The sequence below is a fragment of the Hemicordylus capensis genome, chromosome 3 (assembly GCF_027244095.1).
Source record: "Hemicordylus capensis ecotype Gifberg chromosome 3, rHemCap1.1.pri, whole genome shotgun sequence".
NCBI classification, from domain to species: Eukaryota; Metazoa; Chordata; class Lepidosauria; order Squamata; family Cordylidae; genus Hemicordylus; species Hemicordylus capensis.
In genome coordinates this window covers 21,993,574-22,281,931 of record NC_069659.1, presented here as the reverse complement: position 1 = coordinate 22,281,931, position 288,358 = coordinate 21,993,574, and the positions used below count along the sequence as shown (strand labels likewise).

Genomic DNA, 288,358 nt, shown 5'->3' with positions numbered 1-288,358 from the left:
AAAACTACATCAAGTCCAAGCAAATAAATCCTCAGAAGTGGCAATTTAACAGCAATATTGCAGACAAGTGTTAATTTCATTAGTGAAGACTGTGGAGAGTAGCAGGGGTCTGTGGGAAGCGTTTTTGGCAGGAAGAGAAGAAATGGGTACACTTGATCAGCGTCCAGGTTGTAGAAGAACTTACTCAGGGGTGTCAAACTCAAATGGGAGATGGGCCAAATTTTATTCCAATGCACCTCTAGGGGGCTGCACCCACTTTGCACCACCTTCTCGCACCCACCTCATATCCTCCTCATCCCTCTTTCTCTCTCTCACCCACCCACCCACCCCCTTCCCCTTCACTCACTCATGGGGGAAAGACAGGATGATTGCCGCTTCTTGGCTGTGGAGGTGATCGGTTTGACCTGCTCAGGGGCTGGATAGTGGTGCTCTGTTGGCCGGGAATTTGACACCCCAGACCTAGACGATTCGCGACTTATCTCCTTGTTGTCACTTTTTACATCATCTAACAATGCAACTTTTACAGGATTTGAATCGTTGAACTGCACAAATGTTCTTTTAGAGCGCACTTAAAAAAAAAGAAGAACTGCACATTTTGTGTCTGGCTACACATTTAAAAAAAAAAACAACTCTGACAACTTGTAATTTTTTTCGCCTGTTTTAATAATTATAGTTATGTTATCCACACAATGTCACTCTTTAAAATAAAAGGATTTGTGCTTTTGACATGCACACGCAGTACATGGCTGCATGTCACTATGTATTAAAATATTTAATATATGCAACTTATCAAAGGACACCTGAGAATGATGTAGTCTAACAGGAGGTACTTGAGCTTGTCTACATTACAGATGTGCAGCCCAATAGAATATACATCTACATGCATATTTACATGGATCCATTACATGCATCCATTCAGGTAAGTGTGCATAAGAACAGCCCTGCTGGATCAGGCCCAAGGCCCATCTAGTCCAGCATCCTGTTTCTCACAGTGGCCCACCAGATGCCTCTGGAAGCCACAGGCAGGAGCTGAGGGCATGCCCTCTCTCCTGCTGTTACTCCCCTGCAAATGGTATTCAGAGGCATCCTGTCCTTGAGGCTGGAGGTGGCCTATAGCCCTCCGACTAGTAGACATTGATAGACCTCTCCTCCATGAAGTTATCTAAACCCCTCTTAAAGCCATGCAGGTTGTTGGCTGTCACCACATCTTGTGGCAGAAAATCCCACAAGGTGATTATGCATTGTGTGAAAAGGTACTTCCGTTTGTTGGTCCTAGATTTCTCAGCAATCATTTTCATGGGATGACCCCTGGTTCTAGTGTTATGGGAGAGGGAGAAAAATTTCTCTCTATCCACTTTCTCCAAACCATGAATGATTTTATAGCCTCTATTATGTCTCCCCACAGTCGTCTTTTTTCTAAACTAAATAGCCCCAGGTGTTGCAGCCTTGCCTCATAAGAAAAGTGCTCTAGGCCCCTGATCATCTTGGTTGCCCTCTTCTGCACCTTTTCCAGTTCAACAATGTCCTTTTTAAGATGTGGTGACCAGAATTGTACTCAGTACTCCAAGTGTGGTCACACCATAGTTTTGTATAAGGGCATTATAACATTAGCAGTTTTATTTTCAATCGCCTTCCTAATGATCCCTAGCATGGAATTGGCCTTTTTCACAGCTGCCGTACATTGACACTTTCAAAGAGCTGTCCACCACAACCCCAAGATCCCTCTCCTGGTCAGTCACCGACAGCTCAGATCCCATCAGTGTATACTTGAAGTTGGGGTTTTTCGTCCCAATGTGCATCACTTTACACTTGCCAACATTGAACCGCATTTGCCACTTTGTCGCCCACTCCCCCAGTTTGGAGAGATCCTTTTGGAGCTCCTCACAATCCGTTTTGGATTTCACTGCCCGAAAGAGTTTGGTATCATCTGCAGATCTGGGCACCTCACTGCTTACCCCTACTGCTAGATCATTGCTGAATCAATTAATAAGCACCGGTTCCAGTACAGCTCCCTGGGAGACCCCACTTCTTACTTCCCTCCATTGTGAAAACTCTCCATTTATACCCATCCTCTGTTTCCTGTCCTTCAACCAGTTAGCAATCCACACAACCTTATGCATGTTTACCCAGATGTAAGTTTCTTGGGGTTTATTCACTTTGAGTTTACTTCACTAGTGATTATGGAATTTATTCTACTAGTATGTAAGTTTACTAGTATAATAAACATACTTGGGGTTTATTCACTAGCAAGTGTGTTTAGGATTTTGCAGCCGTAAACTTGTTTAAGTAACATTCTCTCTCCCAGGGGACCTGTAGTTCTCTGAGGGGAGAAGAGGCAAAGGATCTCCCACAGAAGATTCTCAGCACCCTCCAAGACTTGGAGACGCTTCTCACGACCAGCCTGACCCAGCCTGGGGCAGCCCAGCCTGGGTTAGGCTGGTCGTGAGACGTGGCGGGATTGTCACGGATCCCCACCTGCCTAACCCTTTAAAGAAACCTGGCTGTTAGTCAAGGCTTAGGGTGCACTCACAGCCTCAACCCAGCTGACGGGTATCGTGTGTCTCCTCAAGCTGAGTTGAGCACAAGGAGATGAAGAGATGGACGCATATATAGTACCCATCTAATGGGGGAATCCCCCAATGCAAGATGTGTGTTGCACGTTGCGTTGTGAGATGCCTGGAGGCTGGTGCACCAAATTCTGGCCCCGGATCCCTCTTCATGGAACTGCACGGAGCAGGGCTGCCTACGCCGTGTGGGAGTGCAGAACATGCTCCCACCACCTTAAGCTTGCTTGTCTGTGGAGAAGGTCAAGTTTACCCTGCCTTCCCCACGCCCACCCGCCCATGCACAATGGTGATTGTTAGAATTGCCCCTTCGATTCCTCAGATTCCTTGGAGCATAGGAAGCTGCCTGTTTTATAGCTGCTTCCATCATACACACAAGAAAATCTTATGTAGATGTAACTATTCAGCAACAACTCCTTTTTTTTCTCCTTCTCCTTTCCCTCCCTTTTCCTTTCTGACTCCTCCCCCACACTCTGTACAGGATCCCCCTTGGGACAAATGTCCAAACAAACTGAAAAGATTACTGGATAGGGTACAACACTGCCTTATACCGAGTCAGACTATACAGGCAGTGGCTCTCCAAGGTTTCAGACAGGAATCTTTCCCAGCCCTAACTGGGCACTTTCCAGATTACACACTAAAATTTCTTCACTTTGTATTGGCTAAGTATGCTTCCGTATGAACTGTGTTTTGACACCATCATACTTGCGATGACAGCAAGGTGTCATTCAACTTCTGAAGCCTTCTACTGGGTTTTATCTTTACATTTTAGTGTTATAACATTGCATGTGCGTTCCAAAAAAATAGCTGCATTTTTCCATTTTAGGAGGGCTGTTCCGCTGCTTCTGCGGTGTAATGTGGTGTGGTGCAGACGGTTCATTCAGCAACTTGATGATTTGTTAATATCTTAATCTCTCAGCTTTTGCAATGATCTTTTTTTTTAAAAAATTGTTCGCTGGGGTTTATGCACAATGGTGCAGCAATGCAAGCTTATTTTTATTTGCTTTTCCCCTATTGTTAATTAGCTGTGTTCTTCCGTCCCTCCTTCGGCCTCTGCCAGTGGCTTAAAAAAAATTTAATACGCATTAACATGTGTCAAATTAGTTGCTTCTTATTTTGTTTCTCAATTCCCGTTTTATTTTGCTCAGCTCCGTAAACATGAATTCTTAGCTTTGTGTTTATTTGCTCCCCCTACAGGTGGCTTTGCACAAAGCCACCAAGAATATATATTTTAAAGGCTTCTTTGCATCATCGCCCCACCTCCACCCATCTACAACTCCATTGGCCCAAAATGGGGGCAGTGGGAGGGCACAGAGAACGCACCTCACAAACAGTATGAACAGGAGAGGAGAGCTGATCTTGTGGTAGCAAGCATGACTTGTCGCCATAGCTAAGCAGGCTCTGCCCTGGTTGCATATGAATGGGAGACTTGATGTGTGAGCACTGCAAGATATTCCCCTCAGGGGATGGAGCCGCTCTGGGAAGAGCAGAAGGTTCCAAGTTCCCTCCCTGGCTTCTCCAAGATAGGGCTGAGAGAGACTCCTGTCTGCAACCTTGGAGAAGCCGCTGCCAGGCTGTGAAGACAATACTGAGCTAGATAGACCAATGGTCTGACTCAGTATATGGCAGTTTCCTATGTTCCTAGTCCCTGCTTGGAAAATGCGTCATTATGGAGGTCAATACAAATGGCTGCAGCTTTACCACGCACTATGCAGCAAATGGCTTCTAGCCTTTGTTTACGTTTTGAGTATGATCCTACCAAGCCAAAGCTCTTCCAACCACTATAGAGCTTGCTTGCAGTCTGCCAACCACCCTGGAGATGCTGGGCATTGAACCTGGGACCTTCTACAGGCAAAGCTGATTCTCTACCACTGAGCTACAGCCCTTCCCTGCCAGGCTAGTCAAACGTGTATAAACCAATGTAGTTAGTACAACTTAGAATCTGTGAGCCAAGCAAAACTGAGATATAATCATGTGGTCGGAGATACCAGGCATGGGGGACTGCTCCCCCACTCTTTCTAAATGGTGCCCTGGACAGCAGATCTACTAGGCAGGCCAAAATGGGGAGAATCTACATGGATGAATTAATAGGAGTTGCAATAAGATGTGATGTAGCCCAAGTTTGTTCTTTGACTATCTCATCAGCCAGGCCATTATCACTTTTGCTAAACTGTCTTGCACGGCAAATGAAAGCATTTCACAATTACTTTAGAAGGCTACGCGAACAAGTCACGGCTCGCCTGCCATGTAACATCTTTTCAGAACATGCTTCTCCTACGGAGATGCCACAGGGACACAGATCATACTTTGAGGCATTCTAAGTAGAAGGAGTGTCTAGCTTTCGCTAAAAGGTTGTCACCTTTCTTGGAGATGGAAGTTCTGTGCCTTTAATGGTGATGTAACAGGCAGGTTTTTAGCGGGTGACATTTTTCTAACGCGTTGTATTCAGGAAGAGTAAATTAGCTGTGCGCTGTCCCTTTACAATGTAGTATAGCCGGGGGGGGGTGCGAGCCAGCTCAATTTTGGGTCACACCCAGGTCACACAAATGCCCAATGCGTGTGCATGGCATCACCCCCCAAAAGGCTACCATGCATGCGCAGAGGGCAAAAATGGCCCCGAAACAGGCTAAACTGGCCCAGGGAGACTCGGGGGGAGGCCAGTGGGGAGATGACAGTGGGGGGAAGTGGAGACACCAGAGACAGCCCCCCCCCCCTGCCATCATAGCACCCCCAAGGCCACTGCAGCCCTTGGCAGTGTTAAGTCATTACTTTTTAAATTTGCTTTTATCACCCACCAGCACCCTCGAACTAGGCCCAAACCAGCTGGAATTCAAACCAAACTTGGCCCAGCTCAAGGGGGTGCCAAAACCAAACATTCCCAGTCTGGTTCAAATCCACGTTGGGTTTGAACCAAACCAGACAAAGCAGTTTTGTGCACATCCCTATAACCCTGTGCCTCTTTCCTTGGCTTTATAGAACCCCATCCTCAGGTCTGTGTCGAGGCCTACCAGGCAGCTGTATATAGCCCTGTTAATAAGCGTTATCAACAGCTGTGTGGGACCTGAATCAGTTCAGCCAAAAACATACTTAGCTCTGAGCTGCAGTGATGGGGCGGTGGGGGTGGGTTAGGGTTAGGGTTAGGAGGTGGGGGAGGCCTGAAAGAAGACAGTTTCCAGACTTGGTATTGGATTTTGCCATGCCATCTAGCAATAATGCAGTAATGCCCAGTAAAGAAGCTGCTCCAATACCCATAGGATCAGCATGTTCAGAATAGCATAGTACTAAAACCACAGCGTGATGCACAATTATCTGGGGGTTAGGTTGCACTGAATTCTGGGGGACTTCTGATTAAACAGGCACAGCTTAGTGTCCGCCTAGAAGAATCCTGCATATAGGGAACATTGCCCTCTGGAGTTCAGCCGTAGCCATTACACTTTGGATGACTAGCCTCCGGATTTTTCCTGATAGATAATTTTTGAAACTTCTTTCAACCAAGGTCAAATGTATCATTTATGTCAGCAACTGGAAAAACAGAATGATTGCCATAATCACCCACTGGATTAATGCTATGTTTTGTGGCAGCAGTAATCTCCAGAAAAAGCACATGAGTTGACCTTAAAAAATTACCAAGAAATCATACGTTTGTCGTGTGGCGTTCTCACCCCAGCACTGACATCCGCAAATCATTTTCATAAAGCATAAATCGTCTCCCTCTCACCGCTGCCAATAGAGGTATATGTTGCATCAGAGCCGATACAATTTGCAATTCAAATTTCGTCTTATTGATTATAGTCATATCCAGGAGGAGAAAAGGTGGGCAGGGAACAGCTCTTAGCAGCTTTCTGACTTCTAGCATTTCATACATGATTATACATTTTATTCATCAAGGTCATCATGACCTAATTTTGCCGCAGCTGATGAAAACGTAAGTGAGATGTGTTAATTAATAATCACACCAGTTAGGAAAAAGCAAGAAATGTTGTATAGAAGTTTGTTTCTTTTCCCCAGTGTGTAGGTTTCAGATGCCATCTACCGGGCAAAGCACCGCAGGGTCTTTTCTTCTTGACAATTAAATAAATTGTCATTGTATTCTTAGCACTGTCTGAGTTATTTTTATAATGGTTGTGTTTCTGCACACCACTGTGGGAATTTTCAAGGGAATGGCAATCTGGAAGCAATCAAACTAAAGCAAATTAAGCTGGAAGCAGAATCAGAGAATGAGCAAACAACATTAACAGTACATCACAGTGTCCAAATCACAAGACGTGATTGCTCCACTCTGTTCTGCACTGGCCAGAGCACACTTGGAAGCAACAATGGCTGACATACAGAGCAAGGATACACTGATGCAGTGAGACAGCAGTCCAACAGAAGAACTTCCCAGCTAGTTCTACTGGTACAGTGAGGAAACGGCATTTTTTTATGCCCTCCTCTTCCCCAGGAACAGACCCAGTGTAGCAGACTCCCCCCCCCCCCGCCCGCCCGCCCACTTTTCTGTGAGGTTTTCTTAATCTGTGTAGCTGGGCATGCTCAAATGCAGTGCAGCATGCTCAGTTTTTAGCCTACTTTCCAGTAGGCTTATGAGATCTTTCGGCATTCCGTGTGTGTGCCCATCCATGTATCCATACGTGTGTGGGTGTCTCCTATCAACTTCACAGTGCCTGGAGCAATATGAACCGAATCGGGTACAGCTGTAGGGGCACATAGGGACACCTCAATGGCGTAGTTTGTCATGCTGTCATCCACCCCGATCCAAGGTGGTGGATATGTAAACATTTGAGGCACAAGTGGGCTAATGTGTGAACCGCCTAACTGATCTGAACCAAATTTGCTACAGCTGTAGGCACACATAGGGATGCCTCACTGGCATAGTTTGTGATAATGTCATCCACCCCAGTTCAAGATGGCAGAAATGTGGACGTTTGAGGCACAAGTGGGCTGATTTGTGGACTTTCTAACTGATTTGAACCACATTTGGTACAGTTGTAGTGAGTGACACACAGGGACACCTCAACTACATGGTTTCTGATGATGTCAGCCATGCCAATTCAAGATGGTGGATGCATAAATGTTTGAGGCACAAATGGGCTAACTTGTGGACTGCGTAACTGATCTGAACCAAATTTTGTACAGTTGTAGTGAGTGACACATAGGGACACCTCAACAGCATGGTTTGTGATTATGTCATCCACCCCAATTCAAGAATTGCACATTTTGAGGTGCAATTGGGCTAACTTGCGAACCACCTGATTTGAATCAAATTTGCTACAGTTGTAGGAATACATAGGGATGGCTCAAGGGCAGAGTTTTTAATGATGTCATCCACCCTGACTCAAGTTGGCGGACACATGAACATTTGAGGTGCAAGTGGGAACCGATTTGGACCAAATTTGGTCCAGTTTAGGGACACATAGGGACACCTCAAACACATAGTCTGTGGTGATGTCATCCACCCCAGTTCAAGATGGAAGATGCATGAACATTTGAGGCACAAGTGGGCTAAATTTCTGAACTACCTAACCGATTTGGACCAAATTTAGTCCAGTTGTAGGGATAGCTAAAGGAAAGTAGGCAGATTAGTTCTTACTAGAACACCTTGTTTCCTTAACTGTGAGATTTTATTTAATCTGTGCAGCTAAGCATGCTTCAGTGCATTGGAGCATACTCAGTATGATCAGAGGAAGCTACTTTCATTTTTTTGTCCACAACTTCTGTAAGATGTGTTCTTAACGTCTTCAAAAGGGGAAGAAAATAAATCCAAATTTTGCAGACCCAAGTTCAAATCCCCATTCAGCCATGAAACTGGATGACTCTGGGTCAGTCACTTATCTCTCAGTCTAACCTATCCCACAGGGCTGTATATTCAGCAGTAAATTCTACCAAATTCAAAGGCATTTACTCCCAGCTTACTGTGTATAGGTCTGCAGCCTATCACACAGGCAATTGAAATGACCCAAAACAAAGAAGTTCGAGAAGATAAAGCAAGCTGAAGCAGATATGGTATCCTTAAAGCTGTGTGAAGATATGAAGTATTAACAGGAACAAATGCCACTCTCAAAAGCTTCTACTCAAGTTGTGTTTTAAAAGTGTAGGGCCAAGCCAGCCAAGTTAGGTTCCCGGGAGAAAAAGCTAAGTAAGGGAAAGGAAGAACTTCTCATCATGTTTCGCAAGATATTCCTCCTGTGCAATGCCAATCCTATCAGCAGAATCTCACAGGATCATAAATTATCCTATCCTACTCTTATCCAGCCATTGTGTGGCCTATGCATGCAGTTGTTTTCAAATTTCCTGGAAGCATCTGGCCAGCTGCTATTGGAAACTGGATGCTTTTTGTGTGAGTTGTTTTTGTGTGAGTGAAGGCACTTCATTTTTAAAGTGAACTAGGCTACAGATCCTCTCCAATCTAGGGAACAGATGGGAAGTATTGTACCTGCATTGAAAGAAAGCTGTGAATATTAGGCCAGTGCCAGATTGAATCACATGGTCCAATTTTACCAAGATAGCAGGGGTTGGGGAAGACTATGAACTTGAAGTTGCCCAGCCAAGTCTGGATTAGATTTCTCCGATCTCCTTTATAAAAAAATCAGAGCTTTCCAGAGTTCCAAACGTGCCTGTGCATCTTTTTTTAAATCCCATTTTTCATTCACAAACAGCTGATTTCCAGGTTTCTCCTCCACTTCTCTGGTTACATAACTTCCCCTTAGATTATCTGATGTTACATCACTTCCCCTGCGACTCTCTGGTGTTAGATAACTTTTCTTCTAAGTTCACAGTGAGGATCTGCAATTACCTTTAAATAATGTGTAAGGTCTGTCTGACCCCAATCCCATTTTATTTATTTATTGTTATTTATTGTTAAATTTATACCCCGCCTTTCATTAAGAAAATCCCAAGGCGGGATTCCAATCCCAACCCCAATCCCAACCCTAGTCCCAACCCCAATTCTAATCCCAACCCCAATCCCGATTCCAATCCTGACCCCGACATACAGAAGAATCCAAAGGACCTCAAACTGATATTTGCAGAGTCGGACCCAATCATTAGACCACTTCTGAAGAAGCCTACTAGGATCCCTCAGAGTTAAACAACTACAGGCCTGTGTCCTCCTACGGCTTGGCAAGGTGATTGAGAAGGTGGTGGCCCCCCAGCTCCAGGCAGTCTTGGAGGCAACTGGTTATATAGACCCATTTCAAACTGGCTTTTGGGTAGGCTGTGGAGTGGAGACTTCCTTGGTCGGCCTGATGGATGATCTCCAATTGGGAAGAGGGAATACAGAGAAACTGACAGAGAGAATATGACTCTATTAGTCCACTTGGATCTCTTGGTGGCCTTTGATACTATCAGGAGGTTTGGTGCTGGGTGTTATCAGGATGCTGATGACACCCAAATCTACTTCTCCTTTTCATCTGCATCATCAGAAAATGGCATTCATTCCCTAAATGTCTGCCTACAGGCAGTAATGGGCTGGATGAGGGATAACAAACTAAGGCTGAATCCAGATAAGACAGAGTTACTTATTGTGTGGGGTCGGAACTCTGGAGATGATTTTGATCTGCCTGTTCTGGATGGGGGTCATGCTCCCCCAGAAGGAACAGGTACACAGTCTGGGGATGCTTCTGGATCTGAACCTCTCCCTGGTGTCCCAGGTTGAGGTGGTGGCCAGGGGTCCTTTTTATCAGCTTTGGCTGTTACACCAGCTGCATCTGTTTCTTGAGATGAATGACCTCAAAATGGTGATACATATACTGGTAACTTCCAGGCTGGATTACTGCAATGTGCTCTATGTGGGGTTGCCTTTGTACGTAGTCTGGAAACTGCAGTTGGTCCAGAATGCGGCAGCCAGGTTGGTCTCTGGGTCATCTAGGAAAGACTATATTACTCCTGTGTTGAAAGAACTACACTGGCTGCCGATACGTTTCCGGGCAAAATACAAGGTGCTGGTTATAACCTATAAAGCCCTAATCAGCTTAAGCCCTGGGAATTTAAGAAAATGTCTTCTTCACCATGAGCCCCATCACCTGTTAAGATCATCTGGAGAGGTTCATCTGCAGTTGCCACCAACTTGTCTGTCAACCACTCGGGAACAGGCCTTCTCCGTTGCTGCCCCTGGACTTTGGAATGTGCTCCCTGTTGAAATGAGAGCCTCCCCATTTCTGGCAACTTTTAAAAGGGCACTGAAGACATATTTATTCAGCCAGGCTTTTAATTAGATTTATAGTTTTAATACTTTTAATGTTGGTTTTAAATGATTTTAATGTTAATGATTTTAATGTTTAAATGATTTTAATTGTTTAATTGATTTAATGTTTAAATGATTTTAATTGTAAACCGCCCAGACACGCAAGTTTCGGGCAGTATAGAAATATGATTGATTGAATGATAGATAGATAGATAGATAGACAGATCGAACCTGACTTTTGCATTTGTGCACAGGCCTAGTGAATATCAACACAGGCATACACTGTATGCAGACTGTACTTGCACTGACTATGACCATGTGATAAAGGCTCCCTGATATCTGAGGGTCTGCATATGCTCACTAATAGGGGTTGGGAATTGTAGCAGAGAGTGGACTTCTGCCTGACTGCCTGGAGTTGAGGGTTGCTGCAATGAATGCTGCATGAACAGTGGTTAGTGGTTGTGGTACTGGTGTGTGTTTTCTAGAATTCCTTGTCCATTGATGTTTGCTGTTGCTAGGGATGTGCACGGAACCGTGGTGTGGAGGTTCGAAGGCGGCGGGGGGTGCTGCTTTAAGAGCAGGGGAGGGTGCACTTACCCCTCCTGCTGCTTTCCCCCGCCAGCATCAGTTTTATTCCAAGCCCCTCGGGGCAGCAGCATACCTCCCGGCTGCCCCATTGCCCCTAGTTGTCCAGATATGACCAGAAGTCTCTGACACACCTCCACATGCTGGCATGCTGTTGTCCCAATGGGCTTGAAATAAAACTGTCACTGGCAGGGGTGTCAGGGATGCTGCAGCAGTTTCCTGCCCTGATCAGGAGGTTGGAGTAGAAGATCTCCAAGGACCCTTCCCATTCTAAGATGCTACGGTTCTGTGAAGGAAGGAAGGAAGCCCTGGCAGCCAGTTACCCCTTCTCTCTGCAGTCTTGCTGACTGCTGAGAGGGAGAAGAAGAAGAAAGCGGGATGCATGCCAAATCAACAGAAAAAACAAAAAAAGAACTGTGCAAAATGTAGAAACAGAGGGGCCATGAAAAAGTTGCCAATAATTGCAAAAGCACAAACTGTGCTACATCTAAAGATCTAAGGATCTAAGTGGAGGGAAGAAACAAAACACATATATCCATTTTGTCTGTAACTGAAGATGCTATATTAATAGTCTAGAATGAATGGATAACAATAACAATTATCTTGCAAATAGTATCTGCACATACATGTGACAAAGGTATTGCATCTCAACAAATTGGACAAAAGTCATTGTTAAAGATAAATACAAATTCAACCCAAACATATATGTATTAGAAAAAGCAACATGAGTATGTGACAAAATGTTGTTCTTATCCATGTAGAGAAAAAATCTGTAACAGAAATGGTTGGAAAAAAGTCTTGCAATGGTAAAGAATCCTTAAATGAGTAACAGTGACCATGATCTTGTAGGTAGTATCCACACATGCATATGTAAAGAATACAGCATCTCAGTGAATTGGACAGAAACTTCTTCTGTGTATAAGAGTAAAGTCTTGCCAAGATGAAAAGCGTCCTTCTAGGCTAGCCTGGGATTCTTGAGTCCATTCAGGATAGTCCTTCCTCAGAGAACTGAAATAATCTGTAAAAATAAAACAAACGCTAACAAATCTCCTGCCCGACAGCTTACATAGATAACCGTAATAATATGAATAACATCCTCCCCCTTATGCACAAACCAATACATACCACCTTTCCTCCTCCCTGAGCTCAAACAGCAATTGCTCAACCACCAAATCTTTATGGAGGCAGCCTTTCCTCCTATAACTTGTTGAGGGGGGGAAAGCTTACTAACTATCCAGCTCCAAGGGCTTGAAGATATATAGCCCAGCACCAGTAAAGATGCTCCATACCAAGTGAGGCCACCTCTAATTAGATCTACAAAAAATGAGTGTGAGCATTTAAGCACCAGCTGTACAATATCACCACATTCCAAAGGAATGCAGCTTATTCCAGCTCCGCAAACCTGGTTTAAGGGCAGGGGTAGTTTAGCGGGTTACCCGCTTAAGAACCACTGGGCTTGCAGCCAAGCCTGGTGGTTCTCACGATGGGAGAAAATCGGGCTAGCCTCTGCTAGCCCGATTTTCTCCCATCGTGTGAATAGCCTCAATGCCTTTCAGCATTTTCCTATATCACTGCTGCCCAATATAGGTGTTTCCCATAAACATACCTGTGGGGATTTGAATCAGCAACCTCTGGCTTGCTAGTCAAGTCATTTCCCGCTGCACCATTAGGTGACTATTACAATACACACAATAAAATAAAACACAACAATAAACAGAGCAGCAGCACATACTGATTGTTTCTGGAGTGATCTGTTCTATGATCCATTTGTTTGTTTTCCTGGCTGTCCGTGGTATCCTCAAAAGTCTTCTCCAGCACCAAAGTTCAAAAGTGTCAATATTTTTTCTATCTTGCTTCTTCAAAGTCCAGCTTTTGCACTAATGGGGTGTGAAGGGGAAAACTATGGTCCAAACTATTCTAATCTTTGTAGGTGTAGACACATCACAGCATATAAATATCCTTTCCAAGGCCTTCATTGCAACCCTATCAAGTGCTTGTCTGCAGCATATTTCTTGACTGCTGGATCCTTTACTGTTGATGGTCAATCCTAAAAGGCAGAAGCTATCCACCACTTCAATGTCTTCATTGTCAATTCTGAGGCTGGTTGCTGTACCCATTTCCATTAGTTTACTCTTCTTTATATCTAGTCATATACCCATTTTTTCACTGTTTTCATTTTTTCATTTTTTCACTCATTGACTTTCATTCCTAGAGCTTGCAGATCATCCGCATTCTCAACTATCGGGGTGGTGTCATCAGCGTAGCGCAGGTTATTGATGTTTCTTCCTCCAGCTTAAAAATCCAGCTCCTCTCAGTATATGTTCAGCATATAAGTTGAATAAATAAGGAGAAAGTATACAGCCTTGTCTTAAACAACAAAGGAAACAATGGAGGGGTGTGAGGGAAGCAGAGACAAGAGGAGAAATGGAAGCATTCGAGAAAATGCAGTCAAATTTTGTACACCATCTAGAGATGTACATATCAGATGGTATAAAAATATAATTAATTAATTAATTAATTAATTAAATTTCTACTCAGAGGTGGTCTTACCCCTGGACTTCCAGGCCAAAGTCCAGTGCCTCCACAGCCCCTGGGGGGCCCCATATCTTTTTTAGTCTGTCTTGGGTGGTGTGGTTGCCGCAAGGCAAGGCCAGCTTGTGCATGACTGTGACCTGCTCTGTTTCTACTGCCTGCATTGTGCTAGGGTTTCTATTTTATTTTATTTTACTTTACTTTACAGCAGAGTTTCTGTGCATTTGTTGCATTTAACAAATGCAAGAAAGACAAACATAGGAAGCTGCCATATACTGAGTCAGACCATAGGCCCATCTAGCTTAGTATTGTCATCACAGACTGGCAGCGGCTTCTCCACGGTTGCAGGCAGGAATCTCTCTCAGCCCTATAATCAGGTTAGTAAACCTATATGTCATTTATGCAATGCTCCTGCATAGGAATAGGGAGGGAAGATGCGACCAAGAGGTTCACATGGATGAGACAGTAAATCTCTTCTGGAAAAGTTTGTATGGTTATGTGCAAAAAGACAAGTGTATCTCTTCTAAACAGCAATGGGACAAACTGTGGAAATGGACGTTGGACCTAACACCCCCCCCCCAATTACCTGATGTGCCTTGTAATCCCCCATCCCCGAGTTACAGTACTGCCTGCATACACTTTATAACCCTTTGGGTCTCCAAATCCTTGTGTGTAAACCTTTGTAGATATATGATGTACAAACAACTATTTTGTATATAATTATGCTTTGGCAACATACTGTATGCTTTGGTAGTTTGTTGGTTCAATTAAAAAATCTTGTCCTATTTAAAAAAAAAAATCTTGTCCTATCTTGGAGATGCTGCCAGGGAAGGAACTTGGAACCTAGAAGCGCTTCCTAGAGCAGCTCCATTGATGATCTTGCAATGCTCACACATCAAGTCTCCCATTCATATGCAACCAGGGCAGGACCCTGCTTAGCTAAGGGGACAAGTCATGCTTGCTACCACAAGACCAACTCTCTTTTCTAAGACATTTTTCCAGATGGAGCATTTATTGGCAAAGGAAAAGTCTACTAGATTTATACGATCGTTTCATCTTTTTGACAGGAAACATGCTACTTTTTCTTTTCGTTTCCTCCTCTCCTCCCCACCCCCCCACCCCTTATGTTGCTAAAGCTGTTTGGAGATGTGGCCGCTGATACGATCTGCAAATCCATAAACCGCTGGCTCCAGCCTCTATTCCAGATGGGAAAGCAGCGTTTGCAGCATCGCATTCTTATTGCGGTGCGGATTTAGCGCTACTTCCCTTCTGACAGATTGCTGTTGGAATAGCTGGCCAACAGTGCCACCGTGCGGCTGACAAGTGAAAAGCGGCCCAAAGGCAATCCCCTCCAAGCCATGTTTTAAGGACATGCGCAGTAGCTGAGCAGGTCGCAGAAGGGGCTGAAGCAGCATGGGGGTGGGGAAAGCCAGGGGAGATCACGTGACACGTAGAGCCTCTCGCTCCGCGGCTTTTCGTCAACAAGCAAAAGCATGATGAAAAGAAGGCGGTGCGTAGAGCGGCGCGTATGAATAGCGGAAACGTAAGAGTGGCGGGAATGTGCAGCCAATCGCAAGATGCGATAGAGAGGCGGGCAAAAAAAAAATCTTCCGCTTTGTTTATTTGTCCCATTTTGGCTCCGCCTCCTTGAGGACCCGCGCGGAGTAGTGACCCCAGTCGGAGCCAGAGGTAGGGGGGAAAGAGAGGGGCGCCTGCGCAGCCTCCGCTGCCTCAGAGCGCGGGAATTTCTCGGGGCGCGGGGGTGGGGATTGGCAGGCAGAGAATGTTGACCGAAGGGTCTAACCTGAGCCGATGGAACGCTCAGCCACGGGATAGATTTTTTAAAAATGTATCCCGCCTTTTCACCATAAAAGCTCTCTCTGGAAGCATCGACAGTATAGAGCGTTTCTGAGCATGCTCTAGAGGTGTTTGTTTTATAATTGATTATGTATTTATTGGTTAGATTTATATCCAGCTCCATCTCATTATTGGCTCAAAGCGACTTAGAGCACTTTTTGTTGATTAACAAAATACCGTTAGCTCGCCCAAAAGAAAAAGCAGACCCACCCACTTCCTCCTATCTCGCTTCTCCACTCGCAGATGGAGTTAGGGGTTTCCCAGGCGGGGGTCTGGTTTTATCTTTGCTCTCTGGTGTATGCTGATTCTGAACTGCTTGGGAGTGGGGCTATGTCCTGAAATGTTGAAAACCTGTAGCAAAAAGGTTTTAAGAAATATACTGTATGCATGAATAAACTGCTAGACTAACAGCCGTGGAATATCTCATTCCTAACCACCACTCCCTCATATTTATAAATTTTTATTTAGAAACTATAAAACAGCTTAGACAGCTCTAGCTTTATTACATTTTAACCTCTAACGGTATGCAAAATTGGTTCCCTCTCATGCCAAAGGCATGTGTTTTTGTTATTATACTATATAGAGATTTTCATTATTATAGAAAGAGCCTCAAGATCCAAGTGAATGCCTTGAAATGTTTGAGCATGAAATCCACTCTTTTAAGAAATTTGCAAAGGCCATTGTGGCTAAGGATGATGGGAGTGTTAGCCCAGCAGTAGGTGCAGATTCAAATTTGAGAATCCCTAAATATCGGGCAGCAGCAATATAGGAAAGATGTTGATCTCCTGGCATCTCCATATGCCAGATTTGTATATGACACTCAACTATTTCGGATAGTGAAATCCAAAACAGATTGTGAGGAGCTCCAAAAGACTCTTTACATGATCACGCAAGTCAGACGATCCAGCAAGTCATGGTGATGGATTGTAGAAATGACTCAAATGAGCACGAAGCCTGTACACTCCCTCCACTCCCCTGCTTTTTCATCCCTGGTGCAGAGTCATGACACAAAAACCTGGGCTTGCTGAATCACAACTCTGTTGTTTGAACCTGAGTGTTGTGACTTGCAAACTGGGATATGAAACCAGGATTTGTTCTTAGAAATGTTCTTTAAAATCCTTACAGCAATCATGGAAAGCAGTCAAGAATCTTATGCCTTTGATGTGGGGCTTATGAACTGAGAAACCCATTGGCGTAGCTCAGGGGTTCCCAATGGGGTGCTAGTATACAGACCCCAAGGGTATGTGAAGGGCTCCCAGGGGGATACTCAGAGCCCTCCTGTCTCCCTATCCTTAACTGCACTGTTGCATTCTATTTAGCAATCTTGTATGTTTTGTTAATTAGAAGTTTGTCCCTGTGGGGATCCTGTACAGAATGTCTGGGGTGGAGACAAAAGAAAAATGGTGGGAAAGGAGAAAAATGGAGTGGTTTCTGAATACAGCTTAGTTAAACAAACGTAAGATTGCTTTGTATCTGCAAGGGAAGCAGCTATAAAACATTTGGCTACGGGATTTTGAACCAGCAATGCGTGTGAGCCTACAAAACTTGTGGAGGTTCCTGCATCTTCCTTTCACTGTGTTACTGGGCCTACATTCCTGAACTGCTTCATTCTATGATTGCTGCTGCTGATTGTTTCTCCACTTCCTGACCTGCATAACTCCTGAAGGTATTTTTTTCCTTCTCAACCCTGGACTCTGTTGTTCACTGGATGCCCACCACAGCATGGTTCAGATCACACCACCACCATTTTTCTTGTCCACCACAGGAGAACCTGCTCTTCCCTGGAAACAATGGAGATGCTATTTCTGCAATTACCTCCTCACTATACAGACTCCTGACTTTACTCCAGCAAAGCAGGAGGCCATATTGCTTCACAGCTTGGGCCCTGAAGACCAAATAATATATAACCATTTGCCCTTTCCTACCAACTTGGTAGTGGGTGCCAACCCTTATGAAGCTGCTCTTCAAGCTTCAGATGATCATTCAACCCTACTTTGAATGTGATTGCTGAACGTTACAAGTTCTATCCCAGATTCAGTCAATAAATATGTCACAGCATTGCATGCCCTTAACTAACCTGGAACTTTGCCAGCTTTACTGATGAAATGATTAGGGATGAGACTGTTAGAAAAACAAACTGCTCCAAACTGTGTGGGGAAAACTGCTTATTGGAGAGGAAACGTTCCTTGGATAAAGTTGTAGAAATGGCTAGGAGGGTGGGAAATGCTCTTCACTGTGCCAAATCTCTCTCTTTGGTGCCCCAAAACCAACCTCTAGAAATCCAGACGCTTCAGTCTCAATCCTTTCGATTCCAGTCTTCTCATATGTCACTGCCCCAGAAAGTGGCAGCACAAAAGAGGAGGAGCTACCAATGAGGATTCTCTGGCCACCAGTGATCATCTGTGTGCAGAATGAATTTTGTTCTGAGCGGCAGTATCAAGACAGTTTGTGCGTACGTGCATTCAGAATGGGGCCTTCCTGATTCAACCTGAGCGGGATCTAAAATTAACTGAGCGGACATCCAAAAACTTGTGAGTGTGCGCACACAGGCTCAGACTGGCAAACAGGGTATATTCCCAGTACGCCCCACCTGCGGGGCGCCCCAGTGCCCCACCGCACTCGGCAGCAATGAATACTCCCACCCTTAAGTACCCATTCTGCTCAAAACCCGGCGCCCTCCCCACATACATTCCACCGCCCTCTCAGTGCCCTCAGTCCGGCCCTGTGCACACATGTGCACGCCTTAGAGGGAACACTGCAGGCCCCCAAGCCAGTCTTGCTCACTGTCCTGTACGAAAGGTCACTTGCAACAGGTACAAGAAAAGGGGACACTTTGCTAAGGTTTGCAAATCTCCTGTCCACTGCATTACTGATTCACCATATGATAAGGATAAGGCAGATGAACCACTTCCTGCAGCGTTTTACTTGTGAAAGACTCAGAGCCTGCTTCTCCACATGGTCAAGTTAAACTTAATGGCCATGGATATGATGACAACCAATATTTATATACTGGTTTTCAACAAAAATTCCCAAAGTGGATGAATTGCGGGTGCTGGCTGATTCTGGTTCTCCAAACACTATTATTTCCCATCTTGTAATGTCCCTTGCATTGGGGTGTGTAGTAAGGGCAGTCTGTAGTGCTTTAGGTAAGGGCCAGCCCAGCCTCAGAGGTTCCTCAGCCCGGTTCTCTCACTTCTGGCCTGTTATCAGCACAGAGCCTTCAACTGGCTTCAGTCTGGGGCTGGGCCTTGGAAATCAACAGGCTCATGCCACAATGAGCCCTCCTCATCTGCTGGCCTCTCATCATCGGCTGGCTGTCTTGTTTACAGCCCCTGGCAATCGGGGCAACTTTCACGAGATCTTGGCTCTCACTCCAAAGTCTTGCAAGATTCTCCTGAAGTCTTGTGAGACACTCCTGAGTTCCCACAAGCTCACCTGAGCCACAGGGAGAGCCTCAGAAGATTCCTCCCCTGGCTGGCCTTTCTCGCCTCTATTGGCAGAGGTTGTGGCAGCGCCTCCCATTGAGGTAAGAGACACTACCGTGAGCCCTACACTGTGTTTTTGCTCCTGTCCATTTCCCGGCCCTGTTTGTGGGGTTTCCCCACACACCTGCTTTACAAGAAACTCCTTACTACAACAGATATGCACCTGCAGCCTTCATAAATCCACCCATGGGGGTTTCCCTATTGCCATAAATGGATATTTCAGTACTGTCCTGGAATACAAAGGACGTACTGCAGAAAGGAAAATGTATTTGTCACAAAAAGGAGTCTCAGTATTGGGCTGGAAACATCAGAAAGATCTACGGATCGTGTAAGGCACAAATAGCATGGAACCCGTATTGCAAATGATGGAGCATCTACATGCTGATATGATTGCTGATTTCTCAAGATATTTTTGCTGATACTCCGGGCACTCCCAGACATTTCAAACATAAATTTCAGATGAAAGCAAATGCAATAGCTGTACTACACAAAGTGAGGAATGTACCCAATGAATTGCGCCAACCACTTATATGAGAGAGGAGTTCTTAAGACTATTTATTTTATTTTTATTATTATTATTTTTATCAGATTTGTATACCGCCCCAAACTTTTGTCTCTGGGCGGTTTACAATAACATAGACTACAGCATGCTGACATCATAGAGGCTGTTGATTCATCAGTATGGGTCTCTCCCATTGTTCTTGTGTGGAAATCAGACAGTGCACTTCGAATGTGTGTAAATTTAAGTAATGTGAACTCCATCATGGTAGTGGATTGTTATCCATTACCCAGTTTCAGTGAAATGCTGCTTACTCTGAAAGAGGCCTCAGTGTTCACAACTTTGCACTGGTCTTAGGCCTGTCATCAAATTCCTCTGCTCAAACATTCTCACAAATACACAGCCTTTGTTACCCCAGAGGGTCTTTTTCAATACAAAAGACTGCCCTTTGGATTAGCCTCTGCAGCTTTGGTATTTCAGTGAATGATGTATGCAATTTTTGGGACTACGAATGGCATCACTTACTTTCAGGATGACATTTTAGTATAGGGCAAAACTATTGAGGATCATGATGCCAAACTGACAGAAGCCTTAAGAAAACTCCGACAACACAGACTTGCCATCTCTGCAGAGAAATGTCAGTTTTGCACTCTCCGCAATGGACTTGGGACTTGGCGTACATCCCAAAACAGACTTGGTGAAAGCTATTCAGCAAGCAGAGCCACACAGCAAAGATGCACTTCACTCATTTTTAGGACTCTGTGAGTATTACTCTAAATTTGTTACACAATTTGCCCAAAACTTGCTCCATTGCGTCTCTTAAAAAAAGAAGAAGAATATAGGATTTAACGGATGCATCGTACAAGACTAGTTTTCAGCATTGCTGAAATCCCTACTCTCACTTCTTTTGACACCAACAGGCACACTGTTCTAACCACTGATGCTTCTGAATATGGTTGGGTGCTGCCTTGACTCAGCAAAAAAGGGACAGGAAAGTTACAGTTGCCTTTGATTCCAGAGTGCTTACTGCATCAGAGAAGATGTATTCTATTATTGAAAAAGAAGCTCTGGCATGTTTCTGGACAGTGAGGCACTTCAAGACTGACTTGTGGGGCAGAAAATTCACTTTACAGTCAGACCAAAAAACCCCTATCTGCTTTATTTACTACTGAGGGATCAAGTTGAGTGACCCCAAGAATAGCCAAATGGATTGCCAGACTTACGGATTTTGATTTCCAGGTGAAATATCTACCAGGTATTCAGAATACAACTGCAGATTGTTTATCTTGCCTTCCACTTCCAGGCCAAGTGAAGATCCCAGAAGAAGAGGATGAAAGTGTAGCAATTGTGCAAATATCACATCACATTTTCCGAATGGAAAGTGGCCTTCAGGACTGATTAAATGCTTACTGAACTTAAACCTTGCGGAACTAATGGATGGGAGAAGAAAGAAGAAAGCAAAGTAATGTATAAAGAAGATCAAGAATATATTCATAACAGTGTCAGAATCTGTAACCATATACCGAATAATCCAATACTAGCTGGGCCGAGCTCAGAGTATCTGCGCCTCCAGCCGGCCCACCCACTGCCGCTGTTCCCCACCACTACCATGCCGGCATGCCCAGCTTTCTGGCTGGCCAGCTGCTTCTCAAGCCCCCATGCTTTCTGGCGGGCTGCCTGACCGGCCCGCCACCTCTTCCCACCCCCTCCTCCCGTCAGCCGGGCCAGGCCGGACTGCCACCTCCTCCCGCCTCCTCCTGGCGGATGGGCCAGGCCCGCCCACCGCTGCCACCTCCTCCGGCTGACCAGGCCAGGGCCAGGCTGGCCCGCTGCCGCCATTGTCTCTCGTCCCCGTCGCTATCCTCAGGCAGCTTCTCTTGCAATAGCTGCTACGCATGGTATTAGCGACGGGTACGTTTAGGAGAATTAAATATAGAGAAGATTAAATAGAAACCAAAACAGAAACCGTATTATAGATAGTCATACAATGAGTAATACAGTGTTAAGTAGGGGCCATAAAGTAAGAACCACAAGTAGAAACCATCATAATACAATGTTAAATGAAAACCAAAATAAGCACCATATTATAGATAGTCATACAATAAGTTATACAATGTTGAATAGAAACCATAAACGCATAGCGCTAAACATCATTTTCGAGTTCTTCAACAGAGTGGCAATATACATCAAGTGGAAACACTCAGCGCGGACAAATCTCAAGGTAAATCTTAAGAAGAACAATCGCCTTCATCCACAACTATAGATACTTCATGGAGACCAAAACAGGTCTTACGGAAGAACAGCTCTAGTAATTTCTGCCAAATTTTGCATGGATGAAGCACATCTCTCAACCTTCAATTTTTCAAATTTGCTCACCTCATACAGCCTTAAATTTTAATGTTTTTTATTCATTGAGATTGGTTTTTACCTGTTTTATGAATTGTAACTATTTTATATTGTTTTTATAGTATGTCTTAACTTGAACATCACTTGGAGATTTCTATATCAGGCTGTATAGAAATATGATAAATAAATAAAGGTATGTAAACTTGCTCACCTCTTATGGTCATACATGCAAGTAGAGAGTGAGCTGTCCCTTCTTAATAGGTTGGTGCTGAAGACTGATCATTTGGTGGTGGCAACCTAATGACAAGCAAAAGTGATCAAGATTGCCCATGAAGGTCACCTGGGCATGAGCTTGACTACAAGGCGAATCAGAAAAAGTTTATGGTGGCCATGGGATAAAACACAGTACTATTTCCATGTACCATCCTTGAGGGAATGGCTTAGTAGAAAGAATGAACAGATAAGTGAAATAAAGCTGAAAGAGGCAATCCATGAAACTCTATTTGCTTATTGAACTACACTTTTTGAACTACTGAGACACAAAGTTTCTACCAAACTGACCCAATGGCAACAATTGATAGATCTCTCCATGCCAGCCTACCCTGAGGTTGCAGAGATTCGTGATTGGGTAAGGGAGAAGCAACAAATATACAAATTGTATGTGGATCAGAAACCAGGTGCGAAACAGCAATTTCAGATGGGGGAATTTGTTTGAATATGGCTGCCTTATAAAGTGAGAAAGGGATGTTCCCGATATTTCTGGACCTGAGCAAATAATCAAAATCCGAGGGGATTCTGTCATATTGGATGATGGAAAGAAATGGAACCGTTTGAGACTTTCAAGCATGCATGCTATGAGAACAGAGGAAAGGGAGTCTGATCTCAGGAGCATAACTGGAGAGGAATTTGATCTTGCCTCCAGTTTGGACCTCACTGATGAGGCTGTTTAAAGTGATGGACAATTCTCTGTTCCAGAAAACAAATCACTAACAGCTCCTGTGCCAGAGACCCCCCCAAATTAGGAGGAAAGTGTGTGTGACAGGAGATCACCTAAAAGACTTTAAGACTTTGCCACCAAATTTTAAATGAACTCAATTCTGGTTGTTATAACAGGGAGGGAAGAGTTGTATTCTATTTAGCAGTCTTTTATGTTTTGTTAATTGAAGTTTGTCCCTGTGGGGATCCTGTAGGGCGTGCGGGGGGAAGGGAGGAGTCAGAAAGGAAAAGGGAGGGAAAGGAGAAGTTTCTGAATAAAGCCTAGTTAAACAAACATAAGATTGCTTTCTGTTTCCAAGGGAAGCAGCTATAATACACACACTATCGTTCCTCAATTGCCAGCTTTATTTATTTTTATTTTATTTAAAATATTTCTGTACCACCCAAAACATGCATCTCTGGGTGGTTTACAATTAAAATCATTTAAAACATCAAATCAACTAACAATTAGAATCATTAAAATCATTTAAAACCCAATATTAAAAATGTTAAAACTATAAATCTAATTAAAAGCCTGGGTGAATAGATGTGTCTTCAGTGCCTTTTTAAAAGTTGCCAGAGATGGGGAAGCTCTTATTTCAATAGGGAGTGCATTCAAAAGTCCAGGGGCAGCAACGTTAAAGCTAATATGTCCGCAGTGATATGTCAGCTGCAGAAAGGGAGGGTGAAGACCCTCCTTCTCTGCTCCTGAGTGGCTGGCTATGCGCCGAGGCTCAACATACACACACACCCCAGCCTGACTGACAAGCTTCAGAAAATTAGCACTGACCATTGGAATTAATCAGTAAGACTACTACTGTGTGAATGTGTGCCAGTGACTGGACTAGCTTGTCTCACAACTGTAATATCTGCATCTGTGTGCACACGTGTGTGTGTGCGCACAATTTCTGTGGGGTACTTGAGCTGAAGTTTGCAACAGAAGGGGTATACTTTTAAAAATGTTGGGAATCCCTGGACCTAGGTTCTTCCCTCTACTGCCCAGAGACATGAGTTTGGGGCAGTGTACAAATATACTAAACAAATAAATAAATCCAGTATGTTGCTCTGTATCTCAACAGCAGGCTCTTTGTTCTAATTGCATAGCTATACAACTATAAAAATTATTTTTGAAGTTTTGTTTTCTCTCACTGCATTTTACCACAGTTGCAAATGTAATAGAGATCAAGAAATTCTGGAAATTTCTAAGTCTGAGGGGAAAGGAAATTTTTGTATAGTGTTTTTCTTTTTAAAAAATTGAGGAAATTTGAACCATATCTCATTGAAAACGTTCCTATCAAATATAATACTGTTTGGTACTTCATTTAAGAACATGGGCTCAGCATAAAAGGTGTGCAGTTTAGAAATATAAAAGTAGAAATCTCTTGATTTTATCCTAACAATAATTACAAATATACACCTGTGTAAGTTGTTATGAATATACAGTTTTAAAGATGGAGTTGCAAGTTCAGTCCCTGGCATCTCCAGGTAGGGCTGGGAAATAACCCTGCCTGGAACCTTGAAGAGCTGCTTATGGTCAGACAATACTGAGCTTGATGGACCAGTAATCTGACTCGGTATAAGGCAACTTCATATGTTCCACACACAGAACAGTTTGGTATAGATCATTCACACAATCAAAAACTGTGTTCTTTCTGGGTTTGGGAGCTGTGTTGTGCTCCTAATTTTCGGTTGAGTGGAAGCAAAGTAAGAGGAAAACCTGGGTAGAAGTGTGGAAGCAAGGTGGGAGGAAAACCTGGGTAGCTTTTCCTCCTACCTTGCTTCCACACAACCGAAAACCGGGAGTACGCACAGCTCTTGAACCTGGGTAGAACACAGTTTTTGAGTCTGTGAATGACCTCATTTACTCAAATGCAGACTTTATTGCTCCAAAATAGTTGCATAAAATTGCTTTGTAAGTACCCAGCAGCCTGATCCTGAGAAGGTTTTTTTCTGAGAAGTCATGGTCCTCATGGGATGCAAAAATGGTAGTAAATAAAATAAACATTGAAAATAAACACCATCAACATTTTATTAAACTAAAAGAAGGTTTTGTTATTTGGACTTAAGTAGTACACTTTAGCATTATCATGCAGAAACAGAGGAAGCTTGTACTTTTAGAAGAAAATGCTAGGGTTAAAAACCAGAGCTGTGATGTAATTCAGGAGAGGGAATATATCTGGGTATTCAGTTAAACTTCGTAACAATATTGATGTTTTCAGTAGTATAGCATCATCATAATACAGGCTGCAATTTTATGCACACTTACCTAGGAGTAAGCTCCACTGAGCTCACTGGGATTTGCTTTTGAGTAAGCATGGGCTGAAGAGGTTACAAGTGTTACAGCTAATTTTGTTCAGTTACTATATAGACACATTTATTTTGCTAAATCCCACTCTGCTCCTTAGAACATATCATTGAAAATGCTAGCAGAACTTTGGTTTCTTTCTAATCAGTTTGTTTCTGAAAAATCCATAGCTTCTTATCTACATATTTATTTCTCCTAGGCGTACCTGTCACTAATCCCATGCGTGGCAGTTCTCGCGAGAAGCTGCCGGATTAGTGATGGGACGTGGAAAAAACGGCCACTGGGATGAGGAGGTGGCAGTCCAGCCCTGCCACCTGGATGAGGCAGTGGCCGGCCCACCAGGAGGCGGTGGCAGGCCCAGTTGCTGGGAGGAGAAGGCCAAAATGAGGTAGCGGCAGGAGGGGATGGGCCAGCTTGAAAGCTGGCCAGAAACCGCAGGCGGGGGGAGCGGGCTGAGTGGGCTGTCAGAGGCGCAGATGCTCTGTGCCAGACCCAGCTAGTTCTACAAATTTCTCTTTAGACCTCTTGGCCCTCAGAAGATGGAAGGGAAATGCATAAATTCAAACACGTTTCTCAGTTCATCTGCATGTTAATTTGTTCCTTAATTGTGTGTGTGCGTTTATGTTGTCATGCATTCGTCTGTTTATTTAACTTGATGCAGAATACCAAGGAATATGCTACTAGTTGGAAACCAGAAGAGTAGGTATTATATGTGTTGTATAAAGGCCATCCCAGCGTGTTTCCAGAGCATATGCTCCATAGACTCCTAGATTACACTTCTGAGTCAAATACCTAAAGATACTCCTGTATTTTGTAAAACCTTTGGATGTATTTTTGCAACATCAAGTTCTAAGAGTGTTTAGTAATCCAGCCCAATGGTAACATCAGTTCTAAGATATTTTCAGTAGTGTGGATTGGCTGTAACAGTATTGTTACAGCCGATCCACAGTAACAGTATTGTAACAATGATGTAACAATAAACATTTCCTTTAAAGGTTAGATTCATTGTTCCCCTGCTAACTGGGGCAAAGAGTTAACCCCTGCTAACTGAGCAAAGAGGCACCTTTTAACGTGGTGATTCTCTTTATTTAGCAGGGGGAGAGTAACTGGCCATATCCACCCCCAGCATGGTACCTCCAGTGACTGTTGCTGGTGTCTGTCTTATATTTCCTTTTAGATTGTGAGCCCTTTGGGGACAGGGATCCATCTTATTTATGTATTTATTATTTCTCTATGTAAACCGCTTTAGAAACCTTTTTGTTTAAAAGTGGTATATAGATATTTGTTGTTGATGATGATGTTCCAAGAGATAAAATATTTCATAAGAGGTTTTTCCATTTCCCCCAGAATCTCCCATTTTTAGTTAGGTCTGCAGAGGTGAAAAAGCCCCTCCCAGTTTTTTACATATATACATAGGAAGATTTAAATGCAAGCAGATGTAGGCAATTCATAGTTCAATTCTTTTTCTTTTCTTTTTTAATAGCAAGTCCATATGGAAACAAATTCTGTAAGCAGAAGATATGAAACAAGGAGAAATGCAAAAGCAGAGGAGCCAGTAACCAAATCACGGGTTGACTGGAGGCGGACGAAGAGAAGAAGTAGATTGCTTGATAGCGAGGAAGAGGGTGATGGTGATGACCTTACGTCATCATCAGAAAAGAATCCTGAAACCAGTTCAGGAAGTGAAGTGGATGAAGAAGAAAAAGAGGAATCCGTATTAAGTAGGAGTAAAGATGAAATTGTGGTTAATGTGGATAGCCCTCCCGTTACTGAGTCAGGCGGTCCTGCTGGTGCAGCAGAGGACACGGAGGAAGAAAACATCAATGTGGGGAAGCACAAGAGGTCTCGGTCATCTGTGATGTATGACAGCGAAGAGAGTGATGACAGTGATATTGTTAGGAAAGTCTATGCTAAACGCAGTTGCATAATTGACGAGGAAGATGTACCTGCTGTACAGGAGCAACACGGATCGCCTGCCGAAGCAGCAGCAAGTAGAAAAAAGGAAAGACTTGTGAAACTGCAGGAACTGTCCAAACGGCGATCTACGCATAATGTCAGTGATGGTCAGGAGGTGCATTTTGAGTTCACTTGCTTGCAGAATCTATCCCTGCACTTGCTGTTCACATGCAGAACTTGTGCTCAAGGGGTGACTGGGAAAGGTTGAAAGGGATGTGCAGCACTCTCTTCATTGGGACTTGTGTACTGCTCCTGTTCCTTTAGGTGGAAGTCCCGTCTTCTTCATCCCTGTATTATTATGGCAACACGTCTCCTGAAAACAGGCTGGCGGCTGGCCCATCCCTATTAGTGCAAGTGGGAGTCGTTCTGCTAGCCTAAGTGTGTGTGTGTTAGGAGAGATATTAATGGTTTTCTAATTATCTGTTTTTCAAATAAACTTTGAAATAGAGGGTTGTGTCCTAACATGGATTTGCATGAGTGGAAGACACGTCTGTTCATGCAAGAGGGGAGAAAGGTAATTTTCATCAGTCCCGCTGATCGGCAGTCCCCGTGCCTGCTCCAGAGGGTTTCCTGACTCTCATGAGTTGATTTTCAGGAGCTGCTGTAGGGAGGAGAGGTTGGGGGAGCTCCGATGTGGAACTTCTGTGTGGGTAGAATTAGGATGCAACTCAGTGGTTTTTGAAGCTGTGTATCTGTGATATATGCGGTATATCTGTGATACAGGTGAAACTCGGAAAATTAGAATATTGTGCAAAAGTCCATTAATTTCAGTAATGCAAATTAAAAGGTGAAACTGATATATGAGACAGACGCATTACATGCAAAGCGAGATAAGTCAAGCCTTAATTTGTTATAATTGTGATGATCATGGCGTACAGCTCATGAAAACCCCAAATCCACAATCCCAGAAAATTAGAATATTACATGGAACCAAGAAGACAAGGATTGAAGAAAAGAACAATATCGGACCTCTGAAAAGTATAAGCATGCATATGTATTCAGTACTTGGTTTGGGCCCCTTTTGCAGCAATTACTGCCTCAATGCGGCGTGCCATGGATGCTATCAGCCTGTGGCACTGATGAAGTATTATGGAAGACCAGGATGCTTCATTAGCGGCCTTCAGCAATTCTGCATTGTTTGGTCTCATGTCTCTCATCCTTCTCTTGGCAATGCCCCATAGATTCTCTATGGGGTCAGGTCAGGCGAGTTTGCTGGCCAATCAAGCACAGTACACTGTATACTTTTCAGAGGTCCGATATTGTTCTATTCTACAATCCTTGTCTTCTTGGTTCCATGTAATATTCTAATTTTCTGAGATTGTGGATTTGGGGTTTTCATGAGCTGTACGCCATGATCATCACAATTATAACAAATTAAGGCTTGACTTATCTCGCTTTGCATGTAATGTGTCTGTCTCATATATCAGTTTCACTTTTTAATTTGCATTACTGAAATTAATGGACTTTTGCACGATATTCTAATTTTCTGAGTTTCACCTGTATATGTGGTAGTGATATATGCTGGTGGTTTCAGGGGAAGTATTGGAATAAGACTCTTCATTTTTAATGCCATTAGGATACTGAAGATGATGTGATATTAGAAGATTCCTGCCAGTCACCCTCCACACCAGTTGTAATCAGTGATTCATCTGAAGATGATAGTATGAAAGATTTCATAGTTGATGAAGAGGAAGAAGAGGCAGAGCTGGAAAAATCTGATGAGGCTGAAAACCAGCGACAAGCTGTGTCAAGCCATCTGTTGGACCACTACATTCCATCCTGTAAGGTTCAAATCACATAAGTTAGGAATCGCTGTCAATGTGCATGGAACTGGGGGTAGGGCTGGAAAGACCTCCAAGGTCCCTTCCATCTCCTAACATTCTATAACTATATGATCATATTTATAGTGTTGCAGTATAGCATTTGTCAGGGCACATTCCCATGCTGGAAATTGTGTGAAATTCTCATGTAGTCAGTCACAGACGTGGCAGTTGTACCAAATATTTTATTGTGGGTTGTTGTTTTTTTCCTTTGCAGGGCGTCGTGTTGACCATTTTGTCCATTTCCAAAGAGTTGTAAAGGCTTTTCTCATTAATGCAATGGATGAAACATTTTTGATCTCCCTGTATGGTAAGTTGAGGGCTTTTTACCAAATGGCTTTTCATGTCACACTTTATACATATTAAGTATTGAAGAAAATATTCAATAATTTTTTTTAAAAAAGTATTCATAGTTAGGTAAGCTTAATATGGTTGATTCCTCTCCCCGCCCCGCCACAGATGGGGAAAGGCAAAAGAAGTATGCACAGGAAATGCTGATGGCACTCCGTTACTTGGATGACCGTTTTATTCGACCTCGTCTTGAAAATTTACACTCTCGAAGTCGCTGGAAAGAAAGATATAAGGTATTGAATTCTAGTTTTGGTTCATTGTTTCTGTGTTGGACTGGCTTTGGGTATTTTTTGGATGGCAATGGTCAACCCCTCTTGTATTCTACCAAAGAAAACCACAGGGCTCTGTGGTCGCCAGGAGTCGACACCGACTCGACAGAACAACTTCACCTTTACACTACTTGTAGCCATTTTTCTAGATTTGGACTGCTGGCACTGCAAGGTGCAACTCTTTGTGTCCAGCCAGAATTCACACCTGAATCACAGGCACCTGATAAAATATTTACGCAGAAATCGCACCTGAAATTGCAGGTACTATAACTTATGCAAAATTTAAACAAAAATTGCAGTTCTGCACACACATTCTTTTTCATGTGTGGCTCTCCCCTTACATGGAAATCAATGGGAACACCTGTGCATGGAAGAGTTCCTTCATCCAAATCCTGAGATTTGGATCAGATTTCACAAAGCCTAAATAAAACTATTGATATCACCTTTTAGATTTTTTTGTACCCAGAGAATGCTCTCAAGTTAGTTTCTGCAATTGGTTTCTAATTCCCCATAAAACAAGTGACCAGTCGAATTCCTAACAAATGCTCTTTTTCCAGAAGCGAGTGGATAGCTATCCTGATGTCCGCATAATTCTGGGACACCCAGTGACACGTTCCTGTCAGGCCTGTGAGCTGCAGAGATACTGTAAGTTTACAGTGATTCTCTCAGGAAAATCGTACAACGGTGAAACCTTGGAAATGGATGACTTTATGTCACATGACAAGCAGGTAAATGTTGTATATTTCCTTGGCTCAGAAGTGGCTAAGAACCAAAAAGTGAAAATGCACTCTCTTTGTTGGTATTGCTATTGTTTATGTCTTGTGATTTTTATTATTGATTATTTGTTTATTTGTTCGATTTCTAGACCACCCTTACAGAATAGCTCAGGTTCACAAATATCATAAAACAGTTAAAATCAATCAATGATGATTTTTAAGCCTCTTTTGATTCTTAGATCTTTGAATGTGGTTTTTAAACATTCCGGATAAACATGTATCAGAGGATACATCTACAACACAAAAGCGATACGCACAGTGCTCTGCAAGCAAATAACTAAATACACAAATAGATTGCAAACCTTTAGTTTGTGATAGGTTTCCTTTATAGTTCTTATTCATCAGCCAGCTGATTTTTGAGATGTCTAAAATTAAGAATGCCACTGGCTATGTGGTGAATACCTAAGATTAGTTTATGCAAGAATGCTAATTAGTTTTGTTTTGTTTTATGTAAACTGCCTGGAGAGGGTTTCAAATCAAATACATGTAAAACTGTATATAAAGTGGTTGGCATTCTGTCTGAGCACACCTGTAAAGAGGGACTGCGGAGACACAACTGGGGTCCGTCCCTTTACACACTCACTGCAGCACAAGGGGACGAGATGTTTCTGCTCTGCCCGCACTCCAGAATCATTCTGGAAGCCTGTCACTGTGCATTTCCTCTTTTCCAGATAGCTTCCAGAGTGTAGGCGGAGCAGGGACTTCTCACCTGCTTAAGCTGCAAGGCACATGTAGAAGATCTGTCCGAGCTGCGCGCCAGCCCCAATTGCCGCCCCGCAGCCCCTCTTTACAAGTGTGCATCGGAAGTCAAGGTGTCAACCAGTGTCTCCAGAAAGAATAAGTGTACCCTGTTGGTTCAGATATATTCAGCACTTGAAATTTCTCAGTTGGAAAGACCAAGCATGACCTGTGTCTTAACAGTACCGTAAGGTTAAGTGTGCCGTTGAGTCTGGTGTCGACTCCTGGCGACCACAGAGCCCTGTGGTTGTTTTTTTGGTAGAATACAGGAGGGATTTACCATTGCCTTCTGCTCAGTATGAGATTATGCCTTTCAGCATCTTCCTCCATCACTGCTGCTTGATATAGGAGTTTCCCATATTCTTGGAAACATACCAGCGGGGATTCGAACCAGCAACTTCTGGCTTGCTATTAAAGTAATTAACCCGCTGCAGCATTAGATGGCTTGTGGATGTTTTCCATATTAGATAGAAAGCTCTCTGGTTAAGAGATGGATGCATATCTCTGGAATAACCTTCATGAGCTGCATTCAGAACCCCTATCCATTATTAGTGCTAGGATTTGAGGAAAAATTGGCCAGATGAAATATGACAAGTTTTTAATATCTTTATAACTGACTTATCTTTTATTAGCCTCTGTGTATAAATAAATTCAGTAGTCATAGGTGAGCAAATGGGTAATATGTTAACTGATGCACTCTAGAGACTTTACGTTGTGTAAAGTGAGAATTAAATACATAGAAGCAACATTTTGTCATACTCCATTTGTGTATGGACAACATCTGCTGTACATATGTGCAGTTTTAACTAGGTTGGTGTACCTGTGGGGCTCCTAATTTTGCATTCCTAACTCTCTAAAGTGAAGTGACTCCTTAGATTTACACTGATGTGACTGTTCTACTGTATGAACCTAGGATTTGCAGTGTTTATGTTCAATAACTAGGCTTTTTTATTTCATTCCCTTGCTGTTCAGTTAGTGTTGAACAGAGTATGCTTTGTGACTTGCAGGTAATAAGTGCATACCAACAAAGATGTAATCCTTTAAATTTATTATTTTAAGCTTGCCCCAGCCCCAATGGCACCGGTATTTTAACTCAATAAAGCAGGTGATTATTTGGTGGCTTCTTGAACTGCCATTTTTAGAGCAGCAGAGAGAGAAAGCTTGAGTCCATTGCCATCAGTGTTGCCTTTTCAAAAGTAAGGAGTCAAAAATTGCTTCCAATTGGGTATCGATATTCCTCCATGTAAATGATATCATTTAATGTGTGACGTCCATTGATTTAGTTCAAGGATTCCCAGCCTTGAGTCTACAGCCATGGTGGCTTAGGGTGATGGGAGTCACCGTTCAGCATCTGGGGACAAGGTTAGGAACTCCTGGTTTAGTTGATGAGATAATTTTAGTTCCCATTCATTGTCCAGGACCTGCCCAATAAGTGAGCTTGCCTTTTGATACAGGCATTGAAGGTTGGTATTGTGTGCGGAGACCGAACCCGAGTTTATCACAATCTGAAGCATTTTAAATACAAGTTGTATCAGAATTGCTGCTTGGTTATGAAGAATGAAATATTTCCGGATGAGCCAGTCAAAGATGCAGTGGAAAGAGTTTTCAGCCAGCTGGATGAAGATGACTGGATTCGTAAGGTAACCTGAAATTGATTGCTGGGTGAATTCCATTGCATTGAAAGCAAGTAAATTTAATCACTGACGCAGCAGTGGAAGCCTTTGTTGAGACAAGTAGGTCATTCAGGGGGAGAAGGTGAAAAGATGGAGTGGGTTTCCATGAACTTGACTTTTTCCTAGAAAAGTTCTAGGAAATGTTGACTGAGAGCACCTTCTTTGAAATTGGGCCAGCTCCAAAAAAAAAAAAAAAATCTGTTTCAATGACTAAAAGGACAAGTCTATCAGTAACTACTAGTTTTGATGGCTATAGGCTACCTCCAGGTTCAGAGGCAGGATCCCTCTGAATCCCAGTTGCAGAGAAGCAACGGCAGGATAGAGGGCATGCCTTCATCTCCTGCTTGTGGACCTTCCAGAGGGATCTGGTGGGCTACTGTGAGAAACAGGGTGCTGGACTAGATAGCCCTTGGTCCCAACCTAGCAGGGATGTTCTTATGACCATATTTTTCCCCAAGAATGCAAGACAGAGGGGACGTGTTTTTGCCTAAAAGGATTATTTCAGAGCGTCCTAATCCTAAATGCATTGCTTGGAAGTATTTTCCTTCTTAAATGAATGGAATTTACTATAGTAAATACTTTTGATTTGTTTCTGGTACTGTTCTGGTTTCTCTCTTTGAAATCCAGAAGGAGAAAGACAGAGGAGTGACATTGTAGAACAGCTACCACTGTCACCTTGATCCTGAACACTTTTTCTCTTGTTCCTAGACTTCATGAGCCCCTGGTGGCCCATCAATGAGCCCCTGGTAGCGCAGTGGTAAAACTGCCGCCCTGTAACCAGAAGGTTACAAGTTCGATCCTGACCAGGGGCTCAAGGTTGACTCAGCCTTCCATCCTTCCGAGGTCGGTAAAATGAGTACCCAGAATGTTGGGGGCAATATGCTAAATCATTGTAAACCTCTTAGAGAGCTCCGGCTATAGAGCGGTATATAAAATGTAAGTGCTAAGTGCTATTCATAGCTTCAGCAAATTAAAGGCCAGTCTGGGACAGTTTATTTCCAACTAGTCCCTAACAAGTGCTGTTTCTATCTAACTGCTTTGCACTATGAAAGAAAACTCCAAGGGGTCAGGGTTACTTGTTTGTGGATCATTTTGGGACTAGCAATCACAGGTGTTGAAGAAGGTACTTTTAAAACTGATGGAGTTACAGAAATAGAATTTGTCTTTCACGAGCTTTGCAAGTAGAGTTGCTGGATTTCTGAAGAGCAGAGACTTCTTTCCTTTTAATTTTTTGTGTAAATTTTTTTTCTTTGAGAGTCAAACTCCACAGATGTGGGGTGGAAGATTTTGCAGCAATTTCCCCCATACTTGATTTTTCCAAAAAGTAATTGGCTGACAGCCAGACTAGCACTGCATATATGTATTAGTGTGAGCTCCAGACTACCACTGCACTGACACGTGTGGGGGAAGGGAAGATTTCTGCCAATTTCCCCTTCCCTTTGGAGTCCATCATGCATCACCAAAATATGTCCCCGAGGGTTGTGCACAGTGGGCTTCACTGTGGGAAGGAGAGATCAGCTAACTTCATCCCTTCCACAGCACAAGCGTCAGCACAGCGGTAGTTTGGCAGGCGCAATGCTGCACATGCATAGTGCTCGTCGGGAAGCCTGTCATTGTTTCATAAACTTTATTGGTATAACAATAAATGGATGCCAATGCAATATTAGGCATGTTCAGCCATTTCAAAGTTGTATGTATGTATTTATTTATTTATGTATTTATTTGTTTTAATTTAGCTATTTTTATACTGCCCAAAACTTGTGTCTCTGGGCGGTATTATTTATTTTATTATTATTTATTCAATTGATATACCGCCCTTTCAAAATGGCTCAGGGCAGTTTACAACAGAATTTTAAAAAATTAAACCAGTTAACAAAATCAAAACTATAAAAACAGAATAAAACCAATTAAACATTCAAACAGAAAAAGAAAAAAAAAACCCTAGAAAACCATAGCAAACATTTAAAACAGTTTATAGCAGTTTAAAAACCCTGGAAGGCCAGGCTAAACAGGTAGGTTTTAAGGGCTCTCCTGAAAGACAGTAATGAATTCAAATTATGGATGTCTGTTGGGAGTACATTCCATAGCCCAGGAGCAGCTACAGAGAAGGCCTGCCTCTGAGTCGCCATCAGATGAACCGGTGGTAACTGGAGACAGACCTCCTCAGATGACCTTAACGTGCGGTGAGGATCATGCAGAAGAAGGCATTCTGTAAGATAACTTGGACCTAAGCCATTCAGGGCTTTAAAGGTAATGACCAGCACTTTGTATTTTGCCTGGAAACATATCGGCAGCCAGTATAACTGTTTCAAGACAGGTATAATATGATGTTTCCGGTTGCTCCAGAGACCAATCTGGCTGCCACATTTTGAACTGAAGTTTCTGGACTATGTACAAAGGCAGCCCCACGTAGAGCGCCTTGCAATAGTCAAGCCGGGAGGTTACCAGCTGATGCACTACTGTTTTGAGGTCATCCTCTTCAAGGAATGTGCACAGCTGTCGAATCAGCCGAAGCTGATAGATAGCAGTCCTGGCCACAGCCTCCACCTGAGATACCAGGGTGAGGCCTGGATCCAGGAGTACTCCCAAGCTGCGCACCTGCTCTTTCTGGGGAAGTGTAACCCCATCCAGCACAGGAAGATCTAACTCACTCCTCAGATTCTGAGCCCCCACAATGAGCACCTCCATCTTGCTTGGATTCAGCTTCAATTTGTTATCCCTCATCCAGCCCATTACTGCCTGTTGGCAGGCATTTAGAGAATGAGTGCCATTCCCTGAAGATGAAAAGGAGAAGTAGATTTGGGTTTCTTCAGCATACTGATAACATCCAGCACCAAACCTCCTGAGGACCTCACCCAGCGGTTTCAAGTAGATATTGAAAAGCATTGGTGACAGAATGGAGCCCTGGGGGACTCCATATACCAGCTCCCATTTTTAGGAGCAAACTGTCACCAAGCTCCACCACCTGGAATCTACCCAAGAGATAGGAGCGGAACCACTGCAAAGCAGTCCACAACTCCCTCAGGCTATCCAGAAGGATACCATGGTCGATGGTAGTGAACGCCACCAAGAGATACAGAAGAACCAGCAGAGTCACACTCCCTCTGTCGGTTCCCCAGTAAAGGTCATCCATCAGGCCGACCAAGGCTGTCTCAACCTCATAGCCAGCTCTAAAGCCAGTTTGGAATTGGTCTAAATCAGGGTTTCTCAATTTGTGGGTCCCCAGATGTTATTGGACTTCAACTCCCATAATCCCCGGCCGCCTTTGGTTGGGAATTATGGGAGTTGAAGTCCAATTACATCTGGGGACCCACACGTTGAGAATCCCTGGTCTAGATAATCAGTTTCATCCAGAACTGCCTGGAGCTGGTTGGCCACCACCCTCTCAATCACCTTGCCTAATCAAGGGAGATTGGAGATTGGCCTGTAACTATCCATCGCTAAGGGGTCCAGGGAAGGCTTCTTAAGGAACAGACTAACTATTGCCTCCTTCAGACAAGGAGGCACCTGACCCTCTCTCAGCGATGCATTTAAGATATTAACTAGGCCACCGCCAACAATCTCCATGCTAGATAGAAGCAGCCAAATCAGGCAAGGATCCAGAGAACAGGTGGTAGGCCGCCCCGCCCCAAGCAGCTTGTCCACATCCTCAGGAGTCACAGATTGAACTGATCCAACGTAATACTGCAAGGATTGCTGGACATCTCCTCCATAGACCTTGCAGAAATAGTGGAGTCCAAGTCGGCCCAAATACAGGAGATCTTGTTTGCAAAGAACCCATTAAAAGCATCACAGCCGAATGACCCCGGGGACTGATTTAAAGTAGGAGGAGCAGAGACTAAACTCCTCACAACACAGGATAGCTCTGCTGAGCGCGAACCTCCAGTCGCAATGTGCATAGACCAAAATCTCTTTTCCGCTGCATGCACCGCTATCGCATAAGTCTTCAAATGGGTCACATGCTGCATCCTGTCAGATTCGAACTGAGTTCTCCTCCACTTGCATTCTAGTCGCCTACCCAACCGCTTCAGCCCCTGCAACTCTTCTAAAAAAATTAATGTTTTTCAGGTGATTATCCCTAGGAAGTGTATACATGTGTGTTCTATTGAGTATTCCAGGAAAAGTAATTTATTTTGACCTAAACCTTTGAATTTATTTCAGTGTAACACTTAACCTGCATTAAGTATGTTTATTGATTTTACCCCTCCAATATAATATTTCAGTTCAACTGCTTTACTTGGCTACTTGAAAAGCCTTTAAGATACAGCATGAGAAATTAATATGGTGGGGGATTATTTTAGTAAAAGAATAGGCCAATTGATATGACAAATCAGATCACAGTGTATTTAGGGCATCAGGGAAATTTGCAAAGTAAAATTTTCTGAGGAAAAATTGCAAATCTTATGCAAAGGAACAATTTGCATGGTAAAATTCTTCAGAAGAATTTCCAGCTGAACATTTTCCAGAAAGCCCCCTTCTCTGGCAAAACCTTTCCGAATGTGATAGAAGAATGAAGCAACACCCATCACACTTGTCTCTTCTGAACTGCTGCTAAACTTCAGGGTTTGGTGTTCACAGATGATTCCGCTTCAGTGCTGCCAAAGCACAGGCCTAGTGTTTACCAGTAATCTGGAGCCACTGGTTGCTGATGTTAGTTATGATGGCCCAATGGAGCTTCCATGTTCAGAGGCAGCATGCCACTGAATACCTGTTTCTGAGAAGGAACAGCGGCGGGGGGGGGGGGTGGGGCTGGGCTGTTGCTCCAGACCCTGCTTGTGAGTTTTCATTGCCCACTGTGGGAAGCAGAATGATTGGCCAGATGGGTTTTTGGTCTGTTTCAGGAGGACTCTCCTTTATGTTCTTACAGTAGTTCCCGTCTGTAATTATTTGAATATTTCAATGACTGTCAGGTGGTCTGTGTTTAAGTTATAGAATGTCTCGTTGAGACTTTCTACTACATATATCTTGTTATTTCATTCACCACTGAATTACAATATTGGGCCTTAATTGTGCAAATATGTCAACAAATGATGAAAGTTTCACTTAGGATTTAAGGCTGCTAAAACGAGGTGTATTTGTATTTTATTTGAAGCAATATGCTGAACTTCAAGGCTACATGGAAGATGCAGATAACTTCCAGGAAGAAAAAATGGACTGAGTGTGGACGTTCACCTTTTGGAGACGGAGCTCTGAAATGTTTACGAATTCAGACTGGTGACAGTATTTGAGGGTCTTGCCGCATTCCAGCTATTTTTCTTTTACTTCAAGATTTAAATTATGTACCTGTAAATTTTTATGGACACGAAGGAGTCAATGTGTGTTTCTTATATGTCTGCCATTTTAATTATCAATATAATCCTCTTAAAGCTATTTTGCAGTGGGAGTCCATTCTTCTGTGCTCTTCAGTAGCAGACAGCTGAGCTTAATGATCTGAACAGCCTCTGAATATGGGTGTCCAGCAAATGGAATGCTCTGTGCAGCAGTGCCTAGGTGGATTGTGCCAGTGAAATGCTTGGCTCTGGTTCTTTTTCTCTTTTTTTGCAAGAAGAAAGGTCTGCATGGTGAGAAGATCGCATAATGTACGATGCATGCCGTTGTCTCAGCAGGGTTCTGAAAAGCTTTTAGAACCATCAAGCTTTTTTCTTTCTTTGGGGGCAGTAGCAGATCATCTTTCTAAAAACAGCAGGCCATCATTATTTATGCATCCTGGAGACCCAGAATTCATGGGCTTGCATGGAGCCAGCACAGTTGGATGAGAGGTGAAAAACCTGTAGCAGTGCTGGCATCCGTTGAAACAAAGTAGAAATAGCAATGTATCGATTCAGACCGAGTGTACTGAATTGTGCTAAAATGTGATTTAATCATTTTTTGTGCCATTTGAAGGGGAGAGTACTTTACAGTAATAAGCTGATTGGTGCAGAACCCACTGTTAATTATATACAATTTTATTCATGGACTGTGGCCATTATGACTGGGGACAGTGGGAGTTGTAGTCCAACAACCTTTGGGGATCCAAGCTGGAGAAACCCTGATATACATGATAACAATTGGACATGTTGCCTTTTGGGACTGAGTCAGAGATTTCTGTGGCTGCTCACTCTGTGTGCTTGAAATTGAGAATTAATCATGAATTCAGAGCAAATACAGATGGCCCTACTAGCTTGAAAAATTGAATTCTCATATGTACTTCAGGAAGCCACCTAATGGCACAGCGGGAAATGACTTGACTAGCAAGCCAGAGGTTGCTGGTTCGAATCCCTGCTGGTATGTTTCCCAGACTATGGGAAACACCTATATCAGGCAGCAGTGATATAGGAAGATGCTAAAAGGCATCATCTCATACGGTGTGGGAGGAGGCAATGGTAAACCCCTCCTGTATTCTACCAAAGAAAACCACAGGGCTCTGTGGTCGCCAAAGGTCGACACCGACTCGATGGCACACTTCATGCATTTCATAGGATTTTCGGGTTATTACGCAGGAAAGGTGCCCTGAATTCCTAAGGATAGGCAAATCAGGCTGTTTTGCTGGACATGATTTACAGATTAAAAGCATACAATGGACCAGGGCACCTTTCCCTGAGGGGTGGTCCTTCCAACACACCCACACCCACATGTATTACAAAACTTAGTTTAAACATATGTAGAGGGGCAGTTCGAATAAACCCATCCCTCTGCTCCCCACCCTGCCCCCATTAGGAAGAGATGCCCTGCTCCACAAGGAGGAAGGAAGCACCTGCACACTTATGATGCATGCATGTCCTCATCATGCGTGCTAGTGCCAGTGGACAAGGTATCATCTGACCTGGCCCATGTTCTAAGAATACAGTCAAGAAAGAGGTCCAGCAAACTTCTAATTGAGCATTACAGTAAACTGGGGAAACCAACCATCATGCATGCTTCCCCCTCTCCCAAATAATGAAATGGATGTTGCTTCTTCTTTATGTTCCACTGTGCGTGGGGCTTGATTTATTACATTTATATACCACCACTTAATGACTTTTGAGGAGTTTACAACAAATATGCTCTCTCACTCTTTTTTTTTTTGTTGTATAAGATTTAAGCTCTTCCCAGACTCCAAATACTTAAATGGTTTCCCGCCTGTGTTAATGTTCTGTTGTGCTGAAGCCCTTTCCACACTCAAAACATTGAAATGGTTTCTCTCAGGCATCATTTCTTTGATGGGTAGACAGTCAGGGCAGAGTTCCAGCTGAAGCTCCTTCCACATTCCACACTTGTATACAGTGTCTCTCCTGTGTGAATTCTTTCAATAGTAAGGGCTGAACTCTGAAAGCTCTTCCTACAGTCCAAACATGTATATGGTATCTCTCCTGTGTATTACTATTTGATATTTTATAGCGAGAACACAATATGACAAGCATGGGTCTTCAATGAGAATGGAACCTCCATGTTCAGAGGCAGTATAACTTGTGATTGCCAGATTCTGGGGTGGCTATCACTGTCAGAGCATACTAGTGAGCTTCCCAGAGGCACCTCTCTGTCTATTACTGGAGGAAGAAGATTGGACAAGACAGATCTTTTGGCCTGATCTAGCAAAGTAATTGTTATATTTTGAAGCTAGTCATAGTTGCTCCCTGCCACCATACTTAAATGCTATCGCTGGCACTACTGGCTTCTGCTATTAGCTATTTTAGATTAAAAATAAAATTAAAAAGTTGCTATTCTAGATTGCTAGAATTAAAATGGCAATGAGTGCTGATAGAGTAGAGCAGCCATTAAGGAGGTCCAAGAAGCAAGGCTAATCCTTTGCATGTTTACTGAGAAGTACATCCCACTGTGTTCAGCGGTACTTTCTTTCAAGTAAACATATTTAGGATTGTAGCCTAAAGGGAATGGTAGGGACAGAAGTACAGTAACAAGGGTGAGCGCACACACTTCCTAATTTTCACTGACAATTGAGGATTTAATATGTTCAGATTTATTGTCACTGATGAAATAAAGATACAAATTAAAAAGATTAAAGTGTCCGTGTAATTTAGTTCTTTTGGCAAGTCTCTGATGAGATTTTCAACTCAGCTGTGTGGCTGCTGTGTTAAAAGAAGGTGAGTTTTGGTGTACAGAAACCACACCCTTGTTTACACCAAGTAAACAGAGGCATATTATGTACAAGGAAATGGAATGAATCAAATTCCCCTCGGACATATTAGCGTGGGAGTTTTTGCGCTTTGAGAGCAAGCTGTGTCTGAAGAGTTTGAGTTCTCCCAGGGACACCAAGGCCGTGTCTGTCCTGCAAGTTAACTTGCTTCTGTTTCAATATGAGCCCTATTCAGACATGTTGGCTTTACAGGTATCTGCACGTTTGTCCACTCCCTGAGCATGGTCTAAGAGCACATGATACAGCTGCCTTGCTGAAGCTAAGCAGGTCTTGGTGCAGTCAGTGCCTGGATGTGAGAACCAAGTATGCCACCTTTGGGGATGGGGCCATGGCTCACTGATAGTGCATCTGCTTTGCATGCAGAAGGTCCCAGGTTCAATCCCTGGTATCTCCAGGTAGGACTGGGAAGGGCCCATACCTGAAATCTTGGAAAACTGGTGCTGATCAGTGTAGACAATACTGAGCACAATTGGCCGATGGTTTGACTCAGCAGCTTCCTATGTCTCTTATTTATTTATTTATTTGATTTCTATACCACCCTTCCAAAAATGGCTCAGGGCAGTTTACATTAAAACAAAACAATTTAAAATCAATTAACAGTTCAAAAACAAATTATAAAACACCATAAAACAATTAACAGTTAAAACATTCAAAACAGTTTAAAAACCCTGGAAAACCAGGTTAGAACAGATTGAAAACATTTACAACAGTTTAAAAACCCTGGAAGGCCAAGCCAAACAGAAGGCCAATAATGAATAGCAGCTATAGAGAAAGCCCGCCTCTGAGTCACCACCAGTTGTATTGGTGGTAGCTGGAGACGGACCTCCTCAGATGACCTTAACGTGTAGTGGGGATCATACAGAAGAAGGCACTCTTTAAGGCCGTTCAAGGCTTTAATGGTAATAACCAGCACTTTGTATTTTGCCTGGAAACATATCGGTAGCCAGTGCAACTGTTTCAAAACAGAGACTGTTGTCCCAGAAACCGATCAGGCTGCTGCATTTTGAACTAACCGGAGTTTCCGAACTATATACAAAGGCAATCCCACATAGAGCACATTACAATAGTCAAGCCTGGAGGTTGCCAGCTGATGCACCACTGTTTAGAGGTTTTCCTTTTCAATGAATGGTGCAGCTGTCGAAGCACTCCTGGACATAGCCTCCACCTGAGATACCTGGGTGAGGCATGGGTCCAAGAGTACTCCCAAGCTCCGTACCTGCTCCTTCTGGGGGAGTGTAACCCCATCTAGCTCAGAAAGATCTAAATCATTTCTCAGATTCTGAACCCCTACAATGAGCATCTCCATCTTGCTTGGATTCAGCTTCAATTTGTTATCCCATATCCAGCCCATTACTGCCTGTTGGCAGGCATTTAGGGAATGAACACCATTTCCTGATGATGCAGATGAAAAGGAGTGGTAGATTTGGGTGTCAGCATGCTGATAACACCCAGCACCAATCCTCCTGATGACCTCCCCCAGCAGTTTCATGTAGATATTAAAAAGCATTGGTGACAGAATGGAGCCTATGGGACTCCATATAACAGCTCCTGTTTTGAGGAGCAACTGTCACCAAGCTCCACCATCTGGAATCTACCCAAGAGATTGCAGCGGAACCACTGCAAACCAATGTCCCCTATCCCCAACTCTCCCAGGCAATCCAGAAGGATACCATGGCCGATGGTACTGAATGCCACAAGAGATCCAAGAGAACCAACAAAGTCACACTCCTTCTGTCAATTCCCCAGTATAGGTCATCCATCAGGCTGACCTAGGCTATCTCAACCCCATAACCAGCTCTAAGGCCAGTTTGAAACGGGTCTATTTAATCAGTTTCCTCCAGAACTGCCTGGAGCTGGTTGGCCACCACCCTCTCAATCACCTTGCCTAATCAAGAGAGATTGGAGATTGGCCTGTAATTATTCATCACTAGGGGGTCCAGGGAAGGCTTCTTGAGGAGCAGTGTAAACCGCCCTGAGCCATTTTTGGAAGGGCAATATAGAAATCAAATTAATAATAATAATAATATTTATTTATTTATTTATTTATTTATTTATTTATTTATTTATTTATTCGGTTAAGCGACGTTTCTTCCAGTAACCTTGCAGTCTCCAGCCCTGGTTGCTCAACTGAAGATCCTGAGTCCTGTTGCCCACTTGCCACCAGATGTCCAGGGACTCCAGCACCTGGCGCGGTCCTTGTTGACCCGGGTGATGACCGATCCGGTATAGGTTTATAAAGTTACGTCTCACCATATTGATGATGGGAGAGGCACTCTTTGTCTGGCTCCTCTGGTGAGACCTGTCCAATATGGTTGGACCTCTGGCATAGCTCTCACCTTCCTCAGAGCACGCAAGCCCCACAACCACGCCAAGGTAATGCCTCAGAAATCACCACCAGACAATTACAAAAAGCAACTTTACTGGGAACAGCCTTTATTCTGCGACGATATCTATAACAGCAACAACATTGACAATAAAATTCAGCCATCCCAGCTCTTTGGGAAGGACTTGATGTCTGGAGAAAACAAACCAGTCAATAACACCTGTCTGACTGTGTGAAATAATAATAATAATAATAATAATAATAATAATAATAATAATAATAATAATAATAATAATAATACTGGCTGCGCAAGAACAGGCACTAAGAACAAATGCAATAAGAGCAAAAATTGAAAAATCAACCACAAACAGCAAGTGCCGCCTTTGTAAAGAAGCAGATGAAACAGTGGACCACCTGATCAGCTGTTGTAAAAAGATCGCACAGATTGACTACAAACAAAGGCATGACAAGGTAGCAGGGATGATACACTGGAACATCTGCAAAAAATACAAGCTACCTGTAGCCAAAAATTGGTGGGACCATAAAATTGAAAAAGTGGTAGAAAATGAAGATGCAAAAATATTATGGGACTTCCGACTACAAACAGACAAACATCTGCCACACAATACACCAGATATAACTGTAGTCGAGAAGAAAGAAAAACAAGTCAAAATAATCGACATAGCAATACCAGGGGATAGCAGAATAGAAGAAAAAGAAATAGAAAAAATCACAAAATACAAAGATCTACCAATTGAAACGGAAAGACTGTGGCAGAAAAAGACCCAAATAATCCCAGTGGTAATTGGCGCCCTGGGTGCAGTTCCAAAAGACCTTGAAGAGCACCTCAACACCATAGGGGCCACAGAAATCACCATCAGCCAATTACAAAAAGCAGCTTTACTGGGAACAGCCTATATTCTGCGACGATATCTATAACAATTGACAATATAATTCAGCCATCCCAGGTCCTTGGGAAGGACTCGATGTCTGGATAAAACAAACCAGTCAATAACACCTGTCTGACTGTGTAAACAAGCAATAATAATATAATAACAACCATTGCCTCCTTCAAACATGGAGGCACCCTCCCCTCCCTCAGTGATGCACTTATGATATTAACCGGGCCATCTCCAAGAATCTCCCTGCTAGATAGAAGCAGCCAAGTCGGGCAAGGATCCAGAGAACAAGTGGTAGGTCGAACAGCCCCAAGCAGCTTGTCCACATCCTCAGGAGTAACAGATTGAAGCTGATCCAACCTAATACTCCAAGAGGGATTGCTGGACACTTCCTTCATAGACCCTGCAGAAATAGTGGCGTTCAAGTCAGCCTGAATACAGGAGATTTTGTCCGCAAAGAACCCTTAAAAGCGTCACAACTGAACGTTTCCGGGAATTGACTTGAAGGGTGCAGAAATTAAACTCACAACCCCAGATAGCTCTGCTGAACGCGAACCCGCAGACGCAATGCGAATGACTGTGCCAGCATTCATTTTAAAAGTGAGCCTGGATCCAGACTGCCTCAAATGCAGGGTACAGATCGGAATTTACTGTTGTGCCCATGACCAACATGGCACATGCATCACAGTACGGCAAACCAACTGGTCTGGGAAGATCAGAGGTGCACATTCCTTTTACACAAGCCTTTTTATTTCCTTTCTAGGGAAATCATTGGCTTCTGAATAGATGGCTTCTGAACCCACCAAGGTGAACAAAAACAACTGTGTAATGGGGTCTGCTTGGTGCTTTTGCAGTCCCAGGCAGGCAGCAAAAATTGACAGCAGATAGCTGGTGGGCTAGTTCGGTAGATCACAAATGTGCAAGTCTGTTTGGAGAAGACCTGCCTCGTAGTTGGAGGCCGCCTCCTGCTAGTGTAAAGGAGTGGCTTTCTGCCCTGCTTCAGAGTTCGAAGCCTGATCGTGAATGTACATAGGGAGCTGTCATATACTGAGTCAGACCATTGGTCTATCTAGCTCAGTATTGTCTACACAGACTGGCAGCGGCTTCTCCAAGGTTGCAGGCAGGAATCTCTCTCAGCCCTATCTTGGAAATGCCAGCCAGTGGACTTAGAACCTTCTGCTCTTCCCAGAGCGGCTCCATCCCATGAGGGGAATGTCTTACAGTGCTCACACCAGGTGCAGAGTCAGCCAAGCAGTGGCCTGGGTCTAGCCCCACCTAGTGGCCCCTCTGAATTAATTCTATGGTTCCATGTTTCAATAATGGCTTCATTTGTGCCTTGCATGACAGAGAGTAATTTTCTTTGGGGAGGAACATAGCTCAATGATCAACCATATATTTGGCATGCAGAAGATTCCAGGTTTACTACTCCTAAAAGTAAAGTGTGTCGTCGAGTCAGTGTTGACTCCTGGCAACCCCAGAGCCCTGTAGTTGACTTTGGCAGAATACAGGAGGGGTTTACCATTGCCTCCTCCCATGCAGTGTGAGATGATGCCTTTCAGCATCTTCCTATATCGCTGCTGCCCGATAGAGGTGTTTCCCCTAGTCTGGGAAACACACTAGCGGGGATTCACACTGGCAATCTCTGGTTTCATAATCAAGTCATTTCCCACTGCGCCATTAGGTGGTTTTACTACTCCTACTACTCCTATTTATATACTGATTTTCTACAGAAATTCTGAAAGCAATTTACATAGAAAAAGTACATAAAATAAGATGTCCATCAGGTCCCACATGCTGCTTTAGCTGGGCTGTTCTGTGTACGGGGCCATCTAGGACCAACTGCCCTGAGTGAAGGACGTTACAGTTGCCTTTGCTTCCAGAGTGCTTACTACATCAGAGAAGATGTAGTCTGTCATTGAAAAAGAAGCTCTAGCATGTTTCTGGGTGGTGAGGCACTTCAAGACTGACATGGGGCAGAAAATTCACTTTATGGTCAGACCATAAATCCCTATCTACTTTATTTACTACTTGGGGATCAATTTGAGCGACCCCAAGAACAGCCAAATGGATAATGGGTATATTGTAAGCCCTTTGTGGACAGGGATCCATCTTCCTTATTTGTTCACTATGTAAATCGCTTTGGAAACTTTTGTTGAAAAGTGGTATATACATTGTTGTTGTTTGTTTGTTTGTTTGTTTGTTTGTTTTTGATCACCAGACTTATGGACTTTGATTTCCAGGTGGAATATCTGCCGGGTATTTGGAATACAACTGCAGATTGTTTATCTTGCCTTCTACTTTCAGGCCAAGAGGAGATCCCATAAGAAGAGGATGAAAGTGTAGTAATTGCACAAATAAATGTATCCACCCATGAAGTGATCATGTCTTTTGAGTCAAAATTGGCCTTCAGTGCTGATCAAGTGCTTACTGATCTTAAGTCTTACATAACTAATGGATGGCCATGCAAAAACAGGGTATCTGAACATCTTCAACCATACATGCATATGGCATGTGCTGTATGTGACAAATCACAGAAGACATTTACCACCCCCTTGACTCCAGTAGAGTATCCCAGTGGTCCCTGGGAAAAGCTTGTTCTGGACATAATGGGGCCTCTTGATAACCAACCATCAAAACAAAAATTTGTTATAGTGATAGTGGATTACTGTTTCAGGTGGGCAGAAGTTTCATTTGCTGACAACATTGCTACAAACAAGATGATCTAATTCATGGCTGCAATTTTTGTGAGAGAGGGACTTCCTAATGATCTAGTGACTGACAATGGGACACAGCTTACCACATTTGAAATGGAGCAATATTTGCATAACAATGGGATAACACACAAAACTATTTCCTTTACCATCCTCGATGGAATGGTTTAGTGGAAAAAATGAACAGATTGGTGAAAGAAAGCTTACAACTGGCTACCAGACAACAACAACCCTGGAAGGAGGCAATCCGTGAAATTCTATTTGCTTCTTGAACTACTCCTCATTCTACTAAGGAAAATAATGTTTTGAACTACTGAAAGGATGCAAAGCTACCACCAAACTTACCCAATGGCAACAACTGATTAGGCTTTCTGTGCCATCCCATGTTGAGGATGCAGAGATTCATGATTGGGTAAGGGAGAAGCAACAAATATACAGATTGTGGATCAGAAGCCACCTTAAGTGGCACAGCAGATAAATCCTTGACTCACAAGCAGAAGGTTGCCAGTTTGAATCCCCGCTGGTACGATATCGGGCAGCAGTGAAATAGGAAGCTGCTGAAAGGCATCATATCATACTGCGCAGGAGGAGGCAATGGTAACCCCCTCCTGTATTCTACCAAAGAAACGCCAGGAGTTGACACTGACTCAACGGCACAGTCTTTCTTTCCTTTAGTATGCTGCATGTATTATGTTGTATTTGTTACTGTGTTTTGTTTAGTGCCAAGTGGGAAACTGAAGTACCATATTTATTTTATCAGTCTTACAAGCCACTGTGGAATTTCATTCCACAGCTTTCTAGCCTGCTTTCCCAAAGCAGGCTAGAAAGCTGCGGAATGAAATTCAAAGAAATAAATAAAACAATCCCCACACCTGACTTCCTACTGCCTTCCCTGACACTTCAGTTTTTAAAGGGCCACTCACTTCCTGGTACTTTATAGTGGCACAGCTACAACCGCCTTATGAAATGCAAATATTTCCCACAGGCCTCTTTTGAAAGTGAGAGGCCCAGGGGCTGCATGTTGATTTAAAGTGCCCCCTGCCACTACACAGTGTCAACATCTCTCTTTTTCTCTCAGTTGGAGCATAGTGTTAGCCAAGGTGGATAAAGCCAAGGTAAATTGCCCCCATAGCTACTGATTCTCTCCACAAAAAAAGGGTCTGGTCTACATACCTGAGTGTGATTGTGAATCGGCAACTGCAAGAATATAACAGGAGAGACAGCATAGTGTGGTGGTTAATGTGTTGGACTAGGGCCAAGGAGACCCATGTTCAAATCCCCATTCAGCCATGAAATACACTGGGTGACTCTGGGCCCACTGGCGTATCTACAACTGGGCAACCATGTAGAGAGAACATGGGCCACGCAGTGGGAGGCAAGCAGGGTAAGCTCTGCTCCACCTGCCTCCACAGCTGCCCACCCATCTCCCTCTTTATAAAGACTCATCACCACCACCGACTTGCCTCCCTCTACTGACAGTGACGCAGTCTAATGACATCACCGCCCAGTGCCACACCCTGGCCACGATGTCATTAGAGGACTCCAGGCAGGGAGTCCGCAGCTGAGCGAGGGCCAGAGAGGCTGGAAGGAAGAGGGTCCACCTAGTGGCAGTGGTAATGGAAGCTGCCAAAAAATCTAGCTATGGGCTGTTGCCAACATCTGTCAGGGTGGTGTCTGGGCCCATCACTCATCTCTTGGCCTAAATGACCTCACAGACTTGTGTATGTCCATCACTCTGGGCTCCTTGGAAGAAGAACAGGATACAACAGTAGTACACATGCTGGTAACTAGTTGCTTAACTACGGTAACTCAACTACAGCAATGTGCTTTATGTAGTGCTGCCTTTGTACATAGTCTGGAAACTCCAGCTGGGGCAACATATGCTATCAGGTTGGTCTCCAGGTCACCTTAAATTGACCATATATCACACCTATGTTAAAATAACTACACTGGCTGCCAATAAGTTTCCAGGCAAAATACAAAGTGCTGGTTACAACCTATAAAGCCCTAAACAGCTTAGGCCCAGGATATTTAAGAGAGCACCTTCTTCGTCATGAGCCCCAGCACCTACTGAGATTACCCAGAGAGGTTCACCTTGCCTTTCAGGGTTTTTAATTTGTTTTGTTTTAATGTTTGCTGTTTGAATGTTTAATTATTTTAGCTGTTTGAATGTTTAATTATTATTTTAAAATTTTTAAATTGTTGTAATGTGTGTGTGTGTCCCCCATTTTTGTCTTAATGAATGTTTTACTTTGTTTTTATTCTGTTGTAAACCGCCCAGAGACATAAGTTTTGGGTGGTATTAAAATGTTTTAATAAAAACAACAACCATAGGTTTTATTCTCTTTTTATAGTTCTGATTTTAATTGTTAACTGGTTTTGTTTTTATTCTGTTGTAAACTGCCCTGAGCCATTTTGGAAGGGCGGTATATAAATCGAATGAATGAATGAATGAATGAATGAAGTTCCTCTGATAGCTGCTCAAGGACGGGCCTTCTCCACTGCCTCCCTGAGGTTTTGGAATGTGCTCCAGGTTGAAGTAAGAGCTTCTCCATCTCTGGCAGTTTTTAAGAAGTTGCTTAAAGCAGGGTTTCTTAACCTTGGGCCCCCAGATGTTTTTGGACTACAACTCCCATCATTCTCAGCCACAAAGGCCATATCTGGTGATGATGGAAGTTGCAGTCCAACAACATCTGGGGGCGCATAAGAACAGCCCTGCTGGATCAGGCCCAAGGCCCATCTAGTCCAGCATCCTGTTTTGCACAGTGGCCCACCAGATGCCGCTGGAAGCCACAGACAGGAGTTGAGGGCGTGCCCTCTCTCCTGCCATTACTCCCCTGCAACTGGTACTCAGAGGCATCCTGCCTTTGAGGCTGGAGGTGGCCTACAGCCCTCTGACTAGTAGCCTATGGTTACTAGCCAGACTAGTAACCATAGTAGGCCCAAGGTTAAGAAACCCTGGCTTAAACCCCTGCTAACTGGGCAAAGAGGCACCTTTTACCGTGGTGATTCTCTTTATTTAGCAGGGGGAGAGTAATTGGCCCTATCCACCCCCAGCGCAGTACTTCCAGTGACTGTTGCTGGTGTGTGTCTTATGTTTCTTTTTAGAATGTGAGCCCTTTGGGGACAGGGAGCCATCTTATTTGTTATTTCTCTTTGTAAACCGCCCTGAGCCATTTTTGGAAAGGCGGTATAGAAATTGAATAATAATAATAATAATAATTATTATTATTATTATTATTATTATTATTATTATTTTATAAAGCACATCCATTCTCCCAAACTAATTTGAATTGATTTTTAGATTGTGTTTATGTGTAATTGTTGTTTTAGTATGCTGTATTTATTATGCTGTATTTATTGTAAAATGCCTAGCGATGCCAGTTTGGGGTGGCATAGAAATACACTTAACTAAATATGTGCGTAACTTAAAACACACACACACACAGGTGGGAACCCAACTCATCCGGAGCTCCCTGCTCCAACGGCGTTCTGCCACTGGGGGGCTCCGTGCCCCTCCTTTTTCCAAAGGTGCCTCTTTGCGCGCACCGATGCCAGCCTTCCGCTAGGGCTCCCCTCGCGACGCGTCTCACGTCTGCTGCTGATCTCCCCGAGTTCCTAACGCGAGCACAATAAAATCTGTGTATCTGCAAGCAAGTCCCGCGCCGTGGAGTCCTAACAGGCTGGCGGCTTCAACAGGAGACCAGCGAGCGAGCGGGTAGGGCCAGCGACTTTCCAGTTCGCCAGAGTAAAGGCCGGCCTCGACCTCAGCCTCGGGAGTCCTGCTCTGCAAAAACTCGCCGGTCGGAGCCTGGGAGGGATGGCACACACAAGCACGCAGCGGGATCTCACTGGCTCGGACTGGTCTGGAGGCAGACGGCTGGAAGTTTGCAAGTTTCACGCTCGCTCGTAATTTGCGTCCGGCGGTGGGCGATTTCTGCATTTTCTCTTCCCCTCCTTCGTTCCTCGATGCTGTCCTGAGCTTCTGGAAGTCCAAGCCCCCCCAGGATGTTGAGAGAGTATATTGCATCGAGAAGGAAGCTTGCTGCTTGTTTTTGCCCGGGGTGGGAGAGCTCCTTAAGACGGATTGCTTCCTTTCTTTTAACCTTTGTTTTCTGTCTCTCTTAACCAAGCCGGATTCATGATGACCAGAAAGCCAACTTTCTGACACTGTGAAGCAGCAAGGAGAGGTCTGCTTAAGTGTGTGTGTGTCTGTGTTTTAAGGAGCTACTATTGAATCGCACGCAGTTCGCGAGAAGCCGGATTAAAACAAGGGCGAGAGGAAAGAGAAAACACCGAATATTTCCACTCTTCCGAATTTCCCTTTTCACCCCCTTCCTGCGTTGCGCGCTGCAAACTTGCAAACAACTTTTTCCAAGTCCCACCCCACCCCCCCAGCCTCGTGCCACCCCGTCTCTGCGGATTCCGTCTCCATGCAAATGGTTTAGCTTGCAAAATGTCCCTTTTCTGCCCCTCGCCGCGGAATTGCAAGCCCGCTCCTCCAGATCGCCCTCCTCGGCGAGGAAGCCTGGGATTCTCGAGTCACTCCTGGCTCTCTTTGGAGAAGTCTCTCTTGGCTTCCTCCCTTCCCTTCGTTGCTTGAACCATTACCGCAGCAGCCAGCCACCGGAACTCGTGGGTGGTGGGGATATTATTTATTATTATTATTATTATTTTATTTTTCCAACCCCCCCTTTCCATCCCTTGCTCCGCCGCGTTTTGAAATGCCCACTGCAACTGGCTAATGGCCCCTGGGCAGTTTCGTTTCTCTGCCGTCGGTGGCCTGCACGGGCTAGCTCGCCCCCTCTGCTAACGCCGCCCAACTCTCTCTCCGGGTCGCCAGAGAGGCTCATAAGTCATCGCGGGGGAGGGGGCTGCGTCCTGGTGGCCCTGCACGACCTCGGAGCCGGATCGTCCCCGCGAGCAGGGAGACGAGCCCCCTCGATCGTTCTCCAGAGAGCGGGGGGCGAGAGGCAGGAAGCGGACGACGAGGAGAAGGAGCGGCACAGTAGCCCCAGCTCGGCCCACCGAGATGGGGGACACGGCTGCCCCGCAAGCCGCGGGTCTCCTGGGAGGAGGAGGCTCGGTGGCGGCAGCAGCGCCGCGGGTGCACAGCGCGATCGTGGAGCGGCTGCGGGCGCGCATCGCCATCTGCCGCCAGCACCACCTGAGCTGCGAGGGGCGCTACGAGCGCGGCCGGGCGGAGACCTCGGACCGCGAGCGGGAGAGCACCTTGCAGCTGCTCAGCCTCGTGCAGCACGGCCAGGCGGCCAGGAAGGGCAGCAAGCACAGCAAGGCGGCGGCAGCGGCTGCGAACGGCGGCTCCGCGGCTCCCTCCGCCGGCGCCGCAGCGCCCCCGCCGGCGGACTTCTATCCCTCGCAGCTGCTCAGCAATGGGGCTGCTGGCGGGAGGCCTGCCATCAATGGCGAGCAGCAGCAGAGCGCGGCGGCGGCTGGAGGGGAGCCCAGGAACCCGGCCCTCATTGCGGTGAGTCGCCGGCGTGGTGGCCGCCTGTGGCCCAGAAGTCGTGCGGGGGCGAAAGGTCTCCGGGGTCACCTACCGTACCTTGGGAGGTTGGGGATGTGGTGCTTCTCTCTGTGTGTCTTGACGGATGGAGCCCAGGGTGAGGCGACCTTGGCTCCCCAGCTGTTGCTGACTACAACTCCCATCACCCCCAGCCACAACTTAGTTTTATTTATTTATTTTTCGTGCCCGTTCGTTGCATTTCTATGCCACGCATCCCATTTAAAACCCACACAAATTATTAAAAGCCAGGCTGAAAAGATGGGCCTTTAGGGGCTTCTCTTGAAAGCACCCAAAGCCTTTTTTTTTTTGTGGCTGGGGATGATGGGAGTTGTAGTTCAACAACAGCTGGAGATGTATTCCGTCTAGGATTAAGTCCTATTCCTCTGCCTTTAACGGGATAATGCAATTGCGCCAACAGTGGGTGGCGTGCTTTCGAACTTCACGAGGCCAGGTCCCTGCCCCAAGGAGGTTGCAGTCTAAGTTTTGACTGAGGAGAGATGCCAAAGGAAGGAGTAGAGCATGTTGGCAGGGTGGGACAATGGTGGGCATATAAAGCAAGGATGCCCCAGTGCCACAAGAGAGCAGCTGAACAGAACTGCCCAACTCACTGCACTACTGCAGCAGGGAAGCAGCATTTTTTGACATCCTCTCCTTTTCTCTGGAAGCCCTTTGTGCCGCCCAAAAACATGTCCCTGAAGGCTGAGGGACATATTTTCACATGACACAGAGGGCTTCCTAGGAATGAGGAGGGTGTCAGAAACCTCTTCCCTGCTTCACCAGTGTAGTGAGTTGGGAAGTTCTGTTAGGCTGCTCTCTTGCTGCCATTGTCCCTGCTGACATGCTTCCTTTGGCATCTCTCCTCGGTCAAAATTTGGACTGCAACCTCCTTGGGGCAGGGACCTGGCCTCTTGAAGTTCGAAAGCACGCTGCCCACTGTTGGTGCAGTTGCATTATTGACAGTCTGCTGTTAAAAGGCAGAGGAATAGGGCTTATTTTTAAACTGTCAGCCAGCAGTAATAAAATAATAACCTTGTCAGCCAGCAGTAAGAAGATTGTGCCAGCAATGGGCACACCAGCTTCAAAATACATCAGGTCCTTGCCCCAAGGAGTTGCAAACTAAATTCTGATGGAGGAGAGATGCCAAAAGAAGGGGCCAGACATGTCATGTCGGCAGGAGCATCAACCCTTACTGCCATCCCATAAAGTAGGTTACTCACTCTTATCATCCATATGGGCTACATAGGAAGGCTGTCTTCGGTGGAGGTCCATCTAGGTTAGTATTGTTTACACTGACTGGCAGCAGCTCTCCAGGGCGTCAAGCTGGTATTTCCCAGCACTACCTGGAGATGTCAGGGACTGAACTTTGGACCTTCCCTATGCAAAGCAGAGGCTCTTCCTCCAAGCTACGGCCCTTCTCCAGTTGCAGGTGCCATGCCTTGCAGCTGAGGCTCAGAGGATGGCACCTTGCCTAAAACAACCTAGTGAGACTTTACTTCTTCACTTTACACCCATGCCAGGAAAAAAGTCGCCTCTTTATATATCTTCAGGTTACCCTTCTATGAAAGACACGGGGTGGGTGGGTGGGTGGGTGGAGCTAATATCAGGTCGGCCACCCTAATTCTGCCTTATCTCAAGAGTCAAATTCGAGTCTGTGGTCTTTCAGAGTATGTGGCAGTCAAACTAAAGCAGACAAGTGGGTCCAGGGAAGGGAAAAGAATTTAGAACCAGCTTCCTAAAGTTATCTTTTTTTCCCCGGCAAAGCCTCTGGACCGAACAATTATATGGCAGGAAGGAATTAAACAGGTGGGGCTTAGCTGATTGATTGATTGAGTGATTGATTGATTTGATTTTTATACCGCCCTTCCAAAATGGCTCAGGTTATTAGAGAAACACATGCAGAAGAAGTCTATTAGTGTATATTTGCCATCAGTTGCTCCAGCAGGGCTTTGTCTACATAATACTTTCTTGCTGCATCCCCATGCTGAGGAAAACTATACCTGTTGGATTTCTGGGTGGGCATATGTTAAAAGCACACAGCCTGCAGGGGAGGAGAATGGGAGTCTAGAAAGGAAGGAATTGGGAATGGGAATCTAGAAAAGTTGGGAAGTGGGAATGGGAATCTAGAAGGAAATGGGAATGGGAATCTAGAAGCGAAGAGATCAATAAAGCAATCCTTTGCATGTGTACTCAGACGTAAGTCTCAGTGAACTCAATGGGACTTTCTCCCAGGTAAGTGTGTGTAGGACCAGCCTGAATGTATAAATAAAATGTTGAGAGAGTTCCGTATCTGAGCTCTCCAAGCTAGATAAATTCCACTGGAGAGGTAGGTACTGTGTAATGAATTGAAGAGAAGTTGATCTGTTTTCCAAGTTGTGTGGGCATTTTGTGCCTTTGGACTAGGATATGAGTAAGCACTTGTATTGTGAGAGTGGTCAAAAGCCTTGTCACCAAAGAAAGTTGAGGTACTGGTGACTGAAATGCTGTACGTTATTCCTCAAGGGCTACCTGTCTCTTTTTAAAAAGTTCTTAAATAGTGCTACATTATTTTTCCATTTAAAAAAAAACACTTGGGGCGGAACTAATTATCTTGGTTATTCATGGAGGATGCAAGTACCAGGTGCAAGGTGATGTATGCAGCAGGGATGGGCAAGGATACAGCTCCAGTACCTTTTCCCCCCAGGATCTCAGCAGAGACGCAAAGCCCACTGTTTTCTAGCTGGATTTTATGACCATTTGACCTGTCTTCTGTTGAGTATCCTCCACCTTTGTGGTTGACTGCTCTTCTGGGTGAATAATCCAGAAGATTATTAATAATAGCATTATTAATTTATAATCTTCTGGAATAATCCAGAAGATTATTAATAATAGTGAATAATAATAATTCTGAGGATTACCTGTAGGGTTAGGGAATTAGCCTTGACTCCTTGGAACAGAACCCCCCAAATTATTGCATTATCTAAGTGGGAGGGGTGGTGGTGGCCTATGGATATGGCTGTTGGGTGGCTATGGAAGCTGTGATGGACAGCACATGCTCTTCTGGATTTGTGACACAACCGAATCGATTTCTGACACTGCCGAGTCGATGTCTCATGAACACAGATACTGGAACGCAAGCAGTTTATGCCTTGATTTGTGGGACTGTGTGTTAAATGTACAGCAGCATCCGATGCCTCTGAGAAGGTGGGAGGTGCTTTCTAGCATACTGGTGTCAAGGGTGTTTATGTAGCATGATCGTGATTAACGTGTGTAGATCATTACTGAATATACAAGGACAGGTCTCTGACCCAAGAAGTTTGTCATCTGAAATTCAGCACAAGGGAGTAAACAGAGGGAAATATAAACAGAGGAGTAATAAATGGTTATTTCGGTTATGTGTACTAATGCTGATTGTAGAGCAGTTCTACCACCAATATTCCCCATAACTGCATGCAGACGGTCCCATGTTCAATTCTGTAGCATTTCCAGGTGGGGCTGGGAAAGACTGAAGTCTTGGAGAAGCCTCTGCCAGTCAGTGTAGACAATACTGAGCTAGATGGACCAACGGTCTGACTCTCGGTAAGTGTGCTCCTAATGTGTGAATAGGGCTAGTATAAGGCTGCTTCCCACGTAACCTGTGTTTACTCAGAAGTATGTCCCATTAATTTCAGTGGGAGTTACTCCCGAGTAATTGTGCATAGGATCATGGCCTTAGTGGTGGTGCTAAATCAGCTCCATGTAACTGGGCAGAAGCTACATTTTTTCCAGCTTGCAAAACTAGCATGGCAAAGTGGTGATGTTGCTTCATATGACTGAGCCAAACAGATGTTTCTTAGAAGGAAGTGAGGGGGAAGATGCTTGAGGTTTCCAGTTTTGAAACTGACCTTACATTTGTTTTCCTATCACCATAGAATATATTTCGTGAACTTTCAAGAACTTTGCAAGCCAGGATACATTGCAAATCAGTGACAGCTAAGAAGACGGGTTGGTTAGTTTTTTTAAATGAAAAACAAAAAAATCTTGCCAGGCAACAATAACACCACCACAACAAAACTGGGCAAAAATGGTACCATCCTCTGATCACAGACCACAAGCTTTTCCTGAAAGCAGACTCCGTTGAAATAAACAGTGCAAGAACTGTGCAAGAGAGCTGGTGCATGAGAGTGGTTAAGGGAGGGCTGCACAATGTTGGCCTTCCAGCTGTTGGACTACAACTCCCATAATCCCTGACTCTTGACCACTGTGGCTGGAGATGCTGGGAGTTGTAGTCTAACAACAGCTGGCAGACCGAGGTTGTGCAGCAATAGGTTAAGGGATTCAACAGTAAACCGTGAAATGCTCAGTTCATGAATTTAGAAAGCTGCCTTCAACCGAATCAGGCTATTAGTCCATCAAGCTCAGTATTGTCTATAACCAAGGCTCTCAAACGTGGGTGCCCAGATGTTGGAATACAACTCCCATCATCCCCAGCTACATTGTAGCAAGGGGTGGTGGGCAGTGTTCCCTAGTCTAAGGCATGCACTCACAATGCCTGCGCTCACAAGCTTTTTGATGTCCACTCAATAAATTTTAGATCCTGCTAAGGTTGAATCAGGAGGGCCCCACTCTGAATGCATGTGCACACACATTGCCTTGATACTGTCGCCCAGACCAAAACTCATTCTGCACACAGATGAAAAAAAAGTTGGAGAGAACACTGATGGTGGGAGTTGTAGTCCAACATCGGGGCAAACCAAGTGTGAGAACCTTGGTAGAGACAATACTGAGCTTGATGGACTAATGTTGGGCTACAACTCCCATCGTTCCTTGCTACAATGGTCACTGTAGCAGGGGGATGATGGGAGTTGTAGTCCAAAATTGGGGCACCCAAGTGTGAGAACCTTTGTAGAGACAATACTGAGCTTGATAGACTAATGTTGGGCTACAACTTCCACTGTCCCTTGCTACTATTGTCATCATAGCATGGAATGATAGGAGTTGTAGTCCAACATCAGGGGACCCAAGTTTGAGAACCTCTGGTCCACACAGATAGGCAAAGTCTCTTCAGGGTTTCAGGCAGGGTACGTCTAAGAGATTGATTGATTGATTGATTGATTGATTGATTGATTTATGCAGCTTTCCCACAAGAGTCTGAACTCAGAATTGCAAAATGTATGAATCGGAAACAATAATGGCAATGCACAACAAACATGCCACCCAATGAGAATTTTTGCAACACTGTAACAATTCCATTTCAGTGTCTATGAGCTTCAAGACACAATGCCAACATTTCAATAATATTTTGACAACCTTTCCTAGGGAAACATAATATCACCTTTCAGACACTATTGGAGGCTCTGCTCTGCATTTGGCTGTCTTCGGAAATCCAACTGGTGGAGACACAAAACGGCCTTTACAGTAGCGACACCCAGGTTAGGAATGGAAGTTCCATAATCTTGGCGCTGCAACTGACAAGGCCCTCTCTTGTGAGCTGCGCTTGATGCCTTCATTAGTGGCATTTCAACATTTAGTTAAAACCTTTTTCTTCTCTATGCTCTTATTTTGCTCTAATTTCTCTCTCGCCCTGTATTTTTAGGCAGCGGAGGGAGGGGTGCGATTCACTATTGTTTCAGTCATTGAGGATGTTTTGCTTTCGTTGGATCATGTTGTGTTTTTAATTGATGTATCTCTATCTCATCCCTCCTGCCCAGGGATGTGTTGTGTTCAAATGATAGGATACAAATATAAATAAATGCCTCAATAAACTACAATTCAAGCCCCAAACTGCATAATGAGAATGCTCCAACAGCTCACTGGGAAATCTTACACACCCTTCCACCACCCACTACAGGGGCATTTGCAGAATCTTAACCAATTATCCTCCACTCCCCAGGACTAAATGGAGTGTAACCAGGATCCTTTTTATTTAATGATACCTATAGTGTCTCATCCTTCACAACAGTTGCTTCCAATAGAAGCTTCCTTTTGAAGGTTCCGTAGAGTGGGGAAGGCAGGCATTGCGAGTGAAACAGCTAAGCCCTTGATTTCAAACAGAGCTTCCCTCTCTCCCTCTCCCTCTCTCTCTCTGTTATGTAATTGCTAATTATTATTTTATTACCATCTGCTCATATGGAGATTACACTAGGATAGTTAAAGAGTGATTCATGGTATGTGATAATGGATTGCAACCCTTAATGCCACATGGGGAGGAGACCAGCGAGCTGCTCTTGTGGTTGCGAGTGTGAATTGTCCCCTTTGCTAAGCAGAGTCTGTCCTGGTTTGCATTTGGGTGGGTGGCTACAGGTGAGTGCTGTCTGCTGTAAGCCATTCCCCTTTTGGGGGTGGGTCCGTGGCTCAGTGGTAGAGCGTCTGCTTGCATGGAGAAGGTCCCAGGTTCACTCCCTGGCAGCATCTCCAGGTAGGGCTGGGAAAGACTCCTTGCCTGAAACCTTGGAGAGCCGCTGCCAGTCAGTGAGTGTAGACGCACTGAGCTAGGTGGACCAGTGGTCTGACTCTGTATAAAGCAGCTTCCAATGTTCCTGTGGTTCAGGAAAGCAAGATCAAACCACTCTCTGCCCAACAAATGTTTAGTGTTGGGCGAAAGGGGACTTCATCTGCTTCTAGCATTGAGAAAGCCAAGAGGGGAGGGAGGGATGGAGAAGCTGCGTGTCGGGCATCAAAGGATGGGACCTTCAGGGCCAGGATCAAAGGCAGGAATATCTTCTCACACATCACAAATTTCATAATTTTCAAGTCTCATTCAACAGTTTACACAGGTGCAGCCTTCTTGCTCTCAGGGTTTTGCTCTCGTGCCAGCACATGTAAATGGCTTCATCTAAGTGCCAAAATCTTCAAGGTCCAAGCGGCACAGAATTCCACTGGCAGGTTTCAGTCAGAATATCATGTGTAGTGTTCCAGCTGCAGGTGTCGGGATCAAGTTCCTTTCAGTATCTCTCCTAAAAGGCCTGTCTTCCCTCGCTCCCTCCCTCCCTCTCATCAACTCTAAAGGTGAGCCTCCCCCCCCTCCAATTAGAGATGAAAGAAAAATGTGCAAATATGAATACTTTGCAGAAAAGTCCAGTATCACTGCTCAGAGCTCGCTTGTGTAATTTGAGTGTGATATCCTAACTCAGAATTTGACATTTTGAGTGCTTCACAGCACAAGCCTAGGCATGTTAACTCTGAAGTAAGCACCATGTGTTCAAAGGGACTTATTTCCACGAAAATGTGCAAAGAACTTCAGCAAAGAAATGTGCAAAGAATTACAGGTTTGTTGGCATCTCGTGTTCATTTTGGCAGGCATGGAATGTAAAACCTTATCAGACGTGCTTCCAAGGAGCATCAGAAGAGCCTTGCTGAATCAGGCCCAAGGTCTATCTAACCAGCATCCTCTTGCCCCAGTAGCCCACCAGATGCCTCTAGGAGGCCCACAACCAGGGTGCTTTCCGGATTACACCCTGCAACAGGTTCAGGGCAAATCTCTGAAGTGTGCTTCCACACTTCTTGTGTTGTGACACTGCAGTCCCTACGCTGACAGCAGGGTGCAGTCCACATTTCCGATGCCTTGTTTTGAATTGAATCACTGCGACATAGTGCTATGATGTCGTGTATCCAGTGTAAAAAGGTTGCTGGTTTGGGGGGTTGTTAGTTTCCGCGAGACTGCTCCCACTGCTGTTTACATTTCAAATGTGATTTGCCTGAATGGGAGCGTTTTGCTGCTGTTGAGCAGCTAACCTGGAAAGCGCCCAGGAGATGAAGGCCTGCCCCCTCTCCTGCCATTGCTCCCCCTGCAACTGGTATTCAGACACACCCTGCCTCTGAACCTGGAGGCAGTCTATATGGCCATCAGGACTAGTAGCTATTGTGATAGACCTGTCCTCCATGAATTTGTCTAAGGTATCATTACCTCCCATGGCAGAGAATTCCACAGATGAATTTTGTGCTGTGTAAAAATGTACTTCCTGTTCAGGTCTAAATTTCCTGACAATCAGTTCCATGGGATGGCTGTTGCCAAAACCTAAGGGGTATACTCGTGGGTCAAATGGGCCGTAACCCATAATTTGGCTTTTAAAAAACCAAATCTGGCAACAGAACTAGGGTCCCTAGTTCTAGTGTTCTGGGAGAAAGAGAAGAACTCCTCTCTACCCACTCTCTCCACATCATCATGCATAATATAATTTTATAAATCTTCCACCTTATCAATTTTCTCTGGAACGAACATCATTTGTTGACTCAGGTATTGTAAGGAATCTGGACAGTGTCACTGCCAATTCTTGCATTCCAGTGCTGCCTGGCTTTTTCTCCTCACTTTTTTTTTTTTGAAAACGTGATGATTTTTCTGACTTCAGCAACAATTGTGGCACTTGTGTAATACCGGTGCTGTTGAGGCTTCTTCCTGAGGCAGGGTGAGGCGGTCGACTCAGGTGCAGGAGCACAGGGGAGGGGCAGGCTTAGTGGCACCGTAGGTAACACCCCATTGTTTACTGCTGCCATCTCTTGGAACATTGGAGCAAAGGGAGCTGCTTTGTACCGAGTCAGATCATTGCTCCGTCTAGCTCAGTGTTGTCTAAACCAGGTCTGCTCAGCTTTGGCCCTCCAGCAGGTGTTGGCCTACAACTCCCATAATCCCTGGCTATTGGCCACGGTGGCAGGGGATCATGGGAGTTGTAGTCCAAAACCAGCTGGGGGGTGGGGCTAGGTTGAGCCAGTCTGGTCTACACTGACTGGCAGCGGCTTCTCCAAGGTTACAGGGAGGAGTCTCTGCCAGTCCTACCTGCAGATGCCAGGGACTGGCATCTCCAATTGGACCCAGGGATAAAGCAGATGCTCTGCCCCTGAGCTGTGACCCCATCCCCTAAAGCAAGCCTACTTAGCTTAGGCCCCCAACTCCAGCCACAGTGGCCAATAGCCAGGGATTATGGGAGTTGTAGGCCAACATCTGCAGGAGGGCTGAAGTTGAGCAGCCCTGAGGAAATATCTTACAGCAGACAGTGCTCACATATAGTCACCCATCCCAATGCCAACCAGGGCAAATCCTGCTTAGCAAAAGGAACAACTCATGTTTGCTACTGCAAGACTGGCTCTCCACCCCTTCCTCACTTCACTGGGGCACACTGCGTGACCCCCCTTCCTCGCCCTGCTGGGCCACATCTCTTCCTCTTCCCTCCCTGACCCTGACTTGAGCTAGGAACGCCGCTCCTACTGCTGCACGGGTTGCCGGTGTAGTCTGAGAGCTGGCCTTGCGGTAGTGTGCACGGATTGTGCCCTTTGTTAAGCAGGGTCTGCTTTGGTTTGCATTTGGATGGGAGGCAGCATGTGCGCACCGTAAAAGGTTCCCCTTAGGGGATGGGGCCATAGCTCAGTGGAAGAGCATGTGCTTTGCATGCAGAAGGTTCCAAGTTCCCTCCCTGGCAGCATCTCCAAGATAGGACAAGATTTTTTTTTTATTGAACCAACAAACTACCAAAGCATACAGTATGTTGCCAAAGCACAATTATATACAAAGTGGTTGTTTGTACATGATATATCTACAAAGATTTACACACAAGGATTTGGAAACCCACAAGGTTATGAAGTATATGCAGGTAGTACTGTAACTCGGGGGTGGGGGATTACAAGGCACATCAGGTAATCGGGGTGGGGGGGGTAGTCCGACGTCCATTTCCACAATTTGTCCCATTGCTGTTTAGAAGAGATACTCTTGTCTTAGGGCTTGGAGAGACTCCTGCCTGTTACCTTGGAGAGCCACTGCCAGCCAGTGCAGACAACACTGAGCTAGAGGGACCAAGGGTCTGACTCCGCATAAGGCAGCTTCTATGTAGGGGTGTGCACGGAACCGCGGAGCTGCGGTCCGGCACTGGGGTGGGGGGTTCCAAAAAGGACGGGTGGGCTTTACTTACCCCTCCCAACAAAGGCGCCGTGTTTCGTTGAGCTATCGGGCGGCAGGATACCTCCCTGCCGCCCGCTTCAATCCCTGCTTGGCTCCTTAAGAATTAAGAATCGGGCGGCAGGATACCTCCCTGCCGCCCCCTTCAAAACCCCGCTTGGCTGGCGGCCACCCCCTTCAAGCCCCCTGCCACCCCCTTCTTGCCAGGTCTCCATTGAAGCCATTTGCAGCCAAGCCGGCAAAGGGGCGGCAGGGAGTTATCCTGCCGCCCATTTTCAATGGAGACCTGGCAAGAAGGGGGCAGCAGGGGGATTGGGGGCGTCAGGGGGCTTGAAGGGGGTGGCTGCCAGCCAAGCGGGGTTTTGAAGGGGGCGGCAGGGAGGTATCCTGCTGCCCGATTCTTAATTCTTAAGGAGCCAAGCGGGGATTGAAGCGGGCGGCAGGGAGGTATCCTGCCGCCCGATAGCTCAACGAAATACAGCGCCTTTGTTGGGAGGGGTAAGTAAAGCCCCCCCCCCGTCCTTATTGGAACCCCCCACCTGAATCTTGTCGGACCAGACCGCCCCGTGTCCGGACCGGTCCAGAGGCCTATAGAATGGCCTCCGAACCGGTCCGTGCACATCCCTACTTCTATGAGAGCGCTTGTGTGTTACCTGCATGCCTCAGCAGCATGGCCCGAGAATCCTGAGCAGGCCACTTTCCCACAGATGTGGGATGGGCGTCGTCTTCTGCCTCGGGCAGCAAAACATTTGCTCCTCTCAGCGACGACCAGCTCTTCGACTAGTTATGTTCTGCTCGCTCCAGCCCTGACATACTAAACTGGCCTCTTAATTTCTCATTTCCTGTTCCCCGCCAGTAGATCCTTTCATCGCTCCTTTTCTTTTCCGCAGCCAGCGTCATTTGCTCATTCATTTTTTAATGTTTTACTTTTGTATTATCGCAAGTGTGGTAATATGATGGAAAGCGGATTAAAGGGCCAATTCGAATGTGCAGCGGCCAGAGTGAGCAGGAAGCGACTAATTAAAGGGCGGGGAGCCAAGAAGCAGAAGCCACTTTAGAAAGGCATTGAAAGAGATGTTAAAGCTGCATTTTAAAGCAACTTTCTATGGCCGGGGTAGGCAAAGTGTGGTTGTCCAGATGTTGCTGAACTACAGCTCCCATCACCCCCAGCTACAGTTTATTACAGCTGGGGATGATGGGAGTTGTAGGTCATCAACATCTGGACAACCACACTTTGCCTATCCTTGTTCTAGGGAATATGTCCCGTTGAACAAGGAGACACTTAATTTTAGGAAGCTGCTGTCTACTGAGTCAGACTATTGGTCCATCTAGCTGAGTATTGTCTACTCTGACTCTTTAGGGCTTCAAGGAATGATTTTTTTCAGACCCACCTGAAAATGCCAAGGATTGATCCTGGGTCCTTCTGCATGCTAAACGGGTGCTCTGCCACTGAACTCCAGCCCTGTCGCCAAGATCTGAAGTATGTTTCTGAGTAAACATACTTTAGATCTCGCCCATGGCTCTTTCATAATATGTTTGCTTTGGACTGAGTGTGGGCTGCTGTATATTTTTGTTTGCTTCACATATGGTGGTTTTAATTTTCTGCAGTGCTGTGTTTTATGTAAAGTTAGCTAAGATTGTAAGCCGCTTTGGGCCACAGGGTGTGGGAATAGCAGGTCACAATTTTTTTTTGGTGAAAAGATGTCAGATAATACTGGAATAAAATGTCATTAGATGTGAAATGCAAATATTCAGTGACCAGTTTTCACATTTTGAAAAAGGAACAAATTCATTTCCACTCCAGATGAGGCTCAATATTGTTCCTGGTTCCTTACCTGCAGTTTCTACTTCCACATCTGGATCAGAGGTGGAGATGCAGCCTTGAATAAGAAACACCGGTTTGAACAGACTTGCATGCCAAAATAAGTTTGGCATATATCCATGTATATGTCAGACTGTTTCAAAATCCCAGAGCTGGTGTCCAAAAAAAAAAAAGCCCCAAACAGCAGCATGCTCCTAGTTCTCATTGAACTGCTAAAACTGTACCTGGGTTATACCATTTCACACTGTAGACCAGTGTTCCCTCTATGAGGGATTCCCAGATGTTGTGGACTACAACTCCCATAATCCCCAGCCAAACGCCACTGCAGCTGGGGATGCTGGGAGTTGTAGTCAACAACATCTGGGAATCCCTCTTAGAGGGAACACTGCTGTAGACCCGCCCTTTTTCTCCCATAAGTGCTAGCTTTCTATATGTGGTGAGGCTTTTTTGTTTTAGAACATAGCAATAGCAATAGCACTTACATTTATATACCGCTCTATAGCCGGAGCTCTCTAAGCGGTTTACAATGATTTAGCATATTGCCCCCAACATTCTGAGTACTCATGACCCTGCAGTTCTGTTGAATCTGTCAAGAAGTCCTTAGGCATGGTTGATTATACATCAGTTATTTCCTAGGTTGTTTATATGTTGTGTGAAAAAAGTACTTCCTTTTGTCAGTCCTAAATTTCTTGGCAGTCAGTTTCAGGAGTCATCCCATGAAACAGATTGCCAAGAAATTTAGGACCGACAAATAAGTTGATTATACAAAGTATAATCAACCTATGGAATTCTCTGCCACAAGAGAATTACATTAATGGAGAATGGGTCTATCAATGGCTACTAGTCTGAAGGCTATAGGACACCTCCAGCCTCAGAGGCAAGATGCCTCTAAATACCAGTTACAGGGGAGTAGCAGTAGGAGAGAGGGCATGCCCTCACCTCTTGTCTGTGGGCTTCCCAGAAGCATCTGGTGGGCCACTGTGTGAATCAGGATGCTGGACTAGATGGGCCTTGGGCCTGATCCAGCAGGACTGTTTTTAAGTTACAAAGGAACATAGGAAGCTGCCATATACCGAGTCAGAGCATTGGTCTATCTAGCTCAGTATTGTCTACACAGACTGGCAGTGGCTTCTCCAAGCAGGCAGGAATCTCTCTCAGCCCTATCTTAGAGAAGCCAGGGAGGGAACTTGAAACCTTCTGCTCTTCCCAGAGCGGCTCCATCCCCTGGGGGGAATATCTTATAGTGTTCACACTTCTAGTCTCCCATTCATATGCAACCAGGGCAGACCCTGCTTAGCTAAGGGAACAAGTCATGCTTGCTACCACGAGACCAGCTTTCCCATGTCCATGATGTACAGTATTTGCTTCAGCCTTCTCAGTCATATTTCCCTATTTGATTGGCAGCTTCTCAGAGCTGTCGGTCACATGTAAATGTTGTATCCATCCCCCTGTAGAATGCTCCCAAATGCAAACCATAAATCTATATGGATCTAATTGCTATTGACAGAAAGGTTTGCAAGTTCCATCTCATCCTGTGGAGAGTGAGAACAGAGGTTGACTCTTCAGGGAAATATTGGCTGTGCACAGATAATATGAAAAGCATATTTATCAGAGAGAGGAATTCATCGTTCAAACAGATCTCAGACCTAGTTCATACTGAGGTTATAGATGAGTGTCTGGGCTGTACAACTTCACGTAAAGTGTGCCGTCGAGTCGGTGTTGACTCCTAGTAACCACAGAGCCCCATGGTTTTATTTTGGTAGAATACAGGAGGGTTTTACCATTGCCATCTCCTGTGCAGTATGAGATGATGCCTTTCAGCATCTTCCTATATTGCTGCTGCCCGATATAGTTGTTTCCCATAGTCTGGCAAACACACCAGCGGGGATTCGAACCAGCAACCTCTGGCTTGCTAGTCAAGTCATTTCCCCGCTGCACCATTAGGTGGCTATAGCAACTTCACGTAGGGTTGCCATAGCCTGGCTTTCCAAATCCGGGTGCCTAATTTGCATATTATGTAAATTGGCTTGAAAATAACTTTTGAGCAGAATAGTGACTGCACGTTTTGCTCCATAACTCTGCTTCTACAAGAGCTAAAGCTTAGTTGCTGCTGCTGCTGCTGCTTCTTCTTCTTCTTCTTCTTCTTCTTCTTCTTCTTCTTCTTCTTCTTCTTCTTCTTCTTGAAAGCTGAAATCTTGCTGGGCTAAGCACTCTGGGTGAGATGATTAAAATCTGGGTAAAACCCAGAATTTCGGGTGGCATGACAACTCTAACTCCACAGTGCAGGGGGGAGGTCACATGACATGTACAGACAAATTCTGAGCTAGATGGACCACTGGTCTGACTCAGTTGATGGCAGCTTCCTATGACCCCTCTCTTGTTCCTGACCATCAGCTTCTCCTTCTGCCTTCTCATCTGTTGGATCCATCTCACATCACTTGACTTGCAGCCTTGCATTCACTTACTGTTTTCTTTAGCCTACTTTCCTTAAGGAAAGTAACCTTATGAGATCACCCAGGGGTGTGTGTGTGTGTGTGTGTGTGTGTGTGTGTGTGTGTACTTCCCAATGCCTGAACTTATTTGAACCAAATTTGATACAGTTATGGGGACACCTCAGTTGCATAGTTTGTGATGATATCATGTACCCCAATTCAAGATGGCGGACCTGTGAACATTTGAGGCACAAGTGGGTTAACATGAGAACTTCCTATCCAATTTGAACCACATTTGGTACAGTTGTAGGGACCAGTGTTCTCTCTAATTTTTTTCATCGGTGTGTGGAATGAGTTTTGTTCTGGGTGGCTGTATCAAGGCAGTATGTGCGCACGTGCATTCAGAGTGGGACCTTCCTGATTCAACTTGAATAGGATCTAAAATTAACGGAGCGGACATCAAAATTGTGGGGGCACACACGTGCACAAGCCTTAGAGGGAACACTAGTAGGGACACAGAGGGATTCCTCAACAGCGTATGTTGTGATGATGTCACCCACCCCAATTCAAGATGGCGGACGCGTGAACATTTGAGGTGGAAGTAGGCTATCTTGTGAAGGCGGCAATTATTAATTAAGATTATAATGAAAGAAAAGTAGGCAGATTAGTTCTTACCAGAACTTCCTCTTATTTTCGTGTTCTGGTACATCAGGATCTGCAAGAAGTATTTTCTTTCACTGCATGTTCAGGGTGATTGTTTTTTATGTATCAGAACACTGAGATTGTTAGAAAATTGGGATTTGATCTTGATCTTGATAGAATTTACATCCTACAACATGGATGGCCAGACCATAATAAGAGTGTCCCATGAATATGGGCAGCAGGAGTTTGTCACATATCTGGACAGGAAGAAGAGGACCGGGTTGCCTGGTAGTGGCATAAAAACCAACCCACCAGCCTGTGCATCTAGACCCAGGTCTAGCAAGGCAGTAGCTAGGGGAAGAGCTTGAAGAAGCAGCTGCTGGACCAGCAGACGCTGGGTGCAGATGGAGAGGTTATATAGGAGGCAGGAGCCCCGATCTTTCTGGAGCGCAGGTTGGCCATGATTCAGTGCAGGTGTCTGAGCTGGCCTCCCATCCACTGGTGGAGAAGACCGAAGCAGCCAGGATTTGCTTTTCAGCTCCAATCCTGGAGTTAGGAACACAGGAAGCTGCCTTATACTGAGTCAGACCATTGGTCCATTCAGCTCAGTATTGTCTGCACTGATTGGCAGCAGCTCTCCAAGATTTCAGGCAGAGGCCTTTGCTAGTCCTACCTGGAAATGACAGGGAGTGAACCTGGGACATTCTGCTTGCAAAGCGGATGCTGTACTAGCAATTTGGCCTTGGTGCAACATTTCTCTGCTCCTAGGAGTGATGGAAGAGGGGTTCTGAGGACAGGACCGGAGCCTCACTGGGGGAACACAGGTCTCCAGAGTTCCAGGGCTCTCCCAGTGGGGTGGCTGCAGGAAAGATGATAAGTTCTAACTGCTCAGGATCTGTCGGACCCAGAGGGCTTTCATCAGGGCCGGAGGTCTTGGCTGGGATGTGTTCATCCTCCTCTGAGAGGGTCTTGGGTCAGCATCTGAGTGGATCTTGATGCTTATTTTATTCTTTGAAATCACAAGTGACTTTATTTGAGCCCTGCAATGTGTCCCTTGCATATACAGAGTGGCTGCTTTTCATAAGGGCATTTAATACACATATTTGTGGGGTAGCTCAAAATAGTTCAGGAGGAAATCAAACTAGTTTACTGGGTAAATATTATGCACAATGAAAGGTTTCTGAGATAGGGGGACAAACACATAAATGCTCCAAAATGCTCATTTGTCACAAGTGCCAGCAAGCATTTTGTGTGTGGAGTCAGTAACAGCATAAACATTTCAGGCGGAATATTTAACAAGAATATTATAATTTTCCAGACCAGAAAGAGTAGTTTCTGCCTACAGATCTGCTATCCTGGGTCAGAATAATGTCTGTTTTCAGCCAGTATTGATCAAGGCTGTGCATAGTCTGTGCTACTGTGACATTTCTATTTTATATTTGACAGCTGCCTCATGAATCCCTGCACTTAAGGGGCAGTGGTATAAATATTTTAAAAACATAAAAATAAAAAAGATGAACATTATTATTATTAATGTTTCCTTTATTTATATGCTACTTTTAAATACATTATCAAAATGCCTTACCACCAATAGAAAAAGTTACACAAGTTTAAAAACAATGTATCATATATTAAAAATAAATAGCACCCAGCCATTTAGAATGGCAGACATATAAACATAGCACAATATCACATCAGAGATTGCAACCAATTTAAGCAGTAAATTTAAGCAGGATATGAAGAACTAAAAGCAGTTGTCTGAAAATGGGAAGAAAAAGAACCTGCTTAATTTCTCTGGGAAGAGAATTCCACAGCTGGAGTGCCAATGCTGAAAAGACCCTGTCCTGATACCTGTCAAACAAATTAGTAGCAGGCCACAAATTTCTTTATTTCTTTCTTTATTAATTGATGTATTTATTTATTTGAAATATTTATACCCCACCCCTCCAGCGCTCTACTGCTCAGGCCTCCAGCGCACTGCTGCTCAGGGTGGCTTACAACAATAAAATAGACACAAGGCACAATAAAAGTAATGAAATTAACCAAGTTGAACAAACAAGTTAAAAGGTTAAAAACCACAATCATTATTAGATTCAAATTAAAAATTTATTTTTCAAAGCTAAAAACTGAAAGTTTTAAACCCAGATATAACAGAAAATGGAGCATTAAAAAGCTTCCTTTAAAAGGTGTGTTTTAAGTTGTTTTTTTAAAAAGCACAGAGGGAGGGCGCATGGTGAAGCTGTTCAGGGAGGGTGTTCTAAAGCCAAGGGGCCTTGCGTGCTAAGATAACCCCAATCCAGTGAAATCTGATCATCTGGAGTTAGAGTTGCCAGGTCCCCTGAGGCTTAGACTCTAAGGCTCAAATGATGGAGCCTGGGAGGTGGAGGATCCCACATTGGTCAGTGGGTGGAGCCTCATGGAATGGGGTGGAGCCTAGCAGAACAGAGAATGGGTCAGGAGACCTGAATGTGCTTGGTGTCTCAGGGTGGAGGCTGATGAACACAAATAACAAAACCAAGTAGAACATAGACTGTCTCCTTTGTTCTGTCCACCCATCTTGAGATTTTAGTGCTTTCTTTAAAAGGGAGGCAAAACACCCTCAGAAACTTCAGGCCCCACCCCAAGACCTGGCAACCCTGTCTGGGGTGCATACTGGGTTGCAATCAGGAAAAGGATATAGCAGCGAGGGGCACAAAACAGCAAACCCCTAGATACAGGTTAACTAATATGTGTAATTAAAAGCTATTTAATTATTAAATTAAATCCCGGGTCCTTGTCCACTATGGACACTGTTCCCCACCATCACCCAGTAAGCCTCACCGTTGCACCCTGGCTTCCTGGGCAATGATAGGGAGGAGTGGCAACATCAGATCCTCTTCCTGCTCCCATGGGTGCCATTTTACGTTTCCTTGGTACAGCATTGAGGAGAGGACATCTTGGAATTGTAATCTGGCATCCATGGGTGGAAGAGGGTGGTCTCCTGCTCCTTCCCATCATCTCCCAGTCAGTGTCCCCATGTAACACATTATTGGACAGCAATGAGGACCAGTGATGGTGGCAGGAGTCCTCCGGGACTAGGTTATTTACGAACCTGCCTTATCCCAAGTCAGGCCATTGGTCCATCTAGCTCAGTATCGTCTTCACTGACTGGCAGAAGTTCTGCAGGCGTTCAGATGATTTTTTTCTCGGCCCTCCCTAGAGATGCCAGAGATTGAATCTGAGGCCTTCTGCATGTGAAGCAGATGCTCTTCCACTAAGCTACCGTCCTTCCCCAAAGAGCTGCAGGGGTTGGCTGAGCAAGTGTGGGCCTCTTTATGGCCTTGATGCAGCGCCCATGTAACATTTTGTCACATTTGGGGGACAGATTAATACACAAAGAGTCACCAATGAGTAGAAAGCATGAACGCCCCTAGAAAAGGGATTACCTCCCATCTTGGTGCTTCTTCTGCCTTAGAAAGCGACTTCCCTTAATCTCCTCCTTCAGTAGCTGACTCACCCTCCAGAGTCCCATTTCCCTCTCATTTCTCCCTCCTGTTTTTCCAAAACATGCAGTTCTGTTTTTCCCCTTCCTCCGGGTTTGTGTCACGGACTGGTCGTGCGTTTTTGTCCCCGGAACTAACGTGAGGCTTTCGCAGACCTGTTGAACACATGGTTTCCACATGTTCTCCACATCTTCCCAAACGGCTCTTCTTTTATCATGTGTTCTCATGCTGACCTTTCTGACATTCCGCGCTCTTTTTTTGGCCTGCAATTTATTTTCTTTTGCTCTCTCTCCCTCCTCAAAGTGCCTTCCCCCTAAGTATGCTTCTCTCTTGCTAAAATGTTTACCCAGGACTGGTTTACAGGGGTGCTTTTCCCACCAGAAAGGTAGGGCAAACAACTTTACTACTACTAAATCACCAGTGTAATAAAGATCTGGGGATTTAGCAAGGTAACCATCGAAACAGACAAGGCTGTGATTGATTGGGCATGCTGAGGCCACAATTCAAAGGAACGTCTAAAGAAGTGTTTAACGTTTAACATGAGATTATCTGAACAAGGATCCAGTTCCTGAAAATCAGGTTCTGTGGTCTCCACTGTGTGCCTCAGCGTATTCTTAACAAGCCTGTTAATAAACAAAGACCCATGCAATGGCGGAGCAGGGTCTGAAGGGGGCCCATGTTCCATAATTGAATGTTGAGGCATCACTTTTTTTTTGGTGACACCATACATTTTTGGCAGCCACCACCACCAGCTGCCCATCTACATGCCCATCTGCCTCCCCCTCTCCTTGGCACCGGCAAAGAGCTGGCATGCATGCCAGGCCTGGGGGAGCCACCCGCCTGCCCGCCCATGTTGGTGCTGGAAAAGCTGGCAAGAGCTTATGATATCATTACTTGTCGACTTTCCCAAAGCCACCAAGGGTGGTCAGACGGCTCCCCTGGCCTTGGACCCATGCCTCGGGCTCTTTGCCAGTGCTGGAGAGGGGTGGGTGTGCTGGTGGCCGTGGGAGCTGCCAAAAAGATAAGCCGAGATCCCTCAGGAGCCCCAGCCTGAGGATAAGCCCCGGCTCCTTGAGGTGGCCTGTGTTCTCTGAACATGCTTGCCTAGTGGTACTTTTGCTCCTGGACCCACAGCAACAAAGTGATTTGGGGAGGGGGGGAGAGATTAAGGAAAGCTGGGTGCATCCATGTGGCACAAGGGGTGTGTGTCCCAATTGTTTGGCCAGCTGCCCCAGACTTCTTGCCCCCCCCCCCCCCACCAGCTCCCTCTACTGACCATCTCTGGATGGAGCTGGAGGCAGAGATGAGGCAGGTACACTCTGGAATACTTGGTTCCAGCTCAGCAGGTGCTGCTCATCAATGCCTCCTCCGCTGCTGAACCTCCATCCTCCCAGCAGTTGTAATGGGAAGGGAGGCAGAGCCATCTCTCCATCTCCTCGTCCACTTTCTGTCTTGCACTTGCATGCAGAGATGCCCGTGAGAATCCACTTGTGGAACTCTCTGCCACAGGACGTGGTGACAGCCAACAACTTGGATGGCTTTAAGAGGGGTTTGGATAACTTCATGAAGGAGAAGTCTATCAACGGCTACTAGTCCGAGGGCTCTAGGCCACCTCCAGCATCAGAGGCAGGATGCCTCTGAGTAACAGTTGCAGGGGACTAAGAGCAGGAGAGAGGGCATGCCCTCAAATCCTGCCTGTGGCTTCCAGCGGCATCTGGTGGGCCACTGTGCGAAACAGGATGCTGGACTAGGTGGGCCTTGGGCCTGATCCAGCAGGGCTGTTCTTATGTTCTTATGATGAAGAGAAGGCAGTTGCGCCAGTGGCTGGCTCTTTTGACCCGTGGGACCCTCGGCCTCATGCCCAGCAGCAACCCAGGTGCTAGGTTCAATGGTGGGAGCAAACGGGAGTCCCTTGCGCACAGCAGTAATCCAGTGGCTAGACTCAGTGGTGGGAGTTGTGGTGGCAGCCCTGGAGAAGGAGGTGGGTAGCCCTCAAAAAAGTACTGTTAACCCCCCACAAACTCTGTTGTTGTTTTTTAATGGGGTGGTAGCAAAGCTGGTGCAAAAAGGGGGGCGGAGTTGAAGGGTGAGCTACTAATGCACAGTAAATCTTCCCCCCGTTTCATGTAGTCACTACAAGAAGTGATTGCATAGGGGAGGGGAATTTGAAATAAAGCAGGCACTGTATACCAGGGACCCAATCCTAATAAGACCCAAGTAACAGCCCTGGGCAAAACATGCCAGATATAACAAGTATGTGCCAGTAATATATGGTTTCAAAAATTGGAAGTGTTGGATTCCTTATGAGAGCATGAACAGTTTCCATTATCAAAATTGGGGCTGGGGGGAGCTGTGGGTAGGGATGTGCAAAAAATTTGTTTGGCCTGTTTGGTTCGAATTCAAACCAGGGTGGGTTTTGGTTTTGCTTGAACCCCACACCTTGGTTTGGTTCAAATTTTAACCCAACTCAAACTGGTTCTAAAAGGTTCTATATAGGTTATAATGGGGACTCAGACAAGCCCATTCTTCCCTGTGCAGAGCACAGAAACAGGCTAAAATCTTTTCTTGATTTTCTTTTTTAAAAAACATGAACCCCACTGGCTTGGGGCTCCCGAGGGAGTTGTGGCCATGCCCGCCTTGCACCCAAACCCACTTTGGTGCCCAGGAACTTCCCAGGAGGCAGGGGCAGTTGGGACATCCTCAAATCCACATTATTCCCTATGGGGAAAATGCAAAAAATTAAGACATCTTCAAAAAAAATCATTAAAAATCACAGGAGTGTCCAATTGTTTTGGGATTTGGGTGGTAGTTGGCACCCATGGGTGGCTATCACCCCAACTCAGTTTTGAAGGCTCCAACCTTTGAACTGGTTTAACTAGAACCAGGCTCTGTTTGGTTCAAATGCAGACCTGCATTGCCAATTCAATGCCCAGTTTGGTTCAAGTTCGAACTTTTAAACGGAAGCGGTTCAAATTCACACATGTTTGCACATCCCTAGCTGTGGGATGTAGCCCTACATATTTTAAGTGTTCCTGGGTGTGTGGGTGGGTGTTTATTAAGCGCTCCTGGGTGTGTTTGTGTGTTTGTTAAGTACTCCTGGGTGGGTGTGGGTGTATTTCCCCCCTCTCCTTGACATACTGTAAAATCTAAGCACTTTTATCTAAGTTGGGCTCAAGAGCTGGTCTTGTGGTAGCAAGCAAGAATTGTCCCCTTTGCTAAGCCTGCTCTGATTTTCACTTGAATGGGAGACTACATGTATGAGCATTGTAAGATATTTCTTTTGGGGATGGGGCCGCTCTGGGAAGTACACCTGAATGCTTGCATGCAGAAGGTTCCAGGTTCACTCCCTGGCATCTCCAAGATAGGACTGAGACAGATTCCTTCCTGCAACCTTGGAGAAGCTGCGGCTAGTCTGTGAAGACAATACTGAGCTCGATAGACCAATGGTCTGACCTAGTATATGGCAGCTTCCTGTGTTCCTAATACTGTTTTCTGCCTTAGGCAGGTTGCCTAAATGTCCTGGAATTTAGTATGTATGTTCAGGGCACACTTCCTGTTTAACTGAATTTATCTACCATCTTTCTTCCCAAGCACCCCAGGCACTTTCCAATTTAAAATAGTAAAAATAAAAAAACCAAACACATTACAAAAGATATTTAAGAAGCCGAACTTTTTCGGGCCATTCATGTTCTCTTCAGAAGTCAATGGCATGTGCTATCTGCCCTGGACTTCTCTCCTTCTACTTTTCAGACTCAAATGCCAGCTCAACTTCTGTGCCTGTTTACCAGGAGAAGGCAAAAAAAACCCCAAAAACAACTCCAGACAGTTCTGCAATACAGTATCTTAATTGGGCAGTGAAAGATTGAAATGAAACTTGACTAGGAAAATCTAGATTATTTTATCTATTTATTTGTAGCATCACCTATGTACATGGCGTTTTACAAAGAATGGGAGGAAAGATCCCTGCCCTAAGGGGCTTACAATATAGGAAACTTAAGGGAGACAACAGAAGGAGAGAAACAGAGGTGAGGTAAAGGTGGGTGGGGGGCGGTCATTCATTTCAGTAACTGAGAAGCCCTTTTAGGTGCTATCTAAATGGGAGATGCTGTGATTTCATACAGCATCCCTGAAAGCACACTTGAAAGTTGCAGCCCTGCACTGACATAATCTGAAATAACAACAACAACTAACTGATCCGGCACAGAGCATCTGCGCCTCTAGTTCTCCCTGTCACTCCCCCATCTTCATTTCGTCTTCAGCCCCAGTCCGTTATCCCCCTCCCAGTCTGATTTCTCTCACCACCCTCCAGCAGTGCTTTCTCTCACCACCCGCTAGCTGGCCTGGCCGCCTCTTTCCCTCCCTGCCCACCACTATCCGGCAGCTGCTTGCAAACTCTCGTGAGAGCTGCCGCACAAGGAATTAGCAATGGGTAAATTTAAGATATATAATATATGTATATTTATGCATCTGTGTGTGTGTATGTATATGTGTGTGTGTGTATACACACGCGCGCGCACACACACACACACACACAATTATCATATTGTTAATAATAATAATAATAATAATAATAATAATAATAATAATAATAATATTACTATTACTATTACTATTACTATTACTATTACTCTGCCCCCCCCACCACCACTTTCCACACTTATAGTGTCTGTCCACAGAGACAACTGCTGTACTCTCTGGTAAGATTCTTCCCATGCCTGGAACCCCGGGCACCCCAGAATGCCTCATTATGGGGAGAATCTGTCCACAAATACACCATTTCCTTCTGCAGACAAATGATGTTACATGGAGATTGAGGTTTTCAGTTAAAAAGAGACACACACTTTTAACTTTCAGTTTTCAAATCTGATTTTTAAGTGGGTGCTGATTTTAATTATTTTATATTTTTAGTCATTTACATTTTACTAATTGAAATATAAAGTAACAAAATTTGGCCGTAATTAATTAATTAGTTAAATGTAATTAAATTTTTAAAAATTATGCTTGGTGATGTTGACTGTTACCGCAAGCATATTGTGCGGGCGGGGGGAGAGAACATAAATATTTAAAATACATAAATAAAATGGGGGGCCCAGGTGTTGTTGGACTACAATTCCCATTGTCCTCAGCCAGTGGCCGTTGAATAGGAGTTGTAGTCCAACAACATCTGGGGACCCAAGCCTGGGCAGCCCTGCTTTCTAGGATGGATCCCAAGTTCTGCCGCCTCAGGGCAGGGCCAACTTGGACCCTGGGCAAAAGAATCCATTGGCCATGTCCTGGGTGACCTGTGCAAATCCGTTCGACCTACGTCCTCAGCACGCCTGCTAGGTCCTGCAAAATTGTCACAAATGATTTCTAGTCTTTGCAGTTGTGCAGAAAACTGAGAAAATATGACAGCCGCATTTCCCACAGACTTTTGAGAGACCATAACTCTGACTTCTTCTTAAGTTGTCTAGCAAAAATGTGAGCAAATTCCCTGAAGCAAAGATCCAGCCCAACTAATTTACAAATAGGAATTTTTTATTTTTTATTTGAAAGAGAGAGAGAGAGAGAGATCCAGCCTAGGGAGGATTATCCTGAAACTATCCGCAGAACAGGTTTGTGGTCACAGAAGGGAATCTATCAAGCTTTTAGCTTCTGCCTCTGTAATGATTCTTTGAATGGCTTTGAAAGAATTCCACCTTGTTCGGCTTACTCTACCACTAATCCATAAATCAGGCATGGGCTGTGCAATGCCACTCCTTCCTTCTTAAAGTAAAAGTGTTTTTTTTAAAAAAGTATTTAATGTTTCTGTGTCTCCCTCTCTTCTTTCCTTTGATCTCATTTGGAGCTCCGAGCTGACGGTAACTTAATCCCCGTCCGTCGCTGTCTCTTTTCACGAAGATCTTTAGTACAAGTCTACAACCCGGGTTCAATGATATCCTTCTCCCCCCCCCGCCCGCGCTAAAAAGGGGAACCGTAAGAAAGGAACAGAGCGATTGTTTGCTGTGCAAATGACTGTGATGTTGCCATGGAAAAATGCTGGAGACTTCAAGGGGGTTTGTGTTTTGCTGGGCCCCCAGCCAAGCCGCTTTGACTTCTTACAAATGTGCGAGTGAGGGAGCCATGCAGAACTGTATCCATGTGAAAACGACTGATCGGCAAAGTTAGGCTGCTGTTGAGGTTGTGCAGGGAGAGGATGGCTTTCATGTGGCGAGTTTATATTAACATGGAGCTGTATTGAGGATGAGGGGTGGCACTGTCTCTATTTAGTCTAAGGAAGCACTTGTGCAACCAGCGAAGCTGCACTAGCACAAAAAGATCATATTGGTGTGCTAAAAAGAAGCTGCCATATACAGAGTCAGACCCTGGATCCCTCTAGCTCAGCATTGTCTGCACAGACTGGCAGCAGCTTCTCCAAGGTTACAGGCAGGAATCCCTCCCAGCCCTTTCTGGAGTAGCAATGTGCAGAACCGGTTTGATTGCGAACCGGGCCAGTTCGAGGAGTTTGATCGCAAACTGGACCGCCCCTCAGGAAAGGGGGCTGGTTCAAGAGAGAAACGAACCCGGTTTGAAGAGCAAACTGGTTCGGCATTTCGAAGCGAACCGGTTCCAGCCAGATGTTCGGTGAGGAGGGGGCAGCAAGACAAACCTTTAAAAGTAAATGAGAAGGTGCTTAACGACAGTACCGAAGCTGCTTGGATCAGTGGCATGGAGGCAGTGTTCTCTCTAATTTTTTTCATCTGTGTAGGGAATGAGTTTTGTTATGAGCCGCAGTATCAAGGTAGTGTGCGCACATGTGCATTTGGAATGGGGCCTTCTTGATATAGCCTGAGCAGGATCTAAAATTAACTGAGCGTGCATCAAAAAAACTTGTGAGCACATGCACATGCGCACGCCTTAGAGGGAACACTGCATGGAGGGCCAGGTCAGTGCCAGAGCGCTGCCACTACCGCGTGGGCTGCTGGGGGGAGTGCCACTGCTCTAGGCAGCTTCCAGGCAGTTCTGGTGCCGCCGATAAGCACCTCCTCATTTACTTTTTAAGGTGCCTATTGCTGCTCCCGTGGCAATGCCCTCACCACCCACCCAAAGTGGATCACCTACTACATCAAGTGGGGCCTGACGGGCACTGGTTTGAGGATACAGTGGGAGGGACTTCCCAGTCTGTTCTGAGGGCAAAACTCTTTAACACTTCAGAGATGAAAAGGTGCTGCTGTTAATTTGGAAATCCAGTCTGAGGCCTGGTTGTAAACCGCCCAGAGACATAAGTTTTGGGCGGTATAGAAATACGTTAAATAAATCAATAAATCTTTTTGGAAATGAATGCTGAGGCGGGCCATTCATATTCAAGAGAGAGAATGTGGCTTATAAGACTAGCTATTTATTGGGGGCTGAGGTACAGTGAACAAAGAAAACAGTGTACTTGGGGCAGGGGCGTAACTATCATAGGGCAAGGGGAGACAGTTGTCTGGGGGCCCACTGCCTTGCGGGGCCCCCTAGAGGCAAGTCACATGACTGACTCCCCCAGCCACGCACCCGCCCGGGCTTCCTTCAGTTGTATTCATCCTCCGAAACTGATGTGAGTGTTAAGACCTGGAGGTACCAGAACAGCATGTCTTACTCTAGTACCATTAAATGAGTGGCATCATCCACAATTTACAAAACCTACTATGCTTTTTGTTACCACTATTCAGCCTCATTTAAGATTTCTTTACTTCATGAGCTGAGCTTCATTGGGGTGGGGGCCCCCATTTTAAAATCTTGTCTCTGGGCCCACTCCAGCCTTGCTACACCCCTGACTTGGGTTGCACAATGTACAGGCCCTTTGAGGAGCAGGGTGTAATATTACATATTGCGGCTGTTCTCACGAACAGGGCGAGGCGGCCTGTGTGGAGTGCTGCGATCCATACAGATCCCGGTGCTGCTTTCCAGCCAAATTTTACTTTTAAGCCCAGCTTGTGGCTGAGGTGAAGCAAGCGAGGGCTCCCTAAACCTGGCTGCCAGGATCATGTGTCTCGAGCTGCATGCACAGAGACAGGCGCCTAGAGTGCCCATCTGACGGGGGGGGGGATTCCCCAATGTACCGTGCTCAGCGAGATACCCAGATCTCGCCCTCCAGAGCCCCAGCTGCCTGGCGTAGTGCTGCTCGTCTGAGAGCATGGTCCATGCTCCCAGCAACATTTGACGGATCATTGGGGGTGTGGGGGGATGAGGTTTCACAGTCTTCCTCCCCCCACCTCCCACCCTCTTAAATGTCGTGTGAGTAGCTCCATTACATTCTTACTGTACTGTGCAGTACTGCAGAGTACAATGCAAAGAGCGAGAGAAAGAATAATTAGCAGTGGTGTATTCTGACACTGTTTATGCGCCCCCTCTCCCACAAGAACTGGCACCCTAGGCGACCTCCTACATCTGCCTAGTGGACAGGCTGGACCTGATGACCCAACTTCTAGTATTATAGGAGAGGAAGATGGCGGGGGGGAACCTCAGAGAAGCTATCATAATTTTGTCATCCTTCCCAGCTTGGAGTGTACCCCACCTATAGTCGTCCCAACATGTTCTGGTTAATGAATCCATTTGTTTCAGAGGTGGTTGGCTTCAGCTTCAGAGTACATAGTTCCCTTGCAGGTGCAAGAGGCTCACATATAAGAGCGGGATTCAGATTTACAGCTACTACAGCTTATCGCAGACCTCTGTCCCAGCAAATCGTTTTCCTAGGCAAAGAGCATCTGTAGTTGACTGAGCAAAACTGCAGCCAGAAATCTAAAACCTGGCTTTGAGCAAATTCTGGAACATAGGAAGCTGCCTTATACTGAGTCAGACCATTGGTCCAACTAGCTTAGTATTGTCTACACAGACCGACAGCAGCTTCTCCAAGGTTACAGGCAGGAATCTCAGTCCTATCTTGGAGATGCCAGGGAGGGAACTTGGAACTTACTGTATGCAGATTAAATAAATACATAAATAAATACATACATACATACATGCTTTTAGATGTAGGCCCATTCTTGACACTGGTTTTCAGAGAGGACTGAATGCTGTTTTCTATCTTCCAGGTGACATAACCATATCAAGTTTGTCCCTTCCAGAGGGTAGCTGTTTCTCAGCTCACTAAACTGAACTGCTGAGTTCTTGCAAAATGTAGGCTGCTTTGGGTGCCTAATGTAATTTAATCTAAATATAAATTCATTTTCTCCCAGCCTTTACTTGTGAGAGCTGAAGTGTTGGAGTTAGTGACTGACCAGTGTCTGTCACATCATCTATGACATGCTCCCCCTCTCCATACCGCATTGCCGCACCATTGTTTTTAAAAAAAGAACTTCTGTAGAGTGCATTGCTATGTAGTCGGGAGGGATCAATTTGCAATATTTACAATTGGGGGGTGGGAGGAGAGCAAGGCACCAGAACTGAGCACAGTAGTCCATCTGTTTTCAGCAAATCTGGTTTGTCTTTATTCTTTTATTTTTTTTAAATGCAAACTTGTGTATTCCTCCTCTCAGTCACTGATCTACAAGCTCCCCAGCTCAAATGTCGCCTCTGCCAGCGACTCACTAAGTGGCCTTAGGCGAGCCACTCTTCTGCAGTCTTAGCACTTTTGTTGAAATGCATTATATAAATTTTCTAAATAAATGAAGAGAAGAAAATTAAACCATTACATGACACCCCAGGATGACCTGCATCACTGTTGTAATTAAAAACTTGTCAGTGGCAGGGAATTAATGGATACTTCTGGGCTTAGTACAATAAAGAGCAATTATTGGGTCCGTGTGAGGACTCCCACGGCCGGCCCATCTATTAGGCAGACCTAGGAGGTTGCCTAAGGCACCAGTTATCGGAGGGTGGTGGGGACATAGGAAGCTGCCATATCCTGAGTCAGACCATGGGTCCATCTTGCTCAGTATTGTCTACACAGACTGGCAGCAGCTTCTCCAAGGTTGCAGGCAGGGCACCAAAGTCAAGCTTTGCCTAGAGTGCCAACAGTTCTAGGCCCGGTCCTGAGGACTCCAGCTTGATGTCTTTCATTGCAGGCAGTGGGAACTCTGCCACCATTTTTCACACCGAACACAACTGAACTCAGACTGTATTCATAGCTCCTACAGCTGGCAGATGTGAGATTCAGGTGTTTGTGTTTGTGTGTTTCCCCCTTTTCCCAGAAAGCCTGGCACACCTGTTATTTTTGCACTGCATTCAAGATTGTTACTAGCTAGCTAAAGTGTCATTTGCCTTCCGTGGGATCCGTAAACCCCAAAGAAAAGAACCTTCTGAAAGATTCAACTGGAGCTAAGCAGTAAACAAAGCACAGGATCCAAATGTATTCCCCACCCCGCTCCCTCCACCTCCTTCCTCCCCATCTAATCATCTCTATAGTGTTTACTACTATTACTACAAATATCTATATACCGCTCTTCAACCAAAGTTCTCAAAGCGGTTTACACAGAAAAATAAATAATACATAAATAAGATGTATAACAGCGATATACTATTTGAGTTTGGTGAAGCAACTAAGAACATAGGAAGAACCTCTCACTAGCTCAAAGTAAAGGTTGGGGATGGGGCTGCAGCTCTGTGGTAGAAAACACTAAGGTCATTCACACAATCAAAAACATTCACATGACTTATCGGGCAGGCGGGTGGGGGGAGGGCGTTGCAAACCTTGCCTTCCCCCCAGGTGATTATCCTGTCCTTGGTGGGAGCGTGGAACGTGATCCCACAGGATCTGCGCTGCTCTGTGCAGTGCAGAGCAGGGCAGATCCCCCTGAGGTCAGGACTGGATCGCTATGTATCATTATCAATGTATCGTTATCCCGGCCTCTGGGTATTCCATAATGTGCCGAGCGTGGTGCACTGGAGGATACTCCCAGGGGACAGCTGTTCTACTCCCCTGTCTCGGTGTCAGCACGAGCTGCAAGTAACCTGCACTGACACACGATCCTGGCAGCTGGGTTAAGGGCATGTTTGCACCCTTAACCTCAGCTGAGAGCCGGGCTTCGGCCAAGGCTGCTCATGAGAACAGCCTCACTGTATTCTACTATGGTTTGGGGTAGAATATGTGCTCCCAATTTTCGGTTGTGTGGAAGCAAGGTAAGAGTAAAACCTGGGCAGAAGTGATTATGTGGAAGCAAGGTAGATCAGTTCAGTTCACAGTTTATTACGGTCTATGACCAACACAAGGAAGCAAGGTAGGAGGATCCCAGTTTTCCTCTACCTTGCTTCCAAACAATCTTCTCCAAGATAGGGCTTCTCCAAGATAGGGCTGAGAGATTCCTGCCTGCAACCTTGGAGAAGCCACTGCCAGTCTGTGAAGACAATACTGAGCTAGATAGACCAATGGTCTGACTCAGTATATGGCAGTTTCCTATGTTCCTATGTTCCTAATCACTTCTACCCAAGTTTTCCTCTTACCTTGCTTCCACACAAATGAAAATTGGGAGCACACACAGCTCCCAAACCTGGGTAAAACAATTTTTTTAAATTGTGAGAATGACCTCATTATGGTCAGTGTATCATTTTTCATGTATCATGTTGTATATGCAATAGTGCACTTCCTATCGCATTTGAGGGGGCCTGTAGCTAGAGTCACTTTTAAAATGACCACACATGCATTCATTCACACAGAACCATGTACATACAGACATCTTTATGCAAGTGCAACATAATGAGTCCATTCTCACATCCAAAAATCAGAGGGTAGGCAGCAGTAAAGCTAGCTATTGCTGATTGTGAGAACCTATAGGAAGCCCTCCTACCCAGCCCATTCAAAACAGGGTAGCCCGGCTTTTTAACCTTGACTTTTACTGAGATAGTTCAAACATAGCAGCTGTCCAATCTCAGAGTTTGATTGTGTGCTGAAATCATTGCTTGAAGCAATTCCCAGCAGCCGGGAACCATGTTTGTCTATGAGTGCTGGGGCTAGAGGGGCCAAACAAAGGAGAACAGTTGCTGTACTGAGGGCTTCCTCTCTACTATGTGCACAATGCCTTATGGGATACCTCCCTTTATCCTGGAAGACCCAGCTTTCTCTTCCAGGAATGGAGACCATGGCTACTGCAATAATCTGTGGTTTCTGCTCATCTGTGGGGATCAGGGTAGGGGCTCTCTCCTTCCCCAGACACCCCCAGATGATTGTGAGAAAGACCTTTATGTTTGCATAAAGCTAATATTAGATAGCTTCACATTTTCACAAAGTTCATCATCCTTTTTCCTGCAGGGTCCAGCCAGTTCCTTCTAGAATGCCTTCAAGATGGGGTTGCAGTCTAGGAGCTTTCCCGTGCTGTCGCTCCCAGGAATTGGTATTTAGTGGTAAACTGCCTCTGAACCTGGAGGCTCCACTTAGCCATATTATTTATTTAGCTGTCAAGTATTAGCAGGCGCAGAGCCAGCCGAATGGCAGCCTGTGTCCAGCCCAGCGGCCCCTCTAGTGACATCCCATGCACATGATGTCACACGCATGGGAACGTGGCTCAGGCTCCGAGGAGCCCCAAGTGAGTTTTCCCTTGTCCATTTCAGGCAGCTATCCTGAGCCCAGGCCACGCCCGAGTGAGCTCTCTCCCATCCATTTCAGGTAGCACTTGCTGCCTGACAGCATTTATTTCTCTTTCTCTCCCCCACTGGAGGGAGAGAAAGGGAAATAAAGGCTGTCAGGCAGCAAACGCTGCCTGAAATGGATGGAGGGGAGCTCGCTTGCAGCTCTCCGGAGCCCAGGTGTGGGTGGGGGAGAGTTCACTTGGGGCTCTTCCAGAGCACAATCCACACACCCCTGCGGTCTTCGGCGGCCTTTTTCATTGGCAGCCCACGTTGTTTGAACCTGTTCGCACAGTGGTGGCTTCGCCCCTGAGTATTAGTGGATAACTGTTTATAGATTTATCCTCCGCAAAGTTCACAAATTCCTCTTTTAAAAGCCACCATATCCAGCAGTTGCCCACCACATTGCAACAACAACAACAACAACAACAAATATTTATATACCGCTTTTCAACAAAAGTTTCCAAAGTGGTTTACATGGAGAAATGATAAATAAATACACTGGCTCCCTGTCCCCAAAGGGCTCACAATCTAAAAAGAAACATAAGACAGACACCAGCAACAGTCACTGGAGGTACTGTGCTGGGGGTGGATAGAGCCAGTTACTCTCCCCCTGCTAAATAAAGAGAATCACCAAGTTAAAAAGTTGCCTCTTTGCCCAGTTAGCAGGGGAGCGTAACAAACAGGGCAAAGTTAGGAGAATTTCACAGCCGTAAACTCCATACATGATAAACTCCATCAACTATCAGGCAAAATTCTGTGGCCTGTTCTGCAGGAAGTCCGGTTCGGAGTAACCTCTGCATCTTGGAAACCAAGATGTTTCTTCTGTGAGGGAAGAAAATGGTTCCCAGAGTAAACTGAACGAGCCGCATTCATCCACAATTTCAAGCTTCAGAGGCGGGTTTGAGCAAATATGCTTCATTTTATTTTTTAACATCCCCTTTCAGTGCATTGCTTTGTTAACTTTGGCTACATCCATGTGGCCACAGGCCTATCCGGCATAATTTCTCACCATGTGTATTATTTAAACAGGTGACTAGCACATTTTCATCCTGCCCTTCCTGCAAGGAGTTCGGGGGCTGGCATACACACTCCCTCTGTCCTCCATCCTGTCTTCACAACAACCCTGTTAGCAAGGTAGTTGGCAATATCCACTGACCGGGACTTTTTAAAATGTGCAACCAGACACAAAACATGCATCCTTTCCCCTGCAAAAAGAGTGCAGTTCCAGAAGAACCTTTGTGCATCCCAGCAAGTGGACGAGAGACTCCTCCAGAACCCAGGCCCTGATCAAGCAGACCCATTTTTTCTTCCCCTGCCAAAGACACTTCCCCCCAACTCCACTGCTACTCCTCACCAAGATCAAGTCTTCACCAATGAATATGGCATGGGTCTTCAGTACTGCTGTCAATTTCTCAGTTTTGAGGGTGTTCTCCCACTCTGTTTAGGCTTCTAAACCTCATAGAATGTGACCCTAGGCAACAACAGACCAGGAAAATGCACAGCTTTGTGTTGTCGCGGTGCATACGATGTGCATGAATTACACTCATGAACTATGTGTGCAGTTCTGAATCTTCCTTAAAAGAAGCCCTGTGACTGACACAAGATTACCCTGAGCACTTCACTCTTCACAGCTGCCCACATGAGTCTGCCATACAGATTCAGGCTTCAGGTTCTTTGTTTCCCTGGAAAATGCACATCTCTTCCACCCACCCACCCCCATTCCAGTCTCGAACATGTTCAGACTGGGGGAATTGTTGCTTTTTTCGTCCTTCTTTCATCCTCCTCTGCCACTTTCATATGACCCAGGCTTTCACTGGTTTACACTCACTGACAGGCTTTCCCTGTAACATTGCTTCAGCCAGGCTCGACATTCAATATTCTATCTATTTATTTAATTCTCTAAGGCATACCTGTGGCTAATCCCATGTGTGGCAGCTCTCGGGAGAGTTCGCAAGCAGAAGCACCATGGTGATTGGGCAGTGGAGATTCCATATACAGATAGGGAGGAAGAGCCTGTGGCACCATGGTGATTGGGCAGTGAGGATTCCATATGCAGATAGTGGGGAGGAGCCTGTGAGAGCAGAAGCACCATGGTGATTGGGCAGTGGGGATTCCGTATGCAGATAGGGAGGAGGAGCCTGTGATGGTTAAGATCAGTTGGAATGCAACTGTTACTGGTTAGAAGATGTTCTTGATTGGAGAGGAGAGGAATCTTCTCTCTCTCTCTCTCTCTCTCTCTCTCTCTCTATATATATATACACACACGTGTGTGTGCGCACACACACACGTGGGCAGGGGTCTGCGAAGAGAGGGGCCATGAGGGAAGAAAGAGCCCCTTCAGGAGAAGGAGGCTGCCGTTGAGTGAATGAGATGTTAGATGAGGAAACAAGATGAACAAGATCTGTTAACTCAGAAAGGAGAGAGAGAGAAGGGAGGGGAAGAGAGAAAGAAGGAAGGGCAAGGGACAGGCCTGAGCCTGTCAGCAGCCTGAGGGGAACGAGCAGCCATGGCAGCAAGAAAGGGCCCACTCAACCACTGCTGCTGTTTGGGGCTACTGAGGCCATTGGCGGAGGGAGGCAGGCAGGCAGGCAAGGGATGGGCCCCGGGCCTGTCAGCGGCCTGAGGGGAATGAGCAGCCATGGCAGTGGCAGCAATGATGTAGGGCCTGGTCAACGTTGCTGCTCCTGTGGGGAGGAGCAGGAGCAGGGCTCAGGTCAGGGTGGGGAGGTCTCTGGGGTTAGGGGGCTGCGGCTTGGCCAATCAGCGCCACAATGCTGCAGCCGCGACCAAGAGGGGTGAGTGGGATGGAGGAGGAGGAGGAGCAGGAGTGCAGCTCAGGTGAGGGTGGAGAGGTCTCTGAGGTGAGCGGGGCTGTGGCAGCAGGTGAGGGGAGCAATCAAGTACTAGCATGCAGATGCTCTGCGCGGATTAAGCTAGTTTAATTTAATTTTCCTCCAAGGAGCCCAGAGCAGTGTACATGGTTATGTTTGTCCTCACAACAACCCTGTGAGGTAGGTCAGGCTGGTCCAGAGTCGCCCAGTGAATTTCATGGCGGAACGGGGATTTGAACTCGGCATTTGAACAGACGTCACCCACAGGCTGGTTTTCAGGGCGAGCTCCAGGTTCCAGGCGGCCCTTGGCAAACTGCCCTCCATGGACCCCCTCCTGGGCCTCAGGGCCCCCTCCTGAGATGGGCCCCGGGTCGCTCTCCCACCACATGCTAAGACCATGAGCCCAGAGGTAGTCTCGGGAGGATTCGCAGTGGGCCTTTCTGGGGACCTTAGAGGTGGGCAAACTTGGCCTTCCAGCTGCTGTTGAACTATAACTCCCATCACCCCGAGCCACTACGGATGATGGGAGTTGTAGTTCAACAACAGCTGCTGAACCAAGCTTGCCCACTCCTGCTCTGTATATGCCTTGGGCATCTTTATTCACTAAGTTTGTTTGTGGGAACCATAACATGGATATGACCTTTTTTTCAGCTCCGTCTTCCAAAAGCATATGTTTGATTTGGCTGAACTGAGCTGCTGCATTGGAGGATTTCCTGCCTTTTGTCAATCTGTCACTGCCTTCATCTTGTTTAAATACACGGAATCAGGGCAGTATGTGTCGTACAAGAATCCCTATACATTTTTCGCACATCACATACATGGCAGTATTTACAGAAAGCATTTTCAGTAAGCCCAGATCCCAAGATACTGAAACCCTCTGGCACCATCCTATGGATGAAGTAAACATTTCCATCGCTTGTTCCTCGTGACATTCTTTACAGGAATTTCCCAGGGTGGTCAGAAAAGTCGCTCTTCCATGAAGGGAAAGGTACAGAAACATTTTCAATTGAAATTTCTAGAAAGTCTGAAATTTGTTTGCATCTGAACTTCTGGGGTTCTGCTCAGATGGGAACCCCCCTGCAGACCAGGTATCATTTTCTTATTATCTTATTTCCTGCTGGTTGGAGGAGGGAAGTACAAGCATTTCAATTCTAGCTATGAAGCCATAGACTTGCAGTGGCAGCATGGTGTAGTGGTTAGAGTGCTGGACTAGGACAGGGGGGACCCGAGTTCAAATCCCCATTCAGCCATGCTACTTGCTGGGTGACTCTGGGCCAGCCACTTCTCTCTCAGCCTAACCTACTTCACAGGGTTGTTGTGAGGAGAAACCTAACTGTGTACACCGCTCTGGGCTCCTTGGAGGAAGAGCGGAATACAAATGTTAAAAGAAAAGAAAACAGTTGGGGAGGGTCACAGAAGGGGCTCCTTGGAGGAAGAGCGGGATATAAATGTAAATAATAAATAAATAAATAAAATTTCTGGGAGGATGAACTGTGTCCCGTATTAGATTTCTTAAGTGGAAATGGGGGACAGGTGGTGGGGCAAACCACATCTGGGGGGTGCTTGCCCGCCCACCCCCGAGCCACACTTGTGGATATGTACAGTAGGCCTGAACTTCGGACACCCCAAATCCGAATAAAGTTCACTGTTGTGCTGGTGATGTTTAGAGGCATTACTCACAACATGGCTATCTCCATGCAGTACTCCAGGCTTCCCACATGAAGCCCCATATTGAACCAGCATGTGTAGTGGTTAGAGTGCTGGACTAGGACCAGGGAGACTCAAGTTCAAATCCCCATTCAGCCATGAGACTTGCTGGGTGACTCTGGGCCAGTCCCTTCTCTCTCAGCCTAGCCTACTTCACAGGGTTTTTGTGAGGAGAAACTTAAGTATGTAGTACACCTCCTTGGAGGAAGAGCGGAATATAAAATATATTTAGATAGATAGACAGATAGATAGATAATATTGTCCCGTCAAGAGCTGGGACATTATATGGGGCACACTGACAGGATGTACGTGGGAAGTGGTGGGAGGGATAGTTCCTCCAAGCATTTTGCCCATAGAATCCTTAGAGATAACACTCGGAGGAACTACCCCTCCCGTTAAACCCTGCACGTGCCTCTGGCCTGGGGAGGAGAGCTAGTCTTGTGATAGCAAACGTGAATTGCCCTCTTTGCTAAGCAGGGCCTGCCTTGGTTTGCCTTTGGATGAGAGACTGCATGTGAGTGCCGTAAGATATTCCCCTGAAGAGATGGGGCTGTCGCTCAGTGGAGGAGCATCTGCATGCTTGCATGCAGGAGGCCCCAGGTTTACTCTCTGCCATCTTGAGGTAGGGCTGGAAAAGACTCCGGCCTAAAACCCTGGAGAGCTTCCACCAGTCAGTGTAGACAGTCCTGAGCTAGATGGTGCAATGGTCTGACTTGGTATAAGGCAGCTTCCTATGTTCCTGTGCCTCCCACTGGAGTGTTATGGTGCACGGCTCCCCACAAAGGCACCCCCTACATCATTAGCACACTGTACTCCACGGATACAGTCACATGGCAAGAGGCCACCTTTGTGCGGTGCCAGAGCGACAGTGTACTTCTTTTGGATTTGGAGCAGCCAAAGCTCAGGCCCTTTGGGTAATCCTGGCCTCTGTATCATAAAATCATATGGCCACTGCATGGTAGAGCTGAAAGAGATCAGCAAGGGGAGACCAGAGCCAGTTTGTTGTAACAGGCATGAATTGTCCCCTTTGCTAAGCAGGGTCCAAGGGAGACGTGTGAGCCCTGTCAGATATTCCCCTTAGGGGATGGGGCCGCTCTGGGCAGAGCACCTGCCTGCTTGCATACAGAAGGTTCCAAGTTCCCTCCCTGGCATCTCCAACATAGGGCTGAGAGAGATTCCTGCCTGTAACCTTGGAGAAGCCGCTGCCAGTCTGTGTAGACAATACTGAGCTAGATGGACCAAAGGTCTGACTCAGTATAAGGCAGCTTCCTATGTTTCTATGCAGTTCAGTTCTTATTTTGGAGGGTATTTTGTTCACTCTAGGTTGTGAAGACCATGCCATTCTAGTAAACTCTCATTTGCGTTTATGAGACACCGCCTAAGAACTGATGCAGTTTTCAGTGTTTCATGGCATGGGGAAATGATGGCATGGGAAAAATTAGAAATGGAACCCACTGAGCCTGGCCCAAGTGATAGTACACATTTTTAAGGAGAAAAGGCCATGTTTTACAAACATGTGCAAGAAATTACCCTGGAAGATTATGGAAACCAGAAGCAAGAATCAGCCAACCCTTGCTTACTTAAAATTGATGAGTATGTTGAAGAAGAACGGATATTGAGATAAGACAAAACTGGAGCCTTAGAGAGGTGGTGGGGGTGTGTGCACAAAAGAAAAATAGTTTTGTACAATACAGTGAAGCTAAATAGTAAGAAAATGCTAAAGATGCAGTGTGTGATCCAGTCAGAATTGGATGGGACTGGGATCATAACTTAGTTAGTTTTTCAGAAACCATGGGACTCTTTGCTATTTTCCCTCCCGTTAAGGTAGACTGCTTTCTGCTTTCCCATATGATCTCCATTAATAGTCTAGGAAATCTGTGTGCAATGTTTCAAAACACTTCTTGGCATCCTGGATGTAAGAGCATATAAAAGGCTCAGATTTCAGCCTGCAGATAATTTATGGGTAGCACCACAAGAAGTGTGAGAGGCAGTTATAGTCCTGCAAGTTGGAACATACGTTTTCAGACTTGGGTGGATAGCGGGGTGCGTTCTTAGCACTAAGAATCTGGATGGGAAAGTAGGTTGGGGAGCAGGGCGTGGCCTCTCAGTTCTTTCTCGGTTTTTAAAACGGACATTTAAATTAGATCTAAATCTAGGCTTGAAATCTGCAAAGATGGGCTTGGAAGTGTGAGGGAAGACTAGATTAAATTGCAGGTTAGGATGGGGGAGCAAAGCTAGGTTTTCAGTGGTCAATGGGTGGAGCTTCATTGCCCTCTTGAACATTATCCCCACTCACCTTCCCATCCTGCCTACCATCCTCCACATTGCTCCATCCGCATGTATTTTGTGTCCTGTCCAAGCTATCATTTCCTTTCCCTCAAATTTGTCATCGTTCTGGCAATTGCCCTTTCCATCTCAGTAACTAGAATGTCCATGAGCATTCTGTGACATCACAGCAGCTCAGCCAATGCATGCAAGCAAAAGGCAACATGATGCTGCTGCTCAGTTTAAATACAATATACAGATAACAATTCTTGCTGAACTGCTGTTGGAACCAGATGTTTGAGTCTTGCAAGGCTGTGTTAATATTCCAGGTTTGAACTCGAGGACTGTGGTTCAAAGTCTCTCTTTTTTCCCATCAGTTCCCAGATTATTTTGCTAAGACAAAAGTGATTTGCCTGTTGTTAAATGTGACTTCATAGAAGTGCAGCAAAAAGGCCAAGATGACTTAGACCTGTAAATGTTTCCAGATGGGGGGCCTTTTCTGGCAAACGTTTTACACTTGCTTCTAAAAGGAGGCCCTGTTTACATTCTGAACCACTGCAGGGATTTTACAATCAGGACGAAGTGTGTGAGCCTCAGTTCTCACAGGCTCATTTTGGCTGGAGCTACTTCACAGTAGGCAGCAGGAGGAAATAGTGATTTTAATATATATACTCCCCCCCCCCCCACACACACACGACATCTCTTAGAATCAGAACAGGAGGGAGAGCAAGAAAGAGCCTGGAACATCTGATAATAATAGGAATAAAACATTCAGTGGAATATCTTTGAAACAGCTGGCCTTGTCTTAGGAAATGGAAATGATATTTAGGTAACAATTAAGAGGCCCGAGAAATATAATGTTGTGGTACTTGTGTAGAACTTCTATTTGTTTGTTTGTTTGTTTGTTTGTTTGTTTGTTTGTTGGGCTGCATCCCTTTCTTTTTCATCTGGCCTTTGGGATTTCCCCTTAAAGGGCTGTTTTAAACTGGACGATGTCTCTATCTTTCTACTCATATTAGTTGGCTGAGATCCAAACTAACTGCGTCAACCCATCCTAGGCAGATGTAGGAGGTCACCTAGGGCACCAGTTCTTGGGAGTTACATAACCAGTGTCATAATATAGCACTGTCCATTATTCTTTCTCTCCCTTTTTTATTGAGTCCCTGCACAGTGTTATAAGACTGTAATATGTAATATAAGGATGTGCGAACCGGCTCAATCTCGAACCGGTTTACCATCAAGCCAGCCCGGTCTGAGGGCTCACCCTCAAACTGGGCCTGGTTTAGCTCGAGGTTGAGCCAACCCTGCCCAGGCCGGAGCTGGTTCGGGGTTTGTTTGTTTTTTAATGGTGAACTTACCACCTCCAAGGCAGAATCTTTTCACCTCAAGTGTTAGAGTTTTGCCCCCATAATAGACTGGGAACTCTCTCCCACTGATCCTCAAACCAGGGCAAGTTAGTCATTTGCTGGTCATCCGCGCAGGCTGATTATTCAGCCTTGCGAATGAGCAGCTTCTGTGGCTCAAGTTAAAGGCGGGGCTCAGCATTTCTCCAAAATCAAACTTTGCCTGGGGCACCAAAAACCCCAGGGCCAGCCCTGCAAGTGAAGGAAGTGCCAGTGCTGTGTTAGAAGCGACGGTGCTGCTTCGGAGTTCCCAACTTACGCAAGTCGCACAGGTGGGTGTGTGCATGTGGGCAAACCTTGATGACCTCTCCTTCCCCTGGAAGTACTCTGTGCCACAAGAAAATATGTCTCTGTGTGCTGCCCTTTCTGGTGACTCACTGGTAAGGGCATTGCTAGGTAGTTAAAAGATCTGGGTCCCAGACCCTCACACACCCTTTGGATAATAGAGATCGATATAGAAATCGAATGAATGAATGAAATAATAGAGATTGATATAGAAATTGAATGAATGAATAAAATAAAACAAAACTCAATCATCCCCCCCCCCAATATCTATTATTATAATATGCACCAATGAAGGTGGAAGCAGCAGAGAACTAGGTGAGGCTAGAAGGTCTCTCCTGTGCTCTGTGCAGGTGCTTCCACTGCTGTGATTCCTTGCTGGAAGAGGTCCTGGAGGAGGGAGGCCAAGGGAGGCAGCTGATGAGATTCGCGGCTCTGAGCCATTCATTTGGGACCCGTGCCCCATGGGCCACCCCTGCTGACTTTGGTGCTGCCCTTCCGGGTGACTTCCTGCCCACAGTACCTTTTAGGAAATACTCCACCCCTAGAATTGAGGAGAGCTGGTCTTGTGGTAGCAAGCATGACTTGTCCCCATAGCTAAGCAGGGTCTGCCCTGGTTGCATCTGAATGGGAGACTTGATGTGTGAGCACTGCAAGATATTCCCCTTAGGGGATGAAGCCGCTCTGGGAAGAGCAGAAGGTATCAAGTTCCCTCCCTGGCTTCTCCAAGATAGGGCTGAGAGAGACTCCTGCCTGCAACCTTGGAGAAGCCACTGCCAGTCTGTGAAGACAATACTGAGCTAGATAGACCAATGGTCTGACTCAGTATATGGCAGTTTCCTAATTCTGCCATGCTCCTGCACAGCAGCATCTGTCTGTCCACAGCTTTTGTGCCACATATTCTTCTCCCTAGCCAAAATTGGGTAACGAGCTCCCAGGCTGCTCTGTCTAGCCAGCTGTAGAAAAGGAGCTATGCAGGGGAACAGAGATAGAAAGCATCCTCTCTCCAGCCTCAGCTGTCCTGGCTGCATGGTTATTGGTGCTGGATCCCTCAGAGTCTGCCAACTTAGATGGGGCCATAGAGACAGAGCATCTGCTTTGCTTGCAGAAGGTCCCAGATGCAATGCCTGGCGGCATCTCCAGGTAGGTCTGGGAAAGACTCCTGCCAGAAACCTTGGAGAGCTGCTGCCAGTCAGTATAGATCAAGCTTGCTCAACTTGGGCCCTCCTGCTGATGTTGGTCTACAACTCCCATAATCCCTGGCCATGGGCCACTGTGGCTGGGGATTAAGGGAGTTGTAGTCCAAAAACAGCTGGAGGGCCAAAGTTGAGCAGCCCTGGTGTAGACAGTAGTACTGAGCTAGCTGGACCAATGCTTCAAGTCAATATAAGGCAGTTACCTATGTACTAAAAAGTGTGTTTCCACAGCTCTCTTAAACACTTTTAAAGATGTCAAGCCTATTTCTGCAGGGCATGCGTGCCACAACCTAGGAGTGGTTGCCGAGAAAGTCTGACTCCAAACTGCCACCAGACAAACTGGTGGCAATGAGAAGATGACCTCTCCTGGTGGTCTAATAAGCAGTGGAATCTTGCAGAAGAAGGCACTCTCTTCAGAAACAGGGTCCTGAGCTGTTCAGGGCTTTCAAGCACTTGCCAAGTGATTACCAGCACTTTGTAATTCAACCCGAAACATACCAGCAGCCGACAACAATTTAAGAACAGGCATTGGAACATAGGAAGCTGCTTCATGCTGAGTTGGACCATTAGTCCATGTAGCTCAGTATTCTCCGCGCAGACGGGCAGTGGCTCTCCAAAGCTTCAGGAAGGAGTCTTTCCCAGCCCTACCTGGAGATGCCAGGAATTTAACCTGAGACCTTCATTGAGTTACAGCCCCATTCTCAAAGGTGGCATACATGGGTCTCCCATCCCGCATTGACCACACTGAGTCCTGCCTAGCTTCAACAAAGTGGCGTATGCCCTTAGACCATGCTCTGGGACCTTAATAATGTGATCTCTCTGAGTTACCCCAGAAACCAATCTGGCTGTTGCATTTTGAACTAACTGGACTAAGTTTGGCCCTGAGGTCTGCAAAACTGGGGTTCTTTAACATATGTGTCCCAAGCAAGACCCTAACAAATTAGCAGTATCTCGCGGGAACTCATTCTGATCATGAAACTCAGCGTCCTCCCATAATTATTCCAACGTTTTATGAACAGAAGCTGCATCTGCAGCAGTGCTTAGCTACAAATGAGGATCCTTTAGGAGGATGCTGTGCTTCTAGGAATAATTGGACCTCAGCAGGTAGTTAATTATTTTGGGCTGCTTGGTTGCAGCTCCACACAGGGGCAAAGGAGGGGATGAGAAATACAGGCAGAGAGCTTTGTGCTGATGTGGTCTCCGTTTACAAAGATGCTCCAAGGCGCATCATCTGGTCTGCCTTTCTGTTTGGTGCCTTTGGGGGGCTAATTTCAAGAAATGCATGGAAAGTTGATTTGCCCACAAGATTATTTCCCAATGACTCTTGTAGATGCTATAACACGTCACATTTGAAAATAGGCATTGAGGCTGTTCTCACAAGCAGCCTAGCCCATGTGGGCGTGTGGCTCATGTGCTGAAGAAACAAAAATCGATCGTCTGGGGGAAGGTAGGTTGAATCTTGCCTTCCCCAACCACCATCCTCCCCCCGCCACTCCACCCTACCCCCCCAACACATGCACACGCACAAACACACACACCTCACCCTGCTATTGGTCATGAGGACAACCTTACAGTCTTGCATACTTTCAACTCCTCACCTGTTTGGCTTTTTAAGGTCAGGCTTTGTAGTTTTGAGGTCTTGGTTAAATTTTTGCATTTCAACAAATGAAACACTTTATTATTACTAGGGGTGGAGAGACCAAGCCTGGTGTATGGTGCATTGACTCTGCAGAGTTAGCATCTTTTAATGTTGCACTCTATTTTTTTTTTAACCTCCCTATAAGTAGAAAACAAGCTCAGAAAAAGCTGGAGCAGAGCCTTTTCTGTGGACAACCAAGATAATCAGTGGGCTAGAGCTCATTCCTTACAAGTTTAGAAAAAGGAGACTAAAAGGAGACCTGATAAAGGTTTATAAATGCTCTCCCTCTCTCACAATACTGGAACCAGGCGTTATCTGATAAAAGTGATGGCTAAGAAATTTAAGTTAATTTAAATTTGTTTAATTGTAAACCACCCTGAGCCATTTTGGAAGGGCGGTATACAAATCAAATCAAATAAATAAATAAATAAATAAATGGATCTGCTTTTTCATACAGCATGTAATTAATCTATGGAATTTCTGCCATGGGGTGAGGCTATAGGTTACCTTGATGTTTGGAAGCAGATGCCTCTGAATACCAGTTCCAGGGGAGCAGGAGAGGAGAGGTGTAAATCTTCATCTCACGATACTGGACTTCTCAGAGGCATCTGGAGGGCCACTGTGAGAAACAGGATGCTTGACTAGATGGGCCTTGGGCCTGATCCAGCAGGGCTCTTATTATGTTCTTTTATGTAACCTTTCTCTCTGCTATTTTTTCTTCTGGAAGGAAGTTTTTTCATGGGAACTAATTGCAAATCATATCCCTCACCTGCACCATGAAAGGATGCAATTGACTTTTCCTCCTCATGATCCCACCACCACACTCTGCTGCTTGTGTTTAGATCATGGGTAGGCACCGTGTGGCTCCCCAGATATTGCTGAACTACAGCTCCCATCACCCCCAGCTCTGATAAATTGTGACTGATGGTGATGGGAGTTGTAGTTCAGCAACACCCAGAGAGCCAGATGTTGCTTACCCCTGGTTTAGACCATGACACATGCAGTGCATAGGAGGAAGTGTGGTGCAGTGGTTTGAGTGCCAGACGAGGACTTGGGAGATCTAAGATCAAATCCTCATTTAAGCATGATACGCAGGGGGACATTAAGCCAGTTATGGAGGTCATTCACACAATCAAAAACAGTGTTCTGCCCGAGTTTGGGAGCTGTGTTTGCTCCCAATTTTTGGTAGTGTGGAAGCAAGGTAGGAGGAAAAGATGGGTAGAAGTGATTGAAGCTATTCTCACGATCACTAGAAACCAGGCTAAGGGAGCCCAGTTTCTAGTGATAGTCAGAACGGCCAGGCTCGCAGGCAAGCCCAGTGGTTCCACAGTGGCTAGCCCACCTAAGTAACCCTCCCACTAAGTGAGCTCTCCGTTAACCTCATTCTTTTGATTAGGGATATGCTTTCAGCCATGGCTGACACACTTGGGGTGGGGGGAGAGGGGAGGGGGAACCCCAGGATGGCACTGTGCACTCACCTCACCATCACTCCCCTTCCCCCAGCGAGCCGCAGCTGGGCACGGGAGTGCCCGACCGAAGCTGCTGCTTGTCTGGGCTGCCAATCTGGCCATCCAGCAACAAGCGACTGCTCATGTGCGGGGAGAACGGACTAAGCCCGCTCTCCCTGGCAGACGCCTTGAGGCTCTACACCTTGATCGTGTGTAGAGCCTCGTTGGGGCTATTCTGACGATCTGCCAAAATCGGGCTAGGAGAGCCTAGCTTGATTTTTGCAGATCGTCAGAATCACCAGGCTCGGCTGAGAGCCCGGTGGTTCTAGAGTGGGTAACCCGCTCAAGAACCCCTGCCACCAAACCAGGTTTGCGGGGCGTGTGAGTAGCCGTGGCGCAGCTTCGCACCGCGCCTACTCATGAGTAGACCCCCAGAGGGGAGGCAAAAAACTGCTCGCGCAGGGCATACTGGGGCTTCCGGGGGCCTCATGGCCCCCGAGCTCCCCAGCCCCCGCCAGCTCCATCTCAGAGCCAGCAATCATGTGGGCGGCCGATTCGGTCGCCCAGGGCTCCCTCTCCACTCATGAGCAGGGAGAGCGGGCTTAGCCTACTCTCCCCACTCACCCGAAGAAACCGCGTCTCACAGATCGTGAGACCAGGCTCAATGTGTGGAAGCAAGGTAAGAGGAAACCCCAGGTAGCTTTTCCTCCTACCTTGCTTCCACATAATCACTTCTACCCAGGTTTTCCTCCTACCTTGCAACTACACAAACAAAAATTGGGAGCACACACAACTCCCAAACCTGGGTAAGAATTTTCACTCGTGTGAATGACCTCAACGCAGTTTCCCTCCATCATGAGAACCTAGCCTGCCTAAAAACCCCTCCCCTAATACACAGTTAGTGTAGCGCTCCTTCTACTAACCCCATTTTACTGATTGTGTGCTGCTTAAATGCAGCTCTGCGCCATGGCGACACACGAGTAGACCCCTGACAGGGAGGCTGCACGCTTCCCGGCCTCCAGAGTCTCCCCAGAATGCCCTGCACACTCACGCGGGGCATCCTGGGACTTCCAGGGGCCAGGCGGCCCGATCCCCCGCCACCCTTACCTGCTCCATGATGGAGCCGGTAGTCATGTGGACCGCTGATCCAGCCACCCTGGGACTGGATCTGCTCATGTGCAGGGAGAGCGGGCTAAGCCTATACTCCCTGCTGAGCCCAGTTAGGCTCCACCCATTGATCATGTGTAGAGCCTCACTGTCTCTCAGCCTAACCTAACCGGGTCATTGTGAAGGTGAAAGGGGAGGGAAGGAGAAGCACGTGCTCCACCCTGAGCTCCCTGGAGGAAGGGGAGGACATGTATGCACCAAATAAATAAATAGACTAAGGCTCGCCTTCGCACTAGCCACTGGGTGACCTTTTGCATAGTTTCGCAGATATAAATCAATATATATTTCATGGAAGGAAGACACGGTGGGGTGGTAGAAAACCACTTCTGTGCTTGGGAAGCCAACGTGGGAGCCATTTCCCCCCATTATTTAATTTTAAAAAACAAAACAAAACTTTGCACTGAACTTTCAGAGTGAAATGCAAAAGCAAAATGTGTTGTGAAAAAAAAAATGCAGCAGCATTCCTTTCACACTCCCACATGCCTCTGAGGTTCGTCCACTTCCTTCCTATGTCTTTTTATAGAAGCTGGTGTGTTTCTCTCACGTCCGGCAATAAAGGATGTTTTGTGCCTCGGCTGCTGTGGTTGTGTATATATGTGTGTGCACTTCTCCTTTTCTTAAACTTACAACCTGCAACGATCATGCTTAGAAGTGTAATTCTGGTTTGCGTGGGAGAAATGAAACTATACAGCATCTTGAGAAAGATCAAAGACAGAGGGCTTTGGGGTTTGTTTTGTGTTTTTTAAAAGCTTCCTCGAACAGAGTTTATGCTTGCTTTTTCTTGTAAGAGACTCGTTTTATGAATCAGCTATTTAGTTTTCATTCACAAATGTGAAAGTCTGCCTTTTTTTTTTTTTTTTTTTAAGCAAGCTTCTAGTCCAGGTCTTCACAACTTTGGCCTTATTTCATTGTTGGACTACAACTCTCACTATCCCTGACTATTGGTCACTGCAGCTGAGGATAATAGCAGCTGTAGTTCAACAACAGCTGGAGGACCACATCTGCCCACCCACTAGAAAACTCGCTGGGTGTCTCTAGGCCAGTCACACTGATCTCTTAGCCTAACCCACCTCACAGGGTTGTTGTGAGGACAAACATAACCATGTACATCGCTCTGGACTCGTTGGAGGAAAAGCAGGATATAAATATAGTAAATAAATAAAATGAAGGTAGGCTTGATTTTCTCTGGGCAATGTTTAGTGAAATTTCAGAAACTAAGACTCGGAGACAGTGGTGGTGGGAGCTGAGCAAGATTTCCAATGGACCAGGGAGGGGGGAGGGGTCTAACTCTCTGCATAGCTCTCTGTCTCCTCTTACAATTAGCACAACTTGAATATCTTACAGAAAACAAGCAAATATTTGCTAAGTTGCATAATGCATACGGGGCACGGAATTCAGCTTTTTTGGGACAGGCTCTTGTAAGAAATGGCATTTTTTTAAAAAAAGAACCCAAATATAAGATATGGATATTCTAATATAATAGTGATAACACTGTATGGTTTAAAAACTCTGTCCAACTATAGTTATATATTTATAGTTATATTTTTATTGATCCAGTTCTCTAATCTTTTGTATGGTTGGACACTGTCTCTGACCATGGAGAGTCCATTTAGCAATAATAGGTAACTAGCTGGGCCAGGCACAGAACATCTGTGCCTCTGCCGGTCGGCCTGGCCCATGTCTCCCCAGCGCCCCCCGGCCACGGTTTCTGGTCGGCTTTCAAGCTGGCCCATTCTCTCCTCCTGCCTGCCGCCTACTCCCGGCGGCCGGCCTGGCCCACCACTGCCTCCTCATCCCGGCGGCCAGGCCAGCCTGCCACCACCTGCTCCTCCCGGCAGCTGGGCCGGCCCGCCACCTGCTCATCCCAGCAGCCGGCTCGCCTTCTCATCCCAGCGGCCATTTTCTCCCGTCCCCTTCACTAGTCCAGCTGCTGCTTGAGAACTCTCGCGAGAGCTGCCACACATGGCATTAGCAACAGGTATGCCTAGGAGAAATAAATATATAGATCGATAGCTTTAGGATAGGTAAATATCCTCCGGGAATTTGTCCAATCCCTTTTTAAAGCCATCTAGAGTCACCTTAAGTGGCACAGTGGGGAGATGCTTGACTAATAAGCAGAACGTTGCTGGTTCGAAGGCCCACTGGTATGTCTCCCAGACTATGGAAAACACCTATATTGGGCAGTAGCGATATAGGAAGATGCTGAAAGGTGTCATCTCAGACTGCGCGGGAGGAGGCAATGGTAAACCCCTTCTGTATTCTACCAAAAGAAAACCACAGGGCTCTGTGGGCGCCAGGAGTCGAAATCGACTTGACCACACACTTTACCTTTAAACCAGGGATGGCCAGCGGGCACAGGGACTGGATGCGGCCCCAAATTTTGAATAAATGTACAGTAGTTATTTATTTATTCATTCATTCATTCATTAGAAACATTTAATATACCGCCCACTCCGAATACTCTGGGTGGTTTTTTTGGAGGGGGGGGTTACTGATAAGAATTAAGAGAACTAGTTTCTTCCAAGACCCTCTCAAGCTGGGCATATACAACCCTCTCTGACACCTTTGCTAAAAAAGGGAGGTTGGAGACTGGTCTATAGTTGCCAAGGACCTCAGGGTCCAGGGAGGGTTTCTGGACCTCAGGGTCCAGGGAGGGCGAACTATCTCCTCTTTAAGGGCTGCTGGCACAAAACCCTCGAGAAGAATCGAGGAGGAAAAGCCACCTTGGCTAGCCTCCTACCTTGCTTCCACACAATCCCTTCTACGCAGGCTTTCCTCCTACCTTGCTTTCCACACAGCCAGAAACTGGGGACACCCGGGTAGAACACAGTTTTTGATTGTGTGAATGACCTCAGCGGGGTCTTTCACACGGCCTCCGGTGGCCGCCGCAAAGGGCTGCGGGGAAGGCAAGGCCTCGCTTGCCCTCCCCGGCGGACAAGCAGCAGCCGCCCTCACTCCGCCCCACACCCAGATGAGTGGCGGCGCAGGAACGGTGGGAGCTGGGAGCAGGAGGATTTTCCCCTCCTGCTTCCCGGGGTGCCCCACACTTTGCGCAGCTGCTCCTCCCCCCCGGCTCACTGTCAGAAATGATGGCAGGCTGGGGCCCAGGGGGAAACAATTTAACTCCTGGTAACTTGGCAAAGAGGCACCTTTTAACGTAGTGATTCTCTTTATTGAGCAGGGGGAGAGTAACTGGCCCCATCCCCCACCCCCAGCACAGTACCTCCAGTGACAGTTGCTGGTGTCTATCTTGTGTTACTTTTTAGATTGTGAGCCCTTTGGGGACAGGGGTCCATCTTATTTATTTATTATTTCTCTGTGTAAACCGCCCTGAGCCATTTTTGGAAGGGCGGTATAGAAATCAAATAAATACGAATAATACTAATACTAATAAGAAGAAGAAGAAAGAAAGAAAGACAAGTTAAAATAATCGACATAGCAATACCAAGGGATGGCAGAATAGAAGAAAAAGAAATAGAAAAAAATCACAAAATACAAAGATATACAAATTGAAATTGAAAGGCTCTGGCAGAAGAAGACCAAAATAATCCCAGTAGTAATTGGCGCCCTGGGTGCAGTTCCAAAAGACCTTGAAGAGCACCTCAACACCATAGGGGCCACAGAAATCACCATCAGCCCGTTACAAAAAGCAACTTTACTGGGAATAGCCTATATTCTGCGACGATATCTATAATAACAGCAAGAACATTGATCATAAAATCCATCCATCCATCCAAGGTCCTTGGGAAGGACTCGATGTCTGGATAAAACAAACCAGTCAATCGGGGGAGAGGGGGCCTATGTTCATCCCTCTCTCGGACACCCCCCCAGAGTGAGGGAGACAATGAAGAAAACAGGGAGGGATGGAACTGGAGGGCCCTCAGGAGCTGGGGGCCCGTGTTCTTTGAACACTTTCGTTCTAGCTACGCCCCTGCAGTCAATAACACCCATCTGACTGTGTGTGTAAATAAATAAATAAACAAATAAACAAATAACTAACTACTCAGATGCCATCACCCAGACAATTGCCAACCAAGTTTAAGCAAACCATCGGTTCACTGAACCGGGTTTAAAACTCAAGCTTTGCATGGGGGCAGCACCAGAATCAGGCTCAATTCTGGCTGTTCACACGTGCAGCCTAGTCCAGGCTGGGCTAGGCTACACATGTGAACTGCCTCAGTGTCACTATGACAAAATCTACCCTGGCTCCCAGATTGATATCTCATGCCCCACAAACATGGAGAATTTTGCAATCTTTGATCTAAGCTAGTGGCATCAACATATCACTGCATGTAGAAAGCTTCAACTTCAGAGAGCAAGCTTGCCTGGCTTTCCTCATGTTGGCTATGTTGAGCCTATCGACATAGGCCTGTTCGGAGGCTGGATACTACTGAATCCTAATTGGTGCAGAGTAGCAGCAGGAGAAGAATATTGTTTTCAAATCTTCTTCATGAGCTTACTAGAAGCCTCTGATTGGCCAATGTGGGAGGCAGGATTCTGGGTAGGATTGGCCTTTCATCTGATTCAGTAAGGCTCTTCTTATGTTCTTAGAGTTCTCCACCTTGATCTGCTAACTTTCCAGAGGTAGGGATTTTTTCTTTACATGCGGGAGCGTCCAAGCATGCAGGCCACCCCCATCCCACCCCCCATCTTGAAATCTAAAATAGCAGAATTCCCAAGTTGAACTGTTCCCAGTAATTTTTTTTAATGGATTTGTAGATTTACCTTAACTTTAACATCTCACTCTTACTCCCAGATGTTTAAGGATTGGCTGTGTTTACTCACTCTCCACATGCTTAGAATCAGTCTTCTATTTTTGTTTCACTCTTTCTAGGACTAAACTTCACCGGTCAAAAGAGGTTCCTAGTAATTAATCCAGCCCAGTTTGGTTTAAATTTATTAAAGTTTCCAGCCCAGTTTTGTGGTATTCAGCTGAATCTTCAGAACTGTTTCTCACAATCCTCCTCATTTTTCTACTAAATTGTTCATTGGTTTTGATGTGCCAAGAGTTAATTTTGTTGGTCTCATGCCTTATATAAATGCTATCAGGCTTCTGGGCTTAGAATTGGAATTTTAACATCCACCTCCACCTGTGTGTCTTATTAATAGAAGCAACCTACCTCATCAAAAGTGGCATGCAGAGAAGAATATGAGAAATTAGCAATAGGTGATAACAGCCTGCCTCTGAGGCCTCTGCATGGTTTCCATGAAGAGTCACCCTGGCGATACAGCTCTGACTCAGTAGCTGGCTTAATGAAGGGACAAAATGAATATGTAATGGGTCCCATCTGAAAAGGTAATTAGGGCAGAGAGGAAGTCCAGTGTGAGATAGGTGGAGTTTTCACGGCTGGCACTACCATGGAGTAAAGAGAGGAGGGCTGCTTTAGGTGGCAAATTTTGACCAGTTCTCAAGGGCAGCCCACCAAGAATGACACCATGTTGTTTTTCTATCATTATTGGCTAACATGAGGAACATTACTCAAAGTAGACCCATTGCAAGTAAAAGGATGAGTTCGACAATGCCTAATTTGCCCTTCTAATTTAAATGAGATTACTGTGAGTAATTTTCCTCATCAATTGTCAGTCAACATTTTGTTTTATGGCCTGATTCACACATTCATTCAAGTCTTAGGTTTAATATGGGTTGCTGACATTCGTGTGATTGTGTGAAACCATGCCAAGGGAGGAATCTCAGATTCTTCTCAGGCCATAAACCATCTTGGCATGTGTTCACATAATCAATTTGATGTTGGTAACTCACATTGAAACAAACGAATGCGTGAACCAGGCTCATTTATATAGCACTCCTGATAGGAAAGGAAGGAAGCAGGAGAGGTTTGAAAAAACCTGGAGTGTTTTTAATAGGAAAAAGAGACAGAGGAGGAGGCACGTTTTTGTGCCCTGCTTCAGGTAGAAAAACTGTATGAGTCAGCAGTGGGAATTTTTTCTGAAGGCGACAGGTAAGATGCAACCTCCAAACAAGGGTCCTCTCTGCCTCTCCTGACCCCCTCTTGACCTCTTTCCATTCCCCAATCTCTGTAGTTGTTCCAGTCTCTCCTCGTCCTCCTCCTCCTTCTTGGTATTTCTATAGCTCTTTTTAAGCAACCCTCACAAAACTGTTTACAAGAACCACTAAACATCTATCATCTGTAAAAGCAATAGAATCATATAACACACCGCAGCAGAAAACAAGGCCAGATAAAAACCATCACTGACACCTAAGACCCATTAAAAAGCTTGGGCAAAGATCTGCGCCTGATGCCAAACAGATCGTATCATTTATTTATTTCTGCTATCTTTAAAATGTCATACTCTGCTCTTTTGCCACATAAGACCCAGAGCAGCTTACCAGTTCCAAAGCAAAAATGCAAGGGGGGGAAGACAGTAAAATGAACAGACAGAGCCGGTGGCAAGTTAAAAATGATCCAAACTGTAATCAAGAACACCTCAAAGCAGGAATAAAGCAACACAGTAGAAGCAAAACCATGCAAACAGTTGGTCGAGGAAGGCTGACATGAGGCGAACCCCTCTGAGGAGATGGAGCACCACAGCAAAGAAGACCTGATCACGGGTTGCTACCCACCTTGCCTCAGATGATGTAGGGACCCATAGAAGGGCTTTTGAAGAGGAACACCTAGGCAGTTTCATGTGGGAGGAGATTGTTCCTGAGGTCTTCAGTCCCTCTGTTAATTCCTTGGTGAGCTTATCAAAATGAACCCTGCAGAACCTGAGGTCCTTTTACTTTGCTGGACTGCTAGTCTTTATTGTGAGGTAAACTTCATTCGTGATGCATGACCACTGGATATCAAAATTAACCGATCAGCTTTCTAGCTCGTTTGGGCTACACATCATCCACGGTTTCAAGGGAGAAACATCAAGTCCCTCACTTCAAGAGGAACAAACCAATGTTTTCAAGCATTTGTGATAACTAGGGAATTTTAGACTGTGATGGTAGGTTCAGACACCACACAGAACTATGGTTTATTCCAGGGATTCTCGACGTTGGATCCCCAAATGTTATTGGACTTCAGCTCCCATAATTCCTAACCAAAGGCCACTGCGGCTGGGAATTATGGGAGCTGAAGTCCAATAACATCTAGGGACCCAACATTGAGAATCCCTGGTTTATTCTAGCTGTGTTCACACATTATGCTGTACAAGATTACAGTTCCTTGTAATAGGGAAACACAGATGTTGTTGACTTCAACTCCCAGCATCCCCAGGCAAAGGCCACTACAGCTGCAGATTCTAGGAGTTGTAGTCAACAACATCTGGGGAACAGATCTCTACAGTTGTACATCTTTTTGTGTGAATGACTGTACAGGTGCTGACTTTAAAAGTGAACCTGGGCACAGGTCCCTCAAATGCATAGCACAGATGGGAAGTGTAATGCTTTACATGTGTTGAGCATAATGTATGGGTAACTGTATGTGTGTATAGATCTGTACATGCGTACACTGTACACAAATTGTACATGTGTGGAACATAACTTGTGAAAAAGGCTTTTAACTGCCGTTTATTTGACAAACCTGAATTGGAGCTACAGATAGAGGCTATTCACACAATGGAGCGAAATCGCTAGCCCGATTTTACCCCATCATGTGAACCACTGGGCTAAGATGCGAGCCCGGTGGTTCTTAGGCAGGTAAGCCGCCTAAGTACCCCTGCCCTAAAACCTGGTACCTCTGCCCTAAAACCATTGTGTGAACCGCCAGGCTCGGCTGCGAGCCCAGTGATTCCTAGGCGGGTAACCCGCCTAAGTACCCCTGCCCTAAACCTGGTTTTAATAATCGTGAATAACCGCAGCTCCACACCACAGCTACTCACGAGGAGACCCCCGGAGGGGAGGCGAAAGCTGCCTCCCAGCTCCAGGAGTCTTGCCAGCATGCCCTGCGCACACGCGCAGGGCATGCTGGAGCTTCCAGGGGCCGATTGGTCCCCCCAGCCCCCACCGACTCCGTGACGGAGCTGGCAATTGTTTGGGTGGCCGATCCAGCCACCCAGGGCTCCCTCCCGGATCATCTGCGGGGAGAGCGGGCTTAGCCCGCTCTGCCTGCTCAGCTCACTGAACCAGGTCTCACCGATCGTGAGACTCGGCTCACTATCATCAAATCATGGAGGTGCTTCACATGATTGGTGTGAAGCGCCGTTTGGGGTAATGCAGGGAGCTGTCCCTGGGCAGCCGGATCAGCCACCCACACAACTGCCGGCTCCATCATGGAGCCCTCAGGGATGGTGGGGATCAGGGGCCAGCCAGCCCCTGGAAGTTCCAGGATGCACTTGCACGGGGCATTCTGGAGAGACCCCTGGGGCCAGGAGGCTTGTTTCAACCTCCCGGTGGTGGTCTCCTCGTGGGTTGCTGCAGTATGGAGCCGCACTGCGGCAGCACACGATCAAGAAAATGGGGTTAGCGGAGCGCTCACTCCGCTAACCTCGTTTAGGAGGAGGGGTAGTATTTGAAGTTTGCTGCCAGGAGCTGCACGGCTTCCATGGCAGCAGGTGACCACGGGAAATCGGGCTTGGCTCCCTTAGCCCGATTTCCCCTAGTCTGTTTCACCATATTGGGGCTATTCTCACGATCAGCAAAAATCGGGCTAGGAGAGTGGCTCAAGTGGCTAGCCCACTTTTGTAGCCCTCCCCAAAGCCCGGGTTTGCGGAGCAAGCACTCCGCAAACTCAAGGTTCCCAATCGTGAGTAGCTGCGGTGTGGCTACGCGGCACTACTACTTATGAATAGACCCCCGGAGGGGAGGGGAAAAGCGACCTCCCAGCTCCGGGGTCTCCCCAGTATGCCCTGCATGCACACGCAGGGCATACTGGGGCTTCCGGGGCCCGTGCAGCCCCCGAGCTCCCCAGCCCCTGCCGGCTCCGTCACGGAGTCGGCAGTCATGTGGGCAGCCAATCTGGCCGCCCAGGGCTCCCTCCCCGCACACTCTCAAGAACCAGGTCTCACTGATCGTGAGACCCGGCTCATTTTGGTTTATTTGAGTCCCACCCCTTCTCCTCCCCTCCCATGAACCTATGTGAGAACCTTTGAGGGCAGAGCTACTGAAACAAACCAAGATTAAACCACAATGGCATGTTCAGACTTCATGTAAGACCATGGTTATGACAAAGAAACCAACTTCAGACCTTGGGTACAGATCATCGTTTGCTTGAAATAAACCGTGTTTTCTTGACTGGTGCAGGTTAACACATAGAAGCTCTTCTCATGATCGGTGAGAAGAGCTACTTCCGGGTATGCGGGGAGAGCAGGCTTAGTCCGCTCTCCCCACAGAAAATAAAAAAGCAGCCCTGGGCGGCCGGATCAGGCACCCACACGACTGCTGGCTCCGTCACGGCTGTGGGGATTGGGGCCCGCGCTGCGCCCAGAAGTTCCAGGATGCCGTGTGCGAGTGCACGGGGCATCCTGGAGAGACCCCCAAGCCCAGGAGGCTGCTTGCAACCTCCCGGTCAGGGGTGTACTCGTGTGTGGCCGCATGCCACGGCAACACACAAGTGAAAAAATGAGGTTAACAGAGCGTTCACTCCGTTAACCTTGGGAATTAGGTGGGCTAGCTGCCTTGGGTGGTTCCCACGATTTCTGGAAAGCGGGCTAAACTCCCTTAGCCCGCTTTCCAGGGATCTTGGTAATAGTCTCAAAGAGATGTAGTTCACACACTCAAAGGGGCCATTTACATGACCGAGGGGAAGGGAGGGATGGCTGGTCTAACTCACCTTCCCCCGGAAGCTTCTTCCCCACAGATGAACAGTGAAATGTTGCTGGGAGTACAGATCACGCTCCTAGACAATCCACACTGTGTGGTGCAACGTGGAGACCCGGAGGCCAGGATGATGTCTCCCGGCCCCCAGATATCCCACAATACACCATGCGAGATGCACGATGCATTGGGGGATTCCGATCCCAGAGCCCGGGTTAAGGGCTTGCTTTAAAAGCTGGGCTAGGCGGTGCCGCCTTGCTGGAATCGGGCCTGATCCTGGCAGTTCTCATGCACAGCCTGACCCAGGCTGGGCTTCCCTAGCCTAGATTAGGATGGGTGTGAGAACAGCCTCAAAAACTCTCTCTGTTCCCAATTTGACCTCAATGTCTTGTATAGACCAAATGTTGGATGCAAGATTTAGACTGGCACAAAACTGATAACTAGGCTGAGTGTTCACTACAGATGTGCATGACAGTCGATGAGATGACAGTCTAGAGATGACACGCACTCTAGATGAGTCCAAAGTTTGCATTTCTGAGTGTTTGCTAGGTCTAAATAACACTGCACTGTGTTTCTTGCTTCAGTAATTGCTTGATTACGAGTTCTAACTACAAAACTTGCGTTCAACTTGCTCAGATGAAGAATGTTCTCCCATCTCCTCTGTGTTTCTGATCAGATTTTATCTTCTGTTGCTGCATTAAGATATGTGTTCATGAAAAGATGAAATGAATTCAGTTGTGGGACCATGTGACCAGAAGCGTGTAAGAAGAGGAAAACGAGACGTTCCCTTGATGTAACCTGGGGCTGCCTGTCTGCAGGGTTTGGAAAGACACAGGGAGCTCTTTATGTTGGGGAGGATCACACACAAGTTTACGTCTGTGCTGAAATTCCACTCTGTATAATTATTCCTTTGATTATGCTAAATATAAAAAGAGAGGCGACAGCTTGTGTGTGAACCATCGCCTTGTTTCAGATGGAATTTAACTGTTTGGACAAGGGAATGGAGGCAATGAGAATCGCTAGCTCAGAGGATGGACCTCCTCTTTCTGTTTCCTTGTGTTTTGAAACGTTAACACCAAACAATGCTACTCTCAGAACAAGCAGATGGTCGTTCCAGGAAGTGCTGTCGAAATGATGGTTCGCAAAAATACGCCCTTTTGACAGACACAGCGACACCAAACCTTCTTCAGCATCTCCCCAGTTTGCCAACACAAAGAGGTCATTCACACAAGCGAAAACTGTTTTCTGCCCCGATTTGCGAGCTGTGTGTGCTCCCAATTTTCAGTTGTGTGGAAGCAAGGTAGGAGGAAAAGCTTCCCAGGTTTCCTTCCTACCTTGCTTCCACACAACCGAAAATTGGGAGTACACACAGCTCCCAGACCTGGGTAGAACACAGTGAACACAGGCAGTGAGACTCACCTTGAGAGGGTTAGCCCCCTCTCTCCGCAGATGAGCAGGGAGGCAGCCCACACGATCCGGCTGCCCACACGACTGTGGCCTCCGTTACAGAGCCAGCGGGGGCTGGGAAGATCAGGGACCACGTAGCCCCCGAAAGCTCCAGCATGCCCTGCGAGAGTGCACAGAGATACCCCTGCTTTTAAGCCTTCCGGTCAGGGGTCTACTCATGAGTTGCCGTGGCACAAACCCATGCCACAGCAACACACGACCGAAAAGCCCGGGTTAGCGGAACCTTCGCTCCGCTAACCTCGGCTAAGGGGAGGGGCATTTCAGCCGGCTACCCGCTTTGGTGAGACCGGGCTCGGCTGCGAGCCCCATGGTTCTCACGGTCATACAAAATAGGGCTAGGCTCCCTTAGCCCAGTTTTGTATGGCCGTGAGAATAGCCTGAGTGTTTGATTGGGTGAATGACCTCTAAGCCAATGAAAATAGGCCCTCAGCCTGTGTCAACACGCTGTCAGTTTGTATTGGACATTCCCAAACTCTGTTATGCTGTAATGGAAGTGTTAGATAATCAACTGCTGTGTTAATTTGCCGGTTTAGAGACAGTTGTTTGAGGCTGTTTAGAAATGCAGTGATAAATAAATAAAGATTAGTCAATTACATAATTATAGGCTCTTGTGGACACCCCCTCCCCCACAGGTATCCACTCACAGAAGAAAGGTGCGAAATGTGTCTCTCTATGGGGCGCTTCTCACGATCAGCAAAAATCGGGCTAGCAGAGGCAAGCCCGATTTTTGGTGACCGTAAGAACCACCAGCCTCACAGCCAAGCCCGGTGGTTCTTGAGCGGGTAACCCGCTCGAGAACCCCTGCTAAAAAGCAGGTTTGCGGAGCGAGCACTCCTGCAAACCTGCTTTTTGCAATCGTGAGTAGCCACGGCGTGCCTTCGCGCCACGCCTACTCATGAGTAGACCCCCGGCCGGGAGGTGAAAAGCCGCCTCCCGGCTCCGGGGGTCTCCCCAGTATGTCCTGCATGCTCGCACAGGGCATACTGGGGCTTGCAAGGGCCGCGCGGCCCCCGCTCCCCCCACCTCCCGCCGGCTCCGTCACAGCTTAGCCCACTCTTCCCGCTCACCAGGAAAAACCGGGTCTCACTGATCGTGAGACCCGGTCCTATGATTCACTGCTTCGACTTTCCCTCTTTCCAGTCACCTTCTACTGTGAGCACAAGTCATATCTCTTTATAAACCAAAAATGGATTGTTCTGTTACTCCTGATCTGGCAGAAAGTTAATCACAACTTGTACTCAGACCTAAATGGTGCTTCTGGGAGAGAGTTTGGCCCTCTTTCAGACATTGAGGCTACTCTGACAATCACCAGAAAGCGGACTAAGGGAGCCTAGCCCGCTTTCTGGTGTTCATCGGAACCACCGAGCTTGCAAGCGAGCCCAGTGGTTCCAAGGCGGCTAGCCTGCCTAAATCCCCCTCCCCTTAAACGAGGTTAACAGAGCTCTGTTAACCTCTTTTTTTTTTTTTTTTTTGCTCCTGTGCTGCTGCAACACATGAGTAGACTCCTGGCCAGGAGGCTACAAGCAGCCTCCCAGTTCTGCCCCCCCCCCGAATCCTGGGACTTCCAGGGGCCAAGTGGCTCCTGATCCCTGCAGCCCCCACCGGATCCCTGATGGAACCAGTAGTCATGTGGGCAGTGATCTGGCCACCCAGGGCTACATGTTTGGTCATCTGCAAGGAGAGCAGTCTAAGCCCGCTCTCCCTGCAAACCACCGCGAGGTGCTTCGCACCACTCGTATGAAGCGCCTCATTATTTAAAAACAGTGTACTCTTGTACACCACCGAGAGTGGGTCTGGGGATCTCCCAGGAGTGGTGTAAGTTTATTTTATTTTAATTTTATTTTTTGACATTTATATTCCGCTCTTTCTCCAAGGAGCCCAGAGCGGTGTACTACTTACTTAAGTTCCTCCTCACAACAACCCTGTGAAGTAGGTTAGGCTGAGAGAGAAGTGACTGGCCCAGAGTCACCCAGCAAGTCTCATGGCTGAATGGGGATTTGAACTCAGGTCTCCCTGGTCCTAGTCCAGCACTCTAACCATTACACCAAGCAAGAGGAGAGGTTCTTGCCCTGAGAACCTCATATCTTCTAACATTTCACTGGCGAAAATAGGGACATGCCTGTGAGCACGGAGGAGGTGTGGCCAAGTAACCTGGGAGGCAAGGCATACAGTTCTGGCTGCAAGCATGCCACAAATGGAAAGCACGTAATAAACTGCATGCAGAGGCAGATTATTTCAGGCTACCAAAGTAGATACCTTCCAACACTTCACAGATGCAAATAGGTATACATTTATAACAACCAATTCTCATACCAAGGATTACTTCCTTATCAGAAGAGAGCTGGTCTTGTGGTAGCAAGCGTGCATTGCCCTCTTTGCTTAGCAAGGTCCAACCTGGTTTGCAACTGAATGAGAGACTACATGTGAGGACTGTAAGATATTCCCCTTAGGGGATGGGGCTGCTCTGGGAAGAGCATCCTCATGCTTGCACACTGAAGAAGGTTTCAAGTTCCTTCTCTGGTATCTCCAAGATAGGGCTGAGATAGATTCCTGCCTCCAACCTTGGGGAAGCCGCTGCCAGTCTGTGAAGACAATACTGAGCTAGATGGACCAATGGTCTGACTTGGTATATGGCAGCTTCCTATGTTCCTATGCCCAAGACCCTTACCCACTATTACACATTGCTGAAGACTGGATTCCATCCATTATATGCTGTGCACTGCACAGTGTCTGTGTTGTGCATCCATTGATGTGCAGGTGCACCAGAGACATGATGCACCCACGCACCCACTTAGAGAGTTTTCTAGAGACCCTGGGGAGGGAACTGGATCCTGATGACTGATCTAGCAACTCACTTGATTTTTTTTTTTTTTAAAGGAAGAAGGCATCTCCAAGAGGCAAAATAGGGACAAACAGGGCAGTGATTTGCCAGGGACAGATTCCAGAAAATAGGGACTGGTAAATAGTTGCAGTTGGAGCCGATGGGTTAGAAGCTTGTTCTGGATCCAGGAGCAGACAGGAAGCCAGTGTAGAAATATTAAGAAAGAAGTTTAAGTCTGGAAGAATGGGGTTATTTTTAGAGAACTGAAAGTAACTTAGAGGCTTCCCTTCCCATGGTTTACACAGGGAGGTCTTATGTCCTGCTGTCGCCTCTGGTCAAAAAGGTTTTGCAAGTAAACACATAAACAGCTCTTTTAGGGGAGAAAAGTAGGTTACGTGTAGACACCAGGAGCAATGATTCCTCTTCTAAACTGCTTTCAACTCTCTCTTTAAAAAAAAATGTCTTCAGCTCAATTAAAAAAAAATGCAAATGGAATATTTAACCGGGATACTTCAAGCTTTTTATATATTCTAAGCATCTGGGTCTCCGTTCTTTGGCTAGGTGTCTCAAAGCAGCGTTCTGCACCACTCGTGAGCCAATGAGCAAAGCTTGGTGACTCTGTGCACCAACCTTGGTCTGGGCCAGCAATAGATTTGAATGCACAGAGAATCAAAATGCTTGAGAAACATCTCTTGTTTCCTGCCTCCCCCTTCAGAGACTAGATTTATGTCTAGCCAATGTAGGCCTCCTCCAAACAGGAAGGCCCTGCCATTTAAGGGAATGCAAGGGCTTCTCAGCAAGAACGAGAGCAAAACACTACACACACACACACACATACACTTGTGCTCCCGATTGGCAGAAAGTCTGGAGTCAGCTTGGGCCGGCGAATGTGTTCACATTTTTAAAATGTCTTCCTTTGTCAGTTTGAGATTTTCCAGAATTTAGAAGCGGAAAGCAAGCGAAGGCTACAAGGAAGCTATTAGAGAGATATAAAATAAACTTTGAAAGGCGTGGGATGGGGATGGGGAACGAGGAGTTCATTTCATTGAGAAAACCGTGCACTATTTTCAAGGGAAGTATTGATGAATGCTTATTATTTCAACAAAGGCTTTTTTGTCGCGAACAGGAGAAGCAGATGTTTAAAAAACGGACAGGAAGCGGCTGTGACAAATGAAAGGATTTCTGATTGAATTCATGAGCTCTGCTTCCTGCCAGTAATTTCTTCAAATCCAGGCCACCTTTAAAAAAAAGAAAAAGAAAGCATGATATTACAGCTTAATCACCAACCTTTTCCACATCTATACTTGTAGGGCTGTGAGTACGAAATCATTAACACCATAGTTCACATAGTTCAAACCCATTGTCACTTTCCTTTTGGCAAACTCTTGACTTTTTTCAGAATTAAAATAGTGCTGTCTTGAAATGATTGGCTCGTGAACATCACGGTGCTTCCTGGGATTCTAAGGACCACTTTTATTAACTCAAGAGCACGACACTTATGTTAACCGCAGCAAAGCATTTTTCTTACCATTTTAATTCAGTGTGGTTTTTTAAAATCCATTTTCCGTTATCCAGAATATTTCCATTATCCAGAATTTTTCCATTGTCTAGAATATTTCCATTTTATTCTCGCCGCACACCATAATGCAAACCCAGTTCAGACATCACATTGAACCGTAGTTTAATCCTAGTTAGTGTTCCTGTGCTTGGTGAACCAGTGGTCTAACTTAGCTTTCTATGGAACCAGCAAGAGGCCATGAGCTCAGCCTCCATCAGTGACTTAAGGCCCATTCACACATTATGTTCTACACTCATATGACGAGTGTACAGTGTACACAGGTACAGTCATTCACATTTTATGCTGAACGCAGGTCCAGGAGTACACTTCCTCTTTGTACCAAGCATTTGAAAGGCCTGTATCCAGGTCTACTTTTAAAATGAACACAGGTATGGTCATTCACACAAACACATGTACAAGTGTAGAGACATCTGTACACTCATACAATATCATGTCTGAATCAGGCTTTAGTCTGACTCTGAAGTGGCAGGACTAGCATCAGACCCATGCTCCAACACCAAACCAGAGTCTAAGAACATAAGAACAGCCCTGCTGGATCAGGCCCAAGGCCCATCTAGTCCAGCATCCTGTTTCTCACAGTGGCCCACCAGATGCTGCTGGAAGCCACAGGCAGGAGTTGAGGGTGTGCCCTCTCTCCTGCCATTACTCTCCTGCAACTGGTACCCAGAGGCACCCTGCCTTTGAGGCTGGAGGTGGCTCACAGCCCTCTGACTAGTAGCCATTGATAGACCTCTCCTCCATGAAGTCATCCATGCCCCCTTTTAAAGCCATCCAGGCTGTTGGCTGTCACCACATCTTGTGGCAGAGAGTTCCACAAGTGGATCACGTGTTGTGTGAAAAATGGATCACGTGTTGTGTTTGTTGGTCCTAGACCTCCTGGCAATCAGTTTCATGGAGTGACCCCTGGTTCTAGTGTTGTGAGAGTCTGTGAGAGTTCCAGAGATGGAGCCCCTTCAGATAATGCCAATAGAGCCTGAACCCCTAAAGCTATACACTTAGAACCCGAGCCCTTGGTGGTGCTGGCTCCTCTCTTTCCATCGCTCTCACTGTTATTTATGCATCAGCACCAGCAACAGGCAACGCGGGAACCGCTGGAGAGGGAGAGGATTGAGACTCCAAGCCAGAAGGCTGCCTTGCTCTTCACTGCAGGATGGGACTGGGCAATTTTTGGCTGTGCTATCCTGGATTGGTTCAGATGATACATCCAATTGGCCCCACCCACCACGCGATTAGGGGCATGTCCCGCTCTTTTTCCTTGCATAACATTTCCCTTTCCATAATCACATGGATTGTAGTTTATCTGAATGCCTTCTCACATGTGATTTAAGTAATACTTCATTGTAGTACTACTTTACTGTAGTACAACTTTGGCCCTCCTGGAGATGTTTGACTACAACTCTCATCATCCTTGACTATTGGCCACTGTGGCTTGGGATAACGGGAGTTAACAACTACGACTGCAAATAACAACTATGAATATGTATATACCACTTTTCAACAAAGTTCTCAAGGCGATTTACATAGAAAAATAATAAATCAAGTTGTTTCTCTGTTCCCAAAGGGCGCACAATCTAAAAACGAAACACAAAGTCGTTACCAGCAACAACCACTGATGCTTTGCTGGGGTTGGATAGGGCCAGTTGCTCTCTCCCTGCTAAGTACAAGAGAAGCACCACTTTAAAAAGTGCCTTGTTGCTTAGTTAGCAGGCCCTCCTGCAGATATTTGACTACAACTCCCATCATCCTTGACTATTGGCCAGTGTGGCTTGGGATGATGGGAGCTGTATCATCATCAGTTTTATTACAGCCATTGGCCAGCAGAGATGGGATCTGTAGTCCAATAGCAGCTGGAGGGCCAACATTGTGCAGTGCTGCTGTAGTGTATACATTGAGGTCATTCACACGATCAAAAACTATGTCCTACCTGGGTTTGGGAGCTGTGTGTGCTCCTGATTTTCAGTTGTGCAGAAGGTTGGAGGAAAACCTGTATAGGTGTGGAAGAAAGGTAGTTGGTAGTTGGAGAAGCTACCCAGGTTATCCTCCTACCTTGCTTCCACCTAACTGAAAATTGGGAGCACACACAGCTCCCAAACCCGGGTAGAACACAGTTTTTGATTGTATGAATGGCCTCGTTGTTTTTTCTTCCCTGCAGTTTTAACTCTGCTGTTTGTAATTGTGATGGTGATATAATTGGTTTTATGATTGTTTCTTATGTTCATTAGCTGCCCTGGAGGGAAGGGTGCTATTTATTTTTTAGAGGGAGAAAGAGATGGATGGATCATGACATTTACCTCATGGTAAAGTGTGCTGTCGAGTCGATTTTGACTCCTTGTGCCCACAGAGCCCTGTGGTTTTTTGTTGGTAGAATACAGGAGAGGTTTACCATTGCCTCCTCCCACGCAGTATGAGATGATACCTTTCAGCATCTTCCTATATCACTGCTGCCCAATATAGATGTTTCCCGTAGTCTGGGAAACATAGCAGCGGGGATTCGAACCAGCAACCTTCTGCTTGTTAGTCAAGCAGTTCCCTGCTGAGCCACTTAAGATGGCTTACCCAATGATATAAAGCAGGAAAGGGGAACTGCAGGACATCATGACTTCACAATGTGAGGTAATTTCTATTCGACATTACAGAGGGAGGCAGGAACTCGATACACAGCAACCATTTTGGGTGGCAGCTGCCAGTTTACCACACCGTCTAGCTTAGCCCCCTGAGAGTTAATTAGAATTATTTCTGCTTCTAGAACCTGGTCCTTGATTAATTCTGTTTGCTCATGGCCCCAAGGAATGCTTGTCGCGAAACATTTCCTTTCAGGTTTGTCGTGTGAGGATTTCACAAGCACAGACAACAATTGCAACACAGGGGTAAACAAGCTTGTTGAGCGAAGAGAGTGAGGTCTCTGGAGAGCTGCCGCTTTCTTCCCGCCCTTGCAGTTCAGTTCAGTAAATAGTTACCCAATGTGTCAGAGGGGTAATGTGATCCTTATCCGTAGGTACTGGAGTTGGGGACAGCTGATATTTTGGAGTCAAGTGCAGCCCTTGGAAAGAGAAGCTGAGGCTAGGTTTGCATACATTGTTGTTGTTTGGGGGTACAGATATGAAAATGAGAATGAAGCGAATGGAGGGATGTTTTGGTAGAAGATGGGATTTTCTTTTCAAAGAGGGGGATTTTGCAGGAAACAGGCTGCTGCCTCGTTTTGCCAGTTTCAAGGCGGTGTACTTCCTCTTGTAGTGCAGACTGATCATGGCTGCAACATGTACTTGGGCTGGATCAGAATATGAGTCTCTTAGCGCCTTCGCTCCCTGACAGGAAGCTCCGACTGCTCCACTGTATCCCCCCTGACAGTGACTGGAAGGGAAATTGCAGCCAGCCAGGCCAAAAAGTATCAGGGGACCCGGAGAGCCAATAGGGTTCATGCCTAGGAAAGGTCTTACATTCAAAGTCAGTAGGGGCAAAAGAAGTGGTGAAAGCACTTCATCTCTACTACAGTTTTGAGGTAGAGGGAGCCAGTGTGGTGTAGTGGTTAGAGTGCTGGACTAGGACCGGGGAGACCCGAGTTCAAATCCCCATTCAGCCATGAGACTTGCTGGGTGACTCTGGGCCAGTCACTTCACTCTCAGCCTAACCTCCTTCACAGGGTTGTGAGGAGAAACTTAACTATGTACACTGCTCTGGGCTCCTTGGAGGAAGAGCGGGATATAAAATGTGAATTATTATTATTATTATTATTATTATTATTATTATTATTATTATTATTAATTTCTTGTTTACATAGTCAGACAGGTGTTATTGACAGGTTTGTTTTATCCAGACATCGAGTCCTTCCCAAGGACCTGGGATGGCTGAATTTTATTGTCCATTGTTATAAATATCGTCGCAGAATATAGGCTGTTCCCAGTAAAGCTGCTTTTTGTAATTGGCTGGTGGTGATTTCTGTGGCCCCTATGGTGTTGAGGTGCTCTTCAAGGTCTTTTGGAACTGCACCCAGGGCGCCAATGACCACGGGATTATTTTGGTCTTCTTCTGCCACAGCCTTTCAATTTCCATTTGTAGATCTTTGTATTTGGTGATTTTTTCTATTTCTTTTTCTTCTATTCTGCTATCCCTTGGTATTGCTATGTCGATTATTTTGACTTGTTTTTCTTTCTTCTCTACTACAGTTATATCTGGTGTATTGTGTGGCAGATGTTTGTCTGTTTGTAGTTGGAAGTCCCATAATATTTTTACATCTTCATTTTCGACCACTTTTTCAATTTGATGGTCCCACCAATGTTTGGCTACAGGTAGCTTGTATTTTTTGCAGATGTTCCCGTGCATCATCCCTGCTACTTTGTCATGCCTTTGTTTGCAGTCAGTCTGTGCGATCTTTTTACAACAGCTGATCAGGTGGTCCACTGTTTCATCTGCTTCTTTACAAAGGCGGCACTTGCTGTTTGTTGTTGACTTTTCTACTTTTGCTCTTATTGCATTTGTTCTTAGTGCCTGTTCTTGTGCAGCCAGTATTAAACCCTCTGTTTCTTTCTTCAAGTTGCCATTCTTAAGCCATTGCCAGGTCTTGGTGATGTCTGATTTTCCAGTTATATTGTGCAAATATTGACCATGCAGTGGTTTATTTTTCCATTTTTCTGTTCGGTTCTTGACTTGTTCTTTCTTGTAGGCCTGCTTTCTTTCATTGGTGTTGAATAGTTTTGCATTATTGACCATTTGAAGTGCATCTTCTTCACTGTCCTTGATATATTCTTCAAGGCCTCTTTTCTCCTCCTCTACTGTTTGATGGACTTGCAACATTCCTCTTCCCCCTGAGCTATTATTATTATTTTCAGGGGTGGGTTGAATCTCATCAGAGTACTTCTCAGCTCCTATAGGCTGGTGGCCAATTTTCTTTTAGTCAAAATGCCCCTGAATAATTCTACATCTTGACATAGTGTAGTTCTGAAGGCAAGATCAGCCCATTCACTAGGCAAACCTAGGCAGTTATCTAGGGTGCCGGTTCTTGGGGGGGCGGCGGGATGTGGGCTGGAGCTGTCACCCCCATAATGAATAGCCGTCCTCCTCATGGCGGCTGGGGCAGTGGAAGATGGAGCAGTGGAAGGAAATTATACTTTAAAAAATCTCTAGGACCACCATTGTCCAGCTCCACACGGAGTCAGTGCCGGCCGCACACCTGCCACTCACCTAGCCAAGGTACATGCACATTAGCCAGATGAGTGGACGGGGCAGGCTGCATGGTGGCAGCAGTGGTCTCTTGGATTTTAAAAGATATAATCTTCTTTGCCACTCCCTCAGCTTTGGTGCACCCTCCACCACATACAGTTAACATTATATTCTGTATGTCACCGAATATAATTTGAATGGGAGGGGGCACCAAAGTAATCCTTCACCTTGGTGCTCCCAAACCCCTAGGGTCCTGTCTGAAGGGCATCCTGGAAAAAGGAAAATGGTGGCTCCTACAACAGGTGGCTGCCATGTTGTCTCTAAGTATGTCCCTCAGAATTATGCTACTTAATAATTTTTGGGGCATTCTTGGAAATAGAAAATGATGGCCACCGGCTGACAGAAACCGAGAGTACTTCTGAGTTGCAACCCTCCACCCCACCAACATCCCGTTTTGCAGCCTGTCAGCTGGGTTGTGAAATGGGGTGGGGAGAGCATTTCAGTCCAGCAGTCAATCCTGAAAATATTCAGCAACGTCAAATTTGACAAATAATAAAATAAATATGCAGCCTGATCCTATATATGTTGCTTACTGGGATCTCTAGTGGGGTTTATTCCCACTAGAGTAGATAAGATTGCAGCCATAGCCTTAGCTTTTATTCTGAATTTCTATTAAACTGGCATTTTGTATGAGTGGAAATTTTCCTAGCATCTACACAATAAAGCAAAGTGGGTTTCTATAAATATTGAATCTTGGTAATTATAACCAGACATGGTCATTAAAATTCAACAGTCAACTCCTCCTGTGGGCAAAAGCCCTCATTCCAGCAAGGGGCACGTTATCAGTGCGATGTTTCAGGGAAGTCAGCTGCCATATAATATTAAGTACACATTAATGAGCTCGGTCCCCAACATGTTGTAATGGAAACAAAACAGATTGGCCCAGAAGCCAACGGCACATAACAGGAGAAATAGAGGAAATGCTAAATATGCATACGACTGATGTGCATTGTTCTTACACCAGATGTGTTCGAGCAAACGTGGGTGATTGATTTAAGTGACAGAATTCTTTAACATGGATTCCAACATGCGGCCTGCAGCCCAAACTTGAAGGGACTCCAAATGTTAATGATACAGACAAATACAGGAACTGTGAATGAATCAGGCTTCCTGTTCTTCATGCAGATTATGAATGTCTGAAATGGTTTCTTGCCCATCAGTCCCATAGAGATGTATGTGCTGTACCCTCAGCAGGAGCTCATGTGAGCTCATAGGAACATAGGAAAATGCCATATACTGAGTCAGACCATTGGTCTATCTAGCTCAGTATTGTCTTCACAGACTGGCAGCGGCTTCTCCAAGGTTGCAGGCAGGAATCTCTCTCAGCCCTATCTTGGAGAAGCCAGGGAGGGAACTTGGGAACCTTCTGCTCTTCCCAGAGCGGCTCCATCCCCTGAGGGGAATATCGTGCAGTGCTCACACATCAAGTCTCCCATTCAGATGCAACCAGGGCAAACTCTGCTTAGCTATGGGGACAAGTCATGCTTGCTACCACAAGAACAGCTCTCCTCTCTAAAGCTTTTCCTCTCTAAAGCTCCTCTCTAATGCTGTTCCCAGAATCACTGGAAAGCGGGCTAAGGGAACTTAGACCGCTTTCCAGTGATTGTGGGAAACACTGGGCTCATGGGCAAGCCCGGTACTCCCAAGGCGGCTAGCCCACCTAAAACACCATCCCCCTAAACGAGCTTAATGGAGCGAGTGCTCGTTAACCTTGTCTTACTGCTTGTGTGCTGCTGTGGCACACGAGTAGACCCCCGACTGAGAGGCTGCAAGCAGCCTCCCAGAATTGGGGCCCCCGCTACTCACACAGGGTGTCCTGGGACTTCCGGGGGCCACATGGCCCCCAATCCCCACCGTCCCCACCAGCTCTGTGACGGAGCTGGCAGTCGTGTGGGCGGCCGATCCAGCTGCTTAGGGCTGCATGTTCATTCATCTGCTGGGTGAGGGGACTATGCCTGCTCTCCTTGCAGACCTGCCAGAAGCTCTTCTCACTGATCGTGAGAAGAGCTTCTCTGTTTAACATCTCTTAAAGCACAGTTTGTTTAACACAGATGTTGAAGCACAGTACAGAATGTGGCTCATGTATGCTTCCTGTATTCATGCAAATCTTTAATGTCCAAAGTCAGTCTTGGCTTGACCGTCATCTCATTTCCAAGATAGCCTGATTAAGGAGGGCCCCAGGTCATCAAGCATGCTCCAGGGTTGGTATTTTTGGAACCTGACTATGACAGCAAGCTTACCTCTAAGAGCAATCAGACCAGTGTTCTGTTCTTCATTGTAAGGCCTGGGAGCCAGTGGAAGCTCCCGTTGACTCTGTGACTCCTTGGCTAATTGTTGAGTAGGGCTGTACAAAGCTTCAGTAGAAGCCAAATACTCCACATAGCTTCCCTGGCACTGTGCAGAAGCGATGATGCCCACTATACCTTCCCCAGCACTGGTGGGGCTCATTTAAGGGAAACAGAGCCCTCTTGAGCTCCAGTGCCATCTTGGAACATGCACATAGGACACATGCACATAGTCCTTCTGAGCACTTTCCTCTTCGAGCTCTTTGAGGTGTTCTTCCACTGACCTATGGCCCCATCCTATCAGTGGCGGCAGTGGGGGACATCTTGCTACTCAATAATCTACCACCTGAGGCAGCCATCTTGCCTTGCCTCATGAGAGGGCAACTCCTGCATGGTGGAGCTCCATCAGCTGCCCAAGGGTGCCACCACATATTTTCATCATGCCTGGCATTTATGCCAAGTAATAAAATGCTCTGAAGTTTCTTTACCACGGGGTACAGTAATTTCTGAACAGAAAGTATGTCTTGCTGTGTTATATACGCTGTGGCCATGAAGCCCTCATTCCCAATCAAGCTGTTTTTGTGGCTAGAAGTGTGAGAAACACCAAACTTCTGTATTCTGACCTTTGCTTGAAACCCTCAACAACTGTGCAGCAGATTAGGGGGTGGGGGTGAGAAGCTGTGGAACGCTTCATAGGCAGAAAGTGAGAGCATTATCTGCAGCATTCCTGAAGCTGAGCCAAAGTTTTTTAGTGTTTTAAATCTCCCATTTTCTGCTTGCACATGAAAATAGATTTTGGAAGGCTGTGCAGGATGAAATTGCATTTGAATGCTTCAGATGGCCCTTGAGTTTGTTGTTTTAGAGATTAGGCTGGTGAAATTGGATAAAGCAGGGTGGGTGACTTGTTCGGGAGTGAGAGAACAACTTTAAGGAGCTGGAGGTCTCCTGCGCATGTTCCTGTGTAAGAACACATCTGCCCTTTGCACTCCGTATGTTCATTGTGGGTTAGACATGAGTGTAACAGTCACAAGCACCATTACCACACAAAGTGGCTCTGATTCTTTGAGGCACACGGAAAATCAGCAGTGGCTACTTCTCCTTGTTCAGGATAGTCCAATGACAGGCTGAATCACTGTTCTTATTAACTGATTTTCAGAATGAGAGGGTAGAATCCTAAAAGGATAGAGTGGACCATACTACTTCAAACTGCAGGTGTGCAAGGCAGAAAGGGGGGACGGACTCTAGTCTGGGGTAGCAAAGGGGTAGCAAAGTACTTTATTAGGGGAGCAAGGTTTGTGCTACACATTAAATATCAAAGAAAAACCACAGGGCTCTGTGTTCGCCAGGATTCGACACTGACTCGACGGCACACTTTACTTTAAGGCTATTATTATTTCTTGTTTACACAGTCAGACAGGTGTTATTGACTGATTTGTTTTATCCAGACATCGAGTCCTTCCCAAGGACCTGGGATGGCTATTATTATTATTATTATTATTATTTTATTTTATTATTAACATTTTATATCCCGCTCTTCCTCCAAGGAGCTCAGAGCGGTGTACTACACACTTAAGTTTCTTCAACAACCCTGTGAAGTAGGTTAGGCTGAGAGAGAAGTGACTGGCCCAGAGTCACCCAGCAAGCATTATGGCTGAATGGGGATTTGAACTCGGGTCTCCCTGGTCCTAGTCCAGCACTCTAACCACTATACCACGCTGACTCTTAAGGTCATTAAGAGTCTCCTACCTATCTGGGAGCACTGACTTCTGCAGTTCTGGGGTGCTTGTTCTGGGATAGAGGAGTAAGTGAATGAGGCATCTTTAAACAACAGAGGCCTTTTAAAATAATGAGTTCAAGCTATAGGACCATAATATACTGGGATTTTAAATCTTTATTTTTTGCATTTGTATCCCTCTTCCTCCAAGGAGGATTTGTATCGCTCTTCCTCCAAGGAGCCCAGAATGGCATGCATGGTTATGTTTATCCTTACAACAACCCTGTGAGGTGGGTTAGGCTGAGAGATAACTAGCTGGGCCAGAGTCATCCAGTGAGCTTCATGGCTGAATGGGGATTTGAACCTGGGTCTTCCTGGTCCTAGTCCAGCACTCTAACCACTATGGCATGCCATTCGCACGACCTACCCAAGCGGGCAGTTGGGTGGGATGAGGGGAAGGCTCCGCAAACCTTCCCTTCCCCCCAGATGATTGTTTTTTGGTTGTTTGGAGCACAGAGCATGCTCCCACACGATCAGCCCTGCTCCATGCAGTGCAGAGCCGAGCAGGGTGGATCGACCTGAGACCGGAACCTGTTGTCCCAGCCTCCAGGAAGCCCACAATGCACCGAATGTAGTGCACTGGAGGATTCCCCCAGGGAATGGGAGGTCTAGGCACCCGTCTCTGTGTCAGTTGCCACACAATTCCCAGCAGTTGGGTTAAGGGTGCGTTTGTGCACTTAACCTCAGCTAGGAGCCGGGCTTCGATGCAGGGTTTGATGCCGAGGCACCGCCAGCATATCCTCAAGGATCTCAGTGGTTCTCACAGGCAGCCAATAGGGCTTGGCTGCTGCTTGTGAGAACAGCCTCTAGGACTGTGTTGTCTGACACATGGCTGCAAAATTCCAGTCTGGTGGATGGGGGTGCGAAAGGGGGAGCAGGCAGTCATTTGTGGGGAGCACCCACTACCCCTGGGAATCATCCCTGCAGGAATGTGGGAGGGAAATTCCTTTTAAATGTTTCTTGACGTTATGAAAGGTAGCAAATGAGGGAGAAAGTTTTAAATTCAGCCTTCTCTTTATTGTTCTAGTTTTATACTTGCAGTGTTTTATAGCTATACACGCGTGCACACACACACACACAGAGTTCAAATACCATATTTACCCAAACAGAAGATGACCCTGAATTTAAGAGGGACCCCTTAAAAATAGTGTTTAAATGCAGATTAGCCAGAAGGAACATAATACTTCTCCCAAAAAAATCCCAAAAGGAAGTATTTACCCAAAAGGAACAGCACTCTGAATTTAACATGACCTCCCTAATTTCTAATATCAAAGAATTAGACCCAGGTAAATACAGCATGAGCTTCCTTCTGCATCTGCAGTCTGCGAATAAACTCCATTCTACCAGCTCTTTCTACCACCTCATTCCCATCTTATTCGGCTGCATGGGCAAATGCAGCTGCATTTCCATATCTAAGGTTATATTATCGCAATGGGAATATTATAAAAACCTGTCAGCCGACTGCAGAGCACCCTCCATCGTGTTAATTAAAATGCTATGCAAAGGATGTTCCTTGCATGCAACACAAAAGTTGCAAATTAGTTGCAGCCCCCTGGCACACGAGTTATTTCTGATGTAGCTCCAAGTTGCCCATCCCTGCATGAAACCCTAGCATGGAAAGGAAATATTCAAACCAGCAGTCGAAGCCCCTCCATAAACAGGAATTAAAGCGTCTTACGCACCATTAGAGGCCAGGCATGGAGCCCAGCAGGCATCTCTTTGTCAATTGCCTTTCTCCAAGCACATTCAGACACCTCCAAATTGTTACCTAAGTGGTCAGGAGTTGCTCAGGAGGCTTTGAGGAACTGAGTGTCAGCTGGCATCCTGAGGAGAATTAAGAAGTTGCCAGCCCTGAGACCCAGCAATTAACAAGGGGATATTGCATGGGGTTTGCTGCAGAATGGAAATGAAAGCTCTAATATTTGCACTAATGAAGTGTGAAGATAACAGTGAAGCTAATTTGGTCCCTTTCAGAAAATGAAAGAACAAAATTGCCACATCCATACGCGTGCACACACAAACCACCACTACCACCACAGTTCTCAAAGTGGTAAACCACCACAGAACCTGTGTAATGATTGCGACTTAAAAGTAGGAACAAAAGTGTTCCACATGTGGTTGTATTCAGGAAGCAGTTCTGGGGAACACCAGCAAGCAATGCTTCAAACAGGGTCACAGCTTTGGCCCTCACGGCAGATATTGGAATACTACTCTCATCATTCCTGACTGTTGGCCACCGTGACTAGGAATGACAGAAGTTGTCGTTCAACAATAGCTGGAGGGCCCAAGTTGTGCAGTCCTGATTTAGAACGGGAAGCATTTTTAGCCTACTTTCCTTAAGGAAAGTAAGCTTTTGAGATCACCCAGCATTCTGTTTGTTTATTCATTCTGTTTGTTTATTTGTTTGTTTGTGTGTCTGTCTGTCTAATGGTGTTCCCCACTATCAACTTCACAATGCCTGGACCAATATAAACCAAATTTGGCACAGTTGTAGGGTACATAGGGACGCCTCAATGGTGTAGTTTGTGATGCTGTCATCCACTTAGATTCAAGATGGCGGACGTGTAAACATTTGGGGCACAAGTGGGATAACTTGTGAACCACCTGATTTGAATCAAATTTGCTACAGGTGGTGGGACACATAGGGATGTCTCAACAGCATAGTTTGTAATGCTGAATAATAATAATAATAAACTTTATTTTTTAGCCGCCCCATAACAAACTGTTCTCTGGGCTGCTCCCAATACAACATCAAAACATGAAATAAAAACACACAATACATTAAATCATAACAGACCAAAAGGGGTGGGGGGAGAAAATACAATACAAAGCAATGTAAAAACTTTTAAAATCAGTTTAAAAATCAAATTTAAAAACCAAAATTTAAAAGGCCTGAGTGGACAAAAAGGTCTTTACCTGGCATCTAAAAGAACAAAGTGATTAAGCCAGGTGAACGTCACTGAGGATGCTATTCCATAAACTGGGTACAATCACCGAAAACGCCCTCTTCCTAGTAGCCACCTGCCTCACCTTGTTTGACAGGAGCACCTGGAGGAGGGCCTCCAAAGAAGATTTTAAAATCTGAATGACAGGGTGATGTCATTCATCCCAATTCAAGATGGTGGACACATTAACTTTTGAGGTACAAGTTGGCTAACTTGCGGACTGTCTAGCCGATCTGAACCAAATTTGGTACATTTGTAGTGAGTGGCATAGGGACACCTCAACAGCGTAGTTTGTAATGATGTCATCCACCCCACATTCAAGATGGCAGATGCGTGAATGTGTTCCTTATTTCATGGGTGAAATGTAGGAATGCCCGTCTCCTGTTTGTAGTGGAAAGCATTAAACCCTGGCCACTCTAAATTGCAACACACACTTGAAATGCTTTCATCAAGAAATTTAGTTAATAATGACTGCTATTAGACCAGACTATGGTCTTAGGCACACCATACATCCACGTGGCTGAAACTAAGCAGGTCTTGGTGTAATCGGTTTGTAGCGGAAAACATTAAACCCTGGCCACCATAAATCGCAACACATATTTGAAATGCTTCAAGCTGGATGGACGACCCATGTATGCCATCTTTGGAAATAGGGCCTTGGTTCACTGACAGAGTTTCTGCTTTGCATGCAGAAGGTTCCAAATTCAATCCCTGGCAGAATCTCCAGGTAGGGCTGCAAAGGACTCCTGCCAGAAACTTTGGAGAAGCTGCTGCCAGTCAGTGTAGGCAATCCTGAGCTAAATGGATCAATGGTCTGACTTGGTAGAAGGCAGCTTCCTAGGTTCCTAGTAGTGCCCTGAGACCCAGAGTGTCACCTGCCCCTTCCTTAGGGGCAGTCTCCACGTTCCATTTTGAGAGGGCCACAGTGTGCAGCCTGAAGCACATGACGTTGCTTTCTGAATGAGCCTTGCTGGAGGCTTCTGACAGAAACATGCTGCCTGCATTAGGTTTCTGGGTTCTGTGGCCTACCAGCTGGCATGTGTTCCCGCTTAGTGGACTGTACCAAAAGTCAGTGAACACCAGCTGTTTGGGTTTGGCGCATTCTTCCATCTTCAAGAAAACCAGAAGCAAATTTATCTGCTCTCAATTGCTGTCCCCTCAATGAAACAACAAGATATCAAGGGAAATGCTGCTGTTCAGCCTCGTACCCTTGTGCGAGGTTGTTTTGGCTGCCTGGCCAAAAAGTGTTTTGTTTTAATTCCTATGTCACGCAAGAAGCAGGCAACATTCCATATAAGGCCAATTAGAGACCTGGAGCTCCGAGAAATGGCTGTATTTTCACTGCTTTGTCAATTTTGACTACAGTTCTCTCCAGCTGCCCCTGTTTGCCAGTGTGAACGTTCCCTATTTGCTGTTTCTATTCCCTGCTCTTATTTGTCCCTGTTTTTGCCTCTTGGGAATACCGGGTTGAAATTTTGTTAGCATGTGATTTCCTAGCGTTGCTGTTCTTTGGTTTGCTGGTCGAATGATCGTAACAATAAAGATTTGATTTGATTTGCTGTTCCATGGGGTCCAGCTTTCTCTCTAGGGTCTCTAAAACATGAATCTCGGAGGGGAGAACAGATGCATCTTTACTTTTACTGGTGCATGCACATGAACACTAAGGCACGGCCTGATGTTTCATACCTTGTGGCCTGTCATTTCATACCTGGCCTGTCGTTTCATTCCTTGCGGCTGCTGAGGTCTATGTTGAACTGTGGATAGTAGGCCTGTGTTTTGGAATGTCTGATTCTTACAAATGTGTACCACCCCACACAGCACCATGAGGAGGTGCTGGGAGGGGCTTTTTTTTGTAGAATTGGAGGCCACAGGGATCATAGGGAGGTGTGAAAGGGATGCCAGGAAAGTATGTGGGGGCACACCAGGAAGGTATGTAAGAACTGTAGTTCCATGACGAAAGTGTTGGGATGAACTACGGTCGCAGACACCCCAGCACACCTTCTTGGTGTCCCCTTCCTGACATCCTCTTTGCGCCTTCCCACCATTCCTGCAGTCTCTGGTTCTGCAGAAAATCTCACCCATGCTGGAAACAGCAGAACTGTGTGGAACTGGCCACAAGCTCTAGCTTCTACGCAGTGCTAGGAAAGTGGTACACATTGCACAAGTAAATCATTCCTATGCAAGGGCAACGCTCATCTGGATGTTGCTCACTGTCTATGCTCCCATGCAATCATTTTTAGACTCTGAGCCCTTTTGGGACATGGTGCCATCTTATTCTTTTTTCTATGTAAGCTGCTTTGAGAACTTTTTTTGTTTAAAAACAGCTTATAAATATTCTTAATAATAATAATACCGGAGAACCTCATTATATGTGGATTCTATATCTTCAGTTTTGCATATTTGCAGGTATCTAATTGACACCCAGTTTCAATATCCATGGCTACGAAAGGGTTAAAACCATGTATCCGCGGTTCTTAGAGGGCCAGAAGTGACTGTGGAGGTCACTTTTGGCCACCATTTTGTCCGCAGGGGCCATTTTGTGGGTTGTTTCAGCATAAAATGGGAAAATCCACTATTTTAATGCCATTTTGGGCTTTGGGAGGAGCATTTCGTGAGCATTGCTGGATAGCAGGAGACCCACGGAGCATGGTAAAATAAAGTACTTTATTTGGCCCATTTTGGTGGGGTTTGGGGTGTGTTTTCAGTGGGGTTTTTTTTTTTAGTCTGGGAACCTAACCCCCTGTTTCCATAGACTCATTTACTCATTATTCGCGGGGCCCAACCTAAGGGGTATACTCGTGGGTCAAATGGGCCGTAACCCAAAATTTGGCTTTTAAAAAGCCAGATCTGGCAACTACTTAAGGTCCTACATAGGTCCTATGTTTAGTCCCAGATTACTGTAGGTCCTACAGTAATCTGCAGGAAGAGACTCCCTGTGGATAATGGGGCCCACCTGTATCCTAGTTATGTGGTCGTTGGTGGAGGCAAAAGGGTAGTTGCAATTCCCATTGAGCCAGTCCCATTGAATTCATTGGGGCCCATGGAACCTTCTGAATGCAAGCATGCAGGTGCTCTTCCCTGAACGGCCCCACCCCCTGAGGCAGGAGCAGCCAGTGCGGGTGCTGCCGGGGCAGGGGCAGCAAGAGGCACCTTTAAGCACAAATTAATTGGTGCTTCCCTCTGCTCTGCCTGGAGCTGCAAACTACTCCGAACAGCAGCGTGCCGCCCGGCAATCCCTGCGGCAGTGGGTCAGCTCTGCCACTCACCTGGCCACTGGTGGGGGGCGGGCTCCGCTGAAGCCAGGTGAGTGGCAGAACCGACCTGCCTCCACAGGGAGTGCCGGGCAGCCTGCTGCTGCTCGTGGTTTGCAGCTGCAGCTGGAGCAGAGGGAAGCACCTGTTAATTTGTGCATAAAGGTGCCCCTTGCTGTCCACCCCACCCCCGGCAGCACTCCTGCCATAGGGGATGGGGCTGTTCTGGGAAGAGCACCTGCCCGCTTGCATGCAGAAGGTCCCATGTTACCACCCTGGCATCTCCAGATAGGGCTGAGAGAGACTCCTGCATATAACCTTGGAGAAGCCGCTGTCAATCTGTGCAGACAATACTGAGCTAAATGGGCCAGTGGTTTGACTTGGTCAAAGGCAGCTTCCTGTGTTCCTATGTATGTATGGCCACAGAAGAATGTATAGGCCTCTGGGGTAGATTTAAGATGAGGCAGATGCATGTACTGGTCTCTTATCCTTAGGAAGGTTTCCTGTGCTGGACTGTATAATAAAAGGCCCATTCAAACATTATGTTCAGCACTCGTACAACAATTGTACAGGCGGTGCCAGTGACCACAGGGGGGCCAGCAGTGGCTCCCCACCCCCCCTGCTGGCCTCCCCCAGAGTAGTCCAAGCTGGCGGTGGCCCAGTTCAGGAATTCTTCGGCTCGGTTCAGCCCTCTGTGCACACTTGGGGGCCATTTTAGTGACCTTCGGGCATGCACAGAGGCCATTTGCATGACCATGAATTGTGTGGTCACACACAAACCGGGCCCCAACCGAGCCACTGCCAAGCTGGGCTACTCTGGGGGAGAAAAGAACTCAAATATGAATACTAATACGGCTAATATTTCTAAGCAGAAACTCAGTTGTCTCCTTCTCCTTTCCCTCCCTTTTCTTTCGGATTCCATCCCACCAGGCACGGAGCCAGCCGAGCGGCGGCCTGTGTCCAGCCCTGCTCGGCGGCCCCTTCCGAAATGCCAGTGTGCGTGACATCACGTGCACGGGGCGTGGCTTGGGCTCCATAGGAGCCCAGAGCGAACTCCCCCCTCCCACGCCCAGGCCATCAAGAGCCCGGGCAAACTTTCTGCCAAGTATTTCAGGCAGCTCCGACTGCCTAATAGAACCTTTCCCCCTTCCTCTCCCTCTCTGGAGGGAGAGAGAGGGGAAAACGTCCTATTAGGCAGCCGACCCTGCCTGAAATGACGCTCTGAGAGCTCATTCGGGCTCTCGGCAGCCCAGGCCACGCCCCCTTGTCATGTGACTTTGTCGTGTGCAAGGGGGCGTGGCCTGGGCTGCCGAGAGCCCGAATGAGCTCTCGGAGCGTCATTTCAGGCAGGGTCGGCTGCCTAATAGGACGTTTTCCCCTCTCTCTCCCTCCAGAGAGGGAGAGGAAGGGGAAAGGGTTCTATTAGGCAGTCGGAGCTGCCTGAAATACTTGGCAGAAAGTTTGCCCGGGCTCTCAGCGGCCCGGGCGTGGGACTGGGGAGTTCGCTCTGGGCTCCTATGGAGCCTGAGCCACACAGGGCGGGGCTCTCTTGGCGGCTTCTCGCCATTGGCGGCTTGGGTTCTTTGAACCCTTTCGTCCAATGGTGGCTCCGCCCCCGCATCCCACACACTCTCTACCGAATCTCCGCTGGAACAAACTGCTCAACAACAAAACATGAAATATCATTAGATAGCATACAACAGAGCTTCAGTAAGATTAAATCATTTTCTCGAAGGTTTCACACAGCTTTTTAAGTGTATCTCATCATGGGTAAACAGCTCCAGAGAAGTAATGTAGAGTACTCTCCCCAGATGGTGTTGGAATAGGCTTGGGAAAACCAACTCTTTCCCCTAAAAGTTGGGAAATCACTTGATTTATCCTGAGTGCAGTTTGGATCCCACTGTACTTCTAGTGATATTGATGGAGGAGAGGAGAGCTGGGAGGAGAGCTGGTCTTGTGGTAGCAAGCATGACTTGTCCCCATAGCTGAGCAGGGTCTGCCCTGGTTGCATCTGAATGGGAGACTTGATGTGTGAGCACTGCAAGATATTCCCCTCAGGGGATGAAGCTGCTCTGGGAAGAGCAGAAGGTTTCAAGTTCCCTCCCTGGCTTCTCCAAGATAGGACAAGATTTATTTATTTTTAATTGAACCAACAAACTACCAAAGCATACAGTACGATTCTCCAAGACAGGGCTGAGAGAGATTCCTGCCTGCAACCTTGGAGAAGCCGCTGCCAGTCTGTGAAGACAATACTGAGCTAGATAGACCAATGGTCTGACTCAGTATATGGCAGTTTCCTATGTTCCTATGGAGGCATGACAGAGTCCAGTGTTTTCCCCAAGCCTCCCCTCCCCAGTAAACTACCACACCCACTCAGCTGCTAACTTCTTCCCTTCTTTTATCTTTTATATTGCTCTAGTACTAGATAGCAGTGGGAGGGAGGGAGTCACACTACTAAGGCTATATGCAGCCACACCCCAGGGGAGCTGGGAAATGTGGTTTACCCAGTGCAACAGACAGTAACCCTGGGGGGAAAAATACTTTCCCCAGCACCTCTGGTACCACTCTAGTAGCATGCCAGGTGCCCTTCACCCTTCTTCCTTTCCTCCACCGCTCCTCCCAGAGCCACACTAAACTAAGATTCCAGTTTATAAATGGGGGGGGGTCCCCAGTAAAAGTCAGCATCTTGTTTTATGTTTTTAGCGTGTTAAGGTGGTGTTTGCCACTTAAAATAGGACTGGCAGTCCTCTGTTTTTGAAAATCTGGCCTTCGTTTTCGTTGGATTTACTGTTCAGGAAAATTAGCCTGCGAACCAGATGGTGGAAACAGAGAACTGTGCAACTCAGGGTTGATTTGTGACATGGTTTAACATTCCCTTTTGAGTGGGAGTCCACCGCTGGCCTCTGAGCAGAATAAACGGAGACCTTTTTTCCCAGCTGCCTTCCATCACTGACACTGTTGCAAACAGATTCTGAAACAGGCCCTCTTTATCTGGTGTGGATGTCGGAACTACTGTGGATTATCCCATGCAGAAATGGGGGTGGGGGCTGAGGTTGACCCTTCACGCCGTCGGGAACAAAGAAACCACATGGCTTGATTTTCCAAAGTTACCCATGTTTCTATCTGAAGTTATTCTTTTTGTATGCAGTTAGTTGTGTCTAAAAAAGGAGGGGTAGAGACACAAAAAGTGAAAAGTGAAGGTCTGGATTTTAAAATCACGTTTTGACATCTCTCGTTTCTGAATTCGAAATTCCCCTAGATTACTTACATCTGTGAAGCCCAGATTGCCGATAATCACAAAGGTGGTTCTAATCTTCCCAGGGAATGGGGTTCCCTCCCACAGGAGGAAGTATTAAATGACACTGGCTGGTAGTAGAAGGGTTGTAACTTGCATGGAAGTTCTTTAAGTGCATAGATTAATGCCTGTGAGAGTTATAAAGCTAGGGAAATCTAGAATGTTCATTTGCTTTGCTGTATAGTTTGCTACTGAACATTCAGCTACACCGGGCCCATTTTCCTCTTCTGAAGTTCCTAATGACTGTTTTGTGTGACCAGTCCTCTCTCGCAGTGTTTCTCAAATGTCTGATAGGAGAAGCTCACTTTTGCTCCCTTCATTAACAGTGCAGGCCTCAGTTTTACACAGAGCTAAACAGCTTGAAATGGTTGAGAGGTTTTCGAACAGAGGCTGGAAAGCCATCTGTTGAGAATGCTGTAACACAGAGGTGGCCGACCTGAAGGTCTCCAGCGGTTGTCAGATTACAGTTTATTGCCGTGGAGGATGATGGGAGTTGTAGTCTAACAACAGCTGGAGACCTTCAGGTTGGCTACCCCTGCTGTAGAGCAGGGCTACTCAACTTCGGCCCTCCTGAAGATGTTGGCCAACAACTCCTATAATCCCTGGCTATTGGCCACTGTGGCTGGGGATTATGGGAGTTCAAAAACAGCTGGGGGTCTGAGTTGAGCAGGCCTGCTGTAGGGTTTCCAGCACTGACCTGGGGGTTGGACTTGAAGACTTCTAGAGTCCCAGGATCAATGTCTGTCATTTACAGATTTTGCCAAGAAAGGCCCCTGTCTGAAACCATGGAGACAATGGTCAATGAAGACAATGCAAAACTAGACTAATGGCTTGACTCCGATAAGATGGCTTCCTCTGTTTGTGTTCAAGGGCCAGCTTATACAGTCAGCAGAATCTGTGTTAAAGCTTTTGCTGGACTGTAGCACATCAGCTGTGCATGGTAATAATAGCATATTAGGAGAAGGGTTCGGTCTTGCCTTCTTCTTGATGTACTGTGTTTCTATATGAAGGGAAGTTAATTTTTTTAAACATTTTATGTCCTGCTCTTCCTCCAAGGAGCCCAGAGTGGTGTACTACATACTTAAGTGTCTCCTCACAACAACCCTGTGAAGTAGGTTAGGCTGAGAGACAAGTGACTGGCCCAGAGTCACCCAGCAAGTATTTGGCTGAATGGGGATTTGAACTTGGATCTCCCCAGTCCTAGTCCAGCACTCTAACCACTACACCATGCTGGCTGTGGGCTTTGGGGGCTGGGCATTCCAAAAAACATGCAACTCCCCTCTCACAGCCTAAAATGGGAGAGTCCAGGAAAGACTTCACTTTTTGTTTTGCTGGTGGCTTAACATATAATCCATATCTATTTTTCTGTGGTTCCTCTTGCTGACAAATCACGGGCTCCATACTGTTCCTTATTTTTGCCTCTTGGGAATGCCTTGTGAAAATGTCAGTGCAGTTTGCTAGCATTGCCATTTTTCAGAATTCGGCTGCCTCTCCAGGGCCTATAGAGCATAAATCCCCGAGTGAGTAGATAGATGCATCTTGGCTTGAGCCCACATGCATCTACATGGACATTAGGGTCCTATGTAATCTGCTGGTTCACAGGCTAGTAAAGCTAATTTTGAACTGTTCTTAACAGATTGTAGGTCATTTATGTTTTTCTCTTTGCAGACGGTTGACTAATTATATTTTCTCCCTGTTACCTTAACCTGAAGAACAAATACATTCTTGGCTTTTAAGCAGGGCAGGATAGTGCCTGCAACAGAGCACAGCACAGCATTAATCACTGGGAGCGATAAGAGAAACATTACAGACATGATTCCCCACTTTAATCTATGGACTGTATGTTAGGGGCCATGCTTTTAGTCACTAGTGTTATGGTCACAAGCAAACCAGTTTTACAGGGTTTTTTACCATTTCCAGAGCCCATGCTAAAATATAAGTCCTCCCCGTTAGGTTTGTGACCAGTGAAACTGCAATGGAGGTGTGTACATTTTTGTGTGATGTGAGTAGTGCCTACTGGATAGTACCTAGAGTATCATGGATTATAAATCTCCTTTTTATTTATTTATTAGCTTTTATTTATATATTTGTATACCACCCAAAACGCAAGTCTCTGGGTGGTTTACAACAAACCTCCCCTGTCTGAATATCTGTGTAGTTTTGGAACTATTTTTAAAGGTTTTTAAAATCCACAGAATGCTTTTTTGGTTTTTTTAGATCAAATTCCACACTCTTTTACCAAACCCTCAGATGTAAAAGCCACACTCATGTCAATGAGTTAAATATCCCCAGGTAGCAGCTTTTAGAAATACAGTCTGACAGACTGAATAAATCCTTCCTCTCCCGAAATTTGTTTTGTGTTGTGTGCATTCTCAGTTTTGAATCAGAGCACAGCTTCCTGAGCTGACACCAGCACGGTATGTTTTCCACTGAGAAACTGTTCCTTTCCTTCACTACCTTTCCAACACATCCAGACATCTGGCTTTTGTTTGCTTCCTTCATTCAGAAGCTTAAGTTACCCAGTCAACAAGAGCCTCACAAAAACGCTGCTTTGACACATTACCATCCTGAAGGAAGAAGGTCAAGAATTATTTGCAAAGAAGGTTAAATACACAGACTTTACCATGGTCCGATGCAAATGTAACACTGGCACCCTGAAAACCAAGGTTTGCAAAATATGCAAATTGAGAGATCGTTTCCCAATGTTAATTTCACCCTGTCTTCTCTTAAGCATGGTTTACATCCGCACACTAATTGTACCCAGGATACCCTTCTTAACAAGGACATGAAATAATGTTGAATTCATGATAGTGTGCATATGTCTCTCCCCCTGCCTTTTATCGTCACAACAACCTTGTGAGGTAGGTTAGGCTGAGGGAGAGTGACTGACTTAGAGAGGCTGTTCTCACGACCAGCTTGGGGCAGCCGAGCCTGGGTTAGGCTGGTCGTGAGAAGTGGTGCATTCCTAGCGGATTCTTCCACACTCTGCCCACTTAACCCTCTTAACAAACCCGACTGTTAGCCGACGTTAAGGGTGCACTTGCACCCTTAACCCGGCTGCTGGGTATCGTGTGTCTTCTCAGGCTGAGTTCAGCCCAAAGAGGCACAGAGATGGGCACATAACGTGCCCATCTGACAGGGGAATGTAACGCACATGCCGCGCATTGCATTGTGGGATGCCTTATGGTTCCGGCCATGGATCCCTTTGCCCTGCTTCATGCTTCACAAAGCTGTATGGAGCAGAGCTGCCCGTGTGGGAGTGCGCTCCCACCACCTTCGCTGCCATCGTCTGTGGGGAACGAAATGTTTACCTTGCCTTCCCCACCTCCGCCCGCCTGCGCACAATGGCGATCATGAGAATCACCTCCTATTGCCACCCAGTGAACTTCATGGGTCGACTGAACTTGTGTCTTCTTAGTCTAACGCTCTAACTAATACATCACACTGCCTTTCATGGGAATACGGATGTAATACTACACCATGACTAAGGCAAACAAGTGGAGGGACAGGGGAATATATGGGGGGGCTGTGGGGAGCAGGGATCCCATGTTTCCAAAGTTATCCCCAGATTTGCCAACAATGATTTGCAGGAAGCCAGTGTTAGCTCGAGCCACTGAGATCAGGGGAGGGTCACCGAGCATATTCTTACCTGGAAGGATAACTAGGAACCAACATTTGAAATCGCCACTTGACTAATCTACAGCAGTTGATGTACTTAGTGATGATCACCCTCTAAACATCTGCTTCTCAACTGTACTATAGATGAGCCTGCTCTTCCCACTGACTGTCAATGGATATGTTTCCTTGTTAGATATTAATTGATGTTATAATAAATCCTTTAAGATGCTGAACACGCCACCATGGACAAAACCTGGCCTAAAAATCCAAATTTAAATAAATATTGGCAACATGCACTATAGATAAAACAATAGGGGTGTGCAATTCGGATTTTCGGTGATTCGGTTCGGGACCCGAACCGAATCACCCCTGTTCTGTTTTGTGCCCGAATATGGGCCACCCGAATCACCCTTGATTCGGTTTGGATTCAGATTTAATCCAAATCTGAATCCGAATTGATTTGGGGGGTAAAAAAGGGCCCAGGGGCAAAATTTTGGGGTGGGGTGGTAGTGCCCAATGGGTGGAAGCTACCACCCCAATTTCAGGGGGATTGGGCAAAGGGCTGATTTTTGGGGAATATTTGTAGTGACTTTGGGGCAGTTTGGGGGCATAGTATGGGATCTGGGCAAAAAGAGTGGGGTGGGGTGGTAGTGCCTAATGGGTGCAGGCTACCACCCCAATTTCAGGGGGATTGGGCAAAGGGCTGACTTTTGGGGAATTTCTGAAGTCTTCATGTCTTTGGGGCAGATTGCGGCAGAAATTGGGGCCTGGGGCAGAATAGTGGGGTGGGGTGGTAGTGCCTAATTGGTGGAGGCTACCACCCCAATTTAAGGGGGATTGGACAAAGGGCTGATTTTTGGGGAATTTTTGAAGTTTTTGTGTCTTTGGGGCAGTTTGGGGGCAGAAAGTGTATCTGCCCCAAAAGGGTGGGGTAGGGTGGTAGTGCCTAATGGGTGGAGGCTACCACCCCAATTTCAGGGGGATTGGGCAGAGGGCTGATTTTTTGGGAATTTTTGAAGTTTTGGTGTCTTTGGGGCAGATTGGGGGCAGAAAGTGGATCTGCCCCAAAAGAGTGGGGTGGGCTGGTAGATAGTGTCTAATGGGTGGAGGCTACCACCCGTCCCCAATTTCAGAGGGATTGGGCAGAGGGCTGGATTTTGGTGAATTTCTGAGGTTTTTCTTCATAAGGTGCAGTGTACTAGATTGATATTCATAGTAAATGAGAGTGTGAAAAAGTGAAAGTGGTGTCATGAGAGTTCTTTAATTGAAAAAAATCTCATTTGCTATCATTGAATGAGAATTCACACCTCAGAAGTTTTTCTGAAGGGATGTTTTCCCTTATTTTCATTTCGGGCACAGATCGATCTGTGCCTGAAATTTTTTGCACATCCCTATAAAACAATGGGGTGGTTGTATTTGCTTAACGAGTATGGGCATTTTTATAGTGTCCCTGTTTGCACATGCTTAATATAGAACGGGGTCATAGAGGGGAGAACAGGAGTGCTGTTTGGCACTAGGAGAACCAGAGGAAGTCAGGCTACTGCTTAATGGCCCTATCCACCCCCAGCACAGTACCTCCAGTGACTGTTGCTGGTTTCTATCTTGTCTTTCTTTTTAGGTTGTGAGCCCTTTGGGGACAGGGATCCATCTTATTTGTTTGTTATTTCTCTGTGTAAACCTCCCTGAGCCATTTTTGGAAGGGCAGTATAGAAATCAAATAAATTAATTAATGTGGTGATGATGATGATGATGATGATGATGGTTGGGCCTTGCTAACTGGGCAAAGAGACATCTTTTTAAATGGTGGCCCTTTTTAACGGGGGAGAGCAACTGTCCCTGTTCAACGCAGTATAACGTCTTTTACAGTGGCTGTTCCTGGTGTCTCCCTTGTGGGTTTTGTGTTTTTGTTTTTAGATCATGTGCCCCTTCGGAGACAGGGAACCATTTCCTCATTCCTTTTGCTATGTGAACAATTTATTGAGACAAAGTATATAAATATTCTTCTTATTATTATTAATAATAATAACAATAACAATAAAAACAGCACATGCTCTGCATGTGTAAAATCTCAGATTCAATGTTCAACATTTCTTGTAAAAAAACAAAACAAAACAAAGGCCAGAACTGCACACTTTGCAAGGATTCTTTTGAAAATTGCACATACACCCTTGTAAGGTTCATAGTGCCCAAATAATATTTGAGAACACTTGGGATCATCACAGGCCCACCAGGCATGGATAAAATGCCCTCTTTCCCACTGTCATAGATGCTACCAGAACCAGAGGAGGATGGAGGAGTTCACTGGAGTGAATCCTTGACTGTAAGGGATTCACGGATTACTGCCTAGTGATGTGCACGGTTCGGAGAAGTCCGGACCGGCACCGAAGGGGGGCCTTGTTTTTAGGGCGGGGAGGGCTTGCTTAGCCCTCCCGCCTCCTTGCCCCCGCCAGCGCCCGTATTTTCTAGTATGGGGCGCTGGAAACCAGCCGCCCCCCCCCCCCCGCCGCCGCCGCCGCGGCGAAAGTACTCCCAATGCCAGACCTCCCTCCCTCCCAGCTAGCTGGCCGCCCGCCCGCTCGCTCACCGTTCACCGGATAGAAAACGAGAGGAGCTCCGGCACAGAGCTCCTCTCGTTTAGAAGGTCTCCGGCAGAATGGTGTTTTGCGCGCGCGTATGCGCGCGCCACAAAGCACGCCATTCGCCGGAGGCCCGGTCTACCCGCCGGGAAAGGGCCGGGTAGACCGGGCCTCCGATCGCTGGGTAGACCGGGCCTCCGATCGCCGGAGGCCCGGTCTACCCAGCGATCGGAGGCCCGGTCTACCCGGCCCTTTCCCGGCGGGTAGACCGGGCCTCCGGCGAACGGCGTGCTTTGTGGCGCGCGCATGTGCGCGCGCGCAAAACACCATTCTGCCAGAGGCCTTCTAAACGAGAGGAGCTCTGTGCCGGAGCTCCTCTCGTTTTCTATCCGGTGAACGGTGAGCGAGCGGGAGGGCGGGCGGGCGGCCAGCTAGCTGGGAGGGAGGGAGGGCTGGCATTGGGAGTACTTTCGCCGCGGCGGCGGGGGGGGGGGCGCTGGTTTCCAGCGCCCCTATACTAGAAAATACGGGCGCTGGCGGGGGCAAGGAGGCGGGAGGGCTAAGCAAGCCCTCCCGCCCTTAAGGGCATACCCCCCACCCGGACCAGGCAGGGCCGGACTGGTCCGGCAGTTCGGCCATTCTTTGGAATGGCCGCCGGACCGGTTTGGGCACACCACTATTACTGCCACCATCCACTTTATTTTGATGTGGGGAAACCCAGATTTCTGGGGTGGGTAAAGCAAACCCTCCCTAGAAAGGCGGAGCAGTCTCAAGCCTCCAAAGGCAGACCCAAAATGAAGAGTAGCACACTTCACCAACAACGGTTTATTATTATATGTAAAAGGAAAAAGTATGCAGTAAGAACAATTGTCTTTTCATAGCGCAGACTGTAAGAGAGAGATTTCATTAACCAGGCATCTCAGATTTAAACAATACAGGTGGACCTTGATATTCTGGGGGGTTCCATTCCAGGCTGCAGCTGCGGATATGGAAACCGCAAATGTTGAATTATTAAGGTCAATGCGATCGCGGGGGTTAGGTTCATGGTCGGCCAAAAATTGGCTGAATTTCAGGGGAAAGCTTCTTACCCTTTTCTGCTACTCCCCCTGAGTCATGCTGTGACCCCAAATTGGCCAAAAATTGGCTCCCCCCCTTTTCCCCTATTTTTTGACAAAGACAGGAAACATTTTATGGCTCCATAGAAGAAATGGGGACCAGAAATGACCTCCGTGGTCATTTCTGGCCACCTCCGACCCACGGACACACAAGGGTGGTATGTCCCCCCCCCCCGGTGTATGCCAGGGTTGGGTACAATAAAGGAAAATAACTTCCCTCACACGTGTAACTGAACTGGTCCCTATCTATCTATCCATCTATCTATCTATCTATCTATCTATCTATCTATCTTTCTATCTATCTATCTATCTATTGTTAAATTTATATACCACCTTTCATTAAAGCAATTCCAAGGTGGTTTACAGGGGGGGGGCGGGATTTAACACAAGATGGTAAAAAAGACACAATTAAAATATTAAGTGGAGGGGGGGAAACATTAAACAAATCTGATTAAAAATTTTAAAACAAAAAGCATAAAAGCAATAAAGATTATAAAGAGCAGCAGCAGAGAATCAAATAAATGCCTGGGCAAAAAGCCAAGATTTTACATTTTTTCTGAAAGCTGTGATGGAAACTGAGGAGTGAATAGCCACTGGGAGAGCATTCCAGAGTCTGGGGGCAGCAACAAAGAAGGCCCTATCCCGCGTACATGACAACCGAGCCTCCCTCATTGTCGGCACCCGGAGCAGAGCCCCCTCAGATGATCTTGTCAAGCGGGCAGCAACCCTTGGGAGCAGGCGGTCCCTCAGATACCCCGGGCCCAAACCGTTAAGGGCTTTAAAGGTCAAAACCAGCACCTTGAATTGGACCCGGAAACGAACCGGCAGCCAGTGCAACTCTTTCAAAATGATTGTGATGTGTTCCCACCGGGCAGCTCCAGATAAAACCCTAGCTGCCGCATTTTGCACTAGCTGCAGTTTCCAGATGTTCTTCAAGGGCAGCCCCACGTAGAGTGTGTTACAGTAATCCAGCCTTGACGTGACTAAGGCATGGGTAACTGTGGCCTTATTACTCACAGGCAGGGATCTTCCTGCTATCTCCAGCCTCCAGGCGGTGGCCTTCCCATTTCCCCAGCAGCTTCTCAGCCAGCTGCTTCTTCAGGGCACTCTTAGGACAGAACAAACAGAACAAAGCTCTCCCTTCTTCTGCTGGTGGCTGTGATTGTAGTCCCTGCGCAGTCCTCTGGGTTGGTCCTTCTGTTCTGATTTCCCCAAGCTTTTTCCCTTGCTAGGAAAGGCCCACCTTCCCAGCATTTGCTCTAAGTGAGGCCTAGTCCTCCCTCAGATTCTTCCCATCACGACAGCCACCCTCCATGCTTGGGCCCTGTGGGATTGCCAATTTGGGTAGCATCCCCATGTCACACAATCCATATAGTTCTGACCCTGGGTCAAAGATCTCTGCAGAGCAGGGCTAGTTAAAAACTTGCCCATAGCAGTTGTGGCCTTAGAGAGCCTATAGGGCAGTTGTCCTGATGAAGAATTTGGTAGGAGACACCTCCTACCCTAGTTGGGTAGCTGTGCACACTCCCATTTACTGATCGTCTAAACCAGTGCTTCCCAACCAGGGTTTCTCCAGATGTTGTTGAACTACAATGGTTCCCAACCGTTTCCAATGGTTGGGAACCATTGGAAACGGTCAGACGCACCTCCTGCGTGTGTGTGCTCAGCTTTGGAGGATTCCTTCCTACCCAGAAGCAGTACCCAGCTGCTGAATGAAGTAGGAGGGAAAACCCTCCAACCCAGCTTTTGCAGAGCACATGATCACAGATGGCACATCCGACCTTGTTTTTAACTGGCAGTCAGCCAGCAAACGGGAGAGCACACAGCTCCTGAAGTAGGGTAGAAGGCTTCTCCTCCTACCCAGTTCTTCATTGTGTGGAATTGCCCAGTTGTGAGGCTGACCGGATAATATTGAGTGAGGTAGACCAATCATCTGAGCTGGCATAAGGCAACTTCCTGTGTTCATATGAGAAAACCCTGGGAACAATGGCAGTGAGCCCTTGGAGATAAAGTTGGATGAAAATCTATACCACTGTATAAACTGTTATTATTCATAATAGTCAGTACTAATCCCTGCAGAGCAAGCATAAACCCATATTGGGGAAGAGGATTATTCAAAGTGGGGCTTCCTCCCATCCCCGTTTCAGATGAACACTGAAAAATAGCCTCATCCAGTCCTCAGGAGCTGCAGAATTTGCTCCCATTAGCTGACTAATAGCAGGGAGTCTTAAACCATCCTTTTAGTATCTTTTGGCTGCCTGACAAATCTGCTCTCTCAAGGGATGAGTAAATATCAGCTCTTTCCCCAGGAAAGTTAGCTAATAAAAGGAAAGAGAAGAAGACATAGAAAAGTTCCAGCTATTTTTTTAGAACGCCGCATCATCCAAATTCAAGTTTTATTTAACCCTCAGTCGGCATCAGGGTGGATCATGCCCCATTTGAGAAGGCTAAATTTTTGTGTTCAGCTTTCTTCAGTGCCATTTGCCAGGTAGGGATCAACTGTAATGAAGTGTCCTGCGGTGTTTCATCCTCCACCCCCTTCTTATATTGTCTAAAAGTGCACTTTTTACTGATACAGATATTGGGGTATCAACAGCCCCTATTGCATTACATGGGAAATTGAAAGTACTGTGCGCTTATGATGCTAGGGGTCAAATAGACTCTACAAAACCATGCAAAAGCAGCTGCTGTAGAAAATATGTATTCCAGCTCATTTCAATAACTTTTTAAAGGGAAATCCATAAACAATAAAATATACACTTGATACATCTCTGAACATATTTTGTTTATCAATTATATTTATATACTGCCTGATTTACTGCCTAGAGAGGCAGCACTGTTCCTTCTAAGGCGTGCACATATGCGCACTCTTACAAGTTTTTGGATGTCCGCACAGTTCATTTTAGATCCCGCTCAGGTTAAACCAGGAAGGCCCCATTCGGAATGCACATGCGCACATACTGTCTTGATACTGCCACCCAGGACAAAACTCAGACTGCCTAGAGATGAAAAAAATTATTGGGACCATTGCTAAGCAGTGTACACAATTTAAAACAACAAATATAAAGCAGAGTAAAGACAACTAAAAGAATTTCACAGAATAAAAAGTTAAAACAATTTCATAGGATAAAAGCAATTATACAGTTTAAAAAACATATATACATGTAGAAAATATATAAATTATGTATATAAAGGGACAATACCATATGTTCCTTAAAACACTAGTAATTTAACCATAAAACTTAAAAGTTCAGACAATTAAATACACAAAGCATAATAGAACCTAAAACATACATTGATAAATATAAAAACTCAATTCTTACTTTCATTGGACTGCCTGGAAGATATATATTCTAAAATCCTAAGTAGACTGATGAAAGTATCCAACAAAAAGATGTTACATAGGTTCTTCCTACAAATCTGACAGGTTAATGAGAAATTTCACAGTCTTGTCCATCATAAAAATTACCCATCAGAAAAGCTTGCTCTGGTTTTGAAATGTGAATGCGTATTGAAAAAAACTGAAATCTGAGCATAATGAAAAATTACTCCTGAGTCCCTCAAGAGACCAGTTTCTCAGAAAACATTACTGAAAAATACTGAAATCTGACAGAGTAAAAAGGAATTATGGTCCAGTACATCAGAAAACATCACCCATAAGAAAAGCTTACCCCAGTATTGAAATGTGCACGGGTGCTGAAAAACCAGTCTAGTCTATCAGAAAACACCACCCATCAAAAAAGTTTGCCTTGGTACCAAAATCTGAGAGTGTAAAGAAAAAATGGATGGATACTTTTGACTTTATAAGCAATAGAATGTTCAGGACTTAATAATAGTGGAATGTTGAAAACACTCCTCATCTTCTATACTGACATGACTGTACTAGTCTAATAACATGATGATAAAAAGGAGATAGATGGACAACATTATCCAACAATAGAAGACTTAATGCCTATTGTCTTTGGGAAACCACGTTAACGCTAATGTCTTTGGGAAACAATATTGTTGGACAGAAGAATATAAATGCATTGGTCTCATTATTATATATATATTTTAATGTGTATAAGCCAGAATAGCTTATTCACCAGGCAAGTAGTGCTTTCTACGGTCTGTAGAAAATAAATCTGTTTTATCACTGCTATAAAAAGGACCCAGATGTTCAGAGGAATATTTTCCATGTGGAGGAGGGCACGGAGCTGTGAAACATTTGAAAAACCCGTCCGAGCTGCTGTTATGGAGAAAACAGGAAGACAACTTCCTCTCTGTGTGCTTATGCTGCTTCCCTTGGAGGAAGCCGGGTCTGGAGGTTTCTTTTTGCTCTGTTCCTTTTGAAAAGGCAAGACAGCTATGAAGCACTGGGCACTACAGGTGCATCGACAAAATCAAAATGAAGATTGACTGATCTTCTGGCCTGCACTGGTTTGGGGCTACAGTGGGAGAGGAGAAGAGTCGAGCTCAAAGCCTGCCCTACGACCACCCTTCCTCTATGGCTGCCGCCTTTAGCAGTGCTGCAGGGAGCTTCCTTTCGCGACCAAGCAGGCCCAACTGCAGCCAAGCCAACCGCTGTGTGCACCAGTGACTTCCTGTTTTGTGCCAAAGCACTTTTGAAACCAGGCTGGATGCAGGGGCGTAGCTATAGTTGAGTGAAAGGGTTCAAAGAACACGGGCCTCCAGCTCCTGAGGGCCCTCCAGCTCCATCCCTCCCTATTTTCTTCATTGTCTCCCTCACTCTGGGGGGCCGCCCGAGAGAGAGATGAACACAGGCCCCCTCTCCCCTAGCTATGCCCCTGGCTGGATGCTCTCGCCTCAGTAGGCACAGCAGTAATAGAGCAGAGCGGAGTGAGGCAGGGAGGGCGCTGAAGGAGAGAAAAGCAAACCAGAAACCAGCTAGGAGGTAGGTCCTGCCCACCCGGCTTGTGTCCAGGGATCTGTGGCCTGCCCCAAGAATTGGTGCCTCAGGCGACCACCCAGGTCTGCCTATTGGACGGGCCAGACCTGCTTCAGACATTATCTGAAGGGCCTCCAGGTAAATGCACAACTGACTTCTGTCTCTGGCTGGTAGTGCTTCCCGGGCTGGAGACAGATGGCATTGTTTTCACTGTGGAGACAGGCATTTTTTTAAAAAAGAGTCACTATTTGCTTGTTTATCTGATTTATATCCCACTTTGTCCCTTAGGCTCAGAGCGGCTTGCAACAATGTGTACACTTTTGTCCCCGAGGGGCTCATAGTCTAAAAAAATATGAATGATTTTTAAATAACAAGCTTGTATGGATTTCCAAAGAGCATGTTAATTCATTTGCTCAGGAAATTTTGCAGATACAAGGAGCGAGCACTGGGGATTGTAGCTTTTCTAGCACTTCTTGCAACTGGGATGCATCCATTAGCAGTGTGATGGGCATCGGAGAGGAGAGGAGAGAGACATCCTTGCATTTCTTTGCTGCTAGATCAGAGGGAGAACTTGGGAGACTGACAGGTGGGCAAGCAGGTGAATATGGGACATTCAACCGGGAGGCTGTGAAAATTATTGGACTCTGTTGAATTCATCATCAGGGGTACAATAGGTAAAGCTGGCTTCAAAGTAAAATGAGCTATTTCCCAAGTTGCAAGCAGTTGTTTGCTTTTCCCCCACTTTCAAGCAGGATGAGGAAGCATTTGCCCATTACTAATCTGTACCTAGGAACATAAGAAGGTGCCTTATACTGAGTAGGGGTGTGCACAAAACCAGGTTGCCCAGTTCGGTTCAAGCCTGAACCGGACTCAAACCAGACTGGGCATGTTTGGTTTTGGCAAACCCCGGACACCCTGCTGGTTTGGTTTGGCTGGCCACATAGAGGCCCATTGAGTATATGCGGCGGCCTCCAAAATGACCTCCGCAACAGAGGGCGGGCCTGGAACAGGCCAAAGACCGCCCAAAACTGAGCGATTTTGGACATAAATGGAGCTGGGGGGGGAGGGGGAACTTCTGGAGACATACACACCCACAGCTGAAAACTTTAATTTTTTATCTAGACCCATTTCAAACTGGTTTTCGGGCGGGCTATGAGGTGGAAACTGCCTTGGTCGGCCTGATGGATGATCTCCAATTGGGAATTGACAGAGGAAGTGTGACTCTGTTGGTCCTCTTGGATCTCTCGGCGGCTTTCGATACTATCGACCATAGTATCCTTCTGGAACGTCTGAGGAGGTTGAGGGTGGGAGGCACTGTTTTACAGTGGTTCCGCTCCTACCTCTCAGACAGATTCCAGATGGTGTTGATTGGAGACTGTTGCTCTCCGAGATCTGAGCTTAAGTATGGTGTCCCTCAAGGCGCCATACTTTCTCCAATGCTTTTTAACATCTACATGAAACTACTGGGAGAGATCATCAGGGGATTTGGAGCTGGGTGTTAGCAGTATGCTGATGTCACCCAGATCTACTTCTCCATGTCAACTTCTTCAGGAGTTGGCATATCCTCCCTAAATGCCTGCTTGGAAGCAGTAATGGGCTGGATGAGGGAGAATAAACTGAAGCTAAATCCAGATAAGACAGAGGTACTTATTGTGCGGGGTCAGAACTCCAGAGACGATTTAGATCTACCTGTTCTAGAAGGGGTCACACTTCCCCAAAAGGAACAGGTTCTCAGTCTGGGCGTACTTCTGGATTCACACCTCTCCCTGGTTTCTCAGGTTGAGGCGGTGGCCAGAGGTGCTTTCTATCAGCTTTGGCTGATAAGCCAGCTGCACCCATTTCTTGAGATGAACGACCTCAAAACAGTGGTACATTTGTTGGTAACTTCCAGACTTGACTTTTGTAATGAGCTCTACGTGGGGCTGCCTTTGTACGTAGTCTGGAAACTTCAGCTGGTTCAGAATGCAGCAGCCAGGCTGGTCTCTGGGTTATCTCGGAGAGACCATGTTACACCTCTGTTGATGGAGTAACACTGGCTGCCAACAGGTTTCCGGGCAAAATACAAAGTGCTAGTTATAACTTATAAAGCCCTAAACGGCTTAGGCCCTGGGTATTTGAGAGAACATCTTCTTCATTATGAGCCCCACTGTCCATTGCGGTTATCCGTGGAGGTCCGTCTCCAGTTGCCGCCAGTTCGTCTGGTGGCCACACGGAGACAGGCCTTCTCGGTTGCTGCCCCGGGATTATGGTATGCACTCTCTATTGAGATACAATACTCCCCATCTCTTGACAATTTTTAAAAAATACTTTAAAGCCCATCTTTTTACTCAGGCTTTTTCAGCTTTTTAATAGCTTTTTAATTCTGTGATTGACTTTTAAATTGTTAGTTTTTAATTGTTTTTATGTGTTTTTATATGTATTTTTAACTGTTTTATCATTGTGAACCGCTCAGAGACACTAGTTGGGGAGGTATAAAAGTGCAATAGATAGATAGATAGATAGATAGATAGATAGATAGATAGATAGATAGATAGATAGATAGATAGACACACTTTTTAAAAAAAGAAGTTTAAATCACAAACCCAGTTCAGGGGTTTGGTCCGATAGCGAACCTATTTGTACAACCCTAAGTGAGACCATTGGTCCATCTAGCTTGGGATTGTCTACATTGACTGGCAGTGGCCCTCCCTTAACCTCATTTATTTGATCATGTGTCAGCCGCGGCTGCTCGGGGGATCACATGGTGGGAGGGGGATCCCAATAATGCCCCGTGCACTTGCATAAGGCATTATTAGAGCTTCAGGGGGTGGAACAACGCACGATGGCATTTCCCTGCACCCCAACCCCCAGTGCTGCAGGAAGCAGCTGCCGGTCATCTGGGCAGGTAATCTGCCCACCCAGGAAACATGGATGATCATCGGTGGGGAGGGTGAGTGTAACCCACTCTCCCTGCAGACCGCCCCGGAGCTCTTCTCAGTGATCGTGAGAAGCGCTCCACTGTGTTCTACCCAGGTTTGGTGCTCCCAATTTTCAGTTGTGTGGAAGCAAGGTAGGAGGGAAACCTGGATAGCTTTTCCTCCAGATAGGGCTTCTGCCCGAAATCTTGGAGAAGCAGCTGCCAGTGAGCATAAATGTGGTTAGAGAGCTGGACTAGGACCGGGGAGACCCGAGTTCAAATCCCCATTCAGCCATGAAACTAGCTGGGTGACTCTGGGCCAGTCACTTCTCTCTCAGCCTAACCTACTTCACAGGGTTGTTGTGAGGAGAAACTCAAGTATGTAGTACACCTCTCTGGGCCCCTTGGAGGAAGAGTGGGATATAAATGTAATAATAATAATAATAATAATAATAATAATGATGATGATGATGATGATGATGGCAATGGCTTAAGAATGGCAACTTGAAGAAAGAAACAGAGGGTTTAATACTGGCTGCGCAAGAACAGGCACTAAGAACAAATGCAATAAGAGCAAAAGTAGAAAAGTCAACAACAAACAGCAAGTGCTGCCTTTGTAAAGAAGCAGATGAAACAGTGGACCACCTAATCAGCTGTTGTAAAAAGATCACACAGACTGACTACAAACAAAGGCATGACAAGGTAGCAGGGATGATACACTGGAACATCTGCAAAAAATACAAGCTACCTGTAGCCAAAAATGGGTGGGACCATCAAATTGAAAAAGTGGTCGAAAATGAAGATGTAAAAATATTATGGGACTTCTGACTACAAACAGACAAACATCTGCCACACAATACACCAGATATAACTGTAGTCGAGAAGAAAGAAAAACAAGTCAAAATAATCGACATAGCAATACCAGGGGACAGCAGAATAGAAGAAAAAGAAATAGAAAAAATCACCAAATACAAAGATCTACAAATTGAAATTGAAAGGCTGTGGCAGAAAATAATCCCAGTAGTAATTGGCACCCTAGGTGCAGTTCCAAAAGACCTTGAAGAGCACCTCAACACCATAGGGGCCACAGAAATCACCACCAGCCAATTACAAAAAGTAGCTTTACTGAGAACAGCCTATATTCTGCAACGATATCTATAACAACTGACAATAAAATTCTGGCATCCCAGGTCCTTGGGAAGGACTCGATGTCTGGATAAAACAAACCAGTCAATAACACCTGTCTGACTATGTAAACAAGAAATAATAATAATAATAAATAATATTGAATCAGATGGACCAAGAGTCTGATTCAGTATAAGGCAGTTTCCTATGTCCCTAAAATTTAAAGGGCGGAGAACAGCTTTGACAGCATGATTTTTGCTGAAGCTGCAGCATGGAGGAAGAAGGGTTAACCCTCTCACTGTGATGCTGATCCTGACCCACCCCCACCACCCCATGCAGCTGCAATTTGCAAAAGAAGAAAATAAATACAGAGGGCGAAGCTCCACTTTGAATGTAGCATGTAGCTTGGCCTGTTCTCCTTTTCTCCCGTCTGTGCATTCAGCTGGCATTAGGGGCATTAGTAGCTTCAGACTGTATAAACACAGCAAAGCTCCCACAGCAATGACTTAAAAAAAAAAAAAAATGAAGCCAGCTGAACAAATCTGCAGGAAGTTGTAACAGGACAAGTGGAATGTATACCCTCATTCCTAAAGAAACACACATATTTAAAGTACACCCTTTCACATGAAAAGTGTTTTAAGAGTGCACTATGCAGACCTAAAATTGTCATTGCTGTGTGCTCAAAATGCATTCTTTGTACTTTCTAATGAAGAAACGAAATGTCAAAGACTTAGTATGCCCTCAGTTTGGGGATAGTGGGAAATTAACCTTTTGCATCCCCGTGTCCCTTATGTTAGTGAAAATGGTTATTAAAACTGCTTTTAGAGAGAGTGCCATTCCTCAATTGTGTATTGGAGGTTTGTTTGTTTTTAAAGGAAGGAAGGAAGGAAGGGTGAGTGGGTTGAGAGACAGAAAGAGAGAGATCCCTCATAGAACACCTTCGCTGCCCTGAGCCTTTTTTTGGAAGGGTGGTATATAAATCAGATAAATAAACAAACAAATATCAATAAATCATACTGGAGTCAGGTACTGTCTTGGTGACATATAATTTAGCCTCAAATCCTTGCAATCAAATTATGAGCCTATTCTCACATGTACCCTAACCCAGGATAGGGAAGCCCAGCCTAGGTTTGCGTGTGAGAACCTCTGGGATTGGGCCTGATCCTGGAAGGGCAGCACTGCCTAGCCCCGCTTTTAGACCTGCCTCTTAGCCAGGGTTAAGGGCTCAAGTGAGCCCTTGACCCAGGCTCCAGGATCGTGTGTTTTCCTGGGACTGTGTTTAGCCCCAGCAGACACAGAGGCAGGTGCCTAGAGCGCCCGTCTCCTGGGGGAATCCCCCAATGCATTGTGTATGTTCCACAATGCATTGTGGGATATCAGGAGGCTGGTCCCAGCCTCCAGAGCTCCACACTGCGACACACACAGCATGGATCCATGCTGGCAGAAGCAGAACAGCTCTCGGGGGTGGGGGGATGTTTAACCAGGCTTCTCCCCCACCCCACCCTCCGTCTGCCCGCCCAGCCTTGTGAACGACCTCTATATGAATTTAAACAAAAATCCTCCTTTGGATGTTTATGGGATTGAAGTATTGCTGGCTGATCAGTGTGGCGTGTTGCTGGATCCATCCTGGATATCCAGTGCAGTGGCAGGAGTACCTTTTACTGCAGGGGTTCTCAATAATGGGTCCTCAGATGTTGTGGGTCTACGTTCTCAACACTCCCAGCCAGTGGGGAGACCTCTCTGTCTGCACGTTCCTTCTGCTTCCTACATAACCCCTCCATCTGCAGCCAGCCTTGCTGGTTCATCAGCTACTTCTTTGAGCTCTTGCTTCTAGTTGCTGCCTTTCTAGACTCTGGTGCAGACACCCACAGCTTTCCTTCAGGAGAAGAGTTCATATTGGTCCCCAGTGTGGGATGAGGCCATTACTCAGTGGTAAAGCATCTCCTTGGCATGAAGAAGGTCCCAGTTTCAATGCCTACCATCTGCAGGTAAGGCTGGGAACAGGGGCGTAACAAGGTTGGAGTGGGCCCAAAGACAAAATTTTAAAATGGGCCCTTTCCTGATACACACGCGCACACACACTTCACAATATATAGTGAAGTGGGGCGGGGGGATTGTAACCCAGCGATCTCATCTCTTGGTCCTTCTGGACTTTTCAAACGCGTGAGAAGGAAGGATCATTCAGAATAATGAAGGAAGCTCTGCGGGTGTTGGAGAGTCATGTGACTTGCCTCGGGGGGGGGGGCTGGAGGGGTGGGGGGCCCCAGGCAACCGCCTCCCCTTGCCTAATAGTAGTTACGCCCCTGGCTGGGAACAACTTCGGCCTGAAACCCTGGAGTAGCCACTGCCAGACTGTGTGGACCGTACTGATCGAGATGGACCAGTGGTCTGACTTTGCATAACGCACCTTCCTATGTTCCTATGAGCTCCATAGCTGCGTGAGAATTTGAACCTAAGCTATCCAGTCCTTGTCTAAGACTATCACTACCCCACACTATGGTTGCCAATTCTCACTGGAGATATTCCTGGAGATATTCCCCCCCCCTTTATATTTTCCCCAATTTTCACATCAAGCCCTTAAAATCTCCCAGATTGCTTTCAGGAGCCACTTGGAGATTCGAACCAGTTCTTGGATACTCCAGGCCAATCTTGGAGTTGGCAGCTCTATCCAACTCTATCCCTTTGCAAGGGGGTCATGGCCCAAAAGCCTGTAAAGTATGTGTATTCTTATGTCTCCGGATCATACTCTAAGGAATCTTGAGGAGGACACATCTTGAACTCTGCAGTGGTGATTTTAATCCATCCAAACAATGCCAAAAACAGGATATTAATTGCAGATTGAAATAGTTTGGAAGATAAGGCCTCTTCACACATTATGTTCAGCGCATTCAGAGCTGCACACATATACAGTTATTCACACATTATGATCAACTAGCCAACCCGCACAGAGCATCAGTGCGCTCTTTGGGGCTGGCTGTTCCCTTCTCCCTCCTGCCCCACTCTCCCTCCCTCCCTTCTGCCCCACACTCTTGTCCCCTCCCCCTCCCACCCCTCTCTCTCACCTTCCCCTCCCTCTCACCCTCCTGCCCCAGTCTCTCCTGCCCTCCCTCCCCTCCCCTGCTCCTCTCTCCTCCCTCCCCCCTACGCTCTCTTCCCCTCCCCCCTGCACTACTCCCTCTTGCCCTCCCCCTCCCTCTGCATTTTTTAAAGCTCTACTTACCGGGCCGCCACCACCGCTCCTCCTCCCAGACGGCAAACAGGAAAGTCCCGCCGCCCGGTTCCCTCCCACCCCAGCCTCCCACAAGCTCCTGGCCTCGGCAGCCAGTCCCGGCATCGCCTGGCAGAGAGCCGCCTCCGTGGGTGGGCCCTGCGCCTCTGCGGCACTCCACTGCCGGGCCTGCTTCCACCGCTTGCCAGTCTTTGAGGCCAGCCTCTTTGGGGCCGGCCACCTCTCCCCCCACCCCCACCTTCTGCCCCAGTATCGAGGCCCACCACCACCTCCGCCTCCTCCTCCTCACCACCTCGGCTGGGCCCGCCACCACCTCACTGCCTCGGCTGGGCCGGGCTGCCGCCACCACCCATCACCGGGAGGCCAGCCAATCAGCTGGGCTGCCGGGACGCACATTCCATGGCACACCCAGGATAAATAAATAAATAAATAAATAAATAAATAAATAAATAAATAAATATACACACACATGAAACAAAGCACAAGAAAACCCAAGTATATCTCTAATGTATGGAATTATATTATTTAAAAATGCAAAACCCTAGAATATACTCATAATATAATAAAATGTGTAAGGAAATATTAATTCTAGATTAAAAGGAGTGTCACCACAAAGAAAAAAGTAGGAATATGTGTGCTCCACAGTTCCACCAATAAGTAATCCATGCCTAGGACATGATCCGATATCCTGGTGTCAGTCCATTCCACAGAAAATCCAATGGTGCATTCCTGTTGTAAATTCCGGAATTGAAGATGTCCAAATGCTAAAGTAACTGCTGTCTTGATGAATTGCCAGATGCGTTTCAGTCTAAACAAGGCCTTCTTCAGTGGCGTTGCTCCAAAATACAGACTACATTAATAGTCTGTATTCTTCTTTCCACCAGATCCAAAAGTCCATCAATGGTCCCTGTATCAGGAGTAAAATTCTTCCGCTCTCTGGAGTAGCTCTCTTCTTGGCTTATGTTTAGTGCACATGCAGCAGTACACTTCCTGTCTGTATCCTGCGTTTGTGGAGACCTGTACTCAGGATCAAATCTGAAGTGAACCCGTGTACAATCATTCACACTGAAACCTGTACCTGTGCAGAGATAACTGTATACATGCACAAACAGAATGTCTGAATAGGACTTTTGTGAAGCACACTTTATGAACAACATGTAGAGCTAGCCATTTCAGCATTTCAAATGTTGGAAACCGTCTTCCCCAATGAATCCAGACTGTCTCAGTGTAGAGCAGCGAGTGAGAATTGCAAGGTCTTCTGAATACCTGATAAGACAATAAGAAATGCAGTTGTACCTGGCGAATCCCAAACTTCAAGTTTGCCAGTGCCGAGCTTACAAAGACCCCTGAGCAAAACCTGTCATGTGCATTTAAGTGTCTCTCCATTACTCCCCGCCCCACCTCCTGCCATCCTCTGCCAAAGGCCTATGGGGAAATAAGATGGAGTTGCCAATTTAACCCCCTTCCCCTCCTAACATTCTCTTCTCATAATTAATAATAGTAAGAATGGCAAACATGCTGCACAGCGTGTCACGGGCAGCTCTGCACTGCTCATGCTGCTACAGGCATCTGAAATGAAGATGAGGTTCTTGCACTTCTATGGGAAACTGTGCAGTCATGCTTGCGCAGCCGTAATGGAAATAATGGCTATAGCATTGTTCAAGCACGATTGTACAATTTTCCATATTAGCACAAGAGCACTCTTGTGCGACAGTGTTGTTTTAGACACCCACAGCAACACAGGTGGTGCAGAGCCGCCCACCATACATTGTGCAGCATGTTGGTCAATAAGTCTCATACTAATTGCTTTGCTTTATTAGGCCAAGGTCTGTGTCCCCTTTCCAACAGCAGACAGCCAGATCTGTCTGGGAGCTAACAAGAGGACACAAAGTGCCCACTCCCACCATTGTTTGTTTCCATCTGGCATTTAGCAGAATACTGCCTTGGCATTTGGAAGCTCCACTTAGCTATGGCTAATCTCTGCAGATAAACCTTTCCTCTACAAATGAGTAATCTTTTTTTAAAAGCCATCTAATCTAGGGACTGTCGCCTTTAACCACATCCGTTATGTAAGGCGTGGACTTCCTTTTGTCAGTCTTGAACTGACTTTCAGTCAGTTTAATTGGGTGAATCTGAGTTCTAAGGAAGAAGAGTTTCCCTTCCTTCAGGCCATTCATAACTTTATAAACTTCTGTTGTACCATATTTACCCAAATAGAAGATGACTCTGAATTTAAGACAGCCCCCTTTAAAAAAAAATAGAGGTTAAATATCAGTTATACTTGTGTTTACCTGAAAGGAAGAAGACTGTGAATTTAAGACAACCCAGCAGTTTCTAACATCAAAGAAGTGGTCTTGTGGTAGCAAGCATGAATGGTCCCCTTTGCTAAGCAGGGTCCACTCTGGTTTGCATTTGAGTGGGAAACTACATGTGTGAGCACTCTGTAAGATATTCCCCTTAGGGGATGGGGCTGCTTTGGGAAGAGCACCTGCCTGCTTGCACGCAGAAGGTTCCAAGTTCCCACCCTGGCATCTCCAAGGTAGGGATGAGAGGGACTCCTGCCTGCAGCCTTGAAGAAGTTGCATGTCAGTCTGAGCTGGATGGACCAAATGGTCTGACTTGGTTTAAGGAAACTTCCTATGTTCCTAACTTTAAAAAAAAACACCCACCTAATATTAGATTCAGGTAAATACTGTATTGCCATCATGTTAATTGTACTCTGCCACAGACATCTTGTATATGGGATCCGTAGATGATGAGGCTGTGCAGTGCTCAGATACATATTTCCAAGTGGCATAGAGTACTTCCAATGGAAGGAGAGATTGGTGACCCCGTCCCCATGTGCAATTGGCACTACAGAGCTAACAAAGCTCTCTGCAGTGGGTCTTTAAAAAATCTTCCTGGTGCACAGGTGGATCCTTAGTCATGACGTTGGCCTGAATGTCTTAAATGGGTGCATGAAATGTCAGTCTCTGCCTCCCAATGCATGTTGGAGAACGAGAGACTAAAGGCTGAGTCCATTTGAGTTTCAGCTTCCCGATTCAGACTTTGTTTGGTTTTCATGTGCGGCTAGGAAGTCCAAAGCACTGGAAAGTTAAAAGCTGAATGAGTACCTGTTCTCTGCTTTATACTGAGTCAGACCATTAGCCCATCTAACTCAGTATCGTCTACAGCTGACTGGCAGCAGCTCTCCAAGGTTTCTGGCAGAAGTCTTTCCCGGTCCTACCTGGAGATCAGTGTTCTCTGTGATTTTTTTCATCTGTGTGCAGAATCAATTTTGTTCTGGGCAGCATTATCAAGGCACAGTGTGTGCTCATGCATTCAGAATGGGAACCTTCCTGATTCAACCGGAGCGGGATCTAAAATTAACTAAGTGGACATCAAAAAATGTACACGCACGCCTTAGAGGAAACACTGCTGGAGATGCCAGGGATTGGACCTAGATGCAAAGCAGATGCTCTACCACTGAGCTATCACCTTTATGAGCTCCTGGTGGCGCAGTGGCAAAACTGCTGCCCTGTAGCCAGAAGGTTACAAGTTCGATCCTGACCAGGGGCTCAAGGTTGACTCAGCCTTCCATCCTTCTGAGGTCGGTAAAATGAGTCCCCAGAATGTTGGGGGGCAATATGCTAAATCATTGTAAACCGCTTAGAGAGCTTCCAGCTATAGAGCGGTATATAAATGTAAGTGCTATTGCTATTGCTATTAAAGGGATCTTACTGCAAACATTGCTTATATGTAGTCACCCATCCAAATGCAAACCAAGGCAAACCCTGCTTAGCAAAGAGGACACTTCATGCTTCCTACAGCAAGACCAACTCCCCACCCCTTCTTGGATCTTCAGCTTCCCAGTCCTTCATGTTACCTTGCCTGTCCATGAGTTGTTCATAATTTCCATTTGTTATTAATATAGGAGTAAGTATTTGCATGTACCAGATGCTGTGTTTTTCATCCCAGTCTATTTTTGGCTGGAGAGATTCCCAAATCCTTCTGTTCTGTCTAGATGGGCAGTCTCGGAACATCTATATTATTAATTCTCCAAGACGGGCCGTGCGTGGGGATGTGGCAGAAAGGAGGCGATTGGCTGACAGAGGGGGGTGGAGGCAATTGGCTGACAGAAGGGGAGAGAGTTCCGGAGCAGCAGGGAGTTTTGCACGGCAGCTGGAAAGCAGTTTGACAGTTGGCTCGGGGGCACCGTGAAGCGGAAGGGAGCTTGGAGTCTGGGGGCAGCTTCAGGAGCTGGACAGTTGGCTCTGGGGGCTGCGGGCAGCAGGCGGTTGGCTGAGCTGTGCCGTGAAGCGGCAGGAAGCTCGGAGGCTGTCAGGCGAGTGGGTGACAGTCCCTGGCAGTGACAGGGGAAAGCAAGGACTGCAAGACAGAGCGAGAAAGACGGAGGACGGGGGGGGCTGTGAGGAGAGCGAGAGAGAAAGTTGCGGAGGGGAGAGAGCAAGTGAGAGAGTTGCGAGGGGGAGAGAGAGAGCAAGAGAGTTGTGGGGGGGAGAGAGAGTTGTGTGGGGGAGAGAGAGAGCGAGAGAGTTGCGGGGGCGGCAAGAGCGAGCGAGAGAGTTGCGGGGTTGAGAGCAAGCAAGAAGGTTGCGGGGGCAGAGCGTTGTGGGGGTGGCGAGAGAGTTGTGGGGGTGGCGAGAGCGAGCGAGAGAGTTGTGGGGGTGGGATGCCACAGGCTCAGTGCATGACCGCACAGATGCTCTGTGCAGGGTCAGCTAGTTCTTTTTAATTTGTGGAGAGAGTTCAGGAAAGAACATTCCTTACTATATGTTCTAAAGTTTCATTTCAGGAAAATAGGAGGTAAATTTTAGTTTTCACAAACTGTAGTCCTTAGGGGTGTGAAGAACCGGTTTGAGTTGAACCGGCCTGGTTCAACCAGTTTGAGCTTGAACCAGACCAGGCCCCCAAAAAGGGGGTTGGTTTGTGTTTGAATTGGACCGGGCCCGGTTTGGGTGGCTATGCTTGTAAATGGAAATCTGGTAAGGATTCCCCATTACAAGCAAAGGATGGAGATCCCTAACTCTAAAGGGGTTGAAAAGCTGACTGGGAGTGGGGGAAGAGGTCACCTTACTGTCGCCAGCTCCTTGGCAGCACCGGTGGCTCCCCCAGGCCCTACCGGCGCTCCCCGCCCCCAGCAGCGGGGCCCCAGAACTCACGCAAATGGCCTCTGTGCATGTAATAGCCACCCGGTTCGACTGCACGAACTGAACCACCAGCCAGTTCTAACAATCCGGTGTGTGGACCAGCGGTTCAGTTCAAATCCAGTTCAAATTTGAACCAAACTACCCAGAATGGTTCCATGTACACCCCTAGTAGTCCTCTTCAGATATCTGCTCACCCCCATATTCATTGAACTTAGGGAGAGAGGGAACGGGGACATGGCTGGCCATATGCCCCTCCCCATAACAATATGCTCCCTAGCCAGTCACCCTGGACATCCGTGTGTTTGTCACTTGGTCTGCAGAGACAAACACTGACTGCAGAGACAGCTGAGGGTGTGGCTAGGGAGTGTATTGGCAGGGGAGCCGTGGCTAGTCTCTACGCTCCTGCTTCCCTTCTGCACACATCCAGTGAATGCAGAAAGAGAGAATGGCTAAGGGGGGCTTGTACCTCATGTACAGCACTGGGATTGAAGCTTATCCCGGCACTGCCTTCTCCAGTAGCCAGAGCTTTTTACCCCAGCTTTTACTGGGTTAAAGGCCCAGGATTGTGTGTCTATTCAGGTTGCATGCATAGCCAGCCCAAACATACACAGAGCTGGGCAGCAAGAGTGCCTGGTTGGGATGTTGGGAGGTTTCCTCCTCTGGCTCCGTCACTCACTGTGGTGTGGCTCATGCGCTGCGAAGCATGTTTTTTTTTTTTTTAAATTGACCGTGTGCAGGGAGACAGGCGGGATCCTGCCTCCCCACCAGCCCCCTGCCCCACCAGCTTTTTTGGTTGTGTGAATGACCTTTAAACATGTCCGCCTTGGAGGTCTGCAGGACTCTTTGTTGTTTTCATTGTGTAGACGTATCTGTGTATGTAATCCTCTTTTGTGCGTTTGGTGGTCCAACTTGAGGAGGTGGCTTGTATCTCCTGGCAGTTTTGAAAAGTCAAATGCTGACCAATGTTCCCTCTAATTTTTTTTCCCCATCTGTGTGCAGAATGAGTTATGTTCTGGGCAGCAGTATCAAGGCAGTGTGTGCTCATGTGCATTTCATAGCGGGACCTTCCTGATTCAACTTGAGCGGGATCTAAAATTAATTGAGTGGACATCAAAAAACATGTGAACACATGCACGTCTTAGAGGGAACACTGATTCTGACATCCTAACACTGTGCTTGAGCCAGGATGCTGTGCAAGCATGATTCTGCTGTGCTAGCTACGTCCTCAAGATCTGGAGCTTGTGTTCCAGACTAGTGTGGCACTAGCTCAAACATGTCTGAGCTTGCACAACCAGGTGCGCAACCTGTGGCACACCTACACGTATTTGGCAAGGGACAAAAAATTCCCGGGATTTAGCACAGCCACACAATTTCCTTGCTGCAGCAAAACCTTTTGGTTGCACAAGCACAATGTTAGGATGTCAGCCAGAGATTTCTTTGTTTTTCTAGTGACTCTTGATACTTTTGTTATGGCCTGTGGCCAAGATGAATAAAGAACTTGAGTGACTACTGAAAATCCTTGCGACATGGGAGTCTGAAAGAACCAGAGCATATTATTATTATTTATTTGTTTGTTTGTTTGTTTGATTTCTATACCTCCCTTCCACAAATGGCTCAGGGCGGTTTACATAGAGAAATAACAAATAAATAAGAAGGATCCCTGTCCCCGAAGGGCTCACGATCTAAAATAAACATAAGATAGACACCAGCAACAGTCACTGGAGGTACTGTGCTGGGGGTGGATAGGGCCAGTTACTCTCCCCCTGCTAAATAAAGAGAATCACCACGTTAAAAGAGAATCACCACGTTAAAATCACCATGAGCACACACCACTTTGCCCAGTTAGCAGAGGACTAGATAATCCTGGGGATAGGTAAATCCTGAGCTAGATGGACTAGTGAACTTACTTCAAAGCAGCTTCATATGCATAGAGAGGAGCACCTGCTTTACAACGTAGAGCCTGAGAGAGATAGACAAATCCAACACACAAAGTTGAGACATCATCTGCAGGAACTCTCAAGGTTATTGGCGAGTGAGCGATAAACAAGTCTGGAATGTGAAGTTCGACATTGAAATACAGCTCAGATGTGTGCCACTAAGACCTTGAAGGAGGCTGTGCTCACAACTTTGTAAAGATTAACTATCCACACAATATTTATGACTGCATGTGGCTATAGACCAGCTTTCCTTCACAGAGATGAAATGATTAAGCAAAGATAAAGCACAAATGTCTGTGCAGGTTGAACTACAGGAGATGTGAGGCGATGGGATGCTAAGGCTGCAATCCTTCCCTGCTGCACCTTGTGAACTGGCCCGATTCCTGTTTTAACTGGCCCCATGTTTCTGCTCACTTCCCCGCATAGTGAGGATTTCCAGAAGCAGCAGGACCTGAGTGAGTTGGGCTTCCTGTGGAGGAGAGATAACTGAGGAGAGGCAAGCTGGTCTAGAGAGGAGAGCTGGTCTTTTAGTAGCAAACATGACCTGTCCCCTTAGCTAAGCAGGATCCACCCTGGTTGCATATGAATGGGAGACTTGATGTGTGAGCACTGCAAGATATTCCCCTCAGGGGATCTGGGAAGAGCAGAAGGTTCCAAGTTCTCTCCTTGGCTTCTCCAAGGGCTGAGAGAGATTTCTGCCTGCAACCTTGGAGAAGTCACTGCCAATCTGTGTAGACAATACTGAGCTAGATGGACCCTTTGGTCTGACTCAGTATATGGCAGCTTCCTATGTTCCTATGACTCTGTAATATGGCTTATTTGCAAATATTAATGTCAAGCATCAGGCAGAGGCAAGTAGCATAGATAGATAGATAGATATACGCAGGCAGACAGACAGACAGACACAGACACACACACACACACTATTTATATCCCGCTTTTCTTCTGAGGAGCCCAGAGCAGTGCCCATGGTTATGTTTATCCTCACAACAACCCTGTGAGGGAGGTTAGGCTGAGAGATAAGCAACTTGCCCAGAATCACCCATTTCATGGTTGAATGGGGATTTGAACTCAGGTCTCCCCAGTCCTAGTCCAACACTCTCACCACTACACCAGACTGCATTCCCAAGGCAGCACAGGTCACATCAGATCTCCAGAGAGAGACCTTGCCCCTCACAAGGTGCTCCCAGGCCTCTGCTGACTCTCTTAGCCTCCCTGTCTCAGTCCTCAAAACTAAAACTGCAAACTCAGGGGCATAGCAAGCTGGGGGGGGGGGGGGCGGAGTCCTGGGACAAGATGCCCCCCCCCACCTGCTCCTGTGTCTTTGCTACAGAAGAACTGTAAAAACAAAACATTCTTAACCTGACCTTTCTGTCACTCCAATACAAATAATATCACACATTCTCAGTGCATGCAGACACTTTCACACAGGCACTTGCTTACATGCATTCCCCTATCTCAGAAACCATTTTTAAAAATGTATATACCTACTACAGCCACCTCGTATATTCATACAATGTCAGCAGTGAAGAGCGAAGAGCAAGCTGTCACCCAGCTGGTGGGACCCCCTTCCTCAGGGACTTGGGGTCCATTTGCCCCCACCTTGTTCAGTTATATCTATGCCCCTGAGCAAACTGCTGCATCTTTGGTCCCCCCACACACACACTCACACTCCTAACATCGGCACACACCCCTCCCTTCAATTGGGGTCTCACTCCTTCCAAGGTCTGATGACTTTCCACTATTCCAGGGAAATCTCATTCCTGGGAAATCCATTCCATTAGAAATAACGGCCTTTAAAAAAAAAATTATTTCTTACATTTCTATACTGCCCCATACAAAAAAGTCCCTGGGCAGTTCACAATAAAAAAAACACACATTAAAACATTGACACAATTAAAACAATTACAAAATACAAATAGAACCTCTAAACAGCTTAGGCCCTGGGTATTTAAGATAATGCCTTTTTCACCATGAGCCCCAGCGCCTGTTAAGATCTTCTAGAGAGGTTCATCTGGGGTTGCTGCCAACTCGTTCGGCAGCTACTCGGGAACGGGCCTTCTCCATTGCTGTCCCTGGACTTTGGAATGCTCTCCCTGTTGAAATAAGAGCCTCCCCATCTAATTAAAAACCCTGGGTGAATAAAATGTGTCTCCAGTACCTTTTTAAAAGTTGCCAGAGATGATTTTAATTGTTTAATTGATTTAGTTTTTATTTTAATTAATTGATTTTAATTTTTCTTTTGATGTAAACCACCCTGAGCCATTTTTGGAAGGGCGGTATAGCAATCAAATAAATAAATACCCCAAGCTTTAAAACTATAAACTAAAAGCCTGGCTAAACAGGTATGTTTTCAGGTCCTTCTTAAGAACATTCAGAGAAGGGGAAACACTAATTTCATTAGGAAGTGTATTCCAGAGTCCCGGGGCAACTCTAGAGAAGGCCCAGTTTCGAGTCGCCACAAACCGAGCCGGTGGCAGCCACAACCGGACCTCCTCAGATGATCTTATGTAATATCACTTGTACAATGTTTGCGCAGTTTGTATCATTTGTGTGCAGGCAGCATTACTGGGCTAGCGTATAACAACATCTGGCATGTTGTATATAATTGCAACCCCTATTAGATGCATGCAAATAAATTGGTTCTTCCCCCCCACCTACCCCATCTCCTCCTTCACATTTATTTGTCTTCTGACATGTTTGCGCTGAGATCACCTTCTCAAGTCTAGGTGATGCCAAGTTCTGCGTGACAGCATGTAAAAGTTGTCGGGTCCTGATAGGCAGCAGGATCTAAGCAGGCCTGAGACTGCCCATGGTCTCACAGTTTAGTTTTAGCATTTTATATACAGTAGCATTTTATAGTTTAGTTTTACAATTTTGTAGACTAAAGAGGTCCAGATTTTAAGGCTTTAGCCACTTAAATCTTTTCTATAGTGTCTCACCCATTTTACCCATTTTATACTAATTTTACCCATTTTGACTGCAGTTTTAGCTCACCATAGTCTAATAGTAGGTGTATCACCGTGTAAAGCTTTTAGCCTTTGTACGAATACGAATATGACAAATATTTCTATACCACTTTTCAGCAAATTTCCCCAAAGCAGTTTACATAGATGTATGTATGTATGTAAGTAAGTAAGTAAGTAAGTAAATAAATAAATAAATAAAAGGGCTCCCTGTCCCTAAAGGGCTCACAATCTAAAAGATAAACATAAGACAGACACCAGCAACAGCCACTGAAGGGATTCTGTGCTGGGGATGGATAGGGCCGGTTGCTCTCCCCCTGGTAAATCAAGAGAACCACCCCTTTCAAAAGGTGCCTCTTTGCTCAGTTAGCAGGAACTGTACTCACAGTTCCAGGCATAGCCTGTTTTAATGCCATTTTAATGCTGCTCTAATGTAATCTGCTTGTAATTATAATATTATTATGCTGGTTGAAGACTGTAAGAAAGATTGGTTGATTGATTGATTGAAATCTAGGTGATGGTGAGTGGCAGATTCACTTCCATGCAACTGTGTGTGTGGCATGGGATATTTCATTCTGCGATTCTCTTAATTTTGCACTGACACGCCAGAATGTGTGCAGATCAGATTCACTCCAGCTTCCCTGGTTGTTCAGTCAGGTTGAAGAAATGAGAACTTAAAGCTTGTGTATACTTGGTAACAATTTGTGTTTGATGTCCGTGCAAAATGGGGTTTGATTTTGGGGAAACAAGGTGAAACACAGCTTCCTCCCTCTCAGCCTTTATCCGTCAAGGCACTGACCACTTCACAAGATTTAAGACTAAAGTGGACTGTTATTCCAGGAGACAGAGTCACTGTCCACCATCAGGAGATGATTTAATGTTATTTGATACCCAGCCTTATTCCAGGCACCCCTACTGTGTTCTGTACAAAAATCATCCGCTTCTCTCCTTGTTCTGCTGTCCGGCTTCACCCGGGGGCGGGGGGGCGGGGGGAGAATTGAAGTCAATTTCTTTCTAGCAGAGAGACGGCAGCCACAAATAACCATGAAAAGAGGCCACTCTCCTTGCACCAACTTTACAAAAGGAAAGAGAAAGCTGAAACTGTTCTTAATACAGAGTTTTTTCAAATTGGAGTCCCCAGATGGTGCTGGACTACAGCTCCCATCATCCCCAGCCACTAGCTGGGGGTGATGGGAGTTGTAGTCCAACATCGGGGACCCATGTCTGAGAAGCGCTGTCTTAATGTGTGCCTGACTGGAAAGACAGCCAGCAAGGCAAAGCATGGGATGATAGGGTAGCTTGGAAGCCACTGATCTTCCTTATGGTCCTGAGTTTCAGTCTTGCCTCCAATTTGCAGAGGAAGAGGACAGAGGCTGGGAAGCGGGGCCTGGAAAGTGTGGGCGCATGGAAACTCTTAAGTTGTAAGCGAGCACAGTATGTGCGACTGCAGAGCGTGTTTACGGTTGACACGGTGCAGAAATTAAAGCAGGCACCTTTGTTTACAATATCCCATGATTTTTGGCTTGTGAGTGCCTTTGTACAAGCTCTTCTCTTAAACGGAAAAGTGGGTTTTTTTAAAAAAAAAAGTTTTTGAATACATTAATCTGCCTCCCTATTTATATCTTCCACAATCCCTTGGGAGATGGAAGCAGGAAAAAATCGCTGGCAGGCAGGTTGACGGATCTGCTGCTCCCAGCCATGCCTGGTTCCTTGTCTCACTGAGCACTGCTTTGGTGTTTCTGGAAGAAATTGCTTTTTGGCTAGTCCCTGATTTTGAGCACTGACCCAGAGCCGCCTTATACGGAGTCAGACCACGGGTTCATCGAGCTCAGGATCGTCTGCCCTGGTGAGCAACAGCTCTCCCAAGGTTTCAGACTGGAGTCTTTCTCAGCCTACCTGAGATGCTGAAGATTGAACCTAGGACCTTTTGCTAGGTATGCTGCCGCTGTGCTGCACCCAGTTTCTACCCTTAACTCAGTGAATTTATCTCCCATTCCTCTAAGGCCACTTCCATAAATAAAGTGCACTTCCATAAATTGAAGCTTTCATGCATGCATGGACGCCAGTACGTTCTGGTGCTGCACCCAGGTTCTTGGGACAAGCACCGCTGCAGCAAGAAGCTGCATTCGGTGGCGGAAAATAGGTAAGGACCTGGTCTCCTCCTTTTTAAAGCTTCCACTCCCCTCCCCACAGCGCCGAACTGGTTCGGACCTCATCTGAACCGGTTTGGCGTCAAACCAGCGTGGTGTAGTGGTTAGAGTGCCGGACTAAGACCAGGGAGACCTGAGTTCAAATCCCCATTCAGCCATGAGACTTGCTGGGTGACTCCGGGCCAGTCACTTCTCTCTCAGCCTAGCCTACTTCACAGGGTTGTTGTGAGGAGAAACTTAAGTATGTAGTACACCGCTTTGGGTTCCTTGGAGGAAGAGCGGGATATAAAATGTATTTTTTAAAAAACCCAACCAGTGCATGAATTTCAGTTCGTGCACATCCCTACACCGGAAGCTGCCTTACACTGAGTCAGACCATTGGTCCATCTAGCTCAGTATTGTCTACACAGACTGGTAGCATCTTCTCCAAGGTTGTAGGCAGGAGTCTCTCTCATCTCTATCTTGGAGATGCCAGGGAGGAACTTGGAACCTTCTGCATGCAAGCGGGCAGGTGCTCTTCCCAGAACAGCCCCATCCCCTAAAGTGGATATCTTACAGTGCTCACACATGTAGTCTCCCATTCAAATGCAAGCCAGGGTGGACTCTGCTTGGTAAAGAGGACAATTCATGCTTGCCACATCGTGTTTCTGGTGCAACCTTTAATGTACTGCCTTTTTGAGATGCATCCCAGGTGGCCTCAGGATGAAACGGTCCATATGAGCAAACTAGAGGAAACAATTGCACTTTTGTGGCAAGGTTCTGTGTGACTGGTTGAGTCTGTGTTCCCTCCTCAGGGTCCTGAACAATCCTGGGCTCCAATGGACCAGAGAGACAGTTCTCAGTAAAGGAGTACTTATAATTTATTTGGTCTTTCTGCTCTGGGCTTTTCCCAGTGAGGTGTAAGAAACAATTGAATTGTCACCAGAAGTCTGTGCTGCTGTTCTCCCATTTCCAGTACAACCCACCATAGGTCTGCCTGCTGGTTTTTCATAACTGGCTTTTAGTTCGCATCTCCTCCAAAATGGAGGTTGTGTGTTCATATATCGGCTAGATTTACCCCAAAGTGCCTGCAAGTTATCAGGGAGCGCTTCACACACGATTTGGGTTTTTCATTGCACTGTTAAGAGTGTAGCCCAATTTATATCCAGGGTAAAAGAATTCACTTTTTGCATCAATTTGGGGGGGCAACTTCAAACTCACAGTAATCCTGTGGTAAAGCCAGCTGTATGGGAAAGCTCCCGGAATTTTGTAGGCCCTGAGTCACCAGCTGAAAACCAGGACTCTGAAGTTAGAGCCAAATGAATCAGGCATTTGTATGTCATTGTGCTTTTATTCTGCGGTGTCTGTATCCCTCAATATAATGAATATCATACAAAGGGGAGAAAAATATCTTCTCTTTCCATCCCAAGTCATTGATTTCAAAGTCACCCTTTGTCTCTCTCATTGATAAATATAACCAACTCTGATTTCTTAAGCTTCTTAAGGAAAAGAAAAATTCCAGCCTCAAATCCGGAGGGTGCTTTTGCATTATTGTTTAGCGACTCTGACCTTTTCTGCCCTCGCAGAGAACTAGTGGAGAATGGCGCTTGGACTTTTCAGATCGCTAGATTGCATTTGGCTGAAGTGATTCTTATCTGCCAAGGTTACATTTGGCTTGCGGGAAAGTTTCCTTGTATCTCAGCCTCCTGATCCCTGAATACTCATTGTCAGAGTAAAGCAGACCTATTTTCTGGCCCGACTCCACCATTTCTATTGCTTTAAAGAAGATCTGAATCCACATTGTAAAAGCTCTCTGCTGCTTTTTATTACTCACATAGGTATTTATTATTCACTTCTAAAAAAAATGTCCTTTGTCACTGTCCTCACGATCAAATGGTAGTCATGTCTCTCACTGAAATCAAATAGAATCTAAAGTATTTTGGATCGCACCTTTCATAATTAAAGTAGTTCTATCACATAATCAAGAAATAGGTTTTTGGACAGTAAGGATTTGCCTTTTGCAGAGTCTTTCTCTACTCCTGTTGGTGGTAGCAAGGGGCAACCGGAGAGGGGTGGAGTAAAGGGGGCAGTTGGATTGTGCCAGTATTGCCACACTACTGCTTGATTTCTGTTTATATACTCCGTACTGTATATTTTCCACACACACACACCCTGTCGGAAAAAGTTCTGCAGATACCCATGGTAACAACTTCTTTGGACCTCAGGCAGAAGTCTTTCCCATGACCTCTTCCTTGAAGTACCAATGCCAGAGTGCAAAACATGTGCCCTAATGCGAAGCTATTTTCCCTCTCCAAGAGATACAAGCACAGGAACATAGGAAGCTGCCTTATACTGCATTAGACCATTGGTCCATATAGCTCAGTATCGTCTACAGGGATTCTCAATGTTGGGTCCCCAAACTGAGTCCCCATCTTAATATTGTTTTAATCTATTTTCTGTGTTTCTATGGATGTGGAAGATATATGTCTATATGTATTTATGAATTTGTACTTAATATTATTAACTATCTAAACCATCTCAAAATCTAATTATACTAGCTGACCCCACACAGAGCATCTGTGCAGTTATGCACTGAGACTGTGGCATCCCCCCACAGCGCTCTCGCTCGCTCCCCCCTGCAGCGCTCTCGCTCGCTCTACCCCTCCCCCGCAGCGCTCTCGCTCTCTCTCCGCCCCCGCAGCGCTCTTGCTGTCTCCCCCCGCCTTCTTGGTCGTGCCTGCAGCATTGCTGCCGCCTATTGGCCAAACTACAGCCCTCTATCTCCAGAGACCTCCCTGCCCTCACCCGAGCCCTGTTCCTGCTCCTTCCCCCAGGAGCAGCAGTGGTTGACTGGGCCATTCCTCGCTGCTGCCACCACTATGGCTGCTCGTAACAGTTGCCTTCCAACTGACCTTAACCATCACAGGCTCCTCCTCCCTATCTGCATATGGAATCCCCACTGCCCAATCACCATGGTGCTTCTGCTCTCACAGGCTCCTTCTTCCTATCTGCATATGGAATCCACACTGCCCAATCAGGTTCTTCTGCTTGCAGAACTCTGTCAGCCAATCTCCTCCTTTCTACCACGTCCCTACGCATGGCCCGTCTTGGAGAATTAATAATATAGATTGATGATATATTCATTTTGGATTCCCCTTGGATTGTTCTCACATGTAGTCAGCTATACCAAATGCAAATCAAGGCAAACCCTGCTCAGCAAAGGGGACCATTCATGCTTGCTCCCATAAGACCAGCTCTCCACTCCAGTCCTTCCGCACATCCTTTCCAAAATTTTCAAGTATAATTGGAACTGGGCTCCAAGTTCACATATGAGATTCCCCTGCAATGTCCTGCACCAGCTTTATGTGATGGACTGCACCCTTCATTCACAGTGTAGAACAATTCTTTTCATGTATATGAGAGTAGCATCTAGCCAGGGGCGGCCCTTCCATGAGGCAGGGTGAGGTGCTCACTTTAGGTGCAAGTGCAGGGAGGAGTGCAGGAGGTGGCAAGTGCCAGCTCCGCCCGCCATGGGCACCACCCTGCCTTCCACTGCTGCCACCCTTCCTTGCCCTGTAGAGGTATGCTTTTCACAGCTGGCAATAAGCCAGGGGTGGGCAAACGTGGAACTCCAGCTGCTGCTGTTGAACTACAACTCCCATCATCCCCAGTGACTATTGTGGCTGTGGATTATGGCAGTTGTAGTTCAGCAGCAGCTGGTGGGCCAGGTTTGCCCACCCCTGAGCTATGCACACCCCTGCCACCACTGCCTGGCTTGGTAGCATAGTCTGAGCATGCTGATGTGTGAGGTCACATCTGCCTCAGCAGCATGGCCTGAGAATACTAAGCAGTCATCCATAAAATGAGAGGCACAGGTGTCATACTGTTCATCTCAGGCAGCAAGCTGTCTTAGGAACATAGGGAGCTGCCTAATACTGAGTCAGACCATTGGTCCATCTGGCTCAGTATTGTCTACACTGACTGGCAGCAGCTTCTCCAAGGTTGCAGGCAGGAGTCTTTCCCAACCCCTACCTGAAGATGCCAGGGATTGAACCTGGGACCTTCTGCATGCAAAGCAGATGCTTAACCATCGAGCCGTGGCCCGATCCCCCTGGAGCTCCCCCTGCTTCTGTCTATGAGAAAATAGCATGTGAATGACATAAAACTGTTCCGCTTCATAGACTGGAGGGTGGTACTTTGAGTGGCCATCTTAGCACACATATTTTTTTCTGCTCAGACTAAACATTGTCTAAACAGGCCTGCTCTCTGTATGTGTATGTGCCAAACACTTGGCCAAAACCAGAATTATTAACTTCCTATCTCATCTCTGGCTTCTTATCTGCCTCCTCAGAGGAAAGACTTAATGCTGTCTACTGAGATTCTCAAGGTACGGCCGTCATGTTTTACCACTTTAAAAAAATGTTACCGAGAGGTAGGTGGGAGGTGACATGGAATTTCTGAAAGGCAGAAAGACTCTTCAAGATTTCTTGCTAAAGGAAAATTCAGCCAGAAGTCTCTTGTACCAACACTCCATAAATACTTACGTGCTGATTTGCAGGTTTTAAAGACCCATCTGGTGTCTCTGTGGGAAAGAGAAAGTATCTCTGTGAATTCCAATACACAGTAATCCAGTGCACAGTGAATTCTGATTTACAGTATGCATTGACTCTGGCAATGTTGGGAACTGCATGAAACTGATTCTGGCAATGCTGGGAACTGCCCAGGAAGTCTCTGTGGTGTAATTGCCAACTTATTTTGGCTGCCAAGTAAGTCTGATCTTATACAACCGTCCCTCACCAACTGCGAAGGTTCTGTTCCTGGAAAACCTTGCAGTTGGCGAATTCACGGTTGACAAGGCATTAAAACCAATGGGAAACAGGGGGTTAAGGGAATTGTGGTCTCAAAAAGACCGATACTCAAATCCGTGATTGGGAAACCCTCAGTTGACGAGGGATTATTGTACATCTAAATGCAACCTCCATGTTTAGAGACAGTGTATCTTAGATTAGCAGGTGCTGAAACGGGGCAGCAGGAGATGCTTATCTCCACTTTTCTTTGCTTGTGCATTTCCCAGAAGCATCTATTTGCCCACTGTGGGATGCAAAGTGTTGGATTCGATAGACTCTTGAGCCCTATTTGAACATTACATTGTACGTGCATACAGGTGTCTGCGTACATATAAGGAAGCAGGAAAATGCTGCTGGCCAGCAGGTTGATAGTTCTGTAATAGAGCAATTTGCAGCTCCCGGTTTTGCCTGCTTCCGTGTTTCCTTGAACACTGCTTTAGTGTTTCTGGAACACATTACATTTCAGCTGTTCCCTAGTTCTGAGCACTTAGAACATAGACAACCGCTTTATACCGAGTCTGCTCCAAAGGCAGGAGCTGATTATCCTTTATATTCCCGTGTTTTCAGAGAATCATTCCTTCACCACTGGAAAAAGGAGCTGGTCAGCTGCAAATGAATGAATAAATAAAAACTGTGCAGCAGTTCTGGTGCTGCAAAGATTTTCTTTAAAAGGTGTACCCGAGTTTGGGGAAGGGAGGGGGGGGAGTCTCGGTGTGCCTTGAGCACCACAAGGTTGAAAAACACTGAGCTGAGTCACAAGAATTCTCTCATTGAAATCAATGGGAAATCCTCATAAAAACACAGTAGGGTATAATGTTACGGAGGCGCAAAGGCATCTCCCAAGCTGGCAGAACTAGGTTACCAATTTCATGAGAATAGCCTTCCTCATGAGAGTTCTGGCACTCTTGACTCATCTGGCCACAGCTGGACAGTCTGTGAGAACAACTCTGCTTGGAGCATTTCAGTGTTTTCGCTTCTGGTTGAAAACAGGAAATGAGAGGAATGCAACGTTTCATACCTTCTGAAATCAGATGCAAGAAATTGATTATAAATTAGGATGAGATTCTGTCTTTCCCCCCTTTTAATTCAAGGGCTGGTATTGCCTCCCTCCACACAGTCTTCCTGAAGGCACTGCTAATTGAGACAGGGGTGTGGCACGGAGTACCCTATCTTTGCGGCTCGGGTTTATAGAAACGTTGCCTTATGGCCCGTTTGCTGGTGTTTTTCAAGTCTAGTGTTCACTATTCCATGGAATTACTGTTTTGCATTCATAAATTTCCACAGGAAGCTACTGCACAGCTCTCAACTCAAAATACCCCCCAAATCAAGATCACCACTGTCTTGGTTCCTGCTTAGCAAATAAGGTAAAGTGTGCCGTCAAGTTGATTTCAATTCCTGGCGCCCACAGAGCCCTGTGGTTTTCTTTGGTAGAATACAGGAGCGGTTTGCCATTGCCTCCTCCCTGACAGTATGAGATTATGCCTTTCAGCATCTTCCTATATCGCTGCTGCCTGATATCTTCCTATATCGCTGCTGACCAGCAGGGATTTGAACCAGCAACCTTCTTCTTGTTTAGTCAAGCATTTCCCTGCTGCACCACTTAAGGTAATAGAAGTTGCTAAAAGAAGGAGCACAGGATTGGCCCAATGAGAGCATCTGTGTTTTTGATGAGAAATTCCCTTATTCTTTCTGAGTCAGAACCTCCCAGTACAAAATCATGGTTGGGCTCCTTCAGTTCTAGCCCATTAAGGTCTTTCTTTGGGATCCAGTCACAGGACCTCTTCTGCTGGGTATCCCTAGACCTTCATTGAAGGGGCCAGTAGCTGCTTGAGCCGCTGGGCCATCTAGAAAGGCATGCATTTTCCCCATAGAACTGTTTGTAGGAGAAGGCTCCATCTCTCTTAAAGAGTCCTTCCAGCACTGAGAAAAGTGCAGGGCTGTGCAGAGGTCAAGTGAGATACAGCTCTCACGATGAAGATTTTTGGCAAAAGTGGCCCTACTTGAAAAATAGTGAAAATCACCTATTCAAACTTTGGCTGGATGCCCATATTCACAAAGCCTCATCAGAAGCACACAGTTACTATCCGTGTTTCCCCGAAAATAAGACAGTGTCTTATATTAATTTTAGCCCCCAAAAATGCACTAGGGCAATTAGCGGTACATCAGAAATTACTGCTAGGTCTTACTTTCGGGGAAACAGGGTATTCCCCATCTGAGATCCATTCCTCCTTCCTAGAGATGTGAAGGCCTGAGAGGGAAATGCTCTACCCGGAGCTTTTTGTTTGGGTTTGTTTGTTTGTATGTTTGTTTTCCAAAAAATTGAAATAAAATGAAATATTTTCTTTTGGAATTATGAATAAAGTATTTAAGAAAAGGTATCCAAATGTATTCATACAAGGAAAGGTGTTCCAGCCTTTACTCTCCTAAATTTCTTGCTTGCTTCAGATTCCTCCAAACATCAAAAGTTGATGATGAAAATAGAATAAACTGGCTTACAGAGATGCTGGATTCCGTGGAGTTCAGCAGATTGCAGTCCGTTTGTAACAACAATTAAATAACATTTAAAAGTGAATTACTACATTTGGACTAATCATCTGAATAAACTATACTTCTAAATATAATATACCAAACATGAGCATTGTTATGAATAAAGCAGGTTATATATAATAAATGCCCCTAAAGAAAATGTGACTTTAAAGGGTGGGTTAAAGTGTATTGCCTACATTTCAATTTTCCCCAAAATTTCCACCTGGAGAAAAATAGGTGACTTCATTTCAATTTCCCCCCAAAATTCCATTTTTTTCTGGAAAAACCTAGAGAAAAATATGTGACTTCATTCATGACTTCAGAATTTCCAGAAATTTTACATCCATTCTGCGGACATTCCTGATCCTCTTCTTCACAGATGACAATGCAGACCAAGCCATCTTCAATCAAACAAGACATCAAATGCTCTAGAAGTACTGGTCTCCCTTCTCAACAGAAGAGATACATTTAGGAACACAGAAACAGAGGAAGCTGCCTTAAACCAGGTTAGGTCATCTAGCTCAATAGTGTCTCTATTGACTGGCAGCAGCTCTCTAGGGTTTCAGGCAGGACTCTTCCCTAGCTGGAGATGCCAGGGATTGAAATCTGTGCCAGAAATCTGCCACTTGAGGCCACTGCCTCACCTTGCCTCATGAGAGGGCCACCCCTGCCAACATCTGCCTCCCAGAACCTAGGATCTTCTGCATGCAAAGAAGGTGCTCTGCCACAGAGCTACAACCTCATCTTTCATTCATTTTGAGGTTGATGGCTCTGATGTTCTGTCAGCATCATCCCTGGATGACATCTTGGAGAATACGCACCCACTTTTACCAGGAGAAGACGACAATTCATTCATGAGATAGATAGAGTAGCTTTGTGTTTCAATGTTGGTGAGCTTCTTACTCTGTAATTAGGATTCAACTCCAGGAACTTCCCAAGCAGTTGTCATGCCTCTCTGAGAAGTGTTTGAGACCATTTTAAAGAACTTAGTTAAATCCTTCTCTTCTGCCTCTGAGAGGACTGAGATTCCTGACTGGATCTCTTCTAACAACACTGGATGCCATCCATATTCTCCTCCTCTTAATGCACAGATTAAGAGATGCTCCACACAGCATCCTGTCCCATTTGACAAATTTTTTTGTCAACTTGATGTTTTGGATAGGAAGGAGCTACCTGCAGCTATAAGTATTAAGAGAGCTGATTAGCAGGCTGTAATGGTGTACAACCAGTTCTTGTGGGAAATGATGAATGTCTTTGTTAATAGGCTTCCAGAGGATAAGAAACTGGCTCAGATCTTCCGCCTAGAAGTTTCTAAGCCACTGCCAGTCAGTGTAGACAATGCTAGTGTAAGACCAATGGCCTTACTTGCAATAAGGCAGCTTCCTATGTTCTTATGTTCCCCCTTTTCATTATTAGCTTGATGCAAGGGAGGTAGGAGGATGTGCACTGGGCTAGAGGCGGCGGCATAGGACCATCTCAGAATGACTCTTTGCTGAGCAGTGGCTGTGTGATTATTCATCAAAGAGCTGCTTCAATGGTTGTGGACAGTAGGTGGTAAAAGGAGACAAGTGAAGTGGCAATGGACATCTTGCCATCCTGCTGGCACCCCAGAAATCTGCCACTGGAGGCCACTGCCTGACCTTGCCTCATGAGAGGGCCGCCCCTGCCAGCATCTGCCTCCCAGGTAGAGACCTTTCCCAACCCTGCTACACAAGTTGGTTTGTAGCTGAAATACTGAGGACTGCACCTGGGCCTCTCTAGACAAACCACATGCTATGGCACTATGAGGAGAACCATTGCTAGCGGATTCCATCATTCCAGAGGAAACCCTTTGGCCATATCTATGCTGCAGACCGAAACTGGTTCAGGAGTCATTCCCTCTCCCTAGGGAACTCTGGGAACTGTAGTTCTGTCAAAGATGCTCAGGTCCTTAGAGGATTCTCAGTGTCCTCTCCAAACAACAGTTCAAGAGTTCTTTGGTGAAAGTTGTGAAAATTAAAACTGCTTTAAGACCAATACACACTTGTAGTATAGCTACATCTTCAGTATATGTAAAGTCTACTATCAAGTCACTTCACAGTCTTCTCCAAACTATATATGCCAATCTTCTCCCATTTGTTACATTACTATGACGCTCTCAGGCTAAAACACACACAGAGGGCCATTGGGAAATGCCTATATCTTTATTTAAATTTAAATTTTTATTTTTTGAGACACGGGCCATTTCCCCCTCATCTTTCCTATTCGAACTTGCTTGTTCAAATCTTCCCAGACATACACATTTTCCCAATGGCCCTCTGTGTGTTTTTTTAATTAGGTATTTTTAGGTTTGCCTTGTTTTACTGCTACAGGAAGAATCTCATTTGTCAGCAGTTTTTCAGCATGGCTAAATAAAGGCTTATTGGCAAACTGCATTGAACTCTTTGATAATGACCCAACTTGAGAAAGAAAGAACAAACACACCCTGCTGGGTTGCACTGAAGCCATGGCTCTGGCGAAATCAAAAGCAAAAGACAATGCCTGCTTTCAGATATTAGAAGTGCTTTGTATCTGGAGAAAAAGCCCACATTAATGTTTGAAAAGGGTATTGCTAATTCTCTCCACCCCCAATTGCCTGGTTCATAAATCTTATTTAGACAAGATCCTGTGTTTTAATTGTCTTGTCTCTGAATGCACCCAGCAATATCCGATTACCTTGTTGATGAAATGTGTCAGTCACACCAGATAACTTTCTTATATCTAAAGGTAAAGTTTGCCATTGAGTCGATGTCGACTCCTGGCGACCACAGAGCCCTGTGGTTGTCTTTGGTAGAGTACAGGAGAGGTTTACCATTGCCTCATCCCGCGCAGTATGAGATGATGCCTTTCAGCATCGTCCTATATCGCCGCTGCCTGATATAGGTGTTTCCCATAGTGTGGGGAACATACCGGCAGGGATTTGAACTGGCAACCTCTGGCTTGCTAGTCAAGTCATTTCCCCGCTGCGCCATTAGGGGCTTTCTCATATTTACCTCTATCAGAAAGATGTGTGGTGTGTGCCCAGCAAGGGTGTAGCTATAACTGGATGGCGGGGGGGGGGGGGAGGAATGTCCCTGGGCCCCTGAGGGAGGGCGGCCTTCAGGTTGGGGGTGAAAGCTCACTCTTCACTGTTCATGTTGTATAGAATACAGTACGAGGCAATTGTTTACATCTAGGTATTTATATCTATGTTAACCGCTTTGGGAACTTTTGTTGAAACGTGGTCTATAAATATTCATTGTCGTATTCATAATAGGTATGTATGTTTAAAAAATGTTCCTGAGCCAGCAAAATGCACACAGATAGAGTGCATTCCGCTAAGAGAGGAGAGCTGGCCTTGTGGTAGCAAGCATGACTTGTCCCCTTACCTAAGCAGGGTCCTCCCTGGTTGCATATGAATGGGAGACTTGATGTTTGAGCACTGTAAGATATTCCCCTCAGGGGATGGAGCCACTGGGAAGAGCAGAAGGTTTCAAGTTCCCTCCCTGGCTTCTCCAAGATAGGGCTGAGAGAGAGTCCTGCCTGCAACCTTGGAGAAGCCGCTGCCAGTCTGTGAAGACAATACTGAGCTACATAGACCAATGGTCTGACTCAGTATATGGCAGCTCCTATGTTCATAAAAGTGTGTGTGAAGGCCCATAAACACAGTATGTTCCCACACGCATACAACCAGTGTACTGTGTGCACAGGTACAGATCTGTACACAGGTACAATCATTCTCATGTTATGCTGAACACAAGTATAGAAGTACACTTCCTCTCTGTACCATGCATTTGAAGGGCCTGTATCCAGGTTTTAAAATGAACACAGTTGCAGTCATTCACACAAACACGTGTACGAGTGTACAAACATCTGTACACTTATAAAGCATAATGTCCGAATCGCGCTTGAAAGTGTCTGTATGCATGAAGCATATGTGATATTATTTCCATAGGAGTGAGAGAAAGGTCATGCTGAAAATGTTTCATTTTTCACCGTGTCCTTTACAGTTCTTCTGAAGCAAAGATAGGGGGTTGGGGGCAGGGAGAAGACAGGGGCTTCAGGGGCCTGTCTTCACTTCTTTTATGATTTATTTATTTATTTTTATTCGATTTCTCTACCTTCCAAAAATGGCTCAGGGCGGTTTGCACAGGAAAATAATAAATAAATAAGATGGATCCCTGTCCCCAAAGGGCTCACAATCTTTAAAAGCAACATAAGATAGACACCAGCAACAGTCACTGGAGGTACTGTGCTGGGAGTGGATAGGGCCAGTTACTCTCCCCCTGCTAAATAAAAGAGCATCACCACGTTAAAAGGTGCCTCTTTGCCAAGTTCGCAGGGGGCCCTTTTCCTAAGGCCCTCTGCACAGTTCCCTCTAAGGCGTGCACACGTGCGCGCACTCACAAGTTTTGGGATGTCCGCTCAGTTCATTTTAGATCCTGCTCAGGTTGAATCAGGAAGACCCCATTTTAAATGCAGGTGCACGCACACTGCCTGGATACTGCTGCCCAGAACAAAACTCTTTCCGCACAGAGATGGAAAAAATTTGAGGGACCACTGGCCCTCTGCAACCTTCCTATGCCCCTGGTGTTCAGGAACCAGTTAAATGACTTGCGGTCTTGGGCATAGGGGAGATTGTCACAGGGCCCTGACTCTCTTTGGTATAGGAGGCTGAGCTGCACATTCAGAAAACGTGTGTGGTCCAGCTATTGGGACTATACCAGTCCAGCAGGGATGTCTTTAGTGGGCATGGGTCACCAATGAATGGCTCAGCGCCCCGAATCTCATCAGCTGCCTCCTTCCTCCAGGACCTCTTCCAGCAAGGAATCACAGCAGTAGAGGCACCTGCACAGAGCAGGGGAGAGAGCTCCTAGCCTCACCTGGCTCTCTGCTGCTTCCACCTTCATAGGTGCTATATTATTAAATTAGAGACTTTAAAAGCATACATAATTATTCTTAAATGTGTGTGTGTGGGGAGCAATAATTGAGTTGAGTTATCAAAAGTGGGGCTCTGGGCCCAGGCCTTGGAACTTTTCAAGATGCTAATGCCCCCATTCAGCCTGTAGCAGGTGAGGGAATTGCATGTATCAGTGCTTACTTGTGCGGGGTTTTTTTTGGTTTTTTTTATACAAATCCTCTCCGCACAGAGGTTTTAAACCACTCTGCATATAGAAAACGAGCATTTCAGTGAGAGGGCTAGACTAGAACCTTTCCCCTCATGTATTCATTTTCGTAGTGCAGGCAGATCTTACACACAGATATAAGCAGGAAGTGACACACAGAGAAGGCGACAGCTTACAAGATGTCGCATAGAAAGTTTTGTGCTCCCTCCTCCCACAAACACTCGCATCCTTGTGCAACAACAGATGGGTGTGTAGACATAACGTAGCTTAAAGGGTATCATTAGCAGGCTCAGCCCCAACCCCAGCCGTGTCTGAGTTGATATGGTGAGCAGCTGTCTCCACCCCTGCAGTGCCCACCTACACCCAATCTCTCCAGCCCACCCTGATTTCCCCTTTAGTGGCAGCAACCACTACCACCACTCCTCCTCCTCCAGCTCATTCCACTCCCTGATTTTTTTCAAATAGCAGAGGGCAGGAAACAGAGCAGAAGAAAGTGTGGAGAAGTAGAGTGGCAGGGGAAATCTTGCCACCCTGCTGGCATCTCATTAATCTGTCACTGGAGGCAACGGCCTCATGTTGCCTCATGAAACGGCCGCCCCTGCTGCCACCACCACCACGCTTTCAACTGTAACTTCTTTTGCAGCTATATACAAAACAATGCAAGGATGGGCTTCAGCTATGGTGTCCCAGGCAATTCTGTCTACCTGACACCACCTGCACGCGCGCCAGATTCACCTCTGGGCCTCTACATCTTGCTAATGTCAAATCTCATTGAATAAATGCTATCTGTTACTGACAAGCACCAACATTAGTTTGCTAATCGGATATACCATGTAAGTGTGGCAGGAACAAGTGAAAGTTGTAGAAACTGAATTATGGACCAAGGTAGAAACACATTAGCCTCAGCTCTAAGCCACAATGACGGCACATCCTGATGCAGAGTCAGAAGACTTTCATTCTTATTCTGGCAGCCTGATAGCTCCATTGAATTAAACTACTGAGCCAGTTCTGACAACTTTCCTGCCTCTGTGTGGAAGAGGAGGAGGATCATGCCCAGTTCTTTCCCACAAGTACCTATCTGCCTCTAGGCCTCTAACTGGCATAGGGAATATATCATTCCAGAGGGTGATATATTCCAGCTGCAGCACAAATTATAAATAAAATGAGCAACCACACAGTGTACAAGAATGACGCGTAATATTCTTAGCGCCATCTGCTGGCAATCTGCAGCAGTCCGTGAAGAAATAGTGCCTTTTCAAACTCCTTTTATTCTAACTTGAAAAGGCATAATCTATTCACAGATTACCACAAATTGCCAGGATATGGCGCTAAGAATATTATATGGGCATGTTCTCAGCATCTCCCCATTTCATCGCATGTAGGGGGCTGTGTTCATCTGAACCGGCCCTCTGTTAAACTAATTCATCTCTCTGGATTCCATTTTTTATTTTTATTTTTTGAGCAAGAGAACACTTGTAAGCAATTAGTAGACCTCAGAGTTGGACTCCATAGGCTGTGTGTGATCTTCTGGCTGCTTGTGTTTTAACAGGTGTGGTTTACACAAATGCCTTGACCCACCAAGAGGGATTAGCACCTCACTGTTTGCTCTTCTCAAAGAGAGAAACTACAGGAAGTCGACACATTTTGCCACATGTCAGAGAAACTGAAATGGAGCACAAATACAGTTCTGTGGGGCCGTGTCTCACTTTCCCACTGGCCTTTCTTCCTCTTCATATTGTGACTTGCAGCACTTAATTTGGGGAAAATATTCATATAAGAACCAAAGTCTCAGTTCTTAGTTGGTGTTGACATGTAGCCAGTTTTCATAGAATCACAAAAAGACCACCATTTAAAAAATGTATTCATTTATCAGATTTACAGAACCCCAACTATGAAGGCTCGGGGAATTAACAGTCTTACAGAACTTAAGAACATTTATTCATAAGAGAAATTCATTTTTTAAACAAAGTGGCCCCATTGACATTTTAGTATGCTAATGAGCTTCTGTAATAATGCAGTTGAGATATATTATTTCCCCACATCTTTCTTCCTTTGTAATGCTGCTCTCTTCTAATGAATAAAAATGGCATGCAGGGAAAGAATATTGCTTATTTGTTTTAAATAATGTATAAATACCATCCAGTCCAAAATAATGTACACAAATCAGCTGGGGCCACAACCATGTCATTATTTAAAAAAAAACACTGGCCTCCTCCCGCAATGTGCTATTTGATAATATACAGGTGGACCTCATTATCCACAAGGGTTTCATTCCCACAGATTACTGTGGGTAATAAGGCATTGAGACTATCGAAACACAGGGGTTAGGTTCCCAGACTAAAAAACGCAACCCCAAAATGGCCCCCAAATCATTAAAACAGGCCAAATAAAGTGCCCTGCCCTGCTCCCCAGGTCTCCTGGCATCCAGCAATGCCCCCCCCCCAAAGTCCCAAATGGTCCCAAAAAGTTGTGGGTGGGTGTTTTCCCCCCATTTTCCTCCCATTATCAGGCCCTTTGATCGGCCTGCTGGATGATCTTCAAAGGGGAATTGACAGAGAGAGTGTGACTCTGTTGGTCCTTTTGGATCTCTCGGTGCCTTTCGATACCATTGGCCATGGCATCCTTCTGGATTGCCTGCAGTGACTGGGTGTAGGGGGCACTTCTTGCAGTGGTTTGGCTCATACCTCTCAGACAGATTTCAGAAGGTGTTACTTAGAGACTGCTGCTCTACAAAGCGAGAGCTTTTGTATGGTGTCCCTCAGGGCTCCATTTTGTCTCCAGTGCTTTCTACATGAAACTGCTAGGGGAGATCATCAGGGGATTTGGTTCAGGATGTTATTGGTACACTGATTACACCCAAATCTACTTTTCCATGTCAGCTTCATTAGGCAATGACATAACTTCCCTAAATGCCTGCCTTGAGGCAGTAGTGGGCTGGATGAGGGATAACAAACTGAGACTGAATCCATACAAGACAGAAGTGTTCACTGTAGGAAGTCGCAGTTTGTGAAATGGGATAGATCTGCCTGTTCTGGATGGGGTTACACTCCCCCAGAAGGAACAGGTTAGCAGTTTAGGAGTACTCTGGACCCAACCCTCTCTCTTATACCTCAGGTGGAGGCAGTGGCAAGGTGTGCTTTCTATCAGTTTCGACTGGTTCACCAACTCCGCCCTTTCCTGGAAGTGAGTGACCTTAAGACAAGGGTGTACATGCTGGTAACCTCCAGGCTTGACTAATGTAATGCACTCTATGTGGGGCTGCCTTTGTATGTAGTCCAAAAGCTACAATCGGTGCAGAAGGCTGCTGCCAGATTGGTCTCTGGGAAGTCCCGTAGAGACCGTATTACTCCAGTTCTAAAAGATATACACTGGCTACCAATAGGTTTCCGGGCAAAATAAAAAGTGCTGGTTATATGACCTATAAAGCCCTAAATGGCTTGGGCCCACAATATTTAAGAAAACGCCTTATTCATTATGAACGTCGCCACCTATTAAGATCTTCAGGGGAGGTCCGTCTGAGGGTGTTGCCAGCTCGTCTGGTGGCGATGGAAAGACGAGCCTTCTCTGTAGTTGCCCCAGAGTTGTGGAAGGCACTTCCTGCTGAGAGTGGAGCTGCTCCATCCCTGTTGGCTTTTAGGAAACAACTCAAGACACATCTCTTCAGCCAAGCTTTTTGGTTTGTTGATTAGTTTTTATGGATTTTTAAATCTGATTTTTATGTTTTAACGGTTAAATTATTGGTTTGTTTTATGCCGTAAACTGCCTAGAGACTTTGGTAGGGGGCAGTATACAATTTAATGAATGAATGAATAAAGTTGACAAAATGAGCCACAAAAAGGCATTTTGTCTCCTGCAGACAAAATGGCAGCTGGAAATGACCTCTGCCGTCATTTCCAGCATCCTAGGAACCATTGATATGTGGGGTTTAACCCTTTCATATCCGTGGATAAGGAAGTCAGGAGTCTGTTTTACACCCGCAGCTACACGAATCCGTGAATAGCGGTTCTGAGTGTAACAAGGTTTGCTTGTAGCCCAGTGTCCATATTTGGATCTACCAAGGCAATAACTGGAGGTAAAACCTCCAAAGAAGTGCTGTTGAACCAACAAAAGTTGGCTGCAAATGAAGGTGTTGTGTAGGAGCCAGGAGCCCCACTCCTGCCTGAAATTCAGGTTGAACCTGATCCACCGCAGGTCCCTGATCTGGCCTCCCCCTCCTCCCAAGTAGGACCATCGGGAGAGAGGTGCCACCAGCTAGGTAAGCACTTTGCCTTCGGTGTTGGAGTTTGGCCCTGGCTTGTTATCACCTCTTCTCCTTTTGTCCCTGGAATGGTGGGTCCCAGGGATAGAGGGGGTCATGGGGATAGGACAGAATACTCGCTGGGGGACACCAAGTCCCTAAGGCTATCCTTAGGGGCCAGCTGAAGGAAGGGCAACAAGTTCTGACTGCTCAGGGTCTGTTGGGCTTAGTTGAGTCTAGGATGGATGCTCCTTTTCCTCCAAAACAGGCTCCTTCAGATCAGAATCCAGGTATATGCTGACATCTAGGACTACACAAAATTCTACACAATGTGTAGATCAGCTCTTCAAGAACTATCATATGATAGAGCAGTTCCCATTAACCTTAGTGATAGAGAAGCTGTATTTGCTTTCATCTAGCAAGCTCTGGCTTTATCAAGCTCATCTTCATAGCCAGTAACATTGTTTAGAAGCTCTCGGTGAAAATGATGTTTGCCAGAATCTGGGCAAAGTTGGGAGAGAGGAGGAGGAGCCATTTTTAAAAGTATCTGTGAGAGAGTTTGAGGTCTGTTGAGTAAGAATGCTTAGAGGATGGGGCCATAGCACAGAGGTAGAACATCTGCTTTGCATGCAGAAGGCCCCAAGTTCAATCCCTGGCATCTCCAAATAGGGCTGGGAAAGTCTCCTGCCTGAAACCTTGGAGAAGCCACTGCCAGTCTGGGTAGACCAGGGCTGCTCAATTTTGGCCTTCCTGCAGATGTTGGCCTACAACTTCCATAATCCTTGGCTATTGGCCACTGAAGCTGAGGATTGTGGGAGTTGTAGTCCAAAAACAGCTGGGGTGGGGGGCAAAGTTGAGCAGGCCTGGTGTAGACAATACTGAATGAGATTAACAACTGGTCTGACTTGGTATAATGCAGCTTCCTATGTTTCTCCATACCGCTTTCGGCATACTCTCCCATACCTGAGACTTACGTACTTACTTACTTACTTACTTACTTACTTACTTATTGCATTTATATCCCGCTCTTCCTCCAAGCTCAGATCCATTAAAATGGCTCTGTACATGCTTATTTTTATCCTCACAGCACCCCTGTGAGGTGGGTTAGGCTGAGAGATACATGACTGGCCCAGAGTCTCCCGATGAGTTTCATGGTTGAATGGGGATTTGAACTTGGGTCTTCCCAGTCTTAGTCCAACACTCTTAAAATAGGGATACACTTTTAACACCCTCTCCTCATCCAAAGGATTACCGCCTGCACCACCATTGCACGTTGCTGAAGGCTCTCCTTTGCCCTTTGCATGCTGTATTTATTTGCCCTGCAGTAGCTGGTCCTGCTCCATTTTAAGAGCGAAGAAGATAGTTGTTGTTTAGGCTAAAGGTTCAGTAAAGCAAGAGGCGTTTCCTATAGTGTGTTACCAACAATAATCAGACCACACGGGAGCTTAATGTTCATGCATGTACATACTCCATACATCCACATATTCACTCAGAAAATATTGGCTTACATACTGTGCAGCATCGTGTGGGCCTTGTGGACACCACAGGAACTTCTCTATGCTTGTAAAGACAGCATGGATGCAGTTGCTCGAAAGAGCTCTTGCACAAATGGAGGAAATGGATTCCATTTCCAACAACAATTAGTTGTTCAATGGACAGCCATTATTTCCAATAGCTGCCCATCACTCCATTGCATACACACAATTTCCTGCATTTGCATATGACCTCAATGGACAGCCATTATTTCCAATAGCTGCCCATCACGCCATTGCATACACACAATTTCTTGCATTTGCATATTACCTCTCCTGCTCAACTGCATCCACACTGTCCTTACGAGCATGCAGCAGTTCCTGCAGTGTCCTCAACACCCACAGGATGCCATGCAATATGTAAGCCACTATGATTATATAGGCATGGTAGGCCTGTATAGTTAAGGCATCGTGCAAAAACTACATTCCACCAATATAAGCCCTGAACATTCTTGCAATCAAAACCCAAACTGTTTGTCCAATCTACTTGCTATTTTGGCACAGAGCACTTTGGTTACAACCACCATCACCTGTCCACTTTTGATGTAGTTTCATTGAAAAATGATGGATAAACAGCAGTTTGAAAATGGACCTCTATTTTTCACATGTAATTGCTATTTCATCAAGAATAGTATTCCTTTCTTATTATTCCATTGTCATTTAAAATTATCCAAAACTTCAGATCCATTGAGTAATATGTGCATGTGTTGCTTTGGGGGGAAAAAAATCTATTGAGTACTTCTTAAGTTACTAATCTTTGAAGTCCACATGATAGGGTATTCTAGGGAGGGCACACTTCACAGCATATGACAAATGGCCTGATTGATTCTTCCCAGTAGCAGTCCTCTCCGTCAGTAAAGATGGCTCCCTCTTGCCTCTACCCTGAGCTATGAGAACTAATTGAGTAGCTATCAACAGTTCAAACCATACTGCAGTATGCAGACATATATAGTGTTCAATATAAAGATGCATCCATCCCCCATGCCAAGACTGAATTTCTAAAGTCTCTGAGAATTGAGTGGAAGCTGGAAGAATAACAATGTGAGCCAATCACACATCCAAAACAAGGTGTTCTCATGAGTCAAAAACAGGGTCAAAATATGACCAGATACAGGAACCAGAAAACATTGGCTGACATACAGAGCAAGGAGTAACCAGTGCTGTGAGAGATCAGCCTAATAGTACTTCACTACTAACAGCACCGGCGCTGCATGGAAGCAGCCATTTTTGACACACACCCTTCTCCAGGAAGCTATCTGTACCACCCCAGAATATTTCCCCAAGGGCTACACACTCTTCAGGGACATATTTTCAAGTGGGGCAGAGGCATTCTCTGGGAAGGGGAAAGTGTCAAAATTTGCCACTTCCCTACTGCACCCGTGCAGTTAGTTGGGAAGTTCAGTTCTCACTGCACTGGTGCATTGTTGCTCTGTATGTCAGCCAGGGACTTTCCCTGGTAAACAGAGGCCATTTTACAGTGTATGCTTTCTGGACTACTAAATGTATAAATGTGGGAATAGGAGAAAGCAGCTGCTTCTCCTAGCTATACCTTTCTGTATCTGCTGGCCAATACCTACAAGCTGAATCAGGTTTGATCCTTCCCTGTGTTTTGAATTTTACTTTACTAGTTTAATTTATGGGCAATGAACCCAATTTTTTAAGCTCGCTTACAGCAATCGATCCTAACATGTTGCATTTTATTTTCATGAATAGCATCAGATGAGGGTCATTTCCATGCAAAATCATTTCATCTGTTCAGTTAGTCATGGTGACTGCACATTTTAAATCTACCATGTGGGATTTTTCAAAATGTTTTTTTAAGGCTGCTGCAAACTTTAATTGGTTTACTCTGTGGACGGATCTACTAAACCATACGTTGATTAAATGCTGTGGCCCTTTTTTTGAACTAGTGAAGGCACATTTTAATCTGTAGGTTTCAAGTCTTGTTTACATTTCTGCGAAATGTATAAATGTATCCCATATATATGGATATAGATTTTGTGTGTGTGTGTGTGTGTGTGTGTGTGTATCTCTCTATCATCTATCTATCTATCTATGGATACATTTTGCATAAAAGCAGGTAAGACAGCATTCGTGTCAGGAAAAAAGCACTGGTTTATTTTTTTAAGACTGTTTTGGCCCTGGTGTTTTGTTTCTTAGACTATTATGATTCTGGTGTGCTCCTGTAGGATGAAAAATAAAATAATGATGTCCTTTCTTTTGGAAAAAAATGAGTGTTAGCTTCTGTTTATTAAAATGTATTAAACTGTAAGTTAGTTCACACTCTTTTACATCTTAAAACATATTGAGAGTTTCATGATATGTAAAGTAATTTACATTTAATTAATTAATTGGTTTGAATTTAGTCACCGGACAGCTTATATACCGTATTTTACGGACTATAAGACGCTACGGACTATAAGATGCGCCTTAATTTTAATCCAGTTTTTCAGAGTTTTAACATATTAAACTGTTAAAACATATAAGACGCTCCTGAATTTTGGCGGATATTTTTCAAGGAAAAAAGTGAGTCTTATAGTCCATAAAATACGGTATTTATATACACACAGAGAGATGATTTTTAAAGCTTCAAACAGCTTTCTATACAAGTATTACCTGGATCCTGGAAGGATGCAATTAATAAAAGACTAAGTATAACTTTATTGTAGATTAGCCTAACAGATATTATGGTTATTCTATTTCTGTAGTATCTGTTATGTTAATCAAAAATAAATGTTCATATATAGAGATATAGCTACAGATCTGAAATGAATTTCATTATGAACACATTTCAAAACAGTATCCTAGTAGAGGCTGTGAGATTGTAGCTCAGGTGTAGGGCATGGTTTAGTCCCTGGCATCTCTAGACCCTGCTTGAAACCTTGGAGAGCCCCTGCTGGTCGGTGTAGACCATAATAAGCTAGCTCAGGGTTTCTTAATCTTGGGCCCCTAGATGTTGTTGGACTACAACTCCCATCATCTCCAGACATGGCCTTTGTGGCTGAGGATGATGGGAGTTGTAGTCCAACATCATCTGGGGTCCCAAGGTTAAGAAACCCTGAGCTAGATTGACCAATAATCTGATAGTATAGCACAGCTTGCCACCTTAAGTGGTGCGGTGGGGAAATGCTTGATTACCAAGCAGAAGGTTGCCGTTTCGAATCCCCACCAGTACTCTTCTCGGGCAGCAGCGATATAGGAAGATGCTGAAAGGCATCATCTCATAGTGTGTGGGAGAAGGCAATGGTAAACCCCTCCTGTATTCTACCGAAAGAAAACCACAGGGCTCTGTGGGCACCAGGAGTTGAAATCGACTTGACGGCACACTTTACCTTTTTACTTTTTATAACACAGCTTCCTGTGTTTTGGGGATGGGGCTGCAGCTCAGTGGTAGAGCTTTGCATACAAAGAACCCAAGTTCAATTCTTGGTCTCTATCTCCAGATAGGGCTAAAAAAAAAAACCCTGAAACTCTGGAGAGCTGCTGCCAGTCTGTGTAGAGCAGGAGTTCTCAACCCAGATGTTGGTGGACTGCAACTCCCATCACCCCCAGACACAATGGACTTTGAAACTGGTGAGCAACATCTGGGGATCCAAAATTGGGAAGCCCTGGTATAGGCGACACTGAACAAGAAGACCGAATGATCTGACTAAGCTTCCTCCTGTGGTCTAAAGGTCAGAGCTAGGCCATGGCCATAGGCAGCTGGACCCAAGCCTGGATTGTGGGATGTGCGGTTCTCTAGTCTGAGTCCCAGAAGCCAGTGTTTGGAACTTGAAGCTGGACTGTGAACAGGAGTAGAGCCACCATTGAGCGGTTGGGTGCAAAGGACCCAGGCTGCCAATGGAAAGGTCCACTGGTGCTCTCTGTGACATCACACGCAAAGGGGGCATGGCCTGATCGCCGGAGGGTTCGCCCCAGCCCTCCTGATTGCATTTCCAGCCAGCATTTGCTGTCTAGCTGTGCTTATTTCCCTTTCTCTCCCTTGCTGGAGAGAGAAACACAGGAAAGGCGAATTAATTCGCTAACCAATTTATGCTGTTTTAATGCTGTTTTAAAATATTGTTGTTTTTTTAAAAAAATTCAAAATTATTGTTATGTTTTAAATGTTTTGTTTTTATTTTAACTAATGTTTTACTTTTTCTGTTTTTATTTTGTTGTAAACCGCCCAGAGACGCAAGTTTTGGGTGGAATAAAAATGTGTTAAGGAAGTAACGAAAGAAAGAAATCACAGCCAGACAGCAAACGCTTCCTGGAAATGAGCTTGGGAGAGCTTGCCTGGCTCTCCAGAGCCTGCACCGCACCCTCTTTGTTTGTGGCCACACCCCCTTTGTGAGTGACGTCCAGGAAGCCCAGCCCGGTTTCGCCTGCATGTGAGAATTGCAGGGAGCCGCTCAGATCCCACCGGCGGCCAACCCGCCTCCAGGGCCCACCTTCGAAAGACGTTCAAAGCATTTGAAAGCCCTCCTTCACACCCTCCGTTAACCTCATTTTCTCGATGGTCTGCCAGCCATAGCTGAGTCAGAACTTGGAGACTGTGGGGAGCCCCATAATCTACTACATACTTGTGCAGTGCATTATGGGTGTTTGGGTGGGCTCCCAGCCCCCAAACCTCTCTGCCACCAGCAGAAGCCAGCAATTGTCTGAGTGGGGCGATCCACCACCCAGCAAAGTGCCGGAGATCATCTGTGGGGAAGTAAGCCTTTGGGGCTCCTTCTCTGCCCTTTCTCTGCAATCATGAGAAACGGCTCTCTGTCCGAAACGAGCTCATGTGGGAACTGTCCGTTGCTTGCTTGCTTCATCTCCTACCCCAAACCAAAGCAGAGAGGCAACTCACTTTCATACTTGATAGCTGACTAGTAATATTTTGTCTGCAGCAGGCAGAGTATAGCTGCCGTATGTCTACAGGTCTCGTGGGAATGCAAATGGCAGTAAAGAACATATAGTGTTAATTATTTAACTGCCTTTCGTCAATGGGATATGCTAACCCAGTTCTCCATTTGCTGCTAAACCCTGGAGATGAATTAAATGCCCGTATATATCTCAAAGATGGTTAATGAGAGAGTCTTCTAGGGCTTTTAATCTCTGAAATGCAAGCCTCACAATATGTCATTATAGCATTTTTAATTGGTATTACCTCAAATATCAGATTTTCCCCTCCCTTCCTTTTTTTAAATTTAAATTACTCAAAAGGTGCAAAGTGAACTACATCTACTGTTCCCTTCATCCATACAACAATGTGTTTATATAATTCTCTTTTTATAGGCAAGATAACAATTCCCTATAGTTCTGCAATGGATGTTTGTTCTTATACATGTAGCCTAGGTGTGAACAGAGGAAAGACTATATAATTTTTTTCCCCGTTGAAAATTGCCACTGGCTGACTAATGAAGGACTGGTGTAACAGAAGAAGCACCAGTGCTTCTGAAAATACACCTAACTTAGCTCCACTGCAAGCCACATAATGGTGCAGCAGGGAAGTAACTTGCCTAGGGAGCAAGAGGTTGCTGGTTCGAATCCCCGCTGGTATGTTTCCCAGATTTTGTTTCCCAGACTATGGGAAACACCCATATTGGGCAGCAGCGATATAGGAAGATGCTGAAAGGCATTATCTCATACTGCACGGGAGATGGCAGTGGTAAACCCCTCCTGTTTTCTACCAAAGTAAAAGCACAGGGCTCTGTGGGCACCAGGAGTCAACACCGACTCAACGGCACAACTTTACTTTACTGAGTTCCACGGCTGACTCAGCAGTGAACACAATTTTCAGCTACTTCCCCAGGAAGCACTCTGTGCCACCCAAAAACATGTCTAGAGGGTTGCATATAGTGTTCTCTCTAATTTTTTTCATCTGTGTGTGGAATGAGTTTTGTTCTGGGTGGCAATATCAAGGCATTGTGTGCACACCTGCATTCAGAGTGGGGCCTTCCTGATTCAGCTGGAGTGGAATCTAAAATTTACTGAGCAGACATCAAAAAACTTGTGAGCGCGCAGACATATGCATGCCTTAGAGGGAACACTGGTTACATACTTCACAGCTCAATTCTTAGCCACTACCTACAGTTATTAGCAACAGGGAAATGACTTGCCTAGCAGGAAAATGACATACCTAGCAAGCCAGAGGTTGCGGGTTCGAATCACCACTGGTATGTTTCCCAAACTATGGGAAACACCTCTGTCGGGCAGCAGCGATATAGGAAGATGCTGAAAGGCATCATCTCATACTGTGTGGGAGGAGGCTATAGTAAACCCCTCCTGTATTCGACCAAAGACAACTACAGGGCTCTGTGGTCGCCAGGAGTCGATACCAACTCGATGGCTGACATTCAGATGAACCGCGGCACTAATGCAATGAACTAAGAGGCACACACAAGCACAAGAAAGCCACATAGCTGAGCAGATGCTCAAAGTTGCACAGTCTCTTGAGCTCTTGATCCACTTGCATGAGCATTGTTTGTGCAGCAAGGATGGTGGATAGCTTTGCATCATTCCTTGCAACCTATATGGACTGGGGGAAATGGTTTCACAGTGGGAAATGTGCAACAGTTTGTGCATGTGCTTTCTTTTGCACTGGTGCAGCTCTGCTCTGGAATGCAAGCTCCCATCTTCATAAAACCAGCTAGTGCAACATGTTTGCCCTAGTGCAGTGTTAGTCTGAATGTCAGTCAATATCAAATGACCAACCATCCTCTCTTTATATGTGTATGTGTGTTTGTGTTTCTTTGTACAAAATGCCCAATTACCTACAGATCCCAAATTTTGCATGCACAATTCTGCCGCTTAAATTAGCTGAATGCACTACTTTTTACACCAGAATATGCAGGGGTGTATGTGTTATTTTTTAGAAGAAATGCTTAATTACCTGTTATTGTTCTCAACTGAGTTTTAACTCTCAATAATCAGCTCAGTAATTTAAAAATGACATCATGCCCAAGAGAAATGGAAGATCCTTCTCATATTCAAATATACTAGGATTCAAATTTAGTGTGTATGGTAATTATTCAATAAAATGAATAATGTTTGAAGTTGAAATCCTAGCAGTTTCAAAGTGTTCCTTTACTTCTCTTTTGCAAGCACAGTAATAAAAAAGTCTATGACATATATTTAATGTCTTGGACTTTTCTATAGGTCTAATCCACAAAAAATGACTTTACCTGGTCACCTCATAGTTTACAATAATTAAATCTATCTAACAATAAAATGTATGAATACTCTCTCTCCCATGAAAAAAGCAGAAATGCTATTTTTCTATGTTCAGGAAGTAGGTCTGTTGGTTGTTGTTATTGCTGCTGCTGTTGTTTTAATGGGGAAGCATTTGAACATGCAGCCTCCACCTTCAGGCTGAACTGGTATAGTCCAGGAAAAGCTATATCACTTGGTTCTGCTGGGCATATAAATTGGTCCTAACAATTTCCTTTTATAAAGTAGATCTCAGCTTGCCAATCTCCAAATTAAACAATAGGGCAGCAAAGGTTGGGAAGTCTGAAGGAGCCGAAGAACTAGGAGAGGAAGTTTAGGTTGAACAAAGGTTTGGTTCATTTTGACAGCCCCTAGAGAAAGAACAATAATGTACAGAAGCTGGTAATGAAAGGCTGGCCAGGACGATGGAAATCTGTGCCAAGTCTGAAATGTGTTTTTAGTCTGAACTCCTCTCTCAGTTGTCCGGCTGTGCTGTGGAAAATCCAGCTGGTGTGAACCCCACAGGATCATGGGAACAAGAAATACAAAAATAAATAAGTAAATAAATTCTTTCATTTCCTTCTTTGTACCAATTTCCTCTTCTTGAAAACTAAGCTGCTCGAGTGAGCCTACGTTATCAAAAACAGAACTTCTGTTTTCTCTCTCCAAAAGTGTGTATCAGAAAATGTCACGTTCCAATGTATAGCGGCCTAATCTATACACGCAGCAAATAAAGAGATGAAGGAATAAAATTTTGAAAGTTCTTATATGTAAAAAGCAAAATTCTCTACAAGTAGAAACCTAGCACAGCAGAAAGCGGAATGTAATAGAACTTTTCTTCAAGATGGGCTAGTTTATCTATCTATCTATCAGATTTTTATATCGCCTGATATATACGTCTCTAGGCGGTGTACAAAATTTAAAACAATATAAAAGTCACAAATTAAAATCCACAAAACACAATAACAACAATAACATAAAAACAAATTATTAAAATTAATTATTAAAATGAAAAACATGTGAGAATAGGTGAGTCTTGGGGGGGTCTTCCTGAAAACAAACAGAGAAGGAGATGCTCTTATTTCAGTGGGGAGCATATTCCAAAGCCCCGGAGCAGCCACAGAGAAAGCCCCGTCCTGGGTTGCCACCAGACGAGCCAGCAACAACCATAACCGGACCTCTCGAGAAGATCGTTAACAGGTGAAAGGGTTCATGACACAGAAGGCGCTCTCTTTAAAACCCTGGGCCCAAGCCATTAAGGGCTTTATAGGTAATAACCAACACTTTGTATTTCTCCCGGAAACATATCAGCAGCCCGTGCAGTTCTTTTAAAATCGGTGTTATGTGGTCCCTTCATGTTGTCCCGGAGACCAGTCTAGATGCCATATTCTGTACCAATTGGAATTTCCGGACTGCATACAAAGGCAGCCCCACGTAGAGTGCATTACATTAGTTGAGCCTGGAGGTTAGCAGCATATTTACCACTGTTTTAAGGTCGTTTACCTCCAGAAATGGACATAGCTGACGTATCAGGCAAAGCTGATGAAAAGTTTTTAATTTGCCAGGAGATTTTTACACGAGGAAGCATTCAAGAATATGATTCCTCACCTTCACCCTGTGCGTACTAGGGCTGTGCGTGGATGAAAATATTGGCTCTGATCTGATCCCGATATTATGAAAGTGATTATCAAATTGTGCAATTGATCATTGTACCAACTAGGATCAAATTGTTCAATGAATCAGTATCAGGGTTGATGCATCAGTATTGGGTCGGCACATGGGATATCATGAACAAATATAGAAAGCTGCCTTATATCAAGTCAGACCATTTCTTCGACGTGGTCTCTGTCTTTTACGCCAGTGAGCTATGCACCTGCGCAGAGACCTCGTCGGAACCTAACAAACTCAATTCTCCTGCTTTGGGCGGGAACCCCACCCCTGCCACTACATACAGCTCTGCCACTCCACATCCCCTCAGTCTTCGTCGTCCGCACTTTGGTAGACATCATGGAATCTGCAGCTCAGCAACATGTAGGGATATTCCTCTATCCTCTTGTTTTTCTCCCTGCTTGTTTCTCTTTACTTCTTTATTTATTTTTCACGCAGTAGCATTTTTTTCTTGGTGGTTTTATTTTAACAGTCCTGTCCCTGCCCCCCATCTCCGTGGCTCCGGTCCCACCTGGGATGGAGCTTGGTGGCCGGCCGGCGGCATTTATACCAGGCACAACGGACTTCAAGAAATGTATTCATTGTGGATCTAAGATCCCTTTCCCCAGTACACATACTGAGTGTCTTCTCTGCCTGGGGGAATCCCACATTGTCGAGACCAATGGGAGAAGGTGGCCCCCTTTTTGGATCTCCAAGCCTGTTTCTCCGTCAGAGGACCTTAAACAATACCCTGCATATGTGGCCCACATGGCTTCGCCCCCACTCCTTTATCCATCATTATGCTATTGATGCCAGGGCACAGAATGATGCTATGTTTGGCAGGAGTGTCCTGCAGTCTATTTTCATTTGATGTACATGTTTCTGAAATAAAAACTTCTGGCAGATTACATATGGTTTCCATTTGTTCCCTGCTCCTTGGGTGCTAGCTTGTTATGCGCCCATTTGTGTAAAAGACAGAGATCACGTCGAAGAACTGCAGGTTGTTTACCTGTAACTTTGGTTCTTCTAGTGGTCATCTGTCCTTTTACACGCCCTCCCATCTTCCCCGCTGGGTCTACTGAAGGCAGACTCCATGACTGAGGGGATGTAGAGTGGCGCAGCCGTATGTAGCTGCTGGGGGCAAGGTTCCCACCCAAAACAGGAGAATTGAGCTTGTTAGGTTCCGACGAGGTCTCTGCGCAGGTGCATAGCCCATTTGTGTAAAAGGACAGATGACCACTAGAAGAACCAAAGCTACAGGTAAGCAACCTGTAGTTCCCACCTTGCTCAGTATTGTTTGCATTGACTGGCAGTGGCTCTCTAAGGTTTCAGGAAGGAACTTCCTCCCATGTTCTGTGCCACACATCCCACCTTTACATCTTCTTGCTCTCTTCACCTGAAACCAAGCTCTGATCCCCACCCTACTCCCCTTCTGGGCTGTATCGCATTAGGAGAAATGGGGAAAGATCAGAGATGTACTGTGGATGGTTGAGCCACTGGTGCCAGGCTTACTGAAGCTGACATGTAGTTGTGGTTGCTGCTGTTGTGATCCTTCTGACTTTGTTCTTCTGGCTAAAATCCCTGTTTCTGTGAGGTCAGATGCTTCCAAATACTTTACTCGTTCCAGACACTAGGCCTGACATTGTGCGAGGGGCTGGTTTCATCTGCCCTAACTTGGGATCACAGAACTATGCAGCGCCTCAGTGGTTCTGAGACACTATCGTCATCAAAGGAAACAAAACTGAAGTTTCCAAAGAGAATTAGGGTGTTCTCCCCCATCCCAAATGGCTTAACTTGAACCATCCTATCATAGAAAGCCCATTCATTTCTAGGGTGGTTCCCCCACAATTGACTAATAATGGAAATAGGATAGAAACAACCCCATCATAGGGGATTCCATTCATTTTGGGTTAGTTTTCTACCCTGTGTCATATTTTTATTAATAGCATACGTATCATGAGTGACGAGGGTCCATACTTGTGGATATATCGTGTACCAGAGGGCAGATAATCGTTTGACAACAAAAGCATAGCTGGGAGGGCAGTGGTTTGCTTATTTACGCACCTTTACACAGCTGGGGGTGGAAATCCACCCCAAAATCCAGATGAGGGTTAAAAGGACTTTCATACAGCCAGGTTCAAATTCTCCTATTTTGGTCAATTATGTAATGAAACATCATGGTAGCTAGACGCTGTTTTCACATTGGGCTTGTACAAATTGTTCAGAACATGGAAAAGGGGAGTTGCTATAGTTACCCATGTAAAACTGCTTGGTGAAGAACAGCAGCCCTTCACAGGTAGCCCCCCCCCACCCCCGTTCCAAACAAGTTAAACAGGCTGTTTTCAATCTGCATCAGAAAAATGAGAGCTTTGATTGCAAATTAACTGTGCTTTGCAAGAGGAGTTTGTTTTTTTTAAGTTGGCATTAAATATCAGATCCCAACACATTTCAATCAAATGGATCAAAGATGCCCTTGGGAAATTGTATTGATTATATTTAAATATTTATTAAAACTGTGCATCAAATTGGAACAATAATTGGATCAAATTTGATATCCGACATTTTCATTGTATTGGTTTTGATGGGAAATTGCTAATATTGGCATCATCCAATATGATATTTCCCGTATCGTATTGGGCTGCATCGATCTTCATCCAATGATCAGATTACTTGTTTTCATGCTGCTATTCTCTGTTGCTGATGTCACAAAACTTGCTTATTGTTGAATCTAGAGATGTACCATATAGGGAAAATGCTGAGCTGGGGAGTGGGGCTCAAGAACGGTTATATGGTTGACATTCCTGCTTCATATCAGTGCCTCTTCAGGCATTGCCAGCTTCTCAGAAACCCTGGCACTTTTGCAGGGGTGGCATTGGGGTGGCATTAAGCCCTAAGAAGGGTACACCATCAACTCTAGAAGGGTTGATGGTGGACCTTTTTGTCCCATTCCAATTTACAATAATACCTTTGAAGTGATTTCAGTTCTTTTTCATTATTTCCTATGGGCCAGGAGAGCTGATAATGGGTGTTGCAGTCAATAACATCTGCGGATCCAAGGTTGGGAACCCCTGCCTTAGATGTACATACAGGGAAGCAACACTGTGCCTCCCAGCCCCACTTCCAACATCCTTTTAATGCTGCCCCAAATGTCCACATGTTGAGCAGAACACTGGCAAAGGGGAGCTACATGGATATAGGTGTACAAATTGAGTTTAGGAACATAGGAAGCTGCCATATACTACGTCAGACCATTGGTCTATCTAGCTCAGTGTTGTCTTCACAGACTGGCAGCGGCTTCTTCAAGGTTGCAGGCAGGAGTCTCTCTCAGCCCTATCTTGTAGAAGCCAGGGAGGGAACTTGAAGCCTTCTGCTCTTCCCAGAGCTGCTCCATCCCCTGAGGGGAATATCTCACAGTGCTCACACATCAAGTCTCCCTTTCATATGCAACTAGGGCGGAACCTGCTTAGCTAAGAGGACAAGTCATGCTTGCTACCACAAGACCAGCTCTCCTACCACAGAACAGCTCTCCTACCACGAGTTTCCAGTGGCATAGAGAGCCACTGTGTAGTTGTGTGTGCATAAACCTCCCTTGCTGAGGTTTTGCTCAGTACATGGATGTTCGGGGTGAGGCCAGGGGCATATAGACATCAAAATCAGGGGCAGGACATATGGTCCCCCTTTCCCTTCCCTGCATTGGATATACTGCTTTTCGTATTTTGGGAGGTTTTTAAATACATTTTATTTATTTGTCATTTGATTTATGTTTATTTGGTCTTATGTTTTCCCATGAGCTACCTTGAGCTTTCTGTGATTAGAAGGATAAGGACAACCGCCTTGGGGTTTTCTTTTAACAAAAGGCGGTATATAAATGTAAAAATAAATAAATAAATAAAATAAAATAAGGTTAAAAACTTTCCTAATAGATACATTAAGTACATATGATGACACAGTAAAAAATCTTAAGAATGTATCTTAAGAGTGACTGACATACTGTGAAAGGGCACATCACATCAGCCCAGTAATGTTGCACGTAAGGTGTGCAAATTGTGCAGATGCAAAATTTGTGCAAATGATGTTACACAAGAATAACCCATTATAAACCATGGGTTTACTCTTGTGTAATATCATTTGCAGAATTTTGCACAACTTGCACACATACTATGTTACTGGGCTGATGTGTGGTATGTCAGCCATTGTCCCATACCAATGAATGTGTGTAGGTCAGGAGAGGCTGCATGATACCACACTCTTCATAACATTGCAATGTCTGAAAAAGACTACAACGTCCACTAAAGGTGTGCAGGGCAGGTTCACAGCCTGCCACTATGGAACTGCTTCTCCCCACATGTGTTCCGTGAGTGTGTAATTTTTGAGCATATCCATGTGCATAGATCTGGACTTGGAACCAGAAAATGCAGACTACTAGAATTATACATTGAAATTGGGAACTGGACAAGAAATCAATCACCAGTGCATTGTAGTTAACTGTAGACAGGGAAGTGTATTGAAGGGAATGGTGTGGCACAGGGAAGTCAATCAATCAATCAATCAACTTTATTAAGGTCAAAGACCAGCATAGGTAAATGCATACAACTATCAATGAATATAAAAATGTCTAAAAAGTATAAAATATTTAAAATAAGCTATAAGATATACTAAAGGGTAACTGTAGAATAGCTAAAAAATAAGGGAAGACAGCTGATAAGACTAATACAACTGATAAAACAACTAACTAATATAAGCAATTTAGTGCAATCTATATAAAAATTGTTCTATAGGGAAATACATCTCTAATGGGATGAGTAGTAAAATGGAGGTAAAACATAGTTTAATATAGAAGTACATATATAACTATAAGTTAAAAGCATCTAAGATAGTAAAAGTATTTAAAAAGACATGTTAAAATAAACTGGTCAGTCGTTAAAATCATGGGTTATGGGCTGGCAATCAGGGTCCGACGGATCTTGCACACTGCCGTGCAGAACCTCGCAACATTGTACATGAAGGTACACTTTTCATCCGAGAGCAGCATCTTACTGTAGACTTGACTGGAGAGGCCGGAGTAGTTGCAAAGTAGAGGACGTATGAGCTTCTCCCGGCTATCTTTATAAAACGGGCAAGACAAGAGTATGTCTTCAGTGGTTTCCACCTCCCCAGGGGCACAGGGGCAGAGCCTTTCCATAAATGGGAGCACAGGGAAGTGCATTGAAGGGAATGGTGTGGCATATATATAAAAATAACTAGATAAATAGATGACAAAACTATGGTGCGACCACACTTGGAGTACTGCGTACAATTCTGGTCACCACATCTTAAAAGGGACATTTTTGAACTGGAGAAGGTACAGAAGAGGGCAACCAAGATGATCAGGGGCCTAGAGCACCTTTCTTATGAAGCAAGACTACAACACCTGGGGCTTTTTAGTTTAGAAAAAAGACGACTGCGGGGAGACATGATAGAGGTCTATAAAATCATGCATGGTGTGGAGAAAGTGGAGAGAGAGAGATTCTTTTCCCTCTCACACAACACTAGAACCAGGGGTCACTCCATGAAATTGATTGCCAGGAGGTCTAGGACCAACAAACGAAGTACTTTTTCACACAACGCGTGATCCACTTGTGGAACTCTCTGCCACAGGACGTGGTGACAGCCAACAACCTGGATGGCTTTAAGAGGGGTTTGGATGACTTCATGGAGGAGAGGTCTATCAATGGCTACTAGTCGGAGGGCTGTAGGCCACCTCCAGCCTCAAAGGGAAGATGCCTCCGAGTACCAGTTGCAGGGGAGTAATGGCAGGAGAGAGGGCACGCCCTCAACTCCTGTCTGTGGCTTCCAGCGGCATCTGGTGGGCCACTGTGCGAAACAGGATGCTGGACTAGATGGGCCTTGGACCTGATCCAGCAGGGCTGTTCTTATGTTCTTATGATGGACAGATATAGAAACATAACTGATTAAAAATTTCATCTTTCAGCATAGCACAATATTTCTCTCTCTCAGCTTTATGTAATATATCAATCAATCAATGTTTATTACAGTCAGAGACCAGCATGAAATTTCATATACAGATTAGTGCTAAAGGGACTGAAAGTAATTACGGATTGCAAATCATAAAATTCATAAAAGGTCCAAAACTAAGAATGATTATGTTTATAAAACCGATAAAATAATCACATATATATGCGTTAATACTAAAAGGGTAAAAAAAAACTTTAAAAGGATAATAATTAACTAATACTATTTCTATTATAAAGGATTTTAGGGGGGGAGAGGAGAGCAGAGCTGGTCTTGTGGTAGCAAGCATGACTTTTCCCCTTAGCTAAGCAGGGTCTGCCCTGGTTGAATCTGAATGGAAGACTTGATGTGTGAGCATTGCAAGATATTCCCCTCAGGGGATGAAGCCGCTCTGGGAAGAGCAGAAGGTTTCAAGTTCCCTCCCTGGCTTCTCCAAGATAGCGCTGAGAGAGATTCCTGCCTGCAACCTTGGAGAAGCCGCTGCCAGTCTGTGAAGACAATACTGAGCTAGATAGACCAATGGTCTGACTCAGTATATGGCAGTTTCCTATGTTTCCTAGGTAAACAAACAAAATGAAACAAACAAACCAAAACGAACAAACCAAAAGCAAAGAAAAGACTATCTTTTTCTTTATTGGGTTATATCTTTATTGGCTGGGGTTTGTAGTAATTCGCTGTAAGGAATGCATGAGTAAAACAAAGGACAGGCTCCATTCAGCAGAGATGTGGTGGGCAGGGGAAATCCAAGCAGTTGCCTGCATTTGTGTTATAGTTGATCCCCCTGCCAAAAGCAATGTAAATCAGCCTTAAAGGTTCTGTTGCTTTTTTTCCCCCCTTCCCATCGTAGACCCTTAATTCACACTTGGCACAGCTGTAGCTTTTATTCTATGTTAGCCTCCTCCAGTCCAAGATAAACTCTTACAGCATTAGAACATCTACTGTAAATTGTGAGGTCTGCAAACCTCTGGGATGATATGTTTTATTAAAAAGCGAACCTTTATGCTGAGGTAATTGCAGTTCAGAGGACATTTTAATAGCCAGACCACACTGAATATTTAGCTCTGAGAAAGAGTCCTTCTCCAACCCCCTCCTTTTGGTCCATCACACATTTCCATAGTGGTTTGCCCACCACAGATCCATTCTGGTGCGGAAATGTGTCTTTGGAGTGAGAAACAAATCCTTGTTTCATCACTTAATAGGAACTTGAAACCTTATCTTCAGCTCTGTGTTCTCACTTTTGCCACACAAAGGCAAAAACAATACAATGAAACAAAACAAACTACAGTGGTCCCTCGACTTACGTAGTTAATCCGTTCCAAACGGACGTTCGTAAGTCGAAATTTTCGTAGGTCGAAAAGCGCACCCACGGAGGTCTGGAAACACTCGTAAGCCGAGGAAACCGCATCTAAAAATTCGTAAGTCGAGGAACCCAAATCTAAACTGCCAACTACTTCCGGTCTTTTTTGGCGTTCGTAAGTCGAAAACGTTGGTTGTCGAGTAGTTCATAGGTCGAGGGACTACTGTATTAACATTTCAATTACTGGCACATGTGCCATTGCCTGGGTGAGTTCAGACATCACACAGAGCCACGTATTTTAGCTTTAAAAAATTTAACAAACCTGGATTGGCACCACAGACAATTAGCAACTCTTGGTTTGGTGAGGGTCCTGGCTGCTGTGATGGTGTGGCTGGTGGGTGGGTGGGTGGCAAAAGAGGTAGGAAAAGGGTCTTCTTATCACCCAGTGCTGCTGCCAACACCACTGCTCCACCCCCCCTCCACCCCCAGTGCAGCCCGTATCTCTAGCATGTGTGATCCTGCTTTATTCACCAAGCCGCTGCTGCACAGGTGGCTTGGTAAACAAGGCAGGGTCATGGGTGCTGGGGATATGGGCTGTGCCAGGGGGCGGCAGCAGCGGCAGTGCCAGCAGTTGCACTGGGCAATAAGAAGACCCTTTATCTACCTCTCTCGCCATCCCCCACCAGCCACCCATTCAGCGCCGAACTGGTCCGGTTCAATCACGGACTGAATTGCCCCCAGTTGGGTCCACAATTAAATTGCCAAACTGGACTGGTTCTAGGCGAACCAGCTCAGCACTGAACTGTTCATATACACTTGTAGGCTGTTCTCTTACTGCACTGGTGCATCCTACTGTTGAGCTGCTCTCTCACTGCCCTGGTATCAGCCCATGGGTTCAGATTGTGGTTTGAGTGCCTGGGGGTGGTGGTTTTGTTGACTGTTGTGGGTTCAGATATACAAGTTAACCAGAGCTAGAGGAAATAAACCATGGTTCCACATTATATCTTAATCCGTTTCCTGTTTTATTCACCCTGGCAACTCAGAACACATAAAGCTCTCTTAAACATTCTTCAACACCGTTTTTCTTCATGAATTCCCCCACCTGTTAAGATCATCAGCAAGGACCAGATGCGGTTGCTACCGGCTCGCTTGGTGGCAGCTCCAAACCAGGCCTTCTCTAGGGTTGCCCCAGGGCTCTGGGACACACACCCAAATGAAATCAGAATCTCCTCTTTTTGGGTGTTTTTTTTAAACGGCTTTTGAAAACACACGTGTTTCATCAGGCATTTAGTTTATGATGTTTTAAAGTTTTATTTACAGGAAAACCCCGTTATTTGCAGGGGGTCTGTTCCATGGGGGAGGGGTGCAGACAGCAAATCCGTGAATAACAGGGCATTAGGTCTATGGGAATCGGGGGGGGGGTGTTAGGTTCCCAGACTGCTCAAAGTCAGCCAGAAATCATGAGATTTTTCCGTTTCCCCACGCCAAATCACCCCCAAAAGTGCCCTGCCATGATACAGAGTGGTCCAGGGCATCCAGAGGGCTGAAAATTCAGCCAAAGATCACCCCCAAATCACATTTTTTGCCCCATTTTTTCAACAAAATGAACCATAAAATGGCTCCCAAACACAAAATGGCGGCTGGAAATGACCTCCAGGTCATTTCTGGCCACCCCCGACCTTCAGATACATGGGTTTAACCCTTTCCTCCCCATTGTTTCGCATATACCGATGTTGGGTGCTAATTACCCAACTGCAGATATGCGAAACCGTGAGTGCTGGACCCACGATTAGCGAGGTCCTCCTGTATCGTAATTTTAATCTGTTTTATATGACTCTCAGGTTTTGACTGTTTGTATTAAATTGTAAACTACCCTGAGATTTTATATAGGGCGGTATATTAATGTGTTAAATAAACACATAAATGCACTAAATCCGCCTCTTGGTCCCTCTAACTCTCTATTCTTTATAATGACAGCAGCGATTCTCCAGGGTTGCAATCGGGGGTCTTTTCCCAGTCCTACATGGCAATGCTGTTTGAACAGTGACTGACAGCTGGACTAACAAAGCACTTGAGCAAATGTGTTGTGACTTAGTTGAGCTAGGTTTAGGGCTTGCATTCCAAACTAGTGTGGCATGAGCACAAAAATGTGCTTGCACAACAAGTGCACAACCTGTGCCATGCCTCAAATGTTTTGCAGGGAATATTTGTGCGACAGTGCAAGCACACTGTTTCAAACATCCCCGTGACTTTGCGCAACAATGTAATCTTCTTGCACTAGTGCAGCTCTTCTTTTTTCTGTTCACCCCATAACCTGAGCTATTAGATTCCTGCCCCCACTGGCCAAAACCCACCAAGCTCTGTCTTCTGACCCACCAAATCTCTAGACCCGTCTCCCTGCCAAAATGTGCCCAACCCTCAGTCCAAACCCCCAACCCTTGCTCTATCCAATGACTTTGCTGTGACTCTGTCTACTGACCAGTAATGTTTAACATTACAGATTGGCAACCCAAGGGAGATAGCGTTCTGTAATGTCCAACTGTACTTCCAGCTGTACCTAGGTTGTGGTCGGAGAGCGGGAGAGGTTAAACAGAGACTTCAAGGCTTTGGTTATTCATTTAGAAGCAAAGGTTTTTGCAAGGTCCAACAGTAGATGCATAACTGCATTCCCCCCCCCCCCCCTCTGTGGCATTGTCTCATAATGGGAAAATCCAAGGACTGGCAGTACCATAGAAAGGAAAAATCTCTGGCCTTTAAAATTGATCATATAGATTTTAACAATGGCCTTCTGCCACTACATTCTAAGATTATGGCTCTCAATCTGCCAGATCGCATTACTCTTGCCCCTGAAAACACGAGGAGCAGGAGACTCATACCCCACTAATCCGGATTCCCTATAGCTCACCACTGCTAAGTCCTTAAAGGACTGCTAGTTTCGCCTTTTGTCAGATGAGAAAATAATAGTGCCAGCTTGTGGTGTGTGTGTGTGTGTGTGTGCGTGTGCCCCCCGCCCAGTCTTGAAAGCACAGTGTCTGCTTCCGCCAGATATTCTTGTAGAGTTCACCAGTATCAAAAATGCTGGTTGATAAATACCTCTTTAGGCAGGATTCATAACCTCTGTACTGTAGCCATCATTGGACAAGGGGGGACAAATGTCCCTTGGCCACCAGGGTTGAGGGGGTACCACAGTGCCCCCCTTCTCTAGGGCACTCCCTTGTCTTCCTCCCACACCCAGCCAGCAAACGAATCACTTGCTGGCTGAGAGCGCAACGCGTGGCCCCTTGCCCACTCCTTTCTAGCCGGAGAACAAAGCACCCAGCTTGTGCTTTTTCCACCATCTGGGAAGGGGCAGGAGAGGTGCCACATGGCCCCTTCCAGGTACTGACCAGGCCCCTTGTGTCTGATGTCAGTGCAGGAGGCGTGGCCTGCCCAGACAGTGAGGGGGGGGGTCCAGTCAGTAGCCTGACCCCAAGCCACCAGCAATCTCCCTACACCCTTGCATGACCGTCTGGCCAAATTAATACCAATGGAAACTCACCAAGAATCTATCTGACATTGTTTGGCTAGGATCCACCATATTCACCACTGTTGGTATTCAGAGTGATATTCCTTGTGAACAAGGCTGGAAGTGAAGGAAAGAAGGGAGATGAGACAGTAACTGAGAGGAGGTCAGATGGGACAGTAACAGAGAGGAGGTCACAGTTTTTTTGAGGGGAAGGGGAAGGCTGAAGAGTGGTCGAAAGAAGAGAGGAATTGGAGCCAGACAGGAATTCAGCAGTTTGATATCATAAGGGCATGAGAGCCCTGCTGGATCAGACCAAAGACCTATTTCTGTGCTTTTTGGTGCTGCAGGCCTAGCTTAGGAGCACTGCCAGGAAGTTGTATATAGCCCTGTTACTAAACCTGCTATGTTACTCTACCTACATGGAGCTTGAATTCCATAGTCAAGATTCAAGAGACAACAGAGGAGAAAGGGGAGTTTCAAAATGTGTATTTGTAAAAGCATTTAAAAGAAAAAGAGTCAAAGGAAGTGCTCAAAAACTAACTGGTAAAAATGGGAAAGAAGCATAAGAAAAGAAGGGTAAAACAGAGTAACCATAAACTGTACTGATGCTGATTTTTCCTCCCCTGATAAACTTCCCTGTGATCAGTGCAGCCCTCTCCTTGAGTTGACTACATGCTCTGAGCTTTTTTTGTATGGGAGATCATTTGAAAGCTGACTGCCCCCCACCCCCAAACTCATGCATATATACACACACCAGCAGTCAATACTGGTACAGTCTCGCTCAGAATTCCATAATCTCAGTCTACCACTTCATTTGGTTTCATGCATGGAACAACTTCAAGTTATAAATGGACTCACTGGCACAGCAGCCCTCCAGTATTGATCGGTTTCTTTAAGATTCTTTCTCTGGCAACTCCGTGCCAAAGAAAACCTTTGTTAGTTGCCGGTTGCCATAGTAACTACTTTTTGTTGTTGTTGTTAACAGGGATTGGGGAACTCTAAGCTTTTCCTTTTCTGTTCTGGGAATGAGAAGAAATCATTTCCCAAGAAAATGTGATTGTCCAAATTCCTTGCGTGGATGAAATTGCAGTCCTGAAAACAACTGAAACAATTACACGGTGGGATTTCTTGTTCACACCAAATGTTAGCCAAGCCTGTATGAACTGAGAGTGCACCCTAGAACATATCCAGCACTGCCATGTTGTTGTATGTTACAGGGAGAGATAATAATGGTAGGGAAGCTGTCTGTAGCCCTGTTCACACATTATGTTCCGTTGTCAGATCCACACACAAACACAGTATAATTTGCACATTGTGTTGAACACAGGTACAGCATTACACTTTCTGTCTGCACCTGCATTTGAGAGGGCCTGTGCTTAGCTTGAATTTTTAAATGAACGCAGGTACAATTGTTCACACAAACACATGTTTAAATGCACAAGCATCTGTAAACTCATTCAAAATAATGTCTTAATGGGGCTTTTCAAGAAAACTCATCTACTACTGTATTTACCTGAATCCAAAACTAGGATTTTTTTTCCAAGTTCTTGCATGTTAGAAATTGGCACGGGTTGTGTGTGTGTGTGTGTGTGTGTGTGTGTGTGCGCGTGCGCGCGTGCACGGTATCTTAAATACAGAGCCCACTTGCTTTTAGGGACATAGGAAACTGCCATATACTGAGTCAGACCATTGGTCTATCTAGCTCAGTATTGTCTTCACAGACTGGCAGCGGCTTCTCCAAGGTTGCAGGCAGGAATCTCTCTCAGCCCTATCTTGGACGTACCGTATGCTTTGGTAGTTTATTGGTTCAATAAAAAAATCTTGTCCTATCTTGGAGAAGCCAGGGAGGGAAACCTTCTGTTCTTTCCAGAGCGGCTTCATCCCCTGAGGGGAATATCTTGCAGTGCTCACACATCAAGTCTCCCATTCAGATGCAACCAGGGCAGACCCTGCTTAGCCATGGGGACAAGTCATGCTTGCTACCACAAGACCAGCTCTCCTCTCCTTTTGAGTGAATAAGGATATAAACTGTATTTAACCTCTTCTTTTTTTTTAGGGGGCTCATCTTAAATTCAGAATTATCTTGTATTTGGTTAAATATGGTATTGTTGACCTTGATGAACCCTTGATAAGCTTTCCAAGTCGACCCAAGCCTTTGTTACATATGTTCAACAGATAGCAACCTGTATACAGCATATACACATGCACAGATCTGTAAGCATGTATAGTTATTAAGTCCTATTCAGACATTAAATTGCATGAGTGTACAGATGTCTGTACACTTGTACATGTCTTGGTGTGAATGACTGTGTCTGCATTCATGTTAACAGTGAATCTCGGTACAGTCTTCCTCATTTGCAGGATACAGATGGGAACTGCTGTACCTGCACTCAATGTAATGTATGAATAACTGTACCTGTGTACACTGTATGCTTGTTGTATGAGTACTAAACGTATTCATTCATTCATTCATTCAGTTTATATACTGCACTTCCTTCCACAGGGTGGTTTACATTGAAATAAAAAAGACAAAATAAAACAATTAAAATCAAGAAACATTTAGACCAGATTAAATCTCATTAAAATTAAGATTAAAACTAGATATCATGAAAAGCCAAGCGGAAGGGATGGGTCTTTACGGCTCTCCTGAAGACTTCCAAGGAAGACAGTAATCTTAAATCCATGGAGACCATGTTCTACAACCTAGGGGAGGTAACTGAGAAGGCCTGATCCCAGATTGCCACTAGATCAGGCCTGCTCAATTTAGGCCCCCCCAGCTGTTTTTGGAGTACAACCCCCACAATCCCCAGGCACAGTGGCCAATAGCCAGGGATTATGGGAGTTGTAGGCCAACATCTGCAGGAGGGCCGAAGCTGAGCAGCCCTGCACTAGATGAACCGATGGCACCTGAAGACAGACCCCTCCTCATTATCTTAATTTGCAGTGGGGATCTTGTCGAGAATGCCGCTCTCTAACCTGGACCTAAGCCATTTAGGGCTTTCAAGGTAATAACCAACACTTTGTATTTTGCTCAGAAAATAGGAGCAGCCAGTGCAACTGTTTAAGAACAGGCATAATGGGGTCGCTCTGGGATACGCCAGAGACCAATCTGACTGCTGCATTTTGAAGTAACTTACGTTTTCTTTTTTTAATGGCATTCTTCTACATGAACAAGCCAGATGGTCAGGACCATCTGGGAGACTGAATACTCCTTGTGCTTTTTGACAGGCCTAAAGCCCTAGAGATTGAAGATAGGTGATAGCATTGCAATACTTTCAGCTTTCAGTGTCTTATCATGCTTTTCTTGTCCTGACCATTGGGCTTGCTGCAGCCCAATGTACACTGGTGTTTTAAAAGCTTTTAAAAGTTTTAAAAACCTCAAAAACTACCATAAATTTTCATTGATATTGTAAGAGGAATGGAAATGAAAATTGGCCGGAATGTCCTCTAAAGATTACTCCATGGAGGTAAAGGTAAAGTGTGCCATCAAGTTGATTTCAACTCCTGGCACCCACAGAGCCTTGTGGTTGTCTTTGGTAGAGTACACGAGGGGTTTACCATTGCCTCCTCCCATGCAGTATGAGATTATGCCTTTCAGCATCTTCCTATATTGCTGCTGCCCGATATAGTACCAGCGGGGATTCAAACCAGCAACCTTCTGCTTATTAGTCAAGCATTTCCCCGCTGTGCCATTAGGTGGTGTTACCCTAACAGTACCGTAACCCTTTCCTCTGTGCAGAAATGACTGCAATTTTATTCTAATTGTTTGGGGGGTAGGGATAAAGAAGGGGGGTGATAACACAGAGAAAGCTGCAAGTGTATCAATGGTATTGCCTATTTCCATCTCTAGCAGGGTAGGCGTTGCCAGAAATCCCTGTGAGCCTTTGTCCCCTAAGATGGTGCTGATGGCGAAAATGTGTGGGTCTGGCTCATGGATGAGTAAGCTGTGTGTGGGCATGGGGAGTCCTGCACATACGCTGATCAAACCGAAAGACACTAGCTGTTCAGTGGGGCAAGTCCTGTAAGCATTTTGGATTGCAAACAATTACCAGGCTACGTTGGGTAATCTCCCTTCGCTTAAATCTGCTACGCAGGATGTTGAAAAGGCAAAATCGAGAGGCAGCAGACACATTTTTTGAGGATTAGGAGCTTCCTGTGCACGGCTGTGTGTGTTTTAATATTTTAAGCTGACTTCTGAAACTGGTAAACAATGTGCTCCTTCCACTGGTGGATGGTGTTGGATGACCTCTTTTACATGCCTGATTATCCTGTCAACATTTATAATGCCTTTGATATTTCGTTCTCATCGGGATAGGATCAGTGAAGCAGTTACATTGCGCCCATGCTCGGTTTGCATTGCTCTCAGTCTAACATCCCCTGGTAATATATGTTGACATTAATTTCTGTAGATTTAGCAGTGAGGGATTGTTAATTTATTCATGGTTGAAAGGGATCTGAAAGAGGGAGGGGAGTTCTCTAGGACGAAAGAGAGAGAAAATACACATCTTGTACGGCACGGAGTGCTGATCTTTCATGCCTATTTGTTCCACACAGAGTAATGAATGCCCCGTCCTGATTAACAATTTTGACCTATTTAAAGCTGCACGGTTCCTCTGTGTTCTTATTTTGCTCCTTGGACAATGTGAACCACACAGAACATTTTATAACCCATCAGCTGCAGTGTTTGTCTAACAGATATCATTATTGCATGCCAGCAACGGGAATCAAAGCCACAGTGAGAGATTTCTAAGGCAGCATGTTGCAGATACAGTAGAGACAAACCTTTTGTGTCAAGTCTTCTAAATTGGCAAGAAAATGTTAATTTACTCTAATGCACAAAGGAATGCTGCTCTGGTTATGTTTCCAGCACGGTTTATTGTCATTAATTGAGCGAAATTAAATAGATATTTACAAATAATGTTCTTAAATCTTCCTTGATTCGGCCAGATTTTTTTTTTCTTCCTTTGGAAAGCAAGTAGTAAAACCATGTATTAGGTATTAATTATCTAGTTGGCAAGAAATCCTGTCTTCTCAGGCTGCAATGGAATCACTGCATTCCCCACCACCACTTCTTGGAGAGGCCCCAAAACATCGACTCTCACGCTGGGGGATCTTCAATTGCCAGTTTAATTTTGTTTCTTTTTAAACAAAATTATCTTTCTGCCAAAGACTCAGGCAAAATGTGCTTCTGGTTGTCAAGGAGGCAAATGTGATATAGGAGAGCTATTGTGTGAATGTGTTTGTTTATAAAGCCCCTACAATTTTTGAGTTCCTGTACAAAGATTAACAAAATACAGGCCTACTGGTTTGCAGTCTAATAGACACAGTACAAAAGGGGGCCTTTCCAGACAGCAATAAACACGGCAGGGTGTTAAAAGCTGCTGTACAAGCTCTAAGCGCAGTCTTACTCACTGTACACACACTGCAGCCAGCTTCCATGTTATTGCAGAGGTCTCCAACCTTTTTAAATGAATGTCCCCCTTTGGTTACAAACCTTCATCTCTGGTGCTCCAGAGAGAGAGAGAGAAAGTTGGGCAGAATCCCCCAGTTACTGACTTGCATCCAGTCTAAGTTACTCATAAGTATTTTAATTAAAATTAATGCAATTAAAATTAAATTAATGTTAAAGTTAATTGAAATTAATTTTAATTGAAATTAATTAAACGTGTCCCATTAATTTCAATAAGACTGCTTTTGAGTAACTTAATCTGTACGTAAGTCAGTGACTGGAGCAGCCCGCCTCAAAACGGTAACATTTAAATTTGTGTGTGTATACACATATATGCATAAAAACAAATTTAAGTGTTACCGTTATAAGAGACAGGCTGTCTCAGTCACTGGCTCACATCCACATTGTTACTCATAAGCAATCTTATTGAAATTAATGGGACAAGTTTACTTTCAATGGGATTACTCAGTGCTTATTTTCTGAATCCTGTGAGGCCGAATGGAGGAATGTGCTGAGCTTCAGTATGTAGCCAGCCAATCAGGAGCAGTCTTCACCCTCCTCCCTCCCCTTCTGCAGCAAACACATTGCTGAGGATGGATCAGAACAAATAACATGCACCTGCGTCATGGAGAGGCAGGAGGGGGTACTAGTGTCCCCTGTTGGGAACCCCTGTGCTATCTCATGATTACTCTCTGCAACAAACCTGTAAGGTATACTAGTATTACTCTCCCCATATGGGGTGGGGAGGAATAGTGGATTGCCACCCTAAGACAATAGCAGACGAGGTGAGATTTCAACCCGGGACTTCTCAGGTCTCACTATTAGCCACAAAGGTATACCAGTTCTCAGGAAAATAGGGCTGAGGAAGATGTGAGTGGTGGGTGTTGATGTGAGTATAGGGAGCCTGATGCACCACAAGCACATTTTAAATCAACATATTTGCCAAGGGTGTAAAAATATATGGAAAGTGATACTTGAGCTGAAATGCCGTGCACTGCATGGCAACAACAACATAGTTACTTCCCCTCAGAAAGTCTTGACATTTGAAACAGCGGAATACCTGGCAGTATCCGTGCAAACACAGAATTAACCCCAAGTAGCATAACTGGCAGGTACTACGCTCTCATTCAGAGGATCCATTATTCATTATCTGGTCTACATTTGATTCATTGTGTCATGTATTTAAATAGATACTCGCCACCCTATCCTGTAAGCTTGAAGTGATTGATTGATTGATTGAGTGCCGTCAAGTCAGTGGCAACTCTTAGCAACCACATAGAAAGATTCTCTACCAGATGATCTGTCTTCAGCTTGGCCTTTAAGGTCTCTCAGTGGTTCATTCACTGATGTCGTAATTAAGTCCATCCACCTTGCTGCTGGTCATCTTCTTCTTCTCTTTCCTTCAACTTTTCTCAGCATTATAGACTTCTCAAGGGAGCTGGGTCTTCGCATAATGTTTCCAAAGTATGATAGTTTGAACCTGGTCATTTGTGCCTCGAGTGAAAATTCTGGATTGATTTGTTCTATGATCCATCTGTTTGTTTTCCTGGCTGTCCATGGTATACTCAAAAGTCTTCTCCAGCATCAAAGTTCAAAAGTGTCAATGTTTTTTCTATCTTGCTTCTTCAAAGTCCAGCTTTCACATCCATAGAGTGTCACGGGAGTAGCATGTAATATTTGAAACATTCCTCGTGCTCTGCCCATATGCTGTTCCCCATATACCTAGTGCCTATTTTGGTGATCTTCACTATTTTTCAAGCAGGGCCATTTGGGCACACACACACACACACACACCGCAAAAAAAATTAAATTGATATGAGAGCAATTTCCCACTGTGCTGACCTATGCACAGCACTGCACTTTCTTCAGTCTGGAAAGACCATTTAAGAGAGATGGGGCTCTCTCTTAACAGTTCTGTGGGAAAAGCTGTTGGGAAGGGCTATAGTTCCTAGCACTCCATGCACATCTTCCAAAATGGTGCAGGGGCTTAAGAGGGCGCCCACAGCACTGGGAAAAGTTCACCACTAAACAATTAGTCAGGGGACCACACTTGGGGTTGAAGGGGGCCACCGCTGGCCTCTGGGCCTTACAACGCAAAACACTGTCCTATCTCTTCACTTCCTAATCCTTCCATAAGGAATTCAGAGATTTGTATGTAGGGATCTTTTTAATATATTTATATCCTGCTTTTCAGGCAAGGCTGGCTCCCACAGCAGCCTCCCGCAATTAAGATTCCAGCCCAAAGGGCCAATAAGTTGGATATAGCCGCATGGGTGTAATTTAATGTGTGTGTTTTATGAAATTAAATTAATTTAGTTATTTATTAATAGCATTTTTACCCTGCCTTCCAGTCCTTAGGCTTCCCTGCCCACTGGCAGATTACAATAGAATGAATACATTAAAATCATAATGCAAAAAGCAGCTAAATTTGCAGAAATTGGGGAAATGCTGAGCACCCACCCCACCCCACCCCGGCCAGCTTGGCACAGATGGTTAAACAAAATATGAGACAGCACAATTATGCTGAAATTGACTAATTATATTAGAACAAGGGGAAGAAGACAACCAATGATAATTTTGTATACAAGTGATCTCTCTTTTTAAACTATTTGGACGACAGTGATAAGGTTAATCCATTTGTTTTGTTCTAAAAGGTGACTAAAGGTTTATGCAATTGAGAGTCATTGGCTGACATTCTCACTAATGGTGCAGAAGCCTGGCGTGCAAAGCACCTCTGGGTTGTGCTGCCATGTGGAGGAAGCAATTTTCACCAATCCCCACTGGAAGCAGTCCCTGTATCTCAGCTGTATGTCCCCAAGGGCTTCATGACCCTCAAGTTCCTATTTCCAGGTCGCAGAGCATCTTCTGGGGTGGGGAGATTGGTGAAAATGCCCCCCACCCATGTTTACAGTGCAATTCTGCTTCACTAAATTCTGCAGTGCCGCTTTGCACACGGTGCCTTCACACCATTAGTGCAGATGTCAGCCACTGTGTGTATTATGTAACCATCCATTTATTTGGCAAGATGTTTATGGCATAACATAATAGAAATCAATTGTTCATTGTAATGTTAGGAAACTTGTTTTTTGTTGATGAAAACCATGATAAATTATTTGGAACATTAAAAAATTAAATCATCAAGTCACCTCAGTTTTTCACTTTTTAAATAACCTTTAATTTGAAATGTTTAAAAAACCTGTAATTCTGATTGTGGTTTTTGCTTGGATTTTAAACTTGCTTAACTTAATTTGGTTAATTTCATTAGCCTTATTTTATATTGTATCTATTTTATGAATGTGAGCTGCACTGAGCAGTAGTGTACTGGAGGGGCAGGGTATACATATTTTAAATAGATAACTAAATAAATAATAGTAATTTGAATAGCAACACCAACACATCCAGTTAAAAGAGTGTCAGCTCGTGCAGCACTAAAAATCTGCTGAATTAGGAAGAGTTTTGCAGTGTAGCTAAAAGCCATTAGCAAAGGAGTCAGGCAGGTTTCTCTCGGGAGGGCATTCCATAATCTGGGTACCACGATTGAAATGGCTCTGTCTCTCTTGCCCACTCACCACACAGCTGACAGCAGGGGAAGCAAAGTGTAAGGCCTCCGTTCTTGATATGAATGCACAGGCAGGTTCATATCATTGCCGTAGGTATGTCATCAGTGTGAAAGCAGAAAAAGAGAGGTTCCTGCCCTGAGGAGATTGCAGATCTACATTTCAGCAGCTTTAGGGAAGAAGGGCAGGGGAAGAAAGGATGAGAGGCAAGAAAGGATGAGAGCAAATTGAGATTTGCATTTGGGATGGGAATGAAAGGGTCAAGGCTGGCCCTAGAGTTTTTGGCATCCTAGAGAAAGTTTGATTTTGGCGCGCGCGCGCACACACACACACACACACACACACACACCAAGAAGTACAGGGCTCCAGCTTTAATTTGAGCCACGCAGGCTGCTTATTCCCGAGTTTGACTGACCAGGAGAGGAGAGCTGGTCTTGTGGTAGCAAGCATGACTTATCCCCTTAGCTAGGTAGGGTCTGCCCTGGTTGCATATGAAAGGGAAACTTGATGTGTGAGCATTGTAAAATATTCGCCTCAGGGGATGGAGCCGCTCTGGGAAGTGCATCTAGGTTCCAGGTTCCCTCCCTGGCAGCATCTCCAAGATAGGGCTGAGAGAGATTCCTGCCTGCAACCTTGGAGAAGCCACTACCAGTTTTTGAAGACAATACTTACCTAGATAGACCAATGGTCTGACTCAGTATATGGCAGCTTCCTATGTTCCTATGATTAGCCTGCACTGGATTGTGTATCCAGTGGCAGACAGTTCCCAGTCTATTATGGGAGCAAAGCTCTAACACTTCAGAGAAGAAAAGATGTGGCTTTGGTTTGAAAATCCAGTCTGAGTCCATTTCTTCTAGGAAATGAATGCTGAGGGAGGCCACTGATCTTCAAGAGAAGGCATGCAGTTTATGAGACTAGCTTTTTATTGGGGGCTGAGGTGCAATGACTGTTGTGTGGGGTGCAGAGTGTGCAGGGCATGCAGTATTGCATGTCACATTCTTACACCACTGTGCAAAACTTGCAGGGGTGCAATGCAAGAGGGGAGAAAGAATAATTGGCGGTTCTATATTCTGACACTGTTTATGTGCCCCCCAAGAACTGGTGCCCTAGGCAACCCCCTAGGTCTGCCTGTTGGACAGTCCAGGCCTGGCAAGGGTTAAGCCAAAGGCTTCGCTGAAAAGATGTTGAGAAGGTAAAGTGTGTGCCGTCAAGCTGATTTCCACTCCTGGCACCCACAGAGCCCTGTGGTTTTCTTTGATAGAATACAGGAGGGATTTACCATTGCCATCTCCCGCGCAGTATGAGATGATGCCTTTCAGCATCTTCCTATATCGCTGCTGCCTGATATAGTACCAGCAGGGATTCGAACCGGCAACCTTCTGCTTGTTATTCAAGCATTTCCCTGCTGCGCCACTTAAGGTGGCGGAAGGAAAAAAAGAGGGGTGATGTTGCATAGACGAGGGAACTGCGTGGATTGTATGTCACATGCTACATCCATTATTCCCACTGGAAGCTGGGTGTGATGTGCCATTGTGCAAGCATCAGCAGCCTTCATACTGCCCTCTTGTGTAGCAGCATCATGGTGTGTTGTGGAGCCCCACAGCGGCAAAGGGGGCTTGGTCTGCCCCCCCCCCCCACATATTACAGGACAAGCCATGTAAGGCGTATGTGCCTTACAGAGTTTAGAGATTAGCTGGAGTCCAGGAGATAAAATTGCAAAAACAGAAGCACAGGGCTTGCCGTCTTGGGAATTGTGGCTGAGATTTAGGTATTTATCCTTACTTGCTCCAAGCTCTTGGGGTTTAGAGGAGCTACTGGTTTGGGTTTTTGTTTTGTTTTGTTTTAAGTAAATTAATGAAATAAACACTATGAAGAGCAAGATGTGCTGCCAGAACATGGCTTTTGTTGCCTGGAGATTTACTTCTTTCACAAGAAGAATTTGGGATTTGGAGAGTAGTTTCTGTTTAGCAGAAGAGCAAAGATAATTGGGGAAAGAAGGAAATGCAGTTTTACATGAAGGAAAGCATCTGGTAGAAGAAATTAGCAAAGCAGTGAGTAGTTCTAGCCTATAAATCACCCCATTCTCTTTACTGCTCAGATTATGCAGAATTAGGTAACCAGCAGTTTCTGCCCATTAATATTCTGGGGGAGGAGAGCTGGTCTTGCAGTAGCGAGCATGAATTGCCCCCTTTGCTAAGCAGGGTTTGCCTTGGTTTTCATTTGGTTGGTGACTGCATATGAGCATTGTCTGCTGTACGATATTTCCTAAGGGCAGGAGTTCTCAAACTTGAGTCCCTGGGTGCTGTTGGACTACAAGTCCCATCAGCCACAACTGCCATTGTAGCTGTGGGTGATGGGAGTTGTAGTCCAACATAATCTGGGGACCAGAGTCTGAGAACCCCTGCCTTTGGGGATGGGGTCAAAGCTCTGTGGTGGAGCATCTGCTTTGCATGCAGAAGGCCCCAGCTTCACTCCCTGGCAGCATCTCCTGGTAGGGCTGGGAGAGACTCCTGCATGTAATCCTGGAGAGCCACTACCAGTCAGTGTAGACAGTACTGAGCTGGACAGACCAATGGTTTGACTCAGTATAAGGCAGCTTCCTATGAGGATTGTGGGAGTTGTAATCCAACAACAGCAGGAAAGCCTCAGGAATGACCCAACATTCCATTGTTGGGTGTCATTCATATATGCTACTGGCTTACACATTGTGCACTCTTCCATCATTTTAAGCTATTCACATTGGGAATCACAGGAGCATTGCCGCTATAGTGACGACACAGAGCTTAGGAGCCACAGGGGCTCTGCCCATTTGCAAGCAGTGGCTGTGTGCTTTTAAGTAGAATGCAGCAGTGTGTGGACACCTCACTTAGAATGCCAGTAGACTGCGGGGTATGTTAGCCACCATTCTGTCATTCATAGTGGGAAGACACTAATGAATTAAGCTTGAGCTCCCATGTTATATGTACCATACTAGAGCCACTGTGCGGTTGCATTAATTATGGTGACATTTGATCTGCCTGCTAAACTTTCTCATTGTTCCTTTCAGCTCCAAGGCTCCTTGAAAAGAAAACTGGTGGTGAACCTGTCACCGGCCATTAACAAGAGAGCCAACGGCATTGCTGACAGCACCTTTCTTGACATTAAGAGGATCCGAGTGGGTGATAATAATCTTTCTGTGGGACAAGGTGGGCACTGCAGTAACAACTGCCAAAGCCAGTCAGTGCTGGGAACCTTGGCAGGTGGTCAAGGTGCTCAAAGGAAAGTCAACAGCCCAACAAATAACGCCCATTCAAATGCAAATGGGATGTTTAACATGGCTCTGAAGGAGGTAAAGAAAGAGCCTGGAGAAACCCTCTCCTGCAGCAAGCACCTGGATGGTCACGTGTCCCAGGGCAATGCATTCCCTAATAGATACGGAGAAGACTCAGGGGAACAGCTGATGGACCCAGAACTTCAGGAGCTATTCAATGAACTGACTAATATTTCGGTGCCGCCCATGAGTGATCTTGAACTAGAGAACATGATCAACGCCACCATTAAGCAAGATGAGCCTTTTAACATTGACCTTGGGCAGCAGATCCAGAGAGCTCCCCCAGTCAGATCTTCTTCCCTGCAGATGGACAAAATCACAATCAAGCAAGAATATTCCCCAGTGCTGAACCAAGCCCCTGCCGGGTCACCCCAGATGAGGCCTTCTTCTACGGGCCCAGCCTTTACCATGTCCGGTGCTGCCATGTCCACCTCATCACCAATTCCTTCGGTGCCTCAGACTCAAACGCCTCCCTCTCAGTTGTCTTCAGTTTCCAACCGACCTTTGGCCAACTGGCAAGAGGTTTCTCACGCTCAGCAGTTGAAACAAATAGCAGCCAACCGACAGCAGCATGCCTTGGTCCAGCAGTGCCAGCAAAGCCAGCCGTCTTCCTGGCCTACTCTGTCGTCCACAGAACCATCCCCAGGGTCGTTTGTGCAGGAGAAGATCTCCAGCCCTCCTTTCCATCAGCAGCAGTTCAGCCCACAGAGCTCTGGAATGTCGGGAGTCCCTGTAAATGGGAACCCATCGAAAGGGATAAATAACTACATCTACAGGCCAAACTCCATGTCCCAGGGAAGCTCCATAAACATCATAATGCAACGAAAGCCTCAGGACCTCAACAGAGGTTATATCAGCAACACCCAGCTGCTGCTGGAGGAGCCTCAGAACAACATCAAGCCTTTGTTTCATTTTAACTCAGAACCAGCCAGCCAGCAGATGCCTTCTGTTTTGGGTTCCCCAAACAAGCCCTCCCTCCTGCACTATACACAACAGCAGGCCCAGCAACAGCCTAACTCAGTCAACATGCAACAACAGACACAACAGCAGCAGCAGACACAGCAGCAGCAGCAGACACAGCAACCTGCTCAGCCTCTCCAGAGGCCAGCCAATGTACCCTTAGCCTTACAGCAAAAGATCATGCTCCAGAAAATACTGCAAAATCAGCCTGTCTCAGGACTTCAGTATTCTGTCCCACCACAGCATCAACTGGTAAGGTTTATTTTGTTTTATTTTCTAGTGGTTTTACTGTTTAAGAAACAGCCAACAATCTAAGAGACAATGCAAAAGAGATGGGGAGTGAAGAGACGGGCTGTCCTTTCATAAGGCGCAGTGAGGCAGTTGCCTCAGGTGGTGGATTATTGGGGCAGCAACATTCCCTCCATTGGCACCATTAGAGCAGCTCCTCAGGACCAATCTGAGCCTCGCAGGCTTCACTAGGAGCACAGGGAGAACAAAAAAGGCCCTCTCCTCTCCTCACACCCCTTGCAAACCTTGCAAAGAGCACAAGAACAGGCTCTGGGCAACCTTCCCTCCCCCTTGCCCTCCTTGCTCTCTGCCCCACTTTCAAAACATGTAAGGGTCCATTTTGAAATGGACCCCAATAGGGTTATGGCAGCATTTGATTCCTTGCCTCAGGCACTGCCATATTTTGGGCCACCACTGAGGGAAGAGAAAAATACATAAACTCAGACACCAGATGCTGTTACATAATGGCCGAGTAAAACAGGAAGCAGTTCTGGAAGGGGAGGAGCCAAATGGCCGTTGGTCCCAGCCAGGGCGATGGAGGAGGCTGTGCTCTCTTGCCTCTCCTACTGCAACCGGATGGAATGATAATGATGAGAGGGGAGGGGCCAAATGGCAGTGGAGGAGAGGAGGGGTGGAGCCAGATGGCACTTAGATCCAGCCAGGCCAATGGAGGGGACCTTACTATCTTGCCTCTCCCTTTGGGGCTGCCAGGTGGAGTGCTGCTGATGGAGGCAGTTCAGGGAGGGAGGAACCAAATGGCCCCAGGTCAATGAAGGGTTCTTCTCTGCCTCCCCACTGTCTCTGATACTGCCAGATAGAGTGGTTATTTCCTAACATAGAATATGCTGATGATTAATTTAAGAATCGGTTGATGATCCCGTTTTTAGTTAGTTTCTATTTTATTAGTTTTATATTATGTTTCTTGTGCATCTGTTTTACTGATTTTGTGGGCCACAAAGTGCACTGTGAGTGTGCTGGAGGGGTAGGGTATAAATATTTTAAATAAGTAATATATATAAATTTACCTGCAAGCAACAAGGGAATCTCTTCTCCAGCACGTACAAGTTTTCTGCCCACAGGCAGTTGCTAGCTACTGCCTGCACATCGTGAAAACATAAGCAGAATCACCATGTAACAAAAACCTGTGTGTTCGGGTAATTCTGATCTTTGCATGAGTAGCCCATTTGTGTGAACTGGCCCTTAGTTGTTTGTGACAAATGGCTACCTGCTTTGGCCTCGTACTACTGGCAATCTTTAGCAAGTATACGAATGGCATTGAATGGGCATTGTCTTGACCGGAATAAAAGAAAACACCAAAAACGTTGAGGGGGCAAACCAAAGAGCAAATTTGCTCACGTCTTCGGAATTGTATGTGTACAAGTAAGGCTAATACTTTTTCACACCGCGCATAATTAATCTGTGGCATTCCCTGCCCCAAGATGTGGTGATGGCCACCAGTTTGGATGGCTTTAAAGGGGGCATAGACAAAGGTGGGCAAGTCTATCAGTGGCTACTAGTCTTGATGGCTATAGGCTACCTCCAATCTCAGAGGCAGGATGCCTCTGAATAGCATTTGCAGGAGAGCAACAGCAGGGAGGGGATATGCCTTCTTTCTTTTTTCCCCCTGTGGGCTTTCCAGAGGCATCTGCTGGGCCACTGTGGGAAACAGGATGCTGGACTGGATGGGCCTTGGGCCTGATCCAGCAGGGCTGTTCTTATTACTTTTTTGGGCACAGAATCTCACGAACAAATAGCAAACACCTCAGAAATTATGCAACTAATTACAAACTGCTTTTGAAAATCCCCCAAATTGAAGCAGCTGCTGAGTTAGGGCTGCACTGGATATTCACCCATTTCCATTTTCCAGATAGAAATGTATTTCAGAGGCATTAGAAATAGTTTCCCACAAATTCCATTATTACTATTACACTTTAAACAAAAACAAAAAACAAAAACACCTTGTTCAGTGCTGCTTCCCATCACTGCTTCGGTTCCCTTTCCCACCCCACCCCGACTATGGCTTCTTCCATCTTTCTGCATTTCTCACATGGCTGATCCCAGCCTATCAGGGACCACATTGTAAATGTGATGTCATCACAGTGCTACATTCTTCAGATGTGGCTATGAGAACGGTTGGATTGTTATTGGTTTAACTGCAACATATTCTGGTCAATTACCATAATAAAAATTCTGATTCTGCTGTGTGAAGGTCAAATGAAATAAGTTCAGAATGAAGGCAGTGCTTCCTGGATTAATCACATGGTTAATCTCAGTCAATCAGGCATCAAGTAAGTTGTGCATCTGATGACATCATATCCATATATGACCTAGTTCATTTTGGCTATGTGTTGATGTCATGAGGGCAAACACAGTCAATTCAGAGTGAAGACGATGCTTTCTGAATTGGCTGCTGACATTCCTAGTTTCCACCATAGCATCTCCCCTTCCAAAATCGAGTGTGATGTTGGTGTAGGAAATAGTACCTGAGTTGTTGGCTCCATTCGTGTGCATTCAGGCTTCCATTGCAGCATGTGAACTCAGTATCTTCCAGGCTGGTGTAAAACAAGCTTTGAACTGATGATAAAACAAGCTTTGATAAAAGCGAGTAGAATTTGATGTTAAAGGCCCAGGCCTGTCCTTTGGGAGGGGTGAGCAGGGTGATTGCCTCCAGCCCCACACTCTCCCAGGCCCCACGACCAGGCCCAACCACCCCTGCAATCCCCCTCAGCCGCCACTCTTCACACACACCCTGGTCAGTATCCAACATGGGTAGCACTCAAGAGTTCTATCACCTCCCTCCTCGTTCAAGCAAAGAGAGACACTCTCGACCTTTCCAGCCTCACACGAACTGGATACTAAATGAGAGGCCCGCATGTGCTCTGATTAAAGCATTGGGGCACACGTGGGTCTCTCATATAGCATCCAGCTCACGAGGCACTAGAAAGTTTGCCTCTCTCCTTGCAGGAAAGAGGCGAACTTCCCAGTGTCTTGTTTAGTACCCAAGCTGGATACTAAATGAGAGGATATTTAGTATCCAGCTCATGCGGAGCTAGTCGTCTCTCTCCTAGGGGTGTGCAGGGAACCGGCTGGCCTGTTCGGTCCAGCACCCCTTCGAACCCCCTCCCCCCCAGTTTGGCTCAGGGGGTAGTTTGCTAGCCTTTTGGTTAAAAAAAAATTAACCTTAAACACCCTCTTAAACCTTAAACACCCTCAAAAACCTTAAACACCCTCAAAGGCAGCGTGCGGCGGGGGGTGTCCATGCAGCTTCCCCCTCTCCCAGCAATCAATAATCGCCACAGCAGCCGGTTCTATAGCCCCTTTCGGCCTATTCAGGCCTCCGTAGCGCAGCACGGCAGCCATTTTGGCCACCACTGCGCATGTGCAAATGGCCTCTGTGAGGCCCTGGCTCATGCTAGGCCTCGCAGAGGCCATTTGCGTATGCACAGCAGCGGCCAAAATGGCCACCATGCCGCACTACGGAGGCCCAAACAGGCCAAAGAGGGCTATAGAACTGGCCACGGCGCTGTTTATTAAGGCCTGCAGGGGGAGGGGGAAGGGGTTTAAGCTTTAAAAGATTATTTACAAAAGGCTCTCGAACCCCCGCAGACCACCAGTGGGGTTCATCTCCACATTGAGCCGAACTGACAGATCCCTACTCTCTCCACACTGGAGGAGACGGGTGAACTTTCCAGCGCCTCATGAGCTGGATCAAGCATCATAGTGCACATGCGCCTCTTATTTTGTATCCAGCTCACACAGCGGTGGGAAATTCAATTGCCTCTCCTCACTGGAACAAAGAGGGAGGCGATTGAACTCCTTAGCGCTACGCAACTGGATACTCAGCAGGGCAGGGCTGGGAGGAGGGGGAGTGTCAGAGAAGGAGGAGTGTGGCTGAGGAGGAGTGCTGCCCACCCCCAGCCCTGCACCCTCCTAAGGATGATCCTGTAGAGGCCATAAACAGTGCAATATCCTCTCTAATAAAACGCTTGGTGTCCGTCCATGGACGGACTCCAAGCGTGTGTTTGTGCCTTCCTTGGCGGTTCTGGGCATGCGCGGAGTGCATGCCCAGAACATGCCGAGGCAGGCACGACTGCCAGCACCCGGTGGCCATGTTGGGCGGCCAGAAGCGGCCGCTTAGAAGAAGCCGGGACGAGGCGGCGAGGGAAACGGCAGGGCCAGAAGTGGCCGCCGCGAAGATAGGAAAGAGGCGGAGGGGAAAGAGGCGGCGGGGGAAGCCTGCCGAGGTGGCGGCGGAGCCGCCGCCAAGGCCTGGTGTCGCCGCTAAAGCCGGCCGGGGGGGGGAACCTTGGGGCCCGACTTCCCCGCACTAGAGCCCGACATCCCTGCACCCCCCCCACACATGAACAAGGGCCAACATGGCCCAGGAAAATGCCACCGCGGCGGCCGCTGCCAACCACCTTCCCAGGAGCCCGATCCTGCCTTCCCCGCTCCCCCACACATGAACAAGGGCCAACATGGCCCAGGAATGCCTCCGCGGCCGCCGCCACGGGCAAGAGGGGGAAGGGCAAGAGGGAGTTAGGCAGGGGGAGGGGGAAAGGAAGGGCAAGAGGGAATGGGGTGGCAGGAGGGACTGGGGCAGGAGGCTGACAGGAAGGGGAGGGTGCGAGCGGGGTGGGTGGGGGAGGAAGAGAGGCCAGAGTGTGGGGCAGGAGGGAGGGTGGGACAGGAGGGACAAACACACACACACACACAAAGAAAAAAAAGATGAAGAACACATAAAGGGGGGTAAAAAGGCTAGCGCCCGTTATTATAACGGGCTTAAAAATACTAGTGGTATAATATTGTTGTTGTTTTTAAAATGGCTAACATCATGCACAGCATTATGGAGCAGTAACGCTGTGCCAAGGGACTGCTGCAGGCTTCAGAGATAGCTCCAACACTGTTCTGAACCAGCGGATATGGAAGCATTGTTGCTCCTGTGAATGGGGGAGACCTGTGGAAACTCTGCTTCCGTGTCCACTACTTCAGAACAGTGTCAAGGCTGCTTTTGGAGTCTGCAGCAACTGTGGGGTGCAGTATTACAGCTCCATAATGCTGTGTATCATGTTAGCCACTGTTCTAATGAATTTTGTGAGCGGGCCTGAGCAGTATTGCACTGGAGGGTTGGGGCATAAATAAATAAAATCTATGTATAATTTATATAAATTAAATAAAAGACCCTTGGTTAGTTAGTTATAAACTAGTTGGATTGATCTCTCTTCCCTCGACTCGCTGCCCAAGATGGTGGTGGACCAGGGAAAACCTTCTACCCCGCGGCGATCACCCAGAGACGATCACTTGCCTAAGTAGAATGAACCCACAGTTCATTCTGCCTCGGTAAAAAGCCCGGTAAAACCAGGTAAAACCAGGTTATCCCAGGAGGCTCGTGTAGTGAGAATAGCCCTATTATCTGTCTGTAAGATGCTAGCCTGATTTCTGTTGACTCACAAGAAGATTATATAAGGTCATCTGATGAAAGCTTTTTAAAGAAGGTACAGTCTGACTCTGTGGTGTCCCTTGCATGGAGTGCTTCAAAGTTGGTCTGTTCGGAAATAAACTTGATTACGCTCCATTGGAATTGAAGCTGTCAGTCTCTGGAGTAGGGAGTATGCTTTAAAATAAAGGGCATCTGGCACAGCCCTGTTCCTAGATCCATATGTGTTCTCCTTCTTTCTCTTTCTCATATGTGTTCTCTCTCTCTCTCTCTCTCTCTCTCTCTCTCTCTCCCTCTCCCTCTCTCGCATGTTTTGTCCATGATTTTTTAACTGCCCTTGTTTCAACAGACATTTCTAAAGCTTTATTCAGCCATAATGATGCTCCTTCAGCAAGCTGTCAGTGGTAGGGAGAGACAATGAGACTTTCATAAGCATTCACAGTTTTGGAAACTGTGCAAGAAAAATGCTTTTTTTTTTTAAGGCAGCATTCTCTCCTCCTCTGGGGCCTCTACAGCTGCTCCTAAGAAAGTTGCAAGGAGACAGAACCATCATTACATCAACTTTCAGGAAAGTCGTGGGGCTTCCTGATTAATGTCCTGCAATTCATTACACACTAAGGGCCAATCTAGGTGAAACGGCAGGAGATATGTGATCATGTTATCTAAAAAGTGAAAAACAGCCAACTGGGGATCAAACAGTATCATGGTTATGATGTTACAGGAAGAGGGGTTGACCCTTCCCCACCCCAATTCTATTTGCCTTGCCTAAAAAGAAACCCAAAGCTACTGTTTGCACCATGGGGGAAAACAAACCAATAACTACTTGTAAAAAAAAATATATATGTTAAATAAATAGTGGCTCACCTCCTGTGCAATGTTTCGTAAGCATTGTAATGCAGTATGCATATAGAAGTGCCAGCATGCTCTTGTACAAAGGCAAACATTGCACAAATCCAGGTGTGCAATAGTACGGCCATTATTTCCGATGGCCATACTATCACATAACTGTGTTCGCGCAATTTTAAAATTTGTGCAAGAGCACACTTGTGTACATGTACTTGCTGTACATGGTGTTACAATGTACACAGGACATTGCACAGTATGTCAATGTATCCAATAGTTATGACTGGTCAGTCCTGTTCAATCCTAATAAATCCTATTCAATATCACTTGTTCAATATTATTCAATAGCAATGTCTGAAAGTTCCAAGCTCAAGCAGGAAAAAAATCCATGTTGTAGATTTCAAACACTCCCATCATTTCATGTTCATTGTGTTAGTGATGGGAGTGCTTGAAATCTACAACATGGATTTTTTTCCTGCTTGAGCTTGGAACTTTCAGACATTGCAGATAAGGTAGATGGCAGTCGCTAAGGACTGGTCAACTGCAGGGATTCTCATACCTGGGACTACAACTCCCATCATGCCATCATCATTGGTCGACCATTGCGGCTGGAGATAATGGGAGCTGTCATTCAACATCAGCCTTTTTTTAACAAAGGCTTTTTTGGGTACTCTTTCTTTAGCTCAAGTGCCCCACAAAAATTGTGTGTGCGTGTGTGCACATGCGTGTACACACACACACAATCACAGATTTAAATGTTGCAATTGTGAGACAGACTACTCCAGTTACTGGCTTACATCCACACTAATTTATTCATAAGTACTCCCATTGCAAATAATGGGGAAAGTAAATTTCTCCCATTAATTTCAATAAGACTGCTAAGTCAGTTGCTGGAGTAGCCCATCTCATAACTGTAACACAACTATAACATAACAAATTTAAGTGTTACAGTTAGGGAGGCAGGCAGGCTATTACAGTCACTACCTCATCTCCACATAAGTAACTCATAGGCAGTCTGATTGAAGCCATTTTTTTCTTAATTTCAGTGGAGCACTCCATGCTAATTTTCTGAAGGCTCTTGGTCAGACTAAGGGAAGGAATACGCTGAGCTTCAGCACATAGCCAGCCAATCTTCCCTCTTGTTCTGCAGCGGACACATCGCTGAGGACGTGCCAGATGCTCAGATGAGGAACAAATAGTGCAGCTGCAAAGTGGGGAGGCAGAAGAGCTCTGAGAACCCCAGAAGCCTTTCAAGGACCCCTAGGAGTACAAGCATGCCATTGGGAACCCCTATCCTGGGATGATGTTGCATTTGGGTACCATGTTCAAATGAAAAGGCTGCAGGTTCCCCAAACTCAGCTTATTACCTTCCCATCTAACAGTTCCTCTCCCCCCTGTGATGAACACGGCTGCAGGCATCTGGAACATTATTATGGAAGATTATTTCTTTGTCACTAATGCTTACTAAGCAGTGTGTTCTCTTAGCAATTACAGCTCGAGAGACTCTGTGATTCCGTCGTTATTTAAGCCAGTGAAACATGAGTCCGCAGGTCATGAAAAACGGTTTTCTCTCTCTCTCTCTTATCAAAGGGGCACTGCATTTGTAGGCTCCATAAATGTATACATTGTTTTTAGCCAGAGCTGATAATTTTCTCTGTATTTCTGACTCTAAAGAGACTCCAAAAAAGCACTCTGAGACATGGCCTTATCAGCTCACACTTGCTAAGTGAAAGCACAAGGCTTATTTCTCCGCTTGTCACAGGCCCTTTGTGTCAGTCCGGTGGGGAGGGAGGGAGGGAGGGAGGGAGGAGGTTTGCATGCCTTCAGCATTCAGTCCCTTCAGAATTGAAGAAAGGCTTGGCTCCTTGGAAAATGTGGAACTGAACACTGAGAGCGGGTATAGTTTAGTGGCTAAGAGGCTGAGCTGTGAATCGGGACAAGGGCGGCCCTTTCATGAGGCGAGGTGAGACAGTTGCCTCAGGCTATTGGGGCACCAGTAGGGTAGCAAGATGCCTCCTGCTTCTGCTACCAGAGCACCTCACTGGAACCATGCAGACCCTTACAAGTATTGCAAGAGGTTCTTCTCCTCACATCCCTTGCAAAGCTTGCAAGAAGCACAAGGAGAGAAGAGGAGGCTGCTGGCAACCTTCCCTCCTCCCACCCTGCCCCCTATATCACTTTCAAAATTTGCAGGAGCTTTGTTTTTTTAAGGAGGCTAGCCCCCACCAGAGGAATGAGGCAAGGCAGCATTTGATGCCTTGCTCCAAATGCCACAGTATCTTAGGCCAGATGTCCACACTTCAAATCTTGTCTCTGCCATGAAAAACTTTATGGCACTGCCATGAAAAACCAGGAAACTTTAGGCAGGCATCTCAGTCTCACCTCCCCAGCTGCAATTTAGAGATAATAATAGCTTGCAGGGTTGTTGTGAGGGTTATATCAAGACAATACCTGTGAAACACTTTGCACACCCTGAAATACAATACAAATGCTGGTGTTATTGTTATTATTGTTGTTAACAGAGGGTTTTTGTTGTTTTTGTTTTAGCATAGATGTTTTCCCCTCATGTTCTTATAGGAGCCTCCAAAGACAGGCTTTGTTTTCCTTTCTCAAACATTTCCATTATCAGTGGAATACAGGATGTGCACACTTCAAAGAAATCATGTGGCATATCCATGCAAGCTAGTCCACACTAGAACTGAGTGAAACCTCTGTGAAAACTTCCACTAATCTTATCAAAATTGTTAGTAAAACTTCCTTCAAATTATCACGAGCCAAACATCTTTGATGTTTCACCTAAGCATGATCCACTAATTTGCCTCACTTCTGCTGTTTGTCTGTCTAAAATATATATTTTTAAAAACAACACTGCTTCTAGCTGCACCTTACAATAAGACTCAATCAAATGCAATAAAAACATCTAACAGAACTGTACTGAAAATGCTTATTTTGTAACATTAGGTATTATTTTCCTTGGTCTGATACACACATCAGGAAAGATGTCATAAGCATCCATGCAGTATAAAGATATAGTCCCTACCTGCATTTCCCCTGCCTAGGAGAAAACCCACAGTAACACATTTTGAGCCAGAGGAATTTTGCACATTCCTACTCTGCAGTTTAAAAAGCATCTACACACGTTGGCAGTGAAGTGTGTGTGCAGTAACAAATTCTTGGGATCCAGTTCCAAGCAAGACATGTGCCTATATAGATAGGTTCCAGCATAAATAATAACATTTGCAGACAGAGGACTGTGAGTGTTATCCAGGAGGGAGTAGCTGATTACACAAACGCAACCATGTGGTGCTACATTTGCGTCCATTTTGTGCAAACAGGCCACAGGTAAACCATTTGTATGGTATCTGACAATAACAAATCCTTGAAAAACACATTTTAGCACCTGGGAGCTTTTTACTATCATAAGGTCTTTTTTCTGCCTTCCCTGCCACTCTTAATGCCATTGGTTGATCTGCTCTGATGTCACAGTGTACCTGTTTAGACCTGGGAGTGTGAGCAACAGCACCTCTGGCTTATTCAGTGTTTGTTTTTAATAACAGCAAAGGAGTAAGGAAATTGAAATAATTATTGCACACCCTTATATGATTCCTAGTGCAAGTGTGGTGTGCTGCCTACATTTGACTAGGATACAGGAGGCCTTGGTTATCCATGGTCCCGTCACCTGCGGTTTCACGTATCTGTGGTTGGGTCATGGGGACCCAGTTTCTTTATTCGCAGGGTGAAAAGAGGGTTATTTTCACCATCCGTGATTCTTGAGTGGCCAGAAATGACTTCTGAGCCAGCGTGGTGGAGTGGTTAGCTGGACTAGGACCAGGAAGACCCGAGTTCAAATCCCCATTCAGCCATGATACTTGCTGGGTGACTCTGGGCCAGTCACTTCTCTCTCAGCCTAACCTACTTCACAAGGTTGTTGTGAGGAGAAACTTAAGTATGTAGTACACCGCTCTGGGCTCCTTGGAGGAAGATATAAAATGTAAATAATGATGATGATGATGATGATAATTTCCTGCTGCCATTTTATAGTGCTGAGCAGTTTTGTGGCTCTTTTTTGCAAACAACAAACAAACAAACAAAAACTAAAAAAAGAACAAAAACTAGAGGATTTGGAAGTTTGGGAAGTATAGCTGGAGAGTAAGGTACTGTGCTGATTTCTGCTCCCCACACTTTTTCTTGTGATTTTCAACACACTTCGGTGTGCTTAGGAACTTAACCCCCCAATCCCCATAGAGTTAAGATCTCTTTATTTGTGGTTTTGTTCTCTGCAGAAATAGGTGGGAATGGAATGCCCACGAATGGAGAGGGTCTCCTCCTGTATATGTGTGGCTGGTGAACATGTCAGGATTCGGCATTCTGTATTGTAAAGGAGTCATCAGTTGTGCTATGTATGTTGATGGTAAATGCTTTTTATTTTTATTTAAGACTGTAGCCAATCACAGGAACAGGAGTATGTGAATTAAGTAGTATATTCTTAATTTTACCTGTGAACACTCCTTTTATCTGTCGTTATCAGTTCTTCCAGAAGGGCTCCCCCCCATGGAATTCAAAGCAAGTTAGAAGCTATTAGCTGACCCATTAACCACTGGATTGGCACATTAATAGTTCATTAAAGTCATGTATGAAAGGGGGTGGGAAATAAAGAGACTAAAATGTTTGCTCTCAGGATCCATAGATTTGGTGGCAACCAGTGTTGGGGTGTTTGCAGTGCTGTGATCAAAAGGAGGCAGAGCTAATGAATCACTTTATTCATCTCCAGTATGCTGTGTTTTGAGCAAGAGGGGACCTCTCTTGAAGCAAAACAAAACAGAAACTACAGAGGTCTATGTCTGTCTCCTAATTAGGGAACTCAAGCTTCAAAACTGGCATCTGATGCAATGAGCCTGCAAAACAAATAACATCACCCTCCATTCTCAGAGCAAGTCAAATCAAGCATTCAGAGGAGAGCAAACGGAGGTTCCTTGCATGTGGCTGTTGCAGAGTGGCACTGCCAAGCATCCCGCCTCTTAGGAATGAAGTAGTAGTTTGCAGAATAACATATGTGGAATGGGGGCAAGAAAGACTTGAGCAGGGTTCTTTCTATGTCTAATAGCTTCCTGGGATGATTTGAGTCATGAGAAGCTGGTTTCTGGTATACATAAGGCTATACAGCTCATCATAGGAACATAGGAAGCTGCCTTATACCAAGTCAGATCATTCATCCACCACCAGGGGCATATCTAGGGTGGGGCAGGCAGGGCACATGCCCCAGGCGCCACTTGAAGGGGGCGCCATTTTTTTAAATAATTTTTTTTAAATGGCCACCAAAAATAAAATGGCCACTGTGCATGCTCAAATGGCCTCTGTGAGGCCCTAGGCCATGCCAGGCCTTGCAGAGGCCATTTGAGCATGCACGGTGGCCATTTTGTTTTCAGCAGCCATTTTAAAAAAATAAATTATTTTTAAAAATGGCCTCTGCACATGCTCAAATGGTCCCTGCGAGGCCCTAGAGGCCAGTGGGGGAGGGGGAACCTTTGCAGACCCCCCCCCATGGCCTTTAGGAACCCCCCCAAAGGGGCTACAAGTTAAAAATAATAATAATAATATAAGTCACTGTACACATATTCAGATTGGCACTATGTACAGAGAATCAAGGCTTGTGAATACTGAGCTGAAGCGTATGAGCTAGGATTGTATTCATTTGCTCTTACTTTGCTTCTTGTGATAACTGAGTTAAATGTGATGTCTTAATAATATGACTATTAATGGTGAGTTTGTCTTTGAATCAGTGTGAAATCCTTAGTATTAAGGCCCACTGGGAGTTTCTTGCTCTCTTTCTCTCATTTTAACTGTCTTTCTGACATACTAGAATATATTCCAAGCAGTGACACAGTTTACTCTGCATATCCTTTAATTATTTTCAGAGTATATGGGAAAAGTCAAATTCTCCATTTATTTTTAAAACTTATGTAATAGTGATGCTACAATGAGTAGTAGAGAATTAGACAGACACTTCTGTTTAGTTTTCCAAGTACACTTCCACATAGTATTTGGGTATTTCATAAGCCCCAGCATACTGAAATTTGTAGTTTTCCAGGATTTTTTGGTCTGGCTACGTCCACTGCTAAATAGTTTTTGAAATATTAAAAGATTAACGAGCTTGACTTGTATTTTGAGCTGATATTATGGTAAAGTTATTTGAAAGATGGGTGTCAGATGCTTGGACAGGGGTGCAATTTCAGTGCTTGCCCTAGGCACTATTTCCCCCTAGATACGCCTCTGTCCACCACCTAGCTCAATATCGTCTACAGTCAGCAGCAGCAGCAGCTCATTTCAGGCAGGAGTCTCCCCCAGCCCTACTTGGAGATGCCAGGGAATGAAGGTGGGACCTTCTGCATGCAAGCATGAACTATGGCCCTATCCTCTTTAAGGGGAGTATCTTACAGCGCTCACATATAGTTGCCCATCCGAATACAAGCCAAGGTGGACCCTCAGGAAAGGGGACAATGCATGCTCACTTCCACAAGACCAGCTCCCCTCTCAGTCTTGAAAATACAACCCAGGGTAGAATAATATCTGCAAATGATAGCCCCATGTCAAATAAATACAAGCCCCTCCATTCCAGCCCTTTCAGCAGCACTGCTACCACTCACCTGTTTGGCAACACCTCTTTCAGTCTTGTCAGGAGCTCCGGAGTCTACACCTGGGACTCCAGGATCTCTGCTGTTTCCCCTTTATGTTCCCAGAGCTATGACGTCCCCCAGGTTCCAATGTGACTCCAGTCAGCCCTGCAGCTCAAGGGCTTCACCTGATGTGGAAGGACTGTAAGAGCTTCCAGGTCAAGTTGGGGCTTTGCCTGGGCAACAGTTAACCTTGACCTTGTCTGCCAAGCTGCAGTACCTAGAACAATGGTTCTAGGTTCCTAGAACCACTAGGTTCTATTCAGTACCTAGAACAGTAGCTCTAGGTTCCTCCAGATGTTGCTGAACTACAACTCCCAACATCCCCAGCTACAATTTATTATGGCTGGGGATGCTAGGAGTTGTAGTTTTTATTGAAAGGCATTATATGGTTTACAGAAACCCTGCCTATCCTGAGCCAGCCCTCCTGACCCTTCCAAAGTGGGCCCTTATCAAGGCAAACAAATCAGATAAATGCACCTGAAATTTTCTAGTTGGTGTGCAGAGGTTTAAAAATACACAGGCCCTGCCTGCAGATTGACAGTCTTAATATTCAGAGCATGATTGAAGGATACACAATACAGGCACCTTGCTGAAGCTAAGCAGTTCTCAGTGTGGTGAGTGACTGGATGGGAGACCTGTGCATGTCACATGTGGGAATGAGGCTCTAGCTCAGTAGTAGAGCATTTGCTTTGCACGCAGAAGGTCCCATGTCCAGTCCCTGACCTCTCCAGGAAGGGCTAGGAAAGACTGCTGCCTGAAAGCTTGGAGAAGCTGCTGCCGGTCAGTATATACCAGAGCTGGGCAAACTTGACCCTCCAGAGTTTGTTGAGTTACAACTCCCATCCCCAGCCATTGTGGCTGGGGATACTGGGATTTGAAGTGCAACCACATCTGGAGGGCCAGGTTTGCACAGCCCTGGTGTAGACAATAGTGAGCTCCATGGACCAATAGTCAGTATGAGGTAGCTTCCTATGTTCCTAATAACACGATAGAAAAGGAATGGGGGTGGGGAGGAAAAGGGGAAATAAGCAAATTCAGAGACAGTAGAGCATTCAAGTGATACAGTGACCAGATAAAATGGCCACTGAGGAGATAGTTCTGGTTTCGAAGGAGCCAAGTAGTAGCTGATCCAAGCCAAGCCATGGCACTGGCTGACCTCTCCCTCTGCTGCAGCCTAGTGGAATTGCTGCTAATTCTGATTGTTCATCCTTAATTCATTTATTTTATCTTTTATATCATAAGAACATAAGAACAGCCCTGCTGGATCATACCCAAGGCCCATCTAGTCCAGCATCCTGTTTCACACAGTGGTCCATCATATGCCGCTGGAAGCCTACAGCAGGAGTTGAGGGCATGCCCTCTCTCCTGCTGTTACTCCCCCGCAACTGGTACTCAGAGGCATCCTGCTTTTGAGGCTGGAGGTGGCCCACAGCCCTCCGACTAGTAGCCATTGATAGACCTCTCCTCTATGAAGTTATCCAGACCCCTCTTAAAGCCATCCAGGTTGTTGGCTGTCACCACATCTCGTGGCAGAGAATTCCACAAGTTGATTATGCGTTGTGTGAAAAAAGTACCTCCGTTGGTTGGTCCTAAATTTCCTGGCAATCACTTTCATGGGATGACCCCTGGTTCTCATGTTCTTCCTCCAAGAAGCCTAGAGCTCTTCTGCTTTTCCTCCAAGAAGCCTAGAGTGGTGTATAGTTTTATGTTTATCCTCACAACAACCCTGTGAAGTGGGTTAGGTTGGAGAGAAGTGAATGACCCAGGGTTACCCAGTGAGTTTCGTGGCTGTATGGAGATTTGAACTTGGGTCTCCCCGGTCCTAGTCCAGCACCCTAACCACCACACCATGCTAGTCAGCTCTCTCTTATTCCTTTAATTGCTGTATGTTCACAGAGCATATTTCTAACCATGCATCCACTATCAATCATAATATCATTCATGTATATGTGGGCAACAGGGCCTTAAAATGCATGTTCACATCATGGCCCCTGGATCTGCAGCCGCACTTCAAAGCTTCTCTAGTCTTCTACAGACTGGAGTAAATGGGTCATCTTCTTGACAGAAACTGTGCCATGTATACTAGAAAGAGGGGGGAGGGAGAGAAAGAGAAAGAGAGAAGGTTAACTCAGAATTATTTACAACATGGAGAACAGGAGCACTAAAGAAACCATATATAAGCATCAATCACCTTCTTTGTTGAGACTTCATGAGAGACTGATGAATAGGTCCTCTGTATAGAAATATTCAGCTACATTGTAAAAGGCCCATAAATTATAAATTTGTTAATCTTTTATACCACATGAGCAGAAAGCACTAAGAACTATTAGCGTAGGAGAACAGCAAGAACTACCAATGGAGCCACAAGCGTCTGAAGTCGGTGTGAAAGAGGGTGCGTACAAATATACCATTGCAAGGGGGGGCGGTTTTCACGGCTCAAGAGATTCCCCCCCCCCCATGCTGGCCTTGGGCCGAAATAAACAAATACATACAGATTCCCACCCACCCACCCCACGCCGTACAAGTTCTAAAAACAAAAACAAAAAATACCCTGGATCTACAGGTTTTCAGCATGATGGAACATGAATGTGGAAGATACACCTTTGGAGGGTGCCTATTACTCTCTGCATTCCCCAGAGCAGTCTTTCAACTTTATTATTCTTGTTATAATGCCGGATATTGCATAATAGATTTGTCTTTTTAAATGTCTGCAGTTTTATGCTTCATAAAGCCAAGGATAAGCACACATATCTTGTGAGCCTCTTAAAAATGAAAGTTGGCTCTCCTTCATAAGAAGCTGCCTTATACTGAGTCAGACTTTGGTCCATCTAGCTTGTTATCATCTACCGTGACTGGCAGCAGCTCTTCAGGATTCAGACGGGTCTTTCCCAGCCTTCTCTGGAGCTGCCAAAGACTGAACCTGGAGCCTCCCTGGGCCTTTTTAGGGGAGCAAACAAAGCACAAAAGCACAAAAAACGGATCACCAAAACACAAGAGAGATGAAAAGAGAACACTAATTTGCATAAAATCTGCCTGTGTTACTTTATGTGTATAGATGTACATATAAATTAACATAAGGGAGGAGAGTTGGTCTTATGGTAAAAGTAAAGGTAAAGTGTGCTGTCGCGTCTGTTTCAACTCCTGGTGCCCACAGAGCCCTGTGGTTGTCTTTGGTAGAATATAGGAGGGGGTTACCACTGCCATCTCCCACGCAGTGTGAGATGATGCCTTTCATCATCTTCCTGCTGCCTGATATAGGTGTTTCCCATAGTCTAGGAAACATACCAGTGGGGATTTGAACCGGCAACCTTCTGCTTGATAGTCAAGCATGAATTGTCCCCTTTGCTAAGCAGTGTCCACCCTGGTTGCATTTGAATGGGAAACCACTTGTGTGAGCTCTGTAAGATATTCCAAGGGATGCTGCTCTGGGAAGAGCATCTGCAGCTTGAATGCAGAAGGCTCCAAGTTATCTCTCTGGCTCCTCCAAGATAGGGCTGAGAGAGACCCCTGCCTGCAACCTTGGAGAAGCCACTGCCATTCGGTGTAGACAATGCTGAGCTAGATGGACCAATGGTTTGGCTCGGTAGAAGGCAGCTTCCTATGTTCTTAGTTCCTATGTTCCTAACATATAAGAGCCCACTATTTTCCAGTGGCAGTGCTAAACAACAAACAGGAATCGACACATAAAGTGTCTGTCTAATCCTTTTCACCCACCCACCTAGCTGCCCCAATCCTGGACAAAGCAGCAATCCAGACACATTTTGCTATATTCGACGTATTCCCTGACTTGATTGTCAGTAAAGTGGTCAGGGCCACGTCACCAAAAAAGAGGACATGGGAAAATTAAAGAAGAGGACATGGCCCCAAAAGGTCATATGGAGGCCATATGGCCACTTTCTGCACGCAAACCTGGTGCCCTACCCCTGAGCTCATCCTGATTCAGAAGAGAGGGAAAATAGCCGATTCAGTGCTTTAATGCCTACTGTGTGGGCAACATTCAGGCTTTGAACATGTATATGAGCCCATGAAGTTGCTTTCTACTATCAAATCATTCATCCATCTAGCTCAATATTGCTTTCATTGACCAGCAGTGGCACTCCAGGGTTTCATGTGCTCTAGCATTGAGCCACAGTATCTCTACCTTCCTTTCTGAATGCTTTCTACATACACAGCTGCTAGAGCTGTTGAGTGATTCTGGCTTTCTACTGATGCATAAGTTAAGAACATCCCTGCTGGATCAGGCCCAAGGCCCATCCAGCATCCTGTTTTGCACAGTAGCCCACCAGATGCCGCTGGAAGCCACAGGTAGGAGTTGAGGACATGCCCTCTCTCCTTTTATGTTATGTTATATATTATGGGGATGATCCAGTCCTCTTGGCATACATACACAAGCACATGTATAAACAGTGCAACAGGCCTTTACAGAGAAGAGAAGGCGGGTGTTGACTCCAACATCCCCATTCATCTCTCTTTCTCTCCATGGCTTGAAAGTTATCTGTGTTCAGAGCTTGAACGTGTATCCAGGTGAGAGAGAGGGTTGGATAGCCCTAGGAATGGCAGTATAGAAAACAGGCCTCTAGGAATTCTCCACAGTTGACTGGATATCCCCAATATTGCTGATGACACCCAAATCTGTTTCTCCATATCAACCGAATCAGGAAATGGCTTAATCTCCCTAAATGCCTGCCTGGAGTTGGTAATGGGCTGGATGAGGTAGAACAATTCCCATCATCCCAGCCACAATTGACAACCCATACAGCCTCCCCAGGGTCTCTTGTGGGAGTGAATGCATTTAGCACCTGTGCATATAAATGAGTGCACGTCTATACCAAGATTCCATGGAGTATACAACTGGCCATTTCACACCTTGCACCTGATAAGGCATATTTTTAACCGCTGATAACATTTTGTAGGACTGTCTCTCTATATATATTTCTCTTAGGCGTACCTGTCGCTAATCCCATGCGTGGCAGCTCTCACAAGAGTTCGCAAGCAAGCTGACGGCAGGGGAAAAGAAATGTGGAGGAGAGGCGGGAAATGAAACAGCGGCAGGGATGACAAAACAGCAGTGGCAGTAAAGATAGAAAGATAGGAAGCCGCCTTCTACCATCTAGCTCAGTATTGTCTACACAGACTGGCAGCGGCTTCCTCAAGGTTGCAGGCAGGAATCTTTCTCAGCCCATTCTTGGAGATGCCAGGGAGGGAACTTGGAACCTTCTGCTCTTCCCAGAGCGGCTTCATCCCCTGAGGGGAATATCTTGCAGTGCTCACACATCAGGTCTCCCATTCAGATGCAATCAGGGCAGACCCTGCTTAGCTAAGGGGACAAGTCATGCTTGCTACCACAAGACCAGCTTTCGGGAGAAAATGGCGGTGGGGGTTGGGGGAAACGGTGGTGGTGGGCAGAGGAAGACAATGGCAGTGGCGGGTGGGGAAGAAAACGGCAGTGGGTGGGCTGGGAAAGAAATCGGCGGCGGCGGCAGGTGGGCAGGGGAAACTAGAGGCGCAGATGCTCTGCACCTGGCCGAGCTAGTGGTTGTTGTTGTTGCCTGGCCCAGCTTGTTGTTATATTTATTTATTAATATAGCACACAGCAGGGAATGTAGAGGCTTCAACAATATCTCATAGCAGTAGGGGAGGGGTGGGGATTCCGATTGGGTTGGGACCCTTTTTTACTGAATGGACATAGTAGTTTCACACTCCAGTAGGTTGTTCAGGATGTGAACAGAGCTTGCAGCCAGCCCAGCTTTTAACAATGCAGCATAAAACAACACTTGGCTGTTTCGCTGCTTTTTATTTATTTTTGAGTGCATCATTTCTGAGGAAATGGCTATTGAGGACATTCCTTTGCTCTGCACAAAATGGTTTTTCGTCTGGCTGAGGAGGAAAGTCTGTGAGGAAATGAGTAGAATGTATGAGAATGTGGCCATCTCCAGCTGAATGGGGGTGTAAAAGCTGTGCTTCCTTCCATGGGAATGAGAGCCTCTGCCAAAGTGGGATGCCTGAATTGTCCCCTGGGGTTGAATCTGAATTCTGATTGGTGGACATGACTGTGAGAAGCCCAAACAGGCGGCAGCAAAGATGTGAATATGTGTCAGTATGTGAAGAAAGGAGAGCCCCTTTTAACGGTTCATCTAGTTGACAACATGAGCATCAAAGTCAGCTTTGGGAGATGATTCTTGTGCCCCAGCTCCAAATCTAGGAAGCAGCGATTTGTACAACAGACCACTTTCTCTGTTGATCTCTTCTCTTGATCTATTTCAATGGTTGTGTTGAGATTCTCGTCAGTAAACGGTGGTTACTGTGCTGGTCCCAAAAGAGAGGCGATATTTTTATTATGTTATGTCTCTTAAAACATGTGTACCTTATTTTTATGAATACAAATGCCTGAACTGCAGCAGGGCTATTCTTATGTTCTTAAATATGACAAATATGCATGTGTGTGTGTGTGTGTGTGTATATACACACACACATACATACCGCTTTTCAACAAACATTGGCACAGGTTGCTTTCACTATTGCAGATGAAAGGTCTAAAGTGAAGAGAGGGTTGAAAAAGGCCTCCTGGTAAGTTTGTGGCTGAGGTGATATTTGAACTGGAGACTTCTTGTATATAGTTCAATTTCTTAGCCACTATGCTGCTGCTGCTGGTTAAAACACAATTAAAACACATAACACATGAAATCATAAAAGACAAAAAAGGTGAAAAGAAAATACAAAATACAATACAAAGCCACTTAAAAACTCATTTTAAAATTAGTTAAAAAGCAGATCAAATCTGAAAATCAGAATTTGAAAGGCCTGGGTGAACAAAAAGGTCTTTACCTGGCATCTAAAAGAATCAAATGGTGAATCCAGGCAAACCACACTGGGGAGGCTATTCCATAAAAGGGGTGCAACCACCAAAAATACTCTCTCTCTGGCAGCCACCCATCTCACTTTTTTGACAGGGGCACCTGGAGGAGGGCTAAACCAGAGAGCTGTTGCTTCAGGAAACTAACTTGTAAGATCAAACTGTTAGTCCCTTGATTGATATAGTATTGGGAAGCACTTTCTCACCTCTGATATCAGCCAGAGGGCCAAAGGCTGTTAAGCTGTGTATATATATGTATATGCAGTATATTATTATTGTTTATTATTATTTATTACATTTACATTTATAAATGTAAGCTGCATTATTAGCTGCAGAGGCACTCTTACCCCTGGACTTCAGGGTCGACATCCAGGGCCTCCACAAATCCTCTTTAGTCTTTTGTGTTTAGTCTATCTGTTCTTTAGTCTAATTGATTGATTAAGTGCCTTCAAGTTGGTGTCGACTCCTAGTAACCACATAGATAGATTCTCTCCAGGATGATCTGTCTTCAATTTGGCCTTTAAGGTCTCTCAGTGGTGCATTCATTTCTGTCATAATCAAGTCCATCCACCTTGCTGCTGGACGTCCTCTTCTTCTCTTGCTGGTCATCCTCTTCTCTTGCCTTCAACCTTCCCCAGCATTACGGACTTCTCAAGGTTGCTGGGTCTTCGCATCATGTTTCCGAAGTATGATAGTTTGAGCCTGGTCATTTGTGCCTTGAGTGAAAATTCTGGGTTGATTTGTCCTATAATCCATTTGTTTGTTTTCCTGGCTGTCCATGATATCCTCAAAAGTCTTCTCCAGCACCAAAGTTCAAAAGTGTCAATTTTTAAAAAAATCTTTTTTCTTCAAAGTCCAGCTTTCGCACCAATGGGGTGTCAAGGGGAAAAACCATGGTCCAAACAAATCTAATCTTTGTAAGTATAGACATATCACGGCATCTAAATATCCTTTCCAAGGCCTTCATTGCAACCCTACCAAGTGCTAGTCTGTGGCGTATTTCTTGACTGCTGGGTCCTTTACTGTTGACAGTCGATCTAAAAGGTAGAAACTACCCACCACTTCAATGTTTTCATTGTCAATTCTGAGGCTGGTTGCTTCACCCATTGTCATTCGTTTAGTCTTCTTTACATTTAATTTTAGTCCCATTTTTTCACTGTGTTCCTTGACTTTCATTACTAGAGATTTGCTGGTCAACAACCAAATAATTACTAGAGCTTGCAGATCATGCACATTCTCAGCTATCAGAGTGGCGTCCGTAGGTTATTGATGTGTCTTCCTTCAACTTTAAAACCATGCTCATCTTCTTCCAATCCACCTTCTCTCAGTATATGTTCATCATATAAACTGAATAAATAAGAAGAAAATATACAGCCTTGTCTTACTCCTTTGCCAATCTGGAACCAGTCTGTTTCACCATGTTCCATCTGGACTGTGGCTTCCTGTCCTGTGTATAGGTTTCTCATGAGAACAATGAGATGTTCTGGGATGCCCATTTTCCTAAGGATATTCCACAACTTGACATGGTCGACGCAATCGAAGGCTTTTCTGTAGTCTATAAAGTGCATATTGACTTCTTTCTGGTATTCTTTGGCTTTTCAATTATCCAGCGTGCATCAGCAATGATGTCTCTTGTTCCTCGGCCTTTTCTGAAACCAGCTTGGACATCCTCTTTAGTCTGTTCTGGGTGGTGTGGTTTGTGCCCTCAAGAAATTATGTGTTAAAAAATGATAAGCAGTGAGGAGGAGGGCTCCAAAAGCATTTAGATCCAAGCTCCAAAATTACCACCTCTGATTAGCTGACATATTTCAAATCCCCATTCAGCCATGAATATCACTGGGTGGGCTAGTCGCTTATCTCTCAGCCTAACCTACCTCACAGGGTTGTTGTGAGGAGAAACATAACCATGTACACCACTCTTGGCCCCTTGGAGGAAGAGCAGGATATAAAAGAATATATTGCAAGGGTGCAGTTAGTTGGGAAGTGCAGTTAGTTGGGTAGTTCTGTTAGGCTGCTCTTTCTCTGCAGGGGTGCATCCTTGCTCTAAATTCAGTAGTCCAAAAACCTTCAATTGAAAATGAGAGTTAAGCTGTTTTACATTTTCATTCATGCTGTAAAAGAATGGAAATTTCAAGTTAAGATGCCATCTTAACTTCCACACCATATAAGCTGTAAAGACTTTGTGCAGTCTGGTAAATGATGATGGCTTTAGAAATGAGGCTCCATGCACCCACACTTTGCCTTGAACTTTCAGTTGGATATTGGGATAGAGAGGGATGCATTCAGGCAGACATTTAACAGGTGCAGTTTCCCTAATCACTTCCTAGAGATGCCCCTGATGAATTTCTGCCTGATGCATCTCTGATCAAGGCAAAATGTGGGTAAACAGAGCCTCATTTCTAAATTCTTCATCATCATATACCAGACTGTGCAAAATCTTTACAGCTTATGTGGTGAGGAAGTTAAAATGGGCACCTTAACTTGCAATTTCCATTCTTTTACAGCCGGAGTCAAAATGTAAAGCAGCTTAACTCTCATTTTCAACCAAAGGTTTTTGGATTACTGAATTTCCAAGCATTTAAAAAAGGGAAATCTGATTAGACACTATGGGGCAAGGCTTACCCAAACCACAAGATGGAACTTCCTGCTGTTGAACACCAAAAACTTTGTAAAACCATCAACTAAGATAAAGTCACACTCCACCCCCACCACCTGAAAAAACATAGGTAAATTAAATTTGTGGATTCAGTAATACTGACAGTGTGATCCCATCTCATGAGTATTTAGCACTGAATAAGGACACAACCAGAAGCAGGTTATTTGTGTTTATTTTAAATCTGTACTTTATTTTTTTCCTGGTTCTTAAAAAAAACACCACACAGACAACAATGATAATTAAAAATAACAAATGCTTTAACAACCATGTCCAAAACTGCAGATTATCTTCCCAGAAATGTCCCATAAACCTCACAGTTCTCCTGCTTGATTTAATTTCCTTCAGGATGGTGTTATCAGAAAAATAGTGTAAATGTTGTACACAAATGACACACAGAGACACACTACAGCCATCCACACATGTGCGCACACACAGAGGGACAGACACACAGGCACACATACATAGGCACAGGCACGCACAGCCGCATACATAGGCACAGGCGCGTGCACATACACATACCCCTCACATGATTTGGTGCACTTCTTGCCCTGGGAAGCCAGCGTACCCTGCCGGTTGCCCCGCCCCCAGGGCTCAGATGGCCTCTGTGCATGTGCAGCATCTGCACATGCGTGGAGACCCTCTGAGCCCTGGAGACGGAGATCCGAGATGCCTCGGATGGAGGCCGAGGCAACCAGCAGGGAATACCGGCTTGCTGGGGCCAGGGAGAGACGCTTGCCCAAACGGGTAAGGGGCATGTGCCAAAACGGGGCAGTGGACAGGAGCAGCAACAGTGGCTGGCAGGAAAGCCAGCCACTGTTTGCACATGGGGCCCTATCTGAGCGCTAGGAGATGGGCAACTGGAGGGGCAGGGTGGTTAGGACAAGGAGGCCACAGCTACACTGGTCCAGTACCAGAACGCAGCCCTGAAGGGATGGAGTGGCCATCGGGCCAGAGGAGCAGGGTTGGGACAGCTAGAGGGGCAGAATGGTGAGTCAGCCACCATGTTTGTTGTGGGCAGCACTGTGGGCACTGTAACCTCAAACTAGCTACTGCACAGAGTATTTTACCACTAAAGATGCATTTTCCTGCCTCTTAAAACTCAACTTTGAGGATCAATTGTAAAAAAAAAAAAAAATCAATTGGGTCCCAGGGGGATATACAAAAGGCACTTTTCTGGCATTCAGTCTAAAGGCTAAAACTAGACAGACTACAAAATCATTTAAATAGGTCTTCCTCCGTCTGAGAAAATGTTGCCAACCCTTTAAACCCTTGTTCAAAAAAGAAAAACATTACACTGCTCTAAGCCATTTTCCTTGCAGGGGAGGTGTCTCTTGTCACCTCAGGAATTTATGCTGATGGCCAGGCAGATCAGACAAATGGTTTTGATTTTATAAGCAATAGAATGTTCAGGGCTCATAATGGTGGAACGCTGAAAACGCTCTCCAGCTTAACTATACTGGCACATCAACAAATATATAAATAAAGTGCTTTACTAACTTGCTCTCCTTTCTAGAAGGCGATGGAAATAAGTTCCTGATGCCATTTTGGTGATGGAGCATTTCCCAAGGTAGTTTACTGAGTCCAAGAATGAACAGAGATCGAAATCCTTCCCCCCCTTTAATAAGGCTGGAAGCAATAATTGGTATGATTAATCATTTAATGGCTTGATCACGGATTAAAACAGCACACTGATTAATCGGATCTAGACTTCAGCATTCTCAAATTGACACCGCTGGGGCTTGTTAAGCTCTTAGGATGCTTCCTTCCTTCCTTCCTTCCTGACTGCCTTCCTTTGATTTGAGGCATAACAGATATTTGTCAGAATCTGAAATCTTGCAAATACCAAAAAAAATCTTTTGGAGCCTAACGAGAGACAGATCTAGATAGTGCGATTCATGTCTGCAACTGGCATACAATGTTTGAGATCCATACCTGAAATTTGGGCTGTGATTAATATAATTTGGAAATTTGGTTCAAAAGTAGCACATTTGACACAGCTGAACAGATTAAACCCCCCCAAAAAAAACCCCAACCCGAAACCCACCTTGCTGAACATTTTCCAATGGTAAAAGGGGTGCACACATAAAGCATGCACTGCAGCATATGAGGTGGGGCCATGCACGCAATCTACCCACGGGGCTGCCACGGAGGGAGTCCAACACAGCCCACCCCACCCCCTAACCTCCCCAGTGACTGCAGCTCTTCTACAGTTTTTGGACAACAGCGCTTCCCAGGCAAGGGCGTAGCTAGGGGAGAGGGGCCCATATTCACCCCTCTCTCCAGCGGCCCCTCAGAGTTAGGGAGATAATGAAGGAAATGGGGGGGTGAAGCTGGGGGGGGCCTCAGGAGCTGGGGGGCCGGTTCTTTGAACCCATCCACTCAGTTATAGCTACACCCCTGCTCCCAGGCATGTAGGAAGTGATTGGCAGAGGCTCTCAAAAGGGTCTCTAAGAGAGATTGTTCAGCCAGAGATGTGAAGATGAAACCTGGGATTCTTTACACATGGTCTATGCGTAAGAGCACATGGTCTCTCTACCATTAGCACATGGTCTGTCTGCCGTTATGATCTGCCCATACTTCAAACTCTCCTGTTGCTTTCTCTTGAATTCCTCTTCCACTTAGGGACAAAAAGCAAACATTATTTTCCTTGGTCAGGGGGAAAAAATGGTTCATTAACATTGCATTTTGAAAGGCTAATAGGATTTGTGGCAAGCAAACTAAACATGATCCTTCAAATATGCATGCTTGATCTTTGAGGTAACACTTCCACAAATCCAGAGGGAGATATAACTCTGAGATGCTTCTCACAGCCAAATGCTAGAAACTCATTAGCAAAGTTTTTCCGTGCTAAAGATGAAAGGCGTGTTTGATAATTGCTCAGTATAAATGCATTTTCTTTTTCCAACAGAACCTTGTTGTCAATGTGCAACAGAACCCAGCGAGCTAATTCTATTTCATTTTTGCTTCAGCTCTGTGATCCAACAGTAGTTCCTACATACATATGTAAGGTTGCAAAATCCTGAACGTTTTGTAAATATTAGTGGGTGCAATCTGCAAATACAATTTAGTAACTAGCTGAAGGATATGAATCTCATTCAAACTCTGAAAAAAACCCTCTCCGTTTTCCCATTCAATGCTACTGTTGTGTGCAATGCACATATCCTTAGGGTTTCAACCTGCTCTGATCCAATCTGTCTATGACCTGGGGAAAGGAGACATTCTGAGGGTCACGGCTGTGAAGATCAAGTAGAAAGCATGGCCAATGTTCAAAAAGTGTTAGGAGCCAGTGGATGACATACTGCGCAACATTCTGTTTGCATTTTAATAAGACATACACACCGCTGCACAAAATGCAGAAGCTGCACGGAAGCAGTTGGAAATAATGTCGTCCACATGACCATTTTACCTGGGCAGAGGGGAGGGCAGGGTCATTCCTACCTTCCCCTACACGACTGCTGCTCCTGCCCCACTTGGCTACAGTCGCCACTATAGTGAGCGGTGCAGCGAGAGAGAGGCAGGGGAAAGGATACCTGGCCGCCAGGAGTCCCAAGAGTAGGGTGGTGCATTGTAGAAATTCCAGAGGCCAGGTCGCTCTTCCCTCCGGCCTCTATAGAGGCAATGGCTGCCAGCAGCCCGTGCTCCCACATGACCGGGCAGTGCTGTAGGAGGGCATGCATGTGCCCTCCTACCTCACATTTAGCCCAGGCTAGGGCTGCACTAACCCGGGTTGACCTGGTTGTGTGGATGATTCAATGGTGTTTGTGCAATTTTTGTGTTTTCCGGAAGAGTGCTGTTGCACAACTGCGCACATGTTCTGTTAAAACACAAGCGGAATGTTGCACAGTATGTTAACCAAGGTAAGGCCAGAGCAACACGTTGCGCATGTTGCAAGCCTGCCACCAAAAGTGGCAGCCCACCCCTTGTCGAATTCAGCCCCTCTTCCTCATAAGCAATGTTCCCTGTAACAGGGATTCCCAGATGATGTGAACTGCGACTTCCATAATCCCCAGCCAAAGGCCACTGCAGCATCTGGGAATCCCTGCTACAAGGAACACTATCCAGTGACATGACTCTGCTATCATCAGCTGTCATTGGGGAGGGAGGGAAAACCTAAAAGGTGATTGGTCACATCATGGAGTCACCAGGGTGGATCCCAAGAATCATGACTGGAAGAAAAACAGTAGTTAGTGCTGTTCCACAAATGGTTGCTCAAGAGTTCGTGCAGTGCCATAACAGGGAGGTTCTGTTGCATTTCTCCACATGCGACTCACCTATCCCATTCAAAAATAGAGGGCACAGATCTCCTACGGGGAGTGTAGGTGCATTCCAGGGTACATGAGTAGATCACCTTGAACACACTGGGAGACATGGCACACAACTCTCCATCACCTGGAGGACTGTGGGTTTGCAAGAAGCACAGAGGACCAGGTAAGGATAGGGGAGGGGCAATTTCAGCATCTCACCCCTCCCTTCAAAAGCCCTTTCAACTTGAATAAGCCTGTTCCTGTTCTTCCCTGCAGCTCTCAGGAACAGATCTATGCAAGTGGGCAGGGTTTTTGGAGGGAGGGAAGAGATGTGAAAATCACTCCCCCTCCACACCCAGTCTGCTGCAGCAAGGACGGCTCTGAGGGGGGGCAAAGGGGGCGAGTGCCCCTCAGAGTAGTAGTTTGCCCCCTCCCACTTGCCCCCCATTTATCTTTCAGAAATCTAATATGTGGGACACAGCCCGCCAACCCATAAATGCACTTTGTCCCTTCTGTGTCCCCTCAGTATTTTTTTCTGGTGATGCCACTGTATTGTGGAAACAAGCCTTCAGCACAGGCTTATTGCAGACCCACAGCCTTCTTGCAGACCCACAACCCTCCTTCCAGTGACAGAAGGCTGCGCATCATGTCTCCCATGGAGTTTAGGAGCATGGCCAGCAGCCATTATCCCACTCCCCACACACACACTCAGTTGTGTACTGAATGACCATCTGCACAGGGCTTATTTCCAACATCTTATCGTGGTGAACTGGCTCGGTACTTATCCAGATAGAGACTCATTTGCAAATTTCAACCTTGCAAAAACTGTAATGCATGGAAGCCACTCCTGGAGCTGCCCCAAATGCTTCTATTTAATGCAGATAGCAGCTCGGGGTGATTTTTGCCATGAAAACTATAAGGGAAGAAGTGTCAACCCCCTCTCCCTGTGCTGGACTCTGTGGCTGCTTTAGTAGGGAGCGGGGAAGAAACCGAACCAATACATCAAGCAGCATAGGATTCAAGTTAGCCTCACATTTGACCCTTAAACAATCTTAAATTTTGCTACAGTTGAGAACTAGTTTCTAGGTGTTGATGCTGTATAAATACAGGAAGCAGAAATTAGTCATACTCACTGTATTAACATATGTGATTAATATCAGGAATGGGAGATGTGTACCGAATAATGCAGCCATTTGCTTTGCTAGGAACATTTAAGACAAGTTAAAGGTATAGCACAATACTATGTTTCAAACACCCATGTATATGCGTGCATGTATCTGTATATAGTACACATTTGTGTACTCGGGATGGTTTTGTGTATAGATGTGCATCTGTGTGTGTAGGCAATCAGTGTAGGCCAGGGGTTCTCAACATTGGGTCCCCAGATGTTTTTGGACTTCAGCTCCCATAATCCCAAACCCCAGTGGCCTTTGGTTGGGGATTATGGGAGTTGAAGTCCAGTAACATCTGGGGACCCAACGTTGAGAATCCCTGGTGTGGGCAATACTGAGCCAGATGGAGCAATGTTCTGACACAGTATAAGGCAGCTTCCTATTCCTATGGCAAGTTTCCTTTCTGTGCCAGCATCATCCCTTCTAGAAAACTGGGCATGAGAAAGATGCATCATGGTCACCTCTCATGTGAGCTTTTGGAGCTTTTGATGGATCCTTCTAGGTCTTAAGGTGGAGCCCAGAGTGGCTGAGGACCCAGCCCAAGTCACTGGGTGACATCCGGAGAGGAGAGCTGGTCTTGTGGTGTCAAGCATGACTTGTCCCCTTAGCTAAGCAGGGTCCACCCAGGTTGCATACATATGAATGGGAGACTAGAAGTGTGAGCACTGTAAGGTATTCCCCTCAGGGGATGGAGGCGCTCTGGGAAGAGCAGAAGGTTCCAAGTTCCCTCCCTGGCAGCATCTCCAAGATAGGGCTGAGAGAGATTCCTGCCTGCAACCTTGGAGAAGCTGCTGCCAGTCTGCGTAGACAATACTGAACTAGATAGACCAATGGTCTGACTCAGTATATGGCAGCTTCCTATGATCCTATCCCTGGCCCTACCCTCCAAACCACTCTGATCTCCACCCTGAGACCTAGAAGGATCCATTCCAGACCCTGCCAAGGTACCAGACTGTTTTATTTCCAGAGTTGGCCATGCTCCCATCATAATGGGAAATCAGGTTGACTCATAACCTTTCGACTTCAAGAGCTGGCAGTACTAGAGTGGGGTTGCCATGCTCCCCAACATGTTATTTGACAGATTTCCCAATACTACCCATAGCGCTGGTGGCTCTTAGGACAAAGAGAAAGTGTCTGTGCAGTCCAAGATGCTGAAGGGGTTCTCATCTCCTTGTCTACCAGAGGAATCTTCTGGCTATCAAAAGTACTTCATCTATATTGAACTTTACCTTTAAGAGGGCCTTAATTACAAATCATTATTACTCGGAATATCACTTACTCATTCGTGACCAAGAATGTTTCTTGTAAACCTGAATCACTGGTTTGTCTGGCAATTTCTGTTCCCCACCTTCATTTCCCACTCCCCCTTTACTTTTCTTTCTCTCAAGTTTTGACGTTCACAAACTAATTCTTTGCCTGAAAACATTTTCTTTCTGAGCCAAAAGAAATCTTATGAAGAAACATCCCCCCTGCACTCCTCCTTCCCGGCTTGTGGCCAAGTCTGCTGAAGTCCAGGCTTGCCACTAAATCTGAGGAACAAAATTTCTCCCACCCTCAACCCCCAGCATAGATAAATATTGCCAAGACCGCATCCCAAACTGAAACTCCACAAGGGAGGTTATCTCGTAAGACAAGACTGTTGCAACAGGAATGCAAGGTGGTGCATTCTTTCTCTCTCTCTCCCTCCCTCTCCCTCTCTCTCTCACACACACACATTCTCTTTTTTCTATACTGCAAGGGCTAGTGGGACTTAAGGACTATGGCAAAGTGGACTCAGATACAAATGTCTACAATTTTTCCCTATTCAGATTAATATAAGCAACAATTACAAGCACTCGTATTACACTGTTCCCTTCAAACATTCAGAAGCATCAATACAGGATATAGCTATACAGGTGTACCTTGTTATCCACGCGGGTTCCGTTCCCACAGTTTACTGTGGGTAATGAAACCAAGGATAATGAAGTATTAAGTCAGTGGAACTGGGGGCAGGGGGGGGGGGTTAGGTTCCTGGAGGTGCAGAAAACTTGCAAAAACAGTGAGAAGGGGACCTGGAAATTGAGGAATAAGTGACCTGCCATACTCCGGAAGTCCAGCAATGCCCCCAGAAGTCCCAAATGTGGGAAAAATCTCATTTTCCCTGTTGTTTTTACACAAATGAGCCTCAAAATGGTCCCTCTTCCTAAAATGGCGGATGGAAATGACCTCTGAGGTCATTTCTGTCCATTCTGAACCTGTGGATATGTGGAATTAACCCTTTGTTGACCCCCTTTTTTCTGCGTATGCCGAAGTCAGGTGTCATTTACCTGACCACAGATACGCGAAATGGATGTTGGATCCATGGATAACGAGGTTTGCCTGTACTTGCAATACAAAATTCCAATAGTGCTCTTCTCTTGGTATCAGTTCAGATGATACAGGACACTTTGCAAATTGTCCCTTAGGAGGATGTCAGTCTCTGGCAATTGCTCTTAAAACTCTAGTCCCCAAAACGTGGGCCTACATATATCTTTGTAGCAAACAACTTAAGAAAGTGGAAGATGGAGGAATTCTGAACCAAGCTTTTGAGGGGTTTTCAATAGTTTGCCTATAGAAGAATATCTCTCTTTCTATTTGGGGTGTCTCTTGGGGTGGGGGTGGAGAGAGTTGCACCTTAGCTAACAACATGTGCAAAAATGAAGCCAGAAAGGCCATAAAACAAATAAAACCCCAGTGAGCAGATGCAACTTCAGTGTGTTTCTTCCCTTTCTCTTTTCTAAATTCAAAAGTTGATTGTACATACACACACACACACACTTTTATCCCTTAATGGTAAACAACATATGGCCTAACTGGAAAAACACAAATAATAATGGTTTTCCTCATGAGCAGTTTTCTGCATATGAAATACACATTAGTTTCCCATTTATTACACAAAAGTAGCACATCATCTTTCAATCTTCCATTCCTGCAGCAGAAATCTTTTTTGTTTTTCAGCATGCATAAAAAAATATTTTGTGTATGGGAAAATGCAATACTTTCACCCAAGAAAGAAATACGTCTTGCTATTGTAATCACTGCATGAAATGTAGTTGTGCAGCTGTAATGGGACTTTCCTGGGATTCGTTTATGGTGCAGTAAGTGACAAGTTACACAAATTCACCTCCCACAGATTCTCCACACTATTCTTTAAGACATGAACTGCTCTGTCATGCAACTCCAGTGCAAGAATCCTAATCTAACCTTTTTAAAAAATGACAACCAGTACCACAGCTTCTGTCTCTTCCTCCACAATGCCTCCTCATTTGTAAGCCATCTCTGTTGTTTTAATATATGTTTAGCCTGAACATAAGAACAGCCCTGCTGGATCAGGCCCAAGGCTCATCTAGTCCAGCATCCCGTTTTCCACAGTGGCCCACCAGATGCTCCTGGAAGCCACAGGCAGGAGTTGAGGGCATGCCCTCTCTCCTGCTGTTACTCCCCCACAACTAGTACCCAGAGGCATCCTGCCTTTGAGGCTGGAGGTGGCCTACAGCCCTCCAACTGGTAGCCGTCAATAGACCTCTCCTCCATGAAGTTATCCAAAACCCTCTTAAAGCCATCCAGGTTGTTGGCTGTCCTGCTTTCCAGTAGGGAAAGAGATCACCCAGCGTTCCATGTGTGTGTCCGTCGGTGTCCGTGTGTGTGTGCGCACACTTCCCAGGAATCTCGTGTTCCCTGCACCTTACTTTCTATGGGTCATCTGAACCCACCCATAGTAAAATCTAGACGTGTGTGGAACCCCCTTGGGAACATTTCTATTCTTATCTAAACTTTATGCTTAAGAACATAAGAACAGGTTACTCCCCTGCAGCTGGTCCTCAGAGGCAGGATGCCTTTGAGTCTGAAGTGAGGAACATCAATGATCCTCAGCTATTTCATTTCAGCCAGAGAGTTTGTTCTCACACACAGCCTAATCCAGACTATGGAATCCCAGCCTCATGGGTGGCGGGGAGGTGAGTTGACACAGCCTTCCCCCCACACCCGCCTGTCCACCTACCGCCTCTTAACATCTCTAATTACATCATCATCATTTCATTTCTTGCTTAAAGCCATCATTTCCTGCGGGGGGGGGGGGGGCAAATTAATGTTTTTATAAGCTGCCATAACTTTCAGTCTTACCACATGGAACAGCTTTCATAAGACCACTTTATCACATATATTCTGATGGGAAACAACATCTCTTGATCACTCTTCCAGCTCAGAAATGGTTGTGTGAACTGCCCCTTGCACAATATTTTTTGGAAGTAACCAGTCTCCTCTTGGTTATGTTAATTTCTTTCATCATTTTAAAGCAGGGAGTGAGAGGAGGACGGAATAATGTTTTTAAAATGTACCAATATCAACAAATGTGTGAATTATCTTTAAACTGTTGGCATAAAATCACAGCATGTTGTATTTTAGATTGGAAAAGCCGATTTTGACTGACAAATGGTTTCTTTTCTTATCATTTGATAAGTCATATATATTGAAACATCTGAGATAAATGTGCATAAATACAAAAAGTCTTTTTAAGGTGTGGTTTTGATTCTCAGTTGTTGTAAACAAAACAAAACAAAACAAAAGCCCTGTGAAGGGGAGATATAATCCTCCAGAAAAGAAGCACTTTGTTTATTACAACCATACTTATCTCACACAGAGCAAGGGGATTATGTGATAACCTCTCTGTTCCAAGTGATTGTGACGAGACAGCTACTAACTTCATAGGCTTATTGGATGCCAAAATCAAAACTGTTACTCTCATAGTGTTTAGTGGCTGACTGCAAGGAACACATTTGTTTAAACAAAAATAGAGCTATGCTCACATCTGAGCAAAGTATGAAACGTTAACTCGTAGGGGAGACATCAGAATCATGATAACTTCCACTATCCCCAGATTCTCTCTCCCATCTCCATGCATTGGAAGTTATGTTGACTAGTGCATACATACATCTAGCCATATACACGTAGACCAAATAATGTATTGTTATTGTTGCTGTTATTACAAATATTTATATACTGTGTTTTAACAAAAATGTTTTCAAAGCAGTTTACATAGAAGAAATACTATGCATTTAGTGTATCTATTTACTTGAAATATGTATATCCCACCTTAAAATCCTAAGGATTTTTAAAGGCAGCTCATTTAAAAATATATTAAAACAATATGAAAATTACAACAAATCAATAAATCAGTGGCCAAATAGTAAAATTGCAGGGAAAGTGGCAGATGACTAAAACTAAAACAACAACCACCTAGAAATTAAAAACACAGCAGCAGCAGATGAAGCAAAATGTTTTTTAAAGTAACAGCTTGGGCAAATAAGAGCGAAATCCTCGAAAATGCTCATCTCCAGTAGCACAAATGCATCATTAATCTGGATGTTAGCTAGGTTTTTATACCACCCTTCAATAGTGTTTCCAGAGTAGCGTACAAAAGAGAAAATAAAATGCAACAATTTTAATCATGATTAAAGGGCAATTAAAAACCGATTAAAATGACTTTAAATGTCTAGAATCAAAAAGTCTTTGTCTGGCACCAAACAGGTAACAGCACGGGCACTAGGCAAGCTTCTTCCCTGGGGAGAGAATTCCCTAAATGAAGCACCATAACCAAAAAGGCCTTCTCCCCAGGACAGATCATGAGGGTGACTCAGAGGAGCTCTTCTGCTGAAGACCTAGACATGCCTTACTTAGCCCAGTGCCAAAAGCTCATCAGATCAGGTGCCAAGCAAGCATCCCTTGGGAGTCTGTTCCAAAGCGAGGGAGCGACAACTAAGAAGGCCCTTTCTCTAGTTGCTACTCACCTCACCTCTGACAGCCAGAGTACCCAGAAAAGAGCCCCTGACGATGATCCAAATTAGGCAGGTCCATATGGGAGCAGGAGGGGTCCTTAAATCATATATGAGCCTTACTTCTCAAAATGCCGGTAGTGGCAGTGATGAAGACCATGGAATGGGCCCAGATACACTGGACTCTTTTCAGGTCGGCATCAGGGCATGGGGATGATGGGTGCACAGGCAGCCTTTCCATGAGGCAGGGTGAGGCAGTTGACTCAGATACAGGAAATAATGGTTGATAGGCCACAATATTTAACTAATAAAACTAGCAAGACTAAGAGATTAACAAGACTACGAGGCTATTCTCACAACCAGGGGAAACTGGGCTAAGAGAGCCTAGCCTGGTTCCTCCTGGTCATGTGCTGCCATGGGAGCCACACAGCTCCTGGCAGTAAACCTTACAAAATACCCCTCCCCTTAAACGAGTACTCAGCTAACCCCGTTTAGTTGATTGTGTGCCACTACACCGCAGCTCCGTGCTACGGTGGCACACAAGGAGATCCACGACCAAGAGGCTCCAACAAGCCTCCTGACCTTGGGAGTCTCACATGGGGTGTCCTGGGACTTCCGGGGGCCAGGTGGCCCCCAATCCCCACTGTCCCTACTGGCTCCGTGACGGAGCCAGTAGTCATGTGGGTGGCCGATTTGGCCACCAAGGGACAGCTTTCTGCCCATCTGCAGGAAGAGCAGGCCAAGCTCTCTCTCTCTGCAGAGCCCGGTTAGGTTCGCCACACTGCTCTTGTGGAGAGCCTCTATGTGACAGCTCACGAGGCAATTTGGCTTGAGTTTCCGAATTAAGTTAACTCAAGGTTGACTAGAGAGAAACAGTCTTTGGAAAGAACAGTCTTGGATTTTAGAAGTAAGAAGGAAAGGAGTGAGAGGTTTGAGAGCAGGGGTTAGCTACTACCTCGATCTGCTTGGTGGGGTGTTATAGACCCTTGTAGCTCAGTCATTACCGAGGGACTTCTCTCCTTCGAGGTAGGCAGAAAGGCAGGAGCGGGAACCCAGGGAACAGGGAGAGGTCTGGTAGCAGGAAAAATCCAAGTGAGGGGGGGTCTGATCTCAAAGGACCAGGTTCTCACAGCCAAGAGAGCTGTACGGACAAGGTTAGGAAAAAGGATTGGTCTGGAAGCCAAAAGTAAAGCAGGAGCAAGAGGCAAGGCAAGGTAAGATGGAAGCACCGATGCCAAGATGTAGTGAAAAGCAGCTGGTGAGTCTGAGGAAGAAACAGCCGGTGAATCTGGGGTAGAGACACAGGAGACACACTGATTGATTGTGGTCATTTATAGGAAAAATCTTGCCCAAGAGCATTATGCTGATCGCACCTGGGAAAGGTGGACAAAAGGGTCAAAGCCCAGGACATAACATTGTTCTATTGAAATGTGCTGGGTGTGCTTCCTTTCAGTACAAAGACTGAAAAGGGTCTAAAAGACCCGTGTAGGGTGAAACGCAATGGGCACATCAGGGTTTATCTTGTGTCTTTTTAGAATACCTGGGAGTGACTACCTTCCTGTGCCCTGAACCAACTATTAATATGCTCGTTAGCAGAGGAGATGACCTGCTACCTTCTTATCACTCCTTCCTGAGGAGGCGATATCTTGACCTGATCCGCTGTGCCAACACAGGGAGCATACTTGACTAATCCTTGAAAGAATAGCCCTTGATTCAATCAATTCCCCACCTGAAAGCAATCAAGGGGTGAGCATAGGGAGGTTCTCCTGCAGTCCTGAAATTAAATTTGACCCGAGAGCTACCGTTCCCAGGCTACACACCAAGTGACATGCCCTATGAGTTAGTTCCGTGGGATCTGAACAGCAAAATGTTGGGATTACAAGCCTGTAGCCCCAAAGTAAGTATAATGGTGTTCCTGGGAGCCTCCAAACAAGCTCTCTTATTGTCCACTACCTAGCCTGAGAATTCTGAGCACCCACCCCCAGATGGGGTGAGGATTCAAACTGTCCTACCTTCAGGCAGCAAAACAGATGGATGGGTGCAAGCACGATTCTTCCGCCTGCCAGAGGCGTAACTATGGGGGGGCAGGGGGGCACGTGCCCCGGGCGCCATCTTTTCTGGTCACGTGGGGGGCGCCGCCATGACAAAAAAATTTTTTAAATTTTTTTTAATTTTTTTTAAATACAAATGTTTCCTGCTCAGTGCAGCAGCGCTGCAGCAGTCAAGGGAGCGCGTCGGCGCCCCCTCCCCCACGAGCGGTCCCTTCCACGCCGCCCGTGCCCCCCACCATTGCTTTGCTGGCGCCTGGCGGCCAGTCAGTGGCCTGGCTTGGCGGCGGCTGGCACTTGTGCAGAAAAACCTAAGTATAATGTAGTATGTGGGGGCGCGGGGGGGGGCGCCATTTCAGTGCTTGCCCCGGGCGCCGTTTTCCCTAGTTACGCCTCTGCCGCCTGCCCTGCACATTGACTCTAAACGTTTCTCCTGAAAATGTGCATGGGCCAGATACCTTCTGCTGAAGTAAACCTTTGCATACAGACATTCAGTATCTCTGAAGGCCTCCTTCTGATGCAGCCTTCATGACCAAGCATGAAGCTTCCTGGCTTTCTTCCCCCCATCACTGCCTCAGGTACAAAACAGGATTTGGTTACGGGTGGGGCGGGGGGCAATTCATGCTACAGGCAGAGACTTCCTGCCTGCGGTGTGCACAGCAGTTATGTCATAACTAGAAAAGGCCTGGAAGCTTCGTTCAGACTAGGCCTGTTTCGAGTCCCTTCTGATCTAGACTGTTGGAGGTCAGACCTGGGGTATAGCATGGGGTGGGGAGTCCCTGGGGCCCCAAGGGAGAGGAGACCACCAGCTGGGCGACAGCTTGATCTTTGCTCGCCCCCAAATGTTGCTGATGTTGTGTGAATTTTTGAGGTGATTGCAGTAGGTATAAATGCTTTAAAAATGTTTCTGAAAGTGTCTGTGTACATGGGGGGTATGTGTGTGAGAGAGATATTATTTGTGTAGGGGTGAGAGAAAGGGCGTGCTGAGAATGTTTCGTTTTTCACCATGTCCTTACAGCTCTTCTGCAGCAAAGACAATGGGGGGGGGCACAAGGGCCCATCTTCACTTTCTGTCCCAGGAACCACTCCAACCCTGCTATGCCCTTAGGCAAATTCCTCAAATCTGGATTACAAATCCAGATTTGGAGGGGTCCGCCAGCGACCCGAAGGACCTTTGGTAGCTATATCCAAACACTAAGTGCTTGTTATTACCTATAAAGCCCACAACGGTTTGGGCCCAGGGCTCTTAAGAGAGCGCCTTCTCTGTCATGAACCCTGCCGCCTCTTAAGATCATCTGGGGAGGTCCGGTTACGCTTGTCTGGTGGTGACTGTGGGCCAGGCCTTCTCTGTGGCTTTAGAAGATGCTCCTTGTCAAAATAAGAGCATCTCCATCTCTGACTGCTTTTAGGAAGACCCTCAAGACACACCTGTCCTCTCAGGCTTTTAACTGAAATTAAAGTTTAAATGGATTAATTGTTTTCATCCTATGAAATTGTTTAAACTTTTTTTTTAATTCTGTGAAATTGTTTTTAAAATTTTTTTACTCAGTTTTATATTTGTTGTTTCAAATTATGTACACTGCCTAGAGATACACATATCAGGCAATATGATAGATACATATCTAGAATCTGAGTGTGAGGATGGAGAGTCTCTCCCCCCACCCATCCCCGGCCACTCTTTCCATCCCTATTTCCTTTGTGTAGGCCACAAAAGAACTTGGCCTCTAGGATTGGCTGGAAAGAGATCAGTGCAGTCATGTGTAAAGTTTACAAGGCAGTGGAGCAAACGTGTCATTAAACATTAGAAGTCATTCAATCACACCCATGTCTTCATCTACCGAGGAAAAGGAAGGGAGGTTCTCGGTGTAACTAACTAGTCACAAAGACTACAGTGTGGTACACACACACACACACCCGCTCTCCCTTCTTGGGTTATCTGTACCATTTTCTTAAAGGATATTTACATGGATGATGGGGAGAAGATCAAATCCTGGTTTGTGTAATCCTGTTCAATTTGATCTAGATTATATTGTCTGCTTTCAGGGGAACACAACCATTTCCTGTACTAATGAAGTGAAAAGGTGAAATGCTCTGATCCGCATGGTTAAGTCAAGCTATTTATAAACTGCAGTTGGCTTCCCTAAATACCTGCCTGCCTATGATGTAAGCTTGGGTCTGGAGAGAAAGCTAACAGCAGCCAGTGCAGCAGTGAAGAAATGCATTGGCACTGCCTTGTTATTGTTTCCATGCAGGGGAAAAAAAAAACTTTTCCCATAAATTAAATTGGAAAAATAATAGTAGGGCAGGAGAAAATGAACACAGAGCAAGTATAATAAGAGATGTCTTAATTGCCTCCGGACACAAAGAAGTGTTTGCTAGATGTTTGGGACAGGTGCCATCTGCTGGACATTAAAAACATTGTCGGAAACATCAAAAACAAAATGAAAATGGGGGGAAATGCAACAACAACAAAAAGTCCCCACATGGAGCAGATTAAGCAGACTACATGAAGCAGACTACACAAATTAATTTAATTTGTTTTGAGACACGTTGGATTTATTCAAAGAGAATTATTATTATTATTTAATTAGGAACATGGGAAGCTGCCATATACTGAGTCAGACTATCGGTCCATCTAGCTCAGCATTGTCTACACAGACTGGCAATGGCTTCTCCAAGGCTGCAGGCAGGAATCTCTCTCATCCCTATCTTGGAGATGCCAGAGAGGAACCTTCCGCTCAGAGTGGCTCTATCCCGTAAGGGGAACATCTGACAGTGCTCACACTTCTAGTCTCCCATTCATATGCAACCAAGGTGGCCCCTGCTTAGCAACGGGGACGAGTCATGTTTGCAACCACAAGACCAGTTCTCCTCCCTTGACCAGCTGTCTTCCCTTGTTGTTGTTACCTGCCCTGGCTTCTTCAGATGACGGGGCGGTATAAAAATATAAGTAAAACGAAATAAAGCAATACACTTCTTACAATAATCATGTATGACATGAGTTACATTAATGTTTCTTGTCTCAAATATGAAGGCTAGTTTGGTGTAGTGGTTAAAACTGTTGGATTTCAATCGGGCGAGAGAGCAAATCTTTGCTCAGCCTCAGCCATAACGCTCCCTGGCAGGGATGTAGCGTCCATTGGGCGAACAGGTTCAAATAACCCAGGCCACCAAGCACCAGGGTCCGCGCCTGGCACCCAGCCATGCCCCTGCATCTGATGTCTGACACAGGGGGCGTGTTAGGATTTAGGGGCCACCGCCTGGACAGGAGCCGCCGGCGTCCTTGCTATGCCACTGCTCACTGGGTGATGCTGGGCCAGCCACTCTTCTCTCAGCCTCCCCTAACCTCACAGGGGCGTTGTGAGGGTCTAATAGGGGAGGGCACCAAATGCACCACTGTGAGCTCCTTAAGGAAAGGGTGCTGTAAACCTGTAATAAATAGAAATGAAGTGTGATTGGCAGACATGCATTCTTTGCCCCCCCCCCAAAAAAAAAGAGGAGAGGAGAGGGATGCCCTTGGAAAGTCTGATTGGAGATCTTTGCTTCCGAGACAGATAAGAAGCTGTGCTTTTAAGGTTTATCCTTTCCAAATATGAATTAAAGGAAGGATCTTCTCTTCTTTTTCCTTATATCTAGCTTTGGTTTAGCACAGGGCTGCACAACGTCTGCAGCTGTTGGACAACAGCTCCCATCATCCCCGACCATTGGCCACTGTGGCTGGGGGTGGTGAGAACTGTAGTCCAAAAACAGCTGGAGGGCTAAAGTGGCGCAGTCCACTGTTCCCTCTAAAGTGTACACATGCGCACGCGCGCACACACACCAGAGCCCCCCATGCAGAATATTCTGGTGGGCACGCTGTCTCTGCTGCGCCCGCCACCCCGTTTCCCAAATCCCCGGCCGGGAAGATTGCCAAACTTTCCCCGGCCGGGTTGCCGCTGTTGGAAGTCAGGGAGTGTGATACTGGTGCCTGGTGTATATTACCCAATGATGAATGTAGGGGAAATCCCTGACTTCCAACACCGCCACCTCCTCCTCCTCTTCCCCCCACCCTGCTGGACCTCTTCCTCCTCCAGTTTCGGCTGCAGATCTTGCAAGATCTGCAGCCAGAGGAGGAGGATGGGGGGGGCGGCGACAGTGGCTCCCCCCACATCAGCTCCCTGCCCCTGTAGCCCAGACGGAAACCGGAGCTGGGGGCCTGGGAGGGAGGAGGACAGGAGGAAGCTCCCCCACCCCAGTCTCCATCCAGAGCTGGGGCAGGGGGGGAGGATGGGAGGCAGTGGCGGGGGGGGGGAGGTAAAAAATTTGCTTGCCGTGACAAAAGAAAAATCACTGTGTGTGAGAGTGAGTGTGCATGAGTGTAGTGTGTGTAGAGCAGGCCTGCTCAACTTAGGCCCCCCAGCTGTTTTTGGACTACAACTCCCATAATTCTCAGCCACAGCAGCCAATAGCCAGGGATTATGGGAATTGTAGGCCAACATCTGCAGGAGGGCCGAAGTTGAGCAGGCCTGGTGTAGAGTGTGTGTGTGTGTGTGTGTGTGTGTGTGTGTGTGTGTGTGTGTGTGTGATGTGTGCACACTGCCTTAGTGCTGCCACCCAGGACAAACCTCTCCCCACTCACTATTTAAAAAAAAATTAGAGGGAACACTGGTGCAGCCCTGGTTTAGCATCATACATGTCTCCCTCTCTCACAACACTAGAACCAGGGGTCATCCCGTGAAACTGGTCTGGAAATTTAGGACCGACAAGAAGGAGCACTTTTTCACACAGCGCATATTTAATCTTCGTAATTCTTTGCCATGGGATGTGGTGATGGCCGCTTGTTTGGATTGCTTTAAAAGGTGATTAGATAACTTCATGGGAGACAGATCTATCAATGGCTTCTAGTCTGGTGACCAGGGGCTACCTCCAGCCTCAGAGGCATGATGCCTCTAAATACCAGTTGCAGGGGAGCAACAGCAAGAGAGAGGGCATGCCCTCCCCTCTTACCTGTGGGCTCCCCAGAGGCATTTGGTGGCCTTGGGCCTGATCAAGCAGGGCTTTTCGTATGTTCTTATTGGGATGATGGGGCTTGGGGGCTGGAGTGGAAGAGTGAAGATCATTGCTACATTCTCTTGGGCTTTCTGACTTGACATCTGTAGTTCTTTATCTATTATCCGTTCCTTGCCACTGCATATTCCTATCTCTGTTGTTCTGCTAAATAGGAGGAGAGTTGCTAAGGGAGGAGAGCTGGTCTTATGGCAGCGAGCATAAATGGCCCCCTTTGCTAAGCAGGGTCTGCCCTGGTTTGCATTTGAATGGGAGACTAGACTACATGTGAGAGCATGTTCTCTGTTGCTCCTGAGGGCCGGACTAGAACCAATGAGCTGAAATGACAAGGAAGCAGATTCAGGGTTAAAGATTAGAAGCAACCTTCTGACTCTAGGTGCGATTTGACAATGGAACAGTCTGCCTTGTGCAGTGGTGAGCTCTCCTTTCCTAGCGGTTTCCATACAGAGGCTGGCCAGCGTTATGTCAAGGAGGCTGTAGCAGTCCCTGCACTGAGCAGGGGGTTGGACTAGAAGACCTCGAAGGCCCCTTCCAGTTCTAATAGTCTGCCATTCTGTGATTAATCGTTTGAGCCCACACGGTGATACCATTGATATACATGCTGCTTTACAAGGAGAGAGAGAGAGAGAGAGAGAGAGAGAATTAACAACATGGGTGGCCAATCTAAGGCTCTCCAGCTATTGCTGGACTACAACTCCCACAATCCTTAGCTGCAATAAACTACAGCTGGGGAATGTTTGTTTGTAAAAGAGCAAAGGACTGCTCATTGGCCAAAAGTCTGGGTAAAAAGGGCAGTTTTCACTTTCTCCCTAAAGCAGGCCTGCTCAACTTTGCCCCCACCCCAGCTGTTTTTGGACTACAACTCAAATAATCTCCAGCCACAGTGGCTGGAGGTTATGGATTATGGGAGCTGTAGGCCAACATCTGCAGGAGGGCCGAAGTGGAGCAGCCCTGTCCCAAAGGCTGGGAGAAAGAGGCATGTGGGTCTCAGCTGAGAGCAGGTTCCACAGCCTGGGGGCAACAACTGAGAAGGCCCTGTCCCGTGTGCTTGACAAACGGGCCTCAGCAGGTGTTGGCATGCGGAGCAAAGCCCTCCCAGCTGATCTAGTCAAGGAGGGACTAGATGGGAGTTTGAGTCCAGCAACAGCTGGGAAACCACAGGTTGGCCATTCCTAATTTCCAATCTCAGTTTAGATAGTGGGGAGATAACAGAAGGAGTGGAGAGAAGGAAGGAAGACAGAGGCAAAGGCAACGGGGGAGAGGTGAAATTTTAAGCTCAGTGGGAAAGGTGAGGGCTTTTTTCCTAGAAACCCCCTCAAAACAGCAGAATGATATAGTGTTCCAACAAGGAATTTGGGGGGGGGGGGGAGATGGTGGCCACCGTCCAGTGCTAGAAGGAACACTATAGGCTTGTTCACACAACTGTGTAGGGGTGGTTCAGAAGCCAGGTGAATTCCTACGCCGTCAGTGGCCCACAAGCAGCACCTCTATAGCATCTGCAAACCCAGGAAACAATGATGGCTGGTTGGGTCCATTGGACTCAACAGCTGCAAGCACCACTCCTCCATGGAAAATCCTCCAAGGGTAGTCACGCCTTCCCAGCATGCTTTGCACTGCCCGCAGACTATAAACGCTTTGTGACATCAGTGGCTGCCCTCCCATTGGCCATGAAGGAGCAGGAGGTGTACGCAACCTTGCCAAAGCTGCTCCTGCCTCAGGATCACAGAGTGTGCTTTGCAGGTTAGCACGTCCCATTGATGGCAGCCACTCTAGCCACAGCTATTTATGGTTTCCCTGTGGTGGTGGGGAGCATGCCGGATGCCAATGGCTTGGTAGATGTGAGGGCTTTTCTCTCCTTCACCCTCAGTTAAAAGCTGGATAGCCCTGACAGGAGCAACCTGGTAAAATGCTTCGGCTTGACAGGATCGAATTGAAAACAATCCCCAGAATCTACAACGGAAAATACAGCTGCTTTTTTGCAACGGACATACAATGTTATAGCACTAAATCGCAGTGATAAAATCCAAAACAAGGCATCTGAAATGTGAACGGCACCCTGCTGACAGCATAGAGACTGCAGTGTCACAACACAGGAAGTACGGAAGCACACTTAGCAGATACGTTGTGACACTGTTGTAGGGGTTAATCTGGAAAGTGCTATGGAGAGAAATGTGTGAGTTCTGACTCGCATGCAAATCAGGGTAGCCTACCTTCTCCCACAATTTTGACGGTTATGTGAAGCAGCTACTAGCATCACTGCAAGAAACAGACGTCAAAATAAGGGCAGCTGGGGCAGGGAATGGGTCGTCCCCTTCACCTACCCCCCCCCCAGATTGGAGTCAAAGGTTCTCTGCAGAGAACCTGTGGCTAAATCCCAAGCAATAGTTGTGTGTTGCCCGAGTTAAATTGGTGCTAAGGAGTTGGCAATGTGCTATCTTTCCCCCCCATTTGGGTTGCTGCACAGCCAGAAAAGAAGGATAGATGTAGGATGGCCAGAGCAAGACAAAATGTAGATATGATCTCATTGTCAGACCTTGGGCATGAGAAGAATGTGAACGCTGCAGTGAAATGCTGGCATGCATACCTGTGGTCTGAGTGAGTGAATGGAAGGAGAGAGAGGGGAATGTGGAAGCCTCGTCCAAAAGATGACCATCACCAGCCAGGCATGCATTAATCAGGCCTCAAGTATATTGTATTTAACGCAAGGTGAAAAATGATATATTTCACATTATAGTTTTTAATTCTTAGCTTATTACTTTTAACTGTCATTTTTATGATGTGTTTTTTAACTTTTGTAAACCGCCATGGGATTGTTTTTAATGAAAGGCGGTATATAAACTTAACAATAAATAAATACAATAAATAAATATACACATATCTACACACACACAAACATACACACACAAACGTAGGTCACTCTTTTCTTCTTCTTTGGAAGAAATTGTGCATGACGATGACAAACAGACTGCATAAATGAAACAACTGACGCATTTTAAAAAATGCTCTTGGCTCTAATCATCTTTTTTCCCCCCCTGCCTCAGTTCATCAGTCCCATAGAAAAGATTACACTAATCTCTTAAGAACACGATGGTATCGGAATGCTTGCATTCTCTCCGGGCCTTCTTCTCGTTAACCTACGTCAAAGAAACAATGCGAGTGAATGCTGGTTAGCATAATATTTTTATCTTGATCCCTTTTGTTTCTCTTGTTATAGAATAGGGTGGTAAGCAGTGCTTCCCTCTAAATTTTTTTTTTTTTTTAAATAGTGAGCAGGGAGAGGTTTGTCCTGGGCGGCAACAGTGAGGCAGTGTGTGCACATGACAAACGCACACACTCTACACTCACACAAACACACACTACACTGATGCACACTCACTCTCACACACAATGATTTCTCTGTTTTGTGGTGCGCAAAGTGTGACGTGCAATTTGTTTTACTTCCCCCAACCCACTGGGGGAGCTGCCGTTGCCTCCCATCCTCCTCCCCCACCCCACACCCCCAGCTCTAGTTTCCGTCTGGGCTGCCAGGGTGGGGGAGCCTCCTCCCTCCCATCCTCGGGCTGCAGATCTCACGAGATCTGCATCTGGAACTGGAGGAGGAAGAGGCCCGGCGGAGGGGAGGGGAGGGGAGGGGGCAACCCAACCGGGGAAAGCTTGGCAATCTTCCTGGCTGGGGGGGTGAACGGGGTGGTGGGCACAGCAGAGGCTGCACGCCCGCCCGAATCTTTTGCATGGGGGGCTTGGATTTGGTGCATGCGCGCACACACATGCCTTAATGGGAGCAGTGGTGGTAAGTTCCTTGTCCATAAGGTGAATTTTAGTTGTTTTCATTTCTCTGTACGTTCCATCACTGCTCAGTGAGTGCTGCTCTGCACAGATTAAAAACATGAAGGGGTTTAGGAACATAGGAAACATAGGAAACTGCCATATACTGGGTCAGACCATTGGTCTATCTAGCTCAGTATTGTCTTCACAGACTGGCAGCGGCTTCGCCAAGGTTGCAGGCAGGAATCTCTCTCAGCCCTATCTTGGAGATGCTGCCAGGGAGGGAACTTGGAACCTTCTGCTCTTCCCAGAGCGGCTCCATCCTCTGAGGGGAATATCTTGCAGTGCTCACGCATCAAGTCTCCCATTCAGATGCAACCAGGGCAGACCCTGCTTAGCTATGGGGACAAGTCATGCTTGCTACCACAAGACCAGCTCTCCTCTCCTTCTTTGTTTGTTCTTTGGGGTTAAAAATGTACAAGAAAAACATACTTGCTGTTTATTTTCTGAGCTGCCCAGAAAACAGTTGTTATGGGGTGGTCATGCAAATAAAATGGTTCATTATGGTTGTTTTTCTAAAGCATGTTATTAACAACTGGAAGTGAACCTCACAACTCCCATAACCCCCAGCCAAAAGTCTTCTTGGCTGCAAAGCAGAATATAAATATTCTTAGTAGTAGTGCAGCCGGGATGCTGGGAGTTGTAGTCAACATCTGGGAATCTCTGTTACAGAGATCACTGCCCAACAGCACATCCTTCAGTGACATCAGGACATGTGTGCTCATGGTCATGCGATGAAGCCGGTGATTGTCTGCACCAGCCCTCCTCAATTGTGTAGAGATTGCATAATATTAGCAGTCATCCAGGAAGGTCTGATGGTTTTTGTACAGGTGAAACTCGAAAAATTAGAATATAGTGCAGAAGTTCATTAATTTCAGTAATGCAAATTAAAAGGTGAAACTGATATATGAGATAGACGCATTACATGCAAAGCGAGATAAGTCAAGCCTTAATTTGTTATAATTGTGATGATCATGGCGTACAGCTCATGAGAACCCCAAATCCACAATCCCAGAAAATTAGAATATTGTGAAAAGGTTCAACAGTTTAGGCTCCAGGTGTCCCACTCCAATCAGCTAATCAATCCATAACACCTGCAAAGGGTTCCTGAGCCTTTAAATGGTCTCTCAGTCTGGTTCATTAGGAATCACAATCATGGGAAAGACTGCTGACTTGACAGTTGTGCAGAAAACCATCATTGACACCCTCCATAAGGAGGGAAAGCCTCAAAAGGTAATTGCAAAAGAAGTTGGATGTTCCCAAAGTGCTGTATCAAAGGACATTAATAGAAAGTTATGTGGAAGGGAAAAGTGTGGAAGAAAAAGGTGCACAAGCAGCAGGGATGACCGCAGCCTGGAGAGGATTGTCAGGAAAAGGCCATTCAAAAGTGTTGGGGACTTTCACAAGGAGTGGACTGAGGCTGGAGTTAGTGCATCAAGAGCCACCACACACAGACGGATCCTGGACATGGGCTTCAAATGTCGTATTCCTCTTGTCAAGCCGCTCCTGAACAACAAACAACGTCAGAAGCGCCTTACCTGGGCTCAAGAAAAAAAGAACTGGTCTGTTGCTCAGTGGTCCAAAGTCCTTTTTTCTGATGAGAGCAACTTTTGCATCTCATTTGGAAACCAAGGACCCAGAGTCTGGAGGAAGAATGGAGAGGCACACAATGCAAGATGTTTGAAGTCCAGTGTGAAGTTTCCACAGTCTGTGTTGATTTGGGGAGCCATGTTATCTGCTGGTGTTGGTCCACTGTGCTTCATTAAGTCCAGGGTCAACACAGCCGTCTATCAGGAGATTTTGGAGCACTCCATGCTTCCTTCCGCAGACGAGCTGTATGGGGATGCTTACTTCATTTTCCAGCAGGACTTGGCACCTGCCCACACTGCCAAAAGTACCAAAACCTGGTTCAATGACCATGGGATTCCTGTGCTTGATTGGCCAGCAAACTCGCCTGACCTGAACCCCATAGAGAATCTATGGGGCATTGCCAAGAGAAGGATGAGAGACATGAGACCAAACAATGCAGAAGAGCTGAAGGCCGCTAATGAAGCATCCTGGTCTTCCATAACACCTCAGCAGTGCACCAGGCTGATAGCATCCACGTATTGAATACATATGCATGCTTATGCTTTTCAGAGTATATTGTTCTATTGTTCAATCCTTGTCTTCTTGGTTCCATGTAATATTCTAATTTTCTGGGATTGTGGATTTGGGGTTCTCATGAGCTGTATGCCATGATCATCACAATTATAACAAATTAAGGCTTTTCACATATCTCGCTTTGCATGTAATGCGTCTGTCTCATATATCAGTTTCACCTTTTAATTTGCATTACTGAAATTAATGAACTTTTGCACGATATTCTAATTTTTCGAGTTTCACCTGTATAGTCCTCCTCCTTTCTGACTCCAATGCTGAAATTACCAACCAAGTTGCAAAATTCTGCCCTACGGCATGTTGTATTAGGAAGTCGCTGGTTAAGGCTCGTGATTTACAGTCATCCCATCTCGGTTTTGAGTATCCGCGACTGGGAAATTGTGACCGGTCTCACCAACCGCAACCAGGATTAGGCAAGATTTTTTTAGTGATTTGGGGGGATTTCCCACAATTTGTGGGGGTTCAGAAGTTCAATCCGTTCATTCCTCTTGCTGACTCTGCCAGCACCTCATGATTTAAAGTGAATTTGAGTAGAAAAAGTGCCTTCAAGCGATTTGGGGGAGGGGGGGTTCAAAATTTTCCAGAGGTTTAACTTGCTCACTCCTCTTGCTTATTCTTGGTTATTTAAAAGGATTCTGGGTGGCTTTTGGCAATTTTTTGGTATTATTTCTTTTATTTTTCGGTCTTTTCATGACTGCGGTTCCTCTAACCCCCGTCTCCCATTGATTTCAATTGCTCACCAACCATGAATTTCCCAACTGCGAGGTTTTGCCGGTTGGAACCCTCACCGTTGCCAAGGGATGGCTGTACTTTATATAAGATATATAGACTATTATTTTGTGGTATTGCTTTTTGTAGCACTGTATTAGTAGTCTATCTGTAGCTGTATTTCCTGTATTCTCTTTTGTTGGCTGGTCTTGGACCATAAGATTGATTGGTAATATTAGCAGCATCTGCCCTATGTTAGTTCATGCACTGCACTTTGGACACATACCACCTTCTGCAAAATAAGCCAAATTTGCACAGCATTTATGGACTGACCCTTGTGTCAGTCACAGAACTGGAGCAGGGCTGTGTATTTTAACATGAGAAGCACTTGAATTAATTTGATGTAATTCTTACGACTCTAGGCCCACTCACACATTAGGTTCAACACTCGTACAATGAGTGTACAGTGTACACAGACAGGTACAGATCTGTACACATCTAGTGTATTTCACCTGTTACGTTGAACACAGGTGCAGAAGTATACTTCATAGGAACATAGGAAGCTGCCTCCTACCGCGTCAGACCCTTGGTCCATCCAGCTCAGTATTGTCTACACAGACTGGCGGTGGCTTCTCCAAGACTGCAGGCAGGAGTCTCTTATCTGGGAGATGTCAGGGAGGGAACTAGGGACCTTCTGCATGCAAGCACGCAGATGCTTTTCCCTGAGGGGTCCCATCCTTCCATTCAATTCCATTCCATCCCACCCTTCCATTCAAATGCAAACGAGGCCAGACCCTGCTTAGCAAAGCGGACAATTCATGCTTCTACCACAAGACCAGGTCTCCTCCATACCACTTCCTATCCGTACCATGCATTTGAAGGGCCAGGTACAGTCATTCACACAATCACATGTACGAGTGTACAGACATCTGTACTCTTGTACAGCATAATGTCTGAATCGGGCTTCTATGTTATTGTCTGACATCCTAAGGTACAGTGCACTTGTGGAAGGATGTTGCTCTAGCACAAGGCTGATGCCCTAGATACTTTATGCTAAGTCTGAAGGTTGAGTCCCTAACTTGTGGTGCCCTACTGCAAGCATGTTTGCTCTTGCGCAACTGTTGCGCAACCTGCGGCATCCCTAATATGCTTTAAAGGGCACTTTTGTACAAGAGCACAATGGTGCAGTTCCAAAAAAAACCCACCCAGGTTTTAGTGCAGCTTTGCAACCTTCTTGTGCTTGCACAATGTTGTTGATTCCACAAAGGCGCCGTTAATCAGGATGTTGGCCATGATGTTCATATTGCAGTTGAGTCTGAGAAGGAAAGGCAGGGACGGTATGGAAGGCATGCAGTGAGTTTATAGTGAAGGTGGGGTGCAAACCGGATAAGAGAAGCTCTGGCTCACAAGCCACTGTGCTACACCAGCTTTCTGTCTCCAGCATTGTCTTCACTGACTGGCAGCAGCTCTCTACAATTTCAGACTGATGGCAGGGATTGAATCCAGCCAGGGCCTTCTGCACGCAACGCATGTACTCAGTCACTGAGCTCCGGATCCACCTCATGTATTGCAGGAGTCAGATTCATGGAACAGCTGCACATATAGAACAAGCTTAATTATAATTAGGTCCGAGTAATCTTAGAGAGTGCCTTCTTCTGCATGATCCCCACTGCACATTAAGGTCACCTGAGGAGGTCCATCTTCAGTTACCACCAGCACGTCTGGCGGTGACTCAGAGGCGGGCCTCCTCTGTAGCTGCTCCTGGGCTGTGGAATGCTCTCCCGGCAGAAATCCGTGATCTGAGTTTATTATTGGCCTTCAGGAGAGAGCCTTTAAGACCTATCTGTTTGGTCTGGCCTTCCAGGGTTTTTAAACTGTTTTTACACTGTAAAGGTTTGGCCTGGTTTTCCAGGGGTTTAGAAAAGGTTTTAATAATGGTTTTATGTTGTTTTTACAGTTTTTGATTTTAATAGTTAATTGATTTTAGTTTTGTTTTAATGTAAACTGCCCTGAACCATTTTTGAAAGGGCGGCATAGAAATCAGATAGATAGACAGACAGATAGATAGATACAGTAGATAGATAGATAGATAGATAGATGCTTCTCCCAAAGAATCTTGGGAGTTGGAGTTCAGTGTGATATGGTTTCCTTGTGCTTTGCAGAAATAGTTCCCAGGTTTCCTGGGAAGAGAGAATGGCTGTCAAACCAGCTGTAGGGTGGATATGTCCTTGGAATACAACTCTACTGTAAGTTTAAGCAAATTGTATAATATGGAGGGTGGTGGGGTGGCAATTTCATTACTGCCTCCAAACGTACATTTCTTGCAGGTAAGAATCAATGCTTCAGAATGTGCCACATTGGTCCAGAAAAAGTTACAAGACATCTGCTTATAGAAGAACCCCAAGTCTGTTTCCTTAACATTGTGGACATTTTTTAAAAGGCAACACTGTTTGTTCACAAACAATCTATAGCCCAGACAGGAAATACGGCAGACTGCCTGGGCAGGAGGCTGCACTGAGCACGTGCAGGAACGAACAAGACACTGCATAATGATTAATCACTGTCAGCCTTTGTTCTCGTTAAAAGACTTAATTGTTGGACAGGGCTGGTAATGGTGCCCTTTTTCGTCGTCTGTTGCCACACGATTATGAGAGCCGAGGAAGGACGGGACTCTCTCTGGGCTTTTGATTAAGAAGCCGGATTCGACGCATCGTTAACTGCGCCTGCTAGTGGCCACACTGAGTCACTGCAGTGCTTCTGATCAGTAGGAGTGGAGTTGGTTGTTCTATTTTTAAGCAGTGGGGTGCACAACTTGAGTGTGTACCTGGGCAAGAGGTGACGTTGACCAAAGCTAGGAGGGCTGGAAGTAAATACCATGCAAAGCACACCATGCCAAATTATTGCTGGGAAATATAAAGTGCTGTGCCTTGTGCAGCATGCCAATTTTTTTGTCATTGTCTAGCAGAATACCATCCTGGTATTCAGTACCAGGACTGTACTGTACTAGTGGAGGCGATCTGGTCTGGTGATAGCAAGCATGACTTGTCCCCTTTGCTAAGCAGAGTCTGCCCTGGTTTGTGTTTGAATGGGGGACTACATATGAGCACTGTATGATATTAGCAGGTGGGGCCACTCTGGAAAGAACACCTCTGTGCTTGCATACAGAAGGTTCCAAGTTCCCTCCCTGGCATCTCCAGATAGGGCTGAGACTCCTGCCTGCAACCTTGGAGAAGCTGCTGCCAGTCTGCGTAGACAATACTGAGCTAGACGACTCGATATAAGGCAGCTTCCTATGCTCCTTTGTTCCTAACTGGCAGCAGTTCTCCAAGATCTCAGGTGGGGGGGTCCTCTCTAGGGCGCTTTCCAGATTACATGCTGCTCAGCTGTAGTTTACTTCGGCTTGGCAGGATTGTCTTGACACCGTAAATAAAGGGTGTTGTGCAAAGCCACCAGCAGGGGGAGCAGTCTTTTCTAGCTTGTGCGAACCTCCGACAATGGGAAAATACAGCTTTTTGCTTCTTTTTTTTACAACATCTTAGTACTGTAACACAAAGATAAAATCCCAAAGGCGGCATCGGAAATGTGAATGGCACCTTGTTGACCGTGCAGGGACTGCGATGTCAAAACACGGTCAGGATGGAAGCACACTTAACAGACACGTAGTGGCACAGTTTTAGTGTGTAATCTGGAAAGCACCTAGCCCTGCTACCAGAGAGTCCCTTTAACAGGAGGAGCTGGGCAGTGGACCAGGCACGTCATGCATTCAAATTATATTCTCTACAGAGTGTGTCAGCAATGCTAGGCTAAACCCCAGAAGCCAGACAGGGCTGGGACTCCCAGCCGTACTCTCATGCAGTACTCAGGAGGACTCCTATGCAGTAGGCTTCTGTGCCCTTCCCCGCAATTTGCCTCCTGGTCTTCTGGTAGTTGGTCTTGTGGCAGCAAGCAGGAATTGTCCCCTTTGCTAAGCAGGGCCCACCCTGGTTGCATTTGAATAGGAGACTACATGTGAGCACTGTAAGATATTCCCCTTAGGGGATGGGGCTGCTCTGGGAAGAGCACCCACATTCTTGCATGCAGAAGGTTCCAAGATCCCTCCCTGGCATCTCCAAGATAGGGTCAAGAGAGACTCCTGCCTGCAACTTTGGAGACAATACTGAGGTAGATAGACCGAGGGTCTGACTCGGTAGAAAGCAGGTTGCTATGTTCCTATGTTCCAGAGCACATTTCGCATACAGAAGGTCCTAGGTTCAATCCTAGGTTTGAACAGTGATGCATCTCTCCCTGATGCATCTCGGATAGCAGAGCTGGGAAGGACCCTGCATGAGACCTTGGCAGGGATCTAGCAGAGGGTTAGATGAACCAGTCATCCTCTGTATACAATAACAGTTCAAGGTCATCATTCTGGGAGTATCTTCCAGGAGGCAGAATTCTAGGGTCATCAGACCCAGGATCAAATCATCTTTGTTCCTAGGTGCTCCTGGAAGTTGTACCTATACACAAAGGCTGGGGCTGTCTGGACCATACCTAGACCTAAAATCACATGTGTGTTTGTCTAGTTGGGGGCTTAACTTCTCTCACAAGTAGCAGCTGTGTGGGGCAATGATTTAGATAGGGACTGCAACACAGAGGTTAACTCTTTACTTCTGTGTCATTTTCCACTGAAAATCATCCTCCTCCAGTTGCTAGCTAAGCATGCAAGTGCTACTGCAGTAAATGGCACTTCAGGGGAGTGGTTTTCAGTGGCACAACACAGAAACGAAATATTAAACACCCCCTTGCTCTGTGCTGCTATCCTGACCCAAATCACATCCTGTGGAGTTGCTACTTTGTAGTGTGAAATATTGGACCCTAACGATGCGATGTGTTTAATATCACATCTGGTTTCATCCAAAGTATTGGCTGAGTCTGACCCAGGACTTGCGGAAAGAGAATTTTGCAAGGAATTGTTTGGTTCTTGCACCCCAACAACAAAGTCAGGGCCCTTTCCCCCTACTCCAAGCCCACCAACATTTAACCCGAAAGTTCTCAACTGAGAATTTTCGGTTCAGCCTTATTAAGGACTTAGCAATTCTGGGTACAGGCTTAACTTAATGTAGGTATTTGTACATTTATTTATTTTATTATTTATTTAACATCTTTTTATACCGCCCAAAACTTACATCTCTGGGTGGTTTAGATGTTGCCTCTGAAAACATTTAGATGTTGCTTATGAAAACCAAAAAGACCCTCAAGTGTGGAATATGTGGAATATCTCTACTTCTTACAACTTAAAACCATCTTTTCTCTTCATTGTGAGTGAAACTGTGGACAACTTTTTATTTATTATTATTATTCACTAACATACAGAGCAAGGATGCAGTGGTTCAGCAAGAGAGCAGCCTAACAGAACTTCCCAACTAACTTCATTGGTCTAGGGGCGAAGTGGTAATTTTGGGTGCCCTCCCTTGCCTCGGGAAGCTCTCTGTGCCACCAAACAAATATGTCCCCAAGGGCTGACAACCCTCAGGGACAAATTTTCAATTGGCACAGAGGACTTTCTGGAGAAGGGGAGGCCATCCAAAATTGCTGCTTCCCCACTGTACCAGGGCAGTTAGTTGGGAAATTTTGTTTGGCTGCTCTATTGCTGCACTGGTGCATCCTTGCTCTGTATGTCAGCCAGTTTCTTGGTCACACTAAAGTGTGATGGAATTTTGAAAGAGTAGGGAGGGATGTTGTGAACTGGCTTTAAAATCTATCTATGGAGAGAGAGAGAAGATTCAAAGAGCAGGCAAATGGGTCACCCCCACGCAACGAAGCACTGAATATTCGAAAAAGTGCAAACTACACTAACTGTATGGTGGCGTTTGTCAATGCAATTGTTGTTTTATTTGTTATGGCAGCTTCTTGAAAAGTTCCCAGGGCAGCCCAATAGCTTCCATAAGCTCCTCTTTGACCATCAAAGGTTTTGACTGCAACCACAGGGTAGCCTGTAATTTTTCCAGAACACACTTCTGTTCAATTTCCTCTGCCAAGTTTCTTCAGCAATCTTCTCTTGTCCTCCAGCTTAAGGGGTTCTCCAACTTGGGTCCTCAGATGTTGTTGGACTAAAATTCCCATCGCCCCCTGTCAAAGGCAACTGTGGCAAGGGATGATGGGAGTTGTAGTCCAACAACTGGGGACCCAAGTTTGAGAACTCCTGCTGTAGCTTAAGGGAGAAGAACTCACATTCTAATTAGACTTCAGGAGTCTGAGAAGCATGTTTCATGATGGTGTGTATGTGTGTGTCACACACATACAAAGACGTGTGTGTGTGTATACACACATAGACAAAGGCGTGTGTGTGTGGGTGTGTGTGTGTGTTTTTATAAGCTTTTTTTTTTGTTCCATCTTTTTTAGGATCAACACTCCGTCATGGGCCAAAACACAGGCCCCAATCCGAGTTCCAGTACTTGTACAAATCCAAATGCTGGAAGCAGTTACATGAACTCACCCCAGCAAGCTCTGCTGAATCAGCAGCTGAAACAGCAGCTCCTTCTACAGCACCAACAGCAGCAGCAGCAGCAGCAGCAAATACTACCGGAAGCAGTAAATTTTTCAATTTCCTATTCTATTAAACTACTATTATTACTACTGCTACTACTACCACTATTTATAAAGGTCGATCACACAACCAATAGTCCCGGGGTTGCGGAGAGGTGCGGGGAAAGGCAGGAGCATATCCTTCTAGCTGTGCCAAATGGCCACACGATCGCTGCTACCTACAGCGAGCAGTGCAATGAAAGAGAGGCTGGGGGACTGCCACCCAGCCTCCAGATATACCACAATGCACCATGCCAGCAGCGCAGTCATTGTGGCCATTCTAGAAGCTGGGACGCTCCTTCCCCCGGCCTCTATGGTAGGACAGGTTGCTGGCAGTCCATGCTGCCACACAGCCAGGGAGTGGGGCAGGCCTGCTCTTGTCCAGGTAGAGCTGGTCATGAGAATGTCCTCATATGCTGCTTTTCAGCAGTTCTCAACACGGATTGCACAGAATGATAAATGATGGGTCGCTGTCCCCAAAGGGCTCACAGTCTTGAAAGAGACATAAGACAGACACCAGCAACAGCCACTGGAGGAATGCTGTGCTGGGCTTGGAGAGGGCCAGTTACCTTCCTTACTAAACATAAGAGAATCGCCACTTTTTTAAGTGGCTCTGTACAGGGGTGGTGGAGCAGGGATTCCATCACTGACCGGAGTGGGCCGAGAGGTTTACTGTATTTACCCGAATAGAAGGCGACTCTGAATTTAAGACAACCCCCTTCAAATATAGAGATAAAATGCAGGTTGTGCCTGTATTTACCCCAAAGGTAGAGGACTCGGAATTTAAGACAACCACCCAGTTTCTAGCATCAAAGAACTTGGAAACAACCTAGTCGGATTCAGGTAAATGCAGTATATGGGAGCAGCTGGTCCCCAGGTGTTCAGGGCGTTAAAGATAATAATGAGCACTTTAGATTGGATGTGGAAATGGGAGCACACAGATCATTGTCCCCTTGTGCAGAGTCAGACCACTGGTCCATCTAGCTCAATATTATCTTCTTGGGCTGCTATCCGGGATCTAATCTTTGGGTCGGCCTTTCCCAACTGCCTGAGATCCTTTGAACTGGAGATGCTGGCATAGTCAGCACTAGGGAAGTGCCCCACCCCAGGCAAGTAGCTCACCCCAATCACTTGCCTGGATTTCTGGATCCATGGGCTGACATCTAGACAAACGCTGTTCTAGTGCAATGCAGAGCAAAGACAACCAGGCATGGTCACGTAGCTGAGGAGAGCTGGTCTTGTGGTAGCAAGCATGACTTGTCCCTTTAGCTAAGCAGGGTCTGCCCTGGCTGCATATGAATGGGAGACTAGAAGTGTGAGCACTGTAAGATCTTCCCTTGAGGGGATGGAGCCACTCTGGGAAGAGCAGAAGGCTTCAAGTTCCCACCCTGGCTTCTCCAAGATAGGGCTGAGAAAGATTCCTGCCTGCAATCTTAGAGAAGACAATACTGAGCTAGATAGATCAATGGTCTGGCTCCGTATGTGGCAGCTTCCTATGTCCCTATGCTCAGATTTGGACAGTCTCTTGCACTCGTGGTCTCTTTGTGAGAGTGCTTTGCTTGCACAACTAGGATAGCTTTGCCTCATTCTGCGCAACATTTATTTGTTTGTTTGTTTATTACATTTCTATACCGCCCCACCCAAAGGCTCTGGACTGAGAAAGAGGTTTCACAGCAGGTGGCATGGCACATCCTGTTGCACTGGTGCAAGACGAGTGTGGGATGCAATGCCCCCTACTGTGTGGAACTAGCTAATGCAAGCTCCTTGCACTAGTGCAACATATTTGCACTAGCAGAGCGTTTATCTGGATGTCAGCCATTGCCCTCATGAGCTAGACATTAAAATCAGGCTGTTGCCCCAAGTGTGCTTACTTGAATGGGAAAACACCAACACCAATATGACTTCATAAAAAATATGTTCAGGGTGAGAGCATTAGGGTAAAATGTGTTATTTCTCTTACATGTGGAACAAAGCTTCTCTCCTCTTTCCAAATGCACTTTGCCCCTTCTGTGAAACCCCTACATAGCCCAGTGGAAGAGCATCTTCATGCTTGCATCCAGAAGGTCCCAGGTTCACTCCCCAGCATCTCCAGATAAGGTTGGGATGGACTCCTTCCTAAAACCCTGGAGAGCCGCTGCCAGTCAGTGTAGACAGTACTGAGCTAGGTGAACCAGTGGTCTGACTCAGTATAAGGCAGCTTCCTGTGTGTGTTTTGCCACTGACTGATGGTCCCTCTCCCATTTCCCGCCCTGTGACATGATTCTGTGTAATGGTGCAAGCTAACAGCATGTCACATGTCTGCAGATGGAGGCTGGGAGGTTTGGACTTCCAGCCACAAGGCAACAGGGCAGCTGAACTGTTGGCAAGCAGGGAGCAAAAGTTCCAATTCCTTCCTCAGCAGATGCTGGCAATGCACAGAGACCACCCGTGAGTAGGGTCTGCATACCTTCAGGTGACACTCTCTTTGCCCATGGGGGGGGGCTCCGTTCTTAGGACTGCAGAGCTGGACAGAAAACCCCCTTCTAGGAAAAGCAAATGCATTTTGACACTTCGTGGAGAAGGGAAAGCAGAAGGCTACTCCACAACTTTCAAAAAATTAAAACATTAGCCAATTCATGTTGGCAACTCCCCCCGCCCCTTGGGGGATTATGCATGTTTTTGTGGAAGCGGGGTTTGCCATCTGTATTAATAGCAGGCGCAGGGCTTAATGGCGGAGAGACCTAAAGTGCTGGATTGAAATGTCACCTCTGTCGTGAATTTGTTAGGTTGGCTTTGGCAAGCCGCTTCATCTTTTTAGCCACTCCAATTGTGATATGGAGTTAATCATAACAACAGCAGTGGGGGGCCTACCTTACAGGATTGTTGTAAATATAGTAGAGGAGCCAGTGGGGAAGAGCGGTGTGGGGGTCAGTACCATCTAGGAGGATGAATGCTCATTGTGATTTTTGATAAGGTCTACACCAGGGTTTCTTAACCTTGGGCCCCCAGATGTTGATGGACTACAACTCCCATCATCCCCAGCAATGTCCATTGTGGCTGGGGATGATGGGAGTTGTAGTCCATCAACATCTGGGGCCCAAGGTTAAGAAACCCTGGTCTACACTCCTAGTGCTGGAAAACAGGTGATAGCATTGCAGTACTTTCAGCGAAAAACACAAAAACTACTATATTTTATCTTTGTTATCAGAGGAATGGGAATTATAATTGGCAGGAATATCCTCTAAGTATTACTCCACTCCCAGCAGGGTTCCATTCCCTGCTGCGATTGTGGATACAGAAACCAAGATTATCGAGTCATTGGGGCTATGGGATGGGCGGGGTTAGGTTCCCAGTCATTGGGGAAATCATCCAAAATAGGCCAAATTTGGGGCGGGGCTGGGGGGGTGCGGGGGAAAGTTGACTACTATGCTTCGCTAGTCCCCTTGAGTTCAGCAGTGCCCTGAATGGCCAAAAATCCAGTGAAAATCGCAGATTTAATTTTTTTTTTTAATGGAGCCATTTTGGGGCTCCCAAACACAAAATGGCGGCCGGAAATGACCTCCGAGGTCATTTCCAGCCATCCCCAACCCATGGATATGCAGAATTAGCCCTTTATTTTCTTATTGCCTCCCACATATGCCAAGGCCGTTAATTACCCCACCGCGGAGACATGAATTCACGGATGCAGAGTCCGCAAATATTGAGGCTCTGCTGCATATAAATGCAGGAAACGCTGCCTGACATACTGTGCAATGCTTCCTCCACCTCAGGATCATAGGAAGCTGCTTTAGACCAAGTCAGACCATTGGTCCATTTAGCTCAGTACTGTCTACATTGACTGGCAGTGGCTCTCCAAGGTTCCAGGCAGGAGATTCTCCTGGACCTACCTGGAGATGCTGCCAAGGAGTGAACCTGGGACCTTTTGCATGCAAAGCAGATGCTCTACCACTGAGTTACAGCCCCATCCCTTAAGGAGAATATATTATAGCAGATGGCACTCACATTTAGTAACCCATTCAGATGCAAACCAGGTTGGACCCTGCTTAGGAAAGGGGATAATTTGTGCTCACAACCGCAAGACCAGCTCTCTTCCCCCAAGCCTTGTAGCAGAGTTCTGGTGCAATTGTGCAAAAGTGTTATTTGTGCAAATGCAAGAATTGTGCAAAGCAGTTGCGTGATACACAGCTGTTGGAAATAATGGCCTTGAATCATTCAATGACACTTGCGCAATTCTTGCATTTGTGCACAGAGCACTGTTGCGCTCCACTACGAGGCTGAGAAAGCATTACACAGTCTGTCTGCCACCGTACATGTAACAATTACGTGAATTCTGGAATACTCTAAAAGCACTGTGTTAAGGGCTAAGCATTATTCTTCTGTGCAAGGCACCTTGATTAGGTCGTATTTTCTTCGTGCTTTTTTGAAGGCGAACATCAAATCTGCATCATATTTGTGCTGAACCCAAAACTGTTTCTGATACCCACGTGGCACATTATGGGAGATGTGAGGTCACACACTAGAAAGATCCAACAAATTTCTTGTTACAGCATTGAAATGGTGTCATAAGTATCTCCTCAGGCAAAATGCCCTTGTGTGTGGTGGGCTTGTTTGGATTAGGTTTCTTTAGACTGACCCCAATGATGTCCTCAGTACGCAAAATCAAAAGTAATCTAGTTTTCTTTTTGCTCTAATCCCGTAGGAGAAAATAACTCCTCAAGATCAATTGAACAGACATCTGACGAGACCGCCGCCAGATTACAAGGACCAAAGAAGAAACCAGGTCAACATGCAGCAAGCACACCAGTATTCAGGTAAGCACCCTTGGCCAGAGATCAATCATTTATTTATTTAGATTTATATCCCACTTAGATATAGGGTAGGGTACAGTAGGACCCCCATATTCACAGACTCATCATCCATGGTTTTGCATATCCATGGCTGAGTGATTCACACAGACCTTTGCGTATGTAATGAAAACCAGCAAAAAAAGGGGCTAACTCCATGTATCTGTGGGTCGGAGGCAGCTGGAACTGACCATGGTCATTTCCAGCCACCATTTTGGGAATCGGAGCCATTTTGTGGCTTGTTTACGTGGAAAACATCGTGAAAAATCATAGGGGGAAACTAAAAAATGGACTAATTTTGATGGGGAGCGGCATTGCTGGATCAGCAGAGGCCCACAGAGCATGGTAGGGCACTTAATTTTGCCTTTTAAAACCTATTTTCCTCTGTTTTTCACTAATTTTCGGAGCTCCAGGAACCTAACCCCCATGATCCCGTTGCCCCAATAACCCCAGTATTTGCGGTTTCCATATCCGCGGTAGTAGCGGAGAGCGGAACCCCTGCGAATACTGAGGTTCTCCTGTATTTAGATGTATACTCTCACTATGGCCAGGGCAGCAGCAGCAATTCAGCTGTATAAGAGGGAAGGAGCGAAATCTCTCTCTAGTATGCTGCTAGCACTCCAGGAAGAAATGCCCTTGCTGCGAAATCTAGTTCAGCTGGCTTGGAAAATAAGCCAGCCTATTTCTGAATTTGGCTTATCTTCTGAGCCAATCTGATGGGCAGATGTTGCATCACTAGTAATATGCAGAGCAGTCTTTTTTTCTGCCCCTGCAACTTGGCCAGAGAGGAAAGTGCCTCTGTGCATCGGCATCCCTCTTTCCACCACTGAGTCATCCCAGCCATTCCCTGCACCATGTGGGATTAGAGGGCCCAGCTTTACAGGCCGGCTGGAGCTCTAGCAATATTCCTCCCCACAAATGAATCATTGATTATAGGTGGCATGCCGCCTCCCACCACTGTTTCTGCATCTATGCTTTCAAAATGATTTCCATGGACACACACTGTTGCATGGAAACAGAAAACCTATGGGTACTTGGCAGGAAATATCCAAGGGCAAGATAGCTGGGAAGGGGCCCCAGTGGTAGAGCATGTGCTGTGCCTGCGTAAGCTCCAAGATTCAGTCCTTGGCATCTCCCATTAAAGCAGGCCTGCTCAACTTGGGCCCCCCCCCCATTGTTTTTGGACTACAACTCCCATAATTCCCAGCCACAGTGGCCAATAGCCAGGGATTATGGGAGTTGTAGGCCAACATCTGCAGGAGGGCCAAAGTTGATCAGCCCTGCATTAAAGCATCTGAAGGCTGGGATAGACTCCTTCCTGTGTCTTTGGATTTCTCCTGCCAGTCAGAATGGGCTGCGTTGTACTCGATCCAGCCAATGACCTGGCTACCATTGCCACTTCTCATCCCAAAGAGAGACCTTTAAATTGCTCCCTCCTGTTGGCTCTCCGGTCCTGCTTTCCTGCCCGCCCGCCCTTGCTCAGGCAGATCCCTCGCTCAGTGGTGGAGTATCTGCTTTGCATGCAGAAGGTCCAGCTTCACTGACAATTCCAGGCAGGGCTGGGAAAGACTCCTGCCTGAAATCCACTGCCAGCAACTACTGCTCGATGGGCTGATTCAGTGTAGGAACCTAGGAAGCTGCCTCATTCATTCATTCATTCATTCATTCGATTTCTATACCGCTCTTCCAAAAATGGTTCAGGGTGGTTAACACAGAGAAATAATAAACAAATAAGATGGATCCCTGTCCCCAAAGGGCTCACAGTCTAAAAAGAAACACGAGACCGACACCAGCAACAGTCACTGGAGGTACTGTGCTAGGGGTGGATAGGGCCAGTTACTCTCTCCCTGCCAAATAAAAGAGAATCAGCACATTAAAAGGTGTCTCTTTGCCAAGTTAGCAGGGAATCAGGGCTCAGGGCTGCTCAACTTCGGCCCTCCTGCAGATGTTGTCCTTCAGCTCCCATAATCCCTGGCTATTGGCCACTGTGGCTGGGGATCGTGGGAGTTGTAGTCCAGAAACAGCTGGGGGGCCTAAGTTGAGCAGGCCTGGTCTACACTGACTGGCAGCAGCTCTCCAAGGTTTCGGGCAGGAGTCGTTCCCAGCCCTACCTGGAGATGCTGCCAGGGATTAAACCGGGGGGCATTTTGCAGGCAGAGCAGATGCTCTACCCACTGAGCTACAGCCCCATCCCCTGCATCCCCACTCCCCCTGTATAAGGCAGCTACTTGCATTCACGGGTCCATCAGGTAGGTCTCCAACTCTGCGGCACATCAGGCAAGGAAGCTTCAAAAATATCGGAGGGAACCGGTGGCGCTCTCAGGTCTGAGTTGGGGTCAAAACCAGAGGTGACTTTTCAAGTACTGGATACAGGGGAGGCAGGAACAGAGCAGAGTGACTCTAGCAATGGACTGAGGTGAAGTCAGGCATGGGAGGGGACAGTTTCAGTATCCCCTTTCCCCATGTGCTTATTTTGCTAGAGACACACGTATTCGCACAACCAGGAGCAGGGGAGGGCAGCCGGGCAGGGGGAAGGCTGCACTAAACTTCACTTCCCCTCAGACCATTCCTCTCCATGGGTGGGGAGCACGGGCCACGCTCCCACACGGTCCCTGCCGCTGCACACATCACGGATCTCCGGAGGCCAGGACAATGCGCCCCGGCCTCCATCTATCCCACAATGCACCTTGCAATGAGCGCGGTGCATTGGGGGAGACCCCCGTGAAACGAGCGCTCTCGGTGCCTGGAAGCAGTCCGAGCGCACACACACAGTTTTGGCGCCAGGGTTAAGGATATGCTCGCTTCCTTAACCTTGGCTAAAAACCGGGCTGAGAAGTAGGGGTTAGGCAGGCAGGCAGTGCCGGGATCCCTGTGGATCCCTGTGGATCCCAGCGCTGCACATGAGCAGCCTAACCCAGGCTGGGCTGCCCTAACCTGGCTTAGGCTGCTCGTGAGAACAGCCTTACACACACCTTGCTTTAGGGACAACACACACGTGCACACACACACACACACACAGAGCCTGCTTTAGAAGCAACCGGTGCAAGCACATGAAACCAAACACTTTTCCTCCACCAGGGCCAGTGTCAGGGGTCAGCAGTGCTGGAGAGAGCTGCCAAGCGCCTGCTGCTGATCCCCAAGACCACCTCCACGCCCATCCCCTGTGTGTGGTGGGGGCAGAGCAACCCTCTCAGCCCTAACCGCCCCCCCCCCGGAAGAAGGGCTGTTGCTAAAGGTCCCCTGAAACCTGGAGCTGGCCCTGCCCACCGGCATCACGTTTCGTTTGGCCCTCAGGAGAAAACGGCACCTGCCCGCAAATATTCCCTAGTACAGAGTTGCCCAAACTCCCCCCCCCACTTTTTTGCAGACCACTTGAGATTTGTTTGCCGTCTCAGCAAACCACTCAATACACTTTTATTTACTCTACAAATCAAAGCATGTGATTGATACATAATAAAACAGTTAGATAGTCAAGAGCAGGGCAAACTACAACCTTTCTGTGGGTTCTGCGACCTTTCTGTGGGCCACCTGGATGGAACTCATAGGAAGCTGCCATCTACTGAGTCAGACCCTTGGTCCATCTAGCTCAGTATCGCCTACACAGACTGGCAGCAGCTTCTCCAAGGTTGCAGGCAGGAGTCTCTCCCAGCCCTGTCTTGGAGATGCTGCCAGGGAGGAAACTTGGAACCTTCTGCATGCAAGCAAGCAGACAGGTGTTCTTCCCAGAGTGGCCCCATCCCCTGAGGGGAATATCTTCCAGTGCTTACGCACGAGGTCTCCCAGTCAAATTACCTGGCTTAGCAAAGGGGACAATTCGTGCTTGCTACCACAGGACCAGGCCACTGGTGGTCCACAGACCACAGTTTGAGAATCTCTTCCCAGAAAATCTGTAAGGGAGGAGAGCTGGTCTTGTGGTAGCAAGCATGACTTGTCCCCTTAGCTAAGCAGGGTCTGCACTGGTTGCATATGAATGGGAGACTAGAAGTGTGAGCACTATAAGATATTTCCCTCATGGGATGGAGCTGCTCTGGGAAGAGCAGAAGGCTCCAAGTTCCCACCCTGGATTCTCCAACATAGGGCTGAGAGAGATTCCTGCCTGCAACCTTGGAGAAGCCGCTGCCAGTCTGTGAAGACAATACTGAGCTAGATAGACCAATGGTCTGACTCAGTATATGGCAGCTTCCTATGTTTCAGTTTCAGTATAACATTTTCCTGCAGTTCATTCCTCTGCAGGAAGCAATGGCTGACAATTCAGAACAAGGATGGACCAGCTCAGTGAGAAAACAGTCTAACAGAACAAACTGCACCAGGGCGGCAACAAAGCCAATTGTCGACACCCTCCCCTTCTTCAAGAAGCCTTCTGAGCCACCCCCAAAATAGGTTCCTGACGGCTGCACAGGCAGCAGGGACATACTTTCAGGTGGCACAGAGGGCTTGCTGGGGAAAGGGAGGGTGTCAAAAATAGCCACTTCCCCGCTGCACTGGTGGAGGTTTTTTTGGAAATCCTGTTTGGCTGCTGTCTCACTGCACCAGTGCATCCTTACTCTGTATGTTAGCCACTGCTAGAGCATTTGCAGGCAAACGCAGAAGAGGTCCCGAAAGTTCTCCCCACAGCATGACCCCATTCCTTGTGTTGATTCTCAGTCCTGGGCATGAATCAGAAATCGATGTATTTGCCAGTACTACTCACTCCTTCTGGTATCTAAGGGTCTGGTTGTGTTGTCTGCCCAGCACTAATTGGAATGCAATTTCTTCTTCCCATCTGGTAGGAATTAGAGTGGCCAAAAAGAAGAAAAGAACCATAAAAGCAACAGGACTAAAAATAGCCACTGATTCAGAGAAAAAAGGAAACTTTGTCTCTGGAGCGAGATAGAAAGCCAGCACCCCGACCACAGTGCCCTTTTAAACAAGTCATGCCATTACCCAAGGGCATAGGGTGTTGGCCCTCTGCATTCGAGTCAGCATTATCCACATTGGCTAGTCTTTAAGGTGCCAGGGCCACAAGATGCTTGGGTGTGTTTGCTGCGATGAACTATCACAGCCACCCCGGCTAGAACACGGTGCGTCTGTCTGGGAGGCTGTTTCGGTCCAGTGACGGGCAAAGTAATTCTGGAAGGGTAAGAATTAGGCCTGGATCCCAGTGACTCATTGTGAACGATCTGTCTGCTGCAGCCACCCTCTAAAGTATTGACTAAGGAGTATAATATACTGAGTACTATGGAAGTGTAACTTTCCCACACGATCGGATGCACACACATGCCCTCCCCTCTGTGTGTGCACAGTAGGCACTCTATGGTCCTTTCCTCGCAATGGCTTCAATAGGGCTGGGACCACCTCCAGCCCCTTGGTGGCCAGAGGGTGGCTGGTGCTGTAATGGGGATCTTCATTCTCCAGCCAGCACAGTACATTCTGGGATAGCTCTTTCCATCCTCGGAGGACCCAGCTTCCCAGATGCTGAAACAACGATTGCCGCTGCATCACTCGTGTGTGCACTGGGCTTTCAGAGCCAAACAAGGGCTCTGCTCCTCTGTCAGGACCAGGGTAAGAGCTCTCCCCCACCCCACAAAACAACCCCCAGATGCTCATGTGAAAGGCCTTAGTGCCTATCCACAAGATGTTATACATATTTAGGGACCATATAGAAAGTCTATCTCAGGGTTTCCCAGTCTTCAGGGAGTAGAGTTGGTGCCGTGGTAGCAAGCATGAATTGTTTCCTTTGATAAGCAGGGTCTGCCTTGGTTTGCCTCTGAATTGATAACTGCATGGGAGTGCTGTGAGATATACCCCATAGCAGGATGGGCCCTCGCCTTTTGTCTGTGGGCTCCCCAGAAGCATCTGGTGGGCCACTATGTGAAACAGGATGCTGGACTAGATGGGCCTTGGGCCTGACCCAGCAGGGCTGTTCTTATGTTCTTGGTGGAAGAGCATCTGCATACTTGCATGCAGAAGGGCCCAGATTCACTCCCTGGCATCTCCAGGAAGGACTGGGATTGAGACTCCTGCCTGAAAGTTTGGAGAGCTGCTGCCAGTCAGTGTATACTGAGCTAGATGGACTGATGGTCTGACTCAGTATATGGCAGCTTCTTGCATTCCTACATTCCTAACCTTGGGTCCCCAGATGTTGAGGAATTACACCTCCTGTCCTCCCCAACCACAATGGCCGGCATGCTTCAAGGGTAGATCTTACTATGAGGAGCATGAGAGGGTCATGTTGCACTCCTCCGGGCAGCTGAAATATGAGGGAATAGGAAGGAAGCCATGATGGGGAGGTAGGTAGAAGGAAGGGTCACAGACAGGACGGGGTCCCCTGGTGGCCAGGGGCTCACAATTCCTGCTACCAGTCCTCCTTGCAACCTTGGAGATGATGGGAGTTGTTGTCCAACCTAGAAAAGGGTGCTCAGTAAAGATTTTTCTCTTCCCCGCTCCCTCTTTCTCTTTTTTAGGAGGACCACCTGCTGTCAGCATCAGCTCCAACCTGTGCTTTCCCAACCCCATTTCAACCTCTAGCATCCCTCCACAGACTTCAAATCTGCTGTCCACAGCTCACGGAACCAGGATGCCTTCTCTTCCAGCAGCCCGCCACATGGGCTGTTACGGGAACATCCCTTGCAGTCAAGCAAGTGCGTACAGCACGACAACATCGGGGGCCAGCCAGGTCGCCCAGCACAGGAACCCCAATCAAATGATCACTGGTCAGAACAACTCCGCTGTGTCCCGGCAGGCCCCACCCGGGCAAGGAAACAACTTACCGATGTTTGAGAGTGGGCCGGGGATCAGCGGGACGCAAGGGAAGCTCAGCTTGACTCAGGGGGGCCCTGCCCAAAGACCTTCCAGTGTTATGGTTGGCTCCAATTCGGCTGCTCCAAACTGGGTCTCCCAAGAAACCGGAGCAAAGCAACAGGAAACACGGAAGGCAGTGGGGTCCCCTTTCCCCACAGCTGGCCCCTATGCCAACCAGCCTCTACAACGCACAGTGGCCCACCAGCCATTTCCCCAGCGTGCCATGGTGCCTCCTAACCAGTTAGCCAATGTCCAGATGAGAACGCCAATGAGCCAAATGAACCAAACTCTAAATGGACAAGTAAGCGGGACACCAAAGGCCATGAGTGCGAGGTCTAACCAGGTACGGGCACAGGCTGTGCCACACTTAAACCCACCTGGGGTGAGCATGACGCCACCAAACCCTTTGCCATCAAACCATTTCCCATCTGGCACCAACCAGACGTCTGCCAGGGCTTACCAAGGGACTGACCATGCCAGCGATCTTGCTTTTGACTTTCTCAACCAGCAAGGAGACAATATGGGCCCAGCGCTCAACAGCGACTCGGACTTCATTGATTCTTTGTTGAAAACAGAGCCTGGTAGCGATGACTGGATGAAGGACATCAACCTGGATGAGATCTTAGGTGGCCATTCGTGAAAGAGAGTCACTGATGATCACAAACTTGTGGTTTGTGGCTTGGGTTTTTTAAAGGCCTGAAAGACATGGTTTCACTCAGCTCTGTTTGCAGAGAATTTTTTTTTTTTTAAAGTTCGTTGACTCTCCGAATGGGTGAAGAGGCTCCTCGGGAATTAGCGGTTTATGGTGAGAAACCAAATAAGAGAGATTGCTATATTCATTTAAGCACACAAAGTCTACTTTCTAAATCTGAAATGTGCAGGCTGATATTTACATCTACTAAATGGAGCAAAAACACAGGAGATGACCATTGCATCAGAAATAGATCTGCTGCACTACTAATAGTTAAACTTTATTTTCCTTCTTCAAATACACACATTGAACAGCAAAATTAAAAATAAACTCTAACAATATCGAGCCTGAGAATACTTAGCACTTTTTCAGGAGCAGTCACTGGGTGTCAGATAATTTTAAACAGCAGCTGGCATCCTGTCTAATGAAGGACCAGTGCAGCAGGTACTTCTGTAGAATTCCAGACTAATGCATCACCAGTGCTTCTGTGTGGGGGGAGGGGGGCAGGGTCTCAGTTACCTCCCCTTCCCCGGAAGCTCTCTTTGTCACCCCAAAAATATATCCCCAAGGGCTGCATAACCATCAAGGACATATTTTTGGGTGGCACAGAGCACTTCTAGGGAAAGTGGAGGTTTTTGGCATTTGCCCCTACCACTAAGCCAGCAATAAAACTGAGTTAATTGAACTTTTCAGAAGCACTGGTGCTTCTCCCATGGCACTGGTCCCTCATTAGTCAGTAGCTCCATACAAGGCAACTTATTCAGTTGTTCCGCTGCAAGCTCAGTTTCTTCCTAGTCATGTGCTTTCTAGGAGAATCAATTCTGGCTGCCAAATTGATACAAGATTTGTGACTTTCAGCCTGAGATTTAACTAGTTAGTTCCAGGAAATATTTCATGCTCCACCTCTCCACCCCAACACAACACTGATGTTACCTCTTCAGATCACCTACCTTCAAAGCATCCTGTCCTGTCCCTTGCCCATCTGTCCTGAGGTCCTGTGTGTGGTTTTTGCCTGCCCTCCCCTTTGCCCAGTTACTCAGGGTTCAGGAATAGGACTGTGCTTTCTGGGCAATGGCATCCCATTGTCCTCCCCTCCTGCTCCCTCCAGATGATATCACTGGCTGACATCCTGACTAATGAAGCAAGGATGCAGCATCCACTCCCCATGACCATTCACTCCACTCAGCAGTAGAACACGTGGGAGCAGACGGGGGAGGAATTTCCTCATTTTCTGTGCCTCCAGAAGTGCTCTGTGTCTTCCAGATATATATCCCAGAGGGTTACATGACCCTCAGGGCCATATATCTAGAAGGCACATAGCACTTCTGGCGGCAAAGAAAATGAGCAATGGTCGCTCCCTCCTCACCATGCCCACACGCCCTATTACTGGGGAATCATTTTGCTGCATCCTCACTTTGTTAGCATGTCAACCACAGTCGGTATTTTGGCAATAGGGAGGATCAGTGCCACACACGAGGTCTCCGAGAGGATAGGTACACCATGGTGGCTTAATTTTTCAAGACACACTTCAGCCCCTCTGGCAAGACACTAATTTGAGAATCCTTTAGTTATTCAGAAGAGTAAGGTGTCTTTTAAAACCTTGATGCACAGGATCATGATAGACAAAATCCTATCATTACCGCTGGAGTGTACTTCTGACAACTCCCCTGCATTTGCCACTGACATGAACCAGAGTTGTGCTGGAACTTGCACATTTGATGTTCATTTTAGAGCTGCATGGAGCAGTCACCAGCTGATTGCACCTTTGTGACCAAAACATGGAAAAGGTTATTTCTCCACATTTTTTAAAGAAAGCAAAATTTGCATCTTTTATAAGGTTCTATATCTCCTTCGTATCATTACAATAAAGTGCACTACCCTTATATTTTGCAATGCATTGTGGAGTCAGGAGCTCTTCTCAGTATTGGGTTGTAAATATATAGAAAAGTTTTTGTAAACTTTTGTACAAAACAAATGTAATATTTTGGTAGGAATACTGAAATCATATTCTTTGGGTTATATTTATACACTGTGTGAAATAAAAATGTACTGTCCAAACTTTGTATTTTATACAGAAAAGGAGAAAAATGCTTACCTTTTGTATCTTAATATACAACTGTGTTTTTGGTATAATATGATTGTTTTATTTTCATTGTGAGACTTAAGTGTTGGCTTATAGGGAGTCAGGAGGAGAATCTCAAATAAAATACTGAGAGCCTGATATATGGCTTCGTACTGAAATTTTACATGCTGGTTCTGCAAATTACTTCAGTGCATAGTTTGTTGTAAGAAAGCAAATCAGACCCTGGCAATGGATTGGTATTTTTGCAAGTTTAAACTTAGGGATTGCCTCTTAATAGGTTTGCATTGTGTTGCTTTTCCAGACCATCTTTGCATCTCACCACCTATTCTTTTAACTGTAGCTGAATCAGGGCTTCTTTGCATGGTCAGTTATGATAGGATAACTATTGGCCAGCTCTCTGGCCCAATCTGACCCTTCCAAGCGTTGCACAGAGTGCAGGGCAAAGAGAGAGGGCTGCCCTCCTCCTTACACTTCCTGCAAGCTTGCTAAAAGCGTGAGGAGAGAAGGGGAGGCTGGTGGCAACCTTCCCTCCTCCCTGCCCCCACCCCCCCACATGACTTTTGAAGCTTGCAAGTGTTGGTTTTGAAAGGACTGGCCGGGCAAGGCGGCAACTGTCACCCTGCCTCAGGAGCTGGAATACCTTGGGCCAACCAATACACTTGTGTGTGTGCACACACTTGTAGGATGCCCTCCCTGCTAACTGTGCAAAGAGGCATCTTTTAAAGTGGCAATCCTCTGTCTTCTCTTTGAGTAAATATGGTGCATAGGACTCTCAGCAGAATGAATGTGCCTAGGACAGGCAGAGCCTGCCATCTCTTCCCCTGGAACATAGGAAGCTGCCATATACTGAGTCAGACCATTGGTCTATCTAGCTCAGTATTGTCTTCACAGACTGGCAGCGGCTTCTCCAGGGTTGCAGGCAGGAATCTCTCTCAGCCCTATCTTAGAGAAGCCAAGGAGGGAACTTGAAACCGGCTCCATCCCTTAGGGGGAATCTCTTACAGTGCTCACACTTCTAGTCTCCCTTTCATATGCAACCAGGGTGGACCCTGCTTAGCTAAGGGGACAAGTCATGCTTGCTACCACAAGACCAGCTCTCCTCTCCCTGACCACCAACATATACAAAACAGAGTCTGCCCTGGTTTGCATTTGCATAGGAGACTGTGTGAGCACTGCAAGATATTCCCCTTAGGAGATGGGGCCGCTTTGGGAAGAGCACCTGGGACTTTTACACACAGCAGGCTTTACCACAAGTTTATGAGGAGGCTTTACTGTAAACACAAAGTTGTCTCAAAAAACCCGAGAGAAATAGTGGCTTTTTTTAACCCTGGATATAAATCGGGCTACACTCTTAACGCACAGTGAAGAACCCGAATTGTGTGTGAACTGCTCCCCGATGACTTGCAGGGACTTCAGGGTAAATCTGGCCAATATGTGAACGCACCCTCTCCGTTCCGGGAGAGACGCAAGTTAAAGAGCTTTAAAAGCCCCATGTGAAAAACTTGCAGTACGCTTGCATGCAGAACTTTCCAATTTCCCTCCCTGGCATCTCCAAAATAGGGCGGAGAGAGAGAGAGAGAGAGAGAGACGCCTGCCTTCAACTTTGGAGAAGCCGCTGCCAGTCTATGTAGATGATACTGAGCTAGATAGACCAATGATCTGACTCCATATAAGACAGCTTCCTATGTTCCAAATACAATCAGTGTATCCACTTCCAAATGTCTTGAAAGGGTTATGGAAAGAGCCCTGAATTTGCACAGTTGTAGTTGCCTACAACTAGGTCAGCCTAGAGGAGCAACATCAGTGGCCCGCCAAATATTTGGAATATGGGCCACCTCCAGCATCACTCCAGCATCACTGCCCAGGGAGGACCATTACGACGACAGTAGGCTGCGCTTCATGTCAGCCACTGTCTCAGAGCGTGAGTCTATCACAGATGGCTTTGGTGCATTCCACACATGGCTCCCCATGAAACGTCCGATCCTAGTAATTGTGTTCTCTGTGCATGCATTGAAATGTGTGGGGCTCTGGACCAGATCAAAGAGCATTACTATTAATTGAACAACGTAACAGTGCATTGTGTGAATCTGCTTCTTCAGCCCAGTAGCTTGAGCCCAACTGGCATAATGATGCCTTTCGACAACGGTTATGTGGCAAAGTCACTACAAATAGGCTTTAAAAAATAAATAAATCAGATTTTGCTGCAGGGACCAGTCATGTGAACGTTCTGAGATGTATTCAACTCCTGGCTCAGCATGCCCTGGAATAACCTTCAAAATGTAATCACACTGCTTTAAAAAAAAAAAAAAGACTGATTTGACTCTTAGTGTCTTGAATACTTCAGTGACTTTTAGTCTCACCAGATGCTAGGGGATTTCCTGGATAGTTCAACATTTGTCCCCAGTTTCTCACAACATGCATGAGTCATAGACAAACTGTCAAGAGCTGGATTCTGGCATCACTTTGGAATATGCTCGGTCTGCCGAAATGTTGCTTCTGTCTGGTTCACCCAACTGTAAAATGAGTGGTTGATTCATAGGGTTGCACCTCTCAGAGGTATGGCTGGACTAGATATTCTTTCCCAGAGCAGTGGAGTACTTAGTACTCCCAGTTTCACCAGGACTAGTGTTTGGTGGTGAAGGCAAAACCTTGGAAGCAACAGGACAGACACTGTGATAGTTCCTGTGTAGATCAGTCCTTGCTGATTAAAAGAAGACAACATCCCAGTATTTTATGAATCAAGCCCTTGACACATCAAACTCCTTGGAAGAAGGATTGAATAATGAGTTTAAACAGAATATCCCAAGTAACAGTATTTTGATTGACATGCTTCAGTTGGGGCTGGCTTTAGGAGTGTGTGAGAAACCACCTAATGGGGCAGCAGGGAAATGACCTGACTAGCAAGCCAGAGGTTGCTGGTTCAAATCCCCGCTGGTATGTTTCCCTATGGGAAACACCTATATCAGGCGGCAGTGATATAGGAAGATGCTGAAAGGCATCATCTCGTACTGCGCGGGAGATGGCAATGGTAAACCCCTCCTGTATTTTACCAAAGACTACCACAGGGCTCTGTGGTCGCGAGGAGTCGACACCAACTCGATGGCACACTTTACCTTTACTTTAGGGGTGTGTGACCTGTATAATGAACATGATGACATACTTCGGGGCACTGAACAGGAGTACCATATGGGATGAAATGGATGTTGTCTATATTTTTAATGAGTGCAGAGGTGCCAATTTCAACTTTTGCATGGAGCACTGGTTAGCCGAGAGCCAGCCCTGATCTCAATATTCTTTGCATCATTCTGGTACAATAAGTCAGTATAATGTTCTCCTAGGTTGCAAGTGGGAAGGAGGAAGGAACAGAGGCTAACAGAGTATTGGGTTTGCTTCAGATGGGGTGGCCAAACTGAGGTGCTCCAGCTGTTGGACTACAAGTCCCAGCCACAACTGTGGCTGAGGATGATGGGAGTTGTCCAGAAATAGCCGGATAGTCTCAGATTGGCCATGCTTAGTCTAGGATTCCTGACAAATGTGAGCTTTGCTTGCACGGGCAAATTCTGGCCCATATTCTTACTCCATCTTGACAATCGAAGCCATAGCCACAGAATGCACTTGGAAGCATCCCTCTGACTGTAATGCAGAGGTTCTCAAACTTGGATCCCCTGATGTTGTTGGACTACATCTCCCATCACCCCCCAGCCACCATGGCTTTTGGCATTCCACAGTCAAGAGCAGGTGGGGGAGGGATTTAAATTAGGAAATCAGCACAAGGGCAAAAAAATGGATTTTAAAATCAATTCATGCCATGGCCTCAATCCAAAGCACCCTCCCTGCATCACCCACCTATGCCTCCCTTGGGGAAAAAAGGCAGACATTACAAGTTCCAAATCACAAAATGTATGTACAGGTTGGGTCTAACTTGGTCTCCTTGTGCGGGGCGGGGGGCAACCTTGGGTTTCCAGATTCTGCTGGACTACAACTCCCATCACCCCCAGCCACAATTGACTGGCCATTTGGGATGATGGGAATTGTAGTCTAACAGCATCTGGGGACGCAAGGTTGGGGGTTCCTACACTAGTATTTCAAAGACTTTATTTATTTGTTTATTTATTTATTACATTTATATCCCACATTTCCTCCAAGGAGCTCAGAATGCTGTAAAGTGTGCCATCGAGTTGGTGTCGACTCCTGGCGACCACAGAGCCCCGTGGTTTTTCTTTGGTAGAATACAGGAGGGGTTTCCATTGCCATCTCCTGTGCAGTATGAGATGATGCCTTTCAGCATCTTCCTATATTGCTGCTGCTCAATATAGGTGTTTCCCATAGTCTGGGAAACATCGCAGCGGGGATTTGAACCGGCAACCTCTGGCTCGCTAGTCAAGTAATTTCCCCACTGTACCATTAGGTGGCTAAATCAGAGCACTGTACATGGTTATTTTTATCCTCACAACAACTCTGTGAGGTAGGTTAGGCTGAGAGATACATGACTGGCCCAGAGTGACCTAGTGAGTTTCATGGTTAAATGGGGATTCGAACTCAGGTCTTCCTGGTCCTAGTCCAGCAGACTTGCAAAACTTGCTTGAGCAGAGATGACATCAGGATTCGGATATGCCACACACCTAATGCAGTGGTGAGGCCTCTTTTTTTGAACCACTTCCAGTTGTCTTCAAAACCTTTCATCTGTCCTCAGTCTTAAGACCTCCGGGGAGAAGAACAGCTTGAAGTGTTAACGGCTCTGGAGGAGGTGTAAGTGACTGCTAAAGTGTCTTTAATGGCTGCTGCACAGGCCCGGCAGGACAGCAGGGAGGAGAGGAGCCAAAATAAACTTCCACGAACAGGAGTGAGCATTGCACTGCTATAGCAGTGGGAGGGAGAGGCTGCTGCAAAAGAAGGAAGGAGCTTTCTTTCCAACAGCATGCTCTCCGCGCTGGAGCACAGCAGATTCAGCTCTGATGGCTACCCAGCCCTTTCCTCCTTCAGTTTTCCAGTTAGCCCCTTGGATGCCCTTGTGACGGTCACTGCTGGTCTTGCGGTAGCAAGCATGACTTGTCCCCTTAGCTAAGCAGTTACATACTACTTTTCAGTAAAAGTTCTCAGTTTAAAAGAAACATCAGGTGGACACCAGCAACAATCACTGGGGGGTGTTGTGCAGGGATTGGACAGGAGCATTTGCTCTCTCTTTGTTAAATATAAGAGAACCACTACTTTAAAAGGTGCCTCTTTGTTCAGTTAGCAAAGTTCCTGTTAGTGTAGATTGTGGCCATTGTGGCTGGGGATGATGGGAATTGTAGTCCAACAACCTGGTTGCATATGAATGGGAGACTTGATGTGTGAGCACTGTAAGACATTCCCCTCAGGGGATGGAGCCGCTCTGGGAAGAGCAGAAGGTTCCAAG

General features: G+C 46.0%; 2 protein-coding genes and 1 long non-coding RNA gene across 10 annotated transcripts; 2 read left to right on the top strand and 1 right to left on the bottom strand.

The window, feature by feature from the left end:
* Positions 1–15,244: 15,244 nt before the first annotated feature.
* CCDC82 (coiled-coil domain containing 82) lies at positions 15,245–38,280 on the top strand. 7 transcript variants are annotated; one of them, XM_053311851.1, is made up of 8 exons: positions 15,245–15,370; positions 26,811–27,398; positions 28,860–29,064; positions 29,321–29,413; positions 29,563–29,687; positions 30,281–30,451; positions 32,692–32,877; positions 38,003–38,280. In XM_053311851.1, exons 2-8 carry the CDS (start codon positions 26,820–26,822, stop codon positions 38,066–38,068), a joined length of 1,425 nt encoding a protein of 474 aa, XP_053167826.1. In that variant the 5' UTR covers positions 15,245–15,370; positions 26,811–26,819; the 3' UTR covers positions 38,069–38,280. The 7 variants fall into 7 exon arrangements, with proteins under 7 accessions (XP_053167826.1, XP_053167828.1, XP_053167824.1 ...); XM_053311849.1 differs by lacking the exon at positions 15,245–15,370 and adding an exon at positions 15,374–15,403 and having other exon boundaries at positions 26,811–27,380; XM_053311848.1 differs by lacking the exon at positions 15,245–15,370 and adding an exon at positions 15,374–15,403 and having other exon boundaries at positions 30,284–30,451.
* A 12,290-nt stretch (positions 38,281–50,570) lies between these two features.
* Positions 50,571–283,123, top strand: MAML2 (mastermind like transcriptional coactivator 2). 2 transcript variants are annotated; one of them, XM_053311527.1, is made up of 5 exons: positions 50,571–52,444; positions 213,059–214,534; positions 268,401–268,589; positions 273,262–273,373; positions 279,850–283,123. In XM_053311527.1, exons 1-5 carry the CDS (start codon positions 51,989–51,991, stop codon positions 280,824–280,826), a joined length of 3,210 nt encoding a protein of 1,069 aa, XP_053167502.1. In that variant the 5' UTR covers positions 50,571–51,988; the 3' UTR covers positions 280,827–283,123. The 2 variants fall into 2 exon arrangements, with proteins under 2 accessions (XP_053167502.1, XP_053167503.1); XM_053311528.1 differs by lacking the exon at positions 268,401–268,589.
* On the bottom strand, positions 213,455–217,882 carry LOC128351742 (uncharacterized). The gene is made up of 3 exons (XR_008320013.1): positions 217,054–217,882; positions 213,730–214,052; positions 213,455–213,622 (listed from the first exon to the last, which is right to left on the bottom strand). It is a non-coding gene; the product is annotated as an uncharacterized LOC128351742 (long non-coding RNA).
* Positions 283,124–288,358: the final 5,235 nt, after the last annotated feature.

What these genes read in the sequence shown, in the direction of transcription:
- MAML2 (XM_053311527.1), top strand. Translation starts at nt 51,989, where the DNA reads ATGGGGGACACGGCTGCCCCGCAAGCCGCGGGTCTCCTGGGAGGAGGA. An exon ending in GGAACCCGGCCCTCATTGCG is followed by an intron (nt 52,445 to 213,058) that starts GTGAGTCGCCGG and finishes TGTTCCTTTCAG; the next exon opens with CTCCAAGGCTCCTTGAAAAG. An exon ending in GCAAGCACACCAGTATTCAG is followed by an intron (nt 273,374 to 279,849) that starts GTAAGCACCCTT and finishes TCTCTTTTTTAG; the next exon opens with GAGGACCACCTGCTGTCAGC.
- CCDC82 (XM_053311847.1), top strand. An exon ending in ATGTCAGTGATGGTCAGGAG is followed by an intron (nt 27,399 to 28,859) that starts GTGCATTTTGAG and finishes TAATGCCATTAG; the next exon opens with GATACTGAAGATGATGTGAT. An exon ending in GCTGGAAAGAAAGATATAAG is followed by an intron (nt 29,688 to 30,280) that starts GTATTGAATTCT and finishes CTCTTTTTCCAG; the next exon opens with AAGCGAGTGGATAGCTATCC.